Genomic DNA, 224,576 nt, shown 5'->3' on the forward strand with positions numbered 1-224,576 from the left:
TAGAAGGCACAGTAGCCCGTAGGAGCCAGGACCCAATTCTAACGGAGAGAAATACTATAGAAATGGAATGACAAGATTAGATGAATGACTAGAACAGACTATATTTCAATCAGAAATACTTCATAAACATACACTAAAATGCACACAATGCCTTGCTTCCCTTAAAAATAATAATTGTGTGTTACAGCAAATAAGGTGACACAATGTTAGCTCTTGATACTATCTATTCAGTAGAATGAGTAGCTAAGTGAGACAAGCTCACCATCCAGCCTAGGTCACCAAAGCTTTCATATATTTCATGTCTCTTACAAGCCTGACGCCCACTGTTGACGTGGCTATGATCTGAAAGGGACCAAAACAAATGAGGCAGGACAAGCTGTAAAGCACACTTTGGATGCATTGGATTTACAATAAAGACACAATTACTGCCATGATGAGCAGAACCATGCTAATGCCTTCAAAGCATTACATGGGCTTGCTCCTACCTACAGTGCCTTGCGAAAGTATTCGGCCCCCTTGAACTTTGCGACCTTTTGCCACATTTCAGGCTTCAAACATAAAGATATAAAACTGTATTTTTTTGTGAAGAATCAACAACAAGTGGGACACAATCATGAAGTGGAACGACATTTATTGGATATTTCAAACGTTTTTAACAAATCAAAAACTGAAAAATTGGGCGTGCAAAATTATTCAGCCCCCTTAAGTTAATACTTTGTAGCGCCACCTTTTGCTGCGATTACAGCTGTAAGTCGCTTGGGGTATGTCTCTATCAGTTTTGCACATCGAGAGACTGACATTTCTTCCCATTCCTCCTTGCAAAACAGCTCGAGCTCAGTGAGGTTGGATGGAGAGCATTTGTGAACAGCAGTTTTCAGTTCTTTCCACAGATTCTCGATTGGATTCAGGTCTGGACTTTGACTTGGCCATTCTAACACCTGGATATGTTTATTTTTGAACCATTCCATTGTAGATTTTGCTTTATGTTTTGGATCATTGTCTTGTTGGAAGACAAATCTCCGTCCCACTCTCAGGTCTTTTGCAAACTCCATCAGGTTTTCTTCCAGAATGGTCCTGTATTTGGCTCCATTCATCTTCCCATCAATTTTAACCATTTTCCCTGTCCCTGCTGAAGAAAAGCAGGCCCAAACCATGATGCTGCCACCACCATGTTTGACAGTGGGGATGGTGTGTTCAGCTGTGTTGCTTTTACGCCAAACATAACGTTTTGCATTGTTGCCAAAAAGTTAAATTTTGGTTTCATCTGACCAGAGCACCTTCTTCCACATGTTTGGTGTGTCTCCCAGGTGGCTTGTGGCAAACTTTAAACAACACTTTTTATGGATATCTTTAAGACATGGCTTTCTTCTTGCCACTCTTCCATAAAGGCCAGATTTGTGCAATATACGACTGATTGTTGTCCTATGGACAGAGTCTCCCACCTCAGCTGTAGATCTCTGCAGTTCATCCAGAGTGATCATGGGCCTCTTGGCTGCATCTCTGATCAGTCTTCTCCTTGTATGAGCTGAAAGTTTAGAGGGACGGCCAGGTCTTGTTAGATTTGCAGTGGTCTGATACTCCTTCCATTTCAATATTATCGCTTGCACAGTGCTCCTTGGGATGTTTAAAGCTTGGGAAATCTTTTTGTATCCAAATCCGGCTTTAAACTTCTTCACAACAGTATCTTGGACCTGCCTGGTGTGTTCCTTGTTCTTCATGATGCTCTCTGCGCTTTTAACGGACCTCTGAGACTATCACAGTACAGGTGCATTTATACGGAGACTTGATTACACACAGGTGGATTGTATTTATCATCATTAGTCATTTAGGTCAACATTGGATCATTCAGAGATCCTCACTGAACTTCTGGAGAGAGTTTGCTGCACTGAAAGTAAAGGGGCTGAATCATTTTGCACGCCCAATTTTTCAGTTTATGATTTGTTAAAAAAGTTTGAAATATCCAATAAATGTCATTCCACTTCATGATTGTGTCCCACTTGTTGTTGATTCTTCACAAAAAAATACAGTTTTATATCTTTATGTTTGAAGCCTGAAATGTGGCAAAAGGTCGCAAAGTTCAAGGGGGCCGAATACTTTCGCAAGGCACTGTATCTCTCTGATTTGGTCTTGCCGTACATACCTACACTACACATACCTACGCTACGGTCACAAGACGCAGGCCTCCTAATTGTCCCTAGAATTTCTAAGCAAACAGCTGGAGGCAGGGCTTTCTCCTATAGAGCTCAATTTTTATGGAATGGTCTACTTACCCATGTGAGAGAAGCAAACGCGGTCTCAACCTTTAAGTCTTTACTTCAGTGGGTCATATGATTGAGTGTAATCTGGCCCAGGAGTGTGAAGGTGAACGGAAAGGCTCTGGAGCAACGAACCGCCCTTGCTGTCTCTGCCTGGCCGGTTCCCCTCTTTCCACTGGGATTCTCTGCCTCTAACCCTATGACAGGGGCTGAGTCACTGGCTTACTGGTGCTCTTTCATGCCGTCCCTAGGAGGGGTGCGTCACTTGAGTGGGTTGAGTCATTGATGTGATCTTCCTGTCTGGGTTGGTGCCCCCCCATGGGTTGTGTCGTGGCGGAGATCTTTGTGGGCTATACTCGGCCTTGTCTCAGGATGGTAAGTTGGTGGTTGAAGATATCCCTCTAGTGGTGTGGGGGCTGTGCTTTGGCAAAGTGGGTGGGGTTATATCCTTTCCGTTTGGCCCTGGCCGGGAGTATCATCAGATGGGGCCACAGTGTCTCCTGACCCCTCCTGTCTCAGCCTCCAGTATTTATGCTGCAGTAGTTCATGTGTCGGAGGGCTAGGGTCAGTTTGTTATATCTGGAGTACTTCTCCTGTCTTATCCGGTGGCCTGTGTGAATTTAAGTATGCTCTCTCTAATTTTTTCTCTTTCTTTCTCTCTCTCAGAGGACCTGAGCCCTAGGACCATGCATCAGGACTACCTGGCACTATGACTCCTTGCTATCCCCAGTCCACCTGGCCGTGCTGCTGCTCCAGTTTCAACTGTTCTGCCTGCGGCTATGGAATCCTGACCTGTTCACCGGACGTGCTACCTGTCCCAGACCTATTATTTGACCATGCTGGTCATTTATGAACATTTGAACATCTTGGCCATGTTCTGTTATAATCTCCACCCGGCACAGCCAGAAGAGGACTGGCCACCCCTCATAGCCTGGTTCCTCTCTAGGTTTCTTCCTAGGTTTTGGTCTTTCTAGGGAGTTTTTACTAGCCAACGTGCTTCAACACCTGCACTGTTTGGGGTTTTAGGCTGGGTTTCTGTACAGCACTTTGAGATATATAATTTGATTTAATGCAACAATTTTCACCTGACACTAATTAGCATAACGCAATGGACATAAATCTTCCTAGAAAATCTTCCTATTCATGAAAATCACAAGTGAAATATATTGGAACACAGCTTAGCCTTTTGTTAATCACCCTGTCATCTCAGATTTTCAAAATATGCTTTACAGCCAACGCTAGACAAGCATTTGTGTAAGTTTATCATAGCCTAGCATAGCATTATGCCTTGCTAGCAGCAGGCAACCTTGTCACGGAAATCAGAAAAGCAATCAAATTAAATCGTTTACCTTTGATTAATTTTAGGATGTTTTCACTCACGAGACTCCCAGGTTGATAGCCAGTTCATTTTTTCCCAAAATATTATTTTGTAGGCGAAATAGCTCCATTTGTTCTTCATGTTTGGCTGAGAAATCGCCCGGAAATTGCGGTCACCACAACGCCAAAAAATATTCAAAATTAGCTCCAAAATATCGACAGAAACATGGCAAACGTTGTTTATAATCAATCCTCAAGGTGTTTTTCTAATATCTATTCGATAATATATCCGTTGGGACAATTCGTTTTTCAGTAGGGCCGATTGGAGTAATGGCTACCTCTGTATTTTACGCGAGAATCTCTCTCGGAGCCACCATGTGACCACTTACGCAATGTGGCCGCCTACGGCTATTCTTCAACAGAAATGCGTAAAACTGCATCACAATGCTGTAGACACCTTGGGGAATACGTAGAAAGCGTAAGCTCGTTAATGGCACATTCACAGCTGAATAGGGACTCATTGGAACGCAGCGCTTTCAAAACCTGGGGCACTTCCGGATTGGATTTTTCTCAGGCTTTCGCCTGCAACATCAGTTCTGTTATACTCACAGACAATATCTTTACAGTTTTGGAAACGTTAGAGTGTTTTCTATGCATATTCTAGAATCTTGTCCTGACAAAATATCACGTTTAAAACAGGAACGTTTTTTTTTCCAAAAATGAAAATACTGTCCCCTAGTACCAACAGGTTTTATTGAACATGCACCTGTGGAATGGTCATTAAGACACCAACAGCTTACAGACGGTAGGCAAAGGAGCTCACAGTTATGAAAACCTAGGACCCTAAAGAGGCCTTTCTAATGACTGAAAAACACCAAAAGAAAGATGCCCAGGGTCCCTGCTCATCTGCGTGAATGTGCCTTAGGCATGCTGCAAGGAGGCATGAGGATTGCAGATGTGGCAAAGGGAAAAAATGGCAATGTCCGTACTGTGAGACACCTAAGAAAGCGCTACATGGAGACAGGACGGACAGCTGATCATCCTCGCAGTGGCAGACCACGTGTAACAACACCTGCACAGGATTGGTACATCCGAACATCACACCTGTGGGACAGGTACAGGATGGCAACAACTGCCCGAGTTACACCAGGAACGCACAATCCCTCCATCAGTACTCAGACTGTCCGCAATAGGCTGAGAGAGGCTGGACTGAGAGCTTGTAGGCCTGTTGTAAGGCAGGTCCTCACCAGATATCACCGGCAACAACGTCGCCTATGGGCACAAACCCACTGTCACTGGACCAGACAGGACTGGCAAAAAGTGCTCTTCATTCACGGTTTTGTCTCACCAGGGGTGATGGTCGGATTCACATTTATCGTCGAAGGAATGAGCATTACACCGAGGCCTGTACTCTGGAGCGGGATCGATTTGGAGGTGGAGGGTCCATCATGGTCTGGGGCGGTGTGTCACAGCATCATCAGACTGACCTTTTTGTCATTGCAGGCCATCTCAACGCTGTGCGTTACAGGGAAGACATCCTCCTCCCTCATGTGGTACCCTTCCTGCAGGCTCATCCTGACATGACCCTCCAGCATGACAATGCCACCAGCCATACTGCTCGTTCTGTGCAAGATTTCCTGCAAGAAAGGAATGTCAGTGTTCTGCCATGGCCAGCAAAGAGCCCGGATCTCAATAACATTGAGCACATCTGGGACCTGTTGGATCGGAGGGTGAGGGCTAGGGCCATTCCCCCCAGAAATGTCTGGGAACTTGCAGGTGCCTTGGTGGAAGAGTGTGGTAAAATCTCACAGCAAGAACTGGCAAATCTGGTGCAGTTCAGGAGGAGGAGATGCACTGCAGTACTTAATGCAGCTGATGGCCACACCAGATACTGACTGTTACTTTTGATTTTGACCCCCCTTTATTCAGGGGCACATTATTTCATCTCTGTTAGTCACATGTCTGTGGAACTTGTTCAGTTTATGTCTCAGTTGTTGAATCTTGTTATGTTCATACAAATATTTACACATGTTAAGTTTGCTGAAAATAAACACAGTTGACAGTGCTGAGTTTAGTAGAAAGTGATGCGTTAGAAGCCTACATAACCAACCCATAATGTAAAATGTAACATCCATATATGGCCAGCTATGTAAACTTTAACATTGATTTATCCTGCAATAGATGTCGTTAAATTAGTAACATACATTATTGTCTTCTAATGCCTCTTAAAGGGAAAGTAATCTAAAAGTAACTGAATGTAATCAGATTACATTACTGAGTTTGGGTATTCCAAAAGTTACATTACTGATTACAATTTTGGACAGGTAACTTAGTAACTGTAAAGGATTACATTTAGAAAGTAATCTACCCAGGTCATAAATTACCTTGGAGTTAAGGGTAGGGCAATATCTGCAACATCATCGTAAGGTAAGACTGATTTTGCAGTGTGTTTGATTGCATTAATAACTATTAAAACCATAAATGTATAATTGTTGCATGATGTATCTGATCAATTACGTATGTATATAATCATATTTCCCTCTCTATGAAGTAGTTTAGTAGGCAAGAAGAGAGGATCCATGTAGAGACAAGGCATGTGGAGAGGAGGGGTGTGGACAGGAGGCGCGTGGAGAGGAGGGCCGTGGAGAGATTCAGGAGCTAAGTGAGGCGGCTTGTGCAGAGGAACCTGAAACCTGAATTGTTAAATTGCAGATATGTTGCATGATGTATCCCCAGTAGTGTAGCTACATTTCATTTTCATTTGTGTGTATTCGAGGTCCATCCAAAAAGCAGCGGGCCTGTGACGCCAGATGTCTGGATATTTCCTCCAGTTGGTGTAAATATGACTGCAGGAGAAGACCTGGAATGCAGCGACAGAAATCTGTAAAGTTGCAACTTAATAGTTTATCAAATATGAGTAAACCAAAACATGCCTAAACTTTCACAACAATATTGTTACAATGGGACTTCCGGGTGTGTCGGCTCCCCCCTTATGTGGTTGTATAGTGAACAATATGTTGTGCTCGCCTTAGCTCTATGTCACTGTTGAGCTCTTACCCATGGTGCTGGAGCTAGAGCTTTCTTCTACCACAGCATCTGTGCAATAAACTGGAGTTTTGGGAAATTTACTGTATAGCTGTTGTTGTGTTCCCATTCCAGTGGCCACCCGTCACTCAGGGCAGGTGGGTCAGAGCCTGTTTGAGCCCCACATTTATAGCTACAAATGTTTTGCAAGTTATTTTGGCATTAATACGTGTCACATATCAGTTGCAAACAATGTAAAATAAAATGTAAAAAAATCACTGAGTTAATAAAGCCTCCATACAAACATGGTCTCTTTTTTGCTTTCTTGAGTAAGGCAGCTCCAAAATGCAGGTGTTTCAGCCTAGCTCAGTGCTTTCTGTGGTGCGGCAGCCAGCGGAAAATGCAGAAAATACAGAGCGTAGGGGTTGGTAATGTTCTCTAGTTGCGCAGTGATTGGCTCAGTATTCTGTCACTCATGCGGACACTACATCACTGCCAAATCTAAGTGTAGAGCTCGAAAATTCAAGCCCCGTTGAATGCTGCCATAGAGTTACATTAGAAGTGCCCATCCAAGAAGGCTCAAGGTCATTGGCCACAGATAAAATGACGTCAAATCACGTTATATCAACAGTAGCTTTGATTGGACTGACCATGTCAATATCATACTTTCAAAATCTTAGCTAGCAGTCATCATCATGAATCAAGTCGACAATCTACTGGCAAATCCTTGTCATATGAAGATAAATTGTAGATAAAACGTGTAGGTGCTCATCGGCCATTGGACACAAACATTACAACAATATGTTTAAACATTACACAACAAGTTGGAAATCGCAAATTCAACAAGGAGTAATCAGTGGCTAACTGCAAGCATTGAAAAGCAATTACTAGCCTGCTATTCAGTGGAGTGGGTGTGTGGTCCCAATTCTGGGTCTCTTTTCCAAGCTTAAAATGATAAACATTCAACATTGGCCATGCTGTCAATCCAGCATGATTTCTGCCAGACTCAAAACAACTGTTAACTCGGGAACTGGGAAATCTGACTTCAGTGAGTTCAAGACAACTAGGAACTCAGGAAAAAACAAGCTCTGACTGGGAAAATACGTTTTGAACGGTGATCCAACTTGAAATTGTAAGTCGGGAACTCTTTCTAGAGCTACGACCTGAAAATCACTGACGTCATCATGATTTGACCCTAATAATTTGGTTTATTTTCCCCTCTTAATTTTGCCTACTGTTCTGACTTAGTGGTGCACATGTAGGCTATATCCTGCTATAACCTGAGAAATGTCATCATCGAATATTATAAGAGCTTCCTTTGTCTGCTTATATTCAATCTTTAGCCATGTCTAAAGGTCAATCAGATTTGTGAACATGGTCCCTAGCTGTGTGTTGCCGCTTTCCATGTCTGTTGTCTGTAGCTTGTGAGGTGTGGAAACACTGTTGCTTTTATGAATATTGTCTTGCCGCTTTTTGTTCTATGTTGCTATGTCTGTATGCTACGTCTTGCTTGTCCTATGTTGCTCTGTCTGTATGCTATGTCTTGCTTGTCCTATGTTGCTATTGTCTATATTGTAATTGTTTTTAATAACCTGCCCAGGGACTGCGGTTGAAAATTAGCCGGGTGGCTAAAACCGGCACTTTTACTGAAATGTTGACTAATGTGCACTGTCCCTGTAAAAATAAAATAAACTCAAACAAACTCAAACCTTTATATATCCTACGGTTCTGACTTGGTGTACAGGGAGAACACTGTAAGAACAGCCCATGTTCTGAATTATGTCACTGTACATTTCAAAAGTGCTAAACAATTAGTTATATTGACTACATCTGTCTTAGCTCTCCCATTGTCTTAATTAAATTCCAGATTGACTCTTATCCGCTCGTCGTCTCCTTATGCCATAGTTTGTACATTTCAACAGAAACCACATTAGTCAGCCGTAGACAAGGCTCCTCTGATAGCCAGGTGTAGCATTGGTAAGGTGTTGGGACTCTGCTGTTGGAACAGCTGTATGTAGGCCCTAACAGTTTGTGGGCACCGTTTGTCACCATTATAGTGCAATTAATGTATTGTTTAGTGTTGTGTAGTAGCTTTGCTGGCATGCATCCCCCACATTTTTTGTTTGTTTGCGCCACCAAGATTTACATGCTAAAATCGCCACTGTCCCATTCTACAACTCCTGAGTGAGTATCTCTATCTTCAAAACCGGACCCCACTATCAGCCCAGCCAACTGGTTACAGCTTCGCTAGTCATTCCATCGGAGTAAACACCAGAAAAAAATGTAATCTATAAAACACACCAATATTTTTTTTCAACTCTAACGATAATAAGAAGAAAACTCCTGCCACCCAGCCACCAGAGATCGAGGCAGGGATGGCCACCAGAGATCGAGGCAGGGATGGCCACCAGAGATCGAGGCAGGGATGGCCACCAGTTCCAGCTGACCTGGACAAATACATCTGTTTCCTATTAGAGACAGAAATGGTGATGTTGTTGGATGAGGCTTGGAAAACTTTCCTCATTTCCACATTCAACAACTTAACACAGCGTCTTAATGTGAGTACCATGTTCGATTACACTTCTTCATTTAGCTGACAACATGTTCTTATTTCCTCTAGGTGTGTGTCTAAGATGGTCTTTCTTTTGTTTAAAGACTGAGGAGTTTGCCATTATTAGCAACATGTTTAGTGAGGACAGTAAAAGGCTTCACATGTTCACATGTAATGACCACCAAAGGAGGCACATTTTAGCGTTCTTTCCCCACGTCGACCCATCTTTTGATGGTATTATACTCTCTTTTCTTGAGTGTACAGTACCAGTTAAAAGTTTGGACACACCTACTCATTGCAGGAGTTTAGTTATTTTTACTATTTTCTACATTGTATAATAACAGTGAAGACATCACAGCTATGAAATAACACATGGAATCATGTAGTAACCAAAAAAGTGTTAAACAAATCAAAATATATTTTATATTTGAGATTATTCAAAGTAGCCACCCTTTGAATAATTTTGTCATTCTCTCAACCAGCTTCATGAGGTAGACACCTGGAATGCATTTCAATTAACATGTGTGCCTTGTTAAAAGAGAATTTGTGGAATTTCTTTCCTTATTAATGTGTTTGAGCCAATCAGTTGTGTTGTGACAAGGTATGGGTGGTATACAGAAGATAGCCCTATTAGGGAAAAGTCCATATTATGGCAAGAACAGCTCAAATAAGCAAAGAGAAATGACAGTCCATCATTACTTTAAGACATGAAGGTCAGTCAATCTGGAAAATTTCAAGAACTTTGAAAATGTCTTCAAGTGCAGTTGCAAGAACCATCAAGCGCTATGATGAAACTGGCTCTCATGAGGACCCAGAGTTACCTCTGCTGCAGAGAATAAATTCATTAGATTTACCAGCCTAAGAAATTGCAGGCCAAATAAATACTTGACAGAGTTCAAGTAATAGACACATCTCAACATCAACTGTTCAGAGGAGACTGTGTGAATCAGGCATTTATGGTCAAATTGCTGCAAAGAAACCACTACTAAATGACACCGATAATAAGAAGAGACGTGCTTGGGCCAAGAAACAGGAGCAATGAACATTATACTGGTGGAAAACTATCCTTCGGTAGAATGAGTCCAAATTTGAGATTTTTGGTTCCAACCGCCACGTCTTTGTGAGACACAGAGTAGTTGAACAGATGATCTCCGCATGTGTGGTTCCTTTCATGAAGCATGGAGGAGGTGTGCTTTAATGGTGACATTGTCTGTGATTTATTTCGAATTCAAGGCACATTAAACAGCATGTCTACCACAGCATCATGCAGCGATACGCCATCCTATCTGGTTTGTGCTTAGTGGGACTATCATTTGTTTTTAAACAGGATAATGACCCAATACACCTTCAGGCTGTGTAAGGGCTATCTGACGAAGAATGAGAGTGATGGAGTGCTGCATCAGATGACCTGGCCTCCATAATCACCCAACCTCAATCCAATTGAGATGGTTTGGGATGATTTGGACCGCAGAGGGAAGGAAAAGCAGCCAACAAGTGCTCACCATATGTGGGAACTCCTTCAAGACTGTTGGAAAATACATTCCAGGTGAAGCTGGTTGAGAGAATGCTAAGAGTGTGCAAAGCTGTCATCAAGGCAAATGGTGGCTACTTTGAATTATCTAAAATCTAAAACATGTTTTAATTTGTTTAACACTTTTTTGGTTACTACATGATTCCATGTGTTATTTCATAGTTTTGATGTCGTCACTATTATTCTACAATGTAGAAAATGTTAATAATAAAGAAACCACTCTTGAATGAGTAGGTATGTCTAAACATTTGACTGGTACTGTATGTCGGTATGACAAATGAGTTATTCCTCTACTTTGTAATCAACATAGTTTTGCAAGACTGTCCAGCTTAATATAGTGCATGTGCCCTCTGGCAGAAGGGACATGGGTAAGAGTTAATTGTTTATTGCCTCCTTAAATGTTAATCCTTTTGACACTTTTGCAAAGTACAACCCCAGGAACCAAATGTGTCCCTACTACATGCTACCAGATTTATGTTTTATTTTACAGATCACAGCTATACCAGAAATGACAGAGTTAATGGTTCAATTAATTTGAAATAGGGCTGAATAATGTAACTGGTGTTATGCCCTTTGTCACCATTTGTTTTTCTAATCTAGAAAATGTAACTAATTCCATTCTCCACCACCCAATTTCTGGTGGAAACCGACAAATATAGAATCATCAAAGTAAGTGAAGGGATGATGAAATGTCAAGCATGCAGTACGCAACCCAAACCCTGACTTGTTTGTAAAATGGCTATTTCTACTGGACAGGTGCCATTTGAGATTCCAGTGGCTAAAAATGTATCACTTTGTTGTCAGTCTTATATGCAAGACATGACAAAACAATACATTAGTCCCATAGTGTTCAACCAAAGCCATATCACATATGTATGTGATCCAGTACACATCTCACTGTGTGTAATCTGATTGTGATTGTATTTCACTTTTTGTTACCGGAACAATATGTCACAGCGGCACCACAGTTGTTTCAGGAGTCAAATGATATACTCCTTGTTTACCCCTCCTGTGGCAGTGTATGTGTGTGCCTGTGGCAGATGTCCAACTGAAAATAGGTGACGTGCGACTGTACACGAGCAGTCATGTGTACAAAGCGAGCGGTAGGCTCTGGGACTCTGTAACCTAAGATACCCATATGAACTTGATTTGAGATTCCTCATCTTCTATCTCTCAAAGACCACGAACTCAGATGCACAGCGTGCTTCAACACGATATGATGGGGGAGAGGATTTCTTTTTTTTCCTATTACCCCCTTTTTCTCCCCAATTTCAATCTTGTCTCATTGCTGTGACTCCCCGACGGACTAGGGAGGCAAAGGTCGAGTCATGCGTCCTCTGAAACATGACCCGCCAAACCGCACTTCTTTATTAACACCCACTAGCTAAACCCGGAAGCCAGCCACACCAATGTGTCAGAGGAAACACTGTTCAACTGACAACTGAAGTCAGCCTGCAGGCGCCCGGCAAGCCACAAGGAGTCGCTAGAGCGCGATGAGCCAAGTAAAGCCCCCCCCGGCCAAACCCTCCCCTAATGCTGGGCCAATTGTGCATTGCCCTATGGGACTCCGAATCACGGCCGTGATACAACCCGGGTCTGTAGTGACGCTCCTAGCACTGCGATGCAGTGCCTTAGACCACTGCACCACTCGGGAGGCCTTGGGGAGAGGATTTCATCCTTAACATGGTACATGGTACAAATAGCCCCTGAGGACTATATATCCCTATATTATTGTGATGGCCACCCCTATATAAATTCCACAAACAATACTGATAGATCTCAATCCTGTGTAATGTTGTCAAGCCAATCATTTTTCTTTGTCTGTATCCTAGCACAAATATGTACAACTACCTTCAGGTCTGAGGTCAAAATCTGAAGGACAAAGTGACAGAAAACCTAGAAATTACATTACGTACATTTAGAGACACAGTGATGTCATTTCTAGTTATTTTGTTAGCCGATTTTGTAGCTGGATACAAATGTCCAATCTGCAGTGACAAGATCAAAGTAAGTTTATTTTATGCATGCATGCTCTTAATGTATTACATTGCAATATATGCAATTTACTTCAATGAGTACGGTATGTTATACATGTCCATTGTTTTCAGTGAGGCATGAGGCAGTCCCTATCCCCAGGATAGATGACACTTCGAGGAAAGCCACAACAGCACGGGCTATAGATTTGGCATCTCTTCCCTCCAACTCAACAAGACCCAGAAATGGTGATACAATTGTCTGCTTGGTGTCACTAAAGTTATCACACCCCCTAGGTACTTAGAAACACTTACATCGGTGGACTCATCGAGCAGGAGGCTGAAACGCTTGTCACCCACATCTGCGACCAACTTTTTCAGAAAGTATGGTGATAGAACACCATTAATCATTTCTGTGCACTTCGACCTCTGCATTTTGAAGTGGGTTGCAGCAGTGGAGTCTGAGAAAGCAGCTCTACATGCTTCTCCAATGTGATCACATGCCAGCATGGAACAGAACAGTGTTCAGCGATAGCTAATGCCATGGTGGCCTCAGCCTTTTTTGCAGTCAATTTTATTAACTATAAATGGCAGCTTGTTTTGGGTGGAACTGTTATAAGGCTTTGCCTTTTGAGTAGGTTTTAGAGTTGTCATGTGTTTTTTTTACATCACTAAGTTTGGCGTAGAAATCAGCCTTACAATACAGGCAGTATGCCCATGTATCATCTCCAATAAACGGCTTCTACCAGCCTTTGAATTCAGGGTTTGATTCCCACTCCTTTCTGTATTTTTGAGTGTACAGTTTAGACTGGGACATGATGAGCTAGCCAGCTAGCTGTGTAGCTTATGTAACAGAGGCACACACACAGTGGACAAGGTGAGTAAGTGACTAAGGCTGTGTGAGTCAAATGCAGTGATTTATTTTAGACAAAGAACATTTTACATTTACATCCCTCCCTGAATGTAAGCCAGGGCAGGATCAGCCAGCGGCGGCTTCCCATATGCGCGATTCATTTGCAGTCTGGGCGCAGAGGGGTAAACTCTGACTGCAGCTGGGAGGGATTGCTGCGCGAGGACTGGGCCGCCTGTGAGTGTTTTGGGACGGGGGTGGGGACCACGGTAGCATCCGCTGCTCGTTGAGAAGAGTAAGAACTATACATGCTTCCACGTCAGTCTCCAATAACATCAGGAAAAGTCGCTAGTCGATTTTCAAAAAAAAAATGTGTCGCTAGAGGGATCTGAATACTCACTAAATATAGCGACAAAGTCATTAAGTTGGCAACACTGCCTGTGTGATGCTCTAGCAGCGTAGCTCGTCAGAGCTGCTTCGCCCATGGCGTGTACTTTAATTGATTTTCTGCAGGCGATGCAGAGCCTGCATCGCGGAACCGCGGTTCTTTAACAAGCCAGTTTTTGGTGAGCTACGAGTCGAGGAATTTACATTTTCCAGGCATAGCTGAAGCTTCACTTAACGTTAGCTTGAGCTGTTTAACCTGATTTATTCGACTTCAATCACTCTTGCACGCACGTGACCGTCGCACTCTCTCCGAGGCAGGTGGCTCATGAAACAAGGACGCACAGACAGCGGCGTAGCCTATTACTGATGTTAAGTTGTTTTGTTTATTTAAATCTAAAGAACTTCAATTTCTATTCTTGTACAAAATATATAAATTCAAGCACTTTCAACAACCCATGTCTATTTCCAAAAACTTTCAAGGCCTTGATTTATTTTCTCTCAAATTCCCAAACTTTCAAGGATTTCAAGGACCCGTGGGAACCCTGCCCTCCATAGTCCTCAATACAATACACTGTAATAGACTACATGGGACACATATCGACTTGCATAGCGTCCTTTTCTACCTGTCTGAAATAGGACTTGGTTCAACTATTAGTTGAAAAACTACACATTTGGTTAGTAGAGAGCCTACTGAGTATATCCCACCCCACTGTATCGGAGACAGGTAGATAAGTTCTCTCTACAAGCTATTAAGTATCCCATGTACCGTTTATTTATTTTATTGGGGCTATGGTGGGGGCGGAGTGAAAAGCCAGCAGCAGGCAATGTCAAAACTAACCATTTTTCTGAGTATTTCCCACCCCAATTTATGAGACCAGTAGTAAAGTGCTTTACAAGTATCCCATATAACGTACCATGTATTGCACTGCAGTGAATGGAATAAGGAGTCACCAGCAGCACTCTGTATTAAACCCATTTAATACAGAGACCAATAAAAATGTTGCAGTATCTATTGAGTAATTCCAATAACATGTGTTTTATCAAAAGTGTATTTCTTTAAATATAGAATACACGACATACCAGTGTTTGTGTTCACTTTTTAAAGAAATGATATGAATTCAACAAATGATCAACTTATTTTTTCCAAAGGTGGTAGCAATGTTTTGGATAAAACGTTCTACTGCACTGCACTCGATATTCCCCAAGTTTAACATGTCTTTTCAGGGGACTCTTATTTTGGAATAAAGAAAACCGCGCTTGTGCTGCCAGCATAATATCCTGCTGCTAGGAGAACGGTAATCTTGATTATTATTTTTTCCTATTTCTGTTTTCTTCGTGTGGCTTTCCAGCAGACTAGACGCATTGTTGCATATTGCTGCCTTTCAGTTTGATAAGTGCATTGCACATTTGTAAAATATTACATACAAGGAATTGTACCACCATCTAACAGCCCTTATATATACACACACACACAATACCACTATCCCCAACACACCCCAGCACCCCTTCCCACTACTTTGGCCCCAACAGATCCTACACCCTTCTCTCAAAACCACCTTTAGCTCTTCTGCACTAAAATCTCTGATACCCAATAACTTCTCTACTGCTGCTGCTACCACCAATTCAATCTTTTGGTATTTCCTTTCCATCTGTGTGGTACAATTAATGACCATGGCAATAAACTCCAAGAAGCCAACCTTACTAAAGCACAAACTGTTCCGGTCTCTCTGTACCAGTGATGGCTGTACCCATAGCCTCCTGCACACTTCCCACACCTCAGAATCTCCCTTCTAGCATGACTTCATCAGGCAAACGTTCTACATCAAAACTCCCTCTGTCTCGCGATCGCCACCGGGTCTGCGTAGCACCAAACGGCATGCATCAGACAACAGGGATTCCCAAAGGCTTACTTACAAGCTTCACTCCGTTGATCTACGTGCAAGCGTGCACGCGGGTGGAGTGGTATTTTGGAGTAGAACCTTTTTGGTAAAACAAAATAACCATTACTACACAGTATAAAAGAGAAACTCAACAAATAATATACAAGGTTGGTTCATCGTAGAGGAAGTTTCTTGTAATAACTACTCTTGCATGAAGTACATAAAAAAAAATGATGACAGTAAAACAGAGGGAGAAAAGCTGGGTTATTTTGAGGTTGATTCTTTCACATCTGAAAATACATCGTTAGTCATAGTAGCCTCACCACATTATGAGCCATTAGGTTGCAATTTGTTTAAACTCCACATCATTGACCAGTACAGTACATTTTAAAACACCTTCACTTGACTCAAATTGAGCTATTACATAAGAGTGGAAAAAGTCAGGCCATGTAATCTGATAAAGATAATTGTGATCAAACGGAAGGCAATGGTGTGAAGGTGTGTGCACAGTCATGCAGGATTTAATGACACACTAGAATACCAGAACACAATATTGCTGAAGAAAAACAGCAGAAGTTAATAACACAAGTTATTTACAAATAGTACATCCCAAAAACCATATACAGTGGGGAGAATAAGTATTTGATATACTGCTGTATTTGATAGACCTGGTCAAGAGCTACAGGAAACGTATGATCTCTGTAATTGCAAAAGGTTTCTGTACCAAATATTAAGTTCTGCATTTCTGATGTATCAAATACTTATGTCATGCAATAAAATGCTAATTAATTACTTAAAAATCATACAATGTGATTTTCTGGATTTTTAGATTCCGTCTCTCACAGTTGAAGTGTACCTATGATAAAAATTACAGACCTCTACATGCTTTGTAAGTAGGAAAAACTGCAAAATCGGCAGTGTATCAAATACTTGCTCTCCCCGCTGCATTTAACCTTTCCCTATTGACACATTTTTGGCCTGATATCCATTATCTTGGAAAAACAACACAAAAGTATTACTCCTATCAAAAGTCAAAATAGAAAAAGAGCAGCATTTTGTTTAAATACACTAAAATGTGCAATAAGGCACAGATCCAACAGCACTCCTCATCTGTGATGGATAGGATACAGCTGCACAAGTCTTACAGCTTTACTCAAGAGTCCGAAGACTGATACTCAACTGGGGCCATTCCCTCAAGGTTGTGCCAATCATGAAAGCAATTTCTGTCTGGAATGACACAGAGTGGTACGCCACACTCATTGCACTTCCAGGGAGTGTCTTTGGAGTGTCCCGATTTCTTGCAGAGTTCGCAGCGCTTTCGTCCTGCAGAACTTCTCTTGCTTTTGTCTGCCACAGGCTTGATCGGGACAGGTGTATGTCCAGTGTTCGTCGGCTTGGACTGAGTCTCAATGGACACCTCGCAGAGCTGGGCCACGAGCGCTTGTGTGAATTCTTTGTGGGTCATGGGCTGCATCTTGTTCACTTTACACAGATCCTTGTGAATGATGTAGCTGTTAGTAGTCGCTATGTCCACAAAATGGTAGAACAATGTTCGGTACCACTTCATTGTTTTGCGGTGGGCTGAGAAGTAAGTAATCAGTTGGTCAGATAAGTCAACACCTCCCATGTTTTTATTGTATTCTAGAATTGGGGTGGGTACTGGAATTGACTCGTGAGACCATTTGCCATCCTTATTCTTGCGTTTCCTTTTTATTGTCTCCCCTCCATACGCTTGATGAATGGTGGTACCCATTGACACTTCCCGGGCATCCTTCCACTTCACAAAGAGCAGGGAGCCCTCCCTTATCCACCGTAAAGATCCTCTTGGGGATTTCTTGGTCAGCGCATTTTCTTCTGATCTTGGGAAGCCCAATCTGCCTTCCCTCATGGTACCACATGCTCCCATTTTCATATCAAATAAGTCCTTGAATAATTTTGGGCTGGAGAAGTAGTTGTCAAGATACACGTGGTAACCTGAGCCAAGAACAGAGGGCCTTACGAGGGACATCACTGAATCGTGACAAATTCCAAAGCCAATGGGAAACGTGTTTTTGCCGATATACACAGCATAGTCCACTGTATAGCCATTGCTGGAGTCAGCTAACACAAAAATCTTAAAGCCAAATTTAGTGGGCTTTGACTTGATATATTCAATCAAACCATTTCTTGCTTTTGATGCCACCATCCGTTCATCTACCGCCAGGTTTCTATGTGGGTGGAAACAGGACATGCAGGCATGACGAATGTCATTCATTAATGGTTTGAGCCGAAATAGCCTATCATATTCAGGAGTGCCCTTTTTACTGTCATTGACAGCATCCTCATCAGGATCACTCATGTGAATGTTCCATGATATGATTCTGTATCTATCCCTGTTCATCACAGTAGCTGGAAACGGAATCGAGAAGATGGAGTTTGTTATCCAGTAATCACTGATAGCTCTTGTCTTAACCAGAGCAGTAAAGAAGACCAATCCAATGAATTTGTAAAACTCCTTCACAGTTATATCTATCCACTTAAACTTTTTGCCCCTACCAATGTTTCTAGCCGCCTGTCTATTTGTATTGTCGCAGAGGGTTCTGACTGTGACTTTTGTAAAAAACATTTGAAATAAGTCTAACGGTGAGTACATGGCTGAGGGATCTACTTGAGGTCCAGGAGGTCTGCTTGGACAAAATCTCAAAGGTTGAGGACCCTCATCAGTGTGTTCCTCTGTTTTCCATGGCTGATCTGACTCGGTTGTTCTGTGTGGTAAGCGAGAGTTTTTTCTTGGGGTTGAGAGACGTGGTACTTTGGACTTTAATGAGGGTGAGGCCGGCACTCTTTTACGTGGAGAATAGGTCTTTGTTGACAAATTCACTGACGGGCTACGCTGTTGGTCTGGATGCAAGGTGCTCAGCAGTGGGGCTTCATCTTCATCCGTTTTAACACTATGAAAATAAACATTAGTAATTATCAATTCAGCAAACATGTTTTGCACAACACTTCCAATTGAGCGACAGCTATGCCATTGGTATTGGACTTCAATTCACTTTAAAACTTGAAGGTTAAAAAGACAAGAACTAGCTACACAGTGCTTATAGAAAGTCTACACCCACTAACTTTTTTCAAATTTTGTTGTAAGTGCCTCAGAGATTCATGCATTTAAATAGGGATTTCTCCCACTTATCTACACACCATACTCCACACTTTTGGCAGCAGTTACAGCTGTGAGTCTGTTGGGAAAGGTCTCTACCAACTTTGCACACCTAGATTTGGCAATGTATTATTTTTTACAAAACTGTTCAAGCTCTGTCAAGTTCCTTGGGAGCGTTGATGGACAGCACATTTTTGATTTGATTTAGGTCGGGGCTCTGACTGGGGCACTCATGGACATTTACCTTTTTATTCCTGAGCCACTCCACTAACTTTGGCTGTGTGCTTCGGGTCGTTGTCATGCTGAAAGGTAAACTTCAGCTTTCTTGCTGAGGGCAGCAGGTTTTCCTCAAGGACTTCTCTTGCTCCATTCATTATCCTGGTGAGTAACATCCCCACAACACGATGCTGCCACCAGCATGCTTCACAGTAGGGATGGTGCTGTAAGGCTTTGCATTTTTTTTTGCACAAGTTCAATTTTAGTTTAGTCAGACAACAAAACTTTTTGCCAAATGGCTACAGAAACGCCAGTGTTTTTTTGCATAATTCAAATGGTATTCAAGGCTTTCTTGAGTAATGGCTTCCTTCTTGTCACCCTACATGCCAGATTTGTGGGGTGCTTGGGATAATGTTGTCACATGATACATGTAAGATGGCGCCGACAGATATGGTAGCTCTGCTTCTAGCTCCTAAGCAACTTTGCAGTATTTAGTTGTGTTATTTTTTACAATATTAGCCCAAATTTTGGGGTGTTATCCAAAAGTTATTTCCGGCTGTATGTAATATCAGAGCGGTGGTAACTCACCAGCATTACGACCAAGAATACGACTTTTCCGAATTGGATGCTTGGTTCGTACCCCCCATGGCATTTGAACTTATTTCAGAGGCTGCTCCAAAACACAGCCGGTGGAGAAGAGGAATTCGGAGTGGACTTTTGGTCGACTCAAGAGGCGCGCACACTAGGGCTGGAAGATATACAGTTGAAGTCGGAAGTTTACATACACTTAGGTTGGAGTCATTAAAACTTGTTTTTCAACCACTCCACAATTTTTTTGTTAACAAACTAGTTTTGGCAAGTTGGTTAGGACATCTACTTTATGCATGACAAGACATTTTTTCCAGCAATTGTTAAGACAGATTATTTCACTGTATCACAATTCCAGTGGGTCAGAAGTTTACATACACTAAGTTAACAGTGCCTTTAAACAACTTGGAAATTTCCAGAAAATGGTGTCATGGCTTTAGAAGGTTCTTATAGGCTAATTAACATAATTTGAGTCAATTGGATGTGTACCTGTGGATGTATTTCAAGGCCTACCTTCAAACGCCGTGCCTCTTTGCTTGACATCATGGGAAAATCAAAAGAAATCAGCCAAGACCTCAGAAAAAAAAAATTGTAGACCTCCACCAGTCTGGTTCATACTTGGGAGCAATTTCCAAACACCTGAAGGTACCACGTTCATCTGTACAAACAATAGTACGCAAATATAAACACCATGGGACCATGCAGCCGTCATACAGCTCAGGAAGGAGATGCGTTCTGTCTCCTAGAGATGAACGTACTTTGGTGCGAAAAGTGCAAATCAATCCCAAAACAACGGCAAAGGACCTTGTGAAGATGCTGGAGGAAACAGGTACAAAAGTATCTATATCCACAATAAAACAAGTCCTATATCGACATAACCTGAAAGTCCTCTCAGCAAGGTAGAAGCCACTGCTCAAACCGCCATAAGAAAGCCAGACTACGGTTTGCAACTGCACATGGGGACAAAGATCATAGTTCTACATTTCTCCAAAAAGTGTTTGGCCATAATGACCATGAGGAAAAAGGGAAGGCTTGCAAGCCGAAGAACACCATCCCAACCGTGAAGCACAGGGGTGGCAGCATCATGTTGTAGGGGTGCTTTGCTGCAGGAGGGACTGGTGCACTTCACAAAATAGATGGCATATTGAAGCAACATCACAAGTTAAATCTTGGTCTCAAATGGGTCTTCCAAATGGACAATGACCCCAAGCATACTTCTAAAGTTGTGGCAAAATGGCTTAAGGACAACAAAGTCAAGGTATTGGAGTGGCCATCACAAAGCCCTGACATCGATCCTATTAAACATTTGTGGGCAGAACTGAAAAAGTGTGTGCGAGCAAGGAATCCTACAAACCTGACTCAGTTACACCAGCTCTGTCAGGAGGAATGGGCCAAAATTCACCCAACTTATTGTGGGAAGCTTGTGGAAGGCTACCCGAAATGTTTGACCCAAGCTAAACAATTTAAATGCAATGCATCTAAACTTCTGACCCACTGGGAATGTGATGAAAGAAATAAAAGCTGCAATAAATCACTACTATTATTCTGACATTTCACATTCTTAAAATAAAGTGGTGATCCTAACTGACCTAAGAATTTTTACTAGGATTAAATGTCAGAAATTGTGAAAAACTTAGTTCAAATGTACTTGGCTAAGGTGTATGTAAACTTCTGACTTCAACTGTATATCGTGTGACGATAGATGTTTTTCTATCGTTTATTTTGTTGTGTCGCAAATCACACTTATTTTGTCAACGTGTCGTGTGGAAGGAAATTTGCAACACAAACAAACATGGAGGAGAGTGAACGTGACACAGAGCACGGAGACCGTACCTAAAAGAGGGGATACTTCGGTCACATGGACATGGTTTGGATATGAAAAGTCTGACACGGACCAGAAAACAGTCCTCTGCAAAATATGCCGCAGGCCGGTCCAGACAACAGGCTCAAAACACCACTAACCTATTTTACCACCTATGAAAGAATCATGTGAAACAGTACGGAGAGAGTCTACGGATGAGACTCCAAAAAGTACAGTCAAGTGCTCAAAACAAACCTCTGACTCAGACGTTGCAAGAGGCTTTTGCCCACGGCACACCATATGGCAAAGAATCACGAAGATAGGAGATAACAGCTGGTGTTACAACTTACATCTGCAAAGACATGGCGGCGGTTACGTGAGTTTGTGCTAACACTCGACCCAAGGTACCAAATGTAATAAGAAATAGGCCTTTACACATGGTAATTTTATATAAACTATTTATTCATAGAATTTACAGAAAATGTGTATATCGTGATACGTGCCGTTATCGGGACATGAAATGACCTATATTGGGATATGAGATTTTGGCCATATCGCCCAGCCCTAGCGCACACCATCCACCACTTCCGAGTATATTACTCGCTAATGTTCACTCTCTGGATAATAAAGCAGACGAGCTCAGGGTGAGGATCTCCTTCCAGAGAGACATCAGGGATTGTAACATAGCCATGTTTCCTTGAAACAGAGTTTCATCGGGACATACTGTCTCCATCCATTCAGCCAGCTGGATTCTCTGTACATTGCGCAGACAGGAATAAAGAACTCACCGGAAAGAAGAAAGGTAGGGGGTGTATGTTTCACGATTAACTACTATGGTGTGTTTGTGACAACATACAGTCCTTTTGTTCATCCGACCTAGAATACCTCACAATCAAATGCCGACCATATTACCTCCCAAGATAATTATCTTTGGTTATAGTCACAGCCGTGTATATTCCCCCTCAAGCTGATACCACAACAGCCCTCAAAGAACTCCACTGGACTTTATACAAACTGAAAACCACATATCCGAGGCATATCACATATCCCGATTTATTGTAGCTGGAGAATTTAAAAAAGCAAATTTGAGGAAAACACTCCCCAAGTTCAACCAACACATTGACAGTAGTATTCGCTCTGTAAAAACACTGCTACTCAACTTTTCGAAATGCCTACAAGGCCCTCCCCCGCCCTCCATTTGGCAAATCTGATCACAACTACATTTTACTCCTCCCTTCCTATAGGCAGAAACTCAGAGGAAGTACCCCTGCTAAGGTATTTTCAACGCTGGTCTGACCAATCGGAATCTATGCTTCAAGATTGTTTTGATCACGTGGACTGGGATATGTTCCGGGTAGCCTCCGAGAATAACATTGACAGATACACAGATACACTTTCTGATGAACTCAGTCACCGTATAGGTGATTGGGTACAATGTGACTATTAGAACCTACCCAAACCAGAAACCATGGATAGATGGCAGCATTCGCGTAAAACTGAAAGGGCGAACCACCGCATTTAACCATGTCAAGGTGACTGGGAATACGGCCGAATACAAACAGTGTAGTTATTCCCTCCGTAAAGGCAATCAAACAGGCAAAACATTAGTACAGAGACAAAGTGGCGTCGCAATTCATTGGCTCAGACACGAGACATATGTGGCAGGGTCTACAGACAATCACGGACTACAAAGGGGAAACCAGCCATGTTGCGGACACTGACGTCTTGCTTCCGGACAAGCTAAACACCTTCGCCCGCTTGGAGGATAACGCCGTGCAACTGCCCGCTAACAAGGACTGTGGGCTCTCCTTCTCGGTGGTCGACGTGAGTAAGACATTTAAGCGTATTAACCCTCGCAAGGTTGCCGGCCCAGACGGCATCCCTAGCCTCGTCTTCAGAGCATGCGCAGACCAGCTGGCTGGAGTGTTTACTAGTGATGCACGACATATCGGTGAACATATAGGAATCGGACGATATTAGCTAAAAATGCCAACAAAAGATAAGATAATCCTTATTGTGGCTAGCTTCACATAGATGGGTCCCGCCACCATTTATCAAATAAGAACTGTCTTATAAATTAGGGTTAATTTTAGAGGATGACACCTAGCTATACAGTTAGCTAGCTAACTATAGCTACTGAAACAGATGTAATTTTGCTATGTTTTTTGGGAAGAACATTGTTTGCATCCATGAGCTAGCTAGCTTTTATTTAAATGATCAGCACGGTGCGCGAGACAACATTACCAGCATCAAAGCATACGTATCGATTAATTGTTGTGACAAATGAAACACGAGTGATTGTGTAATAACTACGTAAAAAAATATTGAACACGTTCAATTATTATGTGACTTGCAGTCATATTCAGGTCTTGATTGGTCAACAAGCTTATTTGACATGACAAAGTGTTATTTGACGTGTATCTTTTTTGACATGCAAAGACCCAAACGGCGTTCCATAGAAATCCTGGTTGAGAATGAAATGACTGAACAACGAAACAGCACAGCAAATACGTGAAAGAAATAGGTTTTGATGATGTTTTACTGGTAATGGGGACATATGTAAATGCCAACAAAATAACTTTTTGGTCAGTGTGGTGTGTGTAACCTTTATTTAACTAGGCAAGTCAGTTAAGAACAAATTCATATTTACAATGACGGCCTACACCGGACGCTGACGGGCCAATTGAGCGCCGTCCTATGGGACTCCCAATCACTGCCGGATGTGATACAGCCTGGATTCTAACCAGAGACTGTAGTGATGCCTCTTGCACTAAGATGCAGTGCCTTAGACCACTGCGTCAATGTATGCGTTTTAACTATTTAACTGTACTAGAATGTATAAAAAGGCTGCTAAAATTTTAAATATAGGTTATCGGTACCGTTGTTTTTGGGGCAAGGAAAATATTGGATATCGGTATCGGACAGAAATCACTAATGTTTACGGACATATTCAATCTCTCCCTATCCCAGTCTGCTGTCCCCACTTGCTTCAAGATGTCCACCATTGTTCCTGTACCCAAGAAAGCAAAGGTAACTGAACTAAATGACTATTGCCCCATAGCACTCACTTTTGTCATCATGAAGTGCTTTGAGAGGCTAGTTAAGGATCATATCACCTCTACCATACACCCTAGACCCATTTCAATTTGCTTACCGCCCCAATAGAGCCACAGACGATGCAATCGCCATCGCACTGGACAAGAGGAATACCTATGTAAGAATGCTGTTCATTGACTATAGCTCAGCATTCAACACCAAAGTATCCTCCAAGCTCATTATTATGCTCCAGGCCCTGGGTCTGAACCCCACCCTGCGCAGATGGGCCACCCCCAGGTGGTGAAGGTAGGAAACAACGCCTCCACTTCGCTGATCCTCAACACAGGGGCCCCACAAGGGTGTGTGATCAGCCCCCTCCTGTACTCCCTGTTCACCCATGACTGCGTGGCCACGCACGCCTCCAACTCAATCAAGTTTGCAGACGACACAAAAGTAGTAGGCCTGATTACCAACAATGACGAGACAGCCTACAGGGAGGAGGTGAGGGCCCTGGCAGAGTGGGGCAAGGAAAATAACCTCTGAACGTCAACAAAACAAAAGGAGCTGATCGGGGACTTCAGGAAACAGCAGAGGGAGCACGCTCCTATCCACATCGACGGGACCGCAGTGGAGAAGGTGGAAAGCTTCAAGTTCCTCTGCGTACACGTCACTGACAATCTGAAATGGTCCGCCCACACAGACAGTGTGGTGAAGAAGATGCAACAGCACCTCTACAAATCACAAGGTTGAAGAAATTTGGCTAGGCCCCTAAAACTTTTACAGATGCACAATTGATAGCATCCTGTCAGGCTGAATCACTGCCTGGTACGGCAACTGCACCACCCGCAACGGATGGTACAGTTTGCCCAACGCATCACCAGGGGCAAACTACCTGTCCTCCAGGACACCTACAGCACCAGATGTCACAGGAAGGCCAAAAAGATCATCAAGGACATCAACCACCCGAGCCACAGCCTGTTCACCCCACTATCATCTAGAAGGTGAGGTTAGTACAGATGCATCAAAGCTGGGACCGAGAGACTGAAAAACAGCTTCTATCTCAAGACAATCAGACTGTTAAACAGCCTTCACTTGCCAGCTTCTACCCGGTTATGTAACCCTGCACCTTAGAGGCTGCTGCCCTATATACATAGAGTTGGAATCACTGGCCACTTTAATAATGGAACACTAGTCACTTTAATATGTTTACGTACTGCTTTACTCATCTCATATGTATATACTGTATTCTATTCTACTGTATTTTAGTCAATGCCACTGGCATTGCTCAATATAATATTTATATATTTCATAATTCCATTATTTTACTTTTAGATGTGTGTATTGTTAGATACTACTGCACTATTGGAGCTAAGAACACAAGCATTTCGCTACACCCGCAATAACATCTGCTAAATACATGTATGTGACCAACAAAATTTGATTTGACATGCACATTGTGACCAATCTTGGCCATAAAAGCCTGAAGCTCTTATAAAGTTGCCGTTGGACTCTTGGTAGTCTATCTGATCAGTTTCCTACTTGCTCTGTCATCCAGTTTGGAGGCATGGACTGATCTACGCAGGGTCTTGGTGGTGCCATACACCTTCCATTTATTAATAGTCATTTTGACCGTGCTCCAAGTGATATTCAAGGAACCTGTGCCTTTCCACCACTTTGTCCTGGAGTTATATTAAAAGCTCCTTGGTGCTCATGGTTGACTGTTTGTTTTGCAATTCACCTACCCAGCAGAAGGAACATACAGGAACTGCTGAAATAATGTGAATCACTACAATTTAACACAGTTGTAGGCCAATTAACTTGGTGTGCGATTTATTATTATTATTTTTTAACTATTTTAATGTATTTTAATTCCAGGCTATTAGGCAACAAACGGTGAAATGTTGAATGGGGGTGTAGACTTTCTATAGGCATATTGTCTCTAAGACATCTAAGGCTGAATTTGGCCTCAGATTTGTTAGGCTTCATTTACACAGGCAGGCCAATTCAGATTTTTGGTTGTAAGTGCTGAGAATAGACATTTTACTCCTACTCTTATGGGTAAAAATAAAAACTATGCATGAAGTCTCTTTAGTCATAAGAGTCACACCTAGTCTACAGATACTTAGGACACCTCATGACCTGTCCTAACAAGTTAAGAGTTACCAGCAGGTGTCTTGATAATAGAAAAATACAGCGGGTCAAATATCGATGACTGCAGCTAAAGGACTATAGCGGAAACACTGATGGATTATGAAAGTTGGTAAATACCTTGATGTTCTTGTTGACTGTGAACCTTTGCATGGTACCCATGGTTCTTCTGGAGAATCAGAACACTTTACCCCGCTCTCAGATTGGCTCTCTTTCCTTGGTGTGACTCTGGGTGGTGTGTCACCTGCTGATTCATTTGAGTCCTCTTCCCAATCAAGACTATGAAGATAAATATGAACATGTGTACAATAATGCAATTCACTGAGTCAACACTATTACTTAGGACTAGACAACAGAACACAATTAATTTACCATCTCCTACTGCGGTCGTCTACATGGTTCAACATTCACACATCAACATTTCATGTCAATTCAATGTGGCCGACACCCACCGTCTAAGATCAATCTGTTAGGTTTACAAACTGAGGAATATGCCTGTCAAATAGTTTTAAAAAATATAAAAAATAAAATAATTCTGAGAAATGAGAATTCAGTTTCAAAGTATGTCATTTTGATTTCAGATCTTTTTAATGGAGTGGCTGCCGATCCAACTTTTCCGGACCTTTCCTCCGACTGCTAAAGCTCCCGAAGCCTCTGCGCATGTGCAGGATCCTTTACTCCACTAGGCAAAATATGTGCTTTGATTTAAACTAAATACAGGTAGACAATGCTACAGTTTATTAACATCATCTGGTTGATATGCAGATGCTGCATGTTTCACCAGAAAAATTGGAATAATCGTCATTCACGAATCGCAATTGAATGAGAGAAATTAGAGAGATTCTCTATGGAAAGTGCAGAGAATATGTGCAAAGTAGAGAATCCTGCACATGCGCAAAAGCCCCAGCCGCCGGGAAGCGGGGTCCAGAAAAGTCAGATCCGCAGTCTGTCTTCTTTTAAATGTGGCTCCTGAGTGGCGTAGCGGTTTAAGGCACTGCATCTCAGCATTAGAGGCGTCACTACAGACCCTGGTTAAATTCCAGACTCCAGCGATGTTTTTACTTTTCCTGTTGAAAAGCGATATTCCAGGTATAAATACACTAAAGTACACACACTAAAGTACAAAACGTATATTTGAGCAAAATATACACTACCGTTCAAAAGTTTGGGGTCACTTAGAAATATCCTTGTTTTTTAAAGAAAAGCACATTTTTTGTCCATTGAAATAACATCAAATTGATCAGAAATACAGTGTAGACATTGTTAATGTTGTAAATGACTATTGTAGATGGAAACGGCAGACTTTTAATGAAATATCTACATAGGCGTACAGAGGTCCATTATCAGCAACCCTCACTCCTGTGTTCCAATGGCATCACAGAGTCACCTCTTCACTGTTGACGTTGAGACTGGTGTTTCGCGGGTACTATTAATTACAAAATTATTATAGTACTGTGCAGTATCGAAGAGCCCTCACTGCTGCTCGTTCATCCTATTTTTCCAACTTAATTGAGGAAAATAAGAACAATCCCAATTGTATTTTTGATACTATCGCAAAGCTAACTAAAAAGCAGCATTCCCCAAGACAGGATGGCTTTCACTTCAGCAGTGATAAATTCATCAACTTCTTTGAAGAAAAGATCATGATCATTAGAAAGCTAATTACGGACTCCTCTTTAAATCTGTGTATTTCTCCAAAGCTCAGTAGTCCTGAGTCTGCACAACTCTGCCAGGACCTAGGATCAAGGGAGACACTCAAGTGTTTTAGTACTACATCTCTTGACACAATGATGAAAATAATCATGGCCTCTAAACCTTCAAGCTGCATACTGGACCCTATTCCAACTAAACTACTGAAAGAGCTGCTTCCTGTGCTTGGCCCTCCTATGTTGAACATAACCCCCAGATGTATACCAAACTCACTAAAAGTGGCAGTAATAAAGCCTCTCTTGAAAAAGCCAAACCTTGACCTAGAAAATATTTTTTTAAACTATCGGCCTATTTCAAATCTCCCATTCCTCTCAAAAAAAATGGAAAAGCTGTTGCGCAACAACTCACTGCCTTCGTGAAGACAAACAATGTATAGGAAACACTTCAGTCTGGTTTTAGACCCCATCATAGCACTGAGGCTGCACTTGAAGGTGTTAAATTACCTTTTAATGGCGTCAGACCGAGGCTCTGCATCTGTCCTTGTGCTCCTAGACCTTTTGATACCATCAATCACCACATTCTTTTGGAGAGATTGGAAACCCACATTGGTCTACACGGACAAGTTCTGGCCTGGTTTAGATCTTATCTGTAAGATATCGGTTTGTCTCTGTAGATGGTTTATCCTCTGACAAATCAAATGTAAATTCCGATGTTCCTCAAGGCTCTGTTTTAGGACCCCTATTGTTTTCCCTATAAATTTTACCTCTTGGTGATGTCATTCAGAAACATAATGTTAACTTTCACAGCTATGCGGACGACACACAGCTGTACATTTTGATGAAACATGGTGAAGCCCCAAAATTGCCCTCCCTGGAAACCTGTGTTTCAGACATAAGGACGTGGATGGTGGCAAATGTTCTACTTTTAAACTCAGACAAAACATAGATGCAAGTTCTAGGTCCCAAGAAACAAAGAGATCTTCTGTTGAATCTGACAATTAATCTTGATGGTTGTACAGTCGTCTCAAATAAAACTGAACGACCTTTGCGTTACTCTGGACCCTAAACTCTCTTTTGACGAACATATCAAGACTGTTTCAAGGACAGCTTTTTTTCCATCTACGTAACAATGCAAAAATCTGAAACTTTCTGTCCAGAAATGATGCAGAAAAATGTATCCATGCTTTTGTCACTAATAGGTTAGACTACGGCAAAGCTCTACTTTCCGGCTACCCGGATAAAGCTCTAAATAAACCTCAGTTAGTGCTAAGCACGGCTGCTAGAATCTTAACTAGAACCAAAAAATGTTATCATATTACTCCAGTGCTAGTCTCTCCACACTGGTTTCCTGTTAAGGCAAGGGCTGATTTCAAGGTTCTACTGCTAACCTACAAAGCATTACATGGGCTTACTCCTACCCATCTTTCCGATTCTTGTCCTGCCGTACATACCTACACGTACGCTACGGTCACAAGACGCAGGCCTCCTTACTGTCCCTAGAATTTCTAAGCAAACAGCTGGAGGCAGGGCTTTCTCCTATAGAGCTCAATTTTTATGGAATGGTCTACCTATCCATGTGAAAGATGCAGACTCGGTCTCGACCTTTCAAGTCCTTATTGAAGACTCATATATTCAGTAGGTCCTATGAATGATATCCCTCTAGTGGTGTGGGGGCTGTGCTTTGGCAAAGTGGGTGGGGTTATACCAAAGTGGGTGGGGTTTGGCCCTGTCCGTGGGTATGATCGGACGGGGCCACAGTGTCTCCCGACCCCTCCTGTGTCGGGGGGCTAGGGTCAGTCTGTTTTTTTCTGGAGAATTTCTCCTGTCTTATCAGGTGTCCTGTGTGAATTTAAGTACACTCTCTCTAATTGTTTGTTTGTTTCTTTCTCTGAGGACCTGAGCCCTCGGACCATGCCTCAGGACTACCTGGCCTGATGACTCCTTGCTGTCCCCAGTCCACCTGGTTGTGCTGCTGCTCCAGTTTCAACTGTTCTGCCTGCGGCTATGGAACCCTAGCCTGTTCACCGGACGTGCTACCTGTCCCAGACCTGCTGTTTTCAACTCTCTAGAGACAGCAGGAGCGGTAGAGATAATCTGAATGATCAGCTATGAAAAGCCAACTGACATTTACTCCTGAGGTGCTGACCTATTGCACCCTCTACAACCACTGTGATTATTATTATTTGACCCTGCTGGTCACCTATGACCATTTTAACATCTTGGCCATGTTCTGTTATAATCTCCACCCGGCACAGCCAGAAGAGGACTGGCCACCCCTCATAGCCTGGTTCCTCTCTAGGTTTCTTCCTAGGTTCCAGCCTTTCTAGGGAGTTTTTCCTGGCCACCATGCTTCTACACCTGCATTGCTTGCTGTTTGGGGTTTTAGGATGGGTTTCTGTACAGCACTTTGTGACATCAGCTGATGTAAGAAGAGCTTTATAAATACATTTGATTTATTGATTGAATGGGAAGGCGTTTGCAAAATTCCTGCATAATTGCAGACCATCCTTTAGTGACAATGCAAAAAAAACATTGCCTGACAAATTGGCTAACATTACCAAGCTATACATACACACAACGACTCAAACATAAATGGTTGACTGTTGGAATTCTTTCTCCAGGTCTTCCAAGGGAAGCACATCTCCCTTGGATGTACAGTACCAGCAAAATATTGGACACACCTACTCAAGATGGTTTGTCGTTTCCAATGTGAATAAATTCATCCTAGTGGGCAGAACAGGCAAGGAGGTGGGCAGAGTCAAGCACGAGCTAGCGAGATCCTATTGGCGCGTTCTAACAAACGTTTGCATATTTCTGTTAGGGAACGCCTACTTTGAAGTGTGCAATAACTCAATTTGCCATTGCGCGACACTAAACAACGGCAACGGGTCAAATCTACAAAATTTAGTCCACACTGTTCGTAACAGATTATAGTTTTGGGAACAGAAAGTTGTATTGGCATCAAATGTTTAATCGATTAGAAAATGTGCAGAATTTCAGCGGCCTTATTGATTTCCCCACTGGCTTCCAGTGGAAATTGCCAAGCGGATGCTTTCACATGTATAGATCGGGTAAAATCTCTTATTATTCTATCTGTGGTAAAATGGTTCTGACGGATTCGGTGAGATTTCGGCACCCCGGTGTGGTGACTGGGTACAGTATGCGCTCTGGGAGTGATTATTCCTACTTACGCGTCCTCGTGTGGATCCACTCCCTCCTGATAGTCGAAGCTGAAGTCTTCGTCTGCAAAGTAACTATCATCAGACCAATTGCTTCCCTCCTCGCTGCTATCGAAGTCCTCCATCTCGGTGTCGCTTTCCATAATATAATCAATCAATTTCGGCTATATTGTTGTGGCCAGAGCTACGGTCCAAAACGTAGTCACAAATTCTCTGCAACTACACTATCACGTTAACGTGCAGCTTCTTCTTCGCGTGAGTTTTCGGCAGACGACACGGCTTCTTCTATGATATAATGGTAGTCCGCAAACAAGGCGCATGCCGACACCTACTGTGCTGGAGTGTGTGGTCAATCACGGTTTACAAAATTTCTAAATCCTCCTACCTAACTCAGAAGTATAACATAAAAAACAGCCCTACTAACTTCTAATAGACCCTCCCCCAAATCCCTTCCAACCTCAATGACCCTACACTTCAATCTTTCCCTCTCTTCAACACACTTACAACAATATAGCACATGCTCCACTGTTTCAATCCACCATAAACTCCAGACAAAACACATTAACATGCTTGCCAACCAGATGTAATAACGAGTTTAATGTACAATGTCCTAATCGAGCAAACACCACCTCTTCCTTCCTAATCGGACCTTTGAATTTTGGTTCACCGACCTTTCTTTGGAGGACATATAAATACCTGTCTTTGGGCTCAGAGTCCCATCTCTTCTGCCACACATCTATCAAAATGGCTCTGATCTTACATTTGGCCTCACTTCAACCCAGTGGAACATTCATGTAAATTATATCTTGTTTCAAAGCTATTTTGTCCAAATGGTATACAACTTCATTCCCTTCCACACCCGAATGTGCTGGGACCCAGCACAATCTCACTACTACACCCAGTCTCTCAATTCTCCATAATAACATGAATACCTCCAATAGTAGATCAATCCTATTAGATTTACCAGATGATAAACTATTCAAATATGACAGAGAATCTGAGCATACTATAATTCCAACATGTTGTACATCCTCCACCCACTGGAGGGCAACTACTATCACCAACAGTTCAACTGAGTATACTGAAAGTTAATCTGTTACTCTTCTACATATATTAACATCAAATCAAGGAATGTAAATAACTGCTCTTATGCGCCCACTATCTGGAAAAGCAGTAAAAAAACATAACTTCTACCAATGTAATTGTCAACCTGTTTCCCTATATCACTGACTTCTGACCTATCTTTATTTTGGTCTACCGAGGTTAGATCAACAACAGGATCTGAGAGTAACCATGGAGGAATGTCCCCTATCCCCACAGAAGGGCCATCTTCCAACTCCCTCAAACCACTTCTCATCAGCAAGCTTTCCAACTGTCCAACCAAAACCACTGCTTTGCCTACTAGTATATTCCCAACAGTCATCTAGAACAGTAGCAGTGGGATGCACAACCTCACAGCCTTTCAACCTAACCCAATAAGCTAATGACAATGTTTTAATGCCGTACAGTACCAGTCAAAAGTTTGGACACACCAACTCATTCCAGGGTTTTTCTTTATTTTTACTATTTTCTACATTGTAGATTAATAGTGAAGACATCAAAACTATGAAATAACACATATGCAATCATGTAGTAACCAAAAAAGTGTTAAATAAATCAAAATATATTTTAGATTTGAGTTTTTTCAAAGTAGCCATCCTTTGCTTTGATGACAGCTTTGCACACTTTTGGCATCCTACAATGTAGAAAATAGTAAAAGTAAAGAAAAACCCTTGAATGAGTAGGTGTGTCAAAACATGACTGGTACTGTATATCCAAAGGCATCTCAGCTACCTCCACTAGTAAGGCACATACAGATGTTGATTTAAATGCACCAATACATATCCTTAAAGCTGTATACTGGATGCTGTCCAGCCTCTGAAGCCAAGTCTTCGCTGTTGTTCCATAAACCATACACTCATAATCAATTGTCATCCTGATCAGAGCTCTATAAATTTCCATCAACGATTGTCTGTCAGCACCCCATACATATCCAGAGACTGAGCGTATAACATCCACCACCTTCTTACTTTGTTTCAACATTTATGACATGATGTTTCCGTGTATATTGCTCATTGAACCATAGACCCAAATATTTGTACTCAGAAACCCTCCCTATAGACTGTCCATACAGAAGCAACTGTATATTATCAGCGACTTTCTTCTTTGAGAAGAACATACAAGAAGACTTCGCCACTGACAATTTAAAACCCCAGTCAATTAACCATCTTTCAACATCCACTATAGCTTGTTGAATATATTTAATCACATGACATTCCTTCCCCTCTTCCAAATAGCTCCATAGGGAAGCCCCAATTCCCCTACCTACATTCGAAAACACATCATTAATCATAATGTCGAACAAAATAGGACTGATAGCACTGCCTTGAGGAATAACATTGTTAACTCCATAGGCATCAGATAAAATGGGTTCTATTTTAACTCGAAAAGAGTGATTTAAATATGAAGGCCAAAACCCAGTTACAGTATATAATCTCCCTCCAATACCAAGTCTTTCCATCTTAATCAGTAGACCTTCTCTCGACATAGTGTCATAAGCCTTTTCAATGGCAAAAAAAAGACAGTAACCATTCATTCTTTCATGAACAGTTTTTTTCAACTTCATTGCTCACCTTTACTAATGCATCCAAAGTATATCTACCTTTAGGGAATCCACTTTGACATAATAAATCTCCATGTTCCAGGAAATATGACAATCATCTTTTCCATCAGTTTACACAAGTTACAGGTCAGTGGTATTGGTCTATAACTATCAGCACATGAAGGGTCCAGGCTTCACTACCAGGCTTCACTAAAGGTAATATTACTGCACATTTCCAACCCGAAGGTATAACCCTCTCACTCCAAATCTTATTAAATAATCCCAGGAGAACATGTATGACCTCATCAAACCCAAATAACTTCACAGATCTTCATCGTAAACGGTTTAAACACTGTTTCCCATGCTTGTTCAATGAACCATAAACAATTAATGAACATGCACCTGTGGAACGGTCTATAAGACACTAACAGCTTACAGACAGATGTTAGTCAATTAATGTCACAGTTATGAAAACTTAGGACACTAAAGAGGCCTTTCTACTGACTCTGGGAAAACACCAAAAGAAAGATGCCCAGGGTCCCTGCTCATCTGCGTGAACGTGCCTTAGTCATGCTGCAAGGAGGCATGAGGACTGTCGATGTGGCCAGGGCAATAAATTGCAATGTCCGTACTGTGAGACGCCTAAGACAGCCCTACAGGGAGACAGGAAGGACAGCTGATCGTCCTCGCTGTGGCAGACCATGTGTAACAACTCCCGCACAGGATCGGTACATCCGAACATCACACCTGCGGGACAGGTACAGGATGGCAACAACAACTGCCCGAGTTACACCAGGAAACACACACAGTCCTAATGAGAGCATGTTTAGTCTTGACTCTGTTTTTGACAGTGTAACACTGAGGTCATGCTCAGCCTTGAAACTGTTTCTGTACTTGTTTTTTAAGTATGTCAGAGTTGAGAACCCTGACTCGCATAGGTATGTGGTGCCAAACTGGACCAGAACATATGTATTTTCCACCGTCGAAGCACTGTTTCCTGAAGCATTCTGCCCTGTTCTGAAAGAACGTGGATGTTTGTGGATGTTTGGTCAGGACGTGTCGTTTAATTCATTTGTTCGTTATGAGAGACTCATTACGAAGCACTTCCACACACAAAACACATTGTTGGCACTCCTCGTTATAAGTTTGTATGAAAGAGAGAAACTCATCGCTGTATATCCGTTTCATGACAATTGAGCTCAGTCAGAACTTGTGTCTAACATGACTCAATTTGATGACAGCGTCAAGTGGGAATGTCAAGCCCAGTGTTGCCAACTCCTCAGTAAGGAAAGTAGCTATTGGCTGTCCTAAAAGTTGCTAAATGACATCACCTAATTTGCATAATTGACCATGTGCATGTAATTGTGATGGACGCTGTAGAGGAATAACGTCGTGGGAGAGACAAAAAGTGAGTAAAAAACACCCTAAATACGTTTAGAACTACAAATGAACTCAGGCACACACACAGTGGACAAGGTGAGTAAGTGATTTGTTTTTGTGCAGTGATTTATTTTAGACAAAGAACATTTTACATCTACATCCCGCCCTGAATTTAAACCAGGGCGGGATCAGCCGGTGGCAGCTTCCTGCATGTGCGATTCATTTGCAGTCTGGATGTGGAGGGGTGAACATCTCCTGCTCTGACTGCAGCTGGGAGGGACTGCTGTGCGAGGACTGGGCCGCCTGTGAGTGCTTTGGGACGGAGGTGGGACCCACGGCAGCACGCGCTGCTCGTTGAGAAAAGAACGATACGTGCTTTCACGTCAGAGTCTCTAAAGGTCTCCAACAACACCAGAAAAAGTCGCTAGTCGGTTTTTTGAAAATGTGTCGCTAATACTCGCTAAATATAGCGACTAAGTTGGCAACACTGTATGTGTTGCAGAGTAATCTTTGAGAAAAAGATCCGGTAAACCGGAAAGCACAGGGGCATCTCCCTCATACCCGCACCGCTAACAAACTGATGAGACCGCAGCTAAGCAGAGAGCGTACTAAACAGAGAGCGCAGATGAACTTGGCCAAATCAATTCCAGTAATTCATGAAATAATTATACATTTACTTTGACACGTCGCAACCCACCATACGTTAAGACTGGGCTGGGTTTATTGTATGAAATCTGGTGGTTTGGGGAAATAAATCTTTACAAAAAGCGATAGTGTCAGGAAGAGTGTCCATGATGTGTCTATGAATGTAGAGATAGATGGAGATAAAAGTTTGAGTGTTTTTTTGCAGCTTGTTCCAGTCGCTAGCTGCAGCGAACAGAAAAGATGAGCGACCCAGGAATGTGTGTGTTTTGGGTGAGGGTTGTAGTAGGTATCTCCTAACTACTGGTGCTGGCCTGTTTCACCCTCTACAACCACTGTGATTATTATTATTTGACCCTGCTGGTCATCTATAAATGTTTGAACATCTTGGCCATGTTTAAAAAAAATGTTTTTACCTTTATTTAACAAGTCAGTTAAGAACAAATTCTTATTTTCAATGACGGCCTAGGAACAGTGGGTTAACTGCCTGTTCAGGGGCAGAACAACAGATTTGTACCTTGTCAGCTCGGGGATTTGAACTTGCAACCTTTCGGTTACTAGTCCAACACTCTAACCACTAGGCTACCCTGCCGCCCCATATAATCTCCACCCAGCACAGCCAGAAGAGGATTGGCCACCCCTCAGAGCCTGGTTCCCTTCCTTTCTAGGGAGTTTTTCCTAGCCACCATGCTTCTACATCTGCATTGCTTGCTGCTTGGGGTTTTAGGCAGTTTCTGTGTAGCGCTCTGTAACATAGGCTGATGTAAGAAGGGCTTTATAAATACATTTGATTGATTGATTGTGACTTTACACATTGCACTCTTTTAGAGGTAGTTAGCAAACCAGGCCAAAGACCCCTCAGAGACACCAATCTTCCTTAACCAATCCACAAGAATGGAATGGTCTACCTTATCAAAAGCTTTGACCTAGTCAATAAAGATAGCAGCACAACATTCCTTAGAGTCAAGGGCAGTTGTGACATAATTTAGGATCTTTAAAGTTGCAGTGACACATCCATAACCAGAGCAGAAACCAGATTGCACATCAGAGAGAATACTATAGACACCAAGAAAGCCAGTCAGTTGTTTGAGTTTTTCCAACACTTTTGATAAACAGGGCAAGATAGAAATTGGCCTATAACAATTAGGATCAAAGCTTGATCTCCCCTTTAAATAAAGGACGCACTGTGGCTGCCTTCGAAATACTGGGAACCTCCTCAGAGAGGAGAGAGAGGCTCGGTGGTGACATGGGCTGCAACCTTAAAGAAGAAAATATCTAAACCATCTGACCCAGATGTTTTTATTAGGGTAAAGCTTAAGAAGCTCCTTTTGCACTTCAGACTCAGTGACCGCCTGCAGGGAGAAGCTGTGTAGCGGGGCAGGAGAAAAAGAGGGAGGAGCATCAGGACTAGTCGCATCACACCGAACTCAAACCGGGCTGAGCACGTGTGCCATGGTGCATAAATGTACTTTGTCCCCCCACACCAAACGCGATCACAACACGCAAGTTAAAATATCAAAACAAACTCTGAACCAATGACATTAATTTGGGGACAGGTCGAAAAAATTAACATGTATGGCAATTTAGCTAGTTAGCTTGCACTTGCTAGCTAATTTGTCCTATTTAGCTAGCTTGCTGTTGCTAGCTAATTTGTCCTGGGATATAAACAGTTGTTATTTTACCTGAACTGCACAAAGTCCTCTACTCCGACAAATTAATCCACACATAAAACAGCCAACCGAATCGTTTCTAGTCATCTCTCCTCCTTCCAGGCCTTTCCATCGTTGAACTTATATGGTGATCGGCATCTAAACTTTCATAGTATTACGACTACCGGGAAAACAGTTAGTCTTTCAATCACCCACGTGGGTGTTAACCAATGAGGAGATGGGAGAGGCAGGACTTTCAGCGCGATCTGCATCAGAAATAGAAAGGAGTTCTATTTTAGCCCTTGGCAACGCAGACACTCAATGAAATGTTTAATCAATTAATAATAAAAATACTAGTTGAAAGAAAAACCTGGTGACACAAGGGGAAAAAATTAAGTAACTCTTGTCTAGCTGTACAAAGAACTAAAGATTGTTAGGAACGGTTAGTAAAAACAAAATACTAGTTTAAAAAACTTGGTTAGCAAAGGTATATTATTGAAAGGACACGTGTCTAGCGACCTCTTCAATTAAAACATTACAGAATTTCGTATTTTTATTATCTGTAATTTGTATTGACTAAGGTGGCCCCAACCAGGACTAAAACTTAGGTCCAGCAACTCTCAACCCAACCCCTTAGCCAATACGCCAAATGTTCCGTAACAAGATCACAAGGTGTTGGATTAAGGTAAGCATACCCCTTTAGCCTGCATTTGCACAGGCACAAAGGAGGGATGGGGAGACAGGACAGAACAGTTTTATAAAAAGTATTAGAACCGTAAAACATTGTTTGCATGTTTTATTAAATCATTGTTGCAAAATACAAGAGCAGTCATTCTTTTTACAAGTATTTTCTCTTCAATGGTATAAGTATACATTTTAAAATGCAAACATGGCAGCATAGATACATTTTATGCACATGGTAGTGGGGAAGAGCATTGGACGATAAGTCCATATTTGTTTAAATGAATGCCGGTAGCTTTCTCATTAGCATGAGACTTTCTTGCATGTTCATTAATGGGGACAAAGAAAAAACATGACACAAGGAGGAGAGATGGAGAGGTCTGAGATATCATGGTGGAGCAATAACCAATAAGGGAGAGTGAAGAGTTGGATAGCAAGGACGGGGAGATGGTTGTTCAGATAATTGATGGAAATCAGGCAAAAACAAAGATTCCACGGGAGGGGAAATTGGTGCAACAAGCAAGACCAGAGAACGCCAGGAGGAATAGCAGTAAGGGGAAGGGGAATGAGTAAGGGGAATGAGCCGAGGCAGATACAAATGTTTCAGCCACCAGAGGGCAGAGGTGAGGAAATTGTGCATGGCGATTAGTGCTAAAGAGAAGGATGTAGAGAGATCAATACCAAACTGCAGAAATACTACTCACCCACAACATTATTCATTGCTTTCAAACAACTATCAAACCATTTGTTACACCTTGGTGCACACTTTCTTATTAGTCTGGTTGTGCTGCAATGGTGTTTTTACATCCAAGTACATTGCTGACAACAAAACTGCATTTAGCAGTAATAGTTTAAATATGAGGGTCATTATGAACATTCATTACAATTCATGAGGAAATACAGCAGTGTGGTGAGGGGCATTCCAGTTTAAGTTCCGCATTTATTGAAATTAAAAAAGGCATACTGAGAAAACGAATACCGATATTCAAATAGACAGAAAACAAATAATTTCCTTTCACACAAAATGACTAGTTTGATTACATCTTAAAAAAAATCTGATTTTAGGCCACCATAAGTAAATGGTTGTCTCAGATAAACAAATTCGTAGCTATCCTACAAAACGTATATACAATATTGGCAACAAAATAATAGGTGCAGTAATTGCATTTTAAGAAACATTGTATTGCTCGTCTTCTGTGCACATAAATCCAACCTGTTTTAGAACACATACTGTAGTGAGTGCAGTTTTACGCTTAATTGTTCAGCTTACTTCCTTAATTTCTCCAAAATAAAGCAGATTAACAAACATTTACATACTAAAAATGACACTTTCAAACATGAAGTTAAATACTTTTTCACAAAATAAAAATCTGTGTGCTTGTTTTTAAAAAGGTCAAAAAAATTAATAAAATACAACTTGAGGCACTTCAATGGTATGGACTGTGAAAATAGGCTTTGCTAAAATAATTGTGAAGGCTAGTTAGCAACAGTTAGCCAATTCAAGATGTTGACATCCTAGGAACCCACGGCATTATGCATACTCAATGTAGTGTGTGTATAGTACAGGTATGTTTGTAACTTCTGAAAAGCTGGGTTGGTAGTGCTATAAACAGCATTCGTGACCTGATTGTCAAATGATAAAGTAATCCCCTTTTCCTTGTTGACAAAAAAAAAAATCAAATATTGTACAGAAATTCCTCAACAAAAGATCCTTTGAAAATATTCTATAATGTACAAGCTAGTTCAACCGGTTGATGTTTCAATCAGAACAAAAATAAAAAATACCAGAGGTAACAGTTTACATTTTCCTCGGTTTTATCTTTTGCCAAAATTGTGAAACTTGAAGACTGACAACATGATTTGTGTTTTCATTTCAGCTTCCAACAACTCCATGATAAATGTAAACCAATTGACTGCAGTGTAGTCCATCAGTGGGCCAACAGGGATGAGTCTATGAGTAACTTGCAATAACTGTCAAAAGTTTTAGAACACCTACTCATTCAAGGGTTTTTCTTTATTTTGACTATTTTCTACATTGTAGAATAATAGTGAAGACATCAACACTATGAAATAATACATATGGAATATGTAACAAAAGTTAATTAAACAAATCAAAATATAGATTTTAGATTCTTCAAAGTAGCCACCCTTTTCCTTGATGACAGATTTGCACACTTTTGGCATTATCAGGTGTGCCTTATTAAAAGTTAATTTGTGGAATTTCTTTCCTTAATGCGTTTGAGCCAATCACTTGTGTTGTGACAAGGTAGGTGGGTATACAGAAGATAGCCCTATTTGGTAAAAGACCAAGTCCATATTATGGCAAAAACAGCTCAAATAAACAAAGAGAAACAACAGTCAATTACTTTAAGACATGGTCAGTCAATACAGAAAATGTCCAGAATGGAATGTTTCATCAAGTGCAGTCGCAAAAACCCATCAAGAGCCATCATGAAACTGGCTCTCAGGAGGACCACCACAGGAATGGAAGACCCAGAGTTACCTCTGCTGCAGAGGATAAGTTCATTAGAGTTACCAGCCTCAGAAATTGCAGCCCAAATAAATGCTTCACGGTGTTCAAGTAACAGACATCAACATCAACTGTTCAGAGGAAACTGTGTGAATCAAGCCTTCATGGTCAAATTGCTGCAAAGAAACCACTACTAAAGGACATCAATAAGAAGAAGACTTGCTTGGGCGAAGAAACACGAGCAATGGACATTAGACCGGTGGAAATTTGTTCTTTAGTCTGGAGTCTAAATTTGAGATTTTTGGTTCCAACCGCTGTGTCTTTGTGAGATGCGGTTTGGGTGAATGGATGATCTCCGCATGTGTATTTCCCACTGTAAAGCATGGAGGATGAGGTGTTATAGTGTGTGGGGGGGGCTTTGCTGGTGATTTATTTACAATTCAAGGCACACTAAATCAGCATGGCTACCACAGCATTCCATCTGGTTTGGGCTTAGTGGGACTATCATTTGTTTTTCCAACAGGACAATGACCCAACACACCTCTAGGCTGTGTAAGGGTTATTTGACCAAGAACGAGAGTGATGTGGTGCTGCATCAGATGACCAGGCCTCCACAATCCCCCGACCTAAACCACATTGAGATGGTTTGGGATGAGTCGGACTGCAGAGTGAAGGAAAAGCAGCCAACAAGTGCTCAGCACATGTGGGAACTCCTTCGAGACTGAAGTTGATTGAGAGAATGCCAAAAATGTGCAAAGCTGTCATCAAGGCAAAGGGTGGCTACTTTGAAGAATCTCAAATGTAAAATATATAACACTTTTTTGGTTACCACATGATTCCATATGTGTTATTTCATAGTTTGTCTTCACTATTATTCTACAATGTAGAAAATAGTAAAACATTGAATAAAAACCCTTGAATGAGTAGATGTTCCAAAAACTTTCGACCCGGAAGTGTACATTGGTTTAACTTCATCTCAAACAAATGTTCAACCCATCAACGAAATCCATCCTGCGAAAATACCTTGCCATCAAATGCAACTACTTTTATAAGCCTAATAATGGCTCATAATACATTTTCAGAAGATTATCTTGTAGCTCAGTTGGTAGAGCATGGCGCTTGCAGTGCCAGAATAGTGGGTTTGATTACCGGGACCATCAGTACGTAAAATGTATGCACCCATGACTAAGTCATTGGATAAAAGCGTCTGGTAAATGGCATATATAATAAGATAGAGAAGGTTTTCAGAGATAGAGATCAACTAAAATCATGCTGCTGATGCTTGTTGCAATTGACTCAAGATCAAAAAAATAGTTTACATGCTGTTAAGAGTTTGGGGTGTTTGTTTGTGCTTCTTTTTTCTTGTGCTCATCTTCATCATCCCCTAGGAATAGCAGGGGGAACATTCCGAGAATGCATCCGATTGTGACTCCAATGCCTTTTCCCTGAGAATAATGCATGTCTATTAGGTTATCATAACTCTTTGAACATGGATAACTAGTAACCCAGCCATCCTCTAAATATCTCAATATATATATGGCCAGTTTCTCATAACCAGATGAAGATTTTTAGTCCAGTACTAAGCCAGCCCATAAAGATCATTTCTAAACACTCACCATGTGCGAGCTAACCCTGGTCTGCCACATGTCTGCCTGCTTGGGGGTCAAGTCAGGAACCTGCATCCCTAGCCTGGAAGCTAGGATTTCCACGTATCCTGCAAGACTGCCCACAGAAGGACAATATAAGAAACCCAGCTATGGTAGTCATGTACATTTTTTATTACCCTTCCATTTCAAGGTCAAATTTGAATTTTCACAGAAAAGAAATTCACACACTCATTTCATAATCATACCCCCCCACCCCCGAAGTACTTGCACAGCTTTGATAGTTCTATCACAGTCTAAATATTAGACCTAACGGAGGAGTGGTTGGTCCTCTTACCCAAGTCCAGCCAGGTCTGAAACCAGGTTCCCAAGAGCTGCAGCTGTAACAGAAGGGGAATAACAGGGATTTATGCATAGTCTTTCAACCAAACGATTCTCAAAATCAGTTCAAAATGTTTCAATACAACTGCTCCTGTTCTTCTGATCTTTGTTTAAACACGTAACAATGCTGAAAGGCTGTTGATACCTAAAAAATAAAATTAAAGTTCAGCCACTGTCTCTACAGTTTGCAATTAGATCAGTGTACTGAATTGTATTATCACTCCATTTCATTAGCATCAGGGAGCTCTCAAAAGTCAGCCACAATATTGACCAGCCCAAGGAACTACTTAGATCTGGCTGCTTTAAACCCTGATAGCATCGTGAAAACGCTGCTTGTGCATCACACTGGGATAAGGAGCAACCATAAATTGCACTGGGGTGAGGATGTGTAGTGGCACTATATAATAGCACTTGGTAAATTATGGATGAGATGAGCCAATTTCAAGCACAATGAATTCAAGTAGATCGATGTGTATTAACATGAGCCAGCATTAGACAGCGCTGACTATGAGAATTGGATTTGGCAAGCATCTATATGTTCTTGTACTCACTGATTAAACCATTATTTCTTGGATAGTGGTGATAATGCAAAAGTGAACCCCAAGGTGCTAGAGTGGTCCAGGAATTCAGTTCCACACACTAGTGTTGCATCCCGAAATGCGTTTTTGTTTTAGTGCACTAAAAAGTATTTTGGGGAGCATAAGCAGAATGTGAGTATCTCAGTCTAACGAATCCAAAACCTTGCAAAAGCAGTTGTTTGGGACTGATCAGATGTGCTCAGTGGTCAATCAGTTAAATACAGATTAATTTGGCATGAGGGAAACATAGTCTATTCTAAACAAAAGCATCCCACAATTCTCGGGAGATGCTTTGGCCCAATTGTAATAGCTGCCGTAGCCATCAATGGAAAAAAAGATATCAAATAAACAAAAGTATTTGTCAGTTGAATTCCATGCAGGGACAGTAGCCTACATGCTTCCAAAAAAGTAGCCTACAAAATCTATCAGGCCCCATAGTGGAGAGTAAAATGAATGCCATCTGTCACAGGATGTGGAATATACTAGACTGGGTATACCATCATCACCTTCCAAATCAGATGGTCGTCCCAATATGTACTTTTGGTTTCAATCTGAAATCAGGACTGGGGTATCTTTTGATGTGGGATCCACAGCAACAGTTAATGTACCCCATTGGTAAGAGGCTATCTAGACTGTTTATTTTGCTCTTTTGGTTATACTGTAAGATAATTGACCCCTGTAAGGGTGTTTTTTAAAATGTTATTTAACCTTTATTTAACTAGGCAAGTCAGTTAAAAACAAATTCTTATTTACAATGACGCCTACACCGGCCAAACCCGGACGATGCTGGGCCAATTGTGCGCCGCCCTATGGGACTCCCAATCACGTCCGGATGTGAAACAGCCTGGATTCGAACCAGGGACGCTTCCTGCACTGAGATGTAATGCCTTAGACCGCTGCACCACTCAGAATGTTGAAGTATTCCAAGTCGACTAATGTCCATGGAGGGAGCTGCTGCTACATTTGAATGTTTCAGATCACAATCAATCTTACCTGCCATGGTCGATAGTCCAAAGGTGACCCCTATAGACAACTCAATCTGGGTTCCCTAAAAGTCAAAAGCAGAAATATTACAATTGTTTCTTGGTGTTAGATATTCATGTTGACTTCCAAAAACAAAACAAATCTCAATTCATCCTCCCATAGAACATCTACAATGTAAAATACAAAATACATTTCAAATGCTAATTTAAAACTAAACGATATGTAAATTCAACCACCTAAAAAAGTCATACCACTTACTGCCGCAATCATGATGGCATTGTCCAGGAAGCCAAAACCAATGAAGGGGATTGCATTGTGTAGGAGCACTGCAAGCAAAATTGTAAAGAATATTAAAAATAAAAAATTTCTTATAGTTTGCTGCTAAAATCAATCTGTCTTGGGAGTTGTCTCCATCATATGAATAGGAATGTTCCTGTTGAGTGATGCGAGTGACTGACACTTACCCTGTCACTAAGTGACTCACACATGCTTGTTTGTGCCTGCCTGTACTATATGTTTATGGGGGCAATGTACTACTGACAATTTCTATACTGTCAAACAGCTTGGCAAAAACTAGCTCAGTACCACTGTTCGAAAGCTGACACTGTCATTTTCAATGGCTGACTCGAACATCTCCCTACACACACACTATATTGTTGGTTATTTTGAGATAAATAGCACTAGAGTAGAGCGACTGGGAAACAAAGCTGATGAGACAATTAGAGACTCTTTTCCAAGGTGTATAATGTGGCTACGGAAGGGACGACCTCTTTGATCCCCACTGTGAAAACTTTTGAGCTATAAATATCTCTATGGTACAAAAAACATTTTATTCATACTTTGAGTGACATGAAAAACTCTTACCGTATCTGATCTGAGCTTGAGTAAGCGGTGAAGTTTCTTGCGTCTCTGAAAGGCAAGAACATCAAAAACAAACATTTATATTTGCAAAGTTATGTGCACTTGGGGAGATCTTTCAGATCCTAATCCACCATCATTTTTTCTCTCCCAGAAAGCTGGGCACAGATGTGTTTCTGCAAACATTCCAGCATATTATTCACTGTATAGGCCTAACGTTGAATGAACTACTCCGCTCTAGCCAAGAGGTGCCAATATTCAATGGGAGAAAAAAATCTTGGGTAGGATATTGAGTAAATGTGTTTCTGTGTTAAGTTATTGTACTACTAGTCAGTCAACTGTTTTGTGGGAGTGAATGTGGACAGGCATGCACGTCTCCCATTACTCATCATATAACGGTAGTTTTTCCCCCCCATTCATTAGTAGTAGTCAGGTGTTGGAACCGGTTTAGGGAACAGAAAATACAAATTATTAGAGGAACAGAATCAAAACTGTAAATTAAAGTCCCGTCCCCCCTAAAGGCTTAGACTTTCAGGTTAAAAAGGAACGACATAAATCGGGTACTTTTTGGGGGTTCCAACTGGTTCAGAACTTTATTTTGCTGGTCGTAACAGTGGAACAGAAACAAAAAAATAAATAATGGTACTGTTCAGAACGAAGCGATTGGAAAATTATTTTTGGTTCCAACCCCTGGTTGTGATAGTAGCAGCATGGGTCCAGAATGGAAAGGTGATTTATTTCCATGTCTCATTAATGAGATTGAGTTTGCAATTCCAGTTTTAGATGCATTTGGTCACTAGAGCGGGTTGCACTCTGGGACGGTGGCCAGGTGCATCCTGGGTGAATTATGGGAGACAAATGCCTTTAGCCCCAATTGGGTCCTTCATTAAGAGTTCAGTTTTAAAAACAAACACACAAACCCCAGCACAGCGCTAAGCAGATTCACAACTCTAAATGTGACCATGGTTGGAATAGGTCAAAGATGCTCCCTTGAGACAGAGGGGTTGGGGCGCTATTTCTGGAGGGGTAACCCAAGACTAGGGTGAGGTGACCCCCAACTGACGCAGTTAAATGGGGATGGAAATACAATTGATGTCATGAAATAGCCTACTTATTAAATCAAAAGCAGCAGGCCAGACTGCTCATGAGTGCACAGCCGCTCATAAAAGAGAATAGGTTTTCAGTGTGGACTATAGAAGCCACAAACTTATGTTGCGACTGAAAGAAAATTGCTTGAGGGAGAGTGAAAAATGGGACGTGAATGTCCAGAGATTTTTACCTTTGTCGCTCTAAAACCAATAATAAACATGTTGGTAGTGGCTGAGGAAACAACACCATCTGGCACAACAAAGGCTTATGGTTTGATTTCATTTCTGTTGACTCATGGGGGGAAAAGACTGGGCGGATGGGAAAATATCCCAAAACTTCTATGACTCCAAAATTGATATCTGTGCAATCTGCAGCCAGTAGATGTTCAATGAGAAATAGCATAAGGCTACATATGTCATCTGCCACTCCAATGTCCTCCACTTCATTCATTTCAGAGGAATCAGTGAGACCTAGACAACATAATTTTAGAGCGATATCAACACTGCATTCTAAATTGCCTTTCTGAACAACTGGCACAGCAGGCAGCAGTGCTGCGATGATAGGTTGTTTCCCTCAGAGCTTAGCTGGAGTGGTGCATCTGCCTCTGCCTAATTACAGAGCTGTCTATTCATCTCGTCTGTGGCAATCGTCACCATCTGCCAGCTGTCACAGTTCTGAGGAACTGGCACTTCTCCAGCAGCCAACACATCAGATAAGAGTAGCTGTACCTGCTGCTAGGAACCAAATTGGAGAAGAGGTGTGTTTGTGTCTAGTCTCTGATGGCCAATTTAATCTCCATAAAAGCAGTGAAAGTAAATATATCCTAAATTAAATTGGAGAGGAAAAAAGGAGATATGTGCCAAGATGTTTTGTTTGCCAGTGAACAATGGGCAATGCAGCCAGATGCCATAGAGATTGTAAAATGACTACATAGCTCAAAAAAGCCTGAAATCTGCTAAAACGATTTGACTGAAATTGGAGTTGCAGACAAGACTATTAATTGCTTTTTAATGGCTTCTACAGGAGGGAAACTGCATTTATTCAACACACTTCTAACCACTCCAAATTAAAAATCAATTTATTATTGGTATATTGGCATAAAATGCTGAGACATGGTCTTGCCATTACAGATTTGGTGCTGGGTGAACAGACAATCATCCCTTGATCTGTTCATTATGATGCTTGGCACATAGTTGCATTCTTGTTTGGATAACAGGGTTATCATTTCAAAGAGCCCATTACTACAACGCCATACTGCCTTGATATTCAATGCAATTTCTGTGTTAAAAGCTGTTCAAGCTGATGTCGTAATCACAAGGCTTACAAATAGTGACAAGATTGTCAAAAAAATTACTAGAAAGTTATTTGAATCACTAAGCGACTCTCCTGGGGATTTCTTGTTGAACATGAAGACAGAGTGACATGGAACAAGGCAACAGTATCCGACGTTCACATCTCAAGACAAGTGACTACAGTGCATTCGGAAACTATTCAGACCCCTTCCCTTTTCCACATTTTGTTACTTTACAGCCCCCTTCAGGAACCCCCTTCAGGAGCTAGCCAGCTAACTAGCTACTAGTCAGTTAGCCACTGCTACCAGTCATCACCGTTAACTCGGACATCTGCCAGCCTCAGCCCGGTCAATTCCTGCCAGTCTGCACAGCACGATATCAACCCAGAGCATATCGGATTGCTTTTCTCTACCACATCTCCGGATTCCTACCGCAAGCTCTGAACCTTTACTCTGGATCATCGCAGCTAGCTAGCTGCTATCCAAGTGGCTACTCCTGGCTAACGTCTCTATCCCGAAGCAAGCACCAGTAAGCCTGGAGCTAGGCCCATCTCCTGACAACCCGAAGAGAGCCATGAGACAATTCCTGGGCCTCAATAACTTTTGCAAATTGGCCTGGACCCTTTGCTGCCGACACGGAGCCCCGCCGAGCCATCACGACTGGTCTGCCGACGTAACTGTCCGAGGGGGTTTCAACAGACTCTCCTGTTGCGATGTACCCCTGAGACCCATCTGCTAGCTGTCAATCGGCGTGTCACCAGCTCGCCTAGCTACTCACTGGACCCGATGATCACTCGGCTACACATGCCTCTCCCTAATGTCAATATGCCTTGTCTATTGCTGTTTGGTTAGTGATTTTTTTCTCTCCTTATTTCACTGTAGAGCCTCTAGCCCTGCTCAATATGCCTAAGCTAGCCCTTTTGTTCCACCCCCCACACATGCGGTGACCTCAACGGGCTTAAATGGTGCCTCTAGAGACAAAACCTCTCATCATCACTCAATGCCTAGGCTTACCTCCACTGTACTCACATCCTACCATACCCTTGTCTGTACACTATGCCTTGAATCTATTCTTCCGCACCCAGAAATCTGCTCCTTTTACTCTCTGTTCCAAAAGCTCTAGACGACCGGTTATTTTAGCCATACTCTTATCCTACTCCGCCTTTGATGTAGAGGTTAACCCAGGTCCTGCAGCCTCCTGCATCCCTCCCATTCACCAGGCGCTCTCATTTGTTGACTTCTGTAACCGTAAAAGCATTGGTTTCATGCATGTTAACATCAGAAGCCTCCTCCCTAAAATTGTTTTATTCACTGCTTTAGCACAATCCGCCAACCCGGATGTCCTAGCCATGTCTGAATCGTGGCTTAGGAAGACCACCAAAAACCCTGAAATTTCAATTCCTAACTATAACATTTTCTGACAAGATAGATTGCAACTTCGCCCCCTTTGGCAGTTCTAATGCAAAGATAGCCTGCAGAGTTGTCATACTATCCAGGTCTGTGCCCCAAAAAACCGAGCTTCTACTTTTAAAAATCCACCTTTCCAGAAACAAGTCTCTCACCGTTTCCGCTTGTTATAGACCCCCTTCAGTCCCCAGCTGTGTCCTGGACACCATATGTGAATTGATCACCCCCCATCTATCTTCAGAGATCGTACTGTTAGGTGACCTAAACTGGGATATGCTTAACACCCCGGCCGTCCTACAATCTAAGCTAGATGCCCTCAATCTCACACAAATTATCAAGGAACCTATCAGGTACAACCCTGAATCTCTAACTATGGGCACCCTCTTAGATATCATCCTGACCAACTTGCCCTCTAAATACACCTCTGCTGTCTTCAACCAGGATCTCAGCGATCACTGCCTGTGTGCGTAATGGGTCCGCGGTGAAACGACCACCCCTCATCACTGTCAAACGCTCCCTAAAACACTTCTGCGAGCAGGCCTTTCTAAATCGATCTGGCCCGAGTATCCTGGAAGGATATTGACCTCTTCCCGTCAGTAGAGGATGCCTGGTTGCTCTTCAAAAGTGCTTTCCTCTCCATCTTAAATAAGCATGCCCCGTTCAAAAAATGTAGAACTAAGAACATTAGCATTAGCATCAAATAGCCCCCCAGTCAGTTAGAAAAGCTAAGGCTAACTTTTCAAACAGAAATTTGCATCCTGTAGCACTAATTCACAAAGGTTTTGGGACACTAAAATCCATGGAGAATAAGAGCACCTCCTCCCAGCTGCCCACTGCACCGAGGATAGGAAACACTGTCACCACCGATAAATCTACGATTTCAATAAGCATTTTTCTACGGAGGACCATGCTTTCCACCTGGCTACCCCTACCAACATCTCAGCACTCCCTGCAGCAACTTAAGGATGGGAAACAGTGTTACCCTTTACAATGAAAATCTGTGAAGTTATTTGATTTTTTACAAATTATCTTTGAAAGACAGTGTCCTGAAAAGGGTAAGTGTCTTTTTTTGCTGAGTTTATGTTCCTTCCCGAAAACATAGCAAAACGACAATCTGTTTCAGTAACTATCATTAGTTAGCTAACTATATAGCTAGGTGTCATCTAAAATAACGCTAATTTATAAGAGTTCTTATTTGATTGACAATAAGGATTAGCCACAATAGTGAACGCTGCGGTTAGCCTTCAAAATAAAAGTATGGCATAATTCTATTTGTATTCATTTGCATCACTGTCAATGACATACTTTTATCTTAAAGGCAAACCGCAAATTACACTATTGTCCCTAATCCTTATTGTGGCTAGCTTCACAACACATAACCCGAGCCTCACTAGCCAGATGAAGCTAGCTGGCTGCTTATGAGGTTAGCTTTGGGCAACAGGGTTAAGTAGCTGGCTAGCTATTTCTTTTCATAAACTGGAGTTCAATTTTAATAGGCGAACAACAAGTGGCAACCTTGCTAATACTTACTCACAAGGATTCCTAAATACTTGCGAAGAATAATGAAAATGACTGCAGTTTCTACTGGTCATTGTTTTCAGGCTGGTTGTATTGGTGCAAGCTAGGTATCACGCTAAAGCTAGCTAGCTACTCCAGAAGTTGCGGTCAAACAAATGATGCTTTATTACCAACGTGGTATCGTAAACACATAGTTCGTGGCCGGTGTTTACAGAGTTTCTTTATACAACTTTGACAGTGCTACTGTATCTTTTTTGACACGCAAAGACCCAAACAGCATTCCATAGTATGTATGTTGTGAAGCTAATAGCAGTGACGCTATTACTGTAACTCCGGTAGGGCAACATCTGAAAAATTGTGTACCGGTGCTCGACCAGTCGGCAAAAGCCAATATCACCCACGACAGAGAACGGTTGATTGTCAAGGGCAATGAATTCCATTATCTTGGCTTTAATGGATTTTGCCTTTGAGTTGTCTTGCAGAAATGTTCTTACTCTTTCAAATGACTGCTCGATTCACACAGCAGACATCGTGTGGGCTAGGTTAGGAATGCTGTGTTGCACATGTAGCGCAAAATGTTATGTGGCGTCATTACGTCATATAGTTGCACAGTAGCTTTGACATCAGTTTTTATCTTTGCAGTTAAACTAGACATTGGGCCGAAACCGATGTTGGCATTTTTAGCTAATATCAGCCGATTCCGATATGTTCACCGATATATCATGCATCCCTAGTAGAAATGGTAAGATAAATTGGCATTCCACATGAGAAAGTTTGCAGACTCCTCATGTAGCATATTACTGATATCTTCAGGAGAGTAATGGCAGAAACTGCGAAAGAAAGCAGGGGCGGGAGGAGAATAGTTGGGTTCTGGTTAAGTTTTTTTTCTCTTCTGCTTATCTAGATCTCTGACGCCCTCAAGGCATCAAACCGTAAGCTTAAAGCATCAGACAAGCTCAATGGATATAGTTGATTTTATTAAAACACATAGGGTGTGTCTATGTGGAAAAATATGAGTACATTTGTTTTTGCAATCGATTGGTTGAAGGAATAGACGACTTTCGGTCAAACAAGTTTTTTTGTTGTTTTTTTAAAAGTCGGAGACAGCCCTAGTATTGAATTGGTCAAAAGTTTGGTATATGGTCCCAAATTCTTATCACGCAATAATTACTCCAAGCTTGTTGGATGCATTTGCTTTTGGTTGTGACACTGCGGAGCCGGCAGAGAGATAACACTCAGAAAACATACCTCAATCCAGGCATGAGAAATGCATTGTATTCTGAATAGTCACAATATACCAAATATTACACAGAAGTACCGTCAATCTTATCTGTTTCACAGTTGGGGTACGTTTTCCAACTCACGCTGGCTCTACCGCATCTTAATCTAAATCTGGAATCCTATTCATCCCCAGTGCAGCTGTAAGCAAGGGGTCTGAAATCTATTCTGGCTATAGAAATGGGAGAGGGGGCAGGTTACAGGCAACGCCTTGGAAAGAGGTATGAATCATAAGTGGCCTCCATGCTGGTGTCTCCTAACCCCACCCAAACGCCTTGTGAAAATGTTGCTTTCTATTTGAAAAGGAGCAACACGCCCACCATGATTCTATATATATTTTAAGCATGCTTAAAAGATTAACGTTTTGACTTCAATGGCCTTCTTTTAACCTTGCTTTAAATAAAACAAATCATGTTCAATGGTGGGCGAGCGTTGCGCCTATTCCCTTTCAATGATAGCAATTTTTGGCTGCACCCCTACTCACTCTGGTTGGGCGCCCTCCACTTATTTCTACTCATCTCTGAAAAATGTTGACTTTAATTTATCTGAAACCATATCCATTAGTGACCCTTTAAATTGGACATAACTTGATTACAATAACTGTTTGTTTTTTTATCCTACCTTGTGCTATAGCTATGGACTCAAAGCTCTGCAGTTCTTTGAGTAAACATGTTCTTTCTTTGGGGTGAAGGCTGTAGATGAATTCTTTTGCTCTTTTTGGAGAGTTCAGGTGCTCCCGCTGCTCGTTGAGTCCGAGCGTTCCCATCCAACAGCTTTGCACGTGGGACACCTTCAAAACCTTTCCGGCAGTGACACTTTCCAGCACTGCTCTTGCTGAGACTGTGTATCCTAGAGTTCTCTGAAGACAAAGCTTGAACATTGTGGCAAAAGGGGCAAATGTGTTGTTCGTACAAATAAAAAATGGTGTATCTCAAAAGCCTTCAAATTAGATGGATAGGTTCTCCTCCAGTTTGACATTGAACAGCACTGCCAACCAGCCAATTCGAAAAACTAGCTAGCTTACTGTACCAAGGTGTTTGCTGTAGTAACGTAAGTAGCCAACATTGAACGCGTTAGCGTAATCATTTGAGAGCAGTCAAACTAGCTAAACCACACTAGCAAGTAAAGTTAAACTAGCTAGCTATTATTGCCAAGTTGCAACGTTACTTTGTAGATAAAGTAATGCCCATGCAAACTCTTCTATTATTTTGGAAATACTAATGTAGTTAGCAAACTGCAGTCGACTCCTGTTGCATTTCTGGAATAATAGATTACTAAATGTGCTTGGCAAGACAGAGCAGTTCGCGAAAGGAAAACAATAGCTAGCTAGCCAACTTAAGCTAATTGCACAAAACCGCATGTCACCAAAGACTCTGGCATGCCTGCCAATATGAGTCGACGATCCGTAAGAAAATAATATTGTGGCGTCGCCACAATTTTTGGCTTGAGAAAAAAAACAATTTCACTGCAAACGTCCGTGCAACTCCTCAGAAAGTCTTGATATGGCCCAAAAAACTGATCTCAATGTTATGAGCCGAGTCATCGACTGGAAGCCTTCCTCGATTACTTCCACTTGCGACCCATGTAGTTGTTTTTCTCCCAAATACCGTATGGTTTTTCTTCTCGTGTTCTTCCTCGATCATCATTTACTACATTGAGCTGACATTTTCACATATCATAGATATATTCATCTAGCTAGATTAATTATTCTTGCTACCACGTCTCCAGAGATATTTGTTGGTCCAAGTTTCATCATGACTGAGCTCCGCCTCGAGTAGTAGTAAACCACATCTCCCAAAATGCAACACAAAACGTATTAAATTTAAATGAATCAGTCATTACAAAATTTAAATGTCCAATGTATCATACATTCGGCTAAATGGGTAATAAAATATCCAACAACTAGGGAATCATCACATGCTGTCTGTTTGTAAGACAAAGTTTATAAAAATGCTGTAATGTTACCACCTTGTGGTATAAAACAGGATGCGCTACTCAAATACACCTGAATGGATTTCTGAAAATATGTAAATACCACGGGAGTCCTCTTAGATTTAGGAACTTTACAGTCTTGACAGTCAGACTGATCAAACAACAATGAACATGTAGTCTCTCTCTCCCTCAGTTATGCACATCAACAACAAGATAAGGGACATTAGCTAAACCATCTAAAACTTTCAGCAAGTTGCCCGTTAAAATTGCACTGATAAATGTGGAATTGTAGCCTACTCGTCCTACTGCAGCTTGCCTGCCAATGCAATAATTATTGTCCCAACCAAACTCCCACGCTAACTGTCTAAAGTTGGCTAACTTTCTAGCTACTTCCAGACACAAATGAAAGAACGCCTTACTCTGACCATTTTAATCGCCCTAGTAGAGCTGGTTTGGCTGTTTACATGTTAGGCAAAAAAAAGTAATAGTTATGTTTACTGACACCGGTCATATCTAGCAGGTGTTGTGCGTTCGTAAATTCAGTTATTCTGCGCCCTGACACACAGACGAGAGCGCTCTGAAAATCAGTGTAGATAGATAGCCTGAGTGAATTTGCGAATGCAAGAAATGTACTAACTGGATAACAGTTGTTCAAGTTTTTGCTAGCTAACCAAATGACATCTGCATCTCTAGCCATCGAAAAACGATATGAGGGGAAAAGGTCAGTCACTCACCCACTCCTCCAATGACATGACATCCTCCTAGCAGCTAGCTAGGCTCAGTGTTTTTAACTTGGTACATCAATTGATACTAGTTTATTGGTAATGGTAATGGTAATGACTGACCTGTGATCATTGCCCTTCGTTACATTCGTCCGTTTTTGTCCAAAATATTGAGTCATTGAAACTGAAAGTGCATCCCGAATGGAGGTAGCAAACAATGTACCAGGCCAGCTGTGATTTACAACCTGATAGCAATATTTTGTGGACTATCAAGAAATGTATTGGTGAATTATATTAATCTGGCAGTCACCTCCATCCATCTATTCTGCCAACAATGCCTAAGTGTACATCATGGAATGTTGAGTAAAATATAACCTATTTTTAAAACCTCTTAGTTGGTTTTATAGCATGAACTGGGAATTTGATATTGTTTTACTGATATTAAGGTTTTTCTGTTTCATATCTGCAAAGTAGTTAAAACGCTGCCAGTTCAACTTTAAAGGTGCGGTGCACTGCTTTGGTAAGAAGAAAAATAATGCCAAAAAAATATTGTTTTAAAATGGTTTATATTCATATTTTTCAGGCGGTGCTGTAGCACCCTCAGCACCCCTACTTCCCGCGGCTATGGCTACAACTATTTGAAGTGAGCTAGTTGAAATGCAGAGATCATTTAATTAACACATGGTCTGATCAAAACATGGTGCAATTTCAGTTTCAAGGTATGAGTGACTCCACTGAGTAAAGTACAGTCAAAACACTTATTTGAATACAACATATTTTCTAAGGGAACGTGTTTTTATTACATGTACAATAACGTACACAATTTAACCAAGGTCACACAAGAGACCAGTAGTAATGATAAGAGGTATATCAGTGATTACAGTAGCACGTCACGTTTTAATTAAACCTCTTCTTAGCGCGGCGCTGCGGAACCCCTCTCGGCTCCCAGCTTACCTTCTTTCAGCAAAACAGCAAACACATGACCAACGGCATCCCTACAAAACACGAGGAATGTGGGTCTCACACTGAACTGCACCTCTTGGGACACCCAACCACCTAGGCACACTCAGTCATAGCAATTACACCTCTGCAGCTAGCCCAAAGACAAACAAGAAAGGAAACAAATCTAAAAAGAGAAAATAAATGACATCCCTGATATTGAGAAAATTGTTTTTAACTTAAATATATTTAATATATTTCTCTCTAAATTCTGATCAGTCCCCATTAGAGTCTGTGTCATCATTAATATAGTCTTCCTCTATAGGCGTTTCCCTGTTCTGTGTCCCCCACTCATCCTCGTCATACTCAATACTGTCATTATCCTCCAGTAGTTCATTCTCAGGCTCAGCCCCACCTGCGGCTGCTTCGTCCTCTGCCCCGCCGGGCGCTGCAAACTGGCCTACATCCCCGCCTGGCGCCACGTAGCCGTTGTTGTTGGAGAAGGGTGCCTTGTCCCGGACCTCCTCCTCAATATACACCTTCTGGTGGCACATGGGACATGTGTCCTGGATGTAGAGCCACTTACGGAGGCAGAGTGCGTGGAAGTAGTGTTGGCATGGGGTGATGCGCGCAGACGTGGCAAACTCCTGGTAGCATATAGCGCAGACGTCCTCAATGTCGCGCAGCTGGTCGCCCTTCACCTCCGGCAGGGAGTTGATCTTCTTGACGGCCGTACGCCGGTTGATGAAGGTCTTCCAGCCGTTCTTAGCCTGCAGGTAGATGTTGAAGTAGGCGTGGAGGCACATCATGCAGGCGCGGATCTTGCTGCCCGCCTCAAACATCATGGTGTAGGCGCCGTTGCCAAACATGATGACGCCAAAGACAAACTCGATGACGCTGCCCATGGAGCGCACGTAGTAGACGTAGTCGTCCAGCTTCTCCCACAACACGTTGTAGTAGCCATCCACCATAAAGAGGCCGTAGACCGTCAGCGAAACCACCACCTTGAGGCAGAGCTCCACGCAGAAGGCAGTGACGGCAAACAGCCAGGTGTTGAGGGCATAGTGGTGCCACAGGGCGTAGCTGAGCACAACAGGCAGCACAAAGAGACAGAGCGACACCAGTAGAACCGGAAAGTGGCGGCGGAAGGAGGAGACGTGCGAGGCACTCAGCGACATGAGCACGGGGTCCGTCATGCCATGGATGAAGTGCAGGATGGCAGTCAGCAGAAGGCACATGTTGCGGCTGAGCCGCACCAGCCGTTCCTCAGGGTCCAGACCACTCAGGCCCGTTTGCAGGGCCAGGATGAAGAAGAGAACGGGTGCCACGAAGCCCAGCCGCTTGTCCTCCTCCTCGGTGGAGCCGATGAATGCTAGGATGCTAAGCCCCAGGTAGTGCGCGATGGAGGAGATGACGGCGCTCATGCCCAACACTGTCAGCATAGAGTCACAGCCGCTGATGATGAGGTTGCTGAACAGGTCCCAGAAAACGTCCCACGTCAGGTAGCTGTGGTCGCCGCTCTCGTGCCGCACCACTTTGACCACGTAGACTAGGATGATGGCCTGCACTGTCATGCGTGTGAGCCAGAAGACACGCAGCACGTCCGGGAAGCGGATCCTCTTCCAGGTGTCCTCCACCAGAAGCTGCAGCCCGTAGATGCGGTACATGTGACGCACCAGCAGGTAGACATAGCGGCAGGAGTAGTAGAACCACTTGAGCTTAAGGGCCAGGCACACAGCTGTGTTCAGAGCCAGTGCCAGGCCAGAGGCCACCGCTACCAGTTGCCGTACGTCCACGGGAAGCTCGATTATGAGTCCCAACAGCGGAATCATGATATCCAGGACCATAAGAGCCGCAAACACAGACTGAAGGTTTAGCAGCACCACATAGCCCATGCCAAAAAGGAGTTGCACCACAGCCATGCCCAGCCATAGGGTGGGCCCATTTCGTGGGAGGAGTCTGAAGCCCAGCGCTGCTTTGTAGTAGGCGCTGTAGAAGTCTATGTGAGATGTGGCGTAGTAGTTGATAAGAACGGCCGCCACTCCCAGGAGCACAGCGAAGAATAGTGTGTAGACCTTGAATAGGGCCTTCTGTGATAACACCAGGACTACACTGGAGACCGTGATACCTGAAACAAATTGAAACCATATTGTCAACATACAAATTGTTTCTGCAGTGCATGCAACAACAAAAATGTTTTACCTTCATGCCATCACAAGAAATAAACCCCCTACTGTATAACAAGTATTGATTTATGATAAGGTTTAGATCTACAGTTAGCTGGAGAGGAATCAGTCATTTGGCAATATCTTACTGTTTAGGCAAAATATTTGCCAGAAAATACCGACCCTACCATTAATCTTCGATGTATCCGTGTGGATAAAGGTCTAATGGAGTACAGTGGCATATCCCATCAATGCATCGAGGTATGTTTTCCGACCCATATCTCACGCCGGCTCCATGGTGTCTTAATGTAACCATGATTGCGTTCCTACCCCAGTGCAGCTCAGTGTAAACAACCACAACAGTAGGGTCGGATTCTTCTGGCAAGGCAAACTAAAAATGTGTCTGAAAAACATTACATAGGTCTAAATGACATGTTTGCAAGGAGGGAGTAGTATGTATGGTACACTACATGGCCAAAGGTATGTGGACACCTACTAGAACATATCATTCCAAAATCATGGGCATTAATATGGAGTTGGTCCCCCTTTAGCTGCTATAACTGACTCCACTCTTCTGGGAAGGCTTTCCACTAGAAGTTAGAACATTGCTGTGGAGACTTGCTTCCATTCAGCTACAAGAGCATTAGTGAGGTCAGGCATCGATATAGGGCGATTAGGCCGGCTCGCAGTCGGTGTTCCAATTCATCCCAAAGGTGTTCGATGGGGTTGAGGTCAGGGCTCTGTGCAGGCCAGTCAAGTTCTTCCACACCGATCTCGACAAATAATTTCTGTATGGACCTCGCTTTGTGCACAAGGGGCATTGTCATGCTGAAACATGAAAGGGCCTTCCCCAAACTTTTGCCACAAGGTTGAAAGCACACAATAATTTAGAATGCTGTAGCGTTAAGATTTCCCTTCACTGAAACTAAGTGGCCTAGCCCGAACCATGAAAAAAAGCACCAGACCATTATTCCTACTCTACCAAACGTCACAGCTGGCACTGTGCGCATTTGGGGCAGGTAGCGTTCTCCTGGCATCCACCAAACCCATATTTGTCCATGGGACTGCCAGATTGTGAAGGGTATTCATTACTCCAGAGAACGCATTTCCACTGCTCCAATGACGGCGAGCTTTACACCACTCCAGTCGACACTTGGCAATGTGGCTGCTTGGCCTAGAAACCCATTTAATGAAGCTCCCAATGAACAGTTATTGTGCTCACGTTGCTTCCAGAGGAGTTTGGAACTCAGTAGTGAGTGTTGCAACCAAGGAAAGACGATTTTTACTGTACAGCACTCGGCAGTCCCGTTCTATGAGCTTGTGTGGCCTATCACTTCACGGCTGAGCCATTGTTACTCCTAAACGTTTGCACTTTACAATAACAGAACTTACAGTTGACCAGGCAGCTCTAGCAGGGCAGAAATTCAAAGAACTGACTTGATGGAAAGGTGGCATCCTATGACGATGCCACGTTGAAAGTCACTGAGCTCTTCAGTAAGGCCATTCTACTGCCAATGTTTGTCTATTATGGAATGGCGTTTGGATAAAGCTAGCTGGCTGCTTATAACATTAGGCGGTCGAACAAATAATGCCTTATTACCAACGCGGTATTGTAAACACATTGTGGCCAGTGTGTGCTTGTTTGCAGACTTTTTTAGTACAGTTTGACAATGGTGGCGCTTGGCTTGCACATGCACTATTTGACAATCAGGACCTGGGTATGACTGCATGTCATAATAATTTAACACGTTCATTAATTTTGTACATAGTTATTACACAGTGATTACACTCACTCGTATTTCATATGTCACAACGATTCATCGATATGTATGCTATGATGCTGGTAAAGTTGTCTCGCGCACCTGCCCTTCCCCAAGCTCTGGACAGTGCTGGTCGTAAAAAAGCTAGCTAGCTGATGGATGCAAACAATGTTCTTCCCCAAAAACGACAATCTGTTTCAGTAGCTATATAGTTAGCTAGCTAACTATATAGCTAGGTGTCATCTAAAATAACCCTAATTTACAAGACAGTTATTATTTGATTAATGGTGGTCGGACCCATCTATGTGAAGCTAGCCACAATAGTGGACTTTGTGGTTAGCCTTCAAAATTGACAGTGATGCAATTGAATACAAATAGAACTATGTCATAATTGAATAGATCATATTAAACGAGGTTGGAATGTTATTTGAAATCAAAAGATAATTTGTTAATTTGACAAAAATCACACTATTAGAATTACACTGGGCATACTTATTTCACTGGTCCAGCCTTACCTATGGATTGTGGATATATGAAATGGGGTATTAGTCTACTCAGTGACACCCAGAGAACATTAGTAGAGTAGCTCTTATTGCAGGACTCTGAAACAACTTAATTGAGGCACATTTATTGTGTATTGAACACTAATTCAGAGGAAAAACAATACTGTGTTGATGTTTTGAAGTCTGAGGACGTTGGGAAAAAATGTTGGGTGTTGAGTAGACTGACACCCCATTTCATTGATCCCCAATCCTTAGGTAAAGCTGTACAGTGCAATATGAATGTCAATACACACAATATGCTGACTGGGGAGCTGATTTCACACAGTCACAGTCCCGCGATAAGAACTTCAACGCTAATATGTGCGTAAACTCTTCACAGTTGTGTTCTGAGGGTGTCACAGAGTAGACTGATACCCCATTTCATTGCTTCACATTCCAACCTTGTTTAACATCATCTCGTCTAAATATGGCATGATTTCACCAATTGTAACCTTCTGCATCGCTTTCAAAAAGAGGTACTTTTATTTGGAAGGCAAACCGCAAATTCCACTAATGTGGCTAATCCTTATTGGCTAGCTTCACAACACATAACCCGGTCAGGTCGAGCCTCACTAGCCAGATGAAGCTAGCTGGCTGCTTATAACGTTAGCGTTTGGCGGTCGAACAAATAAGGCCTTATTACCAACGCGGTATTGTAAACACATTGTTCGTGGCCAGTGTGTGCTTGTTTGAAGACTTTTTTAGTACAGTTTGACAGTGGTGGCGCTTGGCTTGCACGTGCAAATTCAGAACATACAACAGAATTGTGTTATTTGACGTGTCAAATTAAAAGCTTATTTAACGCGTCAACGAGTGTTATTTGACATGCATCTAAAGACCCAAGCGACGTTCCATAGTCTACGGAGACTACATGCATGTGTGCTCGACTTTATACACCTGTCAGCAACGGGTATAGCTGAAATAGCTAAATCTACTAATTTGAAGGAGTGTCGACATACTTTTATATATATAGTGTAACTTGTATACTAGGTAGGTAGGCTGTTTGTCACGCAAACATTGTGTTGGGAAAAAAGGCACATTGAGTTCTGCAAGCTAGTTAGACGTTTGTTTGACATCTAAACATGTTTGTCTGACAGTATTGACAAGACAAAATGAAGGCCACACCGTGAACTATTTGTCCTTTATGGACAACTGGTTTAGCTTATTCTTCACAAGTTTAACTACTTGGCCCTAAGTAAAATATCTTAAGACACCTGGCTGGCATTCATTTGTTAGATAGACAGGCATATGACCAAAATATTAGTTAAAGCGTTAGTTGGCTAGCTAACTGTACTAGGAAGCATACAATTCGTTGGGGTAGAGTTATTAGCTACCTAGCTGGCTAACAACTGCGCAAAACAAGATCTTCGAGTTGTTATTGCTGGTAAATCGGCTTTGGAAGGAGTGGACTGTAGTCGAGGCCCTTCGCCATTTACGTGGGGCAGCTCAGCCACCCTGATGTGTACAATAGTAACTAACTAGCTGTCAAGAGGGTGGTACTTGCTCGCATGTAGGTGTCCAAAACGAATAATTATCTTACCCATGACTCGGATTAAAATCTTCCCCGCTGTCCCGGCCCATCCTGACCCAGGATCATAGTAAGAGTTAAAAATGGCGTCGATAATAAAGATGCAAGGGACGCGAAGTGCCACATCCAGCACGGTCAAGGCTTGTTGGCCGATCCGGACATTAGCTGATGCCATGGCTTACGATGTAAGTCCTTGGAGGACTCTGTCACTCCGTTTTAGAGTTTAAAAACCCCAACTTCTGGCTTCTTTCAGTTTCAACTTCCCACACGTTATTTAACGGGGTCCGTACAATCCGCCATCTTCGCCTGTTGCTATGCAAAGAACGCGGAAGTTGCAAATCTTTTTTGAACCCCCTCGGACACAGATAGAACAACGAGACACATATTTCACCGGATGTACAAATGTGAAGCATCCGGTTGGCATTTCCTTTCCCTACCAAATATGGTGGTGAGAAGAAGCCCAGTGGCAGGCTGTGGGAAAGATGGAGCAAGATGGATTTGGCAAACAAGTAGCGAATTTTCTCATATATGAAACATTTGATCTCAGTACAGTTTTCTGTTTTCAAAACTATAATATGTTAAGAACAGAGTGGACTAAGTGTTGTAGATTTTATCCTTTGCCAAAGTTTCTAAAAGTTGCGTTTTTTAGAAGGGGTGCAAAGGGCAAATTGAGTTATTGCACACACGAACTTCACAGAGTAGGCGTTCCCTAACGGAAATATGCTCTGCCCACCTCATTGCTTGTTCTTCCCACTAGGATTCATTTATCCCATTTGAAACGACAGGCCGTGGCCTATCTTGCGTTAGTTATTAAAAATATTTGCCTCGGACGTGAAAAGGTGTGGCCTGTGACATTGTCGACATGCCGTTATGGCACTTTCAAGACAACAGGGAACTCGGGGAAAAACCGAGGTCAAATCATAACGTCAGTGATATTCAGGTCTGAACGTTGGAGATCTAGAAAGATCTGTCGTTCTGCCCATGAACAAGGCAGTTAACCCACTGTTCCTAGGCCGTCATTGTAAATAAGAATTTGTTCTTAACTTACTTGCCTAGTTAAAAAAAAAGAACCACAAGTTGGAGATTTCTGAGTTCCCAGATGTTTTGAATGAGATATTACAGCTGTTGAATAGCTGGCTTTCAGCAGCTTTCAGTATATCACTAAAAACATTTTAATGTATGTTTTTGCAATCGATGATGGTTCACTTCCAACTCTCCCTGAAACATAATTAAATGCATGAGGGGGTTCTTGCTCAATCTAAACACACACAGATCAGTCAAATGACACCTGGCATGTTGATTAATTTAGGGGCCGATTCAGACTTAGGAAATGTACACCTTTCCTACGCACCTCTCAGTATTTGATATTCAGACTACCTTATGCAGTCACATAATGTGCTTTGCAGGTGTGGCTACCTTGCGAGCTCTGATCAATTTCATTCAACCACTGAAAACCCTCCCACTTACTGGCCAACAGATTTTCGCGTGGAGTTTTCATTCAATAGGGGTTTCAGCACATTTACAGTGGGGAGAACAAGTATTTGACACACTGCCGATTTTGCAGGTTTTCCTATTTACAAAGCATGTATAGGTCTGTAATTTTTTATCATAGGTACACTTCAACTGTGAGAGACGGAATCTAAAACAAAAATCCAGAAAATCACATTGTATGATTTTTTAAGTAATTAATTTGAATTGTATTGCATGACATAAGTATTTGATCACATACCAACCAGTAAGAAATCGGCTCTCAAAGACCTGTTAGTTTTTCTTTAAGAATCCCTCTTGTTCTCCACTCATTACCTGCATTAACTGCACCTGTTTGAACTCGTTACCTGTATAAAAGACACCTGTCCACACACTCATTCAAACAGACTCTAACCTCTCCACAAAGGCCAAGGCCAGAAGGCTGTGTAAGGACATCATGGATAAAATTGTAGACCTGCACAAGGCTAGGATGGGCTACAGGACAACAGGCAAGCAGCTTGGTGAGTAGGCAACAACTGTTTGCGCAATTATTAGAAAATGGAAGAGGTTCAAGATGACGGTCAATCACCCTCGGTCTGGGGCTCCATGCAAGATCTCACCTCGTGGGGCATCAATGATCACGAGGAAGGTGAGGGATCAGCCCAGAACTACACGGCAGGACCTGGTCAATGACCTGAAGAGAGCTGGGACCATAGTCTCGAAGAAAACAATTAGTAACACACTACGCCGTCATGGATTAAAATCCTGCAGCGCACGCAAGGTCCCCCTGCTCAAGCCAGCACATGTCCAGGTCCGTCTGAAGTTTGCCAGTGACCATCTGGATGATCCAGAGGAGGAATGGGAGAAGGTCTGATGAGACAAAAATAGAGCCTTTTGGTCTAAACTCCACTCGCCGTGTTTGGAGGAAGAAAAAGGATGAGTACAACCCCAAGAACACCATCCCAACTGTGAAGCATGAAGGTGAAAACATCATTCTTTGGGGATGCTTTTCTGCAAAGGGGACAGGACGACTGCACCGTATTGAGGGGAGGATGGATGGGGCCATGTATCGCGAGATCTTGGCCAACAACCTCCTTCCCTCAGTAAGAGCATTGAAGATAGTCGTAGCTGGGTCTTCCAGCATGACAACGACCCGAAACACACAGCCAGGGCAACTAAGGAGTTGCTCCGTAAGAAACATCAGTCTCGCCAGTCTCCAGACCTGAACCCAATAGAAAACCTTTGGAGGGAGCTGAAAGTCCGTATTGCCCAGCGACAGCCCCGAAACCTGAAGGATCTGGAGAAGGTCTGTATGGAGGAGTGGGCCAAAATCCCTGCTGCAGTGTGTGCAAACCTGGTCAAGAACTACAGGAAACGTATGATCTCTGTAATTGCAAACAAAGGTTTCTGTACCAAATATTAAGTTCTGCTTTTCTGATGTATCAAATACTTATGTCATGCAATAACATGCAAATTAATTACTTAAAAATCATACAATGTGATTTTCTGGATAGTTGTTTTAGATTCCGTCTCTCACAGTTGAAGTGTACCTATGATAAATATTACAGACCTCTACATGCTTTGTAATTAGGAAAACCTGCAAAAACGGCAGTGTATAAAATACTTGTTCTCCCCACTGTATCTTAAGCCATCCCTTTTAAATACATTGTACCTTTTAGTAAAAATGTTGTCGACAGGCTCACTAGAATATATTGAGAGAACGGGGTTCATATTAGGGATCAATGAAAGAAAGCCATCCATCTATATGCATGTACGTCTCTGTTTCATCAAATTAAAAAATACTCATCTTGTAGATTGTTTAGGAAAGTATTTATGAATCATAAAAAAAACAGGTTTGGAGGGCCTGTTGCGAAAATAAAGAAACCAGTGGTTTGATTAATTCTAAAAATTACCACATTCAGTTCTTCAACCCATGGTTATGTTGGAAGGTTAGTGTACATAGAATAATGTACAATAGTAGGCTATACCCTTGTCTATTGCCTGCACTAACCATGGAACTGTGTGATAACACAGCCAAGTATTGCGCCATGCGTCGGGTTGAAACTGTTACAGCTTGGTCTTCGCTCCATAGCGATTTAATTAGCCTATGTCTTTTTTTATACACTGCTCAAAAAAATAAAGGGAACACTTAAACTACACAATGTAACTCCAAGTCAATCACACTTCTGTGAAATCAAACTGTCCACTTAGGAAGCAACACTGATTGACAATCAATTTCACATGCTGTTGTGCAAATGGAATAGACAACAGGTGGAAATTATAGGCAATTAGCAAGACACCCCCAATAAAGGAGTGGTTCTGCAGGTGGTGCATGATGTTTTGGTCACTTTTGAATGCTGGCGGTGCTTTCACTCTAGTGGTAGCATGAGACGGAGTCTACAACCCACACAGGTGGCTCAGTTAGTGCAGCTCATCCAGGATGGAACATCAATGCGAGCTGTGGCAAGAAGGTTTGCTGTGTCTGTCAGCGTAGTGTCCAGAGCATGGAGGCTCTTCCAGGAGACAGGCCAGTACATCAGGAGGCGTGGAGGAGGCCGTAGGAGGGCACCAACCCAGCAGCAGGACCGCTACCTCAAAATGACCTCCAGCAGGCCACAAATGTGCATGTGTCTGCTCAAACGGTCAGAAACCGAGCACATCAGGGACATCATGTCTCGCTCCATCCACCAACGCCACGTTGCAACACAGACTGTCCAGGAGTTGGCGGATGCTTAAGTCCAGGTCTGGGAGGAAATCCCTCAGGAAACCATCCGCCATTTCATCAGGAGCATGCCCAGGCGTTGTAGGGAGGTCTTACAGGCACGTGGAGGCTACACACACTACTGAGCCTAATTTTGACTTGTTTTAAGGACATTACATCAAAGTTGGATCCGCCGGTAGTGTGGTTTTCCACTTTAATTTTGAGTGTGACTCCAAATCCAGACCTCCATGGGTTGATAAATTTGATTTCCATTGATCATTTTTGTGTGATTTTGTTGTCAGCACATTCAACTATGTAAAGAAAAAAGTATTTAATAAGAATATTTATTTCATTCAGATCTAGGATGTGTTATTTTAGTGTTCCCTTTATTTTTTTTGAGCAGTGTATTATCAACTGTTACTAATGATCCTCAGCAACAACCACACAGCCATGACAGCATTTACAGAGGAAGCAAATTAAGGTAAATTAAACAATGTAATTAAATGTAATGATAGTGTAAACTTTACTAACAGAAGGGAACTAACAGTAAATTGGCAGTTGAATATGTGTGGTTATTAGGCCTACTGATGGTCAATACTGATCGCGGCTAATATTTAACATAATAGAAATAGTAAACAGAGAAAGTCGGGGTAGCCTATACTGTAATTAAGACATTCGAATGTGCCCATCCCTGCATGTTAAAAGGCTGTACAATTAAAATTCTCCATAATGGCACAGCATTTCATAAACTTTACTGTGGGAAAGTTGATATGCGTCAGTTTACTGCCATGTGACTGTTTCACATTCGTGTCCAGCGATAAGGTCAAATAGATCTTAAACAAGTGTAAATTATATTTACAATTCACTTACCCAAACAGATTACTAATTTCTTATCAAGTTGTAAATTACAGTGCATGGAGAATGTTATTTCTCTTGGAAAAAGTAAAGTATTCTGAACAAAAATGTAAATGCAACAATTTCAACAATGTTACTGAATTACAGTTCATACTGCAGGAATTACAGTTCATACTGTAAGGAAATCACTCAACTGAAATAAATGAATTAGACCCTAATCTATGGATTTCACATGACTGGGCAGGGGCACAACCACAGGTGGGCCTGGGAGGATATAGGCCCACCCATTTGGAAGCCAAGCCCAGCAAATCCGAATGAGTTTTTCCCCACAAAAGGGCTTTATTACACACAGAAATACTCCTCAGTTTCATCAGCTGTCCAAGTAGCTGGTCTCAGACTACCGCGCAGGTGAAAAAAGCCAGATGTGGTGGTTCTGGGTTGGCGTGGTTACATGTGGTCTGTGGTTGTAAGGCCGGTTGGATGTACTGCCAAATTCTCTAAAACAACATTGGAGGAGGCACATGGTAGAGAAATTAACATTACATTCTTTGGCAACAGCTCTGTTGGACATTCCTGCAGTAAGCATCCCAATTGCATGCTTCCTCAAAACTTAAGACATCTGTGGCATTGTGTTGTGTGACAAAACTGCACATTTTAGAGTGTACTTTTATTATCTCCAGCACAAGGTGCACCTGTGTAATGATCATGGTGTTTAAGCATTTGCCATATCTGTCAGGTGGATGGATTATCTGGGAAAATTAGAAATGCTCACTAACAGGGATGTAAACATTTGTGCACAAAATTTGTTTTTATTTGTTTTATTTCACCTTTATTTAACCAGGTAGGCAAGTTGAGAACAAGTTCACATTTACAATTGCGACCTGGCCAAGATAAAGCAAAGCAGTTCGACACACAACGACACAGAGTTACACATGGAGTAAAACAAACATACAGTATAAACAAGTCTATATACGATGTGAACAAATGAGGTGAGATAAGGGAGGTAAAGGCAAAAAAGGAATATGTTTTCCTTTTTTTTTGAGAGGAATATGTTTTCTGTGCTAATTGAACATTTCTGGGAACTTGTATATAAAATCATGAAACATGGGACCAACACTTTACATGTTGTGTTTATATTTTTGTTCAGTATAGATGCTTTTTCCACTTGGAACTGGTAGGCTCACTAGACCTTATTCATGGTTTCCTTGCGTATAAAGGTGGTGGAATTATTAGGGAATTAAGTCAAGGTTAGAATATGCCGTATCTGTAGACACACCTCCACCACACTTTAATTTATTCGATCTCCACCCCAAACGACTAGTGGGTGAATAGCATGCTATTCTCAGAATACGCATAGAGGGAAAAGTCCATAAAAAGGGAATTACATTTAATTTACAACCGCTTAACGCGGGTCAGAATTCCACCCATACTAATTTAAGGGATGACTTAAATTCATTGTGGGAAAAAGTGTATTTAATTATGAGTATCATATTTTTGGTTTGACTCCAATTGAAGGAACTTTCTTATGCCATGCTAACTTAATTCTCCATGCAAAGTTGGCGATAAAGCATTTTTCTAGGACTTTACTGATTGACACCAGCAAGTGCTATTATGAGCATATATAAAACAAAAGATATCCTGAACAACAACCATACATTCAGTTATCACAGGGTTAATCAAATCAATGCAGCTGGTAATGCTCAGATTAGCATGAATGAATGAATAAATCTAGTTTGAGTCATCACTATAACATATTGCATGCCAGGGTTCCCCAATTTTATTTGGCCCCCAAACTTTTCTGAACCAAAAAAAATAGGTATTTCGTTTTTTAAATTTTCATTGTTGAACATAAGACTGTACAAACACCAGGAAATCAGCTCCAAGTGATTTTAATTTAGAACATCTGTTCCCAATTATTCCCATGCGTAACAGAGACATGGTCGTGTACAAATGTACGTTGTGTGCTTCTTGCCTTCAATTTGACATCTTATTTTTAATTATGTTGATTGAATTGAGTTAATTAAGTTGTTATTTTACCTGAAATGCACAAGGACCTCTACCCCGACAATTAATCCACACATTAAACGGCCAACCGAATCGTTTCTAGTCATCTCTCCTCCTTCCAGCCTTTTTCATCGTTTAATTTATATGGTGATCCATCTAAACTTTCATTGTATTACCACGACTACCGGCAAAACAGTTTGACTTACAGTTTGACTTTCAGTCACCCACGTAGGTATAACCAATGAGGAGATGGCACGTGAGTACCTGCTTCTATAAACCAATGAGGAGATGGGAGAGGCAGGCCTTTCAGCGCGATCTGCGTTGGAAATAGGCAATTTTAGCCCTTGGCGTCGCAGACGCTCGTTGGCGTGTGGGTGCAATAATTGAATAACATGGATTTCTAAATTTATTTTGCGACGCTCGCGCATACGACGTGTCCGGCCTGGTCAGCAAATGCCAAATCGCAGACATCCAATGTCCCACAATCCTTCTCACCGCCGAAGGTGACAGCAGACAGTTTAAAAATTATAGTGACAGGGGACATAAAAAATGGCCACTGCTTACCTTACTCACAATCAAAAAGTCTTGAGGCACTTAAAATCATGGTGTATTTTTAGGTAAACCGAAGTTGTCGTTGTTGGGATGATGTTCAATGCTCGTATCGACTGCATGGAACCAACTAGAACCTAATTTACGAGACGTCCCCGTTTTCCGGGAACAGTCCCCGGCTGGGGCCGTCCCCGGAAATGTCACCGTTTTTAACTGTGCGTTAAAAACAGACCTCAAAGTGAAATATTTTACTTGGCAAGAAAGACCGGGCAGCAGAGCCTACCGGTGACGTCTCAATCGCTTTGTGTTTGTTTTGTCCAGCAGAGGGGGCTGCTCGCTATAGCATCTTCATTCATTCTTCTTCTACTAACTACGTGCTCGAGAAAGTTTTAGAGAAAACTGCTGTGGAAAACTCGTCCAGAAGCTAGCAAGTGTCAAGTGAATCCACAACATCACCACACACGTCTTTTCAAGCCAGGTAAATTACACTCGTTTGAGATACTAGCTAGTGATGTTATGTCACAATTTATTATATAGATAGATGATCTGCTCTAGAAGTTTTTATACGGGTTATGCTAGCTAACGTTAGCTATGTAGACTAGGTTAGCTAGCTACTGTTATGGTTGCTAGGTTTTAAAAAAACGTTCACATGTAAACATTCAGTGGACGGGCTATTTTGAAAATATGATATTAAATTAATGCACAATTAATTACGAGAATATTGTTTGTAGATTACAATTTTAATGGTTTGGCATTATAATAAGTAGTGTGAAAATATATTTAGAAATGTTCATGGATAACATTAGCAGTGGAGAGGAAGGAGAGTGGAGATAGGAGGAAAGGTAAGGATATGGTTACAGAGCCTGCCAATTTATTATTCCAAACAATGTTTTTAAGATGAAATACAAAAATGAGGCAAGTAATGGGAATCTGTTAAAATATTTTGGTTATCTAATACTATGCTATTTATTAATACAGATTGGAGAGGAAGGAGAAGGAAAAATTAAGGGAGTAAAAAGATTGAAGCAAGGAGAGTGTAGAAGAGTGAGGTGGAAAGGTGAAGAGAAGGAAGACGAGTGAAGAAAAGAGGAGACAGATCAGGAAGACGATTGGAGGAGAAGAAAAAGTTGAGAGTAAGAAGAGTGACACAAGGAGAGTGAAGAAGAGCAGACAGAGGAGATACAATGACTCTTTCCAAGAAACGGAAATGCACTTATGAAAAACATGAGAGAATTTCCATTTATACGCTCAGGTCAAGACGATAGAATGGTTCACTGCACCCTTTGTAATTCCTCTCTTTCAATTGGCAGCCGGAGAAGAACGGCAGTGTAAAGTCATCCCAAAATGTAACCTGGAAAACATTCTTCTCTGCCGACAACAAATACCAACTTTGGAGGACTGAATAGGCTGGGGAGGGTCAATGTCCATACCAAAGTTAAAAATGCTCTGCAGTGGGAGGTGATTGGCTTAGGTTGTCCTGCCCACATCATTCATAACACGGCCAGAACAGCTTTGGATATGATGTTGAGTACCTGCTCACAAAGATATTTGGATATGTTCATATTTTCACTGTCAGAGTAGAGAGACTGAAAGCCTTTTGTGAGTTTGTTGGCCAGGAGTACCATAACATTTTAGGACACAGCAATGTTCGCTGGCTGTCCATGCTCCCTGCTCTAGAAAGAGTGCTGAAAATGTATGTGCCATTGAAATCCTTTTTTCTTTCTGAAGACAAATGCCCTGTTGTCCTGCGAACAATGTTCGAAGAACCACTGACTGAACTTTGGCTGGCCTTTGTCCATGGAAATCTGACCGTATTCAGTGGCACAATCAAGATGCTTGAAGGCCAGGACCGCTGTGCGGTGGAGTCAGCTACAATTCTGAGAAACGTTGAGGCAAAATTGACTGCAAGACGTGATGACAACTTCAATCCAGTTTGTCAGAGGACTTCTGAGAGCTAGAGGAAAATGGAGCCATGTCTAAAGAGAGCTTTCTCAAAACATCCCAATCGTTCTTCACTATGGCTGTGAACTACTTGCAAGCATGGGGAAAGCACACAGATAATCTAAAAGATTTACATCGTCTCCTTTTAAAAAGGCAACCTCAGCGTGAAGAGATCCAGAAGGCAGCAGGCACACTGCAGGAAAAATACCCCAATGTGACCATCAATGAGGAGGCCTTGTGTGACGAGGTTACTGGCCTGCAAGAGTTCCTAAAGGGGGGATCGCTTGAAGAATGGAAAACGTCTGAGACACCGCTTAGTCAGAGATGGAGCACGGTGGTTACCCACTTCAAAGAGAACGACATCCCACACCCTAACCTGGCTAGATTAGCGTCTGTTGACATGTGCTGGAAGTAATGCACCAGTCGAGAGAGTGTTCTCCCAAATAAATGCTCTATGGACAGCAGCAAGAAATAGGTTCACTGTTCCTACCATCAAGCCATGCTTATTGTGAAGACAAACTTCAACCTCCCCTGCCAGGAGTTCATGGAGAAGCTGGCCAAAGACAGAGCAATCCTGATGAAAATGCATTCTTCTGAGAAATATACATATTAGGTTGGTATAAGTATATTATGTAGTTACCAATCTCATCAGCATCTTATTTCTTTATTACATTGTAAAGCATTTCACATAGACTATTGTCTGTTTTTTTTCTTCAATTTTGCTCATGATCTCTTCTGCTCTTAGTCTTCCCAGACTACCAGGACCACTGAATGGCTGTTCAGATCGGACACTTCTGTGTTGTCTGTAGTGTTTCTGTAATATAGTTGTTTTCTCTATCACAGTGTGCCTGTTAGACTAAATACACGAAACCGGAATTGTCCCCTTTTTTTATTTCATAGATGATAAAATTGGATATTTTAATTATATATTGACCGCCAAACTGGAAATGTCCCAGGTTTTCATTTCAGAAATCTGGTCACCTTAACCTAACTACAATAGCTAACTAGGTAGGTCACCCTCTGTTTTCCTGTGTGATTAATGTTACACTCGCTGACATGCTATCCAGCTGCTGGACAAACAAAAGTAGCTAGCTAGTCGTAGGCCAACTATCTGTTCAAATCGGTGCTCTGTAACGGTACTCTTGATAGTGTGTCTAACGTTAGTATACACAACTGACTGAGTGTAGTAGCCTGTTATTGTTGACACTAACCGCGGTACTACCCTTACTTATTTGGTTTAGAGATAAAAAACGCTTCTACGCGAGATTGTGAAGGGCACGCTTCGACAAGGCCAGGGATGAGAAGGACATGGTCAAAGCCACTATGATGCAGGAGAGGAGGAAATCTGGTCTAACCAACACCCGCAGCCTTACCTCTTCCCTGACTCTCCAGGAGGAACTTCCTATGAAAGATATGAAATGTACAAGGTAGCTAACTAAATTAGGATGTCCATTGTGCGTTGCGGATACATACAACTGATTCTCAAATATACCCCCAGCATGTTATTGCACCAACCTCGTGAAAGTGACAGGCACGTTTTAATTTTTGTCAAAAACAACTTTATATTGAAGGAGTGCCTTTGATTGGACGGCCTGCACATGCGCAGTTCGGTGCGAGAGACCGTTAGACCCGAGGATGTGTTTGTGTAAATGAGTTTGCTAGCCAACGTCCCCATGACATTGCCTACCAGCGTGAACTGGGATTTCTGTTGGAGAAGTAGTGTCTGTGTTCTTCATACGGTACGATCTTTGCTTATACTTTTTTTAAAAATCAAGTAAGGTCTTCACAAGTGCCTAGTATAGTACCATACTATGATTTCTGCCAAAGGTCTGGACCTTATGGCACAGGAGGTAGTGTGCTTGCTCTAATTACTGGGCTGGTGATTCAATCCTCTTTGCTGTTGACCCTCAAATGCTACAATAGTGAAGCCATGCATTGTCTGTTTCTGATTTCTTGTATTGTTTTTGCAGGTCCCTGAATGGTGTCTAGATCACTGGCATCCCTCAGACGGCCATGCATCCTACTTTGCCAAGAGGGAGCAGTGGAAGAACCTGCGAGAACAGAGATGGGACAGAGAGGTAGGTCAGGCTACAGTCCTTTTTCCATAAACGGAATTCTGTCCATTCTTGTTCTTGTGAAAGTAACATTTTCTGTGCTAAACCAAGCATCAAAGTTAAAGAATGCATGGTTTGATGTTCACAATTTTTAAAAACATTTACATTTTAGTCATTTAGCAGAAGCTCTTATACAGTGGGACTTAGTGCATTCATATATCTTTGTATATGGTGACAAGTACACTCACCAACAACCTACATCCTCCAAAAAGGGCCTGAGTGGGAAGTCTGGGAACATTTTGATTTTATGCAATGTTCTTTCAAGGCATAATCAGGCTCTTGGCATATTTTCTTTTGAAGTTCTTCAATTACTCCCTTCCTGTTGGATTAGAAATATGACAGATTAACAATGTTCATATTAATGAAATAACCCAATGAATCAATTGAGTATACTCACGTCAGATTGCCTTATTAATCAATCTACATGAATTGTTGAAATTTGCACTGTTGGTGGTGTCATCTCGTTCAGGTCCAGGAGCTGCAGGGAGTGACCCCTGCCATTGCGCCCAAGTCGGAGGCCCTACCCCCAGTCCGCAAGAACTGCGACCTGCCCCCTCTGTGGTGGCAGTACGTCACCTGCCCCAGGGAGCGCCCCGTCTTTGAGCCCCCGGATGACACTACCTGGTGATAACAGCACATGGCAGCTCACCACAGTACCTTCTACCACACAACAGAATGCAGATTCACCTCTTTGTGAATTACTGTCCCTCTGTAAAGATATTGATATAATGGAATAGTTTTGGAAGAGGTTGCAGTAAGCTTTGTCAAAAGGTATTCCACCCTGCCTGAATTGACAGTAATTATTTGGTTGTAAAAGCAGGTGACTTTCAAATGTACTGTAGCTGTTATTTTCCCTGTACAAGGACATCTGTTTAAATAAATTAGTATAATTTTTGGGAAATGCTTGATGTCTCTTTATGCATTGTGGCGTATCTTGAGCAAGTGATACCGATTTTATGATCTCCATTCATTTTCAGGAAATCGTACGACAACAAATAAGACATTTAGAAAGCAGAAAATCACAAACACTTTTAGAACCTTTTTCAACAGACTTACATTCTGCTACATCTTTATTTTTAGCTGAAACAACTGTTACATAGAAAATAGGAGACAGAATTCAGGAACTGAACAATTATCTTAGAACGCCAGTGGCACAGAAAGAGGTCAACTCTGTCCAAATATGTCTCTAGGTCAACAACAGACTTGCAAGGCTAGAGTACTAAAGTGTATGTCAATCTATCCCAATCTGCGTCCCAATGCTCCTTCCTTTCATTGCCTCTTTTCCCTCATGTCAATGAACTTAAAGATGAACAGTTTACATCATATATATGACAGGTAAAAGTAAGAAGTAGACCAAGACCTCTTGCATCTGGCCATGAAGGAAAGGAAACTGTTGCAGACCATTGGGACAAAACCTTGTATTTACAAGGAGTGAGTCTTTTACCATGACCAAAAACAAACATATTACTTTTTTTAACCATTTAGCAACGTATCGCTACATCAACGGGGGAACTACAGTATATTACATGGACTATCAGACCATTGTATAGAATAATTGAGTCAGGGGCTATATAGGATTTTTAGCGTCATAAGCATATTGTTGCATCGGCCACACTTTAGTTTCCCCTGTTACCTATCTTTAGTTTCCCCTGTCTTGAATGGAATAATAATCAGGCTTCAGTCGTTATGCAGAAAGTCCAACTGCTCTTAAATGGGGGAAATGTGTTGGGATAAATAGGTTCAGTATAAAAACGAGCTTTGACACTTAAGAGTAAAAAATGTAAAATAACATGCATTACTCTATTTAGTTTAATGGGTTGTCTTGAAATTATGTTTGACAATACCCCTGTGCTACAGCTTACACACCACTAACTAAAGTATGGCGTTCGTGAAAAATAGTGGGAAAAAGTTTTGGATGTCTACATATTAGGCCATGTCATCTTGTGAAATACTTTAGGTAGTCGCAAAAGTGAATTCTGACTTCATTCAGCTGACGGTGCTGAACACAAGCTAACACAAACTCGACTTTGTAACCTTTCCAACTCTTTTTTTTTTTTACATTTACTAATACGATTCGTTTATTGTGATCGAATGAGTTGTAGTTACCAGTGATCACCACTAGAATAGCTTTCACAGAGTACTAGTATTTTCACAGCAGGACGAGCACTTTTTACGTTTTCCATTTACATTTGCGTATGAATCCTCTATGACATTTAGCACAGCATCACTTATATTGAAATAAATGATCAATCTCTGCGTAATGGGAACTTTCTTCTCTAATTATAGAGAAAAACATGAAATTAAAGACTTCTATTCTATAGCCACCAATCAATGAGTGCTTCCACTGACACCTGAGTTGCATTCAAGGTAGAAACCTGTGCAACATATTACTATTGACAAATGATGTCACACCCGTTGACAACCACTGAGTAGATTAAGGATTGCAGGTCCTTGTGTCCTTTGTTGACTAAGAAGCTTCCTATTGATAGTGGGATGTATTTCAACGTATTTGTTCTCATTCTTTTTGGAGTCTAATTTATTGGTGTGCAATTAATTGCGGTAGAACATGCAAATTTATACATTTGTCATTGGTAATAGAAAATAGCAAATTTTTGATCTATTACAGAAAAGTAAAATACCGCTTTCCATTGTGGTTATTTTCTTATGTACTCCTTTTCTGCACACAATCTTACCTTTTGTATGTATTTCGATCTCCATGAATGTTTGTTGTTGTTGCTATACCTTCTATGTGTTTTCAAAGAAATTATTAATCCTATTCAGTAAAATAAAGTAATTTAAGTTAATTCAGCTCGAAGCCTTTTGGCACCTTTCATGACAATGTACAGGCAAAAGGAGAAAGTACTAAGAGGAGCATCAAACGCAAAACATACAAACGCATCAAAATATAAATATGTACATACAAATAAAAGATTTGATATTTTTCGTAATTTGAAAATAGTCAAAGCAGTTGTCAGTCCGTTCCCTCCTCCCTTCCTTTCGTGCATATTTTCACGCATCCAGACTTCCACCCTTTTCTTAAACCTATAGGGTGAAGACACTGAGTTACTGTATGTAGGTGATTCAATCTGCTACATTGAGCGGAAGCCCGACCTCGCACTCTCACACTATTCGCGGCGCTGACCGGTCGTTGGACATAGTCTTCTTCAGCTTGACCCCTCGCCGTATGGCCAAGAGCACATCTTCCCCCTCACCGCAGCCAGGCTCCTCCTCCTGAACCTCCGGCAGGGCCTCACGGTCCCACTCTGACAACCTGCTACCAGGCTGAGGTGGGGGAGTGGGTGGATCGGAGGAGGCCTGAGCATCCCAGGGTGCCTTGGGAGACACCAAGCCGTTGTCCCCCGCTGAAGAGAGTGGGCTCAGCGGTCCCCCTCCCTCGCTCTCTCCTCTGAAGAACAACCCGGGGTGCTCGGGAACAGTGGGCGTCTTGACAGGGATCATGGGGGGCTTGATGGGGATGGGGCCCAGACCCAGGCCTCCAGAGGAACGCCGCAGGTTGGGCTTGGAGGAGGGCGTGCGGCGGATGGTGGCCACCCCGGGGGTGACAATACTGCCGGGGGAGGGGGCTGTGGGGGGGATGCCCGCTGTGGAGGCCGGCCGCTTGGCCTGGAACATGCGGCGATAGGACTGGCTAATGTCACTGTTGCGAGGGATGGTGGAGAACTTGTTGAAGTCGGGCTGGTCCGTCTCCTGGTCGCCACCCACGGAGAAGTAGTCATAGTCGGACACTGGTGAGATGATATGAGGATCATTGTCACTTACACTTTTAACATGCAGTACACTTCAAATGCAAATTTTTCCTCTGTATAGACGCTGATAACAAAATGCCATTAGACAGAGGTTCAGATCCTGAAGTCAAAACATGACTATTACCTACTATTGCTCACTATAATTCAAAGTGAGTGGATCCCTATCAAATATCCCATACATAGACTTTATACTGTATATATTAAGAACTGATGTTGATTACCCCTAACATACACACTACAGTACCTTGTGAGGGTATGGTGTCCTCAGAACAGCAGGGTGTGGTGTTCTGGGTGCTGTAGCCACTGGAGCACTGCAGGGAGTCCCTGCTGGAGTGCTGGATATCCAGCTGCAACCCGCGGGGGCCAGGGCCAGCTCCTCATGGGCCTCCGCCTCCTCCTGCTGACACACATACATTAAGACATATTGCTTATACATGCAATATGGGCCCTATTCAGACTTGAGATAAGTTGCCTTAAAATAACAATTCCGCCACTTTTCAACCTCATGTTCATAACACCATACCACTGTCTACATGTCTGAAAACAGCGTGTTTCTATGATCTGTGGTTAAAAAGTTTAACTTTTAATGATGTCATCGGATAGAACTTTTTAACTTCAAACTTAGAAATATGCCATTTTCACATACAGTGCCTTGCGAAAGTATTCGGCCCCCTTGAACTTTGCGACCTTTTGCCACATTTCAGGCTTCAAACATAAAGATATAAAACTGTATTTTTTTGTGAAGAATCAACAACAAGTGGGACACAATCATGAAGTGGAACGACATTTATTGGATATTTCAAACTTTTTTAACAAACCAAAAACTGAAAAATTGGGCGTGCAAAATTATTTAGCCCCTTTACTTTCAGTGCAGCAAACTCTCTCCAGAAGTTCAGTGAGGATCTCTGAATGATCCAATGTTGACCTAAATGACTAATGATGGTAAATACAATCCACCTGTGTGTAATCAAGTCTCCGTATAAATGCACCCGCACTGTGATAGTCTCAGAGGTCCGTTAAAAGCGCAGAGAGCATCATGAAGAACAAGGAACACACCAGGCAGGTCCGAGATACTGTTGTGAAGAAGTTTAAAGCCGGATTTGGATACAAAAAGATTTCCCAAGCTTTAAACATCCCAAGGAGCACTGTGCAAGCGATAATATTGAAATGGAAGGAGTATCAGACCACTGCAAATCTACCAAGACCTGGCCGTCCCTCTAAACTTTCAGCTCATACAAGGAGAAGACTGATCAGAGATGCAGCCAGGAGGCCCATGATCACTCTGGATGAACTGCAGAGATCTACAGCTGAGGTGGGAGACTCTGTCCATAGGACAACAATCAGTCGTATATTGCACAAATCTGCCTTTATGGAAGAGTGGCAAGAAGAAAGCCATGTCTTAAAGACGTCCATAAAAAGTGTTGTTTAAAGTTTGCCACAAGCCACCTGGGAGACACACCAAACATGTGGAAGAAGGTGCTCTGGTCAGATGAAACCAAAATTGAACTTTTTGGCAATAATGCAAAACGTTATGTTTGGCGTAAAAGCAACACAGCTGAACACACCATCCCCACTGTCAAACATGGTGGTGGCAGCATCATGGTTTGGGCCTGCTTTTCTTCAGCAGGGACAGGGAAGATGGTTAAAATTGATGGGAAGATGGATGGAGCCAAATACAGGACCATTCTGGAAGAAAACCTGATGGAGTCTGCAAAAGACCTGAGACTGGGACGGAGATTTGTCTTCCAACAAGACAATGATCCAAAACATAAAGCAAAATCTACAATGGAATGGTTCAAAAATAAACATATCCAGGTGTTAGAATGGCCAAGTCAAAGTCCAGACCTGAATCCAATCGAGAATCTGTGGAAAGAACTGAAAACTGCTGTTCACAAATGCTCTCCATCCAACCTCACTGAGCTCGAGCTGTTTTGCAAGGAGGAATGGGAAAAAATGTCAGTCTCTCGATGTGCAAAACGCAGGCACCTAAATACTCTCAGACCATGAGAAACAAGATTGAACTCTTTGGCCTGAATGCCAAGCGTCATCTCTGAAGGAAACCTGCACCATCCCTACGGTGAAGCATGATGGTGGCAGCATCATGCTGTGGGGATGTTTTACAGTGGCAGGGACTGGGAGACTAGTCAGGATCGAGGGAAAGATGAACGGAGCACAGAGTACAGAGAAATCCTTGATGAAAACCTGCTCCAGAACGCTAAAGATCTCAGACTGGGGGCGAAGGTTCACCTCCCAAAAGGACAATGACACTAAGCACACAGCCAAGACGATGCAGGTGTGGCTTTGGGCCAAGTCTCTGAATGTCCTTGAGTGGCCCAACCAGAGCCCGGACTTGAAACCGATCAAACATCTCTGGAGAGACCTGAAAATAGCTGCGCAGCGACTCTTCCCACCCAACCTGACAGAGCTTGAGAAGATTTGTAGAGAAGAATGGGAGCAACTCCCAAAATGCAGGTGTGCCAAGCTTGTAGCTTCATACCAAAGAAGACTCAAGGCTGTAATCGCTGCCAAATGTGCTTCAACAAAGTACTGAGTAAAGGGTATGAATACTTATGTAAATGTGATATATCTGTGTTTTATTTTTAATACATTTGCAAAAATGTCTAAAAATCTGTTTTTGCTTTGTCATTATGGAGTATTGTGTGTAAATTGATGAGGGAAAAAACTATATAATCCATTTTAGAATAAGGCTGTAATGCAACAAAATGTGGAAAAAGTCAAGGGATCTGAAAACTTTCTGAATGCACTGTATATACTAAAAGCATATTTCACACCATACAGACAACGGCATTTAACAGTACAATAGACCTGGGTTAAATACTACATGAATACTATGTAAATATATTTTTTAAACTTAAGCTGTGCTTGATTGAGTTTTTCCTATAGTATACAGTAAATATTTGACATGTATAGAGCCCAGGTCTGTTGTACAATATAAACACATACATCGCATTCTAATGAAACATGATCATATATACTGTACAGCTCTACATTTGGGGTATTGGTATTAGTATCGGAAATTATGGGTGTAGCTATATCTTTGTATATTTTACCTTGGCTGTTGTGACTGCGTTGGTTCCCTTGGCTCTCTGGGGCTCATCCCCTGGTGTGGTGGCCTGGGGGCTGCTGGGATTTGGAGTCTCCCTCTTCTCCTTGGTCCTCCTCAGGGTGTTCACCATGGGCTGGTCATAGGGCCCTGGCTTGGCCCAGTCCTGCACAACACAGAAAGACAAAGCTCTTGAGCAAAGCCTACAAAGAATAGCTCTGCTCTGTTGTGTTCATTAAGCAGGAAACTGAAGAAAAAGGACAAACTGATTGTATAGCATTCATGCCTTTATGAATGACATATGACTTTATGCTGCATGACTGACTCCACATATAAATACTAGCATAATGTTACCAGAGTGTTTGCAATCTCTCTGTGATTCGAAACGTGTATCAGTGTCTGATCACCCACAGGGGAGACTGGAAGAGGAGAAAAAGAAGGAGAAAGAGGAGGCGGTTGATGACAGAATGGACGCACCTTCCAGGTGGGGACCTTGGAGGAGGGGATCATGCCCGGACCCAGGGCGCAATAGGGGGGGTAGTCCACCAGGAGGGCAGAACCTGGTCTCGACCATGCCCACACTGGGGAGGTGGGAGAGTAGGAGGGCGAGGCGAGGGGGGTGGAGGGGGAGGATGGAGGGAGGTCGGGGTAGACCTCCTGCATGCCCCCGCCTGACAGATAGAGGGCGGTGGATGGCCCGTGATGTTGATGATCGTGCCCGTTTGACAGCTGAATGTGAATGGAGGACAAAGTGACACAACAATGAGAAATTATAATTCAAAGGGGCGGCTGCTGGGAATTAAACAATAAGGTGAAAATAATGCACACGTCTGAAATCAGATGGAATCTAATTATAATATCAAATCATGGTAGCAGACACCTGTGTCACGTTCAGTTGGCACATTTTGAACCCAAGTGAAACGGAGAAGGTAGGCTACTACCTGAACTTAACCAATAAGAATGCTCCCGTGTTTAAGGCCGACTGAACATGACCCTGTTGTCTATGTGACAGGAATGAGGGAGGTTTGATCAACCAGCAAAACAGTGTACTTTATAATACTGCTCATGTATAGGGGAGTATGTACGTATCTGAGTGTCTAAGCGTGTGTGTGTTCACCTGTTCCACCCTAGTGCTGGAGCAGGTCTCCTTAGAGGAGGCAGGTGAGGAGGAGGACGAGGAGGAGGAGCAGCTGCCCTCACTGACAGGCTGGCAAGTCTCAGAGGCGGCCGAGGATGAAGAGCCAGAGGTCTACAGCAAAGCCGTGCAGCAGGACAGAGAGGGACACACACACACACAAATATATAAAGAAGCAGTTCAAAACAGACCGGCCACGAAGAGACGCGTAAAAAAGACAAGATGCACAGACGGAAGGACAGAGAAAAAAAGAACAGAAGAAAAACGTTATGGATTTGCAACCTCGACAAGAAGGAAAACATATCATACTGTATCATATAAAAGTATCATATAAAAACTATAAGCACTACAGCAAAGCATGAAAGTTCTGCATATAAGTGTGACTTGTGACACACTAAACGGCTAACAATATGCAGATGCAGAGATTACTATTATTAATAAAGTCCATTGTATAGTCATAGGTGCTTAGCAATGTTCCCTCCAAGCTGAGCACAGTAGCGCCGAGACTCCCGAGCAGCTTCCCCAGGACTGCTGCACAGGAGAGAAGCACGTGACTGAACTTCACAGAACTTTTCCTCTGTTAGTTAACACTATCAACGGTTCCCATTACTATGGCAATTGTGATCGAATGAACGCAATATTTGCCACTTTCAATAAAACATACCGAAACAAAAAAACTATGCAAGAGATGTTGTAGGCAGAACACATCGGAGTAGGATTCTATTACATTGACGGCATAAGCTATCAGAGCTGCAGTAGACCTATATGCAAATAGACCATTGCCATACAGTTGAAGTCGGAAGTTTACATACACTTAGGTTGGAGTCATTAACACTCGTTTTTCAACCACTCCACAAATTTCTTGTTAACAAACTACAGTTTTGGCTAGTCGGTTAGGACATCTACTTTGTGCATGACACAAGTAATTATTCCAACAATTGTTTACAGACAGATTATTTTACTTATAATTCACTGTATGACAATTCCAGTGGAAGTTTACATACACTAAGTTGCTGGAGGAAACAGGTACAAAATTATCTATATCCACAGTAAAACAAGTCCTGTATCAAAATAACCTGAAAGTCCGCTCAGCAAGGAAGAAGCCACTGCTCCAAAACCACCATAAAAAAGCCAGACTACGGTTTGCAACTGCACATGGGGACAAAGATCCAACTTTTTGGAGAAATGTCCTCTGGTTTGATGAAACAAAAATAGAACTGTTTGGCCATAATGACCATCGTTATGTTTGGAGGAAAAAGGGGAGGCTTGCAAGCCAAAGAACACCATCCCATCCGTGAAGCACAGGGGTGGCAGCATCATGTTGTGCGGGTGCTTTGCTGCAGGAGGGATTTTTCAAAATGTTATGGGATGCATTTTCTCCATTGTTTTTGATGGCAGGCCACTCTGATAGGCCTACATTATAATCAAATAGCCACAGTATTCGACTTGGCCACTGTTTAAACTGTCACTTAAAACAACAACTGTGCTTTTCAGCCATTAAAAGCCTTCCACATAGCACAGCATTTTAATGGTAATTAGATCTACATTGGGCATTGTTTGAGTTGAGCAGCTACAAAGCAGGCATATCTCCAGCCACCTGAGACCACACAAGCTTGACCTAACACTGTAGTTGTCATACAGGTATACAGTACATAAGGCCTTTACATGATCTATGTACAGTGACTAAACACACTTTGTGTGTGTGTGTGTGTGTGTGTGTGTGTGTGTGTGTGTGTGTGTGTGTGTGTGTGTGTGTGTGTGTGTGTGTGTGTGTGTAATCAATCAGACCCAGCTGTCTGTTGGGCTAGCTCCCAGCTGCTCACCCCTGTGGCTCTACTGGTCTAATGTAATGTAATGGGGGTGTGACTGAGGATGACTCATCGAGATCTATCTGCACAGTATCCCACAGCGACGCCACCACTGCTGTCTCTAATGATCCCCGTTACCTAGCAACCTGGGAGGATTCTCTCTGACCAGTAACAAAGCCCAGGTGGAGAGAGTGAAGTGTCGGTTGGAATACAATGTCTCTGTTACCGTCTGTGTGTGTGTGCATATGTTTTAGTTCATATGTTACTTCTTCAGAGTGAGTTTAGGGTTTCTGTAATATGTCTGTTTGAGGGGTGTAGATAAAGCAGTCATAACATCAAAAGTAGGGTCGACCACACCCCCATTCACATCGACGGGGCTGAAGTGGAACGGGTCGAGAGTTTCAAGTTCCTTGGTGTCCACCTCACCAACAAACTATCATGGTCCAAAAACACCAAGAAAGTTGTGAAGAGCGCATGACAACGCCTATTCCCCCATGGTCACTTTACCCCTACCTACATGAACAAATTACCTCGACTAACCAGTACCCCCTGTATATAGCCTCGTTATTGTTATTTTATTGTGTTACTTAAATAAATAAATAAATGTATGAGTAAATATTTTCTTTACTCGATTTCTTGAACTGCATTGTTGGTTAACCTTTTTGGGATAGGGGGCAGCATTTTCACTTTTGGATGAATAGCGGGCCCAGAGTGAACTGCCTCCTACTCTGTCTCAGATGCTAATATATGCATGTTATTATTAGTATTGGATAGAAAACACTCTGAAGTTTCTAAAACTGTTTGAATGATGTCTGTGAATATAACAGAACTCATATGGCAGGCGAAAACCTGAGAAAATCCAACCAGGAAGTGGGACATCTGAGGTTTGTAGTTTTTCAAAGCTTGGCCTACCAAATACACATTGAGATATGGATAAAGTTGCACTTCCTACGGCTTCCACTAGATGTCAACCGTCTTTGGAAACTTGAATGAGGATTCTACTATAAAGGAGGTGCTCATGAGACCTTTTTGAGTCAGTGGTCTGGCAGAGAGCCTTGGTCTCATGACGCGCGCTCCCGACAGAGTTACCTCTCGTTCCAGTGCTTTTCTGAAGACAAAGGAATTCTCCGGTTGGAACATTATTGATGTTTTATGTTTAACACATCCTAAAGATTGATTCCATACATCGTTTGACATGTTTCTAAAGGACTGTAACGGAACATTTCAAGTTTTTGTCTGGACGAAGTGCCTGCGCATCATGAAGATGGATTACTGGTCTGAACACGCTAACAACAAGTGGCTATTTGGACATAAATGATGGAACTTTATGGAACAAATCAGTCATTTATTGTCGAACTGGGATTCCTGAGAGTGCATTCTGATGAAGATCATCAAAGGTAAGTGAATATTTATGGTGTTGTTTCTAACTTTGTTGACTCCAAAATGGCGGATATTCCTCTGGCTGTTTTGGATTCTGAGCGCCGTTCTCAGATTATGCTTTTTCCGTAATGTTTTTTTAAAATCTGACACAGCGGTTGCATTAAGGAGAAGTCTATCTTTAATTCTGTGAATAACACTTTTATCAATGTTTATTATGAGTATTTCTGCAAAATCACCAGATGTTTTGGAATCAAAACATTACTGCATGTAAGGCACCAATGTAAACTGAGATTTTTGGATATAAATATGCACATTATCGAACAAAACATACATGTATTATGTAACATGATGTCCTATGAGTGTCATCTGATGAAGATCATCAAAGGTTAGTGATTCATTTTATCTATATTTCTGCTTTTTGTGACTTCTATCTTTGGCTGGGAAAATGGATGTGTTTTTTCGACTTGGCTATGACCTAACATAATCATATGTTGTGCTTTTGCTGTAAAGCATTTTTGAAATCAGACACGATGGGTAGATTAACAAGATGTTTATCTTTCATTTGCTGTATTGGACTTGTTAATGTGTGAAAGTTACATATTTCTAAAAAATATTTTTGAATTTCGCTCACTGCCTTTTCAGCGGAATGTTGTCGAGGGGTTCCGCCCTAGAAAGGTTAAGGGCTTGTAAGTAAGCTTTTCACGGTACGTTCTACACCTGTAGACAAATACAATTTGATTTGATTTGAATATGACCAGAGCCATAATTATTGTCACCATAAGTTCCTGTTCTCAGGCTCGTCTCTCTGTAGTACCTGTGGGTTGGTGTCAGAGGGCATGGGCGAGGGAGACTTGGACTGATAGGCATCCTGGGAGATGAAGCCAGAGTCATGGGAGGAGACACTGGAGAGGCGGGCGGGGCCTTGCTGAGGGATGGCGGAGCTCCGGTAGCGGTAGTGGGAGGTGGGGGAGTGGCAGTGAGAGCCGCTGGAGCGAGAGTCGCTGCTGTTGACGCTGTTCAGACTACTGCGAGAGATGAGGAGAGAACACAGTCATTTGGTTACTACGGATATTGGTAACTGGTTCTCAACTGTCTTAACTAAGTAAATAGATAAATAAATATTGAGTCAAAACAATATTTACGGCTTTCCGATTTTTTATCGGTTTACAAACCAGCTAAAATGTATCCAACCTTCCAGGAGAGCCAATGGTTTTCTACTGAAAGACTGTTACTAGGCACATTGCAAACAGCTACCGTTTGAATATGTTACAGCACCAGTCACAAGCAGAGGTTGCTAACAAGCTTGCCTGGGAAACAAATTGGATGGTCTCTCTGGCCCTAGTGCCTCACACAACAGGCCACCTCGAAAATCATTGATCATTAACTCGTTCATTTCGGAGAGGCCACTGCGGCCTCACATTTGTAAACATCCCAATTATGGCAATAATGCCAAAGCTTCAGTTCCAGCTCCGATCCATCAGATGACGGAGGAGGACTGATGCTAGGCTGATGCGTCACTCCCAGTCACTACTATCAGCGGAGAGGTTTTTGGTGTAGTGGTGATTATTGGGCATGCTCACTAACCTGCACATGCTGGACTTCCTGGATGCTATGGTGCTGGGGGAGGAAGGAGGGGTATGGTAGGACCAGCTGCTCTCAGATCCCTTCAGGTCCAGAATGACCTGGGAGGAAGAACGTCACAACAAGACAATTTTTAAACCAGACATCTTGTAAAAAAAAAGCAATTGGCAGCCCTATTTCTACAGGGAAATAGAGGTATTTACCAATGCACCTCCAATCATGTGAATCAGTAACACAGGAACACTTACAGATATCCAGAACACGAGTGTAATATGCAAGAAGAGGATTATTAGCCCTGTCCTGAGAGTGCGGACCAAATCACTGACCTGCTCGCTGGCGGGGGGCAGCTTGTGCGGGTCCATGGTCAGAGCCTTCAGGTCGTCAGTGAGGGTCTGCAGGTGAGTGATCTCCCCCAGCATGGACATCTCCTCTTCCTGATGAACAAGAAAGGCAGGTTGGTGTAAGGGCTTGTGCTAACTTATAATTGTGGTATACACTTCAAATTTGAGCTTGTTCTCCATCGACTCAATAGTTCTACTTTTAGACTTCAGTGATTTGAAGCAGGTCATCCCTCTAATGGGATTTTTCTGAATCTCTTTGGAGAGCAATATTCAATGGCAATAGAACAACTTAAAATAGATTACATTCATCACGTTCACAGGTGCAGAGGAGAAGTAAACTGACCAGCATGGACTAGCACAGATTGTGTATACTTACAGAATAAACATTTACTAACAAATGCAACACTTGGGTACACAAACACCTTCATTAAAAAAAAATCTCAAAATAGTTCACTTTAAAAGGATGAGATGGTTGTTTGGACCGTGTGCACTGTATATTAACATACATAACAAAGACGCTATTTGCTGGAACTCATTTGTTAGAACAACATGATTGGTTAGAATATGTTGAAACAATTGTGTTCGCAGATTCTACTTCATTTCTACATATTTTCTTCGGCCCAGCAAACCCAAACAAACGACCTGTGTTTGACAACACAGGCTGTTGGTGGGGACTCACCACGACGGGCCTCAGCATGGAGACGAAGGTGCAGAAGCGGCTCCGCTCCTCCACCAGGGCCTTCCTGACCGCCTGCTTCTCTGTCTCCTCCAGAAGCAGGTACTTATCACTGATGTCCTGCATGGCATTGTCCAGCTGGGGCTGGATGTCCCCCCGGCCTGCGGCACACACACACACACACACACACACACACACACACACACACACACACACACACACACACACACACACACACACACACACCACCTTTGTTAGTTTGATCCTAATTTAGGGTTAAGACAAGGTCTATCTGAGTACACAGCAAAATAAACTATTTTCAGTCTCAAGCCAGATGTTTATGACCGAAAGAATTCTGAGGTGAAAACAGGACGAAAAGTCACCAATGTCTTTTATAGATATGTTTTAATTCAATTGTTGTGGTTTTCAGTTGTCACCATCATCCTCAGATATATAGTTATATAGATATAACCATCACCACAGTCCCAACCATCTTTGTAATTACAATTCCAACCAATCCCTTGTACTACATCACGCTTAATCTTTTGATCACTAATTTATATCTATGAGCGCAATCCTCACAGTACTATCTCAAGCACCAATCAAATCATGCTGTGGAACCGGTTGGTGTTTACATCAGGGTCACACCCTCACAATATTACACAAGCTCAGCATTCAGGAACACAGTGAAGAACCACAGCCCTAGGCAAGGTACACAGAGTTAAAGCAGGATATTGTCCCCCCCCATTGAAGTGCACTTATGTAACGCAAAACAGTGCATTGTTCTGAGTTTGGGCATTTTACCCTCTCAAAATCAACGACTTAATTGTATTAAAACTGTCTTTGGTTTTACTGACATTCTAAAATCTAGATGAGTCATAACAATGAATAAAAAAAAGTGTTGGAATTCTCTTTCTTATTGGTCTATTAACTAATGTACAACGCACAATCAAAGTAGATTAAGTATCATGGTGTGCTAAAAGAATACAACTGTTGTCTGAACTGGTAAAGAAACGTTCAGTAATCTCCTCTGTAGGTTTTTAGGGACGTAAACATGCAATTAAAATGTTTCATTTCTCAGAAGAGCCAGTACTAGTTATGTGGTTAAGGCTAGATAGATGGAGGCCCTTCTTATTTTCCAGGGAAAGCACTGCAACGGAATTCCTTAAAGGGACACAGAACCAACATTTGGATCACATTCGGCATGTTGATGCTCTCCATTGCTCTCATTACACTCATAGGAATGCACTGGGGGAGTTTCCCTGCACTATTTAATAGGCGAAGAAGACTATTGGACCAGAGTGCTCTGACCACATTTGAGGTTCCTCAGGGGTCAGTTCTCGGTCCTGTTTGTTTTGTCTTACGGGCGGGTTTGAAGGTGGAAATCAAACTATTTTGACGGTCAGGATAATATGGTCTTGTATACAATCATAACAGGCATTTTATGCAACTAAAACAGACTGGTTCATGAGGCAGATGTCTTGTTTTTTCATGTGTATGGTGAATGCATGCCAGGGAGTACCATTCATAATGTTTTAGCATTCTATAACATTGAATATAACATTGGAAACCTCTACAAACATGAACGATATATGTCTAAAATCTACAAATTCTGTAAACAGGTATATCACAATACAAGCTGTACTTGGTTTCATAACAGGCAGAACATGGTGAGGGTGAGACATAGTGCAGGAGTCAGATCAAAACATAACTCTAAACAACAAGAGGTTGAAAAGTGCTCACAAGTCTATATCATATCAGAGCTGTCAGAGAAGAGACCCTGATTGTTGGCTGTGACTGTGCAATACAGAAATGGCTCCTTTAAAAGTGGTTTTAGTGGAGATCTACAGGTAACTTCCAAAATAAACACTTGAGTAAATGAGGGACACAAAGTATATTGAAAGCAGGTGCTCCCAAACAGGTGTGGCTCCTGAGGTAATTAAGCAATTAACATCCCATCATGCTTAGGGTGTATAAAAATGCCCAGTTGCCCATTATTTTGGCTAGCATGGCTAGAAGAAGAGATCTCAGAGACTTTGAAAGAGGGGTCTCAAAGAAGCATACGGTGTGTGCGTGCGTAGCAGGAAATATGTCTGGAATTTTCCAAAGGACTTCTGGATTTCAATTAGATGTAAACAAACCACCACCAAAGTACTGTAGCATATAAACACTGCTCACTATGTAAGATAGTGAGCGAAGGCCAGTTTTGAGAATGTGTGTGTGTGTGTGTGTGTGTGTGTCAGTCACCAGATCTCAACCCAATTGAACCCTTATGCAATATTCTGGAGCTGTGCCTTAGATATTTTTTCCATCAACAAAACCCCAAATGATGGAATTTCTCATGAAAGAATGGTGTCGCATCCCTCCAATAGAGTTCCAGACACTTGTAGAGTCTTTGCCAATGTGCATTGACGCTGTTTAGGCAGCTTGTGGTGGCCCAACACCCTATTAAGACACTATGTTGGTGTTTCCTTTATTTTGGCAGTTACCTGTATATTGGAGCCAGACAGATAATGAATTCCACAATTATTTAGTGATGCTGCCCCATTCCTGATCTCCCCTGATGATACAAAATTAAGCTGCAGCGAAAAGCCAAAGGGAGTCAGTGAGGTATATTTGGAAGCAGACCAAACTCATGACACAGTGAGGGTTGTGGGTGGGGGGAGGGGACCTCAGGGGAGACTGGAAGAAGAAGAGAAGTAGGGACGAGGAACTATTTTGGGCATTCAGGAGATTTTTAACCCTTGAGTGAGGAATGTGACCTCACAATATGAAACAAACCAGTAGACAATGTGACAGGGAACGGTGACGAGACCACACACAGGTGGGAAAGGTCAACGGCGGTCAACAGGTCAACAGAGAACCGTGACACAAAGGGAGCTACAGGGGGCAGCGACTTACCGAACACGTCAGCTGGAAAGAACAGGGGCGTGATCAGATGCAACAATGGCAGTTGGAGTAGAAAGGAAAAATCTCAGTCAGTTTAGACCCAGGAAAAGGAGACCTGTTCTTAAATAGCTACAGGTTGCAGAATTGACACATATCCTTACTAACTTATGCATTGCAGAATACATTAGATGTTTGGCCCAATCGTAAAGATATAAGGTCTGTAATAAAATCCAATGGATTGTTATTTGCACAATATAGTCCCTCCTTAAATCCAGACAGATAACTTCCCAAAAAGAACTGTATCTTCTGCCTCTCATCCCATAACTATTCTGACCCTTTGCCCTGTCACCTGGGACAGTATGAGATGTGTCTTGGTAGAATTCAGTATCAACACTTTTGTCTCCTCCCTCCACCACCAAATCGGATTTACCTTCAAAGTCAAAGTCACAGAGAGCCTGGTTCCAGTCATAAGCAGTCCAAACCAGACACCAGGCATCCTCATAGTCACCATAAGCAGTCCAAACCAGACACCAGGCATCCTCATAGTCACTATAAGCAGTCCAAACCAGACTCCAGGCATCCTTATAGTCATCATAAGCAGTCCAAACCAGACACCAGGCATCATCATTGTCACCATAAGCAGTCCAAACCAGACACCAGGCATCCTCATTGTCACCATAAGCAGTCCAAACCAGACACCAGGCATCCTCAGTCACCATAAACAGTCCAAACCAGACACCAGGCATCCTCAGTCACCATAAGCAGTCCAAACCAGACACCAGGCATTCTCAGTCCCCATAAGCAGTCCAAACCAGACACCAGGCATCCTCATAGTCACCATAAGCAGTCCAAACCAGACACCAGGCATCCTCACAGTCACCATAAGCAGTCCAAATCAGACACCAGGCATCCTCAGTCACCATAAGCAGTCCAAACCAGACACCAGGCATCCTCAGAGTCACCATAAGCAGTCCAAACCAGACACCAGGCATCCTCAGTCACCATAAGCAGTCTAAACCAGACACCAGGCATCCTCAGTCACCATAAACAGTCCAAACCAGACACCAGGCATCCTCAGTCACCATAATCAGTCCAAACTAGACACCTGGCATCCTCATCGTCACAATAAGCAGTCCAAACAAGACACCAGGCATCCTCATTGTCACCATAAGCAGTCCAAACCAGACACCAGGCATCCTCATTGTCACCATAAGCAGTCCAAACCAGACACCAGGCATCCTCAGTCACCATAAGCAGTCCAAACCAGACACCAGGCATCCTCAGTCACCATAAGCAGTCCAAACCAGACGCCAGGCATCCTTAGTCATCATAAGCAGTCCAAACCAGACACCAGGCATCCTCAGTCCCCATAAGCAGTCCAAACCAGACACCAGGCATCCTCAGTCACCATAAGCAGTCCAAACCAGACACCAGGCATCCTCAGTCACCATAAGCAGTCCAAACCAGACACCAGGCATCCTCAGTCACCATAAGCAGTCCAAACCAGACACCAGGCATCCTCAGTCACCATAAGCAGTCCAAACCAGACACCAGGCATCCTCAGTCACCATAAGCAGTCCAAACCAGACACCAGGTATCCTCAGTCACCATAAGCAGTCCAAACCAGACACCAGGCATCCTCAGTCACCATAAGCAGTCCAAACCAGACACCAGGCATCCTCAGTCACCATAAGCAGTCCAAACCAGACACCAGGCATCCTCATAGTCACCATAAGCAGTCCAAACAAGACACCAGGCATCCTCAGTCACCATAAGCAGTCCAAACCAGACACCAGGCATCCTCAGTCACCATAAGCAGTCCAAACCAGACACCAGGCATCCTCAGTCACCATAAGCAGCCCAAACCAGACACCAGGCATCCTCAGTCACCATAAGGAGTCCAAACCAGACACCAGGTATCCTCATCGTCACCATAAGCAGTCTAAACCAGACACCAGGCATCCTCACAGTCACTATAAGCAGTCCAAACCAGACACCAGGCATCCTTATAGTCTTCATAAGCAGTCCAAACCAGGCATCATCATTGTCACCATAAGCAGTCCAAACCAGACACCAGGCATCCTCAGTCACCATAAGCAGTCCAAACCAGACACCAGGCATCCTCAGTCACCATAAGCAGTCCAAACCAGACACCAGGCATCCTCAGTCACCATAAGCAGTCCAAACCAGACACCAGGCATCCTCAGTCACCATAAGCAGTCCAAACCAGACACCAGGCATCCTCATAGTCACTATAAGCAGTCCAAACAAGACACCAGGCATCCTCAGTCACCATAAGCAGTCCAAACCAGACACCAGGCATCCTCAGTCACCATAAGCAGTCGAAACCAAACACCAGGCATCCTCAGTCACCATAAGGAGTCCAAACCAGACACCAGGCATCCTCATAGTCACCATAAGCAGTCCAAACAAAACACCAGGCATCCTCAGTCACCATAAGCAGTCCAAACCAGACACCAGGCATCCTCAGTCACCATAAGCAGTCCAAACCAGACACCAGGCATCCTCAGTCACCATAAGCAGCCCAAACCAGACACCAGGCATCCTCAGTCACCATACGCAGTCCAAACCAGACACCAGGCATCCTCAGTCACCATAAGGAGTCCAAACCAGACACCAGGTATCCTCATCATCACCATAAGCAGTCCAAACCAGACACCAGGCATCCTCACAGTCAATATAAGCAGTCCAAACCAGACACCAGGCATCCTTATAGTCTTCATAAGCAGTCCAAACCAGGCATCATCATTGTCACCATAAGCAGTCCAAACCAGACACCAGGCATCCTAAGTCACCATAAGCAGTCCAAACCAGACACCAGGCATCCTCAGTCACCATAAGCAGTCCAAACCAGACACCAGGCACCCTCATAGTCACCATAAGCAGTCCAAACAAGACACCAGGCATCCTCAGTCACCATAAGCAGTCCAAACCAGACACCAGGCATCCTCAGTCACCATAAGCAGTCCAAACCAGACACCAGGCATCCTCAGTCACCATAAGGAGTCCAAACCAGACACCAGGCATCCTCATCGTCACCATAAGCAGTCTAAACCAGACACCAGGCATCCTCACAGTCACTATAAGCAGTCCAAACCAGACACCAGGCATCCTTATAGTCATCATAAGCAGTCCAAACCAGGCATCATCATTGTCACCATAAGCAGTCCAAACCAGACACCAGGCATCCTCAGTCACCAAGAGCAGTCCAAACTGGACACCAGGCATCCTTAGTCATCATAAGCAGTCCAAACCAGACACCAGGCATCCTCATAGTCACCATAAGCAGTCCAAACCAGACACCAGGCATCCTCAGTCACTAAGAGCAGTCCAAACCGGACACCAGGCATCCTTAGTCATCATAAGCAGTCCAAACCAGACACCAGGCATCCTCAGTCACCATAAGCAGTCCAAACCAGACACCAGGCATCCTCATAGTCACCATAAGCAGTCCAAACCAGACACCAGGCATCCTCAGTCACCATAAGCAGTCAAAACCAGACACCAGGCATCCTCAGTCACCATAAGGAGCCCAAACCAGACACCAGGCATCCTCAGTCACCATAAGCAGTCCAAACCAGACACCAGGCATCCTCAGTCACCATTAGGAGTCCAAACCAGACACCAGGCATCCTCATCGTCACCATAAGCAGTCCAAACCAGACACCAGGCATCCTCACAGTCACTATAAGCAGTCCAAACCAGACACCAGGCATCCTTATAGTCATCATAAGCAGTCCAAACCAGGCATCATCATTGTCACCATAAGCAGTCCAAACCAGACACCAGGCATCCTCAGTCACCAAGAGCAGTCCAAACCAGACACCAGGCATCCTTAGTCATCATAAGCAGTCCAAACCAGACACCAGGCATCCTCAGTCACCATAAGCAGTCCAAACCAGACACCAGGCATCCTCATAGTCACCATAAGCAGTCCAAACCAGACACCAGGCATCCTCAGTCACCATAAGCAGTCCAAACCAGACACCAGGCATCCTCATAGTCACCATAAGCAGTCCAAACCAGACACCAGGCATCCTCAGTCACCATAAGCAGTCCAAACCAGACACCAGGCATCCTCAGTCACCATAAGCAGTCCAAACCAGACACCAGGCATCCTCAGTCACCATAAGCAGCCCAAACCAGACACCAGGCATCCTCAGTCACCATAAACAGTCCAAACCAGACACCAGGCATCCTCAGTCACCATAAGGAGTCCAAACCAGACACCAGGCATCCTCATCGTCACCATAAGCAGTCCAAACCAGACACCAGGCATCCTCATAGTCACTATAAGCAGTCCAAACCAGACACCAGGCATCCTTATAGTCATCATAAGCAGTCCAAACCAGGCATCATCATTGTCACCATAAGCAGTCCAAACCAGACACCAGGCATCCTTAGTCATCATAAGCAGTCCAAACCAGACACCAGGCATCATCAGTCACCATAAGCAGTCCAAACCAGACACCAGGCATCCTCATAGTCACCATAAGCAGTCCAAACCAGACACCAGGCATCCTCAGTCACCATAAGCAGTCCAAACTAGAAACCAGGCATCCTCAGTCACCATAAGCAGTCCAAACCAGACACCAGGCTTCTCAGTCACCATAAGCAGTCCAAACCAGACACCAGGCATCATCAGTCACCATAAGCAGTCCAAACCAGACACCAGGCATCCTCACAGTCACCATAAGCAGTCCAAACCAGACACCAGGCATCCTCAGTCACCAAAAGCAGTCTAAACCAGACACCAGTTATCCCCAGTCACCATAAACAGTCCAAACCAGACACCAGGCATCCTCAGTCACCATAATCAGTCCAAACCAGACACCAGGCATCCTCATCGTCATCATAAGCAGTCCAAACCAGACACCAGGCATCCTCAGTCACCATAAGCAGTCCAAACCAGACACCAGGCATCCTCATAGTCACCATAAGCAGTCCAAACCAGACGCCAGGCATCCTTAGTCATCATAAGCAGTACAAACCAGACACCAGGCATTCTCAGTCCCCATAAGCAGTCCAAACCAGACACCAGGCATCCTCAGTCACCATAAGCAGTCCAAACCAGACACCAGGCATCCTCAGTCACCATAAGCAGTCCAAACCAGACACCAGGCATCCTCAGTCACCATAAGCAGTCCAAACCAGACACCAGGCATCCTCAGTCACCATAAGCAGTCCAAACCAGACACCAGGCATCCTCAGTCACCATAAGCAGCCCAAACCAGACACCAGGCATCCTCAGTCACCATAAGCAGTCCAAACCAGACACCAGGCATCCTCAGTCACCATAAGGAGTCCAAACCAGACACCAGGCATCCTCATAGTCACTATAAGCAGTCCAAACCAGACAACAGGCATCCTTATAGTCATCATAAGCAGTCCAAACCAGGCATCATCATTGTCACCATAACCAGTCCAAACCAGACACCAGGCATCCTTAGTCACCAAGAGCAGTCCAAACCAGACACCAGGCATCCTCAGTCACCATAAACAGTCCAAACCAGACACCAGGCATCCTCAGTCACCATAAGGAGTCCAAACCAGACACCAGGCATCCTCATCGTCACCATAAGCAGTCCAAACCAGACACCAGGCATCCTCATAGTCACTATAAGCAGTCCAAACCAGACACCAGGCATCCTTATAGTCATCATAAGCAGTCCAAACCAGGCATCATCATTGTCACCATAAGCAGTCCAAACCAGACACCAGGCATCCTTAGTCATCATAAGCAGTCCAAACCAGACACCAGGCATCATCAGTCACCATAAGCAGTCCAAACCAGACACCAGGCATCCTCATAGTCACCATAAGCAGTCCAAACCAGACACCAGGCATCCTCAGTCACCATAAGCAGTCCAAACTAGAAACCAGGCATCCTCAGTCACCATAAGCAGTCCAAACCAGACACCAGGCTTCTCAGTCACCATAAGCAGTCCAAACCAGACACCAGGCATCATCAGTCACCATAAGCAGTCCAAACCAGACACCAGGCATCCTCACAGTCACCATAAGCAGTCCAAACCAGACACCAGGCATCCTCAGTCACCAAAAGCAGTCTAAACCAGACACCAGGCATCCCCAGTCACCATAAACAGTCCAAACCAGACACCAGGCATCCTCAGTCACCATAATCAGTCCAAACCAGACACCAGGCATCCTCATCGTCATCATAAGCAGTCCAAACCAGACACCAGGCATCCTCAGTCACCATAAGCAGTCCAAACCAGACACCAGGCATCCTCATAGTCACCATAAGCAGTCCAAACCAGACACGCCAGGCATCCATTCAGTCATCATAAGCAGTACAAACCAGACACCAGGCATTCTCAGTCCCCATAAGCCAAACCAGACACCAGGCATCCTCAGTCACCAGTCCAAACCAGACACCAGGCATCCTCAGTCACCATAAGCAGTCCAAACCAGACACCAGGCATCCTCAGTCACCATAAGCAGTCCAAACCAGACACCAGGCATCCTCAGTCACCATAAGCAGTCCAAACCAGACACCAGGCATCCTCAGTCACCATAAGCAGTCCAAACCAGACACCAGGCATCCTCAGTCACCATAAGCAGCCCAAACCAGACACCAGGCATCCTCAGTCACCATAAGCAGTCCAAACCAGACACCAGGCATCCTCAGTCACCATAAGGAGTCCAAACCAGACACCAGGCATCCTCATAGTCACTATAAGCAGTCCAAACCAGACAACAGGCATCCTTATAGTCATCATAAGCAGTCCAAACCAGGCATCATCATTGTCACCATAACCAGTCCAAACCAGACACCAGGCATCCTTAGTCACCAAGAGCAGTCCAAACCAGACACCAGGCATCCACAGTCACCATAAGCAGTCCAAACCAGACACCAGGCATCCTTAGTCATCATAAGCAGTCCAAACCAGACACCAGGCATCCTCAGTCACCATAAGCAGTCCAAACCAGAAACCAGGCATCCTCAGTCACCATAAGCAGTCCAAACCAGACACCAGGCAGTCATCTAAGCAGTCCAAACCAGGCATCATCAGCAGTCCAGACACCAGACACCAGTCCAAACCAGAGGCATCATCATAAGCAGTCACCATAAGCAGTCCAAACCAGACACCAGGCATCCTCATAAGCAGTCCAAACCAGACACCAGGAATCATCATAGTCACCATAAGCAGTCCAAACCAGACACCAGGCATCCTCATAGTCACTATAAGCAGTCCAAACCAGACACCAGGCATCCTTATAGTCATCATAAGCAGTCCAAACCAGGCATCATCGTTGTCACCATAAGCAGTCCTAACCAGACACCAGGCATCCTCAGTCACCAAGAGCAGTCCAAACCAGACACCAGGCATCCAGAGTCACCATAAGCAGTCCAAACCAGACACGAGGCATCCTTAGTCATCATAAGCAGTCCAAACCAGACACCAGGCATCCTCAGTCACCATAATCAGTCCAAACCAGACACCAGGCATCCTCATAGTCACCATAAGCAGTCCAAACCAGACACCAGGCATCCTCAGTCACCATAAGCAGTCCAAACCAGACACCAGGCATCCTCAGTCACCATAAGCAGTCCAAACCAGACACCAGGCATCCTCAGTCACCATAAGGAGTCCAAACCAGACACCAGGCATCCTCATAGTCACTATAAGCAGTCCAAACCAGACAACAGGCATCCTTATAGTCATCATAAGCAGTCCAAACCAGGCATCATCATTGTCACCATAACCAGTCCAAACCAGACACCAGGCATCCTTAGTCACCAAGAGCAGTCCAAACCAGACACCAGGCATCCACAGTCACCATAAGCAGTCCAAACCAGACACCAGGCATCCTTAGTCATCATAAGCAGTCCAAACCAGACACCAGGCATCCTCAGTCACCATAAGCAGTCCAAACCAGACACCAGGAATCATCATAGTCACCATAAGCAGTCCAAACCAGACACCAGGCATCCTCATAGTCACTATAAGCAGTCCAAACCAGACACCAGGCATCCTTATAGTCATCATAAGCAGTCCAAACCAGGCATCATCGTTGTCACCATAAGCAGTCCTAACCAGACACCAGGCATCCTCAGTCACCAAGAGCAGTCCAAACCAGACACCAGGCATCCAGAGTCACCATAAGCAGTCCAAACCAGACACGAGGCATCCTTAGTCATCATAAGCAGTCCAAACCAGACACCAGGCATCCTCAGTCACCATTATCAGTCCAAACCAGACACCAGCAGTCCAAACCAGACACCAGGCATCCTCATAGTCACTATAAGCAGTCCAAACCAGACACCAGGCATCCTTATAGTCATCATAAGCAGTCCAAACCAGGCATCATCGTTGTCACCATAAGCAGTCCTAACCAGACACCAGGCATCCTCAGTCACCAAGAGCAGTCCAAACCAGACACCAGGCATCCAGAGTCACCATAAGCAGTCCAAACCAGACACGAGGCATCCTTAGTCATCATAAGCAGTCCAAACCAGACACCAGGCATCCTCAGTCACCATTATCAGTCCAAACCAGACACCAGGCATCCAGAGTCACCATAAGCAGTCCAAACCAGACACCAGGCATCCTCAGTCACCATAAGCAGTCCAAACCAGACACCAGGCATCCTCAGTCACCATAAGCAGTCTAAACCAGACACCAGGCATCCTCATAGTCACCATAAGCAGTCCAAACCCGACACCAGGCATCCTCATTGTCACCATAAGCAGTCCAAACCAGACACCAGGCATCCTCAGTCACCATAATCAGTCTAAACCAGACACCAGGCATCCTCAGTCACCATAAGCAGTCCAAACCAGACACCAGGCATCCTCAGTCACCATAAGCAGTCCAAACCAGACGCCAGGCATCCTTAGTCATCATAAGCAGTCCAAACCAGACACCAGGCATCCTCAGTCACCAAGAGCAGTCCAAACCAGACACCAGGCATCCACAGTCACCATAAGCAGTCCAAACCAGACACCAGGCATCCTTAGTCATCATAAGCAGTCCAAACCAGACACCAGGCATCCTCAGTCACCATAAGCAGTCCAAACCAGACACCAGGCATCCTCATAGTCACCATAAGCAGTCCAAACCAGACACCAGGCATCCTAAGTCACCATAAGCAGTCCAAACCAGAAACCAGGCATCCTCAGTCACCATAAGCAGTCCAAACCAGACACCAGGCATTCTCAGTCACCATAAGCAGTCCAAACCAGACACCAGGCATCCTCATAGTCACTATAAGCAGTCCAAACCAGACACCAGGCATCCTTATAGTCATCATAAGCAGTCCAAACCAGACACCAGGCATCCTCATTGTAACCATAAGCAGTCCAAACCAGACACCAGGCATCCTCAGTCACCAAGAGCAGTCCAAACCAGACACCAGGCATCCACAGTCACCATAAGCAGTCCAAACCAGACACGAGGCATCCTTAGTCATCATAAGCAGTCCAAACCAGACACCAGGCATCCTCAGTCACCATAAGCAGTCCAAACCAGACACCAGGCATCCTCATAGTCACCATAAGCAGTCCAAACCAGACACCAGGCATCCTCAGTCACCATAAGCAGTCCAAACCAGACACCAGGCATTCTCAGTCACCATAAGCAGTCCAAACCAGACACCAGGCATCATCATAGTCACCATAAGCAGTCCAAACCAGACATCAGGCATCCTCACAGTCACCATAAGCAGTCCAAACCAGACACCAGGCATCCTCAGTCACCATAAGCAGTCCAAACCAGACACCAGGCATCCTCAGAGTCACCATAAGCAGTCCAAACCAGACACCAGGCATCATCAGAGTCACCATAAGAAGTCCAAACCAGACACCAGGCATCCTCATAGTCACCATAAGCAGTCCAAACCAGACACCAGGCATCCTTATAGTCATCATAAGCAGTCCAAAGCAGACATCAGGCATCATCATTGTCACCATAAGCAGTCCAAACCAGACACCAGGCATTCTCAGTCACCATAAGCAGTCCAAACCAGACACCAGGCATCCTCATAGTCACCATAAGCAGTCCAAACCAGACGCCAGGCATCCTTAGTCATCTAAAGCAGTCCAAACCAGACACCAGGCATCCACAGTCACCATAAGGAGTCCAAACCAGACACCAGGCATCCTCATCGTCACCATAAGCAGTCCAAACCAGACACCAGGCATCCTCATAGTCACTATAAGCAGTCCAAACCAGACACCAGGCATCCTTATAGTCATCATAAGCAGTCCAAACCAGGCATCATCATTGTCACCATAAGCAGTCCAAACCAGACACCAGGCATCCTCAGTCACCAAGAGCAGTCCAAACCAGACACCAGGCATCCACAGTCACCATAAGCAGTCCAAACCAGACACCAGGCATCCTTAGTTATCATAAGCAGTCCAAACCAGACACCAGGCATCCTCAGTCCCCATAAGCAGTCCAAACCAGACACCAGGCATTCTCAGTCACCATAAGCAGTCCAAACCAGACACCAGGCATCCTCATAGTCACTATAAGCAGTCCAAACCAGACACCAGGCATCCTTATAGTCATCATAAGCAGTCCAAACCAGACACCAGGCATCCTCATTGTAACCATAAGCAGTCCAAACCAGACACCAGGCATCCTCAGTCACCAAGAGCAGTCCAAACCAGACACCAGGCATCCACAGTCACCATAAGCAGTCCAAACCAGACACGAGGCATCCTTAGTCATCATAAGCAGTCCAAACCAGACACCAGGCATCCTCAGTCACCATAAGCAGTCCAAACCAGACACCAGGCATCCTCATAGTCACCATAAGCAGTCCAAACCAGACACCAGGCATCCTCAGTCACCATAAGCAGTCCAAACCAGACACCAGGCATTCTCAGTCACCATAAGCAGTCCAAACCAGACACCAGGCATCATCATAGTCACCATAAGCAGTCCAAACCAGACACCAGGCATCCTCACAGTCACCATAAGCAGTCCAAACCAGACACCAGGCATCCTCAGTCACCATAAGCAGTCCAAACCAGACACCAGGCATCCTCAGTCACCATAAGCAGTCCAAACCAGACACCAGGCATCCTCAGAGTCACCATAAGCAGTCCAAACCAGACACCAGGCATCATCAGAGTCACCATAAGAAGTCCAAACCAGACACCAGGCACCCTCATAGTCACCATAAGCAGTCCAAACCAGACACCAGGCATCCTTATAGTCATCATAAGCAGTCCAAAGCAGACACCAGGCATCATCATTGTCACCATAAGCAGTCCAAACCAGACACCAGGCATTCTCAGTCACCATAAGCAGTCGAAACCAGACACCAGGCATCCTCATAGTCACCATTAGCAGTCCAAACCAGACGCCAGGCATCCTTAGTCATCTAAAGCAGTCCAAACCAGACACCAGGCATCCACAGTCACCATAAGGAGTCCAAACCAGACACCAGGCATCCTCATCGTCACCATAAGCAGTCCAAACCAGACACCAGGCATCCTCATAGTCACTATAAGCAGTCCAAACCAGACACCAGGCATCCTTATAGTCATCATAAGCAGTCCAAACCAGGCATCATCATTGTCACCATAAGCAGTCCAAACCAGACACCAGGCATCCTCAGTCACCAAGAGCAGTCCAAACCAGACACCAGGCATACACAGTCACCATAAGCAGTCAAAACTAGACACCAGGCATCCTTAGTTATCATAAGCAGTCCAAACCAGACACCAGGCATCCTCAGTCCCCATAAGCAGTCCAAACCAGACACCAGGCATCCTCAGTCACCATAAGCAGTCCAAACCAGAAACCAGGCATCCTCAGTCACCATAAGCAGTCCAAACCAGACACCAGGCTTTCTCAGTCACCATAAGCAGTCCAAACCAGACACCAGGGATCCTCATAGTCACCATAAGCAGTACAAACCAGACACCAGGCAACCTCACAGTCACCATATGCAGTCCAAACCAGACAACAGGCATCCTCAGTCACCATAAGCAGTCCAAACCAGACACCGGGCATCCCCAGTCACCATAAGCAGTCCAAACAAGACACCAGGCATCCTCAGAGTCACCATAAGAAGTCCAAACCAGACACCAAGCATCCTCAGAGTCACAATAAGCAGTCCAAACCAGACACCAGGCATCCTCAGCCACCATAAGCAGTCTAAACCAGACACCAGGCATCCTCAGTCACCATAAACAGCCCAAACCAGACACCAGGCATCCTCAGTCACCATAAGCAGTCCAAACCAGACACCAGGCATCCTCAGTCACCATAAGCAGTCCAAACCAGACACCAGGCATCCTTAGTTATCATAAGCAGTCCAAACCAGACACCAGGCATCCTCAGTCCCCATAAGCAGTCCAAACCAGACACCAGGCATCCTCAGTCACCATAAGCAGTCCAAACCAGACACCAGGCATCCTCATTGTAACCATAAGCAGTCCAAACCAGACACCAGGCATCCTCAGTCACCAAGAGCAGTCCAAACCAGACACCAGGCATCCACAGTCACCATAAGCAGTCCAAACCAGACACGAGGCATCCTTAGTCACCATAAGCAGTCCAAACCAGACACCGGGCATCCCCAGTCACCATAAGCAGTCCAAACAAGACACCAGGCATCCTCAGAGTCACCATAAGAAGTCCAAACCAGACACCAAGCATCCTCAGAGTCACAATAAGCAGTCCAAACCAGACACCAGGCATCCTCAGCCACCATAAGCAGTCTAAACCAGACACCAGGCATCCTCAGTCACCATAAACAGCCCAAACCAGACACCAGGCATCCTCAGTCACCATAAGCAGTCCAAACCAGACACCAGGCATCCTCAGTCACCATAAGCAGTCCAAACCAGACACCAGGCATCCTTAGTTATCATAAGCAGTCCAAACCAGACACCAGGCATCCTCAGTCCCCATAAGCAGTCCAAACCAGACACCAGGCATCCTCAGTCACCATAAGCAGTCCAAACCAGACACCAGGCATCCTCATTGTAACCATAAGCAGTCCAAACCAGACACCAGGCATCCTCAGTCACCAAGAGCAGTCCAAACCAGACACCAGGCATCCACAGTCACCATAAGCAGTCCAAACCAGACACGAGGCATCCTTAGTCATCATAAGCAGTCCAAACCAGACACCAGGCATCCTCAGTCACCATAAGCAGTCCAAACCAGACACCAGGCATCCTCATAGTCACCATAAGCAGTCCAAACCAGACACCAGGCATCCTCAGTCACCATAAGCAGTCCAAACCAGACACCAGGCATTCTCAGTCACCATAAGCAGTCCAAACCAGACACCAGGCATCATCATAGTCACCATAAGCAGTCCAAACCAGACACCAGGCATCCTCACAGTCACCATAAGCAGTCCAAACCAGACACCAGGCATCCTCAGTCACCATAAGCAGTCCAAACCAGACAGCAGGCATCCTCAGTCACCATAAGCAGTCCAAACCAGACACCAGGCATCCTCAGAGTCACCATAAGCAGTCCAAACCAGACACCAGGCATCATCAGAGTCACCATAAGAAGTCCAAACCAGACACCAGGCACCCTCATAGTCACCATAAGCAGTCCAAACCAGACACCAGGAATCCTTATAGTCATCATAAGCAGTCCAAAGCAGACACCAGGCATCATCATTGTCACCATAAGCAGTCCAAACCAGACACCAGGCATTCTCAGTCACCATAAGCAGTCCAAACCAGACACCAGGCATCCTCATAGTCACCATAAGCAGTCCAAACCAGACGCCAGGCATCCTTAGTCATCTAAAGCAGTCCAAACCAGACACCAGGCATCCACAGTCACCATAAGGAGTCCAAACCAGACACCAGGCATCCTCATCGTCACCATAAGCAGTCCAAACCAGACACCAGGCATCCTCATAGTCACTATAAGCAGTCCAAACCAGACACCAGGCATCCTTATAGTCATCATAAGCAGTCCAAACCAGGCATCATCATTGTCACCATAAGCAGTCCAAACCAGACACCAGGCATCCTCAGTCACCAAGAGCAGTCCAAACCAGACACCAGGCATACACAGTCACCATAAGCAGTCCAAACCAGACACCAGGCATCCTTAGTTATCATAAGCAGTCCAAACCAGACACCAGGCATCCTCAGTCCCCATAAGCAGTCCAAACCAGACACCAGGCATCCTCAGTCACCATAAGCAGTCCAAACCAGAAACCAGGCATCCTCAGTCACCATAAGCAGTCCAAACCAGACACCAGGCTTTCTCAGTCACCATAAGCAGTCCAAACCAGACACCAGGGATCCTCATAGTCACCATAAGCAGTACAAACCAGACACCAGGCATCCTCACAGTCACCATATGCAGTCCAAACCAGACAACAGGCATCCTCAGTCACCATAAGCAGTCCAAACCAGACACCGGGCATCCCCAGTCACCATAAGCAGTCCAAACAAGACACCAGGCATCCTCAGAGTCACCATAAGAAGTCCAAACCAGACACCAAGCATCCTCAGAGTCACAATAAGCAGTCCAAACCAGACACCAGGCATCCTCAGTCACCATAAACAGTCCAAACCAGACACCAGGCATCCTCAGTCACCATAAGCAGTCCAAACCAGACACCAGGCATCCTCAGTCACCATAAGCAGTCCAAACCAGACGCCAGGCATCCTTAGCCATCAGAAGCAGTCCAAACCAGACACCAGGCATCCTCAGTCACCATAAGCAGTCCAAACCAGACACCAGGCATCCTCAGTCACAATAAGCAGTCCAAACCAGACACTAGGCATCCTCAGTCACCATAAGCAGTCCAAACCAGACACCAGGCATCCTCATAGTCACCATAAGCAGTCCAAACCAGACACCAGGCATCCTCAGTCACCATAAGCAGTCCAAACCAGACACCAGGCATCCTCAGTCACCATAAGCAGCCCAAACCAGACACCAGGCATCCTCAGTCACTATAAGAAGTCCAAACCAGACACCAGGCATCCTCATCGTCACCATAAGTAGTCCAAACTAGACACCAGGCATCCTCATAGTCACTATAAGCAGTCCAAACCAGACACCAGGCATCAATATATTCATCATAAGCAGTCCAAACCAGGCATCATCATTGTCACCATAAGCAGTCCAAACCAGACACCAGGCATCCTCAGTCACCAAGAGCAGTCCAAACAAGACACCAGGCATCCACAGTCACCATAAGCAGTCCAAACCAGACACCAGGCATCCTTAGTCATCATAAGCAGTCCAAACCAGACACAGGGCATCCTCAGTCACCATAAGCAGTCCAAACCAGACACCAGGCATCCTCAGTCACCATAAGCAGTCCAAACCAGACACTAGGCATCCTCAGTCACCATAAGCAGTCCAAACCAGACACCAGGCATCCTCATAGTCACCATAAGCAGTCCAAACCAGACACCAGGCATCCTCAGTCACCATAAGCAGTCCAAACCAGACACCAGGCATCCTCAGTCACCATAAGCAGCCCAAACCAGACACCAGGCATCCTCAGTCACCATAAGAAGTCCAAACCAGACACCAGGCATCCTCATCGTCACCATAAGTAGTCCAAACCAGACACCAGGCATCCTCATAGTCACTATAAGCAGTCCAAACCAGACACCAGGCATCAATATAGTCATCATAAGCAGTCCAAACCAGGCATCATCATTGTCACCATAAGCAGTCCAAACCAGACACCAGGCATCCTCAGTCACCAAGAGCAGTCCAAACAAGACACCAGGCATCCACAGTCACCATAAGCAGTCCAAACCAGACACCAGGCATTCTTAGTCGTCATAAGCAGTCCAAACCAGACACAGGGCATCCTCAGTCACCATAAGCAGTCCAAACCAGACACCAGGCATCCTCATAGTCACCATAAGCAGTCCAAACCAGACACCAGGCATCCTCAGTCACCAAGAGCAGTCCAAACAAGACACCAGGCATCCACAGTCACCATAAGCAGTCCAAACCAGACACCAGGCATCCTTAGTCATCATAAGCAGTCCAAACCAGACACAGGGCATCCTCAGTCACCATAAGCAGCCCAAACCAGACTCCAGCAATCCTCAGTCACCATAAGCAGTCCAAACCAGACACCAGGCATCCTCAGTCACCATAAGCAGTCCAAACCAGACACCAGGCATCCTCATAGTCATCATAAGCAGTCCAAACCAGGCATCATCGTTGTCACCATAAGCAGTCCAAACCAGACACCAGGCATCCTCAGTCACCAAGAGCAGTCCAAACAAGACACCAGGCATCCACAGTCACCATAAGCAGTCCAAACCAGACACCAGGCATCCTTAGTCATCATAAGCAGTCCAAACCAGAAACCAGGCATCCTCAGTCACCATAAGCAGTCCAAACCAGACACCAGCCTTTCTCAGTCACCATAAGCAGTCCAAACCAGACACCAGGCATCCTCATAGTCACCATAAGCAGTCCAAACCAGACACCAGGCATCCTCACAGTCACCATAAGCAGTCCAAACCAGACACCAGGCATCCTCAGTCACCATAAGCAGCCCAAACCAGACTCCAGGCATCCTCAGTCACCATAAGCAGTCCAAACCAGACACCAGGCATCCACAGTCACCATAAGCAGTCCAAACCAGACACCAGGCATCCTTAGTCATCATAAGCAGTCCAAACCAGACACAGGGCATCCTCAGTCACCATAAGCAGTCCAAACCAGACACCAGGCATCCTCATAGTCACCATAAGCAGTCCAAACCAGACACCAGGCATCCTCAGTCACCATAAGCAGCCCAAACCAGACTCCAGGAATCCTCAGTCACCATAAGCAGTCCAAACCAGACACCAGGCATCCTCAGTCACCATAAGCAGTCCAAACCAGACACCAGGCATCCTCATAGTCATCATAAGCAGTCCAAACCAGGCATCATCGTTGTCACCATAAGCAGTCCAAACAAGACACCAGGCATCCTCAGTCACCAAGAGCAGTCCAAACAAGACACCAGGCATCCACAGTCACCATAAGCAGTCCAAACCAGACACCAGGCATCCTTAGTCATCATAAGCAGTCCAAACCAGAAACCAGGCATCCTCAGTCACCATAAGCAGTCCAAACCAGACACCAGGCTTTCTCAGTCACCATAAGCAGTCCAAACCAGACACCAGGCATCCTCATAGTCACCATAAGCAGTCCAAACCAGACACCAGGCATCCTCACAGTCACCATAAGCAGTCCAAACCAGACACCAGGCATCCTCAGTCACCATAAGCAGCCCAACCCAGACTCCAGGCATCCTCAGTCACCATAAGCAGTCCAAACCAGACACCAGGCATCCTCATAGTCACCATAAGCAGTCCAAACCAGACACCAGGCATCCTCAGTCAACATAAGCAGCCCAAACCAGACTCCAGGCATCCTCAGTCACCATAAGCAGTCCAAACCAGACACCAGGCATCCTCAGTCACCATAAGCAGTCCAAACCAGACACCAGGCATCCTCATAGTCATCATAAGCAGTCCAAACCAGGCATCATCATTGTCACCATAAGCAGTCCAAACCAGACACCAGGCATCCTCAGTCACCAAGAGCAGTCCAAACAAGACACCAGGCATCCACAGTCACCATAAGCAGTCCAAACCAGACACCAGGCATCCTCAGAGTCACAATAAGCAGTCCAAACCAGACACCAGGCATCCTCAGCCACCATAAGCAGTCTAAACCAGACACCAGGCATCCTCAGTCACCAAGAGCAGTCCAAACAAGACACCAGGCATCCTCAGTCACCATAAGCAGTCCAAACCAGACACCAGGCATCCTCAGTCACCATAAGCAGTCCAAACCAGACGCCAGGCATCCTTAGTCATCATAAGCAGTCCAAACCAGACACCAGGCTTTCTCAGTCACCATAAGCAGTCCAAACCAGACACCAGGCATCCTCAGTCACAATAAGCAGTCCAAACCAGACACTAGGCATCCTCAGTCACCATAAGCAGTCCAAACCAGACACCAGGCATCCTCAGTCACCATAAGCAGTCCAAACCAGACACCAGGCATCCTCATAGTCATCATAAGCAGTCCAAACCAGGCATCATCATTGTCACCATAAGCAGTCCAAACCAGACACCAGGCATCCTCAGTCACCAAGAGCAGTCCAAACAAGACACCAGGCATCCACAGTCACCATAAGCAGTCCAAACCAGACACCAGGCATCCTCAGAGTCACAATAAGCAGTCCAAACCAGACACCAGGCATCCTCAGCCACCATAAGCAGTCTAAACCAGACACCAGGCATCCTCAGTCACCAAGAGCAGTCCAAACAAGACACCAGGCATCCTCAGTCACCATAAGCAGTCCAAACCAGACACCAGGCATCCTCAGTCACCATAAGCAGTCCAAACCAGACGCCAGGCATCCTTAGTCATCATAAGCAGTCCAAACCAGACACCAGGCTTTCTCAGTCACCATAAGCAGTCCAAACCAGACACCAGGCATCCTCAGTCACAATAAGCAGTCCAAACCAGACACTAGGCATCCTCAGTCACCATAAGCAGTCCAAACCAGACACCAGGCATCCTCATAGTCACCATAAGCAGTCCAAACCAGACACCAGGCATCCTCAGTCACCATAAGCAGTCCAAACCAGACACCAGGCATCCTCAGTCACCATAAGCAGCCCAAACCAGACACCAGGCATCCTCAGTCACTATAAGAGGTCCAAACCAGACACCAGGCATCCTCATCGTCACCATAAGTAGTCCAAACCAGACACCAGGCATCCTCATAGTCACTATAAGCAGTCCAAACCAGACACCAGGCATCAATATATTCATCATAAGCAGTCCAAACCAGGCATCATCATTGTCACCATAAGCAGTCCAAACCAGACACCAGGCATCCTCAGTCACCAAGAGCAGTCCAAACAAGACACCAGGCATCCACAGTCACCATAAGCAGTCAAAACCAGACACCAGGCATCCTTAGTCATCATAAGCAGTCCAAACCAGACACAGGGCATCCTCAGTCACCATAAGCAGTCCAAACCAGACACCAGGCATCCTCAGTCACCATAAGCAGTCCAAACCAGACACTAGGCATCCTCAGTCACCATAAGCAGTCCAAACCAGACACCAGGCATCCTCATAGTCACCATAAGCAGTCCAAACCAGACACCAGGCATCCTCAGTCACCATAAGCAGTCCAAACCAGACACCAGGCATCCTCAGTCACCATAAGCAGCCCAAACCAGACACCAGGCATCCTCAGTCACCATAAGAAGTCCAAACCAGACACCAGGCATCCTCATTGTCACCATAAGTAGTCCAAACCAGACACCAGTTATCCTCATAGTCACTATAAGCAGTCCAAACCAGACACCAGGCATCCTCAGTCATCATAAGCAGTCCAAACCAGGCATCATCATTGTCACCATAAGCAGTCCAAACCAGACACCAGGCATCCTCAGTCACCAAGAGCAGTCCAAACAAGACACCAGGCATCCACAGTCACCATAAGCAGTCCAAACCAGACACCAGGCATCCTTAGTCGTCATAAGCAGTCCAAACCAGACACAGGGCATCCTCAGTCACCATAAGCAGTCCAAACCAGACACCAGGCATCCTCATAGTCACCATAAGCAGTCCAAACCAGACACCAGGCATCCTCAGTCACCAAGAGCAGTCCAAACAAGACACCAGGCATCCACAGTCACCATAAGCAGTCCAAACCAGACACCAGGCATCCTTAGTCATCATAAGCAGCCCAAACCAGACTCCAGGAATCCTCAGTCACCATAAGCAGTCCAAACCAGACACCAGGCATCCTCAGTCACCATAAGCAGTCCAAACCAGACACCAGGCATCCTCATAGTCATCATAAGCAGTCCAAACCAGGCATCATCGTTGTCACCATAAGCAGTCCAAACCAGACACCAGGCATCCTCAGTCACCAAGAGCAGTCCAAACCAGACACCAGGCATCCTTAGTCATCATAAGCAGTCCAAACCAGAAACCAGGCATCCTCAGTCACCATAAGCAGTCCAAACCAGACACCAGGCTTTCTCAGTCACCATAAGCAGTCCAAACCAGACACCAGGCATCCTCATAGTCACCATAAGCAGTCCAAACCAGACACCAGGCATCCTCACAGTCACCATAAGCAGTCCAAACCAGACACCAGGCATCCTCAGTCACCATAAGCAGCCCAAACCAGACTCCAGGCATCCTCAGTCACCATAAGCAGTCCAAACCAGACACCAGGCATCCACAGTCACCATAAGCAGTCCAAACCAGACACCAGGCATCCTTAGTCATCATAAGCAGTCCAAACCAGACACAGGGCATCCTCAGTCACCATAAGCAGTCCAAACCAGACACCAGGCATCCTCATAGTCACCATAAGCAGTCCAAACCAGACACCAGGCATCCTCAGTCACCATAAGCAGCCCAAACCAGACTCCAGGAATCCTCAGTCACCATAAGCAGTCCAAACCAGACACCAGGCATCCTCAGTCACCATAAGCAGTCCAAACCAGACACAAGGCATCCTCATAGTCATCATAAGCAGTCCAAACCAGGCATCATCGTTGTCACCATAAGCAGTCCAAACCAGACACCAGGCATCCTCAGTCACCAAGAGCAGTCCAAACAAGACACCAGGCATCCACAGTCACCATAAGCAGTCCAAACCAAACACCAGGCATCCTTAGTCATCATAAGCAGTCCAAACCAGAAACCAGGCATCCTCAGTCACCATAAGCAGTCCAAACCAGACACCAGGCTTTCTCAGTCACCATAAGCAGTCCAAACCAGACACCAGGCATCCTCATAGTCACCATAAGCAGTCCAAACCAGACACCAGGCATCCTCACAGTCACCATAAGCAGTCCAAACCAGACACCAGGCATCCTCAGTCACCATAAGCAGCCCAAACCAGACTCCAGGCATCCTCAGTCACCATAAGCAGTCCAAACCAGACACCAGGCATCCTCATAGTCACCATAAGCAGTCCAAACCAGACACCAGGCATCCTCAGTCACCATAAGCAGCCCAAACCAGACTCCAGGCATCCTCAGTCACCATAAGCAGTCCAAACCAGACACCAGGCATCCTCAGTCACCATAAGCAGTCCAAACCAGACACCAGGCATCCTCATAGTCATCATAAGCAGTCCAAACCAGGCATCATCATTGTCACCATAAGCAGTCCAAACCAGACACCAGGCATCCTCAGTCACCAAGAGCAGTCCAAACAAGACACCAGGCATCCACAGTCACCATAAGCAGTCCAAACCAGACACCAGGCATCCTCAGTCACCATAAGCAGTCCAAACCAGACACCAGGCATCCTCACAGTCACCATAAGCAGTCCAAACCAGACACCAGGCATCCTTAGTCATCATAAGCAGTCTAAACCAGACACAGGGCATCCTCAGTCACCATAAGCAGTCCAAACCAGACACCAGGCATCCTCATAGTCACCATAAGCAGTCCAAACCAGACACCAGGCGTCCTTATAGTAATCATAAGCAGTCCAAACCAGGCATCATCATTGTCACCATAAGCAGTCCAAACCAGACACCAGGCATCCTCAGTCACCAAGAGCAGTCCAAACCAGACACCAGGCATCCACAGTCACCATAAGCAGTCCAAACCAGACACCAGGCATCCTTAGTTATCATAAGCAGTCCAAACCAGACACCAGGCATCCTCAGTCCCCATAAGCAGTCCAAACCAGACACCAGGCATCCTCAGTCACCATAAGCAGTCCAAACCAGAAACCAGGCATCCTCAGTCACCATAAGCAGTCCAAACCAGACACCAGGCTTTCTCAGTCACCATAAGCAGTCCAAACCAGACACCAGGGATCCTCATAGTCACCATAAGCAGTACAAACCAGACACCAGGCATCCTCACAGTCACCATATGCAGTCCAAACCAGACACCAGGCATCCTCAGTCACCATAAGCAGTCCAAACCAGACACCGGGCATCCCCAGTCACCATAAGCAGTCCAAACAAGACACCAGGCATCCTCAGAGTCACCATAAGAAGTCCAAACCAGACACCAAGCATCCTCAGAGTCACAATAAGCAGTCCAAAACAGACACCAGGCATCCTCAGCCACCATAAGCAGTCTAAACCAGACACCAGGCATCCTCAGTCACCATAAACAGTCCAAACCAGACACCAGGCATCCTCAGTCACCATAAGCAGTCCAAACCAGACACCAGGCATCCTCATCGTCACCATAAGCAGCCCAAACCAGACACCAGGCATCCTCATTGTCACCATAAGCAGTCCAAACCAGACACCAGGCATCCTCATTGTCACCATAAGCAGTCCAAACCAGACACCAGGCATCCTCAGTCACCATAAGCAGTCCAAACCAGACACCAGGCATCCTCAGTCACCATAAGCAGTCCAAACCAGACGCCAGGCATCCTTAGTCACCATAAGCAGTCCAAACCAGACACCAGGCATCCTCAGTCACCATAAGCAGTCCAAACCAGACACCAGGCATCCTCAGTCACCATAAGCAGTCCAAACCAGACACTAGGCATCCTCAGTCACCATAAGCAGTCCAAACCAGACACCAGGCATCCTCATAGTCACCATAAGCAGTCCAAACCAGACACCAGGCATCCTCAGTCACCATAAGCAGTCCAAACCAGACACCAGGCATCCTCAGTCACCATAAGCAGCCCAAACCAGACACCAGGCATCCTCAGTCACCATAAGAAGTCCAAACCAGACACCAGGCATCCTCATCGTCACCATAAGTAGTCCAAACCAGACACCAGGCATCCTCATAGTCACTATAAGCAGTCCAAACGAGACACCAGGCATCAATATATTCATCATAAGCAGTCCAAACCAGGCATCATCATTGTCACCATAAGCAGTCCAAACCAGACACCAGGCATCCTCAGTCACCAAGAGCAGTCCAAACAAGACACCAGGCATCCACAGTCATCATAAGCAGTCCAAACCAGACACAGGGCATCCTCAGTCACCATAAGCAGTCCAAACCAGACACCAGGCATCCTCAGTCATCATAAGCAGTCCAAACCAGACACTAGGCATCCTCAGTCACCATAAGCAGTCCAAACCAGACACCAGGCATCCTCATAGTCACCATAAGCAGTCCAAACCAGACACCAGGCATCCTCAGTCACCATAAGCAGTCCAAACCAGACACCAGGCATCCTCAGTCACCATAAGCAGCCCAAACCAGACACCAGGCATCCTCAGTCACCATAAGAAGTCCAAACCAGACACCAGGCATCCTCATCGTCACCATAAGTAGTCCAAACCAGACACCAGGCATCCTCATAGTCACTATAAGCAGTCCAAACCAGACACCAGGCATCAATATAGTTATCATAAGCAGTCCAAACCAGGCATCATCATTGTCACCATAAGCAGTCCAAACCAGACACCAGGCATCCTCAGTCACCAAGAGCAGTCCAAACAAGACACCAGGGATCCTCATAGTCACCATAAGCAGTACAAACCAGACACTAGGCATCCTCACAGTCACCATATGCAGTCCAAACCAGACACCAGGCATCCTCAGTCACCATAAGCAGTCCAAACCAGACACCGGGCATCCCCAGTCACCATAAGCAGTCCAAACAAGACACCAGGCATCCTCAGAGTCACCATAAGAAGTCCAAACCAGACACCAAGCATCCTCAGAGTCACAATAAGCAGTCCAAAACAGACACCAGGCATCCTCAGCCACCATAAGCAGTCTAAACCAGACACCAGGCATCCTCAGTCACCATAAACAGTCCAAACCAGACACCAGGCATCCTCAGTCACCATAATCAGTCCAAACCAGACACCAGGCATCCTCATCGTCACCATAAGCAGCCCAAACCAGACACCAGGCATCCTCATTGTCACCATAAGCAGTCCAAACCAGACACCAGGCATCCTCATTGTCACCATAAGCAGTCCAAACCAGACACCAGGCATCCTCAGTCACCATAAGCAGTCCAAACCAGACACCAGGCATCCTCAGTCACCATAAGCAGTCCAAACCAGACGCCAGGCATCCTTAGTCACCATAAGCAGTCCAAACCAGACACCAGGCATCCTCAGTCACCATAAGCAGTCCAAACCAGACACCAGGCATCCTCAGTCACCATAAGCAGTCCAAACCAGACACTAGGCATCCTCAGTCACCATAAGCAGTCCAAACCAGACACCAGGCATCCTCATAGTCACCATAAGCAGTCCAAACCAGACACCAGGCATCCTCAGTCACCATAAGCAGTCCAAACCAGACACCAGGCATCCTCAGTCACCATAAGCAGCCCAAACCAGACACCAGGCATCCTCAGTCACCATAAGAAGTCCAAACCAGACACCAGGCATCCTCATCGTCACCATAAGTAGTACAAACCAGACACCAGGCATCCTCATAGTCACTATAAGCAGTCCAAACGAGACACCAGGCATCAATATATTCATCATAAGCAGTCCAAACCAGGCATCATCATTGTCACCATAAGCAGTCCAAACCAGACACCAGGCATCCTCAGTCACCAAGAGCAGTCCAAACAAGACACCAGGCATCCACAGTCACCATAAGCAGTCCAAACCAGACACCAGGCATCCTTAGTCATCATAAGCAGTCCAAACCAGACACAGGGCATCCTCAGTCACCATAAGCAGTCCAAACCAGACACCAGGCATCCTCAGTCACCATAAGCAGTCCAAACCAGACACTAGGCATCCTCAGTCACCATAAGCAGTCCAAACCAGACACCAGGCATCCTCATAGTCACCATAAGCAGTCCAAACCAGACACCAGGCATCCTCAGTCACCATAAGCAGTCCAAACCAGACACCAGGCATCCTCAGTCACCATAAGCAGCCCAAACCAGACACCAGGCATCCTCAGTCACCATAAGAAGTCCAAACCAGACACCAGGCATCCTCATCGTCACCATAAGTAGTCCAAACCAGACACCAGGCATCCTCATAGTCACTATAAGCAGTCCAAACCAGACACCAGGCATCAATATAGTCATCATAAGCAGTCCAAACCAGGCATCATCATTGTCACCATAAGCAGTCCAAACCAGACACCAGGCATCCTCAGTCACCAAGAGCAGTCCAAACAAGACACCAGGGATCCTCATAGTCACCATAAGCAGTACAAACCAGACACCAGGCATCCTCACAGTCACCATATGCAGTCCAAACCAGACACCAGGCATCCTCAGTCACCATAAGCAGTCCAAACCAGACACCGGGCATCCCCAGTCACCATAAGCAGTCCAAACAAGACACCAGGCATCCTCAGAGTCACCATAAGAAGTCCAAACCAGACACCAAGCATCCTCAGAGTCACAATAAGCAGTCCAAAACAGACACCAGGCATCCTCAGCCACCATAAGCAGTCTAAACCAGACACCAGGCATCCTCAGTCACCATAAACAGTCCAAACCAGACACCAGGCATCCTCAGTCACCATAATCAGTCCAAACCAGACACCAGGCATCCTCATCGTCACCATAAGCAGCCCAAACCAGACACCAGGCATCCTCATTGTCACCATAAGCAGTCCAAACCAGACACCAGGCATCCTCATTGTCACCATAAGCAGTCCAAACCAGACACCAGGCATCCTCAGTCACCATAAGCAGTCCAAACCAGACACCAGGCATCCTCAGTCACCATAAGCAGTCCAAACCAGACGCCAGGCATCCTTAGTCACCATAAGCAGTCCAAACCAGACACCAGGCATCCTCAGTCACCATAAGCAGTCCAACCCAGACACCAGGCATCCTCAGTCACCATAAGCAGTCCAAACCAGACACTAGGCATCCTCAGTCACCATAAGCAGTCCAAACCAGACACCAGGCATCCTCATAGTCACCATAAGCAGTCCAAACCAGACACCAGGCATCCTCAGTCACCATAAGCAGTCCAAACCAGACACCAGGCATCCTCAGTCACCATAAGCAGCCCAAACCAGACACCAGGCATCCTCAGTCACCATAAGAAGTCCAAACCAGACACCAGGCATCCTCATCGTCACCATAAGTAGTCCAAACCAGACACCAGGCATCCTCATAGTCACTATAAGCAGTCCAAACCAGACACCAGGCATCAATATAGTCATCATAAGCAGTCCAAACCAGGCATCATCATTGTCACCATAAGCAGTCCAAACCAGACACCAGGCATCCTCAGTCACCATAAGCAGTCCAAACCAGACACCGGGCATCCCCAGTCACCATAAGCAGTCCAAACAAGACACCAGGCATCCTCAGAGTCACCATAAGAAGTCCAAACCAGACACCAAGCATCCTCAGAGTCACAATAAGCAGTCCAAAACAGACACCAGGCATCCTCAGCCACCATAAGCAGTCTAAACCAGACACCAGGCATCCTCAGTCACCATAAACAGTCCAAACCAGACACCAGGCATCCTCAGTCACCATAATCAGTCCAAACCAGACACCAGGCATCCTCATCGTCACCATAAGCAGCCCAAACCAGACACCAGGCATCCTCATTGTCACCATAAGCAGTCCAAACCAGACACCAGGCATCCTCATTGTCACCATAAGCAGTCCAAACCAGACACCAGGCATCCTCAGTCACCATAAGCAGTCCAAACCAGACACCAGGCATCCTCAGTCACCATAAGCAGTCCAAACCAGACGCCAGGCATCCTTAGTCACCATAAGCAGTCCAAACCAGACACCAGGCATCCTCAGTCACCATAAGCAGTCCAACCCAGACACCAGGCATCCTCAGTCACCATAAGCAGTCCAAACCAGACACTAGGCATCCTCAGTCACCATAAGCAGTCCAAACCAGACACCAGGCATCCTCATAGTCACCATAAGCAGTCCAAACCAGACACCAGGCATCCTCAGTCACCATAAGCAGTCCAAACCAGACACCAGGCATCCTCAGTCACCATAAGCAGCCCAAACCAGACACCAGGCATCCTCAGTCACCATAAGAAGTCCAAACCAGACACCAGGCATCCTCATCGTCACCATAAGTAGTCCAAACCAGACACCAGGCATCCTCATAGTCACTATAAGCAGTCCAAACCAGACACCAGGCATCAATATAGTCATCATAAGCAGTCCAAACCAGGCATCATCATTGTCACCATAAGCAGTCCAAACCAGACACCAGGCATCCTCAGTCACCAAGAGCAGTCCAAACAAGACACCAGGCATCCACAGTCACCATAAGCAGTCCAAACCAGACACCAGGCATCCTTAGTCATCATAAGCAGTCCAAACCAGACACAGGGCATCCTCAGTCACCATAAGCAGCCCAAACCAGACACCAGGCATCCTCATAGTCACCATAAGCAGTCCAAACCAGACACCAGGAATCCTCAGTCACCATAAGCAGTCCAAACCAGACACCAGGCATCCTCATAGTCATCATAAGCAGTCCAAACCAGGCATCATCGTTGTCACCATAAGCAGTCCAAACCAGACACCAGGCATCCTCAGTCACCAAGAGCAGTCCAAACAAGACACCAGGCATCCACAGTCACCATAAGCAGTCCAAACCAGACACCAGGCATCCTTAGTCATCATAAGCAGTCCAAACCAGAAACCAGGCATCCTCAGTCACCATAAGCAGTCCAAACCAGACACCAGGCTTTCTCAGTCACCATAAGCAGTCCAAACCAGACACCAGGCATCCTCATAGTCACCATAAGCAGTCCAAACCAGACACCAGGCATCCTCACAGTCACCATAAGCAGTCCAAACCAGACACCAGGCATCCTCAGTCACCATAAGCAGCCCAAACCAGACTCCAGGCATCCTCAGTCACCATAAGCAGTCCAAACCAGACACCAGGCATCATCATAGTCACCATAAGCAGTCCAAACCAGACACCAGGCATCCTCAGTCACCATAAGCAGCCCAAACCAGACTCCAGGCATCCTCAGTCACCATAAGGAGTCCAAACCAGACACCAGGCATCCTCAGTCACCATAAGCAGTCCAAACCAGACACCAGGCATCCCCATAGTCATCATAAGCAGTCCAAACCAGGCATCATCATTGTCACCATAAGCAGTCCAAACCAGACACCAGGCATCCTCAGTCACCAAGAGCAGTCCAAACAAGACACCAGGCATCCACAGTCACCATAAGCAGTCCAAACCAGACACCAGGCATCCTCAGTCACCATAACCAGTCCAAACCAGACACCAGGCATCCTCACAGTCACCATAAGCAGTCCAAACCAGACACCAGGCATCCTTAGTCATCATAAGCAGTCCAAACCAGACACAGGGCATCCTCAGTCACCATAAGCAGTCCAAACCAGACACCAGGAATCCTCAGTCACCATAAGCAGTCTAAACCAGACACCAGGCTTTCTCAGTCACCATAAGCAGTCCAAACCAGACACCAGGCATCCTCATAGTCACCATAAGCAGTCCAAACCAGACACCAGGCATCCTCACAGTCACCATAAGCAGTCCAAACCAGACACCAGGCATCCTCAGTCACCATAAGCAGCCCAAACCAGACTCCAGGCATCCTCAGTCACCATAAGCAGCCCAAACCAGACTCCAGGCATCCTCAGTCACCATAAGCAGTCCAAACCAGACACCAGGCATCCTCAGTCACCATAAGCAGTCCAAACCAGACACCAGGCATCCTCATAGTCATCATAAGCAGTCCAAACCAGGCATCATCATTGTCACCATAAGCAGTCCAAACCAGACACCAGGCATCCTCAGTCACCAAGAGCAGTCCAAACAAGACACCAGGCATCCACAGTCACCATAAGCAGTCCAAACCAGACACCAGGCATCCTCAGTCACCATAAGTAGTCCAAACCAGACACCAGGCATCCTCACAGTCACCATAAGCAGTCCAAACCAGACTCCAGGCATCCTCAGTGACCATAAGCAGTCCAAACCAGACACCAGGCATCCTCAGTCACCATAAGCAGTCCAAACCAGACACCAGGCATCCTCAGTCACCATAAGCAGCCCAAACCAGACTCCAGGCATCCTCAGTCACCATAAGCAGTCCAAACCAGACTCCAGGCATCCTTAGTCATCATAAGCAGTCCAAACCAGACACAGGGCATCCTCAGTCACCATAAGCAGTCCAAACCAGACACCAGGCATCCTCATAGTCACCATAAGCAGTCCAAACCAGACACCAGGCATTCTCAGTCACCATAAGCAGCCCAAACCAGACACCAGGCATCCTCAGTCACCATAAGCAGTCCAAACCAGACACCAGGCATCCTCAGTCACCATAAGCAGCCCAAACCAGACTCCAGGCATCCTCAGTCACCATAAGCAGTCCAAACCAGACACCAGGCATCCTCAGTCACCATAAGCAGCCCAAACCAGACTCCAGGCATCCTCAGTGACCATAAGCAGTCCAAACCAGACACCAGGCATCCTCAGTCACCATAAGCAGTCCAAACCAGACACCAGGCATCCTCAGTCACCATAAGCAGCCCAAACCAGACTCCAGGCATCCTCAGTCACCATAAGCAGTCCAAACCAGACTCCAGGCATCCTCAGTCACCATAAGCAGTCCAAACCAGACACCAGGCATACCCAGTCACCATAAGCAGTCTAAACCAGACACCAGGCATCCTCAGAGTCACCATAAGCAGTCCAAACCAGACACCAGGCACCCTCATTGTCACCATAAGCAGTCCAAACCAGACACCAGGCATCCTCAGTCACCATAAGCAGTCCAAACCAGACGCCAGGCATCCTCAGTCATCAGAAGCAGTCCAAACCAGACACCAGGCATCCTCAGTCACCATAAGCAGTCCAAACCAGACGCCAGGCATCCTTAGTCATCATAATCAGTCCAAACCAGACACCAGGCATTCTCAGTCACCATAAGCAGTCCAAACCAGACACCAGGCATCCTCAGTCACCATAAGCAGTCCAAACCAGACACTAGGCATTCTCAGTCACCATAAGCATTCCAAACCAGACACCAGGCATCCTCATAGTCACCATAAGCAGTCCAAACCAGACACCAGGCATCCTCAGTCACCATAAACAGTCCAAACCAGACACCAGGCATCCTCAGTCACCATAAGCAGTCCAAACCAGACACCAGGCATCCTCAGTCACCATAAGCAGTCCAAACCAGACACCAGGCATCCTCAGTCACCATAAGCAGTCTAAACCAGACACCAGGCATCCTCATAGTCACCATAAGCAGTCCAAACCCGACACCAGGCATCCTCATTGTCACCATAAGCAGTCCAAACCAGACACCAGGCATCCTCAGTCACCATAATCAGTCTAAACCAGACACCAGGCATCCTCAGTCACCATAAGCAGTCCAAACCAGACACCAGGCATCCTCAGTCACCATAAGCAGTCCAAACCAGACACCAGGCATCCTCATAGTCACCATAAGCAGTCCAAACCAGACACCAGGCATCCTCAGTCACCATAAGCAGCCCAAACCAGACACCAGGCATCCTCAGTCACCATAAGCAGTCCAAACCAGACACCAGGCATCCTCAGTCACCATAAGCAGCCCAAACCAGACTCCAGGCATCCTCAGTCACCATAAGCAGCCCAAACCAGACTCCAGGCATCCACAGTCACCATAAGCAGTCCAAACCAGACACCAGGCATCCTTAGTCATCATAAGCAGTCCAAACCAGACACAGGGCATCCTCAGTCACCATAAGCAGTCCAAACCAGACACCAGGCATCCTCAGTCACCATAAGCAGTCCAAACCAGACACTAGGCATCCTCAGTCACCATAATCAGTCTAAACCAGACACCAGGCATCCTCAGTCACCATAAGCAGTCCAAACCAGACACCAGGCATCCTCAGTCACCATAAGCAGTCCAAACCAGACGCCAGGCATCCTTAGTCATCATAAGCAGTCCAAACCAGTCACCAGGCATCCTCAGTAACCATAAGCAGTCCAAACCAGACACCAGGCATCCTCAGTCACCATAAGCAGTCCAAACCAGACACCAGGCATTCTCAGTCACCATAAGCAGTCCAAACCAGACACCAGGCATCCTCAGTCACCATAAGCAGTCCAAACCCGACACCAGGCATCCTCATTGTCACCATAAGCAGTCCAAACCAGACACCAGGCATCCTCAGTCACCATAATCAGTCTAAACCAGACACCAGGCATCCTCAGTCACCATAAGCAGTCCAAACCAGACACCAGGCATCCTCAGTCACCATAATCAGTCTAAACCAGACACCAGGCATCCTCAGTCACCATAAGCAGTCCAAACCAGACACCAGGCATCCTCAGTCACCATAAGCAGTCCAAACCAGACACTAGGCACCTACCTTTCTTTGCCTTCTTCTGCAGCTTGAGAGTGTCGGAGGATTTCTTTTTGATCTCCTGACGGGCTTTCTTGTACTCTGCGGAAGGAAGGGAAACACAGTGGACACAACGTGTCGCACATTGCCATTGTGAGTGCTTTGAAGTGCGGCGAACAACCGAAACGAGGGCGACTCCTAAAAAAAAAAACATCTCATTGATCTTTGTTCTGAGGGACTCGCTTCCTGTCGTAACATCAGTATGACAAGTGGTGGTTGGAATCAAACCCTGCAACGAGGGACTGCTCTTTTTTTTCTCTACGGGGGAGAACTGAACTCCCAGGTTGGGTATTATTGAGCGGAGAGGGGGATTGGGTTTGAAGTGGTTAGTCGAAGCACATAAAAGCACTGTTGAACTACAGACTAAGTAAAGTAATTCCTTTAAACACAAGTGAGTATGAAGTGCGATATCTAGCTAACCAGAGTGCTACTGCAGTAGATGGAGGTGATGAGTGTATGCGAATTATACTGTACGACTGCAGGCAATAATGGGGTGAAGGAGTAGAGTGTAGTGTGGAGAGGTTTGAGAAAGTGTATGTGGTAGAGGTAGTTTATTGTGTGTGTGTGTGTGTGTGTGTGTGTGTGTGTGTGTGTGTGTGTGTGTGTGTGTGTGTGTGTGTGTGTGTGTGTGTGTGTGTGTGTGTGTGTGTGTGTAGACCCTACCTTTGGCGTGGTCCTTGTCCAGTGTGTTGGCCACTCTCTTCCACTCCTCCATCTGGTCTTGCAGAGGGTTAATCAAGCAGTCGATGAAAACCCTTGGGTGGGGATTACAACTCAAATCAAACAGAGTGGAGAATAACGATCCTTAGCAGAGATAATGTACAAAATACATTTTTGGGGTTGTGTTCCTCTAGGCGTCTGGTGTGTGTAGGCACTGTAAGGCAATTTAATCTCCTCATTTCACTCTGCTTATCTTATTTCACTCTCTGCACAATATGAGCTAATGAGCGCATTCAGACAGATAGAAGGATGGAATAGAGAGAGAAAAGGCAGAACGGAGAGGCGGAGATGACGGTGACTCACATGGAGAACTGCCTGAGCTTGGCCTCGATGCTCCGGTGCCTCATACACATCCTGGTGAGGGCTGAACCGATGTCTCTGGTGCCGCCTGAAACCAGACCAACAACACAATCTGTCAGACAGAGATGGTTGAAGAGGGATCTCATCTCACGTTATGTTTTGTAACGATTTGCTATTCCCTAGACAAATTATTGAAGGTTGTTGTCGTTATTGAACAGGTTCACAAATGTATCCATGAGCAAAATCACAAACATTCAGAGGATGCGTAGAAGTGCTTTCATATTAAACTATGATATCACCATTTATTTCAAGCTTAGTCACTGAAATTAACATTTTACAGCCGATTCCATTGTCAATCACTTTGTGTTACAGCTTCAAAGAACTGATAGAGGAGTAAGAGCGCAACAGTGAAAACGGCAGTAAGCAAAATACTACAAGTATCTCATATGCTTTATCCCTGAGGACAACATCTTATGACTCATAGTGTCCTTATATGTAAATGAACAGGAGAGTTAGTTTCACAGTGGAGGGCTGAAGCAACAGAGGTCCTTTTGACAGGGGTCAAAAGACAGGCAGAGCACATCACTTAGCTGACATGGTGGTTTCTTAAAATGCTACTACTTTTAACACACTCGTCCCATTTGGCCTGGTCTGTCTAAGTCTAGGACTATCAGGAGGAGCTTGCTGGGGGAAAAGGTAGGACACTGTTCATTGCGTCACTCACTGACACACACACAGAGCCCTAATCACTTAAGTGTGACCGTTCGTGTTTTTTGTGAAAAGCAAACAAAGCCTATGACCTCACCTCTCCGGATAAAAAGGAGAGAGTAGAGGAGGAGGGTGTGAAGTGTTGAAAGATTCCTCGCCAGAAGAAAAAGTAATGTCATCTTCCACAAAGCCCCTCTGGTTTCCCTTGACAGTAAAAAAAGCCCCACCTCCTCCCAACCCCCCCTGTACTGACTAACTAGGACACAACAGTAGCAGACTAGTAGTAGCTAATAGCTATACAGGCACCATGGGACAGATGGCCACTCTCTCCCCCAGACAGAGACTCCCTCCTGGGTTATTGTTCCACAGACTTCAGGCCTTACCCAGGCTGCTCTATTGGAGGAGGAAGTTCTTCAAAAACATTCCATTATAACAAGTGGGTGTGTGATTCAATGGTGCAGTGGACAATGGAATGGCCAGATACACTGTAGCTAATTTATTGAGTTCTGCATTGTATTGCTGCACTTGCTGATGAACATAATTTCAAACCGTGGGCAATGCAGAAAATAGCTTGTGCATTTAGTCATTACTGTAAAAGAAAATAGTTTTTCAACAGTATTTTACCCAATTCAGTACATGCTCTTATGATGTTTCTCAAACCAAATCCATTTCATACTCAAAATACATTTCAGCGGACTGTCACTGATCACCTAGGAAGTACCGTGATATATTTCAATATCCATAGCTGGGGTTTAAGTCGATGAATTATTAAAATACCATTCATGTCAATTCATCCAACCATGAACTGATGCTCACAATCATTAGTGGCCATGGTTCACATTCTAAGCTCCTTTCCATATCTTCCTCATCTATCATTCAGTAGGTTTCTGTGTATTGGTTGTCTGACTGTCGTCACTCTGTTTGCATGACCACTCCATCATCCATCTACTATTGCATTAACAGAACTGTAATAATGTGCTGTGGTTTGATATTTCCATATTTTATTGTATGGTGTGGTATTTCTTACCAATATTTCCATCTGCCGAGATTGGCCATGTAAAGCTATTAAAAATGAATGGGGGAGTTACATGTTTTAAGGGGGTTGGGGTATTGTGTTACTGTAATGAACACGAGGGGAGACAGAGAGCTGGTTTCAAGCGCAGGGCGCAGCAGGTGTTTATTGCAAAGGACCACAGGAGGAGGCAGGTAGCTGGGTCTAAGGGCAGGCAGAAGGTCATACACAGGGGGTCCAAAAGGGCAACAGTACAGGCAGGGAAAAGGCTAGTAACATAGTCCGGGAGATCAGGCAATAGGGTGATAACAGGAAATCCGACAGGCTAAAGTACAGGCAGGGAATAGGCAAAAGGCGTCGTTAGTGAGGCAGGCAAAAAACATCATACATGGGAGGAGTACATCACGGGAAAAACAGAGCTCCGAAAGACGTGTCACAAAACAAACAATACCTCACAGTGATGGGGTGCGAAGAACAAAAAAGTGTGATATAATGACATACAGGTGTGTGAACAGGTGATTAGAATTCAGGTGATTAGGATCTGGAGAGTGAGCTGAGTTCAGGGGATCTGGGTGTTTGAGAGTGTGAACTGCGTTCCGGGGATCTGCGTGTGTGTGGGTGTGAGTTGGAAGCAGATGTTACAGTATTATGTAAAGATAGGATCTTAATTTGATCCCCCTGTTGCAGGAGAACTTTTAAAACATGTAGTGTATTTGAGGTTTAAACCACTTCTGAAGTTTGTAATTTCCACTTCGAAATGTCAGACTTGATTTCCCCTTACGAAAGAATGGATCAACGCCTATAAAAATGTCCCATGAATTATAATCCACATAATAATTTACATTTCTTGTTGCTGCAGGATTATTTTCCTGCTGTAACAAACTGGCTCAAATTAGGATCCTACATCTGTAAAGTGCTCCTTGTTGCTCCTTCAGGGGATAATGACTCCTGTCCTATTATGTATCTGTGTGTAACATGGAGCTCTTTATTTTCAAGTACCCACTGGACATCCAGATCTATAACTGTAAGGTTTGTCTCTTATAGGAGCTTATGCTGCCAAACTCAGAAGTTAGCTGCAGATGGATTAATACAGTTGTATCCTATCCTATCACTCGCTCCACTGCCATTCAAATCTCTGCATTTCTGTAGAAGCAGTGAAAAGTTGTTTTTCTAGCGTAAGCTCTTCAGTGCCTTGTCAACATGACAGGTCTCCAGCAAAAGGCCAGACAGCAACGGCTGGGAAAATACAATTTTTCCACCCCAGGATGCTCGAGTGTTGCTATGGAGACCGCGGCAGTAAATATATAAATCATAAATCTCTCTCCATCTCACTCCTTATCGCTCTCTACATACAGAACAAATGTATCGGACTTCCTCTGCTGAACGGCATCCATCTGTAATAAAGCTCCAGCTCCTCCCTAATGCATTATACCACAGTTCTGACAATTTAACTCTTTCTCAACACAGTCTTTCGCTCACAATCTTACATAGTGAGCAGTGTTTATATGCTACAGTACTTTGGTGGTGGTGTGTTTACATCTAATTGAAATCCAGAAGACCTTTGGAAAATTCCGGACATATTTCCTGCTCCACGCACACAAAACACACACACACATGAGCATGCAGGCACACACACGCACCCCCCATCTCCTCACATCCCCTCCACACACGCACATACTGTCTCCTACTCCTAGTATGTGAAGTCCTGCCCCTACACTACCAGTCTCAGAAAAATCTCCTGACCCCCAAATCTATAAATAACCTGGTTGGTTGGCGCGGGGGCTCTGGTTGCCAGGATCCCTCCTGAATAGCTGATGTATGGAATAGCACTCCTTATTAATAGCTGTGACATGGGGGCCCTGTGGCATGATGAGCACTGCATTGCAGCAACACCTTCCTTCTTTCTCACCCTCTCCTCACGCCCTCTCACACCCCCCCCCCCCCTTCCCTCTCCCCTTCTCTCACCTTCAGTGAGTTACCTCTTCTCTCCTCCTCTCTCCTCTCCTCCTCTTTGATGCAGGAGGAAGATTGCCTCTGATGTCTCTATCTGTCAGTATGGTCGTTGTAGTATGACAGAGCATTTCAGTAGAAACATAGACATAGCCTATTCATATTGAAGACAACTAGTACCTGTCTATGCTGATGTATGATTTGTAGATGACAAATTATTCCCTGAGTGCTAATGAACTTGATCGACAGACACTAACAACACTAACACAAATCTTTTTTATGAGCTTTGTCGTAAAATATCTACAAGGGTTTGGATCTAGTTGCGGAACAATCGGCCCAGAATAGTTTGAAAGGGACCTACAGAAAGCATGACTCCAATATACTACAAACCAGAAAGGAACCTACATAGCTAGCTACAGCATAGGCTCTCAGAGTGCTTGAAATATACAGAGCAATGGAAGCTGGTAGGGTTTGTGTGAAATGGCACCCTATTTTCTATATAGTGCACTACTTTTGACCAGAGCCCTGTGGAAAGTAGTGCACTATATAGGGAATAGGGTGCCATTTAGGATGTAGTTTAGTGCTGCCACGCTGTGCTGACTTTGCAGGCTGGCCAACGCCCTCTGGCCAAACAGGCCACATCTGACACACATGTATTGATCACAGCAGAGTTGGTGGCATTTTATTGACAATCAGCCTGATCGATTCACCTCTTTGTCCAGACCAGAGCCAACAGTTTAGTGTGTTTACCAACCTGTGTCGCCATAATTCTGTCTGGTCCAGACAAGACAGCCAAATGTAGATGTCAATGTATGTTTTTGGCCCAGTGACCAAAGTTGTTAAGCGCAATAGTTAGCTAACTGTGTCCGTAAAGAAATGTATAGAGATTCAGAACTTTTGTGAAACAGCTGAGTTACAAATATATGACAAATCAAAACTGGACGGTCTTCAGAGATAGATGGGAGGGGTTGAGGGTAGGTGAAGAATGGGATTAAAAACAAACAAAAGATAACTATAGTAAAAGGCATTGTGTCCGTAAAATATATATAGTATGTATAGCTGGAAGTAGAAGCCTAAGTGTTATTGTTCACTACAATTAGGGGATGGGTGGTAATGTGAGGGAAAAAATAAAAAATAATTGAACAAAATCTACATAGTATGTCACTGACTACTATATCAAGATCAGTGGGACAATCAGAGAGTGATGCTTTACGGCACATTCTTCTTCTAGCTATTTCGAATGTTGTTCTATCTGCTGTGTATTTCCTTAGGTTACTCTGAAAGCCCATTCAACCACCTGCCTCTATATTTCAGTGCATCAGCCTCCTCCTGAGTAGCTAACAGGGACGGACGGAGCTGTTCTTTCCCTCTCCCACTGACGCTCACACAACGTGACAGGGCATGAGGAATGTGTGGTGTCTCTCAAGGATGCTGTGGTGTGGAGTGTGTGTGTGTGTGTGGCCTGGGATGGGCAAGGCAGGGCCGCAAACAAGCACAGACCGCAGGCATGAAGACTCACCACACTGCTACTGGTAGTCAGACGCCTACTCAGGGAGGAAAATACAAACGGGAGATGAGAAACAGTCGTGTAGACTTTGTTTTGTCTGTGGTTTGTTTTGAATGGATTGTTGTGGGTGTAAACGTGGGAAGGCCCTGATGGGAGGGAAACTGAAACTGAGACTAAATTAACCCTAGCTCGGCTGAGCACCATATTTAAGCTACCAACAACCCAGCTTTTCTTGATCGTGAAACACAACACTGCCTATATGTCTGCTTAGATACAGCAGTGTCCTACAATGGCCCTTTCATAAGACGGGAGTCTGGGAAGGCAGGCGGAACTGTCCCTGTCCCTCTGTGTTAGCCTGTGTTAACGTGTGACGCTACGCTAGTGCTAGCGCCATCCCAGCCACAGCGCCGCAGGGGACTATAGCGGAGGCAGAGAACTGGGACGGGGAATTGGAGCAGATGAGGACATGGCCGAGGCTGAGGGATGGGGCCAGACGGAGCCATAGACCCCATGCTTACAATGGGAATGATGAGGATGGTACAACGTGGCAGTGGTTTCATTCAGTGCACCACCATGAAGCTAACTCTTTTAGATTTGATGTGTCTGGGCTTTGACTTTGTTTTTTAAATCGAGGCAATTGTCATGAGGCCTATTGTAGCCAGGGAAATGGATAGAGCAATGTGGTACTAATCCCTTCCTCCACCAAATCTGACCTTTTATGAACTTTATTTAGAAAGTAAGGAGTATAAGCCGCTGCCTTGAAATAGAGAAAAGTCACCCAAGGTCCGATGTTTTTAGCTAAACTGAACTATTTTTCCAAAAGAAGCTCACATTTGAGGAAAAGGTTGTGGTTAAAGTTTGCAAATTCTACTGCAAAATCGCCAGCGACACCACTATGCTAACAGTCGTGATAACCTGTGAAGTCAACAAAAACACCTAATTGTGATCATGTCACAATTACTGCTGAGGAAGCTCTGATTGGCTGAGAGACGATGGCCAGGTCCAATCATGACACGGTGGAATATCTGAAAGCTGTCAATATCAAATCCCTCTGACAGTCTTGGATGGTGTTACGTCAGCTCGTTACAGGCGACAAGGTCATCTTAACTCCTTTTAAAAATTCCTCACCCGTGGTGTTCCTCATCAAGACAGTGAGGGCGGAAACTAATGAACCGCACATTCCGAATAGCTTCAAGGGTGGGGGTACAGTCTTCACATTCCTCCAAGATTCTTTAAATAAGATCCCAAAGAACCCCCTAACCTCCTTCCCTCCCACTCATCCTATCACTCCATTAGCCCTTAGTTTATAGCCCTGTAGAGCCCAGTCAACCTTCATACCATAGCAGGTGGTGTCTGTATGACTGTGCAGACTCTACAAGATAGACTGCAGTGCAGTCTGTATCAGACCTGGGTTCAAATAATATAAATATTCTTTCAAATACTTAAGCTGAGCTTTTAAGGTGAGCTTGATTGAGCACACCTGGCACAAGGGAACCAATGGTACTTAGTCCCAAAAGTGCAAAATTGCAAACCCTGCCCGCAGGTTCAATCAAATCCTGAACGTATTTGAAAAGAAAACAAATATTAGGCTATTTGAACCCAGGTTTTGGTCTCTATGCAACTGTGCAGACTATCAGATTGAAGAAGGCTCTCCCTTCTATATTAGGTACATTGGCACCTGGTGGTCCTGTAGCTGCCTGGGGCTGGGGGGGGGGGGCATGGAGACTGGACTACTTACTGACAGCTGAGAGTAGGGATGGTAGACAGGACGGCTATAGGAATGCAGGCAGACATAAAGCCCTAGAGGACGGGTAGGGCTGGCTGGGCCAAGGAGTTCGAAGAGACATCACAGCCTCTTGGTATTTCCTCATAAGGGCTTTTGAGGATGGCTCTATTTACTAAGAGACGACTGGGAGAGAGAAAGTGTCTCGCAAACTGTAAGGGTAAGACAAACTGAGGGCACATCTTGTGAAAACCAAAGCAGGCCACATGGAAGACTGTGGGACTAATATGAAATTCAACTGATGTTAAGTGCAGCAGTTAGGGTGTGGTTTCAAATAACATTCAGTTTGACAGGATTCTGTTTTATTTTTCTTAATTGCAGTATAACTATGCAGGTCAACCAATCAAGACAACATTATGTATTAATCCAGTACATCCCTCCCATCATTGTATTCCACTCCATGGTTGTATTAACTACGCATCAAATAGAAGAAAACGGACTGAAACAGGGAGGGACTACCTGAACTTGCCCAATAAGAAAGACTAGTGTTTTGCTACGGTGTGGCCAGATGAATATGACCCAGTTCTTGTCACTAGTCTCTAACCAAAATCAATTCCCTCATTGGAGCAGTAATCTGTAGCTAAAGCCACCAGTGAGGAAAGGAAAACACTTTTCCACTGGCAGCCTCAGTCACTACTACCCATTGGCATTACACTCATGGCTCTGTTTCCTGTGTGTGTACTGCAGCTGAATGCTAAAAGAATAAGCCCCAGAGTATCCATCACACACACACACACACACACACACACACACACACACACACACACACACACACACACACACACACACACACACACACACACACACACCTCTCTCTTCAATCTCTTCATTTGGTTCTCACTCCATTTGTCGTCTTCCAGCCCCCTGCCACAGAGGCCTAGTTCTCTTCTTTTCATCCCTCAGTCTTTGACACACATATCTGGGTCCGGGTCTGGGATTATTCACCGGACTTAATGAGCGACAATGTGACACCGTCTAGTCCTAGTTGCGAGATGACCCGGACCGCGGCTGAAAGACATCTAGGGCTAAAATAAATGTGGTCCTAATCCCCATTTTACTCAAGTCTTTTATGGCCTACCCACATAACCAGGCCAAATCTGAACAAGAAGGGACACCGTTATGATGATAAGCCTATGTTGAGCTATAGTCAGGTAAAAGTTAATGGGCAGGAGAAAACAGAGCCATGATGAAATGAAAGACAAAATAAAGCGTCTACAACCTTGACGACCAGGGAGTAATGGAGGTTTGAAAGGAGAGCGCTTAAAACGTAGGTTGTTCTTCTTAAAACCTAGACAATTCCACTGTACTGTACCTAGCCTTCGTAATCAGCTGTGATTAGCATAGTTATTTGGTGAGGCGCCGCTCGCTTTGTTACCCACCTTATCTCCCCATACGAGGGGCTGGTGCGTGGCGCGCTTATTTTGGGTAGACGGTTAATTGGTGTTTATTCACTTTGAAACGCGAGTGAGGCGGTGGGGGTAACGTTACCGACGGGACCGCTTCCCGTATCCCACTCGCCTTTAATTAGCTTTCATTTATTGAAAAAACATTGAGGTAATTCTTAGAGAGATAGAAATGAAAAGGCCCTCCGACACAATGAAGACAACAGCCAACTCGTTTCACGCCAAAAATGATCCCAATGGAAACGGTTCTATTAGAGGATCCTTTGAATGTGGCACTGTCCTCGTCCTCCTAGTTCCCTCCTTCATCCTCTAGTGCAGCAAGATATCATCCTGTCTGTTTCATTAATTCTGTTGGGGCTTTGAAATTAGACAGAGAAGCAGGATGGAGGAGGATGTAGGTCACATCCTGCTATCCAGTGTGCTTGCTTGTGCTCACTCACTCACTCACTCTCACTCACTCACTCACTCACTCACTCATTCTCACTCACTCACTCTCACTCTCACTCTCACTCAGCCCTGATAGATTCCTAATCAGTTCCTGCGCTATCGTCATGTCTTTTCCCATACATATGCATGTACGCATGTGTGTCTGATATGGAAATATCAGGCTAGCTCATCAGGGTTGATCGTGCATTGTGATCGTGCCCTCAGGGTAGCATGGATTTAATGAGGCCCAATTTCCGGAGCGGGACTGAACTCTTCTGACCGGCTGGCTTCTGGATCCCTGGCTAGCCTCGAAAGCAAAACGCCTACTAAACAAACCAGCCATGAATTCATCATATCAGACCAGAGAGAGAGAGAGGGGTGTTTTGTATTCAAGTTATTTTATGTCTATTAAGAGAGTTGGGCCACAGCCAAAGTGTGCGTGGTCTGCATGGTTGAAGCCTGTTGAGGCCATGCTCTATAACACTTTAATAAACAGTGGATAAAACTTGGAAATTAAGGACATTGGGAGTATGACAGTGCAACATCTACGCCCTGATAGGTACGGCTACTCCCAGGATCAAATGAACTCAGTTACTCCTCTTTAGAAGTACCCAATTCATCCCACTACAGTATTTCTGAAGCAATAGAACATGTTTCCCTATATGTAGTCCCATCAAAGAAGAAAACTAAATGCATACAAAGTAACTCAACTGATTTCTGAATTCCCAGCAACCAAAGAAAGCACTTAATATAATACTAACGCACACGTCTTCATTGACTGTCCCAGAATGTGCACACTGTGATTCATATTACCGTTCCATCATGTTTACCACACAGAGCCTGCTTCAGGCACAGCCCCACTCTATGTTTGGGCCTCCGCTGCCTCACCTGTGGCTTTGATCTGACGATAGCATCTAGTATAGCGATCTATCTATCTAGTATATATTGGATCTAGGGCAATCTGCAGTATCTATAGAATCATGCTCTCTCTAGCTAGCTGCCTGAAGGCTTGCAAACATGTGAGTGGCGCTGTTTGTGGAAATTGTGTCGGACGAGGTGTGTGTTGTTTGTGCACCAAGTACCACAAAAGCAGGATGTATTCTAACTGTGGTATGCAACAAAGCACTGAGAAAAGGTTGTCAGACAACCCTACCCCCTTCCATACAGTAACCGTGTCCCTTCCTGAGGTACTCTCATATGCTGCAGTGTTCTAGGAACATTGTATATTTAGGCTAATGTGAGACAACAACAGTGCATTTATGGAAATGGTACACCGTGAGAGTTAACACAAACACTACCGAGTTTACTGTAAACTGTCACAATGCGGGATTCGAATCCCACATATTCTAAATGGAACATAGTGTTTCTGAGGTAGAAGAGGGTAGCTGCTCTCTTTTACACTCCACCCAAGCACTATGTTCTGTTGCTACCAGCATTGGCTAGCCAAGCATCCGGTTTATGTTCAATGACAACATGTTTTGGCAAAAAGATAGGTGAAACTGGGAGTCGATCAAGAGATCAGTGACCTATCAACTTTGTTTTGACCTAAATTCAACGTTCTTTTTTATTTTTAATCCCGCAACTCAAAAGTCACAACCAAGTGTGAATTATTGAATTATTGAGTGTGAATTATTGAATTATTGAGTGTGAATTATTGAAGAGCTGTTCAACCTTTACTAGATGCTCTGCTCCCCTGGTGACCACTAAACTCTCCCTGGCATCTCTTCTCCCTGTGGGCTCTCACAGTTGGACTCCACCAGTCGACTGCTGATTTGTGTGACGACATGCTTCAGACAATGGACAATAGTGTATAAACAAGTAGAGTAGTATCTCATAACATGGGCTTCACATTTCATGACAATGACAAGTGCCCTTGGTGATTGAAAGATCTTGTAGAGCACATATGTCAGAGTCAAGGCCCGCGGGCCACATCCGGCCCGCAAGAAGGTTTTTTACGGCCCCTGGGATGATCTTGATTTATTATTAGAACCGGCCCGCAGCAAGCCGGCAGCCCGCAGATCTTTTACACGCACCAATACTACATTTCCCACAATGCAAAGGTGACGCACCGAGCAGTAGGCTGCTTCATTTCAATATTTATTGGCACAGCAGTCGTCAGCATCACAGTAAAATTAACTTTCAGATACCCATCAAAAATGGCAAAACGGAAGGTGGATACTGAGAACCGGGGGTTTCAAACAAGGTGGGAGTCGGAGTATATGTTCACGAAGGTAGCTGGAAAACCTGTGTGTCTTCTGTGTGGAGAAAGTGTGGCGGTACTGAAAGAGTATAATCTGAGACGACATTATGAAACGAAACACGCGGACAAAAACAAGAATATGGACATGGAACAAAGGCTACAAAAGGCAGAGGAATTAAAACGAGGCCTCAAATCTCGACAGGCTCTGTTCAAAAAAGCCAAATCACAAGGCCAGGCTGCTGTCAAGGCCAGTTTTATTTTGGCAGAAGAGATCGCTAAATCAGCCCGGCCATTTACGGAGGGGGATTTCATCAAAAACTGCATGATTAAAGTTTGTGACGAAGTTTGCCCAGAAAAAAGGCAACTCTTTTTAAATGTGAGTCTGAGCAGAAACACCATTGCCGAGAGAGTAGACCAGTTGTCCATCAATCTAAAAGAGCAGCTTGTGAAAAAGGGAAAAGATTTTATTGCATATTCCTTGGCTGTGGATGAGAGCACCGACATTTCTGACATTGCCCAGTTGTCAATTTTCATCCGCGGAGTGGACTCCAACCTAAGCGTGACAGAGGAGTTTTTGGCTTTACGTCCTATGCATGGCACAACTACGGGGCATGATTTGTATGAAGAGGTGTCAAGATGTGTAAATGAGATGGAGCTGCCTTGGGAAAAACTCGTGGGTTTGACAACCGACGGAGCACCTGCGATGTGTGGACACAGGAGCGGACTGGTGGCGAAGATACGGGAAAAGATGCAAGAGGAAAACGCGACAGGTGAGCTGACAGCTTATCATTGTATCATACACCAGGAAGCGTTGTGCGGTAAAGCCTTGAAAATGGAGCATGTAATGAGCATCATCACGCGCACAGTTAACTTTATCAGAGCCAAAGGTTTGAATCACCGCCAGTTCAAGGCATTTCTGACGGAGTTAGAAACGGAGCATGGTGATTTGCCTTATCACACAGAGGTGCGATGGCTAAGCCAGGGAAAGGTGCTTCAAAGATGTTTCGAGCTTCGTGAGGAGATTTGTCTGTTCTTGGACAGCAAAGGGAAAGACACAACACAACTCCGAGACGAAATGTTTCTGTGTGAAATGGCTTTTCTGTGTGACATTACGAGTCATCTGAATGCAATAAACTTGCAGCTGCAGGGTCGGGATCGTGTCATCTCTGATATGTACAGTACAGTGAAGGCATTTAAATCTAAACTGACTCTGTGGGAGACGCAGATGCGGAAAGAAAATTTGAGCCACTTTCCCAGCTGCCAGACCATGAAAGAGAAGCTCTCTACCAGTGCGTTCCCGAGCACACAGTTGGCTGATAAAATAGGTATGCTTGCCGCTGACTTTCGACGCCGATTTGCTGACTTTGAAGCACAAAAAAGCAGGTTGGAACTGCTCGGTAACCCATTTGCTGTTGACGTGGAAAGCTCACCACCAAACCTCCAAATGGAGTTGATTGACCTCCAATGCAATGATGCACTGAGGGCAAAATATGCGGCAGTGGGTGCTGCGGAGTTCGCCCGTTTCCTCCCCGGCACAATGCCCCAGCTGCGCATCCAGGCTGCTCAAACGTTGTCTATGTTTGGCAGCACATACCTGTGTGAACAACTGTTTTCTTTGATGAACCTGAACAAAACATCACACAGAAGTCGACTTACTGCTGAACACCTCCACTCAATTCTGAGGATTTCTTCAGCTCAGAGCCTTACCCCGAACATTGATGAACTTGTGGAAAAGATGGGACACCACCAAGTATCACCCTCAACCTCAAACAAGTGAACATTACTGTGCAATCACATATTTAGAGTTTTTACTCAGTTCAAGTTTAAAAGTTAAAATTTAATATTTGTTTTCACTGCATGTTACTTCTCCTTAAACAAAGTGTTGTTTTTGATTAATAGATTTTTGCACTTTATTTTTTTGTATTTCAATCCAATTATATTTTAAAAATATTTCAGTTGAGTGGATGATAGAAAATTGCTATTATTGTTTTTTCTTTGAAGTAAATTTAGCCCACTTTTGCTAAAATAGAAAATATAGTCTACTGATGGTGCCTTGAATACCGGTTTCTTTCATTTAATGTTCATGTTATGGGGATATTTATATAAAGGAAATTTGTCTTTTGTGTCTGTTGAAAATTAAAGATTACTGACAGAGCCATAAGAAAATATTGCTTTATTTATCTGATCATATTGTAATATATTTGTTAGGTTTTCAGTAGGTTCAATTAGGTTCACTAGACTATATGCGTCATTTAAAAATGTTTCAATGAACATTCGAACAGTCCGGCCCTCGTCTTGTAGCTGATTTTTTTATTTGGCCCTCCGTCCATTTGACTTTGACACCCCTGTTGTAGAGAGTTGAGAGCATCCTGTTGGGCTGTATCACCGCCTGGTACGGCAACTGCACTGCCCACAACCGCAAGGCTCTCCAGAGGGTGGTGCGGTATGCACAAGCCGTCCCCGGGGACAAATGACCTGCCCTCCAGGACACCTACAGCACCAGATGTCACAGGAAGGCCAAAAATATCATCAAGGACAACAACCACCCGAGCCACTGCCTGTTCACCCCGCTACCATCCGGAAGTCAAGGTCAGTACAGGTGCATCAAAGCTGGGACCGAGGGACTGAAAAACATCTCAAGGCCATCAGACTGTGAAACAGCCATCACCAGCACAGAGAGGCTGCTGCCTACATACAGACTTGAAATCATTTGCCCCTTTAATAAATGGATCACTAGTCACTTTAATAATGCCACTTTAATAATGTTTACATATCTTGCATTACTCATATATATACTGTATTTTATACGATCTATTGCATCTTGCCTATGCCGCCCAGTCATCTCTCATCCATATCTTTATATGTATATATTCTTATTCCATCCCCTTACTTAGATTTGTCTGTATTAGTTGTTGTGGAATTGTTAGATTACTGTTACATATTACTGCACTGTTGGAACTAGAAGCACAAGCATTTCACTACACTCACAATAACATCTGCTAATCATGTGTATGTGACAAATAAATCAATATTTGATTCTTAGGAGGTTTTTACCATGGAGCTCCTCATACATCTACACCTCTAACCACACATCAGATTCCCCTACACCAACCTTAACCATTAGGAACCAAAATACAATATCTGACCCTGGACCAGTTCTATCACCAACTTCTACCATCTAATCCATTGTGGCTACAACTACCGGGCTATACTGGGCCTTGGTAACAGACCAACATTTTTACATTTACATTTTAGTCATTTACCAGATGCTCTTATTCTATCTGAAGATAGCTAAGTGAGACAACCACGTCACATTCATAGTAAATACATTTTTATAGTAGATATCAACAGACGTAAGGTTGGTAAATTATGCTGTTTGATTCACACTAACGAGCAGAGGCGAGCAGGGCTTCATAACTAATTAAACGGGGGTGGGGGTGATGTGAAGTACATGAAAGAACACAGAGACTCACCTGCTGGGTGATCCTAGTTAATAATTCAAGCATGTACTCTGTCTGTACGGTCAGCTGGGGGAGAACATAGCCAAACACGCTACAGGAGAAAGGGCAACGTGGATAGTTGGATGCAGGTATTCAGCTATTTTCACGATCATCTTGGTAACAAAAAATGACAGTCGCTGTTTTATTACATCGATTGAGCGTGCTTCGCCAGCTACCACACACTGCTTGCATGAGAATTAGATAGCAAAATGTTTGAGGATGCCACAATTAAGGGTGTTGAATGATAACAACTGGATTAAACAAAATGCATGCATGGATGAGAGAGAGAGAAAGTGTGTGTGTGTGTGTGAGAGAGAGAGAGAAAGAGAGAGAGAGAGAGAGAGAGAGAGAGTGTGAAAGGAGTTGTTATACCACCTTCTTACAGTATATCATATGGTGCCATAAGCTATGGGTTTATGTCAACACTTCTATCTTTCATACAGGCTACCACTGACCACTTCACACATCACAGGCAGTCTGAGAATACTTGTCATTTATGCCTCAGATCCTTCTACTAGCCTAGCCAACCATGTAAATTGCATCACACACATAGCACTGAATCTGCGGGAGGCATTTCATGTATGCATCTAGAGAAGCAGAGCACATTCCCTCCCCTCCAAACATACTGACAGTTGATCAAGTGCCCAGTGACGTCAGGAACTCCGCCTGCTGTTGCTATGCTACAGAACACATCAGCCTGCTTGTATTTATATTATTACACACTCAATTAATGCCTGTATAATCTATATGGAGGGGGACAGGTGGGGCTTGTTGCCCTATCAACTCTGCCAGACCACACACATTGGAACACATTCGACTTTCCTTTCCTCATGTCCTTTCATTCGTGGCCTCCGACATGTGAATGCATGGAATATGATTTTGCCTTGATACATTCCCCTATGAAGTCCTTTCAGACCAGTAGGTGTGAAGGATGGGAGATGACGGAAGGAGGATATTTGAGACAAGTCCTTTCAGGTCAGTGGAAGTAGAGGAAAGGAGACAAGGGTAGGAGGACATTTGAGACCGTTCGGAACAAGTCCTTTCAGATCAGTGGCACTGAAGAAGAAGAGATGAGGTTAGGAGGATATGAGATTGTTGGAACGTGGCCACTGAGTTGAGAGTAGAGTAGATACATAGCGGTCTCCTGTTTCCCAGAGTACATTATGGGACATGGGTTCAGGGGGGAACGAGCCAGACATGACACTATAGGGCAGTTTAGGCACGCAACAGGAAGAGACCTGGCCACACCATTGCCACAAACCGACTTTTCCGTGAACTGCAGGGAGAATACACTTTTAGGTCGAGTGCAACGCCTACGATTTATCCCTCAACCATTACTTCATTATCTAATGGAATCTACTGAGGTTTCTCTAATTGAATCATTTATGATCTTGTGGCAAACAACTCATGTAAAATTATTCGGGAAGAAACATACCCTTTGCTGTAGATTTCACCCACGGGGTAGCGGTGGGTGGGTCGGGAGTAGAGCTTCATAGAGCTACAAAGATTTGAGGTGAAGCTGTGGGCTTAGAAAGAGAGACTGCAGGGACTACAGGGAGGTTTACTTTGAGGGTGAGTTGCTAGGTTGAATGTTGTTCAAATTGGACAGTGGCCAAAACTGCCAGGTAAGTCTGTCAGGCTTAGCTACTAAGGAAAGTAGATTCAGCAAAAGCAACCCAAAAATTGAATTCATTAACAAAATGTGATTTACTAAACTCAGCAAAAAAAGAAATGTCCCTTCTTCAGGACCCTGTCTTTCAAAGATAATTAGTAAAAATCCAAATAACTTCACAGATCTTCATTGTAAAGGGTGTTTAAACACTGTTTCCCATGCTTGTTCAATGAACCATAAACAATTAATGAACATGCACCTTAAGACACTAACAGTTATCAGACGGTAGGTAATTAAGGTCACAGTTATGAAAACTTAGGACACTAAAGAGGCCTTTCTACTGACTCTGAAAAACACCAAAAGATAGATGCCCAGGGTCCCTGCTCATCTGCGTGAACATGCCTTAGGCATGCTGCAAGGAGTCATGAGGACTGCAGATGTGGCCAGGGCAATAAATTGCAATGTCCGTACTGTGAGACGCCTAAGACAGTGCTACAGGGAGACAGGAGGGACAGCTGATCGTCCTCGGGGGGCAGACCACGTGTAACAACACCTGCACAGGATTGGCACATCCGAACATCACACCTGCGGGACAGGTACAGGATGGCAACAACAACTGCTCGAGTTACACCAGGAATGCACAATCCCTCCATCAGTGCTCAGAATGTTTGCAATAGGCTGAGAGGCTGGACTGAGGGCTTATCGGCCTGTTGTAAGGCAGGTCCTCACCAGACATCACCGGCAACAAACCCACGGTCAATGGACCAGACTGGAATGGCAAGAAGTGCTCTTCACTGACGAGTCGCGGTTTTGTCTCACCAGGGGTGATGGTCGGATTCGCATTTATCGTCGAAGGAATGAGCATTACACCGAGGCCTGTACTCTGGAGCGGAATCGATTTGGAGGTGGAGGGTCCGTCATGGTCTGGGGCGGTGTGTCACAGCATCATCGGACTGAGCTTGTTGTCATTGCAGGCAATCTCAACGCTGTGCGTTGCAGGGAAGACATCCTCCTCCCTCAAGTGGTACCCTTCCTGCAGGCTCATCCTGACATGACCCTCCAGCATGACAATGCCACCAGCCATACTGCTCATTCTGTGCGTGATTTCTTGCACGACAAGAATGTCAGTGTTCTACCATGGCCAGCGAAGAGCCCTGATCTCAATACCATTGAGCACATCTGGGACCTGTTGGATCGGAGGGTGAGGGCTAGGGCCATTCCCTCTAGAAATGTCCGGTAACCTGCAGGTGCCTTGGTGGAAGAGTGGGGTAGCATCTCACAGCAAGACCTGGCAAATCTGGTGCAGTCTATGAGGAGGAGATGCACTGCAGTACTTAATGCAGCTGATGGCCACACCAGATACTGACTGTTACTTTTGATTTTGACCCCCCTTTGTTCAGGGACACACTATTCAATTTCTGTTAGTCACATGTCTGTGGAACTTGTTCAGTGTATGTCTCAGTTGTTGAATCTTGTTATGTTCATACAAATATTTACACATGTTAAGTTTGCTGAAAATAAACGCAGTTGACAGTGAGAGGACGTTTCTTTTTTTGCTGAGTTTAGTATGTGATTTACCTGGTCAAAATTTGCACTGATATTTTCAAAAGGGCCTAAAAAAGACAAACAAAAACAAAGCACAAAGCTAAAACATGAGGTTGCCTCTACTTACATTTTACCTTTAGGTCTCCGGCATTCCCTTAGTAAGCCTTTGATATTATTGTAAACCCTTTGATTAACCCTTTGGAAAATAATTGGTTCTACCTTTGCACTAGCACAAACAATTCAACAAATCTACCCCTTTACAGTGAAAATTTGCAATGGAAATCTCTTGAGATTATAACAATGCTTTGTCTTTCGCGATGCAATGAATTTGATCTCTCTCTTTTGCAGAGATTAAATCATAAAAGCAGAAGCTACCAAAGGATTCCATCTGTACTGTTGATGACACCGAGGCCTTTCGTACTGACTGGCATGCCTGTCCTTCTGTCTGTGTGGGGACCACTCACTGTGCATCCTCCGGTGATCTGCCCACTTGCATGTCCTCCAGGGGACATAAACAAAAAGGCCTTGGCCGGCCACATCAAATCAGCTTATGGGCCGGTGTTGAAACTGTGGTCCACCAATTCATCTACATAATAACTACATATCATCTGTCTGAAGGTTTTATGTATGTTGTAGTACATTTTACAATCATCAATTAGGGCCTAGCATATGGTTTGATGTGGATATTCACATTTTCATATTCTCAGTAGGCCTTGTTTTTCAATTACCATTTTTGACGGTTGTCTCTAAACCTAAGGAGGTGGAACTCCATTCCCTTCAAATTTAACCACTGCATGTGACGTTGATGCAAGTCCTGCTGCAACAGTAATTTCTCCACACCCCCCATCTTACAGTACATATCTTAGTGAATCATCAAACCCTTTCACCTCTCTCACTAAAATTCTAAAAAGTGGCAATAATGGATATTAACTGAAAATGATCTTATGTAGTTTCTTGCAATAGCCCTCTGTGACTTGAAATAATATTTCTCAAAACTGTGATTCCTAAAAGATGTGTCCCGAGATTTGGTCAAGTCTGTCAGATTTGTCTAAAATCCTAAATGAATCAGGAATGAGCAGGGTCAGCTATACCATAAGGACCTCTTATTCATGTCCTCATTCTGTAAAGTTCTCTAGCTTTGATAGATTTAAACAAACAATTTTGAAATCACCATGGTCACAATCCTAAACTGTCTGCCTGATAGAATATTAATTTTGGTTAAGATATGTTACTTTTAATTATGTTTTAGAGCCACAAAGCAATTCAACTGCTACTGTGTATACCACTTGAATGAAGAAGAAAACAGACATTTTTGTCTCCGTAAAACATAAACTCTGTCAGATTTTTGTCTAACGTCAACTCCATCAGAGTGCTGAAAGATTTGATAAAATGGTTGTGTTTTTATTGGGGATTTTCAAATGAATAATTGGTGAATAATTTCCCATATTTTACAAATGTTTGTATTGAACTTTTATTTTTGGAGTAAAAAATGTATGTTTTCCGTATCTGTTGTCAACTCTGATGGACTCAAAATATTGTAACCACTGTCCTGCAACATATGCTTAAACAATTTGCTATGCTAGACCTAAGGGATAATGTTTGCTTTATAAATGTTGTACTTCCGGCGCCGACAGAGATGGCCGCCTCGCTTCGCGTTCCTAGGAAACTATGCAGTTTTTTGTTTTTTTACGTGTTATTTCTTACATTAGTACCCCAGGTCATCTTAGGTTTCATTACATACAGTCGAGAAGAACTACTGAATATAAGATCAGCATCAACTCACCATCAGTACGACCAAGAATATGTTTTTCGCGACGCGGATCCTGTGTTCTGCCTTACAAACAGGACAACGGAGTGGATCCTATGCAGCGACCCAAAAAAACGACTCCGAAAGAGAGGGAAACGAGGCGGTCTTCTGGTCAGACTCCGGAGACGGGCACAGCGCGCACCACTCCCTAGCATTCTTCTTGCCAATGTCCAGTCTCTTGACAACAAGGTTGATGAAATCCGAGCAAGGGTAGCATTCCAGAGGGACATCAGAGACTGTAACGTTCTTTGCTTCACGGAAACGTGGCTTACTGGAGAGACGCAATCCGAAGCGGTGCAGCCAACAGGTTTCTCCACGCATCGCGCAGACAGGAAAAAACATCTTTCTGGTAAAAAGAGGGGCGGGGGCGTATGCCTTATGACTAACGTGACATGGTGCGATGAAAGAAACATACAGGAACTCAAATCCTTCTGTTCACCTGATTTAGAATTCCTCACAATCAAATGTAGACCGCATTATCTACCAAGAGAATTCTCTTCGATTATAATCACAGCCGTATATATCCCCCCCCAAGCAGACACATCGATGGCTCTGAACGAACTTTATTTAACTCTCTGCAAACTGGAAACAATTTATCCGGAGGCTGCATTCATTGTAGCTGGGGATTTTAACAAGGCTAATCTGAAAACAAGACTCCCCAAATTTTATCAGCATATCGATTGCGCAACCAGGGGAGGAAAGACCTTGGACCATTGTTACTCTAACTTCCGCGACGCATATAAGGCCCTGCCCCGCCCCCCTTTCGGAAAAGCTGACCACGACTCCATTTTGTTGATCCCTGCCTACAGACAGAAACTAAAACAAGAGGCTCCCACGCTGAGGTCTGTCCAACGCTGGTCCGACCAAGCTGACTCCACACTCCAAGACTGCTTCCATCACGTGGACTGGGAGATGTTTCGTATTGCGTCAGATAACAACATTGACGAATACACTGATTCGGTGTGCGAGTTCATTAGAACGTGCGTTGAAGATGTCGTTCCCATAGCAACGATTAAAACATTCCCTAACCAGAAACCGTGGATTGATGGCAGCATTCGTGTGAAACTGAAAGCGCGAACCACTGCTTTTAATCAGGGCAAGGTGTCTGGTAACATGACCGAATACAAACAGTGCAGCTATTCTTTCCGCAAGGCTATCAAACAAGCTAAGCGCCAGTACAGAGACAAAGTAGAATCTCAATTCAACGGCTCAGACACAAGAGGCATGTGGCAGGGTCTACAGTCAATCACGGACTACAGGAAGAAACCCAGCCCAGTCACGGACCAGGATGTCTTGCTCCCAGGCAGACTAAATAACTTTTTTGCCCGCTTTGAGGACAATACAGTGCCACTGACACGGCCTGCAACGAAAACATGCGGTCTCTCCTTCACTGCAGCCGAGGTGAGTAAGACATTTAAACGTGTTAACCCTCGCAAGGCTGCAGGCCCAGATGGCATCCCCAGCCGCGCCCTCAGAGCATGCGCAGACCAGCTGGCCGGTGTGTTTACGGACATATTCAATCAATCCCTATACCAGTCTGCTGTTCCCACATGCTTCAAGAGGGCCACCATTGTTCCTGTTCCCAAGAAAGCTAAGGTAACTGAGCTAAATGACTACCGCCCCGTAGCACTCACATCCGTCATCATGAAGTGCTTTGAGAGACTAGTCAAGGACCATATCACCTCCACCCTACCTGACACCCTAGACCCACTCCAATTTGCTTACCGCCCAAATAGGTCCACAGACGATGCAATCTCAACCACACTGCACACTGCCCTAACCCATCTGGACAAGAGGAATACCTATGTGAGAATGCTGTTCATCGACTACAGCTCGGCATTCAACACCATAGTACCCTCCAAGCTCGTCATCAAGCTCGAGACCCTGGGTCTCGACCCCGCCCTGTGCAACTGGGTACTGGACTTCCTGACGGGCCGCCCCCAGGTGGTGAGGGTAGGCAACAACATCTCCTCCCCGCTGATCCTCAACACTGGGGCCCCACAAGGTTGCGTTCTGAGCCCTCTCCTGTACTCCCTGTTCACCCACGACTGCGTGGCCACGCACGCCTCCAACTCAATCATCAAGTTTGCGGACGACACAACAGTGGTAGGCTTGATTACCAACAACGATGAGACGGCCTACAGGGAGGAGGTGAGGGCCCTCGGAGTGTGGTGTCAGGAAAACAACCTCACACTCAACGTCAACAAAACTAAGGAGATGATTGTGGACTTCAGGAAACAGCAGAGGGAACACCCCCCTATCCACATCGATGGAACAGTAGTGGAGAGGGTAGCAAGTTTTAAGTTCCTCGGCATACACATCACAGACAAACTGAATTGGTCCACTCACACAGACAGCATCGTGAAGAAGGCGCAGCAGCGCCTCTTCAACCTCAGGAGGCTGAAGAAATTCGGCTTGTCACCAAAAGCACTCACAAACTTCTACAGATGCACAATCGAGAGCATCCTGGCGGGCTGTATCACCGCCTGGTATGGCAACTGCACCGCCCTCAACCGTAAGGCTCTCCAGAGGGTAGTGAGGTCTGCACAACGCATCACCGGGGGCAAACTACCTGCCCTCCAGGACACCTACACCACCCGATGTCACAGGAAGGCCATAAAGATCATCAAGGACATCAACCACCCGAGCCACTGCCTGTTCACCCCGCTATCATCCAGAAGGCGAGGTCAGTACAGGTGCATCAAAGCTGGGACCGAGAGACTGAAAAACAGCTTCTATCTCAAGGCCATCAGACTGTTAAACAGCCACCACTAACACTGAGTGGCTGCTGCCAACACACTGACACTGACTCAACTCCAGCCACTTTAATAATGGGAATTGATGGGAAATGATGTAAATATATCACTAGCCACTTTAAACAATGCTACCTTATATAAATGTTACTTACCCTACATTATTCATCTCATACGCATACGTATATACTGTACTCTATATCATCGACGGTATCCTTATGTAATACATGTATCACTAGCCACTTTATACTATACTATGCCACTTTGTTTACATACTCATCTCATTTGTACATACTGTACCCGATACCATCTACTGTATCTTGCCTATGCTGCTCTGTACCATCACTCATTCATATATCCTTATGTACATATTCTTTATCCCCTTACACTGTGTACAAGACAGTAGTTTTGGAATTGTTAGTTAGATTACTTGTTATTACTGCATTGTCGGAACTAGAAGCACAAGCATTTCGCTACACTCGCATTAACATCTGCTAACCATGTGTATGTGACAAATAAAATTTGATTTGATGATTTGATTTGTTTTATGTTCTAAATGTAACTAGCCCTGGAACATTTAAGAGTGCTATAAAATAAAAATATGTTTGGAGATTTCTATTACTTATTTCAATCATCTAATTTTAGAATTAAACAATCAAGACCTTTAAACACTTGTTGGACCATTATTGTCAAAATGAAATGACTTTCATGGTGTCTGCCGGAGTTGACAAAAATCCAGTTAGTTGCGTTTGATGAAAAATGTATAATAATTAGGAGGTTGTTCCTTTACATGGTGTGATAGACCAAAGTATAAGCTATCAAAATATATAATTTAACATTTTGTTAATACTAAGACTAATATTTGTGGGGAAAAAGTTGAGATTGTTCCATCTTTCAAGGATCTCTAAGCTCTAAAACAGCAACATTTTCTCTAAGCCTCAGGGCAAAATGTGTAAAATAGCATGAAATAATCTATAATACTTCACAGTTTTTTCTCTGCCCCATGGGGGGCCTTGCTCGGACCTTGCAGGGAGCCATGCGAAACTGCGCTACGCCACTGTCTTTGTGCTGTCTTGGTCACTCCTAGTCTTTTTCACATGTATGAGCTGTCAAGGCAGCAGAAACAGATCTGGGACCAGGCTAGCCTTTTTACCTGCATGATCTAAACCTCTCAAAGGCAACACAGAATGGTTGCTGACATCTGGCGTGGCTGCTGCCACAACACCCCGAGCCTTTCAAGAAAGGAATCCTTCCTGGCAGTGGGGCGCCATGGCAACCACACCCACACAGTACATAGCAAATAGGTGGATATAGAAATAGAGCAGGCAGAATGACTGTGTCTCCAGATTTTCATATAAAGGCATTAGCAGTGCTGCGTCAGAGGAAGTAGGATAGATTTAGCTGTTGAATGCTTGTTGCATGCAAACTGAAATTTCAAATGTGAGTGTGCTAGAGTAGCAAACATGTGTTTAATACTTGCTTTTGGAAGTGATGACTGTTCTGTAACTTCTAGTTCTATGGTGCACTTAGCATTCGATTTGAGTGCCAAATGTCCATTAAATAACACAAAGGGCTTATCACATGATCTGGTGCAAGAAATCATCACCTTCACAAACATTGGTGTTCAGATCCATTGGAAATTGAAATCACATTTCCATCACACTGAAGGGCTCATCAACATAAACAAAGTCCTATGTCAGGTGTCATAACACACTTATGTCATACACTACACTTCATAATGGTCTACTTATATTGCTTATGCTGCATCCCACTGCTGAGCAGCTAAGTACTCCTGCAGCATGGCTCCAGAGGTGGGACCAGCCCTCCTGATTTCCATACTTGTTGCCATGAGCACCGGTCTGGCTGTGACTAGCTGCTGTGTGGATGGACAGGACAGGAGCCAAGCAGATATGGCCACCCACTCGTGACGGCCTCTTTGAGACGCAGATAGATGTGAAAATGAGTTTGGGGCATAGCGTAGCTTACTAAAGGAGTGTTCATCCTGGATTAAGGATAAAGGATAGAGGTGTGGACTTGAGTAGTGTGACTGTTTAAAATGGTAGTTTAGACCATCTGGGCTGGGCACTGACAATTGTAGGCCTATCCTTTAGGAACCTTATAGTTACTCAAAGGCTGTGTGACTGCATAAGTGGATAATAGGTAACACGCATTGGAGCAAATGACCCTGTAAGACGCATAAGGCACAAACAAAGGGCACAAAGAAGACAAACATTAGTGGCCCTGTGTGTCCCATCAACAAAGCCGTGACTGGACGTTGTGTTGGGCCCTGACCGAGGTCACCACCCTGACCGTACGTGGTCATAATACGGCCTGTCTCACACCACACCCAGGCAGTCAGACCGAGTAATAAAAAAAGAAGGAGGGCAAGGCTCTGCTATTTTAGGTGTACTCCACTTTAGATTGAAAAATGGCCCTCCCTACACTCAGTCTATCTCCCCCGTCTAGGGACTCGCACACAAAGACAGCCAATGGTTAATCACGGTGCAGTGTGACGCATCTATGGAACCTGCTATAATGACGTTTTCATGTCTATATGACAATGCCTGTTGACATGGAGCAAAGACGGACCTATCGCACATCAAAGACATCTGTAAACATACACATGCCGACTACACATTTGGACTACCCTGTGGCAGACAATCTCATTCTTCAACCTACTCTCCTAGGCCAGTGCTTCTCCAGTGGTTTTGCCTCGGGACCCAAATTGAACCAGGTTGTCTCAGTCGCGACCCAAAGTTCGCGTCGCGAAAAATAATCGCCTAAATGCATTCTGGAAAACAATTATTTATGCTATATTGGTATTATATGACAAGGGAACAACATCCCCACCTCTCATTGTCAATAATACATTTTTGCCCATATTCTTGGCGAAGAACGTTAATAAACCACAAAGACCACAAAATCACCCAAAACAGTGCTGCTAATACAATAGCTCTATTTTGAAAATACTGTGATTGAAGAGAAATTGTTCAGAGATTAAATTATTTTAAAAACGTAAGTTACATTCCTACACACGTCCTACCTAGTTTATGTAATTTCTTTACTCAAACAACCGTGACACGTTCAAAACCTTTTTTTGAGCCACCAGTTCAGAATCTCTCTCCTAGGCAATACATAATAGACTTACAATAGCCTATTAAAAAATTGGTTTTGAAAGAAATCACATAGACAAACTGGATTGAGGTGATCCGTATAAGAAAATGCTTTATTCATTACTGCTGGCTATTTCCGCTGTGACTCCTCCCTGCGCTGGGTTGATATCCCCGTACACCTACACAGTTGAAAGGTATTGTCAGATGTTGACCTTTCATCCTTTGTGTTGAAAGGCCTCCAACTGTGGCTTTTGACTTGTGAGCGTCTGACTGACTGGCTGTGATAATACACAGTAGAGGATATAAATACGTGGACATGTATAAATAGGGTTATGTAGCTTATGTAGGATTAAACTAAATCTATGGCAGCCAGAACCAATAAACATTATAGGACTGAATAAAGTGAGTGAGGTATTGAAAAGCATGTATTTGGATCGGAAGGGATGAGATCATATTACAGAAGAATCAGAGGGGTTTGTCTACATGTTATTGAAACAGCCTGGACTCTGACAGAGAAAGGAGGGAGAAAAAGGAGGTCACCATTCACACTCCACTCTGTCCATTGTCGTGTATCCCACCTTACCACTTAAAGTGACAAAAGTCTCCAAAGGATGTCCATTCTATTCAGGACATGCACTCTCTGTCGACTTCAACTGTAAACCCTCTCTTGAGGCGCTCAGTATCAACACATAAAAGTGGTCTCAAAACAAACCTGCACCGTCACAGAAGCGACGACAACCACAGTTCGCGATTCAACCGCCCAGGAAGGTGCGGTCGTGTTTTTGAACCATCTCCTCGTGTTTACACTGGAAAAAGTTAAAGTGTTTGAGGGAACATGACAGTTCTAGGCACCAATTTAAAATGTGACACCCTTCACATTACATGACAACGCTCCACTGACCTACTGGCCCTTAAATTAGCTAAGTGATGAGTGACTGGCTGATTGTGGCTCGCTTTGTCACTGTGACAGTCAGTGATCATGACAGGGCTCTGTTGTGGGCAGACAGACCAACCCTGACCTAGCCACAAACCACCCCTTCCTGCATGTTACAACCACTCTGTCAACCACCTTATAACCACCATTCCTGCTGATGGAAGCTTGACAGTTCAGATTGTTGAAGGTGAGCGAGGCTACTCCTTAAGAAGACATTCATAAACATTCGTAAGGCTGTCATAAATGTAATACGCTCACTATTACCACATAAAAGTGTGTATGGCCAAAATATTCACCACATCGTCAGTTAGGTAGTATCATGCCTTCAGAAATGACAAGGCAGCTCCAGTTATGTTGACATTTAGCTGTTTGTTGACCAAAACGCTTCCATAGTGTATTAGGATACTGGGTATGTACACATCTGTTTCCAAGACCAGGATATACTGTACATGCATCCATCAATGATGTGGATGCCTCAGGGTTCAAGTGTCTGCCAGCATGTCAGGTTAGAGGTTAAGAGGTTAACAGGAGGGTGAGTGAGCATGACTCTTAGTGGCTCTTTGAAGTCCAAATGAAAGGCTAAGTAGAGAGCTGGCTAAAGAGGGACATGGATCTTGTGATGTGGATCTTTGGAAATCATTCTAAATGATCAAGACAACCAGACTCATGTATAGAACATGAAAGACTACAACAGCAACACGGAGAAAACACGATTTCCTCTGGCAACACGTGTCCTTAGCATCACAACCAGCCCCCACAATACCTCACTGCCATTCGCCCTCTAAACCACACACACTTCATTGCCCCCCGGCTATGTTGCACATCTGCTTACCTCTGCTGCCGGTTGCCAGATCAGCCACTTTCTGAAAGGCGTCCAGGAAGGCGGCTACCGCGACAACTGTCGTCCTGGAAGATGACATAGACACAGCTGGTCACCATTCAAATTGTTATTGACAGCAGAACATACCATATGTACAATATAGGCCAACAACCATACAACACTCATATTTACCACGGTTTGAATCACTTCACTAGTAGCCCCATATGCTCAGGGAAAGGGTTAGTCGGCTGGTCATGGTTGGGTCAGTGTTTCCCCTATAATTGTATAGGTGGGGTGGGTCCTTCCATCTAGCTCTGGAGTATGGGTTTCTATTGGTTTCAATTTACAATTTGATGCCAGAGGGCCAGGATGGGGGGACGGATGTTGCTTTGGGGGTCTTTGCGCCCCGCCTGGAAAATGAACTAGGGGAAAGACTGGGGTTGAATCCAACTAGATTCCCCTTTCTTGCTTTACCTTTTATGAGTATTCACCATCCAACAACATGAAAATGTTAACCTTCAACCATCCCCATATTTACACAATTTCAAACCCCCTAACCAAAAGCAACCACACTGCATGGGGGTACAAAAGTGTGGATAAAGGGGTCACGATAGATTTAACCTAGATTCTTTTTGGGGCCTTTTTACCTCTATGCTCTTGCATTTCTGCATTTTGAGATTATCATGCAGACAGAGAAACAAATCCATTAGTAAATTGTCTGTTCCAGACCTTGAAATTGTATCAAGTAGAGACTGACCTTTGTTGACAAGAAATTGAATTCAGTAGGTAGGCAAGGTATCATCATCCAATTTGATGTCATAAATCATTTCAGGAAATGCAACTGAGCCACATGCTGCAGGATGGTACTCTTTTGTACAATGTGCAATCGAAAGGTTGCTTTTCTCTCATTCTTAATGAAGTAATGACTCATTTGAGCTCAGAAAAGCACAAGGCTAAGTGGAGGCATGCATTCTTAGTTATTTAAAGCAGAGCACGGTAACCTAAAGTGTAGGCTTGTATATTCTACATTCAGATGAGGTACTTAAAAAGGTTTTATTTACACCCAATTAAAATTGTTGATGTAAATGGCAAGTTGTAGAAGGGTCCAGGCACTTGTTTTTGAGAAACTAAAAAGGACATATGTGGGTGTTTTTGGAGCATTTATTCATGTTTTTTTCAGAACCCCCGTACTGCACAACGAGGATGAGGAAGTGAATCGCTTAAAAAAAGGGTCTGGACCCTTTTATAAGATGCCATTTAAAAAAGCTAAATTCTCCTTTAAAGCGATGTTAGGAAAACACCTAGACTAGATCGCACACAATTGGAACTGCAGAGGGTTTGGACATCTGCCCTTTGGCACACCGGAACTCACTTCCTTTCACATGCAGTTGGTGCACTGCTACTGTTTTAGATTGGTGGGTGTCACGTAAGCACGTACATGCATGATGCAAAAAAATTGCTTCACACACAAGCTATTTTAGACACACCATTTTTGGGCTCCCGAGTGGCGCAGCGGTCTAAGGCACTGCAACTGCAAGAGGCGTCACTACAGTCACTGGTTCGAATCCAGGCTGTACACACCTGGCCGTGATTCGGAGTCCCATAGAGCGGAGTACAATTGGCCCAGCGTCGTCCGGGTTTGTCCAGGGTAGGCCGTCATTGTAAATAAGAATTTGTTCTTAACTGCCTTGCCTAGTTAAATAAATGTTAAATTAAAAAATAACAAATAAAAGTGTACCATGTGGTTAAGAATATTCAACTAGAAAAATGCATGTACCGTTTGTAATATTTTGCTCTACCTGTGGAGAGTAAATGGTAGGATTTCTCAGGAACACTTTTTTCCCACAACACCTCAGCGGGACGACGAAGTAGAGACGTTTTTCAGCGGGTTAACCCAGTGTAACCCTGGGTTGTAATAAAAGCTTCTGGCGCGCTGCGCTGATCTAGCGTGCCGAGATAATGACTTTATGATTTGATCATTAATCTAAGTTGATGAAAGGTTAATTTATTTTTTCTCTCGCATGACCTTCAGCTGTGACTGTGCACAACTGTAAGCCGGTGCCAAGCCCAATGATCCAGAAACACGCAGACAAGACCAGGCCGGGGTGTGTGTGACAATCTTCTAGACAGATAACGAAGTACATTTGAAGAGGGATTGGGTTTTTTATGAGGAGGTTGGGTAAATGGAGGGTGTGTGTGCATGCGTGTGTGTATTCGGAAAAATAGAGACACACAGTATGTGTGTGTTTGTTTGTTTGTTTACCTGAGCTGTGATTGTAGCTTCCCGGCCTTGCTGATGAAGTCATCCCACACTGGGTAACTGCTCTGAGGAGATAAAAGGAGAAAGTGTGAGGATGAAGTGTACACACACAAACACACTTATAATGCAACATGTCCGCAAGCTCATACAGTGCCTTGCGAAAGTATTCGGCCCCCTTGAACTTTGCGACCTTTTGCCACATTTCAGGCTTCAAACATAAAGATATAAAACTGTATTTTTTTGTGAAGAATCAACAACAAGTGGGACACAATCATGAAGTGGAACGACATTTATTGGATATTTCAAACTTTTTTAACAAATCAAAAAGTGAAAAATTGGGCGTGCAAAATTATTCAGCCCCTTTACTTTCAGTGCAGCAAACTCTCTCCAGAAGTTCAGTGAGGATCTCTGAATGATCCAATGTTGACCTAAATGACTAATGATGATAAATACAATCCACCTGTGTGTAATCAAGTCTCCGTATAAATGCACCTGCACTGTGATCGTCTCAGAGGTCCGTCAAAAGCGCAGAGAGCATCATGAAGAACAAGGAACACACCAGGCAGGTCCGAGATACTGTTGTGAAGAAGTTTAAAGCCGGATTTGGATACAAAAAGATTTCCCAAGCTTTAAACATCCCAAGGAGCACTGTGCAAGCGATAATATTGAAATGGAAGGAGTATCAGACCACTGCAAATCTACCAAGACCTGGCCGTCCCTCTAAACTTTCAGCTCAAACAAGGAGAAGACTGATCAGAGATGTAGCCAAGAGGCCCATGATCACTCTGGATGAACTGCAGAGATCTACAGCTGAGGTGGGAGACTCTGTCCATAGGACAACAATCAGTCGTATATTGCACAAATCTGGCCTTTATGGAAGAGTGGCAAGAAGAAAGCCATTTCTTAAAGATATCCATAAAAAGTGTTGTTTAAAGTTTGCCACAAGCCACCTGGGAGACACACCAAACATGTGGAAGAAGGTGCTCTGGTCAGATGAAACCAAAATTGAACTTTTTGGCAACAATGCAAAACGTTATGTTTGGCGTAAAAGCAACACAGCTCATCACCCTGAACACACCATGCCCACTGTCAAACTGGTGGCAACATCATGGTTTGGGCCTGCTTTTCTTCAGCAGGGACAGGGAAGATGGTTAAAATTGATGGGAAGATGGATGGAGCCAAATACAGGACCATTCTGGAAGAAAACCTGATGGAGTCTGCAAAAGACCTGAGACTGGGACGGAGATTTGTCTTCCAACAAGACAATGATCCAAAACATAAAGCAAAATCTACAATGGAATGGTTCAAAAATAAACATATCCAGGTGTTAGAATGGCCAAGTCAACGTCCAGACCTGAATCCAATCGAGAATCTGTGGAAAGAACTGAAAACTGCTGTTCACAAATGCTCTCCATCCAACCTCACTGAGCTCGAGCTGTTTTGCAAGGAGGAATGGGAAAAAATGTCAGTCTCTCGATGTGCAAAACTGATAGAGACATACCCCAAGCGACTTACAGCTGTAATCGCAGCAAAAGGTGGCGCTACAAAGTATTAACTTAAGGGGGCTGAATAATTTTGCACGCCCAATTTTTCAGTTTTTGATTTGTTAAAAAAGTTTGAAATATCCAATAAATGTCGTTCCACTTCATGATTGTGTCCCACTTGTTGTTGATTCTTCACAAAAAAATACAGTTTTAGCCTCCCGGGTGGCGCAGTGGTTAAGGGCGCTGTACTGCAGCGCCAGCTGTGCAATCAGAGTCCTGGGTTCGCGTCCAGGCTCTGTCGTAACCGGCCGCGACCGGGAGGTCCGTGGGGCGACGCACAATTGGCCTAGCGTCGCCCGGGTTAGGGAGGGCTTGGTCGGTAGGGGTGTCCTTGTCTCATCGCGCACCAGCGACTCCTGTGGCGGGCTGGGCGCAGTGTACGCTAGCCAAGGTGGCCAGGTGCACGGTGTTTCCTCCGGCGCATTGGTGCGGCTGGCTTCCGGGTTGGATGTGCGCTGTGTTAAAGAAGCAGCGGCTTGGTTGGTTGTGTATCGGAGGACGCATGACTTTCAACCTTGGTCTCTCCCGAGCCCGTACGGGAGTTGTAGCGATGAGACAAGATAGTAGCTACTATAACAATTGGATACTACGAAATTGGGGAGAAAAAGGGGTAAAATTTAAAAAATAAAATAAAATAAAAAATATACAGTTTTATATCTTTATGTTTGAAGCCTGAAATGTGGCAAAAGGTCACAAAGTTCAAGGGGGTCGAATACTTTCGCAAGGCACTGTATCTGATCAAATTTCAGATAAAAGAGCAACAATGGGAGAGATCAATAAAGTGAATCCATAGACCCATACTGAGATTGTAGACCCCACTCTCACTCCACGTAAACAATAGCCCACATGCATATGATACAGTAAGGATCAAATTGGGTTCAATTGAAAGTCCCAGTACTGCATTGCGGTATCTCTGTTGAGAATGTAGGCTACCATGAGCGAGGTTGAACTACTGTAAACCGAAGAGTTCTAAAAAGTGGAATAGACTTCAAACATCATAAAAAGCCTTCAAGACGCTTCTCTTAGTTTTTCATCATCACAGAGGTTGACAGTAGGTTAGCCTGCCTGTTTAAAGACCTTTTGGCCTCCGGTTGAAGCGCATAGTCCTCTCTTCCCAGGCCTCTAACATCTAAATGCAGGGCTGTGGTGGTTAAAGGCCAGAGCGGTCGCTAGCCAGCTATGGTCTGGGGGGCCATGTAGAAAACATCTCACCAGGGCAGTCTGGGTCTAGGTAAACAAGGCCTCACTACAGCTGGAAGGCTAGAGGCTGTGGAGGTCAACAGGTAACGAACGACCTCTATCTGGAAGTGACATGCTCGCTCAGTGGGCAAACACAAGTGTCTTCTTAGGTGTGTGTGTGTGTGCGTGCGCACGCACGTATGTGTGTCCATGACTGATGAAGAGATCTGCACAGGACGACAGGGGTTAAACCACTTAGGTGGGTTAATTCAATTCCAGCTCAATTTCCTCCACTCTTTGAGTAATACATGAACATGGTGAATTTTACATTCAAGATCAGCATTTCAATTCATTTTCTGAATTATTCAAATAACTGCCCCCAACCCTACTGTTTTAAACATAGAAAACACAGTAGGTAATGCTTACTATAGGCCTTTTTACTGTGATCGGACAGGATAGCAAACATGAGTTGATAATGGGGCCGAACAATCAGATTATGGGGCGGTGGGGTTAACCAGATAGAACACCGTCAGACTTGTCATTGTCAAGGTGATATTTCTTGAGTGATTGATTAGTGCCCGAGCCCAACCCCCGGGAGAGGAGTAATACGTGTGACGTGCGCCCCACTCGGGCCCCTTTTGTTCCTCCACAGCACTAGCCCTCCACTGTGGTTACCGTGACAACAGGACGGAGGCAATGACGCTGCACTTCAATCTCCCTGGCACCCGCCGACATCATTTACATCACCGGGCGAGAAATACCATGAAATACGCACTGCATGAATTCACCATGCCACCCACTTAATATGGCTTCTACAGTATGTGTTGATTTCCTACTGAGAGATCATTTTAGCATCGCTTATGACATTTCAGATTCAATGCAATGACTGTATAAACGCATTGAATTTAAACGCATGAATCATGCAAACAAAAAGATCAGGCTTTGATTCAGGCACTTCTGATGCATGGTGCTCATCTCAGAAATGGGTAGAAAGAACATGGCTCCATATTCAACAAGACTTCTCATGGATCTATCAACTTATGGTCATAAACCCTAGAGCTCTGCTTTGTATCTGTTCTATCCATTTCTGTTCTATTGTTCATCTAGTCTATCCCCCCCCCCCCCCAGTGAGAGGATTATTTTAGCCAGAGTGATTATGATGACCCGTCAAATACTGATTAATAAACCAAAGTAGGCCTTCATCCAATGCTTTCAATAGCATTACCTTCAACCTCGAGCCAACAGATTAATAATGTAATGGTGCTCAAACATGTATACACTGAATGGGTAATAGAGAATACAAAAATTTGAGCTGCTGCCCTCCGGAAGGAGATTAAGGGTCCCCACTGTTCAGTAAGAATAGGAGCAGGGCAAGTTTCATTCCATCAGGCTGCTGAACAGTGGGACATAGGACAGATGTTGACCCAATGCACGGTTGGACAGAACGCTGCAGAGACTTTGAATATGTGGAAATTTTCGTGTGTGACTGGTGTATTAACTTTCTAGTTTTCCATACTGCATGTACGTATTTGCAAGTGTATTTGTACTCTGACGTCAAAAAATAAATGTCCATGTAAATGGACAATAAAGTATATTGTATCATATCATATTATGGGCTGGTTTCTCATACACGTTTTAAATCTAGTCTGAGACTAAAAATAGACTCTCCATTGAGTAGCTTATGTATTTTAGTCATGGAATAGGCTTAATTTGTGTCCAGAAACCAGCCCATGTTCATATAACTCACGAATAAAACATAAATGTCAACCTTTATAGAACCTTTATATTCTGACATTATTCAATTAGCACTGAATTCCATGATTTTTGTCATTCATACTGCAGTTTTTATACTCTGTTTAAAATACGCTTGGAGCTCAGAGAAAGCATGGATAATTGCTTCCAGTTTACCAAATGAATGGTAATATGTCTGCTTACACAAAGAGATGTGTTAACAGTATCTAAATTATGTATTAACACTCACACACACACCAACCATCACGCTGATTCAATTTAAGCACAAATATTGGCGAGCAAATATAGGCACACAGACAATCCCCACCCACGCATGTAAACATGAGCCAGTAGACAAGAGTGTAATTCATGGTGCCCTTTGGAAAAGCCCTCCACCTACGAAAATGGTTTATTACACAGGTCCAGAGAAACATGTCTGAAATGGCTGTATAAGGCTATCATGAATGAACATGCAGTGCATTAAGGAAAAGTATTCAGACACCTTGACTTTTTACACATTTTGTTACATATTCTTATTCTAAAATGGTTTCAATTGTTTTTTCCCCCCTCAATCTACACACAATACCCAATAAGGACAAAGCAAAAACAGTTTATTTTATTAGAGCAAATGTATAAAAAATGTAAAACTGAAATATCATAATTTACATAAGTATTCAGACCCTTTACTCTGTACTTTGTTGAAGCACCTTCGGCAGTGATTACAGCCTTGAGTCATCTTGGGTATGACGCTACAAGCTTGGCACACCTGTATTTGGGGAGTTTCTCCCATTCTTCTCTGCAGATCCTCTCAAGCTCTGTCAGGTTGGATGGGGAGCGTCGCTGCACACCTATTTTCAGGTCTATCCAGAGATGTTCGATCTGTTTTTTTTTATTTTTTTTATTTTTTTATTTCACCTTTATTTAACCAGATAGGCTAAGTTCTCATTTGCAACTGCGACCTGGCCAAGATAAAGCGTAGCAATTCGACACATACAACAACACAGAGTTACACATGGAATAAACAAAACATACAGTCAATAATACAGTAGAACAAAAGAAAACAAAAAGTCTATATACAGTGAGTACAAATGAGGTAAATTAAGGAAATAAATAGGCCATGGTGGTGAAGTAATTACAATATAGCAATTAAACACTGGAATGGTAGATCGGCATAAGGTGAATGTGCAGGTAGAGATACTGGGGTGCAAAGGAGCAAAATAAATAAATAAATACCAGTATGGGGATGAGGTAGGTAGATAGATGGGATGTTTATAGATGGGCTATGTACAGGTGCAGTGATCTGTAAACTGCTCTGACAGCTGGTGCTTAAAGCTAGTGAGGGAGATGTGAGTCTCTAGCTTCAGAGATTTCTGCAGTTCGTTCCAGTCATGGGCAGCAGAGAACTGGAAGGAAAGACGACCAAAGGAGGAATTGGCTTTGGGGGTGACCAGTGAGATATACCTGCTGGAGCGCGTGCTACGAGTGGGTGCTGCTATGGTGACCAGTGAGCTGAGATAAGGCGGGGCTTTCCCTAGCAGAGACTTGTAGATAACCTGTAGCCAGTGGGTTTGGCAACGAGTATGAAGCGAGGGCCAACCAACGAGAGCGTACAGGTCGCAATGGTGGGTAGTGTATGGGGCTTTGGTGACAAAACGGATGGCACTGTGATAGACTGCATCCAGTTTGTTGAGTAGAGTGTTGGAGGCTATTTTATAGATGACATCACCGAAGTCAAGGATCGGTAGGACGGTCAGTTTTACGAGGGTATGTTTGGCAGCATGAGTGAAGGATGCTTTGTTGCGATATAGGAAGCCGATTCTAGATTTAATTTTGGATTGGAGATGCTTAATGTGAGTCTGGAAGGAGAGATTACAGTCTAACCAGACACTCAGGTATTTGTAGTTGTCCACGTATTCTAAGTCATAGCCGTCCAAAGTAGTGATGCTGGACGGGCGAGTAGGTGCGGGCAGTGATTGATTGAATAGCATGCATTTAGTTTTACTTGCGTTTAAGAGCAGTTGGAGGCCATGGAAGGAGAGTTGTATGGCATTGAAGCTCGTCTGGAGGTTAAACACAGTGTCCAAGGAGGGGCCAGAAGTATACAGAATGGTGTCGTCTGCATAGAGGTGGATCAGAGAATCACCAGCAGCAAGAGCAACATCATTGATGTATTCAGAAATACATTTGGTAAACTGGGTTCAAGTCCGGGCTCTGGCTGGGCCACTCAAGGACATTTAGAGACTTGTCCCAAAGCAAATCCTGCGTCATCTTGGCTGTGTGCCTTGGGTCGTTGTCCTGTTGGAAGGTGAACCTCACCCCAGTCTGAGGTCTTGAGCGCTCTGGAGCAGGTTTTCATCAAGGCTCTCTCTCTAATTTTCTTTGTTCATCTTTGCCTCGATCCTGACTAGTCTCCCAGTCCCTGCTGCTGAAAAACATCCCCACAGCATGATGCTGCCACCACCATGCTTCACCGTAGGGATGGTGCCAGGTTTCCTCCAGACGTGACGCTTGGCATTCAGGCCAAAGAGTTACATCTGGGATTCATTCAGACTAGAGAATCTTGTTTTTCATGGTCTGAGAGTCCTTTAGGTCCTTTTTGGCAAACTCCAAGTGGTCTGTCATGTGCCTTTTACTGAGCTGTGGCTTCCGTCTGGCCAATCTACCATAAAGGCCTGATTGGTGGAGTGCTGCAGAGATGGTTGTCCTTCTGGAAGGTTCTCCCTTTTGCTCAGTTTGGCTGGGCGGCCATCTCTAGGAAGAGTCTTGGTGGTTCCAAACTTCTTAAATTTAAGAATGATGGAGGCCACTGTGTTCTTGGGGACCTTAAATGCTGCAGACATTTTTTGGTAACCTTCCACAGATCTGTGCCTCGGCACAATCCTGTCTCGAAGCTCTACTGACAATTCCTTTGACCTCATGGCGTGGTCTTTGCTCTGACATGCACTGTCAACTGTGGGACCTTATATAGACAGGTGTGTGCCTCTACAAAATCCTGTCCAATCAATTACATTTACAACAGGTGGACTCCAATAAAGTTGTAGAAATATCTCAAGGATGATCAATTGAAACCGGATGCATCTGAGCTCAATTTCGAGTCTCATAGCAAAGGGTCTGAATACTTACAGTGCCTTGCGAAAGTATTCAGCCCCCTTGAACTTTGCGACCTTTTGCCACATTTCAGGCTTCAAACATAAAGATATAAACCTGTATTTTTTTGTGAAGAATCAACAACAAGTGGGACACAATCATGAAGTGGAACGACATTTATTGGATATTTCAAACTTTTTTAACAAATCAAAAACTGAAAAATTGGGCGTGCAAAATTATTCAGCCCCTTTACTTTCAGTGCAGCAAACTCTCTCCAGAAGTTCAGTGAGGATCTCTGAATGATCCAATGTTGACCTAAATGACTAATGACGATAAATACAATCCACCTGTGTGTAATCAATTCTCCGTATAAATGCACCTGCACTGTGATAGTCTCAGAGGTCCGTTAAAAGCGCAGAGAGCATCATGAAGAACAAGGAACACACCAGGCAGGTCCGAGATACTGTTGTGAAGAAGTTTAAAGCCGGATTTGGATACAAAAAGATTTCCCAAGCTTTAAACATCCCAAGGAGCACTGTGCAAGCGATAATATTGAAATGGAAGGAGTATCAGACCACTGCAAATCTACCAAGACCTGGCCGTCCCTCTAAACTTTCAGCTCATACAAGGAGAAGACTGATCAGAGATGAAGCCAAGAGGCCCATGATCACTCTGGATGAACTGCAGAGATCTACAGCTGAGGTGGGAGACTCTGTCCATAGGACAACAATCAGTCATATATTGCACAAATCTGGCCTTTATGGAAGAGTGGCAAGAAGAAAGCCATTTCTTAAAGATATCCATAAAAAGTGTTGTTTAAAGTTTGCCACAAGCCACCTGGGAGACACACCAAACATATGGAAGAAGGTGCTCTGGTCAGATGAAACCAAAATTGAACTTTTTGGCAACAATGCAAAACGTTATGTTTGGCGTAAAAGCAACACAGCTGAACACACCATCCCCACTGTCAAACATGGTGGTGGCAGCATCATAGTTTGGGCCTGCTTTTCTTCAGCAGGGACAGGGAAGATGGTTAAAATTGATGGGAAGATGGATGGAGCCAAATACAGGACCATTCTGGAAGAAAACCTGATGGAGTCTGCAAAAGACCTGAGACTAGGACGGAGATTTGTCTTCCAACAAGACAATGATCCAAAACATACAGCAAAATCTACAATGGAATGGTTCAAAAATAAACATATCCAGGTGTTAGAATGGCCAAGTCAAAGTCCAGACCTGAATCCAATCGAGAATCTGGAAAGAACTGAAAACTGCTGTTCACAAATGCTCCTAATCCAACCTCACTGAGCTCGAGCTGTTTTGCAAGGAGGAATGGGAAAAAATTTCAGTCTCTTGATGTGCAAAACTGATAGAGACATACCCCAAGCGACTTACAGCTGTAATCGCAGCAAAAGGTGGCGCTACAAAGTATTAACTTAAGGGGGCTGAATAATTTTGCACGCCCAATTTTTCAGTTTATGATTTGTTAAAAAAGTTAGAAATATCCAATAAATGTCGTTCCACTTCATGATTGTGTCCCACTTGTTGTTGATTCTTCACAAAAAAATACAGTTTTATATCTTTATGTTTGAAGCCTGAAATGTGGCAAAAGGTCGCAAAGTTCAAGGGGGCCGAATACTTTCGCAAGGCACTGTATGTAAATAAGGTATTTCTGTTTTGTATTTTTATATATCTGAAAAAAATTCTAAAAACCTGTTTTTGCTTTGTCATTATGGGTATTGTGTGTAGATTGATGAGGAAAAACATTACTTTAATCCATTTTAGAATAAGGTCTGAATACTTTCCGAATGCACTGTATTTCAGCCTAATGTTAGACAATTGAAAAACATTTGTTGTCATCAAAATCTACAAAAGTAGCCTATTTCTCAAATGGTCTGCCCTTAATTTCTCAGAAGTAATTTTTTGTTAAGCGGACTTGATTACATGGCTTTGCAAAAATGTCTCAAACCAGATCATGGACATCATGGTTTTCAGTTGGTTGGATTCCCAATCTAAAACTCTATTCTCCTACATCAAACATGTATCTACCACAAACCCAAATGGTGGCTCTCTGTTGCACTCAGCAAAACTTCACAGTTCACACCCTTTTGAAGTCATCTGCCACCATTTCCCCGCATTCCGTTATCAGAGGAACAGGTGGGAACAGGTGTGAATAGGCACTCTGCCACTTTGGGGCAGACTGGGGGCACAATCGCCAATCTGCTCATTAATTTATTTATTTTTATCACTGATTAATAGGCTAAGCATAGAAAATACAAATTGTCATGCTTCCTTCTGAGATGACATTGTGAGAAAAATATTACGTATTTAATTTCTAACTGTTGAGTTTATGAGGAAGCTAAATAAAAGAGGTGCGTAGCCTAAATGAGTTCCTGATCTCATCAGTGATACATATTTTCTTGCTTTCCCCAGAACAAGAGTCAAGGGGAAACAAACCTTCGTAGGACATGCATTTTCTGCTACTTGCTTGACGTGGATTAGAGCGTTCTATTCTAATCCATATCCTGGATCATTTAGCCGTTTATATGCACCCGCTCAATGTCAATGAATCAGAACACACCCACCATGCGGACGGACCTATATTCTATGCAGTCCCTCAGTGAGCGCAATTTAATAGCTAGCCTAAATGTACAATGTGCACAATAATTTCCCAGACTGCCACTCTTTGAATTTATATGGTTATCTGCAACATCAAATGTAATTGCATGCCATTTATCTATCACAGTCAATGTCACACCGATTACAGTAGGTGTCAACATATAAGGAAGGGCACGTACTGCCATAACAACAAAACGTATTATTCTATAGAACATAAAAAAGACAAACAATACCCTACGAAGCCTAAATAAATATTAAAATACACAATTCATGAATTAGTCCCCAAGGTGTTACCTTCATGTCGCCTATCACTGTTTGGAAAAGTCCTCCGAGTGCACTGCATTCTCTTTCAATGACAGTCTCCATTTTCAGCACTGTATGGACTGTTTATCTTGCCAAAACTGTAGTGAAAATGTGTTTTCTGTTCTCCAATACTGACTGAAAAAGAAACTCAATGGTAAAGTCTCTTTTAATGGCAAATATCCTTTCAAAGACTTGCTGCAGTATCCTGTATGCCGCACTCCCGAACGATGGAAAGCAAAACAGCGGTGAGATATAAACCCCACGTTAGTTTCCACACAGAGATAAATTCCATGTTTTTGCGTTTAAAACCATACTGAAAGAAGAATAAAATATGAACTCATAGAGAAAACACCAGGTGTTGAAAAACGTGAGATAAAAACGAAAACAATTCGAGGATTATCACGGCATAGTCGAGGGTTCGTGAAGTTTCTTGCCACAGCTGACATACGAATTGCAAGTGTTTTACCCATGCGCGTGAGCATGCGAAACTTGGGCGCGCGTCCGCGTCGCCCCTCCTTTTGAGGCTAGCAGTCTACTAGGCTACTGTACTTCCATGCATGGTGGTGAGTGGATCATAATAAAATACAAAGGTTGTGGAAAAAAATAAACAGTATATATGTTTTATATCACATCTAATACAGTCAGTAATCCTTAGATGTCATGTGAGATTTAGATTTCACATGTCATAAACGCATAGTAGGCCTGTCTACATCAGGGATCATGAAATACAGTAGATTAAGTCGTGCCCGATTTTTTTCTTCAGCGGATGTTCAGGTGCCAGAACATAATTACAAATAATTTGTAGACTGCAAATTGACCGCAATAAACACCGATAGATATAATATTTGACTAAAACATAATAATTTTAACCTTGCTTACATTTGTATGAAATCACATCAATTATATTTCTCTGTTATGCGTGGGAATACTTTGGAACAGATTTCCAAAATTAAAATCACTTGGAGCTGATTTGCTGGTGTTTTTACAGTCTTTTATGTCCAACAAAAACAGATATATACTGAACAAAAAATATAAACGCAACATGTAAAGTGTTGGGCCCAAAATTATCCATCCACCTGACAGGTGTGGCATATCAAGAAAGTGATTAAACAGCATGATCATTCATTACACAGTTGCACCTTGTGCTGGGGACAATAAAAGGTAATTCTATAATGTGCAGTTTTGTCACTCAACACAAAGTCACAGATGTCTCAAGTTTTGAGGGAGCCTGCATTTGGCATACTGACAGCAGGAATGTCCACAAGAGCCATTGCCAGAGAATGAAATGTTAATTTCTCTACCATAAGCCACCTCCAATATTGTTTTAGACAATTTGGCATTACGTCCAACCAGCAGACCACGTGCAACCACACCAGCCCACTTCTGGCTTCTTCAACTGCAGTATCATCTGAGACCAGCCACCTGGACAGCTGATGACACTGAGGAATACTTCTGTCTGTAATAAAGCCATTTGTGGGGAAAAACTCTTTCTGATTGGCTGGGCCTGGCTCCGCAGTGGGTGGGTCTAGCTCCCAAGTGGGTGGGCCTATGCCCTCTTAGGCCCAACAATGGCTGCGCCCCTTCCAGTCATGTAAAATCGAAAGATTAGGGCCTAATTAATTTATTTCAATTGACTGATATCCTAATATGAACTGTAACTCAGTAAAATCTTTGAAATTGTTGCATGTTGCGTTTATATTTTTGTTCAGTATTTATACAACCTTTTTGGGGGGGGGGGGGGGTTCTCAGAAAACTTTGGGGGAATCCTGGCCTACATCATGTCCAACAACTATGTGTATTGTGATTGAACCAGGGACAACTCTGTCAGACAGAGCCATAAACCTCTAACTATAGTCATCAGCAGGCTAATTTGTCAAACTAGTAGGCTCATTTGAGATATGTGATCACTTATACTTGTAATCAGTGGCAGTTCTAGCTTGTATGGCTCCCTGGGCGAACTCCCCTTCAGCCCCACAAAAAAGCACCATTCTGCACTAACTGTAATTTTTATTCAGACATTTGGAACAAAACAAATAAGTAATCATAACATTTAAAACGATATAAATATAAATATATATACAAAAATAAGACTAATAAATATTAAAAAGAAGTGACAATAAAAAGGAGAATCGAATTATTGCACTATTACCCCAATGCCAACAAAAATCACACAAATAAAACTAAATTGCACAAATCCTAAATCACACAAATAAACAAATACAATAACACACGTATAAAGAAGAGAACCTGATTATTACACTATTGTACTTCAAACAAGAAACGCACAAACTAAATTGCACAACTAATTGCATTACTATTTGCATTAGTACTGTAAAAAGTTAGAGGTGCGCTATTTGATAGATTCCCCCGCTCCCCCTACCCCGGGCTTCCAGTGGGAAGACCTGAGGTCAACCTACCCCTACCTACAGGTTAGGAACAGGGAGAGAAGGGATAGCTACAGGTCAGGGACAGGGATAGATGTGATAGCTACAGGTTAGGGACAGGGATAGATGTGATAGCTAAAGGTTAGGGACAGGGATAGATGTGATAGCTACAGGTTAGGGACAGGGATAGATGTGATAGCTACAGGTTAGGGACAGGGATAGATGTGATAGCTACAGGTTAGGGACAGATGTGATAGCTACGGGTTAGGGACAGGGATAGATGTGATAGCTACAGGTTAGGGACAGGGAGAGAAGGGATAGCTACAGGTTAGGTACAGGGATATATGTGATAGCTACAGGTTAGGAACAGGGAGGGAAGGGATAGCTACAGGTTAGGGACAGGGAGGGAAGGGATAGCTATAGGTTAGGGACAGATGTGATAGCTACGGGTTAGGGACAGGGATAGATGTGATAGCTACAGGTTAGGGACAGGGAGAGAAGGGATAGCTACAAGTTAGGGACAATGAGAGAAGGGTTAGCCACAGCTTAGGGACAGGGATAGATGTGATCGCTACAAGTTAGGGACAGGGAGAGAAGGGATAGCTACAGGTTAGGTACAGGGATATATGTGATAGCTACAGGTTAGGGACAGGGAGGGAAGGGATAGCTACACGTTAGGGACAGGGAGGGAAGGGATAGCTACAGGCTAGGGACAGGGAGAGATGTGATAGCTACAGGTTAGGGACAGGGAGAAAAGGGATAGCTACAGGTTAGGGACAGGGATAGATGTGATAGATACAGGTTAGGGACAGAAGGGATAGCTACAGGTTAGGGACAGGGATAGATGTGATAGCTACAGGTTAGGGACAGGGATAGATGTGATAGATACAGGTTAGGGACAGGGAGAGAAGGGATAGCTACAGGTTAGGGATAGAAGGGATAGCTACAGGCTAGGGACAGGGAGAGAAAGTATGTAAATAAATAGAATTCCATCTCCTTTCTAGCCATAATTCTTTGTCATAGTAAATTGACACAAAGCTAAACCAAGTTCCATTAACATAATACAGTGGTAAGCCAAAATGGGCAATGTTTTCATTATCCTATTTGTTTATGTTCAAATGAACAGTACTGTATAACCAATGCAGCTATGGCCACCTAGTGGTTATTCTAGTAACACTATCTCCATCAAGTTTCAAGTTGTATTAGTTGTACTGTATGTACAAGATACACATGGTATGTACAAGATACACACTGGCCAATGAAATGCTTACTTGCAGGTTCCTTCTCGACAATGCAACAATACAAATAAATAATAAAATACGAACATAAAGGAAATGGTTCAGTAAAATATAATAAAATGTTTAGCATACATGTAAGTATAATACAGGGAAGCACAATTTGTCCAATATTTACAGTTGTTTTTGGGAAGGGGGGATTGGCAGGCAAGTGTTAAAATTGTGCAGTATTTAGCAATAATAATATGATTCTGGTAGAGTTGTGATGTGTATGTAGCATATGAATGTGTGTGTGTGTGTGTGTGTTTGCGAGAGTGAGTGCATGTGTGCTAAGGTGTGGACAGTGCCATGTTGCCATGACATCAATGGGATGAGGATCAGTTGTTAAACTGAGCCAGAGCTACCCAGTGCCAACCTCCTGTACCACATGTCAAAGGGAAAGACAGGTAGAGCTGAGCTGCAGCACCAAAGAGGAAAGTAGAGTACAAAGTAGGTTAGAGTAAGATAAACCAAGGTTAGGGTTGGGTTGGGGGTTAAGGTTGAACTGGGGTGTGAACAGCTAGGGTTTGGGTTGTGATTGAGGAAAGGGTTGTAGTTGTCGTTGAGGCTAGGGTTAGGGTTGAACTGTTAAGGTTGAACTGGAATGTGGACATGAAGCTAGGGTTAATGTTAGGGTTGTAGTTGAGGCTAGGGTTAGGGTTGAACCGGGATGTGTACATGAAGCTAGAGTTAAGGTATAGGTTTGGATTCTGGTTGTAATTGGTTATGAATGAGGGCAGCTACGAATTGTAGTGTACCACAGAATACCACAAGAGGTCCTCACATGATTGCAAAAGTGGCATAGGCTACAAGAGCTACTGTATTTTCATCACAATCAATCACATTAGGCATGAAATATTGACAGTAAAAACACATTGAGACTGAGATATCAGATTTTTGTGGGATCAAATTGAATGTAGCTTGTTCCCTTAGGAATATGAAATTTAATAAAATGAACACTTGTGGAAAATCTCACACCATCCACATAGTAGTCTGCCATTTACTCCACCTCAGCCTCAAGGCCTGTTGAATATTCTATGACTAGAAAATAACATATTTAATTTCTTACTGGAGGTCCCATGTTTTGTGCCATCAAGCCAGGTGTAATAACATTTACTACATTTTGTATCTGATGATACTTTCACTCCCAGCTTTTAAAAGGTATTATTAGTACACACAGGTATCATAACTATAGTGTATGACTCAGACAGGAAACTCAACTTCTCTCACAGCAGGAAATGTGTTATCAATGTACACTCAAGCTTCCCCCTTGGAAGTCAGTATCTCAACATAGGGTTCTGTTCATTAACACACACTGTAGTAAAAATGTTTTGCAACATTAAACATTTGTTATTGGAGGACCCTGGCAATAGGTCAACAACCATAGAGAATCGAAAGGCACATCATTAGCTCCAGGCTATCAGCGAGCATTACATAGTCTTTAATTTAGCCATCAGACTCCACCAGCTCTATTTCTTATTATGTGGCACAGCTGCAGAGCCCCCAAACAGCATCCCTATATTGGCATCCCCCTCTTTCCTCCCAACTCCAAATCCGTGCTAATAATCCTCCCATCATCCCTTGGTACAGACATCTTGATTAGAGGCTGTCTTCATTTCCTCTATGGCTGTTCTGTGTTGGCACAGGCTTCTCTGATGCATTTGAGAATGGCTTAGTCCGAAAGGGAGGCGTGCAAAACCAAAAGAGGCCCTGGATTGGCACCTTAAATACAGAGCCGGTGGAGTTAATGACAAAGAGCACACAGCGTCATTACGGTCAGTTCCGGCTGGGCTGGATGGAATAACAGGAATCAGACGTTTGTATGGGCCAGTGGTGGAAAAAGTACCCAATTGTCATACTTGAGTAAAAGTAAAGATACCTTAAAAGAAAATGACTCAAGTAAAAGTGAAAGTCACCCAGTTAAATACTACTTTAGTAACAGTCTAAAAGTATTTGGTTTTAAATATACTTAAGTATTAAAAGTAAATGTAATTGCAAAAAATATATTTAAGTATTAAAAGTCAAAATTAAAGTATAAATGATTTCACATTCCTTATACAGTACTAAACAAACAGGATGGCACGATTGTCTTGTTTAAAAAAATATATGGATAGACAGGGGCACGCTCCAACACTGACATCATTTACAAACTAAGCTACTTTTGGGTGTCAGGGAAAATGTATGGAGAAAACACTACATTTTTGTCTTTAGGAATGTAGTGAAGTAAAAGTGGCCAAAATTATAAATAGTAAAGTACAGATACCCCAAAAAAACGTTTACTTAAGTACTTTACACCACTGGTATGGGGGAACCCACCTGTAACGGCAACGGGGGAGAGAAAATAGACTCACTGTGGCTGGTGGTGGAGGGATCAATGGGGAGGCTCAATGTAATGGCTGGAATTAAATGAATGTGACAGTATCAAAAACATGCAAATTAATGTTGTCCGTACATTGTTTTAGTGGGGAAAAACAATTATAAACACAACTTTTGGTTGTATGTGTTTGCTACTATCCCATTCATTACATTCCACCCACTACAATCTATTAAAATCTTGTCTAGCAGTGTGGTGGAAGATCCATCCAGGGAATGGATTGTGACATGTTATTTTCAGGTTTCAATCTTTGGTTGCACATGCCAAACCGCTATGGGTCACCTAAAGAACAGGGCATAACCACAATTTGATTAACCAGGAGGTAATGAATGAATACATCTCAAATATCTGAAATTGATTTTTTGTGTTCAATTGATGGCCTCTTCTCTAACAATGGCAGGGCCAAGTAACCCACACAAATGATCATGGAACCTACCAAGTACAACCCTAAATCCGTAAACACGGGCACTCTCATAGATATCATCCTGACCAACCTGCCCTCTAAATACATCTCTGCTGGCTTCAACCAGGATCTCAGCGATCACTGCCTCACTGCCTGCGTCCGTAATGGGTCCGCGGTCAAACAACCACCCCTCATCACTGTCAAGCGCTACCTAAAACACTTCAGCGAGCAGGCCTTTCTAATCGACCTGGCCCGGGTATTCTGGAAGGATATTGACCTCATTCTCTCAGTAGAGGATGCCTGGTTATTCTTTAAAAGTGCTTTCCTCACCATCTTAAATAAGCATGCCCCATTCCAAAAATTTAGAACTAAGAACAGATATAGCCCTTGCTTCACTCCAGAACTGACTGCCCTTGACCAGCAGAAAAACATATTGTGTCGTACTGCATTAGCATCGAATAGCCCCCGTGACATACAACTTTTCAGGGAAGTTAGGAACCAATTTACACAGGCAGTTAGGAAAGCAAAGGCTAGCTTTTTCAAACAGAAATTTGCATCCTGTAAGCACAAACTCCAAAAAGTTCTGGGACACTAACGTCCATGGAGAAAAAGAGCACCTCCTCCCAGCTGCACACTGCACTGAGGCTAGGAAACACTGTCACCACCGATAAATCTACGATAATCGAGAATTTCAATAAGCATTTTTCTATGGCTGGCCATGCTTTCCACCTGGCTACCCTTACCCCGATCAACAGCTCTGCACCCCCCACAGCAACTTGCCCAAGCCTCCCCATTGCTCCTTCACACAAATTCAGATAGCTGATGCTCTGAAAGAGCTGCAAAATCTGGACCCCTACAAATCAGCTGGGCTAGACAATCTGGACCCTCTCTAAAACTATCCGCCACAATTGTTGCAACCCCTACTACAAGCCTGTTCAACCTCTCTTCCGTATCGTCTGAGATCCCTAAAGATTGGAAAGTTGCCGCGGTCATCCCCCACTTCAAAGGGGGAGACACTCTAAACACAAACGGTTACAGACCTATATCTATCCTACCCTGCCTTTCCAAGGTCTTCGATAGCCAAGTTAACAAACAGATCCCCGACCATTTCAAATTCCACTGTACCTTCTCCGCTATGCAATCTGGTTTCCGAGCTGGTCATGGGTGCACCTCAGCCACGCTCAAGGTCCTAAACGATATCATAACCGCCATCGATAAAAGACAATACTGTGCAGCCGTATTCATCGACGTGGCCAAGGCTTTCGACTCTGTCAATCCCTGCACTCTTATCGGCAGACTCAACAGCCTTGGTTTCTCAAATGACTGCCTGGTTTACCAACTACGTCAGAAAGAGTTCAGTGTGTCAAATCGGAGGGCCTGTTGTCCGGACCTCTGGTAGTCTCTATGGGGGTGCCACAGGGTTCAATTCTCGGGCCCACTCTTGTCTCTGTATACATAAATAATGTCGCTCTTGGTGATTCTCTGATCCACCTCTATGCACACGACACCATTCTGTATACTTCTGGCCCTTCTTTGGACACTGTGTTAACAAACCTCCAGACGAGCTTCAATGCCATACAACTCTCCTTCCGTAGCCTCCAACTGCTCTTAAATGCAAGTAAAACTAAATGCATATTCTTCAACCGATCGCTGCCCGCACCTGCCTACCCCTTGAGCATCACTACTCTGGACGGTTCTGACTTAGGTATTTGTAGTTGTCCACATATTCTAAGTGTCTGGTTAGACTGTAAACTCTCCTTCCAGACTCACATTAAGCATCTCCAAATCAAAATTAAATCTAGAATCGGCTTCCTATTTCGCAACAAAGCATCCTTCACTCATGCTGTCAAACATACCCTCATAAAACTGACTATACTACCGATCCTTGACTTCGGCGATGTCATTTACAAAATACCTTCCAACACTCTACTCAGCTAATTGGATGCAGTCTATCACAGTGCCATCCATTTTGTCACCAAAGCCCCATATACTACCCACCACGGTGACCTGTATGCTCTCATCGGCTGGCCCTCGCTTCATATTCGTCGCCAAACCCACTGGCTACAGGAAATCTATAAGTCTTTGCTAGGTAAAGCCCCGCCTTAGCTCACTAGTCACCATAGCAGTGCCCATCGTAGCATGCACTCCAGCAGGTATATTTCACTGGTCACCCCCAAAGCCAGCTCCTCGTTTGGTCGCCTTTCCTTCCAGTTCTCTGCTGCCAATGACTGAAATTAATTGCACAAATCACTGAAGCTGGAGACTCATATCTCCCTCACTAACTTTAAGCATCAGCTGTCAGAGCAGCTTACAGATCATTGCACCTGTACATAACCCATCTGTAAATAGCCCACCCAACTACAGTTGAAGTCAAAAGTTTACATACACCTTAGCCAAATACATATAAACTCAGTTTTTCACGATTACTGACATTTAATCCTGGTAAATATTCCCTGTCTTAGGTCGGTTAGGATCACCACTTTATTTTAAGAATGTGACATTTCAGAATAATAGTAGAGAGAATTATTTACTTCAGCTTTTATTTCTTTCATCACATTCCCAGTGGGTCAGATGTTTACATACACTCAATTAGTATTTGGTAGCATTGCCTTTAAATTTTTTTAAACTTTGGTCAAACATTTTGGGTAGGCTTCCACAAGCTTCCCACAATAAGTTGGGTGATTTTTGGCCCATTCCTCCTGACAGAGCTGGTGTAGCTGAGTCAGGTTTGTTGGCCTCCTTGCTCGCACATGCTTTTTCAGTTCTGCCCACAAATGTTCTATGGGATTGTGTCGCACTACTTTGCTTCATCTTGGTCAGGTCGCAGTTGTAAATGAGAACTTGTTCCTAACTGGTTACATGAAATATTAAAAATAAAATAAAAGCTGACTAGTTATATAGCAGTCTATGTACCTCTATGTACCTTGACCTTCTATTTTTTGGAGAAATGATTTCTATGACCGATATCCATTTGTTTTAATGTTTCTTTTAAATGCTTTGAAAGCTTCAACTTCACCCAGGTCAAGTGCGGATTTAAGAGTTGGGTAGCATGACTAATGCATTCTTACTGAGTTAAGAGCGGAAAAAGTCACGAACTGTGTTCGAATACTCATTCTAACCATACTACTTGTGACGTAAATTTGTATGCTTATTAGTCATAGTATGGATACAGTTAGCATGCAAAAGTTTCCAGATGTCGTACTACATTCACCAAAGCGATGGACACTATTTCTGTGCTTTTAGGGCCCATAATGCAATTCTTAAGAAAATGGGCGTGGCTTCACGTTTTTAGATTTTAAGAAAATTACGGAAAATATGCAGCCGAAGTCCAACGAGAGCGGATACAAATTTGTTGATTTAACTAATTATGACAAATGATAAGAAATTGTTGAGCAATGTAATAAAGTAATGACTTTTCAAATAAGTTACGTTACACGTAATGTTGTCTGACAATTTGTTAGCTACGCTATCCTAACGAACCGCATAGCATATCATTCCAGTAATATGTACCGCACCGAGGTAAAGACAGATTCAGGTTGGATATTCGACGGATATTCACCTGTGGTTTTCCTTACGTCCACCAACAGCAGTTCGGAACCGTCAACATGTTGACAAATCAAAATGTTCAAATTTCAATAGTTCTTTAACCATTACTCCTAAAACTTTCAAAACTGGTTTAACTGGCCTCCCGGGTGGCGCAGTGGTTAAGGGCGCTGTACTGTTCGCGGGTTCGCGCCCAGACTCTGTTGTAACCGGCCGCGACCGGGAGGTCCGTGGGGAGACGCACAATTGGCCTAGCGTCGTCCGTGTTAGGGAGGGTTTGGCCAGTAGAGATATCCTTGTGTGCGCGCCAACCAAGGTTGCCAGGTGCACGGTGTTTTCTCCGACACATTGGTGCGGCTGGCATCCGGGAAGCAGTGCGGCTTGGTTGGGTTGTGTATCGGAGGGCGCATGACTTTCAACCTTCGTCTCTCCCGAGCCCGTACGGGAGTTGTAGCGATGAGACAAGATAGTAGCTACTAAAACAATTGGATACCACGAAATTGGGGAGAAAAAGGGCAAAAAAAAAAAAATGGTTCTAGCTAACCCGATGGCATAGACACACGTTGCACACACTTTTTCCTGCGTCGATTTACATCTAGCACTATTTTAAATTATTTATTAACATTTTTGAATTTCAATGGCTCCTTGGTCATGTGACCTACTGACTTCAAACAAAGTTCAGAATGTACACTCAGTGGGCCTACACAGTGGGCCTACACATTGCACATCTAGTTTAGTTGGTCCATTTTCATCTCACACGTTTTTACATTAATTTTTCAAACTTCAAAAGCTCCTTGGTCATGTGATCTACTGACTTCAAACAAGGTTCAGAATCTACACTCAGCTAGCCTACACATTGCACACCCTTTAGTTTGTCCATTTTCATCGCAAGCAATTTACATGAATTTTCAATGATTCAAATTGCAATAGTTCCTTGGCATGTGACCGACTGGACTCAAAGAAGGTTCAGAATGTCCACTGACTATATTGCACACCCTGTAGTTTGTCCATTTTCATCTCACACAATTTTACATTAATTTTTCAAACTTTCAAACCTCAAAAGCTCCTTGGTAATGTGACCTACTGACCTCAAACTACTTTCAGAAAGTCCACGGACTGGCAGAGACGGGCGCCACGAGGCATCCAATGTGGTAATGCGACCGATCCTGGAGAAGTTGGCGGGAGCCCCGGGCTAGAGTTATCTTTTCTTTGTGAAGGACAGGGCGCCCTGGAATGGGCCCAAGCCATAGAATATCTAACCTGAAACTGTCTTTACCTTGGTATGTAACCTTAGGGTATTTTAGCTACCTACTGTAATGTTAGTTGGCTACTAGTACAACAAACGTCCCAGTATATTTACTTTATTCTATTTAACTAACTACCCAACGTTTATTGACTTGATTGTCATTCATCGTTTAGCTACGTGGTATAGTCGTTCAGGTCCGTTCTTAAATTTGCTCTGGGCTATCGACTCCGCTGAGTGCGAAAAACGGATGGATTTACACACTCAACACAGAGAGCAAATAACTGATGAATTTAGAAACACTCAACACCTGTTGAATGTGACCAATGTCAGTAAATTTCAGCCACAAAAAGCATCATTAAACTACCTAACCAGCTCTGCTTGGGTGAGTAAAATGACCAGAGTGAGGTGTTCTCTCATGTGTCTGGAAGTAGTTAGCCAGTTAGTTTGGGTGTTTTACAGCCGTTGTGAGGCCAGAACGCTCGCCTCCAGTGTACGCCCCGAGAGCGAAACGCTCTGAATTTACGAATGGACAATCTGACGAAGCCCAGACGGCACTCTGGCACTCCAGATTGAATTTACGAACACACCCGAAGTCTGGCTAGTAATTTGTTATGCTAATAAACTAGCAAGAGGTTGCAAAGCAACAGCATCAACTTCGGGTAGAAGGTGAAGCGCTTCTAGCAAGTTTTAAGTTCCTCGGCATACACATCACAGACAAACTGAATTGGTCCACTCACACAGACAGCATCGTGAAGAAGGCGCAGCAGCGCCTCTTCAACCTCAGGAGGCTGAAGAAATTCGGCTTGTCACCAAAAGCACTCACAAACTTCTACAGATGCACAATCGAGAGCATCCTGGCGGGCTGTATCACCGCCTGGTATGGCAACTGCACCGCCCTCAACCGTAAGGCTCTCCAGAGGGTAGTGAGGTCTGCACAACGCATCACCGGGGGCAAACTACCTGCCCTCCAGGACACCTACACCACCCGATGTCACAGGAAGGCCATAAAGATCATCAAGGACATCAACCACCCGAGCCACTGCCTGTTCACCCCGCTATCATCCAGAAGGCGAGGTCAGTACAGGTGCATCAAAGCTGGGACCGAGAGACTGAAAAACAGCTTCTATCTCAAGGCCATCAGACTGTTAAACAGCCACCACTAACACTGAGTGGCTGCTGCCAACACACTGACACTGACTCAACTCCAGCCACTTTAATAATGGGAATTGATGGGAAATGATGTAAATATATCACTAGCCACTTTAAACAATGCTACCTTATATAAATGTTACTTACCCTACATTATTCATCTCATACGCATACGTATATACTGTACTCTATATCATCGACGGTATCCTTATGTAATACATGTATCACTAGCCACTTTATACTATACTATGCCACTTTGTTTACATACTCATCTCATTTGTACATACTGTACCCGATACCATCTACTGTATCTTGCCTATGCTGCTCTGTACCATCACTCATTCATATATCCTTATGTACATATTCTTTATCCCCTTACACTGTGTACAAGACAGTAGTTTTGGAATTGTTAGTTAGATTACTTGTTATTACTGCATTGTCGGAACTAGAAGCACAAGCATTTCGCTACACTCGCATTAACATCTGCTAACCATGTGTATGTGACAAATAAAATTTGATTTGATTTGATTTGATTTGATTTGAGTATGCTCAGCTGAAAGGACACTGTTCGTTTACAGTATGCTAAATTGAACTAATAGTATGTAGTATATACTCATTAAGTAATATACCGTATGGATATTGAAACAACTATACTGTGGTCAGGAATTTGAAGGCACAGCAAGTTTCAAAGAGGGCACAGCAAGTGACACAATAATGACTCTCTTGACTGCTGTCCTCTGTAATTTTCCTGCTTGTGAGCTGCTGTTAGGTTAGAGACACTTCACTTGCCTTAGTCAGGCAGGCATCTGGTGGGGCTTTTAGCAATGACATCAGCCTCCAACTAGACAACAGTGACAGTGCACTATGAGCCTTGGCTTCACAGAATTACACAGTGCCCAATGGACCTATGAAAAGCTTTTAAAGCCATTCTGGTCTACTTTCTATCAACCATATTTGCTTTGTATATCTCTTTAATGGGTGCTTTGAGTTGCTGTTCAATCTGTTTCCATAGCATTTTGGCTGTTGTGCCTTTGAAAAGCTCTGGTTACCAAGCATTAAAGCAATGAAACTCTGAAAATCCATTATTGCACAAAAGGGCAGATCATGGAGAATGGAAGCCCAGACATCATCATGTGTCAATATTTTCCTTTGTGCCCAAGGCTCACAACATTGTCTGCTCTGATACAATGGGTATACACCAGACACGTACTATTAATCAAGTTGTGGTTATGAAAATAGTGATGATTAGTTCAATAATAGAACTGCACTAGCTTGTGTTTGCAGACTGTTGTTACAGACTGGAGAAACATACAGATGCCCAGGGACACAGAGATTGTCATACTGTATTGCATTACGTTACATTGTATTACATGTTTACTTTGATAGTACATCTCTACAAATACCATTTAAAGTAAGAGGTGAAATGTCAAACCATTAATGGCACTTACTTTCACCATATTATTTGCACATAAAAAACAACACAGTTCTGACAAGTAAATGCAGCCATCATGGTAATTAAATCAATACAACCCACAAATACCCCAAAACAACTTAAATCCCAAAATACTTATTTCACCACTATATTTTTTGCAAGTTATAGGCAGGCGTATGCAACGTGCAAATGAAATAGAACACACACACAACATTCTCAAAAGGTACTCAGAATTGTCATCAACAGATACAGTCAAACAAAATGAAGGATCACAAAACAAATTCCCCAATGGGTCTACTCTATGCAACAACTTCCTTTCAACCAACCATCATGCAATGCTCTTTGGTTGTCTAAAAGCTATGAGCTATTGCATTGCGGCATGCTATCAATGAGTTAGCGGTTAGCCTGTGCTGCTAACTAGGGTAATTAGCACTATTAACTGGAGTATTTCAGGCCGAGGCACAGGGCCAGTTCATTCTTCTGGATCTTTCCATCACCGTTCATGTCACAGTGGCCCAGCAGGACCTTGCGGAATTTGTCCAGGTCCGTTCCACTAATGGTAGGCTATGTTGGGTATAAAGGAAGCACATTCAAACCATTAGCTCAAGACCAATCACAGCTCAAGCCCTTCACAGTCTACTACAGTTGGACGTTCTGTTAACTTGACTCAATTATCTTTGCTTCATCCATATAAATATAAAGTAACCCACGCCTACATTCGGAAACCATAACTTACAATACCGCAGAATCAATATAGGAGCATCATATATCTAAGTTAATACATAATAAGTTAAATAACATAAGTACATTTGTAGATTAAGGTATAGCAAAACATTTTTTTTTTTTTTACCGTGACCAGTTCCATCATGTCTTTGACAAAGCCATCCACCTCCGGACCCTCCAAAGCACCCGTCTTACTCTGTTAACAACAACAACAAAAATGGCTGACTTCAGAAAAAGAGATGAAGACGACCTGATGTGCCTTGGGAGATTATAAAAGAGGACAGCATCTAAATTCTGCTTAATGGGATAATGTATAACTACATCACACATCCACAATCATGCAGCACGGAGGAGCATGACACTGCAACAGGACTACCACTTCAGTTAATAATGGCATTAGAAGCTTAATGATGAAATACATTCCTGGCACTAGATCTTTAATAGGCATTACGTTCTGTGAATACATCTTTGTACTGGGCCTGCAGAAATGTGGGTGCCCCCATCCCAAAAAAGCAGCCAACATCCTGCAGTTTTACATATTTTGCCAGAAGAATTTTAGTTTTGCAGCTAATCCCATGCTATTCTACACATTTTGCCATGGGGCAGAGGAAAATGTGCAGTTTTATAGCTCATATAATGCTATTCTACACATTTTGCCAGAGGGCTGGATTATGAGCTGTCTTGTTTGCTAAATGAACATATGAAATAGGCAGTGGCATGGTGCATATAGCCAGAGAAGAACAGTGGCATATGCCTCAATGCAGTTATATTCATTGCTTATTGGGGGTGTGGCTTTCAATTAGTTATTTTTGGCAACCCATCCAGTGAGAGTGAATGTCATTACAGGTCATCTAGCCAGTTATATTTAAGCAAATCTGACTAACCCAGTGACTGCTTGCTATGAATTCTATCTGATGGTGTTTGCATGTTTAGGTAAAAAGACTAATTGGAACACTGACAAGTAAAGAGCATAAACAATTATAAAGAAAACAAAAACATTGTGTTTTGGTTGTGTGTGTTTAGGCTTGGTTCCCCAGGCCCACCTGTGCCTACGCCCCAGTACTGATCCACTTCCAATACAGCTGTGTGTTCTAGCCCATTTATACTGATATTATATATTTTTTTATAATTAAGGCCAATGAAGCATCAGTAAAATCACAACAAATCATCATAAGCAACACTGTAATTTTATTTAATATGCTTATCACCATCAACCTTACAATCCCAATTGAAGTTGAAGACAATTATGTTGTGGCTAAACGTATAATGACTTACAACATCATAGTGGGCAAATATCTTCTCAAAGTCCCTCTTCCGGTCTTCTTGACTGCAAGCCTGAAACAGAGTGGTACCGCAACACCCACAATTTTGTTCCTCTAATTCAAGCCAATGATGACTACAGTAATTAATTGAAGATGGAGCATGTATTGACAATGTCTTAAGTCTTATCTGACTGCAAGTTATCAGCAAAATTCATCAACAAATGTTATACTTACATTCATGTCAAACTTCAGCAAGAAGTTCTCTTTCAGAGCAAGGATTCTGGGAGAAGGAAAACAGTTAGGCACAATAAGAGCCACCTAGCAATGTAGGAGAACAATTGATAAATAATTAGTACCTGGCTAGGTCATTCAAATCCAGCCTGCCATCATTGTTTTTGTCAAACATCTTCATCTGTTGGGAATATAAACAGAATAAAGCATCAGAATCATTAGATTGACAAACTAAGTACATACACATCAGAATCACCTTTATTCGCCAAGAACATTTACACACTCACAGTGGCGACGCATCATTCAGGGCAGGCATTAATACATGTCACATATCAGTTTGCAAACTCTAAAATAATAATAATTGAGCTATACAGCTGCAAACAAAATGCTTTCTTGAGTAGGGCAGCTCCAAAATGCAGGTGTTTCAGCCTAGCTCAGTGCTTTTTGTGGGGGTGGGGCAGCCAGCGGAAAATATGGAGTGTAGGGGTTGGTAATGTTCTCTAGTTGCATCATGATTGGTTCAGTGTTCTGTCCCTCATGGAGACACTACGTAACAGCTACATCTACAAGTAGATTTCGAAAATTCCAGTCCCTTGGGTGCTGCCATCGACTTACATTAGAAGTGCCCATCCAAGAAGGCTCAAGGTCATTGGCCACAGATAAAGTGACATCAAATCACATTTTATCTACAGTAGCTGTGATTGGACTGATCATATCAACATCATACTTTCAAAGTCGACAAACTACTGGCAAATCTTTTTCAATCCTTGTCATTTGAAGAGAAATTATAGATAAATGAATCGGTGCTCATCGGCCATTGGACATAAACATTATACAACAAGTCGGAAATCGCAAATTCAACAATGAGTGCTAAGGTGCCACTGCAGCCTCGGGTTCAATCCCAGGCTGTGTCACAGCCGGCCTTAACCAGAAGACCCATGGGACGGCGCACAATTGTCCCAGCGGCGTCCGGTTAGGGGAGGATTTGGCCGGCCAGGATGTTCTTGTCTCATCTTGCTCTAGCGACTCCTTGAGGCGGGCCCGGGCTCCTGCAAACTGACCTTGGTCATCAGGTTGAGTGTTTCCTCCGGCACATTGTTGCGGCTGGCTTCCGGGTTAAGTGGGCAGTGTGTCAAGAAGAGGTGTGGCTTGACACTCAACTTTGCAGAGTCCGTATGGGAGGTGCAGCAATGAGACAAGATCATAACTACCTATTGGATATCACGAAAAGGAGGGTAACGACATGGGCCAGAAAAGTTTGAATACATTGGCCATGCTTTCAATGCAGCATGAATTCAGCCGTGTTCAAAACAACTGGAAACTGGGAAATCTCAGACATCAGGTAGTTCAAGACCACTGGGAACTAGCTGTGACTGGGAAAACACAGAAAATAATTTATATGGTCATCCAACTCAGAATTCGAAGTTGAGATGTCAGGCTTCTTTCTAGAGCCCACAAGATGGACCACCGCACCACCTTCCTGTTCAAGTGAGCAAAGCACAACAAAGTGACTCCAAAAATGTCTTGTATGCTGCTGCATAAATGACGTAATATGCCAGGGAGATATGTATACTGTAGCCAAGAAAGTAACACTAAGTGTATGTTGTGTAGTAAGCTGTTAGCCCATGTGCCTCACCCTAATAATTTGGTCCCGTCCCTCCCTCATAACTTAGCATACTGTTCTGACTTGGTGTACAGACAATGAGAATACTGTAAGAATGGCCCATGTTCTGAATTCTGTCGCTGTACATTTCAAAAGTGCTGAACGAATAGTTATATTGACAACGTCCATCCTAGCTCGCCCATTAATGTCTTAATTGAAATGATGAATTGCCTCTTATCCGCTCGTCATCCTCTTATGCCATAGTTTGTACATCTCAATTGTCAGTAAAAAACATATTTGTTTATGCAAGTCAGCCACCGTATGTTTTTTTTTTAACAGGCTGGAAAATGAGGCTGAATTAACTGTTTCGCTGCCAGACAAGCAGGTAAGATGTTGGGACAACTTTATGTACTGTAGGCCCTAACAGTTTGTGGGCACCGTTTGTCACCGTCATAGTGCAATGAATGTATTGTTTAGTGTTGTGGCTTTGCCCCACCAAGATTTACATGCTAAAATCACCACTGCACACTCAGAATTTGACTTGGTGACATGTCATGTGTAACACTCTACAACAATACCAAAGAGAACCTAATTCAAATGATGCCAGTGTATTTCCCATGTTGTGCACACCATATTTTACTCAACACTGATGTATAAAAACACATGCGCACGCACACACACAGTAATTAATTAAATGGTCCACAATGACAATGGCTAAACAGTGAAAATCATATCACCTCTGAATATCTTTAAAGAGCTGATCACCCTCCATCACAGTACCATCCAATTACTAATACTATAGAGGGGAGTGATTACCAAGGGTATTACCGCCAATTACACATCAATGAGAAATAACTCCTTTAGTGCACTCCTTATTACATTGAATGGCATAGTAGCATTTCTATGCATAGCGCTCCCCCAATCATCCAAATTGAATTGCCCATTGAACAGGGTATCATATACTCATTTAAGAGACAATAGATAACCGTCTCCTACATCCTTTTGATTATTTTCAACCTCTTCAAAGGCAATCTGTGATGAGACAACTGTGTTTGGGTCACACACACACATCAGACCCAGGAGAGGAGGACGATTGGCTGTAAAGGTTGACTACTTTTAACACTTCTTGACCAAGAGCCCTCAAATGGAGACATAGAATAAAGGAGCTGGGGCTCGTTGTTACCAAGGTGTTGGTGTACTCCTCCAGTTTGTTGGGGGAGATGGTCTTCTTGTGCTGGAGAAACAGGTCCTGCAGGAAACCCTGTTACACAGAGGAAGACGGCCAACTTGATGATCTGGGCCCATATTTATCAAGTGTCTCAGAGTAGGAGTGCTGATCTAAGATTAGGTTTAATATCTTGATCTAGGATCCATTTATTATAATCTAAAACTGATCCTAGATCAGTACTCCTACTACTCTCAGACACTTGATAAACATGGGCCTTGGTCTCGAGTGAAAAAAGGTGGTCTCTTAATGTGACATCCCTGGTCAAATAAAGGATAAATACATACATAATAAAAAAGGCATAGACTGCAAATCTGTAGGCAACCGCTCTTGTCCCGCCCCCTTGGATCCCTAGTCCCCAGAGCTGAAGATCTGAATCACATTTTGTTCATCTGTTTCTTTACCTCTACTTTACACACAAATGTTGGTTGGCACCCTCCCTTCACATTTCTCACTGTCAAACGTGAATGATAATTGCTCAAGTTTTACCGGTGAAACGCCCATGCAGCATCCGCAGGCCAACCATTTGATCTCAATACGTTTCATGGGGATATGCATTAGATATTTTTGAGTTATACAGTGTTGTTTTGTACTAGCCTTCAGTTTTGAATTATGTACAGTGAGTGAATTTTAGAGCCGGTGGTGTTAAACTGTAGCATACCTGTGCTTAGTTTCAATTAAAGCGCATACACTGTGTACAAAACATTAAGAACACCTTCCTATGTCATGGAAAGAGCAGGTGTTCTTAATGTTTTGTACTGTACACTTAGTGTATTTTGCCTGGTGGCGCACACTTGAGTTTTGGCCACATGAGAGAAAAATGCGACAATTCACACAATCATCCTAAAATCTCTTAAACAAATTAGGTGGTTTTTTGTCTTATAGTAACGTTACACTAAGCTATTATATTCGGTTCTGTTATGTAGAATACTATCATTATGTGATCTTGCAGACATTGATTCAGCTTTGATCTAACTTTATTAAATGAGCAGAGCAGAGATTATGCGCAAAGTAGAGAATCCTGTGCAGAAGCTTTGGACCTTTAGCTGTCAGGAAGAGGGAGGAGTCCGGAGAAGTCGGTTCCTATGCCATAACACTTTTGTCCCTCATTCTGAATCAAAGTGTTCATAAATAGTATAATGTACTGTACATCCTGTACAATTCATCTTCAGTAAATGTACTGTGGGTGAACTATAAAACGAGAAACCATCAAGTGTTTGGAAATTCGAAGAAAAGTACTTCCGTCTTGCCTTGTAGGGTTGGTTGAAATTTGGGGTCACTATGATATGTTCCTCAAAATATCGCGACAGCCGATATAATCATTTCGCGCCGTTAATGATTACATCATTCCAGACAGTGCAATTTTTTTGCTTATTTACAATATTATAGCTGCATTCTAATTAATTATTCTTAGCATGGCAAAACAATAAGGCTTATTTAATTAATTTAGAGACTTCATTTTCAACATATTGATACAGCCTGAAAACGGCAGTTTGGATTTGAAAAGTTCAAACAGAGTATATATAGCCTTGCACATCATGATATATCGTTTTGCACGTCATGATAATGTCAAATATCACGATATTCGGTTTAATCATATATCGGCCCAACCCTATTGATCTGTCCACATAAGAGGATAATGGGCATCCTTCCAAAAGACCCTTAAAGCAACACGTGTCAGAGACCTAGATCAACTATGTAAACAAGAACAACTCTGGCCACTCATTGATTCTTACTTAGAAAGTAGACAACAACTAGCTAAGACAATGTCTCTGAGAGGGCCATGGCAGTGGTCTCACTGAAAGCATGGAAATTATTTGAATGTACCTTGAGCTCTATAGCTGATATGTATCCACTGCTGTCAGCATCATAGTTTCTCCAGATCTGTTGGGGAGTGAGAGGCACATTTAGCTGATGAAAGTGCTCAAGAGAATATAGGACACACTACCCAACCAATAATAGGATTGTATTTTTTATGCATATGTCAAATGCTTTTGGACCGCAACACTTCGTACTGTATGGGATCTTTGATCTTACCCTCATGAACTCCACACTGTTGTCCAATGGCGTCTCTCTGCGGAACAGTAGGAGGAAGTTCTCCTCCTCCGGTAGCATCATGGTGGCCAACTGGAACATTTATGTTCAATCAAATTAGTTAACAATCACAGGCAGGCATTATTCAATCCCGGATGGCTAATTTTGTGTAAAATAAACTAAATCTTCTGTATTTTCTTACTACAATTTAAGGGGTAAGTGTCCCCTCAGCTTCAACAGGCATAACTCCTCTTTCAACATAAAATGTATGGAAATACAGGCTATGGACAAGGAAAACTAAATGTCAAAGCCGAAATGATTAGACAATTTAATTTGACATAAACTCATAATTAATTGCATGTGGTCAATGACAACAAGACAATGCAAAGATGAAGCAAGGCAATAACATGGTGCAAATCAAGGAGCAATTAGGTAGTTTCAAGGCTGCTTCACACAAAAAGGTGCTGTGAGGACATTTTGATCACAATCCAATTACCCCCCCCCCCCCCCCCCCTCTTCTCTGGATTGTAAGTATACTTAATAATAAATGACCCATAGACAAATAAAGGGGAAGAATGTATGTATGAATAAATACAAGTAAACATACCTCTTGGATTTGCAGGCGACCATCCGCTGTGGTGTCATAAGCTGACATGAACCTTTCTTTCACTCGTCTAATTTTGTCATCTGTTATTTCATCCTTTAGGAACAACACCGAGACATTTGAACACATTCCACATATGGGCTCCCCAATTAAGTAGTTGCACTTGTTTGAGTATTTCTTTCAGTGTTACCTGTACAATATCACTGACAGAATTCATGTCATTTCATTGAAAGACAAAACGTGGACTAATGATTGGATTCGGAGATTATCTACTGTTGACATCGCTTGAATGCCCCCAACAAAACAGAGCAAAGTAGGTCTAATTAGGGTATTCTAGGATGTTAGTAGTCAAATCTTACTGTAGTTATCTGTACACAGTATGCATATGACAAGGAAAAGAAACCGTGGAGTCCTACAATTGCCTACTTACGCTCATCCCAAGTTTTTTCATCATGTGTCGAAAAAAGTCGTCCAATTCCTTTCCTTCAATATAACCATTATCTAAAAACAAATAAAGGTATAACATAAGATGAATTAAACCCTATTTCTGTATTGTTTTATCTCCACGACATGGTGTAAAGTTCAGATTGAGTTTGCGCACGGACTTTCGATTAAAAACATTGCCTGATAAGCGGACAGATGAATATCAATAGTAATTTAAAAGACGACATACAGTTCCAATTATTGAAGAGTAAGATCTTACCGTCAACATCGAAATGTTGCCAAATTTGTAGGAAGCCCACAGCATCCAGGTTGTCAAAAGCATTGTCCATGGTAGCTCGTGCCCAATACACCGGCGCAAATCCAAAATGTTAAAATTGTGAAATTAAATGGAAGTTTTGACTGTGTGGATTTGAAATGAGACTGATGAGGTGTTCTATACTATTGATTATGTTTCCTTCGCTGCAGTTCATTCTAAACGCCACCAAATGCAAACGAGGGAACTTAACTACGACATTCAACTATGTGCGCAATAGGGATTGCCCCCAAACAATTGGAGACAACGTCCGCAAGGAAAGCGTGGCAAAATGAATACAATTAAATGGTTAGTTATATTAGGCAATACGATGCAAGTTAATCAAGTCTACGTGGCAGCATACATATGATTTATTGGTACAAATATGCAGGAGTATTGGCAACCACATTAAAAGGTTTTTGTTACAAAGCATTGTTTTTTTTAATGTATTTAGCACAAATCAATTTAACCAATTAAACTGGAAACCATCACCAAGTCCCACAATAAATGTATTTCATATAAATCACGATAAATCAAAGTTATATTATGCCTGTCATTAAAGGTTTACTAGATCAATGTGCCCGTGGCACAATGTAACCCCCCCCACACACACACACACACACACACTACCAGTCAAAATGCTGGACACACCTACTCATTCAAGGGGTTTTCTATATTTTTACTATTTTCTACATTGTAATAATAATAATGAAGACATCAAAACTATGAAATAACACATATGGAATCATGTGGTAACCAAAAAGTGTTAAACAAATCAAAATATATTTTATATTTGAGATTCTTCAAAGTAACCACCTTTTACCTTGACAGCTTTGTACACACTTGGCATTCTCTCAACCAGATTCACAAGGTAGTCAAATGGAATGCATTTCCAATTAACAGGTGTGCCGTGTTAAAAGGTTGTTTGTGGAATTTCCTTCTTAATGCATTTGAGCCAATCAGTGTTGTGACAAGGTATACAGAAGATAGCCCTATTTGGTAAAAGACCAAGTCCATATTATGGCAAGAACAGTTCAAATAAGCAAAGAGAAATGGCAGCCCATCATTACTTTAAGACAAGGTCAGTCAATCTGGAAAATTTCAAGAACTTTGAACGTTTCTTCAAGTGCAGTTGCAAAAATCATCAAGCGCTATGATGAAACTGGCTCTCATGAGGACCGCCACAGGAAAGGAAGACCCAGAGTTACCTCTGCTGCAGAGGATAAGTTCATTAGTTACCATCCTCCGAAATTGCAGCCCAAATAAACTCTTCACAGAATTCAAGCAAGACACATCAACATTAACTGTTCAGAGGAGACTGCGTGAATCAGGCCTTCATGGTCAAATTGCTGCAAAGAAACCCCTACTAAAGGACACCAATACGAAAAAGAAACTTGCTTGAGCCAAGAAACATGAACAATGGACATTAGACCAGTGGAAATCTGTCCTTTGGTCTGATGAGTCCAAAAATTTAGATTTTTGGTTCCAACTGCTGTGTCTTTGTGAGACGCAGAGTAGGTGAACGGATGATCTCCACATGTGTGGTTCCCATCGTGAAGCATGAAGGTGGTGTGATGGTGCCTTGCTGGTAACACTGTTGTGATTCATTTAGAATTCAAGGCACACTCAACCAGCATGGCTACCACAGAATTCTGTAGCGATACACCATCTCATTTGGTTTGCGCTGTGGGACTTTCATTTGTTTTCCAACAGGACAATGACCCAACAGACCTCCAGGCTGTGTAAGGGTTATTTGACCAAGAACAAGAGTGATGGAGTGCTGCATCAGATGACCTGGCCTCCAAAAATCACCCAATCTTAACCCAATTGAGATCATTTGGGATGAGTTGGACCGCAGAGTGAAGGAAAAGCAGTCAACATGTTCTCAGCATATGTGGGAGCTCCTTCAAGACTGTTGGAAAAGCATTCCAGGTGAAGCTGGTTAGGAGAATGCCAAGAGTGTGCAAAGCTGTCATCACGGCAAAGGGCAGCTACTTTGAAGAATCTAATATATTAAATATATTTTGATTTGTTTAACACATGATTCCATAGGTGTCATTTCATAGTTTTGATGTCTTTACTATTATTCTACAATGTAGAAAATAGTAAAAATAAAGAAAAACCCTGGAATGAGTAGGTGTGTCCAATGAGTAGGTGTGACTGGTACTGTACATACATACATACATGTGGAGTTCCCTTTAAATTAGTGGATTTGGTTATTTCAGCCACACCGTTGCTGACAGGTGTATAAAATCGAGCACACCGCCATGCAATCTCCATAGGAAAAACATTGGCAGTAGAATGGCCCAACTGAAGAGCTCAGTGTCTTTCAACGTAGCACCGTCATAGGATTCTACCTTTCCAACAAGTCAGTTCGTCAAATTTCTGTCCTGCTGGAGCTGCCCCGGGCAACTGTAAGTGCTGTTATGGTGAAGTGGAAACGTCTAGGTGAAACAACGGCTCAGTTGCAAAGTGGTAGGCCACACAAGCTCACAGAACCAGACTGCCTAAGCGTGTAAAAATAGTCTGTTCTCGGTTGCAACAGTCACTACTGAGTTCCAAACTGCCTCTGCAAGCAACATCAGCACAAGAACTGTTCGTCGGGAGCTTCATGAAATGGGTTTCCATGGCCGAGCTGCCGCACACAAGCCTAAGATCACCATGCCATTGGACTCTGAAGCAGTGGAAACACATTCTCTGTAGTGGTGAATCACGCTTCACTATCTGTCAGTCCGATGGATAAATCTGGGATTGGCGGATGCCAGGAGAACGCTTCCTGCCCCAATGCATAGTGTTAACTGTAGAATTTGGAGGAGGAGGAACAATGGACTGGGGCTGTTTTTCATGGTTCAGGCTAGGCCCCTTAGTTCCAGTGGAGGGAAATCTTAATGCGACAGCATACAATGATATCCTAAATTATTGTGTGCTTTCAACCTTGTGGCAACACTTTGGGGGAAGGCCCTTTCCTGTTTCAGCATGACAATGCCCCCGTGTGCAAAGCGAGGTCCAGACAGAAATGGTTTGTCGAGATCGGTGTGGAAGAACTTGACTATCGAACACCTTTGGGATGAATTGGAACGCTGACTGCGAGCCAGGCCTAATCGCCCAACATCAGTGCCCGACCTCACTAATGCTTTCGTGGCTGAATGGAAGCAAGTCCCCACAGCAACGTTCCAACATCTAGTGGAAAGCCTTCCCAGAATAGTGGAGGCTGTTATAGCAGCAAAGGGAGGACCAACTCCATATTAATGCCCATGATTTTGGAATGAGATGTTACAATGAGCAGGTGTCCACATACTTTTGGTCATGTAGTGTACTTTTCAACACATGCATGTCACTTTCAGTGTGTTATTACATAAATACATAACATGCAAAGTAGACATAGAAACACAGCAGTGCTTATTGGTTGATTGAATAAGCCAATCAACAGTCTTTGTTTAAAGTAAGAGAATTCAGAGTAAGGTATTGGCATGGTTTTGTCCATAAGCTTTTTTTTTGGTTCTTTCCTCTTTGGCTGCATTACAATTCTCCACACTTGGACACTACTTGAAACACTTTAGAGAAAGTAGAGAGAATCTAGATGTAGCTTTTCTTTCTACACTGGGATGTCGTCATCGTGTCCTCCATGTTGTCAGGCCTGAGATCCTGTCTTTGGTCCGTGTCAGGGATAGGAGAGAAGTCCTCTTCGGTGTTGTCTTTAGCAAACACCCCAGGGCTTTGGCAGTGGACAAGGTCCACCGTGGATGAAGGTCTCACTGCAAGAGAGTGGTGTGTGAGCTGATATGGTACTAAGCAATGAGGAAGCTACAACTGGTGGCCTACAACCATAACTACTGGTACTACAAACAATGTCACAGCTGTGTGAGTACTTATAAACCAACACAAATAGCTACTGGAGCAACCCCCTACAACTACGATTACTGTGAACAGCCAGTAACACTGCATGTTATTCAAAAGGTACGGCAACTATTGGACCTGCCAAAACTGCTGCAACCTACTTTACTACTATTAGTTGATACACCCAACACTACAACACTGTACGAGTCTTAAGTTTAAATATATTTTTTTTAAAGAGCTGAAGGAGAGAAGGTAATTGGTCTAACCAGATGCAGGGAGGGACTTGGTGCGTTCTCGACCTTCTACTTCCTGTACCACAGAAGTGGAGCGCTTCAGGGAGGACCACTGTCTCCCACCAATTGCAGACCTGTCCATCTCTTGGTCCAAGTCAAATGGGCTGGAGTCTCCTGTGAGTTCAACTGACGGAGAGAGTGATGAGGATGAAAGATGCTTTTATTCTTCAATCACACCAGGTGTCTATTCAATTCCATCAAACTCACATAATGACTATTTCTAAATCATACTATGTTCTCAGTGAATTGAAATAAATCTCTTTGTCTTTACATGAAGCAAAACAGCTTTGTTTATTCGATTTACTCTCAATATGAACACTTTGGACTGTGGTGAGCTGATCCTAAATCAATTCTTCTGGATGGAGGACACACAGGTAATAGATATACCTACCATTAATGTAGCTACTCTCCTCCTCCCTCTCATAGTCTGAGGGCTCTCTCTTCAGGTGAGGGGCGGGCAGTGGTCCTTTTGGGGATACGTTTCCAAGACAGGAGTCAGGGGTGTCATCTGAGGGTGAAAAATATACAAAATAAAGAATGGTTATAGACAATAGGACAAATTAAGGCAAGATAAAATCACAATAAACTAAGTAATCATCTATTTTTTGCTTCTGGTGCCCTTATTTGCCATCTGAGTATCACTATCAATAAAGTATACTTCGTCATATGCCCACCTGGGCTGTGGCTGCTGCTGGCACGAGGGCTCAGGGGTCCCAAAGTGTGTGGTCCCATGTGGGGCTTGATGCTCTGGGGTGCTGGGGATCTGGGTGTAACACCGGTGGGTTTAGACCTGGGCGCTATTGACAATGTTTGACCCTTTGGCTTTCCTACAGAGAGACATAACAAAGAAGACCCATATTGGACACAGCAACAGTGGGTATGGTTCGTAGAGCTTCTACAAGGGACTGTCTAAAGAAAGTGTTAGCTAGGGCTCCATTTTAATTAAACATTCTGTTCACTTTTATTGTACCACATGGCAGCTGGCAAGCTGCATGGCAAGACAGACGTAGCATAATTAAGTTGAGCCATCCTTCTGTACATAAAGATATCACTAAATGTAATTCAAATTCAAATATAATTACCTGATTGGGATATAGAGGCCAACTCACCTTTTTTATCATCTGCCTTGTCTGAAGAGTCCGACTGTAAAAAAATAACAAACAAACGTCTTTCAGTATGGCCAATGTCTTTAGTCCTAAACCTGATTCTAGAGGCACAATTGTTTTTTCCACTGCATGGTTGTATTCAACAGTCTGAACCAAGCTGAGACACAGATGTTCCATTTAAAGCCACTACAGGGCGGCACCTTCACAATTATCCACTCATGACAATCTGTAGCTTTCCAAGTGACTGGTAGATCTACAGTTGAAGACAGGAAATAGTGTAACTTTAAAATAACAAACGTATTACCATCTCCCTGTTTATTCCTTACTATCTGGGACTTTTTCAGAAGAGGTTGTGTGTTACCCTGTAAAGAAGGTCATTATTCAGTAGTTCAATGATGCTACGGCAGGGTTTCCCAAACTCAATCCTCGGGACTCCAAGGGGTTCACGTTGCCCTAGCACTACACATCTGATTCAAATAATCAACAAATCATCAAGCTTTGCTCCTTTGAATCAGCTGTGTAGTGTTAAGGCTAAAACCAAAACGTGCACGAGTTTGGGAAACGCTTTGCTAAGGGGTGCTACTGACTCATACACTTAACAGAGTCAAAATGAGCTAAATCTGGTCAGTTTACCCACCTTATGAGCGACTATTTTCTCATGCATTTTTCTCATCTCCGCCAGGAGATCCATTCCCATTAGGGGGCCCATTACGGGGACCCCAAAGTGCCGGCCACCATGAGGACTACCCTTACTGTCACTCTCGGAGTGCTGTTCCTCAGTGGGTTCAGGGGTTGGCGGCTTTCGTGAGTGGTCAGGGGAGATTTCAGAGTGGTCCCACAACGGAGCCTTGGGGGACAAGGGCTCCTCTGTCACAGTGCTGACAGTCGCAGCAGCTGGGGTGGTGATGGCAGCTGTTCCATGGCTCTTCTCGGACTTCGAGGTGCGAGACTTGATGAGGTTAAGGAAGCCGCTTTTACGGGATTCCCGTTTCTTCTCCGACCCCTCCTGGATGTTGGAGGAGCCCCTCAGGGTGGGTCGTCTGGAAATGTTAAAGAAGGCTTTTGCTGAACAGTACACACTCACAACTTCTAAATACAGGTATTAAAAAGGTACAGGTAAACAAGCCAAAATAAAGCAAACACTTGAGTAAATGAGGGACACAAAGTATATTGAAAGCAGGTGCTTCCAAACAGGTGTGGCTCCTCAGTTAATTAAGCAATTATTATCCCATCGTGGTCATGTATACAAATTCCCAGTTGCCCATTATTTTGGCAACCATAGCTAGAGATCTCAGCGACTTTGAAAAGGGGGTCTCAAATGAGCATAGGGGATTTAAAGGGTGTGTGTGTGTGTGTCTCAGTCACCAGATCCTAACCCAATTGAACACTTATGGGGACAGTACGTATCCTAGTGGTTAGAGCATTGGGCCTGTAACCCAAAGGTTGCTGGATTGAATCCCAGAGCTGACAAAAGGAAAAATCTGTCATTCTGCCCCTGAACAAGGCATTTAACCCACTGTCCCCCGGTAGGCCGTCATTGTAAATAAAAATTTGTTCTTAACTGACTTGGCTAGATAAATAAAAGGTTAAATACATTTTTCTTTAAATGATGTGAGATTGTGGAGCGGCGCCTGACACGGGGTTTTGCGCCACCATCAACAACTCCAATAGAGTTCCAGACACTTGTAGAATCTATGCCAAAGTTCACTGAAGCTGTTCTGGCCCAACGCCTTAAGACACTTTGGTGTTTCCTTTATTTTGGCATTTACCCATAGCTAGTTAGCCTGCAAACAATCTAGAAATTGATGGCGTACTGCTGCATGCTTTAACACAAAACACAGAGTTATTTCAATCTTATGAAAACTAGAATAATTTATTCTAAAACATTGAGTAATGTAATTTACTTTTTGGGAAGAGTTCAGCCTAATAGGAATTAAGACTCACTTAAAACTAAGTTTGGTGATTTTCTTGTAGAAGAATTCATCAACACCCTCATCCACTTTCCCCAGGAGGTCATTCTGCTCCACTTCAGGTGGTGGAGAGGTGCAGATTGGTTCCCGCTGAAAACCCCAAAAATATTTAGGCCTACATCAAGCAATACAGAATAGTAGGTAGACATAGAAAGAGTGGAAGAGGGAGAAAGAGAGGGGGCAGGTGGAAAGAGGGGGCAGGTGGAAGGCCTCTTACTGGTGCTCGGCTAGGTTTGGTCCTCTTTTTCGGTTTGGGGCGGAGCTTGGTGTGGTGCTCTAGCTTTTGGGCCTCCATAGTGGGCAGCTCGCCAAAGTAAGTCGGCTTCTTGTCCGATAGGGGAGGAGGGGGCGGATCCTCCTCATATATAGGCACTTCTTCCAGGGCCTTGTCCAAGTCAAACTCCATTTCTGATGAACAACCAACCATCAATAGACGAGGCAAAACCAAACCTCTCTCATTCCAAGTTGCGGAAATAGTACATTACTACTCTAATCTAAATGTATTTGACCAGATCTACTGTACCTGGGATGTAGAACATAAACTCACCAAAGGCCACAGATACAGGCCGCAGCATCCTGCAGAGAATGCTCTTCCTCTTGGACTTGGGTGTCATCCGCAGGTCACAAACACAGTCGAGAAAAAAAAAACAGTCAGCAGGTGAGTCATGCTTCAGTACAGCAGATATGGATCACAAAACTTCACATGGACTAGTCTTAGTTACCACACATGTGTCCATCTCCTCCAGCCTCTCAGCATGGTGAGGACTCTGCTCCTGGGTCTGGGCCTCAGGTTGGAGGACTGTCTCCTCCAACACCTCCATCTTGTTGGGCTCCTGGTGGAGAAGAGGTTGAGGTTTCCTGGTCAGGTGTTCTGCCTGGGGTGGGAAGGGAGGAAAAGGCATACACGGTCAGTGTTTCTTCACCGGTATTTGCTTTGATGTGGTGCAGAAGCACCCTAAATCAGGATTACAAGTCATTTAAGCAAAAATGCATTATTGTGTCTCTCTGTGTGTGCGTGCATGCATGTGTGCGGAAGAGAAATAATCTATTTTAATATACAGTACTGACCAGAGTGTTTTGGGAACGGGACAGAGATTCCAAGATCTCATCCACGATACGGTCTGAGAGGAAGGAAGCCATACTGAGCTTCACTTCACTGTGTGACAGAGAGGAGAACATGAGGCAGATACTACCTCTCTACTACCTGCAATGTATCAAGACTGGGCTGCATATAGTTACAGACTATGTTACAGTAGTTTTCTGAGAGTGAAGTTTACATACATTGCAAGGTTATCAGCTAAGGCTATGTGACATAATCATAATTATTTCACTAGGTCTATGATGTCATACACAGATCAGATCACAAGGAACTGATTCAGTTTGAATTCACATTAACTGATACCATCTACACTTGAAATGATTTACTGATTAGGTCTCAAAAGGGCTCCTCCAATCCAGCCCCCCCAGCGTTTATCTGTTGAAGGTCACTTGTGATGGGCACAAAGCAGGCAATGCGTAGTCCGGGTTCAGCAGGACTACCATTGGACCAGAACCCAGCATGACTCTTCAAACTGCTTTTGGAGATACTATTGTTTTGTTGTTTTCCTCTCCTTAGCTGAATGCACTTGTTGTTAGTCACTTTGTATGAGAACATCTGCTAGCGATCTTGACCAGGCCATGTGGTGATCACCTGATCTTGTTGATGATGTCGACTCCTGACTGTTCCAGTAGTGTGGTGGTGATGAAGCTATGGGGGATGGTCATCCTGCCTGCACCTGCCTTCATCAGCTCCTGGTGCAGGTTGCTCCTCTTCATCACATGGGGACAGAGGCCCTCAGCGGTGTCAACCATAGACTGCAACAACGTCTGGGAGTGGGGGAGAGAGAGAGAAAGAAGCGGTGCTAGCTTACGTTGTTATTCCATTTTTAAAAAACTTGTTTAACCAGGAAGGGCTCATTGAGGTTTGAAATCTGTTTTTTAAAAGCGTCCTGACCAAGATAGGCAGCACCAAGTAATTACACAATTACAGACAGACATGAAAAACTACAAGTAATCTAGTAAAAAAATATAGAATTCACAAGAGTATAACAAAATCATAAAACAGCAAAATAAAAACATTGACAGGTCAGGGAATCAGTCTCAAAATCCTTAATCAGGATTCACAGTTGCTGCAAGGACTAGGGCAGTGTCTCAGGTTGCATAGTTTTGTTCAAGCCCAACTACTCAATTAATCATTAAATCATCAAGCACATGACCACTTGTGCCGAACAAAAACATCCAACTTCGAGGACTGGACTATGTTATTCACTAAGATAAATCAACACCCAAAATATCTGTCTCGAAAAATAAAATACATTTTTCATTTACTGCTGTGTTGACTGTTGCGTACCTGTAGCTGTCCATCCATGACCCTGGCTATCTCTCCGGCCATGGACTCTAGCTTGTCCTGAATGGGGCTGCCCATGCCACCAGGTGATCCCCTCATGTGGTACAGGTTGGGCAGCAGCTAGGTAGATGAGCAGGGTTTGGAAGGAGGGGCAGACAGGGAAAGAGGGGAAGAGACAAAAATAAAAACATTTGAGTTTGAGGCTCTCTTTTCTTGTATCCTCCTTTTTCTAAATGTTATTTAACCAGGATGTCCCATGTAGAGTTTGAGGTTAATGTTTACCCTGTCATTTTTGTCTCTCTAGATCAAAGGTTTAAATCCACGCTCTATCACTTCTGCGTTCATACTGTATGTTCTACCGATTCTATGAGAACAATATGTCTGGTTCTCAGCTCACTCTTTTGGAGTTCCTGGCGTCCTTCATGAGGTTCTTGGCCACCTTCATGTCCTCCTGGACGACGTCGGTCTCTGTATACCTCAGGGAGTTCAGGTGGTCCTGCACCTTTACACAGATCATGTCCATCATCTGGAGCAGCAGAAGGCAGGAGGGTTCAGAGGTTATCAGAGGATGTAATGTAATGGTTTATGGGCATTCAACACTTAATGTATTATGTAACTTTCAATTTCTCCAGTGGAAACTCAATGTACTACTAACATTTATCCAAAAAGTGCCGAGAAAAATTAAAGAAAATGATAATAATAAGATTGTGGAAGCTGTATTTTTAGATGTCAGTGCAGCCTTTGATATTATTGTAGATAACCTTTTGTTGAAAAAAAACGGACGTGTTATGCCTTTTCCACCTCTGCCATTTTGTGTATTCAAAGCTATCTAATAGAACTCAAAGGGTTTTCATTAATGGAAGCTTCTCTAATGTCAAACATGTAAAGTGTGGTGTACCGCAGGGCTGCTCTCTAGGCCCTCTACTCTTCTGTAAGTTTATCAATGACCTGCCACTGGCATTAAAATAAAGCATGTGTGTCCATGTATGCTGAGGACTTAACCACACACGCATCAGCAACCACAGCTAATGAAGTCACTGAAACCCTTAACAAAGAGTTTGTTTTGGAATGGGTAGCCAGTAATAAACTGGCCCTGAACATCTCTAAAACTAAGAGCATTGTATTTGGTACAAATCATTCCTTAAGTTCTAGACCTCAGCTGAATCTGGTAATGAATGGTATGGCTGTTGTACAAGTTGAGGAGACTAAATTACTTGGTTTTGTCTCATTTTGATTACTGTCCAGTCGTGTGGTCCAGTGCTGCAAGGAGAGACCTAGTTAAGCTGCAGCTGGTCCAGAACAGAGCGACATGTTTTGCGCTTCATTGTAATCAGAGGTCTGATATAAATACTATGCAAGCCAGTCTCTCTTGGCTAAGAGTTGTGGAGAGACTAATGTTTCTTATAAAAAGTGATGCAGTCAATGTATTGAAAGTCCCAAATTGTTTGCATATTCAACTTACACACAGCTCTGACACATACTTATCCCAACAGGCATGCCACCAGGGGTCTTTTCACAGTGCCCAAATCCAGAACAAATTCAAGAAAGCATTCAGTATTATATAGAGCCCTTATTGCATGAAACTTCCGTCCATCTCATATTGCTCAAATAAACAGCAAACCTGGTTTCAAAAAACAGATAAAGCAACACCTGGCGGCACAACGCCCTATTTGACATAGATAGTTTGTGTGTATGCATTGATATGTAGGCTATGTATGCCTTTTTAAATAACGTATGTAGTTCTGTCCTTGAGCCGTTCTTGTCTATTGATGCTCTGTATGTTTCATGTTTTATGTGGACCCCAGGAAGAGTAGCTGCTGCTTTTGCAACAGCTGATGGGGATTCAAATAAAATACCAAAGTTACATATCAAACATATAAACAGAGGGGTCACCTGTTGTGTGGTTGTCGTGACAATGCCTTGCTGAAGCCGGTAAGCTTGCTCTTGGAGGTATTTTCGAGTCTCGTGGTTCCTTAGGAGATACTGCTCCATCTGCAGGAGAATTGATTTGTAGAGATCGATATCAAAAATAAAAAGTTTAAAAAATATAATATTCATGTTGATGGAAATGTGACCATTTTTGCATTCAACACTGCTATCGATGCCTTCTTATCAATGACAATTGACATCAATTCTGTTATGAGTTCATATCCACCATGCAGACAAATGTGAACTTTGACCTTTAGTAGGGCGTCCTCTGTTTTCTCGGGGCTGGCCTTGAGGGCCTGGGCAGCATCGATGATGGGGATAGGCATGAAGCGAATGGTGTGGTTCCTGAAAGAAAGAGAGGGTAACAGTACTGTATATGTAACTAAGTGTATGCCTACTCATATATCCTAACCAAAATATCCATGGGAAGATGTGCAGAGGAGTATAAATAAATATACAATTGTGACACACAGAAATACATACTTTTCTAAAGCAGCTGCCACATCCTGGAGGCCTTGTAGGCTGACATTGTTTTTGTCCCACATAACTGTCCTGTACAAAACGCATAAGAGATGACAAAGAATATAATATAGTAGAATCCATATTATGCAGTATTGGAACTTGGCACAGTTGACCCTTGTGGACCTCTTCTTGAGCATTGACCTCTTACCGGAGCTTGGTGTTGATCTGTAGGGCCTTGGCCAGCATCTTGGCCCCCATGTCTCCCATGCCGTTGCCACTGATGTCCACCCGGATCAGGCTGGTGTTGCTGCCCAGAGCGTTCAGCACGATGGACAGATCTCCCTTCAGCTTGGAGTCGGCCAGGGAGAGGGACGTCAGTGGCTAAGTGACAAAGAGGTTAGTTGAACGATGGTAATGAATGGTTAAGACACATTTTTATGCTAAGCTGTTATGGCTAAGTGTCACCATAAGAGTCGACTCACCGATTCCTCCTCCTGTATCATGTGCACCAGGTTGTCCAAGACTTGAGACAAATTTCTGTGGGAAGACATGCATACTTCGTTACATTCCAGACAGAGAGGACAATACAAACAGGAGGATATTAAGTGACAGGCTAATTAAAATTAAAATAAAAAAATCAAATTCCAAGGTAAGTAAGTCTCGTACTTGGATTTGATGTTATTGAAGTTCTTGCCCAGTGAGAGGTGGCGGATGGAGCGATTTTTGGCCAGCCACACCAAGAGAGTGGTCAGGTCTGAATCCAAACCTGAGCATCACATTTAACACAATATCAAGTAAAAAAATCAAGGTACATTCACAATGAATGTACATACAGTGTCTACTCAGGCCTCACCGTTGTCTGAGATGTCCAGGCTGGAGATGTTGGGAATCTCAGCTATGCAGCCCTCCAGAATCTGAGAGCCTCCAGATCTTAGCTGAAGTAACACAAACAAAACATTAAGAGAAAGGATAGCAAGTGTATTTTGGTGATGTATTTGATTGTCATTCAGGGTACACAAGTAAATAAAGCTAAGTAATTCAAATTCAGAATATGCAGAGCATCATCCCAAATAATAAAGGGGTGTCAAGACAACATTTAATTTTAGAATTTTATTTCCGAGTAGACTTCCCCTTTAATTTCTCCCTCAGGAGATTCAGGTAACTGTGCCAGGGCCAAAGCAGTAGTTCAGCCTCTTACCTCAGAGCTGCTGAGATCCAGTGATACTTCACTGAGATTAGGATTGCAACCAAGACCTAGTAAAAGTGCTCTGAAGAGAAAGAAACTAATTCAAACTCAACGGTTCCTTTTCTATTCAGTTAAATCATCAAAGCAGACTGAAGTATGCAGGAATTAAATAATTGGTGTGATTAGATTGCTTTCTTGTTCACTGCAACTTTAAGTAATGTTTCCATACTACTTACTTTAACATAAAAACATTTAAAAAGCCAAATAACTATGACATCCTGTCTAAAAGATACATCACTAACCATTTATAGACATGCACAGTTTCTCCAGGAATATTCTCCAGTTTTCTAGATCATATTTTCATTCTTGGTGTAATACAGTTAAATGGAGCAGACTGCAAGCTCACTTGAGTGCCTCCAGGGGGAGCTTGGTTCCAGACAGGTTGACACTGCTCAGCGCCAGTGAAGTGCCAAAGAACTGCTTGAAGGAATGCGGGACATCTTTACTTCTCCTGTGGGTTAAAAAGAAGGCCAATACACTTGGGTTATTTGTTCTGAAGTTCTCAGGTGTTCTCACTTTGACATACTGAGCAGTATACAACACATGGACATAGAAGACAACAGCAACTATTGAGTGACAGGCTTATTTTAGCATAAGCAAGTGATTCTGTTGTTGTATGGCTCACCTGTGAGAGAAAACACTCTTCGACATGTTGAGCACTGAGAGGTGCTTGAGAGAACCTCGTAGAAGTGAAGTGCAGACCTGGAAGACAGGTGTTGAGCATCTGAACAACATGGACTAGTCAAGTGACATCACAGCTTTTATCCAAGCTCACAGTCTAGGGAACTACAGACAGTATTTTACAAAATGGACTGGCCATTTGCATAGCAACAAATATAACAACAAGATCCATAAATATATAAGTGATATCAAAAGCAGACAGCACACTACTTATAAACAGTGCTCACATGATATCCAAATATGTTCACTGTCATTGCATACTATAATTTTTTGTTGTACTTTTTCTCTCCAATTTTGTGATATCCAATTGGTAGTTACAGTCTTGTCTCATTGCTGCAACTCCCGTATGGACTCGGGAGAGGCAGAGGTCAAAAGCCATGAGTCTTACGAAACACCCTGCCAAGCCGCACTGCTTCTTGACACACTACTCGCTTAACCCGGAAGCCAGTCGCACCAATGTGTCGGAGGAAAAACTGTACAAAACATAGTCAGCATGCATGCACCCGGCCCACCACAAGGAGTCGCTAGAGCGCGATGGGACAAGGACATACCGGCCAGCCAAACACTCCCCTAACCTGGACTGGGCCAATTGTGCGCCGCCTCATGGGTCTCCCGGTCGCAGTCAGCTGCGACACAGCCTGGGATCAGACCCAGGTCTTTAGTGACGCCTCTAGTACTGCGACACAGTGCCTTAGAGAACTGCGGCACTCGGGAGGCCAATTGCATATTATTACAATTAAACTAATCTACTTAATATAGATTATTGATTCGGTTTAGAATATAATAATTCACACTGCTATAGTTAGGCAATGATTGGACAATTGGACTAACCCTTTTTATGGGCACATTACATACAGTGGGGCAAAAAAGTATTTAGTCAGCCACCAATTGTGCAACTTCTCCCACTTAAAAATATGAGAGAGACCTGTCATTTTCATCATAGGTACACTTCAACTATGACAGACAAAATGAGAAAAAAAACAATCCAGAAAATCACATTGTAGGATTTGTAATTTATTTGCAAATTATGGTGGAAAATAAGTATTTGGTCACCTACAAACAAGCAAGATTTCTGGCTCTCACAGACCTGTAACAACTTCTTTAAGAGGCTCCTTTGTCCTCCACTCATTACCTGTATTAATGGCACCTGTTTGAAATTGTTATCAGTATAAAAGACACCTGTCCACAACCTCAAACAGTCACACTACAAACTCCACTATGGCCAAGACCAAAGAGCTGTCAAAGGACACCAGGCTGGGAAGACAATCTGCAATAGGTAAGCAGCTTGGTTTGAAGAAATCCACTGTGGGAGCAATTATTAGGAAATGGAAGACATACAAGACCACTGATAATCTCCCTCGATCTGGAAGTTCTCACACCCGTGGGGTCAAAATGATCACAAGAACGGTGAGCAAAAATCCCAGAACCACACGGGGGGACCTAGTGAATGACCTGCAGAGAGCTGGGACTAAAGTAACAAAGCCTACCATCAGTAACACACTACGCTGCCAGGGACTCAAATCCTGCAGTGCCAGACGTGTCCCCCTGCTTAAGCCAGTACATGTCCCGGCCCGTCTGAAGTTTGCTAGAGAGCATTTGGATGATCCAGACGAAGATTGGGAGAATGTCATGGTCAGATGAAACCAAAATAGAACTTTTTGGTAAAAACTCAACTCGTCGTGTTTGGAGGACAAAGAATGCTGAGTTGCATCCAAAGAACACCATACCTACTGTGAAGCATGGGGGTGGAAACATCATGCTTTGGGGCTGTTTTTCTGCAAAGGGACCAGGACGACTGATCCGTGTAAAGGAAAGAATGAATGGGGCCATGTATCGTGAGATTTTGAGTGAAAACCTCCTTCCATCAGCAAGGGCATTGAAGATGAAACGTGGCTGGGTCTTTCAGCATGACAATGATCCCAAACACACCGCCCGGGCAACAAAGAAGTGGCTTCGTAAGAAGCATTTCAAGGTCCTGGAGTGGCCTAGCCAGTCTCCAGATCTCAACCCCATAGAAAATCTTTGGAGGGAGTTGAAAGTCCGTGTTGCCCAGCAACACCCCCAAAACATCACTGCTCTAGAGGAGATCTGCATGGAGGAATGGGCCATAATACCAGCAACAGTGGGTGAAAACCTTGTGAAGACTTACAGAAAACGTTTGCCCTCTGTCATTGCCAACAAAGGGTATATAACAAAGTATGAGAAACTTTTGTTATTGACCAAATACTTATTTTCCACCATAATTTGCAAATAAATTCATTAAAAATCCTACAATGTGATTTTTGGGATTTGTTTTTCTCATTTTGTCTGTCATAGTTGAAGTGTACCTATGATGAAAATTACAGGCCTCTCTCATATTTTTAAGTGGGAGAAGTTGCACAATTGGTGGCTGACTAAATACTTTTTTGCCCCACTGTATGTAATGTGCCCATAAAAAGGGTTAGTCCAATTGTCCAATCATTGCCTAACTATAGCAGTGTGAATTCTTTTTAGGATTGGATGGGGGTTCACTTACTTGGTCCAGACAGCAGTCACTGCTGGACAGATCCAGAGTTACTAGACTGTTATGTTGACCCAGGAAATTGTACAGATTCTGTGAAAAGAGTCAGAGAAATTATGAAGAAAACAACAAAACACTGAGTACAATGAAGGGGGAACCAAGCCAGGACAGAACATTTATGCTTTTGATTATGTTGCCAATACAACACTAACCTAAGATCAGTTCTGCACTCCCTCCCCTTATGATTAAGATTAGGCTTTGTGGAGTATTAGCTGATCCTTGATCTGTGCTAGCAACTTCTACCAGGAGATGTACATACTGAGAGGTCGTCTCCTCGGAGTGAGTTCCCACAGAGGTCCAGGTGTGTGAGGGTAGTAGGGACAGCAGGGTTGGCACTCAGCGCCTGGGACAGACTGTTAACCCCTGACAACACATACACAGGAAGTTCAGAGGAAATGACATAACATGATATTTGTCAAGCAAATTGGTTAGGGATTTCAATACCTTTTTGCGATATGGAGGTCTTTGAAAGGTTCAAATGCTTGAGACCCATTGGGAGTTTGGCAAGCTGTGCACTGAGAGCAGATATGCCTAGAAAAAAATGTAGTGCATTACAAACTTATGAACAGACTTAAACCTTTCATGAACTTAAAGCTTTGAGACACACATTTGGCCATTGAGACGATCCATGCCAATGTAGGACAGAATAATAGAAGCTAGAATTCTAGATCTGTGCAGTTTCCTATATATCTAAATCATTGAATATCATAATAAAAAAAATGAAAGCAGGGAGTTTGTTGTACCCTTGTCCTCCAGAGAGTTGTTTGTAAGGTTGAGGGTGTGAAGTGCAGAGGCAGGGTTGCAGGTCAGAGCATTGGCTAGCTTCTGCACGAAATCACTGAAAATATCAAGAAAAGACACAGCTCTACATAATCTCAAAAACATTCCTTACCCCAGGATACCGGTGCCTATCTGGGAGAATAAAGAAAAACAACATGCTTACGTTTCGGCATGAATCGCCTTCATCAGAGCCTAATGTTTGTTTGTCCCGTCAATAAATCTATCAGATTGACGCAGAAACAGAGCGCTCTTTATTCTTCTGGATAGTCACCAGTTGAAGTATCCAGGGGTAAGGAATGTTTTGGGGATTTTCAAGTCCCTCAGTCGAGCACCCGATTCCCCCTTTTTCATTTGGGCTGGGTTGAAGCTCAATTGGGTATACTTTTTCCCACAGCTCTACATAAGTTCTCTCAGTATTTTCTACATGAAGTATATTTCTGATAACAGTGAGTCATGTATTTAACTAGTGTGTGAGCTTGCTCCCTTAGCTTCTCATTTAACAGCATGCATGGAAGGTGGCTGCGTTCGAGAGCATGATTCATTCTGAAACTGTGTGTGCGTTTTGTGTTTGCACCCGCATCTGTGTGTGTTTGTGTATGGGATAAAATAAAGCCAGTAGAGCTTATTACCAGTGCTTAGTGCTCACCTTCTGAGACCTGCATTCTCTAAAACCAGCTCCTCTAAGCGACTGGAGCGGGCCACAACTCGCAGAATTTGTTCACACACATCTGTGGACTGCAAGCAAACACTTCAGTGTGAAAAGTAACACGCTCAGGCTTGTGTAAACACATGCATAACTTACTGTACAAAAACGTAAAACCTTTCAAATGCAAACACACACAAGGACACATTCACCAAAACACACACAGTGTGCGAGCAAACACACACACCTCCTATGACTAAGTATCAGCAGCAGTCACACCATCCCTGACTAATAAGCGCTTGCTGACATCTCATCCGCATGCCTCCTCTCTGCCTGCCACCACCAGAACACACACTCCTTTATACACACACAGCTGTCCTCTTCCTGCTGTGGACAGTGTCCCCTTTACAATTGCGTGTTCAGCCACTCTCAGAGGACAGTGGAAGTTATATAATAAAGAATGGGTTCAATACAAAATAAGCACTTAATGAAAGTCTTACAATGCATTTTAACCGCATCCTAAATTCGTGCTGAGCTATTAGTGTTTGAGGTCATTTCGGCATGATTATTAAACATTTAGGGTTTTCGATTTCAATCATTTTTTAAACAAACGCACTACAGCCTGCTTTATGTGGGTTGAATGCTGTAACACAGAATAAAACAATTGATAAAAGTCCCATGATGGTAGTGACTGCCCATTACTGCTTACCACTTATTAACCAACATTTATCACTTCAATAAAATATTTAATTTGTTGTATATATTACATTTGTTTTATTTGATGACTTACTTTAATTCCAAGTCATCATCTCATCTCTATGCTGTCTGACAAAATCCCTATTTTAGTAGTTCTTCAAAAACAGAAGAAAAAAAAATGCAACATGTAAAGTGTTGGTCACATGTTCCATGAGCTGAAATAAAAAGATCCATAAAAGATGCACAACATTTAAAATATGCACCAAAAGCTTAGTTCTTTCACATTTGTGCAAAATTTGTTTACATCCTTGTTTGTGTGCATTTCTCCTTTGCCAAGATAATCCATCCACCTGACAGGCATGGCATACCAAGAAGCTGATTAAACAGCATGGTCACTGCACAGGTTGCACCATCTGCAGGGGATAATAAAAGGCCACTCTAAAATGTGCAGTTTTGACACTTTTATGACTGCTGAATACAAACTATCAAATCACTGAGATAGTAGAGATCCCTAGAGATAGAGATCCCTTGTGAAGCAACCATTTCTCCGTTTCTTCTCCCTCTCCATGTCTACCCCATACTAACCTAACATAGCAGGCGTAAAAGAAACCCCAAACAACCCCACACAGACCAGAGTAGTTAATTATGACGTTTTCTGTGGGAAACTACCTAGAATATTGGCCTGTTAAAAACTACAACTCCCTTCTACATCGCACAGTTCGGGCTTGATCTGATTTATCTCTAGAGAAACTTTGAAAAAAAAAAAAAACTGAACAAAATGGAATTCAAATAATTGAACCGACGTTGGTCAATTAGTTTTTTTAAATTATATTAACTGAAATGTCAGTTAATCGCCCAGCACTAATCATAATGCATATACCTTCAGTACAGGCTTAATGTAAAGTGTTCACAATTTATTTAACTTCCACCTCGCTTCAAGAGTGGCATGATGCTTGTTTCTCCAATGTATTTACCTATGTTGAACTGTACGATGGCAAATAGTTTTTCCCTTCATAAGTGTAACAGAAAATGGAAAATGGTCACCAGCACGATTCAGAATGAAATGTACCAGTTTGTAGTCCTTTGTGGAGAGCTTGGTGAACCATTGGTTATACTCCAGGACCACAATGATGGCCACCAAATCTCTAGAGGAGAAGTAAATAGCATTGATTATCAAAAACAGAATGGTATAAAAGACACGGTTGTTCACGCTATGTGTACATTTGACAGCAGTGAAGTTACCGGTTATCAAGATGTACGAAATCCTGCAGGTTCAGTTCCCTGGTGTCCTGGGTCTGATAGATTGTGTCCACATCCTGTTGGGCAACATGGAGAGACTTGACCAAGATGGGAATAACTCAAACAACGGCAACGTTTACACTGATATAGCTAAAATAACCCACAGGATGTCAAGCCAGGTCAGTATACATGTATTTCAAGAAATACAATGTTAGAAACTTTAGCACAGATGCCCATCTACATGAACAGGATATTCAGGCTACTGGACCTCCATAAATTGCCCCCGTTCCACTATGATCAATTAGCAATATTAAATGAAATGGAAAGAGAAATCTACTAACCCACTGCACCTCCTCTCTGAATGGCAGACCCAGCTGGTCACAGAGACACCAGTACATGTGGGAGAAACCACCTAGGAGAGAATGAGAGAGGTGAATACAGAAAGTCAACTACGTTACAGTTGGGATTTTTGTGAAATATGTTCTATATTATAACGTTACCACACGGCCCTAGGTCTGTGGTGGCCTGGTCCTCCCAGAGAGACTGTAGGGCGGCCGTCCTCTCAGGAGGCTTCAGGGTCAACTTCTTCATCGCCTTCCTTTCACAGTGCAGGGGACACACCACAAACGGTCACTTTACCATGTCGACTTCTGTCACTCTATCATGTCAGCCCAGAGGACAAAACACACACGGTCACTTTAGCATGTCGGACATGAGTAAAGTGAGAGTGGGTGACAGTCTGACTGAGGAAGTGAATGAGCACGCAAGCGAGTGAATGAGCACGCAAGCGAGTAAATGAGCACGCAAGCGAGTGAATGAGCACGCAAGCGAGTGAATGAGTGACTCACTAATGTAAGTGCTTGTATGAGTAAAAGAATAATGAAGTGACAATAAAGAAAGTAAAAAAAGAGAGCGTGACAAAGTAGAGGGGACCTACACTGGGGAGAGGCCTGGACAGATTCTGTGTAGACAGCTCCCAATGTGGGCCACCACCTCATCCACATCCTCCACAGAGCCAAGCTTCAGGGACAGCTGGCCTCGGTCATACTCCAACAACAACTGTAGGGGGCGCAACACAGTGTCAACTGATACTGTCTGTAACATGTTTGGTTTCAACAGAAGTTGTTTAATGTTTAAAGCCAGGACTATCTTACCTGAGTGGGCTTGTTACTAATGATCCCCTGTATATCTAGGTAATTGAAGGTCTGTTCAATCTGAAACCACACAACAAAAATCTGTACTATACTCTAAAAATGAAAAAAGGTATGGAATCAAAAGGTTGGAAAACACATTGATAAAATCAAAAACATGTGAAGCACACGTGTCCACTTTCTCTTTCACAGCTATAAAAGGCCAACACAGACAAAAAAACAGAGACAAAGTCATAAACAGGCACTGATACACACAACATTATCAAAAGTATGTGGACATCTCATTCCAAAAGCATGACCATTAATATGGAGTTGGTCCCCCCTTTGCTGCTATAACAGACTCCACTTTTCTTGGAAGGTTTTCCACTAGATGTTGGAACAATGGAAGCAAGTCTCCGCAGCATTTAGCCACAAGAGCATTACTGAGGTCGGGCACTGATGTTGGGTGATTAGGCCTGGCTCACTGTCAGTGTTCAAATTCATCCCAAAGGGGTTTGATGGCGTTGAGGTCAGGGATCTGTGCAGGCCAGTCAAGTTCTTCTACACTGATCTCGACAAACCATTTCTATATGGACCTCGGCTTCGTGCACGGGGGCATTGTCATGCTGAAACAGGAAAAGGCGTTCCCCAAGCTGTTGCTACAAAGTTGGAAGCACAGAATCGTCTAGAATGTCTTTTATGCTGTAGCATTAAGATTTTCCTTCACTGGAACTAGGTGGCCTACTCCGAACCATGAAAAACAGCCCAGACCATTATTTCTCCTCCACCAAACTTTACAGTTGGCACTATGCATTGGGGCAGATTCTCCTGGCATCCGCCAAACCCAGATTCGTCCGTCGGACTGCCAGATGGCGAGGCATGATTCATCACTCCAGAGAACACGTTCCCACTGCTCCAGAGTCCAATGGCGGCGAGCATTACACCACTCCAGCCATCGCCTGGCATTGCGCATGGTGATTTTAGGCTTGTGTGCGACTGCTCGGCCTTGGAAACCCATTTCATGAAGCTCCCGACGAACAGTTCTTGTGCTGATGTTGCTTCCAGAGGCAGTTTGGAACTCATCCTAGGACGGTGCCATGTTAAAAGTCACTGAGCACTTCAGTAAGGATATTCTACAGACAATGTTTGTCTATGGAGATTGCATGGCTGTGTGCTCAATTTTATACACATCAGCAATGGGTGTGGCTGAGATAGCCAAATCCAATAATTTGAATGGGTGTCCACACACTTTTGTATATATAGTGTAGATGGACAAACCCCAAAGCAGCCCCCCCCACCCCCCCACCCACAACTGGCAGGATGACACGGGAGAGAGAGAGGAGGTCAAACTAATCCAGAGCTGCTATCTTTCTGACGCTAGAGGCCCAGGCTGAAGGAGGAAAGAAAAACCTCCCCCTCCAGCTGTTAAATCCCTCCAATGTCTTTGCTCGGCACACAAAACTCCAAGGGCAAGATTTTACTCCCAGGAAAAACTGAGCCTCTGTCGTACACAGAGCGTATAATAATCCAAACACCATCATACAATGACTTCTTTCCAGGATACAGGAAAACTAAATGCTAAAACTTTAGCCTGCAGCTATAATACTTTATGTATAACTTGTAATAAGCATGTAGCCTAGTGTTACCAAAAATCCCCTCAGGGGTTTCACCTTTCCAGATGTTACGAGTATAAGACTAAAATACACCCGAAAGAGGAATTAGCATGAATACTTGTAGGGCTCTGCAAATAGTGTAACTTTTTAATACAACAACTGATTTATTACCAGTGTGGTCATATTATAGCCTACACATAAATATATGTTTTAAATGGCCTGAACAACAATGCATTGGCAAGGCATTTCATGCAAAGCTAATATGCAGTGATAATGTATTGGTCCTATAGCCCACTGCACAAACCTCATTGCTACAGTACTGTTTTCAAAAGGTTAATGTTGCATAGGCTTACGCTTTTTAAGTCATGCTCAAAAAAAATCTGAGTGGTAGATCTTGGCTTGCATTTTGATCAGAAAATTGATCTTGACCCAGAAAAGGTTGGTGACCACTACTATACAGAATAAAAATAAATGTGGCAATTTTTTAAACTTTGTCCTGAATACAAAGCGTTATGTTTGTGTCAAATCCAACACGTCACGGAGTACCACTTCATATTTTCAAGCATGGTGGTGACTGCATCATGTTATGGGTATGCTTGTCATCGACAAGGACTAGGGAGTTTTTTTAACGATAAAAATAAACAGAGATGAGAGCTAAGCACAGGCAAAATTCAAGAGGAAATCCTGGTTCAGTCTGCTTTCCAACAGACACTGGAAGACAAATTCATCTTTCAGCAGGTCAATAACAGTACTGCTTACCAAGAAGACATGGACTGTTCCTGAGTGGCCTAGTTACAGTTTGGATTTAAACTGGCTTGAAAATCTATGGCAAGACTTGAAAATGGCTGTCTAGCAATGATCAACAAGTAACTTCACAGAGCTTGAAGAATTATTTTAAGAATCATGTGCAAATATTGTACAATCCAGTTGTGCAAATATTGTACAATCCAGTTGTGCAAAGCTCTTAGACTTACCCAGAAAGACTCACAGCTGTGATTGCTGCCAAAGGTGATTCTAACATGTGTTGACTCAGGGGTTTGAATACTTATCTAAATCAAGATAATGAATTTCTGAAAAATAAAACTAAAACATTTTTAAAAAATTCATCCACTTTCACATGACTGAGAATTGTGTGTATATCGTTGACAAAAAACTATTTTAATCCCACTTTGTACACAACAAAATGTGGGAAAAGTCAAGGGGTGTGAATACTTTCTGAAGGCACTGTATTTGTAATTAACCACATTCATGAAATGCACAGTCCAAAGATTGCAGTTACTGGTATTCGTTAACCAGCACATTACCGCCTGGCACAAGTGAGCCATGACATGACATCTGATATGTTTACCCACAATGCAGCTGTGAACACAGCCTGTGGGAAAGAAAAACAGTCAATGCTTTCTGAAAAACCTAAAACGGAGAGAGTCAAATTTTTTTTAACAGAAATAGGGGAGAGATCTGCAGAGACTTGCTCCTTGGGCCAGCAACTGTACCAGAGAGAATTCCAGAAACGCTCCTCCAAAACAAGCAGGAGCACGCTCGGAGATAGACTAACCAAACATTCCCAAGGAGGACCATCATGGATGACTGGGGGCGGGAGGAAGACAGTCAGTCTAATTGAGGTATCCTCAATTCATCCAGACAGAAGTCATCCCACTCACTATGTGTCGTAATGGAGTGAATTCCCTGTCTGTCATTACGTAGTACATAAAAGGGATTTGCAGCGATTTCAACTTTACAAGAACTTAAATGGCCTTGATGTTAACTCCCGTAGCACTATGCACAAATGTAGCACACTAGTAAACTAATGTTTAAGCTTCTGTGGGACGCAGCTTTTTGAGACATAGGAAGATCAGGATATACAGTAACACACATTCAAACACTCACAGTGTCTCACATGTGCATGTACGCCGTCTCACCTCGCACACACGGCACACTTCTCCTTACCTTGGCAGGGACCCTTGCAGTAAGCAGAAAGACCCGATGGGATGCCAAAGCCTGTAGGAGAGCGAGACAGATCAGAGACGTAACGGAAGTCAACAACTGTACAACTAGAACTGGACAGTTACAGTACTAAGCCTTTCCACCAGCGGTTTGCAGCTGTTATTGTCTAGAAGAAATTTAAATATCAACTGTAGAGCCAAGTGAAAGAGACCTAGAGTTGGGACACACGTAAAGAACATGGTCTCTTGTTTTTACTATAGATTCTGTGTTAAACCTTTCTATTCTTAAAGACACTGGAGCAAACTCAATTGAAATCACACTGTGGTAGCTAACTCATTTCTAGAGACATGCAAAAGTATCATGCTACAGGTGAATACACAGTTATAGTCAAGAGGAGAAAGAGAGAACTGTCTGTGGATCAGATAGCAGTGGTATGTGGGTTTTTGGAGTGAAGTCACTCAAGGCCAAATATGAGCATTGATAGTGGCTTAGTGAGCCAATGGCTGGGTGTGAGGCAGGAGACCCCGCCCCTCTCTGCTCTGGACAACCTGTTTCAGATTTGTATTTTATTTTCAAGTATCTCAGGTGTAAAAAGGAGGAGGGGTATTGCATGTTCACACACACACTAATCATGCACACGTAGACACACATACATTTCACAATCCCATAATAATTCTTACAGGTAAGACCCACTTATCCATTGTGTCTTAAAAAATAAAGATAGCTCAACCCAATTTTGACCACTGAGTTTGGCGGATGAATTTACAATCCCAATTCTAGCAAGGCCTAGGAATGTGCCAATGTGGTGGGCGGTGTTAATCAGTGTCTGATGCGCTCAGTCAGTGTCCTGTGGGGAAGTGCTGTGTCAAGTCAAGACAGGAGACAGTGAACATACATGCCACCAAATTGTGGAACTTAACAAAGAAAATAAGCACCCAGAGCCTACACCTTGTCCAATAGGCTCCCAGAGCCTACACCTTGTCCAATAGGCACCCAGAGCCTACACCGTGTCCAATAGGCCCCCAGAGCCTACACCGTGTCCAATAGGCCCCCAGAGCCTACCGTGTCCAATAGGCCCCCAGAGCCTACACCTTGTCCAATAGGCCCCCAGAGCCTACACCGTGTCCAATAGGCCCCCAGAGCCTACACCGTGTCCAATAGGCCCCCAGAGCCTACACCGTGTCCAATGGGCCCCCAGAGCCTACACCGTGTCCAATAGGCCCCCAGAGCCTACACCGTGTCCAATAGGCCCCCAGAGCCTACACCTTGTCCAATAGGCCCCCAGAGCCTACACCGTGTCCAATAGGCCCCCAGAGCCTACACCGTGTCCAATAGGCCCCCAGAGCCTACACCGTGTCCAATAGGCACCCAGAGCCTACACCTTGTCCAATAGGCCCCCAGAGCCTACACCGTGTCCAATAGGCCCCCAGAGCCTACACCGTGTCCAATAGGCCCCCAGAGCCTACACCTTGTCCAATAGGCCCCCAGAGCCTACACCGTGTCCAATAGGCCCCCAGAGCCTACACCGTGTCCAATGGGCCCCCAGAGCCTACACCGTGTCCAATAGGCCCCCAGAGCCTACACCGTGTCCAATAGGCCCCCAGAACCAACAATGTGCCCATTTCACACTGAACTCTAAGGAAGGACAACTTTCCAGAAATGATATGCCTTCAAATGTGAAAATGGCATAGAGTTTCATGAGTTGAGGATGTGTATTTAGAGTAACAAGTCAGTTATATCCTCATTATACTATGTGTTTAAAATCAGTTGCCAACATTTGTCCTTTTTATGAACTAGGAAACACATAGGTGTTTCAGAGTATCTCCCAAAGCTAGTCGGCTGCACATGTTCTACAATTAAAACAGAACCTTGTTCTTGTCTGTTTACTCTTGAGGGTGGTGCAGCAAACATTACCATGCCAAGAGTGTCCAAGAAGCTTAGTTTTTTAAATCCACACACACTGTTATACGTTGTCTGCTGAGTAATATTCCACACACACACACAGGGTTTAGAGACATGCAGTTACATGAAACAAGATAGGCCCATATCCAATAGTAGGCCTACTCCCACACCACTTTATCCATTGTTCTTCCTCTTACACAATAATACACTGAGACTGAGGACTCAAATGTCTTTTAAAAGTTGGGTCTGATACTTTTCATGTCTTTGCTGGCCCACGGCTTAGAGGAAAGGGTTAAAGGATGATGAAGTTGCTAAGTATGAGGTGAGACTGAATAGTGTCTATACAGGTCTGTGTTCATTAGGGCATGCAATGGAAAACCTTTTTCAATGGAAAATGAAAAAGAGTTTCTTATTCTGTAAATGTTCTTTTTTTTTTTTTTTACCCCTTTTTCTCCCCAATTTCATTGCATCCAATTGTTGTAGTAGCTACTATCTTGTCTCATCGCTACAACTCCCGTACGGGCTCGGGAGACACGAAGGTTGAATGTCATGCGTCCTCCGATACACAACCCAACCAGCCGCACTGCTTCTTAACACAGCGCGCATCCAACCCGGAAGCCAGCCGCACGAATGTGTCGGAGGCTACACCGTACACCTTTCAACCTTGGTTGGCGCGCCCTGCGCCCGGCCCGCCACAGGAGTCGCTGGTGCGCGATGAGACAAGGACATCCCTACCGACCAAGCCCTCCCTAACCCGGACGACGCTAGGCCAATTGTGCGTCGCCCCACGGACCTCCCGGTCGCGGCCGGTTACGACAGAGCCTGGGCGCGAACCCAGGGACTCTGATGGCACAGCTGGCGCTGCAGTGTACTACAGCGCCCTTAACCACTGCGCCACCCGGGAGGCCCTGTAAATGTTCTTGGGTATTTTGAAAGGCGCAAATAAAATGTATTAGTCTGTTTTCTTCCATTCGATGCCTAATGAACATGGCCCAGGGCTTAGGGATAAAGAAGATCAGCTTGCAACACCTTATAAAGAATTTTGTTTGGAAAGAGGCCGAAGGGTCTCTGGTCTTCCTTGGGTTTGATGGAGGCAACTGATATTCCAATTGAAACACTAAGTTTTGGTGCTCTTTTGAAAGTGCTCTGAAGTTGCTAACAAAAATTAGACAGTTGTGGAGGCTCATCCTGTAACATTTTAAATTACAAACACTGGGTTGCTCAGAATGACAAGTTGATGTTCTCCTACATAGAAGGGTTGTGTTGTGTCTGCATATTTAACGCTACATTTAGAGAACTGCACAATGAGAAACCAATTATATGGGGGCCTAGAATGCAGGCCTGATGTCTTACCAGAACTCGGTTCTCCAGTTTGTCACCTTTGACCTCCAGTTTCAACCTCTTCTTCAGGGTGAGCTTGATCTTCCTTCCCACGGCCTCTCTCAGACTCTCTAGGAGGAACAAATGGGAAGGTTGATATGATCACGCTATCGTTTCCTCTACTGCATGTAGGCTTATTGGAGGCCTTTATAAAATCCTAAATAACTCATGCTTGGCCTGGGAAATCATTAATAACAGAAGCAGAAATGCTTTTTGATAGGAAATAAAAACCCAACTTAGGATTCACTTTGCCTGCATTGAGCTGTTTTTTAACAGTTGTATCAACAGTGGACCTAATGCCAGTTTCGTAACCACTACACTCAAAAAGAAACTCATAAGTATTGAAAATACCACAGTCCATAGACAGTGGGTTTCCCCCAGGCCATATGGTAGTGGGTTTCCCCCAGGCCATATGGTAGTGGGTTTCCCACAGGCCATATGGTAGTGGGTTTCCCACAGGCCATATGGTAGTGGGTTTCCCACAGGCCATATGGTAGTGGGTTTCCCACAGGCCATATGGTAGTGGGTTCCCCCCAGGCCATATGATAGTGCTAGGGAGGTTAGCAATTCAACATTGGTGCACTTTCTTCTCCCATGTAATAGCAGTCAGAGTCATTTTAATGCTTAATTTTGTACCAAACACAGCTTTAACCAGCGTCTGCCTCTTACAGGTTTCATGATTCCGTTGTCAAATTTATATTAAAAAGGGAAGCCAGATGCCAACCAGCTGAGGGAGGGACTGATCTGTTTAGGTGAGGCACCTCAAATTTTTTGTAGTCTTGTTTTTCTTCAGGGAATCCTGGCAAGAGTGGGGGAAACTCTGGATTACATCACTCTCTGGACATGAGGTCATCAACTCAGATCAGAACATTTACAGACAGGGAGATTTCCAAACATGGCCCAGACTGCCATTTTTGGACATCTATTTATGCATCCACAGTTCTCTGAAACTAATGTCTGAAAACAGTTTTTGCAGTTGTTTTCATGATGGTTCTATAACTTGATCAGTGTCCATTCTCAAAATAAAAATGTAACATTTTGAAAGAACTGTGAGGAAAACTGAGGAAGAAATCTCATATGGCTGTCTGTGCTTGTTGTATGTCCTGTGCTTTGCGTAGTAGGACAATGGTTTATCCATACATTGGTCTATCCTAGAGGAGGCATGTGTCATCCCAATGGTGTCATCACACTCTGGGGGAATTTCTCAAGAGAAGAGAAGAACAGCTCCATTTCTTCTCTCCAACTTTGTGTAAAAATGTATGTGGCAATCAGGTGGAGCTCGAAACTTTGAGAAACAGCTGACATATCATGTTTATCCCCCCCATAGTCGTTGAGCAATTTAAAATTAACATTCTCAATGCAAGAGTAGTAACGTTCATTTTAGGCCAAATAAATTACATTACTGTTAAAAAGTTTCTTACCCAGCAACTCCTTAGGAATACCCGTATCTTCTTCAGACATGTTTAAGAATTAGGACAGTTATGTGCAGTTAAAAAAGCACAAAGACTAAGCACGACATGGATTCAAATGTAAAGTTATCCACCGACGAGTAGCCTAGTCCAGTTTCTTGAGTACCTGGGGTCGTTTTGCTTACTTTCTCCATTCATCCTCGAGTGCGGTCAGAGCAATGTACCTTTTGGAGCTCAAGAGCCGAAATTAACGAATAAAATGACATGAGAAAAATTGAAGACAACGTTATGCTTGGACTAGCCTACTCTGCGAGTCTGTTGCAAAGAAATTATAACATACTTTCAGTAAACTCGTGAATGATCCCTCCCTCCTCAACAAAAGGTAGGCTACTCACCGAAGTCAAGTAGGGAAAATGTGACACCTGGTGGTAGGGCCGGCCTGCTCATTAGGCAGGAGGCGACTGCCTATTACTGCAGATTGACGAGTGCGGCATTTTCTGAGCTACTGTCCAAGGCGCACCTCCAACAACACAAAACCTCACATAATACTGCCCCAAAACAATGACAATTTCTCTCTCAACCATTGGAATATGGGCTTTTTAGGTGACTGCTGATGCCGCCCTGTGATAAGCTTTGCCAAAGGCAGGGATGCAAGATATATATCTTGTACATTCGCAGCGGCACTCCACCAACATTCTGTAAAAAAAATGTATCCTCCAAAATAAATCATGTAGTAGAAATAGTGTGTGGCCTTTTCTGTAGCATACACGCTGGATATAAAATGTATGACAGTGATGATACGTTTTACACTTAATGAGATGGAAAGTTTTTACATCGTGCATGTCTCTCCGACAAATAGCCTCACCTAAATGGCGCCCAATCAAATTCAAAATGCGTCGTCATGTTAACAAACCAAATATCCTAAAAATAGGACAGGTCAAAGTAAAGTGGACAATATGGAATGGACAATCAGGCTACAACTGCTATCCAGGAGTTTAATCCAGTGGGCTAAATTGTCATTTTAATTATTTTTTAAAAACCTTTATTTAACTAGGCAAGTCAGTTAAGAACAAATTCTTATTTACAGGAACAGTGGGTTAACTGCCTGTTCATGATCAGTGTTTCAAGTTTGTATCCTGATCATAACGAAAAAATAAAATACTTCTGCATTTCCCGCTGTGTAAATGCATTGCAAATAGGCTCAGGATAACTCCTGATAAAGTTGGGTAGCTGATATTCTGAGTTTAAATAGACAAATCTATTCATTGCAGAAATCAGGATTAATAAAGCCAATGCAACAGCAAGTGTTAAAAACAGTGGGCCTACTACATTTTTTATTTAACTAGGCATGTCAGTAAAGAACAAATTCTTATTTACAATGATGGCCTACCCCGGACTACACTTGGCGCTGCTCTATGGGACTCCCAATCACAGCCAGATGTGATGAAGCCTGGAATCAAACCACTGTAGTGGGACTGTACTGTAGTGATGCCTCTTGCACTGAGATGCAGTGCCTAAGACCGCTGCGCAACTTGGAAGCCCACATGGATGGGCATTCATAAAATTACATTTCAGGTGCCACTGTAGGCTATATTTCAGTAAGCACAGGACGACACTTTTGGACATGCTTTTTTGGTGCAGACGTCTATGTTTGTTCAGATTTTGACCGGTCTGGACCAGCCTTGATTTGGCCAAAACATAGATGTCTAGAAATGTAGTTTCAACTTTAATTCAGAGCCTAAAATGAACCTGATTTCAACGTCTGGAAAATAAGTATTTTAGACATCTTTTCAACGTCGTTTTGCTTACTGGGACTTCTAGTAGGGGCAGCATTTTTTTTGTGTCTAGCCTAGGGTGGCAGAATGGCCAGGTCCTGCCTGGTGGCATTATGCAACATCTTTCTCACTTTGTGCAGGCAACCACTAAAGAGTAGACCTAGGCTACCATAAGTACAGCAAAGTCATTACAGTAGTTTAATACAACTGCTGATTACTACTTCAACAACTTCAATTAATGGTTTCCTAAGTTTAGTTATTAAGCTGGCAATAATTCTCAAAACACAATATATACAGTGGGGCAAAAAAGTATTTAGTCAGCCACCAATTGTGCAAGTTCTCCCACTTAAAAAGATGAGAGAGGCCTGTAATTTTCCTCATAGGTACACTTCAACTATGACAGACAAAATGAGGGGATAAAATCCAGAAAATCATATTGTAGGATTTTTAATTAATTTATTTGCAAATTATGGTGGAAAATAAGTATTTGGTCAATAACAAACGTTTCTCAATACTTTGTTTAAACAAAACTAATTATTGTATTTTTCTTGTTTATATTGAATACGTCATTTAAACATTCACACTGTAAGTTGGAAAAAGTATGTGAACTAGGCTAAAGCTAATTGGAGTCAGGAGTCAGTTAACCTGGAGTCTAATCAATGAGACGAGATTGGAGATGTTGGTTAGAGCTGCCTTGCCCTATAAAAAACACTCACAAAATTTGAGTTTGCTATTCACAAGAAGCATTGCCTGATGTGAACATGCCTTGAACAAAAGAGATCTCAGAAGACCTAAGATTAAGAATTGTTGACTTGCATAAAGCTGGAAAGGGTTATAAAAGTATCTCTAAAAGCCTTGATGTTCAACAGTCCACGGTAAGACAAATTGCCTATAAATGGAGAAAGTTCAGCACTGTTGCTACTCTCCTTAGGAGTGGCTGTCCTGCAAAGATGACTGCAAGAGCACAGCGCGGAAGGCTCAATGAGGTTAAGAAGAATCCTAGGGTGTCCGCTAAAGACTTACAAAAATCTCTGGAACATGCTAACATCTTCGTTGACGAGTCTACAATACGTAAAACACTAAATAAGAGTGGTGTTCATGGGAGGACACCACGGAAGAAGCCACTGGTGTCCAAAAGAAACATTGCTGCATGTCTGAAGTTTGAAAAAGTGCACCTTGATGTTCCACAACGCTACTGGCAAAATATTCTGTGGACAGATGAACCTACAGTTTTTTATTTAACCAGGCAAGTCAGTTAAGAACAAATTCTTATTTATAACGGGGGTTTATAATGATGGCCTAGGAACAGTGGGTTAAGTGCCTTGTTTAGGGGCAGAACGACAGATTTTTACCTTGTCAGCTCAGGGATTCAATCTAGCAACCTTTCAGTTACTGGCCCAACACTCTAACCACTAGGCTACCTGCCGCCCCAGTTGAGTTGTTTGGAAGGAACACACACCACTGTGTGGAGAAAAAAACACACAGCACACCAACATTAACCTCATCCCAACTGTAAAGTATGGTAGAGGGAGCATCATGGTTTGGGGCTGCTTTTCTGCCTCAGGGTCTGGACAGCTTGCTATCATCGACAGAAAAATGCATTCCCAAGTTTATCAAGCTATTTTGCAGGAGAATGTTAGGCTGTCTGTCTGCCAATTGAAGCTCAACAGAAGTTGGGTGATGCAAGAGGACAATGACCCAAAACACAGAAGTAAATCAACAACAGAATGGCTTCAACAGAAGAAAATACGCCTTCTCGAGTGGCCCAGTCAGAGTCCTGACCTCAACCTGATTCAGATGCTGTGGCATGACCTCAAGAGAGCAGTTCACATCAGACATCCCAATAATATTACTGAACTGAAACAGGTTTGTAAAGAGGAATGGTCCAAAATTCCTCCTGACCGTTGTGCAAGTCTGATCCGCAACTACAGAAAACGTTTGGTTGAGGTTATTGCTGCCAAAGGATGGTCAACCAGTTATTAAATCAAGGGTTCACATACTTTTCCCCCCAGCACTGTGAATGTTTACATGGTGTGTTCAATAAAGACATGAAAACGTATAATTGTTTGTGTTATTAGTTTAAGCAGACTGTTGTGGCCTAGATGAAGGTCAGATCAACATTTTATGATCAATTTATGCAGAAATCCAGGTATTTCCAAAGAGTTCACATACTTTTTCTTGCCACTGTACCTCGTACTCCTGCACATCGACTCGGTACAGGTGCCATGCATATATAGCCAAGTTAACATTACTCATTCTGTATTTATTCCTTTTTTTCTATGATTTCTCTTTTTTTCTTTGTGCATTGTTGGGAAGGCCGCACAGGTTAGCATTTCACTGTTAGTCTACACCTGTTGTTTATGAAGCCTGTAACAAATAAAAATGTATTTGATTTTGATTCATGTAAGTGGCCATTTTAGGCCCTTTTTAGACTTACAGTGCATTCGGAAAGTATTCAGACCAGTTGACTTTTTCCACATTTTGTTACGTTACAGCTTTATCCCGAAGAACACAGTGGCCTTAAATGGAAGAAGTTTGGAACCACCAAGAGTCTTCCTAGAGCTGGCTGCCCGGCCAAACTTAGCAATCAGGGGAGAAGGGCCTTGGTAAGAGAGGTGACCAAGAACCCGATGGCCACTCTGACAGAGCTCCAGTGTTCCATATTTTGAGCACCACCAACACAGGGAATCGGAAAATGTATTCAAAGGGAACTCCCTCTGCTGGTGATTTGCTGAATGTGCAATCCTAAAGGAAGGCTGTGATTGGTTAATTACCTATATTTACCTATATTTCTATGTATACAATGGGTCATATTATTAAAAGTACCAGAGAGCCCACTCTGGAAATGTTATGTGTTTGAAGAGTATATAGTTACAAACAATATTTTTTTTAAAGAAGGAAAATCTGAAAGGGTAATTTTTTAAATATGAATGTATTTTTTATTTTGAATAAATGAATGAGAAACATTTTATTTCAGAATCTAGACATACTCCATATTTGAGAGAAAAATATAAGAAGTAAAATGACACCAAGATGTCTGAATCATCTACAGGTTACTGATAATAGGGTCATACGTAGGTCTAAAAGGGCCTAAAATGGCCACATTCATCATGATTTTCTTAAAATCAAACATCAAACATCCTTTCTGACAAAGAAGTTACTAATGTTAGAATTGCCCCACCAATTTTTTTTTTCGACCCTTCGTTCATGTTCATAAAGGGAAGTGAACGAGGGCAGAAGGGAGGGAGGAAGCAATTTGCCTTTGCTCGGACAAGCAAGCGCTTCCTTGCTTTGAACAACTTTTTACTATTGTCATCCCGTTGACAGTCTTGTGCTTGCTTACACACTCAAATAGGTAATTTGATTGTTGTTCATTTTGTGGCCACAAGATGGCAACAGATCCTTATAGTGTTTTAAGATAATCAAATTTCACTGCAGTCAATTTCCTGGCACTCCCCCCAAAAGCCATACATGAGTATCAGCATTTAGGAGTATTCAATATATAGATCTTTTTTACTTAACGAGGCAAGTCAGTTAAGAACAAATTCTTATTCACGGCCTACACCGGCCAATGCAAATTGTGCACCACCCTATGGGATTCCCAATCACACCCGGTTGTGATACAGCTTGGATTTGAACTAGGGTGTCTGTAGTAATGCCTTTACCACTGAGATGCAGTGCCTTAGACTGCTGCACCACTTGGGAGACCAAAAATGAATTGACACAGTGGGTCTCATTACAACATTCTTGATACTTTCTGGTGCGCAAATGAACAGCTCTGTAGATTTGATGACAGGAGGCCCATGTGGTTTGAAGAATTACAGTGGATTTGAAGTTTACTTTGTAGTTTGTTAATAATTAACATCATTTGGCACATGACCTTTCCTGGTCTGGTTTTAATGAACAACTATCTGGAACAGACAGTGGTCTGATTCAGCACATAGAAGTGAAGGTATCCTGTGCTTTTTCCCAGAAAATACTTTCCTTTGTAGACCACCAAAATGAACAGTCATTACAATGGTATTTGACATGGCAAACATTGCTGGTTAAGATACAATGTTCTTGAACTTTTTCTATATGGGTAAGTTTATGTGTAGCAGCCTACGCATGAACTAAAGTGACTAAGTCAGCCTTGACCCAAAGACATTGCTCAGGACCACGATGACATACTTAAACAGTAGCAATGCGTGGGTAAAATTACTGAGGAATCCAAGCCTGAAAAAAAAGCCATATTACACCTATGTGTTTGGGCGGCAGGGTAGCCTAGTGTTTAGAGCGTTGGACTAGTAGCCGGAAGGTTGCAAGTTCAAACCCCCGAGCTGACAAGGTCGTTCTGCCCCTGAACAGGCAGTTAGCCCACTGTTCCTAGGCCGTCATTGAAAATAAGAATTTCTTCTTAACTGACTTGCCTCTTAAAAAAAAAAAATTATTGTGTTGTTTGCTCTATAAACCTATTAGTTCATGGACCTTGCAACTGTAGGCCTAAATCCGAGAAGAAAAACCTGGGCACAGTGGCAGAATAGAAATCCTTGCTCGCTAGCCTAATTTATTTTAATGGGCAACTTTAGCTATTTAACATTCGCCTTCTATTGAACTTCCATTCCCTCAGGCCAGGGGCACAATGTATTCTGTATGGTGGTATTCATTTATGGTTAGATCAGAATCGCCGTTATACTCACTGGCCAGTACTGAGAATTAAGTAAAACAACCAGTCCAAATCCCTATTTCCATCCATGGCTAATTTAGGAAAGGGACAATTTTAGCTAGCTAGCCACCGGAAGACAACAACACAATGAGATGCAACAATTCAAGTTGTTTCTGTCAATGACGTAATTCTCCTGATGCGATGTGATAGGGGAGAATCCAAACAGGCTTCCCTTAACACATGTTTTGGTACGCCAGGACCTTTCACAGTTGAGTTCACTCAGTTTAGCATGTCAGAATATTTTTTATATTTTACTCTGCTAACATTAGAAGAGAGTTTTTTTTTTTAAACGTGAAGACGAAACGTTTTATACAATAAATGAATGTTCAGCGCCTCATATTGCCCAAGATATGGCACCCAGGCCTCTGACTTACAGACAGAGTCAATATTGAGGTGAACGAACATATCAATTATTATAAATGACTATGAGTCCGTCTCCTTGATGTACAAGGTGTTTGTAATATGATGTAATACTTTTTGGACTGAGAGCCATGTACAGTGCCTTCAGAAAGTATTCATACCGTTGACTTATTCCACATTTGTTGTGTTACATCCTGAATTCAAAATATATATATTTTTTATTCTCACCCATGTACACGCAATAGCCCATAATGACAAAGTGAAAACATGTATTTTTGTGTGCAAATGTATTGAAAATTAAATACAGAAATATGTCATTTACATAAGTATTCACACTCATGAGTCAATACTTTCTAGGTGCACCTTTGGTAGCAATTACAGCTTTGAGGCTTTCTGGGTAAGTCTCTAATTCACACCTAGATTGTGCAACAACTGCTCATTATTCTTTTCAAAATTCTTTAAGCTGTCAAATTGGTAGTTGATCATTGCTAGGCAACCATTTTCAGGTCTTTCCATAGATTTTCAAGTAGATTTAAGTCAAAACTGTAACTCGGCCACTCAGGAACATTCACTGTCTTCTCGGTAAACAACTCAGTGTAGATTTGGCCTTGTGTTTTAAGTTTTTCTCCTACAGAAAGGTGAATTAATCTCCCAGTGTCTGGTGGAAAGCAGACTGAACCAGGTTTTCCTCTAGGATTTTGCCTGTACTTAGCTACATTCTGTTTATTTTGTATCCTGAAAAACTTCCCAGTCCTTAACGATTACAAGCATACCGATAACATGATGCAGCCACTACTATGCTTGAACATATGGAGAGTGGTACTCAGTAATGTGTTGTATTGGATTTACCCCAAACACAACACTTTGTATACAGGACAAAAAGTGAATTGCTTTGCCACATTTTTTGCAGTATTACTTTAGTGCCTTGTTGCAAACAGGGTGCATGTTTTGGAATATATTTTATTCTGTACAGGCTTTCTTCTAGTCACTCTGTCAATTAGGTTAGTATTGTATCCCATTTTTTTGAGCAAACCACTCGATATCGTCCCTACGTTACTTCAGCATCAAACATGTCACCCTCCCTAGAAGGGTGAGCTCCTAGAGTGTGCGGCTTTCCTTGAACTTTTCTAGTATTGTGGAGTAACTACAATGTTGTTGATCCATCCTCAGCTTTCTCCTACCACAGCCATTAAGCTCTGTAACTGTTTTCAAGCTACCACTGGCCACATGGTGAAATCCCTGAGCGGTTTCCTTCCTCTTCGGCAACTGAGTTAGGAACAATGCCTGTATCTTTGTAGTGACTGGGTGTATTGATACACCATCCAAAATGTAATTAATAACTTCACCATATTCAAAGGGATTTTCAATGTCTTACCCATCTCCATGATTGTATGTGTGGGGTACAGAGATGAGGTAGTCATTCAAAAATCACGTTAAACATTATTATTGTACACAAAGTGAGTCCATGCAACTTATTATGTGACGTGTTTAGCAAATTTTACTCCTGAACTTATTTAAGCTTGTCATAACAAAGGAGTTTAATACTTCTTACGTCACGCCTGCTCCCGCTCTTCCTCCCCCTGGTGCCAGGATCCCCAGCATTACGCACTCAAACCACCATCAGTATGCACACATGCCTTCTCCCCGTCACGCGCATCAGCGATCATTGTACTCACTTGGACTTAATTACTTGTGTCATTACCTTCCCTATATCTGTCTGTTCCCACGCTCTTTTCCCTGCTGCAGGATTATTTGTCTCATGTCCGTTTACCCGTCTGTCCTGTCTTGTTTCCTCTCCTGTCCGGAATCGGCCGTTACATATTGAACTTATTTAGACTTGCCATAAAAAAAGGGTTGAATACTTACTGACTCAAGACATTTCAGCTTTTCATTTTTAATTCATTTGTAAAAAGTTCTAAAAACACAATTTGCTTCGACATTATGGGTTATTGTGTGTAGGACAGTGACCAAAAATCTAAACTTTATCCATTCTAAATTCAGGCTGTAACATGAAAAAATGTGGAAAATGTGAATACTTTCAGAAGGCACTGTATCTCTAGGGCTTTGGTTGGTTGAATAGCCATTGACATAAGCATACGCAACAGTCAAATTAGATGGGATAATTTTAGCCCATATGATTTTTCTATTCAAATTGGCACAATACACAAGACTGTAGTACTGTACACAACCGAATAACTCTATTTCCTGCTAGGCCAAGGTGGTCTTGAGTTTCTCAAAGATCATTGACCACCAGATTGTAGGATCAGACAATCAATTCACATGCAGAATAACACTTTTTTCAATATTTTTTTGTTTAGTACAGCATCTTCAAATTGAGAAACTCAAGATGGTAAAAGCACTGAGTTTTTAATGGTTTTATAGAATTTCTACGTAAACAAAGCCAGGCAAAGCATGCTATTTGCTTAGAAGGGTATGATTTGTGCATTTGTATGGGTTGCAGGTGAGTTGATGCTGTATTTAGATCTCATTGGTATAATATAATGCTTTCTATTTTTGAGTTGACGTCTACTCAGCATGTCGCTCTACTCAGCGCGTACCTCGAGTCAAATTTCCTTTTATAAAGTCATTTGCATAGACTGAATGCACTGTCAGTTATGCACTGAGAAACCAGACAACCCTATTCAAGGAAAAAGCTTTCGTGATAGCAGCGTGCATGTTATACTGTACTATCTGTGTACATATAGTGAAAACATCCTCATCATATATTTACAAAACAAATGTATGTGTGCTGTGTCTGTTTTCAGAACTAGAACTACACATAGCAAAATTGCACTAGGCTATGTAATAGCTGCATTAACAAAATGCAAAATAGAACACTTTGCATGATACACTTGTGTGTTTTTTCTGGACACACACTTTGCAGCACTTTAAGGCACTCAGTATGGAGTCAATTCCATATCAGTGCAGTCAATTCTTGGAGTGAAACTCAATTTTAGGAACAGACGAATAAATGAATGAATGAATGAATATCCTCATAAAAATTGACCCTTTCATTTACTGTAATGAAATATAATCAACCCCAACCCTTGTAGGATGCCATTAATTTTACATGCCTAAATTATAACCTATATTCAAGTGTATTTCTTCAAAAGGTATTGATGTGGGATCTAAAAGTGAGCTAGACATCAAACTGAGGAATGCTGCTATTTAGGGAATTTTTCCTAGCCACCGTGCTTCTACACCTGCATTGCTTGCTGTTTGGGGTTTTAGGCTGGGTTTCTGTACAGCACTTTGAGATATCAGCTGATGTATGAAGGGCTATATAAATACATTTGATTTGATTTGATATTTGGAAAGGAATGGTTTCCACCTTATACAAGCTGGTTGGCCTCTTCCCCAAACAGCAACATCCCTACTCAGTTATGTTGGGAACAGGAAATTGGAAGAGGACATGGGTGTATCTCTCACCACAGTTTAGTGGGATGGGATGCAATATGTAAAAACACAACTTTGTAAGGTATACAATTATTCAATTGCACAGGGCTTATATCAAATCAAATTATATTTGTCACATGCACCGAATTAAACAGGTGTAGACCTAACAATGAAATGCTTACTTACAAGCCCTTAAAACCTGTTGTGACTAGGGGGCAGTATTTTCATTTTTGGAAAAATAACGTTCCCAAAGTAAACAGGATATTTTGTCAGGACAAGATGCTAGAATATGCATATAATTGACATCTTAGGATAGAAAACACTCTAACGTTTCCAAAACTGTAAAAATGTTGTCTGTGAGTATACCAGAACTGATATTGCAGGCGAAAGCCTGAGAAAAATCCAATCCGGAAGTGACTCATGTTTTGAATGCTCTGCGTTCCGATGCATCCCTATTGAGCAGTGAATGGGCTATCAACCAGATTCCTTTTTTCTACGTATTCCCCAAGGTGTCTACAGCATTGTGACGTAGTTTCACGCCTTTATGTTGAAGAATACCCGTAAGCGGCTACATTGCGCAAGTGGTCACCTGATGGCTCTCAGAGGTAGCCATTTTTCCTCTCGCTCCTTCTGAAAAACCAATATTGTCCTGGTGGATAAATTATCGAATAGATATTTAAAAAACACCTTAAGGATTGATTATAAACAACGTTTGCCATGTTTCTGTCGATATTATGGAGCTAATTTGGAATATTTTTCGGTGTTGTCTTGACCGCAATTTCCGGTCGATTTCTCAGCCAAACGTAAAGAACAAACTGAGCTATTTCGCCTACAAAAATAATATTTTTGGAAAAAAGGAACATTTGCTATCTAACTGGGAGTCTCGTGAGTGAAAACATCCGAAGCTCATCAAAAGTAAACCATTTAATTTGATT

The 224,576-nt window shown here is 43.5% G+C and overlaps 5 protein-coding genes, 1 long non-coding RNA gene and 1 pseudogene across 8 annotated transcripts; 1 reads left to right on the plus strand and 6 right to left on the minus strand.

The window, feature by feature from the left end:
- Positions 1 to 14,847: 14,847 nt before the first annotated feature.
- On the minus strand, positions 14,848 to 31,774 carry LOC139392415 (uncharacterized). Its single transcript, XR_011629668.1, has 3 exons — positions 31,534 to 31,774; positions 26,814 to 26,972; positions 14,848 to 18,698 (listed from the first exon to the last, which is right to left on the minus strand). It is a non-coding gene; the product is annotated as an uncharacterized lncRNA (long non-coding RNA).
- A 6,838-nt stretch (positions 31,775 to 38,612) lies between these two features.
- LOC139391729 (transmembrane protein 65-like) lies at positions 38,613 to 53,768 on the minus strand. 2 transcript variants are annotated; one of them, XR_011629604.1, is made up of 8 exons: positions 52,594 to 53,768; positions 45,396 to 45,440; positions 44,790 to 44,857; positions 44,541 to 44,595; positions 42,926 to 42,968; positions 42,601 to 42,706; positions 41,932 to 42,429; positions 38,613 to 40,509 (listed from the first exon to the last, which is right to left on the minus strand). XR_011629604.1 is itself a non-coding variant. In XM_071139228.1 (7 exons), the coding sequence occupies exons 1-7, from the start codon at positions 52,850 to 52,852 to the stop codon at positions 42,310 to 42,312; spliced, it is 696 nt and encodes a 231-aa protein (XP_070995329.1). In that variant the 5' UTR covers positions 52,853 to 53,768; the 3' UTR covers positions 38,613 to 42,309. The 2 variants fall into 2 exon arrangements, 1 of the variants encoding a protein (XP_070995329.1); XM_071139228.1 differs by having other exon boundaries at positions 38,613 to 42,429.
- Positions 53,769 to 55,402: 1,634 nt separating this feature from the next.
- Positions 55,403 to 61,879, minus strand: LOC139392355 (E3 ubiquitin-protein ligase RNF139-like). Its single transcript, XM_071140288.1, has 2 exons — positions 61,573 to 61,879; positions 55,403 to 57,693 (listed from the first exon to the last, which is right to left on the minus strand). Exons 1-2 carry the CDS (start codon positions 61,733 to 61,735, stop codon positions 55,841 to 55,843), a joined length of 2,016 nt encoding a protein of 671 aa, XP_070996389.1. The 5' UTR covers positions 61,736 to 61,879; the 3' UTR covers positions 55,403 to 55,840.
- Positions 61,880 to 69,306: 7,427 nt separating this feature from the next.
- LOC139392328 (NADH dehydrogenase [ubiquinone] 1 beta subcomplex subunit 9-like) lies at positions 69,307 to 74,092 on the plus strand. Of its 2 annotated transcripts, XM_071140236.1 has the most exons (5): positions 69,307 to 69,614; positions 70,115 to 71,690; positions 72,319 to 72,504; positions 73,048 to 73,155; positions 73,661 to 74,092. In XM_071140236.1, exons 3-5 carry the CDS (start codon positions 72,496 to 72,498, stop codon positions 73,817 to 73,819), a joined length of 276 nt encoding a protein of 91 aa, XP_070996337.1. In that variant the 5' UTR covers positions 69,307 to 69,614; positions 70,115 to 71,690; positions 72,319 to 72,495; the 3' UTR covers positions 73,820 to 74,092. The 2 variants fall into 2 exon arrangements, with proteins under 2 accessions (XP_070996337.1, XP_070996336.1); XM_071140235.1 differs by lacking the exons at positions 69,307 to 69,614; positions 70,115 to 71,690; positions 72,319 to 72,504 and adding an exon at positions 72,588 to 72,816.
- A 2,075-nt stretch (positions 74,093 to 76,167) lies between these two features.
- LOC139392226 (protein MTSS 1-like) lies at positions 76,168 to 162,163 on the minus strand (annotated as a pseudogene).
- Positions 162,164 to 175,873: 13,710 nt separating this feature from the next.
- LOC139392198 (secretagogin-like) lies at positions 175,874 to 184,326 on the minus strand. Its single transcript, XM_071139992.1, has 11 exons — positions 184,167 to 184,326; positions 183,894 to 183,964; positions 183,467 to 183,559; positions 182,863 to 182,952; positions 182,653 to 182,709; positions 180,784 to 180,861; positions 178,123 to 178,178; positions 178,001 to 178,046; positions 177,780 to 177,839; positions 176,632 to 176,700; positions 175,874 to 176,345 (listed from the first exon to the last, which is right to left on the minus strand). Exons 1-11 carry the CDS (start codon positions 184,234 to 184,236, stop codon positions 176,217 to 176,219), a joined length of 819 nt encoding a protein of 272 aa, XP_070996093.1. The 5' UTR covers positions 184,237 to 184,326; the 3' UTR covers positions 175,874 to 176,216.
- A 234-nt stretch (positions 184,327 to 184,560) lies between these two features.
- LOC139391758 (F-actin-uncapping protein LRRC16A-like) lies at positions 184,561 to 213,695 on the minus strand. Its single transcript, XM_071139293.1, has 39 exons — positions 213,591 to 213,695; positions 213,418 to 213,444; positions 211,970 to 212,067; positions 208,718 to 208,768; positions 205,182 to 205,241; positions 204,965 to 205,086; positions 204,528 to 204,625; positions 204,369 to 204,439; positions 204,031 to 204,104; positions 203,858 to 203,933; positions 202,096 to 202,184; positions 201,413 to 201,507; positions 201,114 to 201,200; positions 200,929 to 201,032; positions 200,625 to 200,702; positions 198,054 to 198,130; positions 197,775 to 197,879; positions 197,381 to 197,450; positions 197,036 to 197,117; positions 196,849 to 196,948; positions 196,665 to 196,719; positions 196,391 to 196,563; positions 196,204 to 196,272; positions 195,972 to 196,065; positions 195,685 to 195,783; positions 194,189 to 194,317; positions 193,795 to 193,911; positions 193,096 to 193,271; positions 192,474 to 192,561; positions 192,128 to 192,280; positions 191,953 to 192,007; positions 191,623 to 191,813; positions 191,380 to 191,495; positions 190,073 to 190,475; positions 189,439 to 189,472; positions 189,004 to 189,156; positions 188,721 to 188,837; positions 188,303 to 188,455; positions 184,561 to 187,954 (listed from the first exon to the last, which is right to left on the minus strand). The coding sequence occupies exons 1-39, from the start codon at positions 213,601 to 213,603 to the stop codon at positions 187,776 to 187,778; spliced, it is 4,131 nt and encodes a 1,376-aa protein (XP_070995394.1). The 5' UTR covers positions 213,604 to 213,695; the 3' UTR covers positions 184,561 to 187,775.
- Between the last annotated feature and the right edge of the window lie 10,881 nt (positions 213,696 to 224,576).

This window comes from Oncorhynchus clarkii, chromosome 32 (genome assembly GCF_045791955.1).
Source record: "Oncorhynchus clarkii lewisi isolate Uvic-CL-2024 chromosome 32, UVic_Ocla_1.0, whole genome shotgun sequence".
NCBI classification, from domain to species: Eukaryota; Metazoa; Chordata; class Actinopteri; order Salmoniformes; family Salmonidae; genus Oncorhynchus; species Oncorhynchus clarkii.

What these genes read in the sequence shown, in the direction of transcription:
- LOC139392328 (XM_071140235.1), top strand. Translation starts at nt 72,727, where the DNA reads ATGAGTTTGCTAGCCAACGTCCCCATGACATTGCCTACCAGCGTGAAC. An exon ending in GTGTCTGTGTTCTTCATACG is followed by an intron (nt 72,817 to 73,047) that starts GTACGATCTTTG and finishes TTGTTTTTGCAG; the next exon opens with GTCCCTGAATGGTGTCTAGA. An exon ending in AACAGAGATGGGACAGAGAG is followed by an intron (nt 73,156 to 73,660) that starts GTAGGTCAGGCT and finishes CATCTCGTTCAG; the next exon opens with GTCCAGGAGCTGCAGGGAGT.
- LOC139392355 (XM_071140288.1), bottom strand. Translation starts at nt 61,735, where the DNA reads ATGGCATCAGCTAATGTCCGGATCGGCCAACAAGCCTTGACCGTGCTG. An exon ending in GATTTTAATCCGAGTCATGG is followed by an intron (nt 57,694 to 61,572) that starts GTAAGATAATTA and finishes AATTTGTTTCAG; the next exon opens with GTATCACGGTCTCCAGTGTA.
- LOC139391758 (XM_071139293.1), bottom strand. An exon ending in TCACGACAACCACACAACAG is followed by an intron (nt 194,318 to 195,684) that starts GTGACCCCTCTG and finishes CTGCTGCTCCAG; the next exon opens with ATGATGGACATGATCTGTGT. An exon ending in TCATGGATGGACAGCTACAG is followed by an intron (nt 193,272 to 193,794) that starts GTACGCAACAGT and finishes CCCCACTCCCAG; the next exon opens with ACGTTGTTGCAGTCTATGGT.
- LOC139391729 (XM_071139228.1), bottom strand. Translation starts at nt 52,852, where the DNA reads ATGTTCAAGCTTTGTCTTCAGAGAACTCTAGGATACACAGTCTCAGCA. An exon ending in TGGACTATCGACCATGGCAG is followed by an intron (nt 42,969 to 44,540) that starts GTAAGATTGATT and finishes CTTCTGTTACAG; the next exon opens with CTGCAGCTCTTGGGAACCTG. An exon ending in TCAGACCTGGCTGGACTTGG is followed by an intron (nt 42,707 to 42,925) that starts GTAAGAGGACCA and finishes TTCTGTGGGCAG; the next exon opens with TCTTGCAGGATACGTGGAAA.
- LOC139392198 (XM_071139992.1), bottom strand. Translation starts at nt 184,236, where the DNA reads ATGGACAATGCTTTTGACAACCTGGATGCTGTGGGCTTCCTACAAATT. An exon ending in GATTTGAATGACCTAGCCAG is followed by an intron (nt 178,047 to 178,122) that starts GTACTAATTATT and finishes TCCTTCTCCCAG; the next exon opens with AATCCTTGCTCTGAAAGAGA. An exon ending in ACATGATGGAACTGGTCACG is followed by an intron (nt 176,346 to 176,631) that starts GTAAAAAAAAAA and finishes TACCCAACATAG; the next exon opens with CCTACCATTAGTGGAACGGA.